The sequence below is a fragment of the Manis pentadactyla genome, chromosome 13 (assembly GCF_030020395.1).
Source record: "Manis pentadactyla isolate mManPen7 chromosome 13, mManPen7.hap1, whole genome shotgun sequence".
NCBI classification, from domain to species: domain Eukaryota; kingdom Metazoa; phylum Chordata; class Mammalia; order Pholidota; family Manidae; genus Manis; species Manis pentadactyla.
In genome coordinates, this window is record NC_080031.1 from 106,854,524 (window position 1) to 107,142,881 (window position 288,358).

General features: G+C 42.6%; 4 protein-coding genes and 1 long non-coding RNA gene across 9 annotated transcripts; 1 reads left to right on the plus strand and 4 right to left on the minus strand.

Annotated features, from left to right (window-relative positions):
* Nucleotides 1-7,814: 7,814 nt before the first annotated feature.
* JAKMIP2 (janus kinase and microtubule interacting protein 2) lies at nucleotides 7,815-184,923 on the minus strand. 3 transcript variants are annotated; one of them, XM_036894598.2, is made up of 22 exons: nucleotides 184,698-184,923; nucleotides 85,517-85,793; nucleotides 66,909-67,406; nucleotides 59,899-60,108; nucleotides 57,999-58,097; nucleotides 47,396-47,542; nucleotides 46,584-46,724; nucleotides 44,744-44,800; nucleotides 43,883-44,002; nucleotides 42,841-42,969; nucleotides 41,205-41,288; nucleotides 40,481-40,543; nucleotides 37,582-37,680; nucleotides 36,276-36,374; nucleotides 34,557-34,610; nucleotides 33,627-33,692; nucleotides 29,337-29,405; nucleotides 27,089-27,166; nucleotides 24,972-25,175; nucleotides 20,040-20,105; nucleotides 15,949-16,019; nucleotides 7,815-11,776 (listed from the first exon to the last, which is right to left on the minus strand). In XM_036894598.2, the coding sequence occupies exons 2-21, from the start codon at nucleotides 85,643-85,645 to the stop codon at nucleotides 15,969-15,971; spliced, it is 2,463 nt and encodes an 820-aa protein (XP_036750493.1). In that variant the 5' UTR covers nucleotides 85,646-85,793; nucleotides 184,698-184,923; the 3' UTR covers nucleotides 7,815-11,776; nucleotides 15,949-15,968. The 3 variants fall into 3 exon arrangements, with proteins under 3 accessions (XP_036750493.1, XP_036750506.1, XP_036750501.1); XM_036894611.2 differs by lacking the exon at nucleotides 40,481-40,543; XM_036894606.2 differs by lacking the exon at nucleotides 15,949-16,019.
* A 35,996-nt stretch (nucleotides 184,924-220,919) lies between these two features.
* Nucleotides 220,920-227,981, minus strand: SPINK1 (serine peptidase inhibitor Kazal type 1). The gene is made up of 4 exons (XM_036894592.2): nucleotides 227,830-227,981; nucleotides 226,044-226,075; nucleotides 224,379-224,485; nucleotides 220,920-221,044 (listed from the first exon to the last, which is right to left on the minus strand). The coding sequence occupies exons 1-4, from the start codon at nucleotides 227,882-227,884 to the stop codon at nucleotides 220,999-221,001; spliced, it is 240 nt and encodes a 79-aa protein (XP_036750487.1). The 5' UTR covers nucleotides 227,885-227,981; the 3' UTR covers nucleotides 220,920-220,998.
* A 19,940-nt stretch (nucleotides 227,982-247,921) lies between these two features.
* Nucleotides 247,922-256,192, minus strand: LOC130680451 (uncharacterized). Its single transcript, XR_008993484.1, has 3 exons — nucleotides 254,847-256,192; nucleotides 254,184-254,319; nucleotides 247,922-251,975 (listed from the first exon to the last, which is right to left on the minus strand). It is a non-coding gene; the product is annotated as an uncharacterized LOC130680451 (long non-coding RNA).
* Nucleotides 256,193-256,335: 143 nt separating this feature from the next.
* On the plus strand, nucleotides 256,336-259,670 carry SCGB3A2 (secretoglobin family 3A member 2). The gene is made up of 3 exons (XM_036894586.2): nucleotides 256,336-256,504; nucleotides 258,929-259,131; nucleotides 259,525-259,670. The coding sequence occupies exons 1-3, from the start codon at nucleotides 256,450-256,452 to the stop codon at nucleotides 259,546-259,548; spliced, it is 282 nt and encodes a 93-aa protein (XP_036750481.1). The 5' UTR covers nucleotides 256,336-256,449; the 3' UTR covers nucleotides 259,549-259,670.
* A 9,042-nt stretch (nucleotides 259,671-268,712) lies between these two features.
* Nucleotides 268,713-282,396, minus strand: C13H5orf46 (chromosome 13 C5orf46 homolog). Of its 3 annotated transcripts, XM_036894578.2 has the most exons (4): nucleotides 282,067-282,225; nucleotides 278,354-278,513; nucleotides 273,962-274,015; nucleotides 270,890-271,128 (listed from the first exon to the last, which is right to left on the minus strand). In XM_036894578.2, exons 1-3 carry the CDS (start codon nucleotides 282,137-282,139, stop codon nucleotides 273,970-273,972), a joined length of 279 nt encoding a protein of 92 aa, XP_036750473.1. In that variant the 5' UTR covers nucleotides 282,140-282,225; the 3' UTR covers nucleotides 270,890-271,128; nucleotides 273,962-273,969. The 3 variants fall into 3 exon arrangements, with proteins under 3 accessions (XP_036750468.2, XP_036750457.2, XP_036750473.1); XM_036894573.2 differs by lacking the exon at nucleotides 273,962-274,015 and having other exon boundaries at nucleotides 268,713-271,128; nucleotides 278,354-278,510; nucleotides 282,067-282,396; XM_036894562.2 differs by lacking the exon at nucleotides 273,962-274,015 and having other exon boundaries at nucleotides 268,713-271,128.
* Between the last annotated feature and the right edge of the window lie 5,962 nt (nucleotides 282,397-288,358).

Genomic DNA, 288,358 nt, shown 5'->3' on the forward strand with positions numbered 1-288,358 from the left:
GAGACATTCATTGACTTGATAAGGTCACAGTGCAAATGGGGAACAGAGCTGGGATTCAAAGGACACACATTCTAGAGGCCACACAGTATGTGAAAAAATGTATAAAAATTTCTGACACATAGTAGGGGCTCGCCCATTGTTATATGGTTATTCATTTAATATGTAATTCATTACATTAGTTGTATTGATAGGTATGATCATGTAATTATATATGGTACATTGCATAGGCTTCTATATATGCCTTAATTACGTGAATTATTGACTGAGTGACTGGAAAGCGCACTGAACTTGCAGTCAGGTGATCTCAGGCATGTCTCGGCCCTGCTGTCAGTGTCGCGGGTAGCCAAGCCCCTTAAGTATCCCCATTCACAACCATGTCTGCCAAACGGTAACTCTTAATCAATGTTCAGAAATAGAGGAATCGATGAATGAATAAATGTTTTAGGTCTTAAAGACTCACTGGGATGTACACAAATGGGAAACTAAACAGTTAACGCTCCAATGAGAAATTGCCAGTGATAAGCTGAGTCAGAGATGCCCCGGACCACATCAGTGCCTTACAGCGCCCCCCGTGGTGTCCAGCGGGTACTGCAAGGGCGATCGACCGCACAGGCTTCCCCAGCTGGTCCTGGGCATTTGCCTGGGTTTGCCCTGCATCCGGTTTGCTCCTCCTCAACCTCCTATTAACCCTTGCCTGAGCAGGAAGACTTTTGCATGGTCCTCTGTATTAATAACTTTGGTCAGAGTGCCAGGAGTCAGGAAAAGATTGTGAAGGCAGGGATGTCTGGGGTAAGAAGCATCCTTTTATACTACTGTCCTTCATACTTTTTGCTCTTATGCTATCTTTTTGTACGATATCCTTTTATACTAACAAATGAACTGAAAATGTAACAACTAATAAAAATGTCATGTATGGAGGCTGCCATTCATTGAACCTTTGATATTCCAGCCACACATTAAAACTTTACGTACCGATCCTGCTACAGTTCTCAATTCTCACAACAGCCCAACAAGGAAAACGACCGTATCCCTTTTTATAGAAAAGGAAAGGGACGCTTCAAATGGTTCAGTATTTAGAGACACATACCTAGTGGCAGAGATGGGACTGGGACCGTCTGTCTGTCTTCTGGACACATAGTGCCTCTCCTAACAAAGAAGAAAGAAAAATAGGTCAGCATGGGAAACAACCAACGTACCTGGGTCTCTGCTTTACTTGCATCAGGAATTAAAATCGAAGCACCTGCTTGTTTTGCACCCCGCTTTCCCCCGGCCCCTGTGTGGCTGGGGAGATGCCGGCACTAAGAAGCAGGGATCCTTTGTCAGCTACAGAGCGACCTGTCAGACGCTGTTTATGGTTAAGAATGGCAGGCTAGTGGACCAAAAAGCTTATCTAACCAGTGTTTAGTAGAAACAACATGAAATTATTGCTGTTTTTCATTTTTATGCTTCTTGGGAGATAAATGTTTCTTAAGGACAAATTGCTCGTTTTTCCTTTAAAATTCCCTTAAACAGTATGTTTTGGCAAAGGTTTTTAAAACAACACTGTTATTTTAAAAATTCAAGTGCATTCACATAGAGAAACTGTAGACACAATAGCAGACCTTCCCTTGTCTGTTCTCCGGGGCGGGCTTGCTTGGGAGCAGGGGAATTAGGGAGTGGATCGGACAAACCGCCTTGACCCCTTTTGTCTGGTGTCTGAGCGAGTCTGGGATCCTTGGAGACGGTGCAATTGGTCGCTAAGTTTCCCTGAGCCTTTTTTATGCAAATGTGTGTGCTGCCTCAGTGAAGACAGCAAACCAGCTTTCCTGAAATAAAGGAGAAAACCAAGATGGTGAGACACCAGGCCAGAGCCGTGGACGAGGCAGTGCTTATACTTAGGTTATTGCTTTCACATGGATGTGCAGAAGAGAAACACAAAACACCGCATGAAATCAGCGGCACATTTTCCTACGTTAACATTTCCCCTGGACTTCTGGGCGATTGCTGCCCTCGTGCGGTCAGATAGCAGAACACAGGGGAATGGAGAACTCGAACCGAGAGGGTACAGGGAAGCCCGGACAGAATGGGTTCGTTTTTTTTGCATGTTTTCTGAAGGCCTTTTGGGTTATTTTTTAAAGGGGAGTTTTGTTTCCATAAAATAAAGGAAAAGAACAAAAGGAAGACAGTAAAGAAATAACAAAACAACCCCCAGAAACAACTTTCCAGAAAACGGCTCTGTTTGCCTCTCCCACCTTCACGGCGCCTGCCGTTACCCTGCAGCGATTCCTCCCTCTACAGTCCGACATGCAAACAACGGAATTAGGATGATTTCGTGAGACTCTGAAAGGTATGAGGACCTGTGTTAGACGCGGAAGATTGAAAGCCGAACAGCGCAAATTCTCTGCCCTCAAATAACTCAGACTTAATTAGGGGTATAATTAGGGATGAACAGAAAAAGAAATTTTAATGTAAATGTTAAATGATGGAATAAGTTGCCTTGCCAATGGGTTTGAGCCCCAGTCAAGTTCACTATGGAGTCAGTGAGAGCGAAAAAATGACAGTGGAATGTCATTGGGGTGAAGGCATTTATAACCAAGTTCATTCCCACGGTGGCAGGTCAGTCACTAGAATCCCGTTCCCTCAGAGCGAGTCTGCAGGCTGCAAGCCCGTCTCTGCCTCTGGGCCCCTCTGCACCCCCCTACCTGCAGCCGTCTCAGCCTCCGTCCTCGGCGCTGCCACCACTCCAGCCTCTGCCCTGCTCTCCTGCGGCCTTGCAGTCGTGCCACCGTGTTGCTCAGAGCACTGGGTGGAGCTCTTTTTATAGGGTCAGTAACAACCTATTGCCTGCACGTGCGTAGTGAGCCAGCTGACCAGGGCCAGGTGGGAATCCTGGCCACAGGAACCTTCCCTTTATCCACAGAGGTACACACAGAATGCTCTGGAAAGACAAAGGATTTTTTCTCCAACTCTTGAAGAGAATGATGGTGTGGGGAAATGGAAATTCCTATGGCCATTGTGAATAAAGTGAAGGTTCCTATGGCCAGGATCCTCACTTGACCCTAAACTACGTGGTGATGTAACTGGCCTGGGACTGGGCTCCTGCTCCCACACCTGTAGGCAGTGAGCTATTACTGACTGAGTCACTATAGAAAGAGCTCTGCAGGTGAGAAGCTCTCAGTAGAAGTTATGGAGAATAGAAGACAGGTTGAAGATTAAAATCAACGGGACTTGTGAAGGACTGCATGTGGAGGGTGAGGGAAAGGCAGAAGGGAATTATACCCATGAATCATCATAATTCCATCTAGGATCTCTCACTGAGCTGGGAAAACATAGGAGGGGGAGCAGGTCTGGAAAGAGAGATGAACTCAGTGCACTCAGTGGTTGGTGGTATCCCCATGGCTTTTAACCATCTTCTATTGATTTCTATTTCCTTATTTATGGGCTTTATCTGTCTTATTTTCCTGTAAGTTCATTGACAGCAAGGAACACATTTAAAAAAATATATCCCTTAGAAAGCCTGTGGGGAAAATTGAAGTTCCTACACCAGGATCCTCACCTGAACCTAAACTACTTGATGTAACTGGCCTGCTGCTAGGCTACTGCTTCCATACTTGTAGGCAATGAGCTATTACTGATGGAGTCACTGTATAAAGAGCTCTGCCCGGTGCTCTGGGGGGAGGCAGAGATGAAGGAGGATTGCAGACGTGCAGACTCCTGGATGCAGACATAAGGCTAGTGCTCAACCTGTCGCCGGGAGAACAAGCCGGGCAATAAACCCTTTCACCCCAAGAACATTCCAGGGTCGTTCCCCAGTCTCGCTGACTACATAGTGGACTTGCTCGGGGCTGAAACCCATTGGCAAGACAATGTCTTTTGAAAAGGCACTCATCTAATTGTTAAAAATTCTCATAGAAGTAAATGAACATGTGTATTCTCATAAAAATAAACAGACATGTGTCAATTTATGTACCTGATTAATTAAAGGAAACAGTACAATGACGAAGCTGATTCAAGAAGGACTTGAAGAATGGGAATAGGTGCGCTGAAATGAAGGCAGTATGTTAGAAACCAAAGTGGTTGATTTATATCTGGACCAGACCCCAATATTTGGGTTTTTCTTTCTCTATCAAGCACACACACACAAAAAGTACATCATACCTTATCTATTTTCTGTAAGTCAGCTTCTAACTTTACAGGTTGTAAACATCTGGGCTCTTATTAATTATTGCATTTCTCCAGGGTCAAATGACTTTCCAACTGGCACATTAGAAAACACTAGAAAGTGAAATATAAATATACACAATTACCATTTTGCCTTATTTCTGAGTTTTGAATATTTTTCTACATACTTTCTTATAGCAGCTCTAAGAATATTTAATGTGCATTTTCAAAATATTGAATTTATATCCTGTGGCTGTACAAAAATAGATTTGAGGTGGTATACATTGAAGGCAAAAATCAGAGTAAATTAAAGGTAAAGCAATAAAATCAGTAAAGTAAAAATGAAAACAAAGAATTGATAAGATGCTATAATTAAAATTAGATTTGTTCATGCATTTCTAGGTAGTCAGGGCAAAATAATTTACACATAATTATCTCTTATTATAAAGGGAAAACATGGAGTTCCTGAGATAGTTGTTATTTTGTTTTGTGTTCCCTCCTCTTCCTTCTAGAGTCTAAAATAGAAACATCCTGTGGAGCTTCACATAAATGACACAGATGTAGTGGCCCTTGTTCTCAATATGTTTACAGTAATTACAGGCACAGGTTACCAATGCTGTTTGTTTTAGAGCCTTTTGATAAAAACTGATGCTTTCATATTTATAAGTACAATGGCATGCAAAAAAACTATTTGTTCAAACAGACTTTTATTTGGATCATTTTCAGTGAGAAAATAAGCCGTCACAATTCACCCTCACAGTCCATGTGTCACTACAAAATTGCTTAAATAGAACAAGCTTTTGTTATCAGCTATTCAACACGAATCTTTACCCATGGGGTAGGTAAGTACATAACCCCACATCCGCCCTCTGTGACCGCACCTCCTCACCTGCAGGTCAGAGGCAGTGCCACGTCCAGAGCCGGGCAGAGGAACCCCCTGCGGGCTCCGCGTGGGCCTCGTGGATGTCTCCTGTCTCAGGAGTATCAAGTGTTCCCTCACCCCCCGTGGCTTCTCCAGAGACACTGGGCTACTTCTCCCTGCAGGTAGCAGGTTGTCACTGACCTGATGGCATGTTTGAGGTACATACCAGGACTGGAGTTCATCAAAACACAGCTTTTCATTTATCCAATTAAAATCCGTAACATCAACTCCCTGTTTCATGGCCTGCCCCGTATGTTTGGTACCTTTCTCACAAAGACTCAGTCGGCTGTAAGTCTTCATCAGTTAGTGTAGTTGGCGATATCTTGTCTCATTATTCTCTGTTTTAAGGATTGGACGTGGCATATCGCTGGTTCCTATAAATGGGTAACAGAACACGGTAATGAACTGATGAGCAATGGTAATTAGCTTTTCACTAAAGACAAGAGCTTACAATCAAAGAAAAAACTTTCTTAGTATGGATTTTTGAGCCCACCCATAAGCACTGTTTTTGGTAGTTCTCCACAGAGACCTACAAACTACATCGTATTGCGCCATAGTGGTATGTTTTTTTCAGTGTGCATGAGCTGTTTCCCTCATTGCACTGTGAGCTCTCTGAGGGCAGAGCCATGCACACCCGGCCACAGGGATGGGCACATAGGATGCACACACAACTTACATGCTTACTTGTCACATCTAGTGGCTCTACGAAGGTGCTGAAAGGAGGTAGGTGGATAAAAGGAAAATAGTATTTGTTGTCAAGATAATCTCCCAAACTACGCTCAGAGCAGGCTTGCTAATGGCCGCAGTTCTCTCCTCCTGAGCACAGATCCTGCTTCTGACTCCCCACCGCAGTGCGCTGGGAGGCGCGGTAAAGAATTCAGAGTGGACAGATGAGAAGGAACCTATTTACTCTCCTGACGGACACATTGTTCCCGGACATCACACACATAGCCCTGATTTGCCTCACCCTGTTTTTCAAAAGAAACAAAACACAACACAAACTATGAACAATTCAAGGTAAAGTTTTTTTTAAAAATGCAGCTTGTTTTATTTTTATATAAACTAAAACACCAGAGCTCATTGATTCCTATATTAAATACATAAATTATAAAATAACCATTCATAAAATTTTACATACAGAAAGTTGATTCCAATCTCTATGGTAATACATACAGTACATGTACATGTTGGGTGTACGTCAGAGGACCATCCTGGTGAAACTCAGTCAACTTAGTTTTCTTTCACCAATAAATAAGCCGTGAGGCCGTCTATAGAGTCGTGCTCGTGAAATGGGCAGAACCCCAGAAGCAGGTGCCTGGATGAAAGCTCTGAGAAACTGGGCCCCTGGCCACACAGATACAGTAGACATCTGGGGAACTGGATATTCAGATACGTGGGCTCTGTACTTGAGTCTCTGGGGAACTGGATCTAGAAGGTTAAAATGTGCATGAATCTTCCAGAAATGGGATTTTTAGCTGATAAAAATATGGGACTTTTGGCTAATATTAATACTGTGGATCGTGCTGGACTTCCTGTTGCTCCTCCCAGGAAACACTTGGCACCACTACAAGGCTGGTTTATGAGCCCCGGTAGTTGGAAAGCTCATGTGCAGTTCTTTGCCTCAATCAACGACAGACAGTAGTAACAGACAAAAGGTAGGGGAGGAAGGGGAAGAGGCAGGCGAGGAGGGGAAGCACAGAGAGCAGATGCTAAACAAAAACATGAGTTACCAGCAGCATCAGAGACCCTCCCTGAAGTCCTCAGCCCTAGGACAGAAGTACAGTTAGGAAGCCCTCACACCATCACACTATGTACAGGTTACACGTGTAGATACGCACATCACATATTTATAAAAGTGTTTGGGTTTTGATCTGTCTCACTGTGGGAAGTTCTGGTTAATGGGGGAAAGTAGGCACATTTTGTGAGATTACAATCAAACATGCATGACTAATCGAACAAATGGAAGTGGATGCGGGGACCAGCTTGCGGGAAAGTGCATCCTCCACACTTCAGCGGGTCTGTGGATGGGGTCCTGATTGTAGGTAAGGTTGGACTCAGAGTTGTTTATCTATACCATTCCCACCCTATGGAAATTTGATGTAACCAGGATGGAAATAATAAGCGTAGGTACCAAGACCTCATGCAAAAAACACAAAGACAAAAACAGGGAACTTCACCCAATCAACCACCTATACCTCTGAGTTTGATATACTAGGTTGAATATAGCCAATTGTAATCCTTCTATTTTTGCCACATTGCCCCTTGAAGTATGTCTTCAGTAGTTTTGATTCAACAGTGGACCTGCATTCTCAACAGCAGATTTGCTTAGAAGGAACGAAACTGCCCAACTAAAGGCGGCAAGGGAATGTGAATCTGCCTGCCCAAGACGGAAACGGCACCACAGAGGGTCAGCTCCTACCTTCTATTATGTCTGACTCCTCTTGGCCAATATGCCTGAAACTCAGTCTCAAGACACTATGTCAATATAGAAATGACAAGAATGTAAGCTTTTGTTCCTCAAGACCTTGGGGCCTACTTTTTTCCTTTAGAAAGTGGAAGTCCATTTAAGGAGAGGCTTGAACCCATCCTGGATGCGTTAATTCATGACATAAACAGTCATCTCTGTTTTCCTTTGATTACTGATCTCCCAAAAGTTACACTGTACTTTTTCAATACAGTAGATAGGTATACATACATACATATATAAGCATATATTTATGTGTATATATATGTATATACTTTTTGTGCCACTGACAGGTCGAAAAAATGCAATTAAATATTTAAAAGATTAAATGTCTATGCTGTCCATCTATTTTGATGTTGATATAACACACATGATCCAGTTATTGAAACATCAGTACAAAACTGATGACCATTATTTTTACAGTTTCCATGAAAATGTAGGCAGGTTAAAAAGACATGCTTCACTTTAAAACAGTGAACGTAAAAATTACATCAAGGAAATTGTACAAGTGACACAATGGGTCTACAGAAAAAGGTGACAATAAATAGGCAAAAGGAACAAGTTTTCCAGAGATTTATCTTAAACTGATCAAATTAAGTTGAAATAAAATACCATAGTAACAATTATTTGGCAACACTTTATTTCTTCTATTACTAGTTGAGAGCAAACATCCCCTTTGTACTCCGTGAGCTCTCTCTGCACCATCTCTGTCCTACTGAAGAACGATGCCACTCTGTGTTTTTGTGAATGGAAGAAAAAACCAAAGCAAAATTTATTCTTCCACCCCTAAAACCTCACTATTGGCAATATTTATATGACATGGGTTAAAAGGGATCTGGTACTTATTTTTAGCAAATTCTAATGTTTCCTGAAGTAAAACTTGGGTGGCATTATATAAAAAAGTTAGTTTTAATAAGTACTTTCTAGTCTTATAGTCCAATGTAACCTTCTGTTTCTTTTTCCTTTCTCATGAAAATTTTCCTGTCCAAAATAACTTTGCTAAGTTGTGGCTCCCATTTTATCTCAAACTATTTTTTAATATTGTCAGTTGTGTTTTCCCAGAGATGAATCCTTCGTTACGAAAAATTAAGTGAATCCTGAAGAATTCTGTTGTGTTGAAGAATGCTGTTCTGATTGCTATTAACTCATTGGCCGAATGTATTAGGAGAGTTAAGATGCAGAAATTAAAGATCAGAGTCAGGATCATCTACTCCCTGTAAGAAGCAGAGCCCCAGTAAACCTCTCATTATGACTGAGATGCTCTTTTTTGACCATTGCTGAACATCCTATGCGAAGGAAAGCATTCAGTTAGATATGGGCCATTCCCTAGGTCCATGAGTCACTGAGACAACATTTACAATTTTGCCAATGTTTTTATATTTGTGGAAATGGGTAATAGAGAGATGCACCTGTCAAAATATTTAGTCTTATTTAATGATATGTTAATAAAGAGGATTCTGAGTAAGATTTGGTCAAAATATAACCTTTTAGCCTAAAATCTAGGGAAATTTGCTAATGTCTTAGATCTTGAGTGAAGAGGCTCTCTCCTTTTGTATTTGCCTTAAACATACCTAAAGCTGCTTAAATCCATGGTCATCCCAGCTGTCGTTGCTCCCGTATGATACAACCACATTTACAGCAGATAAGGCATGTGATTAAACTACGCTATTTTAACAACTGTTTTTAATCATTTAAGCCATAGTGCTTGGATATAAAATTTAACTTACAAGTTTCTTGGTGGAGAAAGCAAGATGAAGAGAAGAAAAGTAGGTTTGGTGAGATGAATGGCACGCGATTTTGCTCAGCTGGACCCTGGAATGGCCCATGAACAGTGGCAGAGAAAAGTTGGAGACGTGGGAGATATCTCCCCCACACCCCATTTCCTCTTCTCTGTTCTGAGTGAGGTTTGAAGGGGTTTCCTCCCAGATGGTCCTGGCCCCCTATTTCCTGGGTTGCCCACACAATGAACATACTAAGCATACTTAATATGGAACTTTGCCAGGGCAACAGAGAATTCAGCAGAAGGGTAGTTATTCTGTATATTCCCAGTAGGACTTATCACCCAAACCTTCTCCCAAAATGAAAGGGACAATCGGACTAATTATGTGATACTATCAGTTCACTCCAAGCCTTAATTTCATTTCCTGGTTGGAGTCTGTAGTTTGGCGTGCATAGGCGATACGGAGAGCTAGGAGATGCTTAATCGAAGTGACACATTTTTCTTATTCAATACATGGGATGATCTATTTCCTAGAGGTTATTAGAGATTCTGGCTCTGGACCTCCCAATCTTTATTGCTAGTAATGTCCCAGGTAGTTTGATGGGAAAGCTTCAGCGCTGTAGTGCTTAGATTGAACCAAACAGTAGCACTTATTTTATCACATAAGGGACTTTTTCCCAACCAGGAAGTCTCAAATAATACAGCAGTCATAATGAATACAAAGCACTTCATGCTATGTTAAGCACCTCATGTTCTAGAATTGCAGAAAACAAAAACAAAAACAAACTTCCAAAACAACAAATAAACCCAACCTTTTATGAAAAAGCATTTTAACCTCATTTTGCACATGAGGAAACTGAGGCACAGAGAGGTTCAGTGACTGGGCCAAAGATACCTGGGTAGGCAGTAAATAGAACAAAACACGGGACCCCAGCCCTTCGCTTTTCTTGTACATTCTCTACAGTTACTGTGCTGGCTTGGTCAATGCCAGTGCGACACCTGAAGACTAAGATGCTGAAGTCACGTATGGAAGGATTTGTGTAGCATTTCATAGAGCTTCAGGGTCCCTACACACAGTCTGTACACATGGGAATTCTAGCTCTGTAAATAAAACCTTAACCATTGGAAAAGTTGAGGCTGTTCTGTTATTGACGGTAAATGAGGTGTGAAATTAGCTTTTCAGGAACATTTATTTGCTCTCAGAGCGGAGTCCAAGACTCAGTATTACATAACTTAGGAAAAGTAGCTGTTTTCTAATTGTCTCTGGTAGAAAATGACCTTATCAGTAACATACCGTTACTTCTCTATAAAAAAGTAGAGTTACCTTGTGGCTCTCAGCTCTCTGAGAAAAAAAATATTATCAGTCTAAATGACAAGAGGTCAGAATGTTCTAGGCATATCAGGATACTTTAAAAATAAACCTAAATTCATTTAATATCCACAGCTCTGTGGCAAATTCAACTGTTGGTAATGATACTTATCGCCTCTACTGTGTTTTTACTCAAATCATATATTTATTTGCAGGCAATTTTATGCAGCCATTTGAAAACCAGTATTTTTGAAAGATTCAGAGATGCTCTCTGGCCCACGTTCCCTATCGACACTGGCATTCGAAGCAGAACCACGTCAGGGAGCTTGTGATCGAGAGCATCATCTTCTTAATTTTCAATACGAATGAGATCCGTCTGCTGTTCGTGGAAGAACACAGAGGCGACAGAAGGCCGAGGAAGCATCGAATCTGCTTCTGCTTCTTAGGTTACATCCGCCTGGGTCCTTTGCCTTGGATACCAGGTAGTCGGAGTCACTGTGATCCGCATCCCATCTGTCATCCATGGAATGCTCTCCACGAGCTCTGCCTTCTGCAGAAAACCAGCCAGACGGGACCTGCCGCTCTTCCCATGCACACGGAGGGTGTCTCTGTTCCTGAGTTTTAAACAATATTAAAGACAGAGAAGCAAATCCCTGTAGTAAGAAACCAGACTTTTCAAATGAAATATTTTATTGTAAATAGCTCCTCATAGGTATTCCTCGTGCTTCATTCCCCACCCACCCTTGTTTTGATTTTTTTTTGTTTGTTTTGCTTTGATTTTTTAAAATGATGTTTATTTCAGGACTAGTGTTTCCATGGGGTGTGGCGTTACATTAAAATGACCCCCCCTGCACAGCAGGGGTAGAATGTTGCTTTGTAACTTTGGTTCCATGCCCAAGACACATCTTTGCTTGATTTGCTGAAACTGTTTCCATTGCTGAATTTTTCCTTTACACAATACATGTTTATGGTTCTTTTCTTCTGGTTTGACATATACACGTTTCCTTAAATGCAGCATATATTGTAGATTTTCAACAGGGTCGTGTAGGGACTGTCAAGTAAGAAACCTTGAATAATGGCTTTAAAATACACACTTGTAGTCCTGGCTACAGTGTAGTTCTTAGCCTTTGCCCTTCGTCTCTCTGCTGTAAACATTTCTGCCATCTCTGAAGGTTTAGAAGCATTTGCCTTCCTGGGGTCTTATCCGTGTTTTCGGTTGCTCTGTAAAACAGAGGGAAAATTTTTAAATCATCATTTCTGTCAGCAGCTGAAACAGAAAAAAAAAACCACTTTTTTTAAGAAAAAAATTTTTTTAACCACATCTTTGAGATGTATAATCCTGTGGCCATTATATAAAGTCTCTAAACTTAATTACTTTAATTTTAAATGAGAAAATATAAGTATCTATTTTAAGGGTTGATGCAATATAATACATACAGAGCGATGAGCAACTCTTGTCTCATTGTAAGTGGCCTGAAATGTCAGCTATTATCATTAATGACTTCTCCTCTGGGGCCTTCCAAAACAATGCTTTAAGAAGCTCAACTGAATCATTATGCCCCAATATCAATTTATGATTATTTTAAAAGCAGGTCTGCCTCTGTCCTTCTGTGACTTACTTTCGTGTTACACTTCCTCCCCAACAATTGTGTCCAATGCAGGTGGACTTAGGTCTCAGGTCCCGACCTGGGGGCTCCCAGGGGGTTTTGCCCCACAGGTTTCCTGGTTGGCTCCAGAGATGTCCCTGAGAAGGTGCTGCCAGGCAGGACTCCTAGCCCTGCTCCTCTTTAAGTTCAAGTGTCTGGGCTTCCACTTGGAGAGAAGCTTAGGACGTAATGCTCTTTTCCAGTAAAAGCTGGAAATGGCACAGAGGACGTGCTATCGTGTGCTTAAGGACATGGCCTCTAGAGTTTGAATGACATGGATGGAGGAAATGGGGTTTCCATTTTCCTACGGTATCTGACAAGGGGGTGATACTCAGAGCCAGGCCGTGATGGCCTCCTCCGCGCCAATAAGGGAAGAGACAACATTAAACCGAGTCTGAGATGGAGCTTTTAAAATGAGCTGGCCTCTCAAGGATTGAAAGTGAGTAAAGTCTTCAATTAAAGACATTAGCCAGTCTTTAATGGCCTCTCACAGAAAAGCATCAAGAACTGGTCAGTAGTAGGCAGAGTAACGGCACCAACTACCAGGAGGAGGGAAATGACCGCTGCCCACGGAGGGGGAGGCATGCGTCCCTTCGCCGCTCCCCTGCCCTCCAGAAGAGCTGACCTTCGAGGAGGACAAGGGGCGATACTCAGAGCCAGGCCGTGACGGCCTCCTCACCGCCGATAAGGGAAGAGACAACATTAAACCGAGTCTGAGATAGAGCTTTTAAAACGAGCTGGCCTCTCAAGGATTGAAAGTGAGTAAAAAATTGGGGCAGCAACCTAAGATTTAATTAAAAGATCAGAGACGGAAATAAGGCAGAACCTGAGTGAAAAGCATGTTTTGAGAAAAGTAGATGGCATTCAGCTTTACACCCCACTGAGATGAAAGGCCCCCAAACCAGTTACAACCATAATACCCAAGATTCCCCGGTAAAGAGGAGAACTGATCTGAATGTATGTAAAAGACACCTTAAGGGGTGTGTATTTATAATAAATACATATACACACATATTGGGCATTTATTTATATATTTATACACACACACACACACACACACACACACATATATATATATAAAATAAGTATGTAAAAACAAAATGTCTTTTACCTGTAAACTTTCAACTTACACTTTCAGAGATAAATCCTAAATTCTGTTTCAAAGCACAGATGCACATTTCTGCCTGTCATGACTGAAGTAAAGCCTATTATTTAAATAAAACCATGTTGGTTTTAAAAAATAAATGGACTTAGAGGAAGTCCACCAGAATGCTGAATCTCTGTGAATTGAGTATCTGTAAAAGGAGCTAGGATTTCTACCATAAAGCCAGACTTATTCAAATTGGCATTTTGAAAAAGTGAAGTGTTACCCAACAGGCCACCATAGATGACCAATTTTCAATGAGCTAAGAGTCAGCACACTCAAGCTAAAACTGTATAGAGCATGAATCCACCTCTGACTCAGAGGCCCTTCTGGATATCGTAGAACCTCAGGGATGCTTTTGAAGGGGTCACTTAACAGCCCTGAGCTCTAGTTTCCTCCTCGGCGGCACTTCTCAGCGTTACTACATGCCACCAGACTCTCAGTGAATTAGTACAGTCGTGTCGTGCCTGACGTGTGCTGACAGTGTACCGACCACACTGCCTGGCTCATAGAGGACACTTAGCAAATATTTGCTGAGATCAATTGATAGGCTAATTATGTTCATTGTTCTTTAGGGTTTTCTAACTGCTGGGAGTGGTTCAGATGCATTATGGACCGCATATTGAAAGGCATACTGAGTGATAAACAGCAGCTAGCTGCTGTTTTCTAGTTACCACAAATAACCAAAAATCATGAACAGCAGCCACTCCCCCTTCCTGCTTGCCAAATCTCCGTCAAGGGCACCGCCATCCAACCAGTCATGCCGTCCGAAACCCTGAGGGCTATTCCCGACACCCTGCATTCTGTCAACCCGCATACGCAATTTATCACACAGTGAAGTACTCAGCAAATGGCAGCTGTTATCATTACCTGCATTTTACAGGGAACTGACACTGAGATCGTTAGGTAGCTGGTCTATGGGAACCCGAGTGAGGAAGACAGGTGACACTGAAGGAAACCTCACTGCAGCCAGCGGACCGGGGAGACCTGCCTGAGTCCCTGATTTTACACTGAGACGGGAAGGACAAATGGCTGCCAGCCAGGTGATGGGGGGGTGGCACATGTGGCCACAGAACTTGGCTTTTAATAAGCCTTTCTATGTGCCTGGTACTTATATTGGTTAATTTAATTATATATTATCAATAAATTCTCAAAAAAATAGCTATTACTTGCTAATTTTTTATATTAAGGAAATAATATTTGGAGAGGTATAACAGTATCTATTTTGCAGGGTCAGTGTAAATACGAAATAAAATAATGGACATGAAATGCACTTTTTCAGCTGTAAAACAGTATGTCCTCTTCCTCTTCCTTATCATAATATCATCACTATTGTTAAAAAAGTATTTATAGATTGTCAACTATGTGCTAGGCACTGTCTAGGTGTTTGGGTGACAAAGGTGCAGGGAACTTGTGTGGTCCCTGCTCTCACAAACCTTATATACAACGAGGGAGAGAGACATTAATTAAACAAACAAACAGAACAACAAACAAAGTAATCTAAATGTATGAGCAATTCGGCCGGGGGTGAAATCAAGGAAGACTTCTTTGAGGGCATCACGGGTGAGCTGAAATCTGACGGATGAGGGAGCAGGTGGTCACAGGTGAGCAGGGGGAAGCATTCTGTGTACAGGACTGTGTGGGCGACCCTGTGGCAGGCAGGGGGAGTAGGGCTCCCCGGGGAGGTCCTGCAGCAGCACGAGGGGATTGCCTACAGGTGGGCTTACAGGCTTTGTGGGCCCCTCTACGGAACTGGGAGTCAACACATATATATGGTGATGCTTTTCCAGGAAAGAGAATGATTAGATCTGCGTTTCCCAGAACTCGGGTTGCTGTGTGGGGCACGAGTTTAAGAGTGTCCAGGGGAGAAATTAATGCACCTGGTTAGACATCAGAGTCACTCGGTGTGCTTGGCAGAACACAAACCAACCCTGCTCTCCACCTCTCCTACCCTCGAATGCACCTCCATCTCCAGGAATCTGAACCATTAAGTCGGAGGCAAGGGGCTGGGATCTATATGTTTAATAGGACAGGGAATCACTGGCTGGGATTATTTACACATGTATTCACGAGGCATGGACTTGATAAATTAGTAAGAATAAGACTCATTTTTCTAAATTGGGATTTTAAATCCCCTTATTTGAAAATAACATACATTTTCACTTAATAGCCTACTTTTCTGAGTTCTGATGAAGATGGACTAGGAAAAAGCATTAAAAACTATTAGTCATTTTTATCTTGTTAGATTCACAGAATCAGAATACTCAAGCAGAAAGGGGAACTAAAAATATACTTATTTCTTCACTTTGCAGATCTAGAAGCAAAGTGTCCCTTCTGTGGCATGACAGACCACAATGCAAATACTGAGGTCCGCAGATGTCATGACTTCCTGAAGCAATACAGGTAACTAAAACAATTCTTGATTTCTATTGTATTTCATGGCTGCTTTGTTTCTTTAATAATCACCCGAGTGGACTGGATCTGTTCTCATTTTGTGGCATGTAAGTTGACTAAACCAAGTGTACGGGTAACCGTGTGCGGCAGGCATCCTTCCCATCAGACAGCTCTTAGAATCACATTTTGAGAATTGAATGGGATCTTACCTTTAAGAGGCTTCTTGACATCAAGGCCAGAGAATAAAGGCAAGAGAGAAGAACAAGAATAGAAACAGAAACTGCAGAAGAAAAAGAAGAAGATCATGTAAATCTGAAGTTCTGTGTGCCATTCAGGTAGTACAACACCTCAGCTTCTCCACAGTGCTCAAGTCTGACCGCTTCTCACATACACACCAAGCACCTTTTTTGTTTAAAAAACCCGTATCTTTTCTTTATTTGCTGGCAAAGCAATGTAATGAATAACCAGTGTTCAACTAACATTAACTCATAAATTTTAGAACTCTGAGGGGGTCTCATAGAAAATCAGTCTAAATTTGTAAGTGAGAAAAATAAGCACAAGATAGTTAATTAATAGCCTACTTTCACTCGATATTTTTCATGGCATAGTGAAACCTTGAGTTTAGACCTCCTGAGTCCTACTCCATTATATATTATTGTCTGTATTTCTAATGTGTGGGAAGGTATTTCAAAAATACAAAAATATGATCAGAGTATGCACTTAATCACTCAATGCTATCATTGTTTGGTTAATGCGATAGGTTTTGGGACTAAGGCATAGTAGGAAGACTATTAACATGTAGGGTAAACATGCGGTAAATTCATAATGGGACACTTCTGGGAGGGAAATGGGACACTATTAGTAAATCCATCAAGGCAACAAGTACCGCCTGGGTCTCTGCTGATGATCGAGGAGGTGTGGTATGCAACATGCTTACACGTCAGTGGGCACTTGAGATAACGTGCAAGGCTGTTGCAGCCAGTCATGCTTCCGAGATAAGATCTCTCCTTACTTGACTCATTGAAATTAAACAGAGTCTGGCTTGTCTTCGACAAGAACCTTCAGCAGAGAAGCAGATACTTGGATACACAAACACGTTTGTGTACCCCTGGTATATAACCAACGGTGTACTGACCATGAAAGGTGACCGGCCACGTCAGCCTTTTCAAATGCCAGCTTCCTTGGTGATTTAGAGTCACAAAGTCTTTGCTTTGTTCTCACGCTTCAGGGGCGTTCTGTTGGACGTGGCGTCTCTGAATCAGTGGCCTGTACGTCATGCTCATATTGGGCATGCTGTGTGCAGGTTTCCTTTAATGCCACTGCTTACAAGGCTCTTCCTTCATTATTAGAAAATTGTCTGAACAAGTTATAAATATGGTGCTAAGAGCCCTGTGCTGGGGACCATTCTATTTGTCTGAAAGGCAGAAACTCTTGTTTTTTTTTTATCCCAGTAAGATGGAGACTGATACACAGATAGATGATAGATACACGCACCCATAGCAGGAAAGGATGAAGACGACAGGTGTGGCAGGCTTCCACCCTTCCTGTAAGAAGCCCACATATCAGCGCCCAGGAGATGCCCATCACTTACTCTGCGATGAGATTCTTAGTCCTGTAACGTGGCGGCACAGTGGCACCTGGAGTCACACACCCTGACCTCTGGTCTTGCTTTGCCACAGACTGGTTATACTGTCTTGGGAAAGCTGTTTAATCTCTCTGGGCCATTGTTTTATTATCTGCATACCAGGGGATCATAATATGCATGGTGTCTGTCTAATGGAATAATTATGAGAATCAAACGAGATGATGAAAATAGCAGTGATCTGGGTACACACATTTGAAGCAGTTTTACTATGTTTATGGTTATTACCTGACTTGTACCATGGAAGTTAGGAACTGAGAAGGAATATTGTGCACCCCCTCAGTGAGTGTTCAGGTACCCCAAGGGAAAGAATGAAGAGTATTTCTGACGTAAGTGATATTTAGCCTTTTTACTAGGCTATCGGGGAGCAGAACTGAGGTCAAGTGAATAGGAGGTACATTATAAACCCCATCTCTCATTTGAATCTCTAATCAGAAACCAAAGAGATTGTGTTTGAAGTGGCATAATTTATTGCAATATGTGGAACATGCTACTTTGGTAGCTAAAGAATCCTTATTTTCTACTAAGTACATTACCCTATTATCAAAAATGTTTAGGAAGTTCAGACCTGCAAAATGGAAAGTTCACAAAGAATTCTGACAGTGGACATGATCTCCTTTCTCCCAGAATTTCCATGGGGCTTAAGAGAATGGCTAGGGTGGTGACTTTATTAACAGGTACTTCAAAACTCCCCTTTCTGGGGCTTGTTTGTCCTCGGTTGAACGGGGACTGGGCTCAGGTTCCTGGGCCCTGTCCCGACCGTGCCCTCCTGCCCAGGCCAGCCCCAGGGCTGCTCGAGAGTCATCAGAGAGACGGGCGAGAACCAAGAGACGGCCACCCCGAAACGGGGAAGGCGGCCGGCACCGGGCGTGTCCTCCGCCCGCCGGGGGAGCTGTGGAAAGACCCCGCCTGCCGTGCATCCTCCTGCCGGACACGAAGCAGACTCGGCCTCGGCCCCCTGCGCTTCACCCCTGCCTCTTCAGTCCCAGAACTAGAGGGCACACTTCTGAAATGAGGGAAATTCGAGCTTAAAATTTTGCAGAGGGCATGTACTTCACATTTAGAAACTCAAAAAAGTATACTTTTAAATTTAACTTATGCTCTCCTAGTGTTTCCTAATTTTCACATAAGTGATCTCATTTGTTCATCACGGAGAGCCCGAGAGGAGGGGGGGCGAGTGCCGCTGTCCCCCCTTTACAGGTGCAGCTGAGACCCGGGCAGGGGGGGCACCACCCACGGTCGGCAGGTCGGTGAACGCACAGCCCGCGTGAGGACCCAGGCGGCCGGTGGGCCCACCGCGGACCCCGCCCAGCGTCCCGGAACCGGCAGGGGGTTCGCTCTCTGCTCCCCGGGAGAAAACTGCAACGCAGCCGCGTCCTTGTGCGACACAGGCGTCCGCGCAGCTCCTTGCGGTCAATCACACCGGACCCGAGGCAGAACCTCCGGCCACCCTTGCGGTGCTCCTGCGCGGGGTGCCCCCCACCTGGCCCTGACACCTGCACCCCAACCCGGCCCTGACGCCCGCACCCCAACCCAGCCCTGACACCCACACCCCAACCCGGCCCTGACGCCCGTGCTCTTACGCGGGGTATCCCCCGCCCCTGGCCCTGATGCCTACCCCCCCCTGGCCCTGATGCCCGTGCTCCTGCGCAGGGTGCCCCCCACCCGGCCCTGATGCCCGTGCTCCTGCCGGGCCCTGACGCCCGCACCCCAACCCGGCCCTGACACCCACACCCCAACCCGGCCCTGACGCCCGTGCTCCTGCGCGGGGTGCCCCCCACCTGGCCCTGACACCTGCACCCCAACCCGGCCCTGACACCCATACCCCAACCGGGCCCTGACACCCACACCCCAACCCGGCCCTGACGCCCGTGCTCCTGCGCGGGGTGCCCCCCACCTGGCCCTGACACCTGCACCCCAACCCGGCCCTGACACCCATACCCCAACCGGGCCCTGACACCCACACCCCAACCCGGCCCTGATGCCCGTGCTCCTGCGCAGGGTGCCCCCCACCCGGCCCTGACGCCCATGCTCCTACACGGGGTGCCCCCTGCCCGGCGCTGCTGGCGGGACGATTCTTTGTGGTGCAATGCTGCTGAACCCCTGCAGCTGGCTCTGCACGCCCGTGTGAGCCCTGTCTTCTCCTGCCACACACACATTTTCAATTGCCCTTTTTCAGAACTTCTATGCTTTACCCAAAAAAGTGTTGGCTGGCGTGGAAGAAGCAGTTACTCTTTCAGACCACGGGGGGGCAGCAACACAAGGGCATAACTGTCATAAACTGATCTGGAAACGGCAGCATAACAAGAAAGGGCTTTTTATGAGAAATAAGGGGGAAGACGGTTTTTGAAAAGACTTTGAAAAGAAAAAGCAGAGTGACAAAACTCAGAAGAAACTTTTGGAAAGGAGCTGAAGTTGAGGGAAGGGAAATGGAGGAAAGAAAACCCTTCTAGAAAAGAATAGCAATCAGCACACAAGGCAAACCTGCCAAGGCTGAAGGCAGAACCTCTGCTGGGTCCTGTTTACATTTACGGTAACTCACCCGCCTACCCAGGCACAAAATAACTGAGAGGAAAGAAGGTACAGTGGGCAAAACTGAGAGTATTTTCTCATCTAAAAAAAAAAATGGTTGAAGTACATATTGAACTTAACACGTACCTTTTCTTCTAAGTCCTTTATCTGTCTTTTCTGGATGTCTGTTTTATCTTCCAAGTCACGAATTCTCTGAAGAAGGAAAAAAAAAGCAAGCATTAGTAGGTGTTGAGTTGAGCAAGAGGATTGTTCACCAACGTAAAACACAAAACTTCCTATAAAAACATTAACATTAATACTAGCAACTGGAAACATTAACGGTTTTCCGCACTCAGAAGATTGTGGCATGGTTCAAAAATTATCCATACTTGAAAAATTATTGTCATTGACTGTATATTTTTTAAGAAAATTTGCTGCCGGGTCTATCCCTGCAGCCTGCAGACCTGCTTGGGGGTCTGACCATGAGACCTGGTTTGGCCAGTGGAATGGGGGTTGGGGTGAGATGTGCAAATGCTGCATTGGAATGTAGAGACAACAGTGTGTCCCAGGACTACTGAGCAGGAAGCAAACATTTTTGCAACCATCTGGATTGAGATTTTTGCATGTTTATTACCACAGTCAAAAATGGCTGCAGCTGACTTGCACAGATGCAAACAGTCCTATTGTTGGTGCTACACTTTCTTTTCAACCTTATTTCAGCTGTTTCAGGGTGGAATTTCCTCCCCAAACAGCACTGACCAATTCCCATAAAACAAAGTAGATATTCCACTGCAATAAAAATTCCAAGGAGGGAACCAACAACTTAGGAAAAAAACAAACAACGAAAATAACACAAGTGACCCTGAAGACAAAAAAGTTCCAGAACTCTTTGAACTTGTCAAAAATATAACAAAGTCCCAGTAATTTAAATAGCACAGGTTTGAAATTGACATAGGCAATAATTTGCAAGTGAAAAAAGTCTTCAAATTTCTATCTGGCAATCCAAAGGCCTTTTATGTTTACACCCATGGTTACTGCAGCATAGGCTGGTTATTCAATGCCTTTTTTTGGGGAATGACTAAAAAGTGGAGAACTGGAGTCTGAGAATAAAACACTAGGAGCTAAATGGGCTGATAATAGAGAAAGAGAGGTTTTTATAATGCAAGGGAGGGAAAAGGGGAAGCTAGAAAAAAAGAATACTTGACTTGGAAATCATTTCTTCCTCTTTCTGAAACAGTGGTTCTTGACTGGGGATGATTTTGTCCCCCAGACGACATGTGGCAATGTCTGGACATTTAAGAAAGCTATTTTATTTTAACATGTACAATCTGGTGGTTTTAGTATATTCACAAAATCATGCAACCGTCATTGCAAACTAATTGGACATTGTTGAATCACATGTGATCACTAGTCACGACTGGGGTGGGGTTGCAACTAGCATCTAATAAACAGAGGGATGCTGCTAAATACCTCACAATACAGAGGACAGCCCCTCACCCCCCCATAAAAAATCTTCTGGCCCAAATGTCAGCAGTACAAAGATGGAGAAATCCTGCCTTAAAAGAAAGGAGCTGAGGTTTGTGGTGAGGATGGTGTGTTTTGGTCAGAGAGATCATCCAGGCTGACCTTGAAATCATGCAATAATGAATGCTGGAGAAGGGAACGGGCCTGGAATGCTGATGGTGTGTACACGTGTGTGTGGGAAGTGTGTGCCTGTGTGTACTTCCATAGGGCTGCTCGTGCTCCAAGCACACGGCAGAAGAACAAATTTGCTAGACCTTTCCCCCCATGAGTGTGCAAGTAGTTCCTTGCTACGTCTACTGGATGTGGAGCCCGGTGTTATATATCGATACCATCATGGACCTGTGAGATTATCATCATCGCCTATTCAGCCATCAAGTCTGCACTTGTCTTGTTGGGCACCTTACATGGCCAGGACTGTGCTGGGTGTCATGGAGAATATGGGGAAGGCATCAGTCAGTCCCTGGCCTCAGAGAACTATCCGATCCAGATGGGGAGACAAGATTTAAAGCACAAGCGAAAACAACTTAAGGAGAAAAGGTAAAATGGCCAAACCATGTATAACTTCATAATGAAACACTGATACCAAGTGTTTAGCACAAATAAGCTGCCTGCACAGATTTATTAAATGAGTTAGTTATGCTACGTTGTGTGCTGCGAGTTTTATTTCCTTTTCCTGCCCATCTGCTTGCCACCCAATCCAATAGGAAGCCCTGTCGGTCCCGAGGAGATCCCTTCTCTGCCTGCTTTCTGTCTCTACTGTTCCAGGTCCAGCAAGGCCTTATTGCTACTCTCTGAAACGGCCTCGGTCATTGCTCATTTGGGCTGCTGCTCTGTCCCTCTTCATCTGCAGGGTGGATGAGAGCGTGACCTTTGTGTCTCTGACCACCAACCCAGTCCCAGCCCCTGGCACAGGCAGGCTCTCCCTCCATAAATCGTTCTGAATGAGGGTACCACAGTGGGTGGGTTTTTTCGGTAGCATGTGGCCCGTTATTCTCATCAGGGAGAGCATCCTATACTGGGCTGGGAAAATGAGAACACCTGGATAAATGCAGCAGACACGAGGGCACCTTAGGGTGAGTAATCATGCAAACGCAGGTGGGGCGGTGGGAAGTCATGGCCCAAGTGGCACCGGGAGCTCTGCGTGGGCAGAGACGAAGGAGGTGGAGACCTGCACAGGATCACGGAGGCTTGGCAGGAAGACTGTGCCATCAGGAAAGGCGAGAAGAGTCTACAGAGGTAGGCAGGATGCGCTGGCGAGAGGCCAGGTAGAAGTCTTCCCCACAGCTAGGTCCCATGGCATACCGAATATGATTTTTTTATGCCACTTATCAAGGCATATTGTCATTGTTATTCTTTGTGTTAATCCCCATTAGCTTCAGCTATAGATCCTAACCCTGGTAAAGACAGAGTTCGTGGTGAATTCTCTATGTTTAGCATGGTGTCTGATGCCCAGAAAGTGTGTTTAAACTTCTGACGGGATAAGTGCACAGATGACGGAGTCAGGATACTTTGGTGGACCTGTGGCAGCACCTGGAAGCTGTTGCAGTAATGAAACGCCCTGCATATGTCTGGGGGGATAGCAAATGTGGACAAAATGGACCTTCGGCAACATTTCAGAGGAAATGCCAGCTGCACGTACATAAGCTATTGGAAAGACCAAGAAGACTCCGGGGTTACCTGCCTGGTGGCTCCAGGACTGCAAATTCTACTGACCAAGACAAGCAGGTGGGGAGGGAAGGGAGAAGCAGAGGCACGCATATTAGGTATGTTTCATATGAGTTCCCTCTGAAACACTCAAACTGAAACGTCTAACAAATGGTTACTGATAAGCTCTAGAATTTAGACTGGATAACGTCCTTATACAGGACAGATCCTGGCCAATGCCTTCTGGAATAATTCTCTCAAATCAAAGCTACTGATTGAAAGGGAAGACAAGTAGAAATCACCAGAGTGGCATATCTTAATGAATACGTGTTTGGGACATAGAAAATGTCGAAGGAACTCTCTCAGGCTTAGAAATGTAATGTGCCTATCAGCTCTGACTGGTTAACTTCAAACGAACAAAACCATTTATTTAGGAGTGAGGAACCTTATCTAATTAAAGAGAGACTCAAAAGGGATGACAACGTTTTATTTGTAAAGAAATTTTAATAACTGTCTTTCCATCTTAAAAATAAGTACCTCTGTGGTTCCACGGAACAACCCCTGATTTGTTGAAATTAATTAAATGCTATTGCAGCCTAAGAAATTTATGCATGGGACCCTGTCATTCCCTGACAGAAGGAAGTATACCTGCAGTAATGTAGGCCTAAAAATAATTTTTTAAAAAGCATTTATTATCAACGGCTTTAAAAACTCCCTCCAGGGTCAAAACCCGTACGTTTATGCTGGAATGGGCAGGGGCCTTGAACGGCATACGCGCTCATCATCTCTGGGACTAATGATGTCACGGGTCCCTGTGAATCTGGATAATCTGTTAGCCTATAAAGACCCACCAAGCTCCTGGCTACGTCTGCAGTGTGCCCAGTCTTATCTTCTCCATAAATCATTCTTACTGGTTTCATAAAATAAGCCCCGTTCCTCTTCCACCCCCCTTGGTCTCTGGGGACCATACGATTTTCACACCTCATACAGCCCACCTGGATTTCCACTTTGTTACACCTTCTGAGTGCCACATACTATAGGTTGGCACTTTGAACCATGGAATTCTCACGGATCTGCTTTTTGACCAGGGCCCTAGTTCCACCTGTCCAGCTATGACATGAACTAAGAGGTGGAATTAAGAATTTTGGCTATAAATTCATATCGGGGGTGTATTTTGAGCCTTGCTGGTCTAGATGAATCATATAAATCACAGGCGACTCCAGCCGCGTCCGACAGGATAGCACAGTGGCTAGGGCTCCGGGCCTGGGCGGTAACACCGGCTCCGCGCCTTTCCACCTGCCATCGTGGGCGAATCACTTACAGCCTCTTCTCTTCAGCAACGTGCTCTCCTAATAACAATACTTACCTGAGTGGGCTATTGTGAAGATAAAATGAAATGATGTCAGCAGAGCTCTTACTTAGTTGCTGACATACAGCAAATGCCAGAAAGCACGCGGCAGCTTCCAGGATTTGCTGTTGTTCGTTTGTTCTGGGAAAAAAGGGAAAGACCTTTTTCCTCTTTCACCATATTCAGATTCTTTGTTCAGGCTGGGCTTTGGGCTGGGGTGAGTAATGGGAGGGAAGCGTTCTTTCTGTCCCGGAAGGAACCCTGCTTCCCCACGAAGGGGGTATAATCAAGCTCCAAGAGATTCAAAGGGTCTTTCCCGGCATGGTAACTGCAAAAGGAGCAGCAACAGGCAGTGCTTCTGAAACACCAACTTTCATAACATAGCGTCACTACCAACTGCCATCCTGTATCTGACTGTAGAAGGAAAGCAATGGTTATTTTCCTCTCTGAAAATAGCTCATGGATCCTGGGTTTTTGCATATCCAAACTCAACACCACCTACTTAGTATGAAGTTCCATTCACTTGGTCCCAACCTACACAGAAGCAGCGACTCCGTCCTCACCTGGTGGGCTTGCTGCAGAAGCTCCATCCTCTCCTGAAGAATCTGGCAGTCATACTCTCTGCTCTTGCGCAGCATCTGCCGCCGCAACTTTTCTACTGCTGTCCTCAACTCCTCTTGCTGTTTTTCGCTTAATAATTCACCAAACTTGATAACAGTTTCTTGCTGCAGAGCATTGTACAAAGTAGCCTCTAGTTCCTGGATTCTCTGGCAGACAGAATTAGGAAAGTCTAATCATGGAACTCGGTGCTGATATGTGGTGTGCAAATATACACGTGTGTGTGTATATGGGGAGGGATGTATTATTTTTGCCTGATGGGATTGTAACCGTAAGATAAATTTCAAAGCTTATTCAGCCTAACTACCTTTTTGATAATCTCCCTTACAAGATTCCGTAAGAGTCGTTCAGCCAATACATGAACTTCTCTGTGGCGGGGAATTTGCTTTTTGTCTTGGGATCCCGTCCATTTCACACACCTTTCATTCTTAGAGAGCCCTTAGTTATAGTAACTGTACATCCTTCTGTTCTCAAAGCTGGCTAAGAGTAAGTTTGGGCTCTCTTCATCTGACAGCCCTGATAGATATTTAAATCTATCATGGTGGCCATACTTTTAGAATTAAGTATTAAAAAGTGGCCCAAATTGGATTAAAATACTTGAAATTACATGTTTCATGCACAAAATGCCACCTATCTTCCACACGACCCGACTCTGTACTTAAGGATGGCTTTATGGGCTCCGTAATTTTTCTTAAAATAAAAATTGGGAAATCTGATCTTAAAATGGCCTATAGCCTTTGGAACTGGTTTGTTTGTAATTCTCTGAGGTTTACAGATGAACCTTCTCTTTCTTAGATAAAGGAGTCTACTGCTCTTACATCCCAGATTTTTTTTTAAACATGCTTCAGGTACAATTATCAAAATCTACAATCTTATCCCCTGTGACTCTGACAGGGGCGAATGGACATGGCCTGGTGAGAGATGTTTTCATAGCTCTTGCCCTGGACTGGACAGATCTCATCTTTTTAAAATTAAATGTAGTTGCCTCAATGAGTGCTCAGCGGTGGACACTTGAACACACAGCGTCACTGTATCATGCACAGGTAAGGGGGGCAAGAATAGACATAGGAAGGGAGGGGAAATCACTTCCTTCTTTATTCTTTGGCAACCAAGTCTCATTTTCTCCATTCCCATCAAGCCGGGCTCAGAATCTCCTATTCATTTTGGAGGGGGCATGCTAACTCATCTTTGCTACAGGCAGGGGCGAAGTGCTGCATTCTCTTCCCAAAAGTGACTCAGGCTGCTTCCAGGAAAGCATTATAAACACCTCTGCTAGTAACTCCTTGAAATGGTCCTCTTTTAACTTCGCACTTTTTCTCTTGAGCCATTACTGGGAATGAGTGGGGACAGGGGGTGCTGCATATGGAGAGAAGAACTACAAACTGAGGTCCAATATTAGGAATTGTGTAATACGAATTTGGTATAGGGGAAACGGATCAGATATGCTCCTCCATCAGCGTACTCCTCAGTGGGAGAGAAAAAAGTACGGCCCATTTACAGCCTTACGTACTGTGGCCGGATTATGGTAGAGCTAAGAACACCATGTCTGAGGTCAGACCAGACAGTACCTGTTCACCAATCTGGGCGATGTTCTCTCACTCCCTAAGCCTTCATTTCCTCACATGTAATATAGGAATAATAATATTACCTATGCCTCATAGGATCATTGTGAGAAATAAATGAATTAAGCATATTCATAACAAACATTAAATACTTTATCATTCTCTCACTGGATCAGGCTCCCAAACAGTTGGATTTAATTACACTTCTTTTTAATTTACACTGCCACCCAACCCATCTTTCATTAAAATATTATATATAACAGCGTACATTTAATTTTAAAGCATGAAGCATAAATAGTTATTAAGTACTATAAGAACGTTATAACAGGAAAGGGCTGCGGATATGTATTCGCTCTAGAATTTGAACTGGACACCACTGGCTAAATGAGCTCCGGTGGTCAGTCGCCTCCAGTGGGCGGCATGACATAAGAAACAGGAGGCTTCGTTCCATAGCTGTAACGGTAAACACCCTGGGTGTCTTGATTGCACGTTAAACCTACCATGTATGCTTGGTCGAGAGCTTGTTTTCTGTAGTCTAGTTCTTCCTCCAGATAGCCTTTTATTTTGCAGAACTGTTCCTATAAAGAAGAGCCACATTGACAAAGAGAGTGAGTCAGCTTAGTTAACTAGAAAGTGATATATAAATTGTATTGATTAATGTTTTCTCTAATTCCACCGCAAAACAAATCACTAGATTTGTAGGGTTATAAATTTTGTCTGTTAGGGAAACTGTTTAGCTTTCATAGTCTTACACAGGGAATGTGAAAATCAATGGAAAGAAGCATAAGGGATGAAATGAACTATCCACATAGAAGGCTTTAAAGGATTTTTATGCCAACCCAAGAGTATGTGATTAAGGACAGAGATGTTGACATGGTAAGTGCTACCTAGTAAGTATATCTGTGCAAATAGATGGTGATAGAATATTTTTCTAAGAATGTAATGAAACATAATACAGCAGAGTGGTATAACAAGTAACTATTCAAAGTTATCTGTGCACAATTAGCAAACACAAAGACAGCAGTTTGGGGCTAGGGGGCGAGTCCAGCCTGTCTGCTCTCGCCTTGCAGGCAGTGTCGGCTGGGGGGCTTAAATCCCATGTCCCCTGCTTGTCCTCGGTTTCTGTGTGCCTTTCGTGTTGTGAGCATCTTGCCATTAACATTTAGAAATATATCTCTGTGTACAACACAGCCCCGAGCACAGTCAATCATTTCTCTGCGTGCTTAGCTGAAGGAGCACAGACCTCTTCCGACACGGGGGGCCAGCTCGATTGCACGGACTTCGGTGCGACTCCAGGTCAACAGGCAGCGATGCTGCTGGTGAATTGGTGGATCGCCTCTGAGCTCCTGTACCCAGAACATTACTGGCTACAGGCTGATTGTGTAATTAACGTTTAAGCATTTAAAGAGTTTTCAGGGGGCATTTTGAATATAAACTGTTCTTGTTACATGCTTTGACTTTACAGCCTAATCTCTTGGTAAAATGCAAACCTGTGTAAAATGTAAGTGAAGAATGTGTATGCTGTCGTGTGTTCTGTAAATGCAAGTTATTCTAATTATAGGATTCCCTCACCTGATAGGAATCACTCCCTATTTTTTAGTAGTAAGAACATTCTCATTACCATACAGTTATAAAATTCTGTGTATTGCTGCTGTGAGTTAATAATGACCAATTCCTTGGCTTGGGGATTAAAAACACTTAACTGTGGTAAAATACACACAACATAAAATTAACCATCTGAAAAAGGCACCCTTTTTAAGTGTACAGTTCAGTAGTGTTAAGGTATCTACATTGTTATGCAGCCAATCCTCCTTTTACCTTGCAAATCCACAAGTCTCTAACCTTTAAACAACAATTCCCCATTTCCTCCTCTTCACCCTTGACAGGCACCATTCTACTTTCTGTTTCTATAGGTTGACTTCTCTAGATACCTTCTGTAAGAAAATCATTCTGTATCTGTCTTTTTGCAACTAGCTTATTTCACTTAGTGTAATGTCCTCAAGGCTCACCCATGTTTAGCCTCAGTGTCAGAAGAAGTTCCTTCCTTTTTAATGCCTGACTAATACTCCACTACATATACAGGCTGCATTTTGCTTATCCATTAATCCATTGATAGACACTTGGGTTGCTTCCACATTTAAACCATTGTGTATCATGCTGCTCTCAACCGGGTGTACAGACACCTCTTGGAGATCTTGCTTTCTATTATTTTGGTTATGCACCATAAAGTGGGATTGCTGGATCACATGGCAATTCTATTTTAAAGTTTTTGAGCAACTGCTAAACTGTTTCCTTAGTGGCTGCACGCTATTCCCACCATGGGTACACAGAGTTCCAATTTCTCCGCATCCTCACCAACATTTGTTATCTTGTGTTTTAGTAATAGCAGCCATCCTATGGATGTGAGGTGACTTGGGAATTCTTAAAATCAGAGTTATACCCATTGTTTCTGTAATTTTTACTATAACTATGTATGGTGGAAAAGTTGTTTTGACTGAGAAAGAAAACACCTAGCTGAATTTTCTTCAGCGATAGTTTTGGGAATATTATAAAACTACATTATCTTTTTGGAGACTATTACTTGAACTTGTTGGATAGTTCTGGGAATTTTGTTCTACAGTAGGTACCCAGATAATGGGAAGGCTACCCACTTCCACCAGTGCCAGATAAAACTGGTAGGAAACAGCCATTTTCCATTTGCCTTATCGATTTTTCTTCATTTTTACGATGCCTCATCTTTGTACTCACCATGTCACTTTCCAATTCCATCATTTTCTGGTGCAGGGCAGCCTCTGCTCCTTCGATCTGCTGGATCCACTAAGGGGTAAACAAGACAAAAGTGTCTAACGTGCCTGCTCGTGTGGTGCATATGGTGCTGTCTACCGAGGTGCCCGGGCTCTGCCCCTTCCATCTCAGGGCGTGGGTTGAGAACTGACGTGAAACATATGCATTTTATCTCTCATTTCAGAGACCAGACTATGGTTTTCATTCACTCCTGTCCTGCATTCTTTTTTTCAACAAATGTGCTCACCACAAATGTCTACCACGTCAGGTACCACGCTGGAGAACCAGGGCTGTGATGGAGAAACAGAGCAACACATTTTTGCCCTCACTGGCAAGCATCACATGGCACTGAGATCTGAAGCATGAGCCACAGATGACTAGGCAAAAATTATGGGAAGTTCCAAGCAGAAGAGATGTCCGATTCTTACAGTCAGAGGAAATACGATGAAAGAAAGAAGGCCAGGTAAGACTGGAGAGACGGCCATTTTTTGGTAATATAAAACTGATTCTGGCAAAGTGATGAAGACTCATTTCTGTTGAGTGGAGACATTTCAAAGCACACAAAAATAATTTATATTTCCTAACACTTAGAATAATATATCACTGTTATATGGTATTGATGTTAGTGTTGCATCAACACCCTGAATGGATTTAGACTCTGAATAATATGGTGTGAGCCTACTACATATGTGCTTTAATACAAAAATTTACTATAATGGGTCTTTGCCACGTTAAATGTCAGCTTATCCCTTAGAGAGAGAATTGGGCATAATAATAATCTCAATCCTAGCTTTCCATGGCTCTGTTGCCTTGAAATGTTACCTGATTCCTCTAAGCCTTGACTTTCTAATTTGTGAAATAGGATTAATAATAATGTGACGATTAAAGGGTATAATTAATATAAGGTGCTATTCACGGTATATTGTATGTACTAAGCACTCAATGAATTCTAGTTCTGTGTCAGCATCTATTTTTATACTTTCGCAGTTACAAACTTGCCTCCCTATCACCTATTTCTTTTTATTCTATCTGTGATGAGTCATGTTGTGGACTGAGCATTTTTCTGTATACTAAAACCTTGACATTCACAAGGGACACCGTGTCCAACATCCCCTTGGCTACAGGGAACAAAGGGTACGAAAGAGGCATGGGCAGCCCTGAGGGGTCTTGACCTCCCAATTCTTGTACCTGCACATGGCTTCCCCCTGGTACAAATTTCAGCCAGAAGTCTTGTGTTTCTTGTATATTGCCTCACTTTGTAAATACAAACCATGAAGCTTTATTAAAGTGTTATCTGCTCACTCACTACTGAGAACAAAGTCTCTAGTGAAACAAAGTCTCTTATAAATCATGTTTTTAAGAGTGCTGGGAGTTGCAGCGGCTCAGTCATGGGCTTTAGATGATTCGTGTGCTGGCTCCCGACCACAACTTGAACGGCACAGGACACATTACTCAGTAGCCAGTGCCGCAGTTTCTTCATGTGTAACATGAAAATAGTGGATGCATATAGGATGGTTGTGGGGAACAATGAGATAAGGCACACACAGTACTTACTGTATGTAGCTACTGGCCCCAAATATCTCACTTCAGGCCACTGCATTCATTATTTTTAATACAAAGTCACTGTAGGTTTGCTTGTTGGAAATTTGTCTAGGTTTGATCTCTGGCTAATGACCACCCTTCCAAACAGCAGTGTGCTACTCACATCTGTGGTCTCAGAAAACTGAAAGTTGACATTAAGAGTTACTTGGAGGTAGAAATGTTTATCTGTGAACCCCCAAGGTAGGAGGTGACTTTAACTTAATGAAACAGAAAGATTTGCATTCAGGGCAACTGCACAGATCGTGGGCACTTTAAGGACACACCTGTGTCTCATTCATCCGGTTCCTCACTTGGAACCGGAGGGCTAAGCACACAGTCACTGCCCTGTGATTGTTCAGCGGAACCCCTCACACCTTCCTTGCAAAGGAGGTAAGTGGAGGCCTGAACGAATCTGTGAAAGTTCTAACAGCACAGCTCCCACCTGCTCCGCACAGGGTACTCTTCCTACGGACACTCGAGAGGAAGTCTGGTGCAGTGGCTGAGAAGACCCTGGGCTCTGGAAACAGGCTCCGTGGGCATGAACCCTGACTGCACCGTTTCCCAGCTGGGTGACTGGGGCAGTTCACCTACCATCTCTGAGCCTCACATTCCTCATGTGTGAAATGGGATAACAGCGCCGACCAGGACTTTGGCAATTAGTACAAAGCCAAACCCAAAAGCAGCGCTGTGCAAGTACTAATCACGATTTAGTTCAAGCTGCACCACATGCACACAGTGCAGGGGACGGGAGGTTTTGGCCACGGATCTAAGTGAATGTGAAGCACACAAGGCCTATTCTCCCTTTTCGATCCTTTCCTTCTCCTCCCCAGTCCTTGCCTTCAACAGAAAATGGCCCATTTTCTTTGTATCCCTAAACTAAGGTGACTTTTTTTATAATGAAGAATTATAGCCCTGCATGACTTCTGCTGGAAGAGACACCCCGGCTGTCTCTGCCCAATGAAGGCAGCAGAGCTGGTGGTCTAGGCTGTGTTCTCTTCATCTTTGTGCTACTGGAACAGCGTCTCGCATTCACAGATTCCCTCCTTCACTCCTTCAGTGAACACTGATCACCTATGAGCTGAGCTGAACAGGTATGAAAGCCAAAGGGGAAACAGAAACCACACTTGCCTTCTTGGAACTTAGAGTCTAGGGGTGGCTGGTTGGGGCAGTTGCATTATAGTTGTTAAAAGCAACGGTAGCAGAAGCACAGGCCACTATAGGGTCACAGAGGAAGAACACTTAACCGGGCTCGGGTGAAGAGGAAGGGGTCCTTGTGCACGGGGATGTCTAATGATTAAGATTCAGCCAGACAGAGGCAGAAAGGGTGGAAGGGAACATCTTCTTGGCAAAGAGAACAGTGTAAAGGGCCAGGGGATGAGAAAGAGAGAGAGGACAGGGCCCCAGAAGGATCTGTACGTGGCTGGACCTTAGCTAGTGACCAGAGAAGGAAGCGGGCTGCTCAGAGATGTGGGTAAGGGCACGACCCCAGGGGTCCTCTCGCCGAGTTCTGGGTTCTGGGCCTCCTGTCAGGAACAATGCAGTGCTATTAATTTGCTGGGAAGAGGAGAGGGAATGGGATAAATTCTGTAACTAAATCACAGAGGAAGTTAAGTTTTTTAAAGAGTAAATCCCAGATATCATTGCACATATAAATACTTCAATATGCATCCCTAACAATGATGCCTTTCAAAAAAAAAACCACAAGGCCATTTTTCATACTTTGCAAAATTAACATTAATTTCCTTTGTCATCTGACACCGGGCCCATATTAAAATTTCCCCAGTGGTCAGCAAAACATCCTTTTTTCCACACCTCATTTGCTTGAATCAGGAGCCAAAAAATGGATTGTTTAGAAATGTCTTAAGTTACTTTTTATTTTAAAGCGGTCTCTCCCTCTCCCTCCCCCATTTTTTTCCTCATGTCATTGTTTTGTTTGAGGAACTTAACCAGTTCATTCCATCTACAGAATTCCCTCATTTCAGATCAGAGAATGCTGATTGTTTGCTAGATCACGGTTTCATTTAATGCGTAACCAGTTCCTTATGCATAGAAGAAATAAGTAAGCGTCTCTAGGAACTCAGGGTTCTCATTTTATCCACCATGTACATGTGACTCCCAACTATGTGCTGACTAGGCACCTGAATACAACTAGTTACCAGGCTTCTCCGCCTGCCATTGACCAGATTTAGACACCAGGGGCCCAGAGCACACCACACTGCTCTTCTGACAGCCCCCGGGTTGGGCTTTCTGAACAAGTCGACGGGGATCCCTACCAACAGAATCACCTGGGAACACTTGGGAGGTACACACCCAGGCAAAAGCCTTTAAAAAAAGCCAGGCTCCAGTTCATCACCTCTCAACAAAACCCTTCCTTGTTGGTTTCCCAGCATGGTACGGATTGCTTGAATAATGTAACGTGGGAGGTTTGCCGTCTTTTAAGAATTCTCATTTTTAAGAGATCTCAAAGCAAGAATTCCCCACCCAACCCCAAATCAGCAGGCAGACTTTTGTGTGTTCTTATTCTATCTGGGTTATCACCCTGAAAAACTGGATATTTATTATGCATTCAATGATGGGAAGTCATGTGCAAAGGGGATGTCTTTTAACCCTACCCTGCTCTTCAGGTGTGAAGCCAGACAATGAGACAGTTTGAATGCTAGTACGATTTATTACCTTCTCTGCCAAGGACAGCACAGTGCTGGCCTGAATTATGGCCACTTGTTCTTCATTTCTTAAATTCTGTGAAAAAGAAAGAAAATGCTGAAGACACAATATTTACACTATCAGAAAATACTGCCTAACTGCCTGCCACAGACACTACTACTGCATACGCACGCATGCAACCCTAACAGATGCTCTGTTTAGTAAAAATTCTTAACAAAGAGTTCATTCAAAATCGGTAAAAAGTATACTAACCGTGACTTTTTTAGATTTCTGTGGTACTGACTTGATTTTATATTTCACTGTAAGCATACTTCAATGATATCCATGTTATGAGAAAAGCGGGAACCAAAATGAAATAAAGAGTAGTCTTTTCATAGTACTTTGAAGTGATTTAATGCTTTCTGTTCTCCTTTGATAATTTTTCAAGGGAAAAAATGGTGTGACTCCTTCAACCTACATTCATCATTCATCTAGTATCAATGAATGGTCCTCCCACTGAATTAAGATGCCTGACCCTGCCTGGAAGGTGTTTTTAGAAAGAAAAGGGATTACAGTTTCCTGGCACATTTTTATGGGGCTGGCACCAACCCTACTATTTAGTAGCATTTGTGACTGCATGACTGATTAATTTCACACGGGATGCCTCCCGGCAACAGTCAGAAGGTAATTAGCTTTGATCACTGCAGATGTGGTCTGCATTCAAACCTAAAACCTGCCCATGAAAAGCACTTTACCAGGTCCCATTTCTGCCACTACTTTCCAGAGATCCTGTACAACCCCTTAGCCAAGTTATTGTTGATTCTCTTCAGGGAGCTACGTCCTTGAGTGAGCGTAGCATCCCACCTGCTGTTATTTCACACCTGCTGCATTGGTAAGCGTTACCTGCTTCTCTTTAGGCAAATTCATATCTCTACTGCACTTAATAAATCCATTACTTACCCCATTATCACCCAAGATATCAAGCTGCTTTATGAGATCAGGGATGTTCACATCCTGCAAAATCAAGGAAATACATTCAAGTCAAAGACACACTGTGGCTCACTCTTCTCTCAGTGCCTGAACCTTAAGTAAGAGAAGACATCTGAAGACTTGAACTTCTCTGGGCTGTTTTCAATCCGGCACACCTGGTTTCACATTTCTGCTCGGCTTCTTATAAGCTGTGAACCTGGGAAAACTGAACAGTTCATTCTCAATTTTGCCAAGGGTAAAATGGAGATGATAAATACCTCCTTCACAGACTGATTTTGAGGATAAAGACATTGTATATGAAAGACTCTAGGATACAGTAGGGACTTGGAATTTGCTCCTTAACTTTTCTCTTATAATTGTCCATTTTTTTTTCAGTAATGAAAGGTTTCAGGTATAAAGAAAAGTTAACAGGGGATGAATATAAATAATCAGCCAATTTCATTCTACTTAGTGGAATTCTGACCCGGTTGAGATTCTGACTGCCACGTAGAAAACTACAGTGCAGTTCCATTTCTTAGGCGCTCAGCATTCATTTCATCTGTGGGAAACTGATTTTTACTATATTTCTTGAGTCCGTTTGAAGCCACTGAACTCCATTTGAGGGAGTTTGCTTGGGTACAAATGACATCGACTAAGGTAGGTTGTTTGTGATTTGTCTCAGAAAAAGCATCTTAAGGAAAAGACAAAGTAAAATGCTTTACATTTACTTAGAGTTGAATAAAAGAAACTGCTTTGGTTTACAAATTGTCATGCAGTCCAGGAAGGCCAGAGGCTTACACACAGTTAAAGTGGTTTCAGACAGAAGGCAAGGGAGCGCCTTTCTCTCCCTAGTTTTCCCTGGACTTTTTACCTGTCAGTGTCACTTTCTCCTCTCATCCATGTTCAGACCGCGGGAGAGCTCCCTACACCCAGGAAGGGGAACCCGACTCAATCTCAGAGGGGCAGCCACGAAAGCAGGTATACCAGGCAGCTCAGAGCGCAAGGGGAAAGGGCAGGAATAGTGGAGGCGTCCCAGCTTTATCTCAGGGAGAGACTCTCGCCACTTAATTTCTTTATACTGAAGGGCAATACATGTTCCAGGAGATGGAGCCACTTCCATTCAACCTTAATATTTAAAATGTATTCCAATATCACTAAAGGTAAAATTATATTTTGTCTAAGTGAGCAATATGTTGTAAAATATAAGTCCTTCCAAAAGAGGAAACCTCCCTAAATTAAACATATTAAGAGAGACGGTGGATTACATGATCCCAAAGTCTCTTTAATACTGAAATTCCAAGATTATGAATTCCACAGCACTTAGAATAAGATAACCAAGGGACTCAACAGATACTTTTATTTATCTGGCATGCTTGAAATATGGCTCTCGAAGTATCGAATTTATGTAGCATTTCCCCTAGATAATTAAGGTAATAATCTTAACAAATATTTTGATTTTGTATCTTTTTTTTTTGTTATTCTATTCTAAGTTATCATGGCTTCCTGTGTTCTCTGCTATTGCCATTCATATCTCTGTCACACATTTATTTTGCTTTCTTGATTTTCTAAAAGGTATTTTCAATTCCCACATAGTTTGTTATCAAAATGACATACAATAACTGAAAGACAAAATGATCGTGAGAACCTCCCTTTTTCCAACTCCCAGATTTTCTACTTTCTACAAACATAAAAAAATAAGTATCTGCCTACCTTGACACCTTCTTTCATACAGTAAATCTGCAGAGCGCTCACACCGTCTGAGAATGGGTGAATTTGTAGATTAAATGGAGGGGATCGCCTCTCTCTTTCCTTGAAATACAGTGAAGAATAGATAAGAATTTTCTCAAAAAGCAACAACTGACTAAACACTAAACCAGTTGTCTGTCCTCTCTTTATGCTATTTCATCACTTTATCAATATGTCATGTGGAAAAAAAATGTTAACTCAAGATGTTCATGGCTTAAATTTAATGGGAAAGAACTGATTAATCAACTAAGAGGTATGGAGAAGTATTTATAGTATTTATAGATAGTGTCACCCAGTCTTGCAAATCTTTTGATCAGGGGAAATGCAGGAGCTCCAATTTAAACTGTATGAATATTCAGAGCTTTCAGGTGTCACAAAGAGTGGTCTTTTGACCATGAAGTTTTATGGCAGCTAACAGACTTTTGCATATTCAATTCATCAAGCTTTAGGAGTAAGAAATGTGGTCTATCAAAGATGACATCCCTTCTTCACTGAGGAATACCAACCGCTCACTCTATCCAAACCCAATTTGAAATAACTTAAGAAGTTGCTGACAGAATAACAAAGAAATCAAATGGAAATTTTTCTTGTCCTTTACGTATCAACATGCGTTCAACTAGACCCTAAGCCAGATTCGGCATGACACAACTGAGACCTGATTTGATGGATATATTTTACTTAAAAAAAAAAAAAAAGACTCTGAAATTTGCTCAGATTAACCAAAGTATTTCCTCAAACAAGTTTGCTTGCTTCTTAGCTTTTGGCATAAATGCACTTAGACAAAAATGTTTACTTACAAATTCAAGCAGCTGAATTCAAGCTAAAATATTTTCGCATATAGCACATTTTGAAATACAATTCTTGAGGTAACTGTTGAGTGACTCAACAATTTTTATGAGTCAGAATTCAATGAAGGATGGAAATGATTACTTAAAGGCAATGAAATATTGATGACGTCTGAAATCTATGATTTAAATTATTTAAAAATTATTCATTAGTCTGGTTCATAAATCCAATAGTGTTGAAAAGCACGGTATCTGAGCAGATAATTCTTGAGTCGCGTCAGTACTTTACCACGTTGTAGTCACAGTACTTAGGCTCAAGTGATTTAACGTCGGTTGCCTCATCTATAACACCTTGACGTGGTTGTGAGGTCCAATGAGAATCTGCATCTGAAACGCTTAGCTCAGCACTTCACACGCAGAACATGCTCAGTGCATGTTAATTATTTTGAGTATTTTGATTATCATGATTATCATCATTTCCTTACTTCTAGCTCTAGGTTTCGAAACTCCAGCAGCTCATTCTGGTCTCTGGCATCCTGTAGTTCCTGTTGTAACCGGTGATTTTCTGCATCCTGTTTTTCTATCTAATAAAGTAAATCCTCAAGTTAGGTAAACATTGCAAAAAGTACCTACAACTTTGCGAAGCAAGCATGGATAACATGCATTTACTCAGTGAATAAATTGTCTAGACCATGAAGAAACAACCCCAAGTAAATGTGAATAAAGTAAGTCTTTGGTTTTCCTTTTAGTTATCCTTTGGCCGAGTGTTTTGGGTCACAGGGGAAAGTAGTGGAGGACAGCTCCATTCATTGAGATGGAGGGTCCGCGAACAGCCGATCGGAGAGTTCTCACTGTGCCCACACAGTGGGTCAGGGACAGAGTCCTAGAACTTGATTTAATGGTGTACGCAATGGAGACTGACACCTCTTATTTCTGGAGTTACAATTGTCAGAAAAATATTTTTTAAAACAGCTCTGACCACATATAAAACTTGGCTACATTCCAGTTACTTGTAGAATAAAGTCACACTTGTTAATATGGAATTCAAAAACCTTAATAATCAGCTGGTCACCACCTGGCTTTCCTGTTTTAAATCTTATCACTGTCTCTTCCACACACTCACGTGTGATCACATAGCAGCATCCGGAAATCCAAATCCACCCTACGGGCTGACTCCCTGGGACCTCCGCGTTTGCTCTTCTCTCTGACAAGGGCCCCCCTCATTTTTTTTCTAAGTGAGGAAATCCTATACTTCCTTAAACACCAAGCCCTAACATCTCCAGTCATAAGAGGCTTGCCCTGTCTACCATTCAGAATGACACTTCTTCCTTCTGTTTTCTTACAGGGCTTTTCTCTAAGACCTCTGGTTTCACCCTAATGATGCACGGAATTGAGTTAGTTGTACACCATGTGCCTGGCCCTACAGACATGTCCACTTCTACAAGGGATCAGAAAATTTTCATGATCTGCAGTAGGTTTGGGGCTACTTTTGATGTTGGCTATGTGGATGGGCCTTATGTACAGTAACTATTTAAAATCTTGAATTTAGAAATAAAAAACCAGGGCTGTTTATCATAGGGTGAATCTTATTTTCCCAAGTAAACACACTTAAAGTCAGATGTTTAGCTTTATTATCACTTAGGTTTTTTTGTTTGTTCGTTTGTTTTACTCTTAGAAGCCTGAGCTAAAAAATTCCTCTAAATGTTCAAGTTTCCAATTATATAATAAATATATCATGGGGATAAAAAGTATAGCATAGGGAATATAATCAACAATTTTGTAATGTCTTTGTATGGTGACAAGTGGTAACTACCCTTACTGTGGTTAGCTTTTGTAATGTATATAATTGTTGAACCATTGTTACACCCAAGACCAATGTAATATTGTATACCAACTATACTTCCAATAAAACAATTTTCCTTTTAACTCAAAGTAATCAGGGTCAAAGGAAATCAGACAGAAGACATAGGGAATGATTTTTCAGATACAGAAATGTAGTAACACTTATTACTGGGCATCTCTGAGATTACCAAAACCCTTCTCATAACCTCATGATATAGAAAAATGATGGGGAAATAGTGAAATATTATGTGACATTAATGTGGTCAAGCTCTGTACATTAGATTTTTGTGGTCTAGTACACTTATGAAAGTTTTCAGAAGTCGACTTGAGTCACAAAAGAGATTCTACTTCCTAGAATCTTGGATTGGAATCAGAGATGGGATATTTGGGGAGATTCCTGGTTCTGGTGGTTAGCATTAGCAACTAGATCAGGGGCTCATAGCTTGCAATTCATAGACCAGGGCCAAAGTCTGATGAAGTTTCTTCATAGGCCCCTGAACCTTTCTGAGAGTACCACTTCTCAATCCTGGCGTGCACCTTTATACATCAGCTCTGTCTCTCCTCATGCATAAAGTGAGAGGGTGTCTTACTATGCCAGACCAGAGGGGACGGAGGACAAGCATTATCTTTCCCTTCTCAAGCTTACTAGATGTTATGGTTAATTTTTATTACTTGTCAAGGCTAGTAAACATTGGTAGAAATAATCCTAAGATAATTTCTACAGAACTTTGAGTCAACCTATAAAATTAGTCCCCTTATTCAAACAGGCTTTCAAATCTGTTTTTGTCAATAATAATAGAAGATTACTTTGTAACCTTTACACTAGCTTTGTGGAAGGTAAATACAAAAGGAAAAACCACCTTTGAACTTAAAATGATCTCTATTGTATTTCACCGCCCCAAATCAAAAGCTGATGTTCCAATAACCAACATTAATTACATCTATTGGGCCTAAGCCATGCTTTTGCTTCTTGATTGTTGAACAATCCCTGGACATGGTGTTTTATGCTCTAGATGCATCTTTCAAAAAGTTCTTTCATTTAAAAGTGTATAAACAGCCAAGATGAGCAGAAAGAATAAAAGTGAGAACAGTCTCTAGTCGTCAGGACACGGTCTTGCAGTCGTATTCGGTCACTTCCTTGCACAAAATAAGAAGTCCTATTCATAGTGGCTTTTTCTGTAGACGGACAACCACATAGGATGTGTGCTTGTGTGTGGGTATATATATATATACATATATATATATGTACAGTACATATACAGTGTGTCTATGTATATATATGGTTAACGAATCATTATGTTTCAGGGATCACATCCTTTCAGGTTGGCACACCACCCAGAGCGGAGCCATGCACACGTGCCACTTAGCTGACGGTGACGGCGGTGACAGGGATGCGGCGGAGTGCGCAGCAGAGGTGGGTGCGGCGCCGGAGAAGCCTCCCCTTGCCCCTGCCCCTGTGCCACTCCTGAGGGGACCCCCTGCTGCTCCTGGATCGCTCATCGTTTTCTCCTCTGCCCGCTAGGGTGTTGAGGCCCAACATACCTTTTCTAAAAGCTCCTGGTTTCTCTTAATGAAAAGTTGTTTATCTTCTACCCAGTGTGAATCCTGTTTGACAAAGAATATCGCGCAGTCAGCATTTCAGAGTGGCACGGAAGAGCATGTGTCGTCAGACCACTTGGCCAGAGCTGTCCTCTCCTCGCCCAGTTAGTTCGCCTGCCGACTACTGGCAAACGACACCCACCCCTGCCAGCTCCTCAGTCAGACACTGGGGCCGAAGCTGCCAGGAAAATTGAACCCCTTTTCTGTTGTCCCTCACTCTCTCTACCTTTTCCCGTCTGAATAATCCAGGACCAGCCGTCTGGGGACTCAGAAGTGACCACACAGGCAAAAAGTGAAAGGGTCAGAATGCACACAGGCTGGGTACATATGGATGGAGACATTAAAATGCAGAACCATAAATGCAGCACAGAGGCGAGGAGTGCAGCTGGAGGGGGTGGGGGGGCCTTTGTCTGCAGAGCTGACGACCACTCAAGGCTATTTGTACAGGGCTCCTCTTCCTTGGACATGCTCTCTGTTGCCCAGCCTTATTTGCTGTGGTGGCTGGGTTCACACTCTAGCCAGAAAAAAACACCAGGGACAGAAACAGACACTTGAACATTCTGACAAGTTTGAGAAAGGTCACTGTGGAGAGCCGTGCGCAGGGTGACTAGAGGAAGGCCAGACTGGACTGGCTGCACCTGCAAGATGCTGGGAACCAAGTGCCTACCTGCCCTTTCTGAGCCAGGGTCGCCTCCAGATCTTCAATTTTGGCTTTGTACCTTAGCACCTCTGCTTGGAGCTGTTCTTGGGCCTAGTGAAATCAAAATTCCAGAACTCAGTAAGTGAAATGATAATTCAGTATTTTTCTTCATCTCTGTTCCCTCGTTAGAACTCAACAAGTGAAAAAAAGAAAAGAGAAGAATTTTCTATGATCAAAGAATCTTTTAAAACTGCTTTTATGATCTAAATTCTTGCTTAAGTCTTTGGGTGGCTCCCCAAACCAGCAGGTCTTCAGATTGGGATTCAAGACCTCCCACCACCTTTATAATCTGTCCCCACTACTCATCAGCAGAGCACACCCCTCACCTACTAGTACTCCCCTTGTTTCCTAACTATGCCTGCAACTCTCTTTAATTTGAATGAATGTAATGAATGAGTGTAATGTAATATAATGAAGGAATGTAACTCTTCTCTCTTTATTCGAATAAATTTCCCTTATAGAAAGCCTCCCATTTTGCTTCTCCAAAAACTTTCCGTTCTTTCAGAGCCAGCTTTGTGCTCTGAATATATCTAAAAAATCTAAACCTAGATCCAAATCTATGTATGTATGCATACATGTCTCTCTCCCTACCTACCTATCAAGTGTTTTGTGTGTGTGTGTGTGTGTGTGTGTGTGTGTGTGTTTGTATGTAATAGGCAGTTTTGGATGCTGATCTTACATGGAGCACCTTTTATTTAGTCTAGTGATTTGCTTTTTAGATTCTCTTGTGTTCTCTTTATATAGGATATTATTTTCTGCAAAAAATTAATTTTTTGTTTTCTGCCCATACACATATTTTTTCTCTTGTCTTGTGACTTGGATAGGTTCTTTGGTTCAAAACTGAATAAAATCAGCAGTGGTAGATATCACTTTCTTACTCTTCATTGTCAGGAGACTCTTTGCATTGTTAAATACCATTATTTACCTTTATCAGGTTAAAAAATATCCAAGCTTAATTTTACTAAGAATCATTTTAACTTCAAGAGAGCACTGAGTATAATTCTTTTTTTTCTTGTATCAAAATGAATATATCTTTAGTTTTCATTGATGCTCTTTCATCTATATCATCTATTTTTGCATTTCTTTCTTTGAATTTACTCTATTGCTCTTTTTCTAATATACTGATTTGTTTTAGACTATTTTGTTCAGAATTCCTCTTTTATCAAACACCTGCCTTAGAAGCTATCACAAGGACAAAAATGAGATATTGTCAGTAGAAATTTTTTGGTAAGTTGTCAGTATAACACTGTGCAGTTATTAACTAAGAAGAGAAACTGGCTAACCATAAAAAAATTTTTTTTGCCCCCAAGCAAGAAACTAAAAAAAATGGATTATCAAAATTCAATGTTGTTTATATTGAAAATGTTAAGTTTCCCAAGAGCAAGAAAAAGAACTATATCCTCAGCTATCTTTACAGGGAAAATAAGCATTGATCTAGGCTGGTTCTATTGTCTCTAGATCCAAGGTTTGTTGACATGAAAGATAAAACAGTCAAAAGAGAAGGGTACAGGGAAAGCTATCCTACTGACATTTTTATGTCACGTACTTTTACGCTGTGGCTACTGCAGGCCACCTCAGAGCGCCTCCCCGGATGCCCACTGACCTTGGCTTCTCTTTCAGCATCGATGATGCCTCCGGTCTGTTCCTGCAGGAGAGCATATGCTCTTTGGAGGGCCTGGTATTCTTTTGTTAATTGTCGAAATCGTAGCTCAGATTCCTCAGCTGCTAAACTCTTGAGGTTCAAAAAAAAAAAACCCAAAAGTAAGTATGTTATGATAGCGTCCTGTGAAATACTAAGATTTGTCCACTTTTTAAAGGGAAAGTAAAGGTTTGTTTCATACTGGATTCTGTGTGATTTTATTTTTAATTGTAAAGTATGTGTATGGGCACGAATACTACAGTACCTCCAAGATGGACATTGAATTTAAGTATTTATTAATAAAAGAGGGATTTGCCTATTCACTTATTTCTGATTATTACCATTTGGGTTTGGGTTACAGCCAAATAGGATCCAAACAAAGGAACTTATACCCAGATTTTGAATCCAACTTGCAGGAAATGATACTCAGAGTCTCAGTGTCCGGTCTTTTCAGTACATTCATGTCCAACAACTTCTTCCCCAGATAAATCATAAAAACTTGGTTTTATAGTTTCAGATTTCAAATTTCAGAGCACAGTATAATCACCAGGGAGGTTTGTGAAAAATGAGGATTTGGGGATTCCACCCACAAGACCCTGAGTCAAGAGCTGTGTACACAGCCCATGAATTGTCGTTGTTACTGAACCCCTGAGATGATTCTGATGAAGGTGGTTGTTGAGCACACTTGGCTTAAATTAACACTGCCTGAGACTGTACTAAAAGCTTGTTCTTTGGTTTATAATTTCCCTAGATGAAGAACTTGGGAGAGTAACTTTTATTTTGAAAGAAATCTTCAAGTTACAGTGTGAACTTTAGCGAAGCTTTCAAATAAATGCAACTAGTTTTTAAGAGATAACAAAGTCAAGTGTGGTCTCAAAATTGGTCACTGTTATGAGATCATATTGTGCTATTTATAGAGAAGATAAAAGTGAATTGCTTTTGCTCCCCCTTCAAGGAAAGTTTTGGTGACAATATCACAAAAGACTAGAGAAATGGAAAAGCTTACTTCATCTAAGTCATCGTCAGGAGTAGCCGGTGTTCGGTCTGTTCTAAACGAAGCCATGGACGATGTCTCTGAATCCATGGAGTCCTCATCATACCCAATAAATGGGTCCAAAACAGGCCTCTAGCGGAAGGAAAGTACATCTTTACTGACACAGCTAAATGTGGGGAAAGTTGACGTATTAGTAAAGCACTGTCAACTGGCATATAAGTGCAAATTAACAAAAGAAGACATGGGTCCTTTAATGCTTCTTTGATGAAATACACATATATAAAATAAACACAAATATGGGGATGAACAGAAGGGGATTATCAAATCTTAACTCATATCACCTAAGTCCATATCCAAATCAAATGATGTACTTGATAAAAACAAAAATCAAACAAATAGCCATATTAAAAAACAAAACTTTGTGTATTATCAGAAGCTATACAGATATTGGTAGGTTGGGGGTATCATCACCAGTAATATTGTCCAAGTGAATGGTGAAAATGTATAATCACTTATAGGGGCTTTATCAGATGCTAATATTATTCAGTGGGAGATGTCAGCTCATGTGCGTCTCTTGCATGTTCTTAGAGGGTGGCTCTCCCATTGGTCAGGTAACACTTCCTATATCACTTCTTCACTTAGAGGAAGTCATAATAAAGCAAACCTTTGCAGGTTAAAATTCACCACACAACCATTCTCTTGCTTCTGAGAATTGTCAAGAGAACAGATTTACTTCTAACAAATAAAACCTGTGGTTTGCTGCAGTTCCGGAACATCCGATCAATCACATCTTTGCAGGAAGATTTGTTGGCAAGCCTCACTTCACTGGCTGTGTATGTGGAAAAAGCCTGACTGCCCTCGTTGTCTCATTACCTTGATGGGCTTGGAACTTCTTCTGTGCCTCCTCCTGCGGATAAGCTTTTCTCTGTCCTGGAAAACAGGTAGACCTTTCAGATCTTGAATTGGCACATACTTTCCTATAGATTTTTTGTTTTTTTTACGAAGACAGAGTTGTTTTCCCCTGATGCACTCTGTAATTCTACTTAAGATAATGTTTTGTACATTTTGGCAACTTTAGGGTTTGATACTAAAATATTTAAAAATTATTCTACTTTTCCTCTAATCTATGTGGATCTGAGAACCTCACAGTACAGAAGGGCCTTGTGCTCCTGATCAGAATCCATTGTTTTAGACTTGAAGAATAAATAGCTCTGAAAATAGTTACTCAATTCTTCAGTTTTCTTAGACCCAAATGACTTGAAATTTAAGTGTTGAACAAATATTATTTCACAATAAAGAAGAACTTATTCTGTTCATTTAATCACAGAAAGCCATCTTTTGACTACTACACAATTGTTTTCACCCATAGTCTCTGAAGACGGGAACAGAGAGCCTACTTGGGATGGAATAACCTAGTGGTTTTTTTCGGTAAGGGTGGGTTCTCATTGGAATATTCTGGGAAACTCAAAGAATATTGAAAAATAGTGATCAATTTCTTGATTCATTCTTGTGAATAGAGAGATCCTGGGAATTTGGTGTTCACCCACTGTGTACTCCATGTATTTATTGTACAAATTCAAAGGTAGATGGAATCAGTCTGACTGACATGCTTAAACATGTCAAAATTTTCTAAGAATCTTTTAGTTTGACCTCAGGATGCTTAAAGGCAAATTCCTGGGCTAGCAAATCTGTGGAATGCATATGTTATTAAGGCTATGGAAGTGAAGCAAAGGGCATAGTGCTTCAGAAGGCCATGTTTAGTAAATAATCTGGTTTAAGCCGCTGGTGTTAACCTTTCTGATTTCTCACTTTTAGAAGTAAAAATATTTTGATCATGCAACTTCGACACAACTGCAACTTTAAAAATGTACACTTAGATTACCATCCTAATATCGTATGTTGCTTATAACATATACTCAACATAGGAACTTTTAAGAGGATGAACCATACATAAACAGAAGTTATAATCTTTTCTTCCCTCCAAGACAGTAAGTCGTCTGGCCTGCCCTAGTCTGGGGACTACTGCTTAAAACTCCCCAACATCAGTTCTTCAGCTCTCTGTGTCTTAGCTTTGTCCTGGAGCAAGCGCTATCAGAGATGTCATTCACAGAATACGGACAGAGGGGCAAAGAGGAGGCCCTAGGGCATCTAAAGGTCTTGGCCCACTGTGGGTAACACAGACCTTGACCAGACACAATTGGGAGTAATAACTACTCTACCTGCTTCCCCAGGGGCTGAAGTCATGGTCAGAAGATCTGGACTAGGGTTCCTGTTCCGTCATGTAAATATTTCTTAAACTACAATTATGTGCGAGATACTGAGTTAGGTATAGGGAAAGAGGCATATGGTCCTGCTATTGTAAGCAAACTATTTAATCTCTGAGCTTCGGCATCGTGATATTGGAAGGCAATGACAAGGTATATCCACACCACCTACCTACTTTTGTGACGATGCATTTGTTCTTTTAATGTGCTTTGCAAATATTATTTGTGTTACAAATTAGTTAACAAAGTATTATAAATAAAAATGTATAAAACAATTTAATAATAGGAAGTATTTTTGGAATTGAGTCTCTAGACGCTATTGACATATTAAACATACAAACTTGGCCTCTGGGGCTAACCCAAAATTATTAAGTACTTAAGTGTATGCTGATATCTTGGCTACTTGTCCTTGGGAACAGCTTAGGGTTTATAGGTTGAGCATGACCTACCCTTGTGAGCTCATCAATAATGTTTTGTTGCTCAATGACCTGAAGTTTTAGAAATTCTGTCTCTTGTTCTTCATTAGCTTGATCGAGGTCATTCAGAGATTTTAGTTTCTTCAGTGGTGGATGGGATGTTATTTTTTCTCTCTGAATTGGAAAAGAAAAAGTACAGGTGGAGATTTAAAAAATTCCAAACTTTAGTGGTTTACCTAGAATACTTGCAGAAACTCTGTGAGACTCCAGCTAAATTTGAAAATTGTTCAGCTCCACTATACGCACACCAAGTAAAACCCGCAAGTACATTTTATCTGCCATAAAAAGTTGAAATTATTGAGAATGTCTGCAGATCTGTATAGCTGTATTGTAAGTCTGCTGAGGAGTGCGTGCATTAGCTTATCACTTCTCCATACATACTATAATACAGGTGATGACATCTATTTCCCAGTAATAATGCAAGATCTTAGAAGATAAAGGGTCCCCCTTCTGCACAGTTCTGTAAAGAGCATGTTAGTGAAATTCTAGAAGGAGGTTTCCGTGGCAAGGAGCTATGTTAAACTTCACTTCACTGTTTGGAGCTTTGGGGGACATGCAGATTCCTGGAGACACTCAACTATTCTGCAAATTTAGAAACCCCGTAACACTCCAAGCGAGCAACCTTCTCTTGCTTTGTTCCTTAACAGTTCCTTGCTTATATAGGGGAAAATCCGAACTTTCACGAGAAGCACTGTATTCTAAAAATAAGTCGAGAAAGAACAATACGTCAGGCTAGTGGAGTAACATGAAGGAGGCTGCAGCTCGGTGGGGTCTGCGATACCCACCATTTCTGAATTCTCCTTGGTAACGGCTTTTAGCTTCTCTTCCATGCGCTGCAGAGACACCATCAGCTCATCGTTTCTCTTGGCGAGGCACTTGTTCCGTTCCAGAAGAGGTTTGCATTGTTTTTCGGTTTCCCGCACACGTTTTAACTGGGAAAACAGAAGTGACGATGTGTGCCCTGCATGTGGGGGCACACGGGGCGCGAGAAGGCCCCCCTGTAGGGCTGCCGTTGCTTCCCTGCCGGCTCGGGCCCGACCCGGGACACGTCCACTCCTCGCACAGGAGGCCGCGGGCTCCGCTCTCCGGGTCCTCCGAGGCCTTTCTTCACGGTGCTCGCGGCCCCCGGCGGTCCGGGTCCTTAAGGGAGCCGGGACTCGGCTGGGGAGACGCTCAGGCGGGGGGCGCGCCCCCCTGCGGCCCCGGCCCCCCAGCCCGGCGACCCCCCGGGCGCAGCCCCGCTGCAGGCCGCCCGCACCTCCCCCCGGGCCCGGCACCGCCGCTCGCCGGCTCGGATAAAGCAGCGCATCCGAGTCGCACGGCCACCAAGTGACGCAGCCGCGACCTGGATCCGTGGCCGCCAGGGCCCATTCTTCCCACCAGGGGGCTTATTGGGTCTCCAGACTCAGGAAGGCTTTATTTCAAGAAAGTTTTATTAAAAAAAAAAAAACTTTCAAAACTCTGTTGACACTTGCCTGCTTACGAGCGTTTCACTCTCACCAGGCCTGGGAAATGCATGACGGTGCTGTCCGCTGCCCATAACCAGGAGCGACCACTCTCGGGTCGGCCCGGTCCGTCTAAGGCAGGGGCCTCAGCCTTGGCACTCTGTCCTCTAGGGCAGGTATGTCTCGGTAGTGAGGAGCTGTCTTGGGTGTGGTGGCATGTTTGCCAGCATCCCTGCCCTCTGCCCACTGGACGCCAGTGACGCCCTCCCAGCTGGGGCGACCACAAGTTCTACAGATATTGCGGGGAGGGCCTCTAGTTGAGCATCGCCGGTCTAAGCGTGTGAGTGCCGTCTCGGAGACAGAGCAACACTTCCCCTTGGACAACCCAGATCTGAATTACACAGGTCCACTTATAGGTGGTGTTTTTTTTTTTTTTCAATGAACATATTGGAAAATTCTTTGGAGATTTGTGACAATTAAAAAAAAATATTTTCTTTAGCTTACTTTATTTTAAGAATACAGTATATAATATATCTAACATGCAAAATATGTGTTAATTGACTATGTTATCGGTAAGGCTTCTTCTGGTTCACAGTAGGCTGTTAGTAGTTAAGGTTTTGGGGGGTCAAAAGTTTTATGTGGATTTTGGACTGCATGGAGAGTTGGTGCCACAAATGCCTGTGCTATTTAAGGGTTGACTATAATTGTTGATAGTCGCCCCTTTGACTCTAAAACTCTCCTGTTTGGGTGACATATTTTATGGCCACTCTATTCATAATGGATTTCCATAGCAAACCTCTCACGTTTAGTTCATTCATTTCATACTAATGATTCTATGAGCAGGTACTGGGGTAGGGGTTTCCAAAGCAAGGAAAGTGGAGGGCATATCAGAAACATTTGAAAACTATGTTTAAAGTACTCACTCCTGTTTTTGAGAAGCTAATATCTTGGGAAGTGTTGGGGTAGGAGACTTAGCTACCTATGAATATTTGAAAAAGTTCTCATGATTCTAAAACAGTATTCCCCAACTCTATCCAAACCACCATCTGAAGACTTGCATTGTAAATCAAAGGCCAAAAGTAAATTTAGTTTTAAAAAAACAATCTCACTTAATGCTCAGTTTTGAGCTTTGATGCCTGAAGCATTGATATTAAATATTGAGTACATAAAGTACAAATAAATTATTCTACTAGGTTCAGGATTTTAAAACTTACCTCTTTTCTAGAGGTCAATGATGATGGTCTTAAATATTCAAACTTACTTATTATATGCTATTTATAGAAAATGCAGATAAACATAAAGAAAAGGAAATATCTGTAAGTCTACCATACCGTATATCAATAATCATGGTTCCAAAGTGCCCCCCAAAAATATTCCTTTTAAAAGGTACACCTTGCCTCAGAAGATTGGAGACTGACGAAAATTAGGCTTGGGGTGGATTAATGATTGTGCATTGAGCATTGACTACCCTATACAGAATTTTATTGTTGTTAACAACCATTTGATCAATAAATATGAGAGATGCCCTCACAAAAAAAAAAAAAAAAAAAAGTATACACTTCCAATGGTAAAATAATAAGTAACCGGGATGTAATGAATATAGTCAAGATATTGTAACAACTTGGTATGGTGATAGCTGGTACCTAGAATTGTCATGTATATATATGTTGAGTCACTATGTTGTACACCTGAAACTAATATAATGTAATACCGTGTGTCAACTACCCTTCAATAAAAAAATAATCATCTTAAAAAAAAAAAAGTACACCTTAATACAATAAAAGATGAAATATATATGTGTATAAAAATATATACACACACATATATAATGTAAACACTAAAGGGAAAAAATTTGGTATTATTTCAACTATTATCAAAGATTTTCAATCAAAAAAGTACTACTAGAGATAAAAAAATTCATAATGATGAAAATATATAATGAATCTTAATTTACATGTAACTTCAAATATATATATGAAGCAAAACTGACAGAACTAAGAAGAGAAATGGACAAATCTGTTGTGAGAACAAGCAGGCAAAAATACCAGTAAGGATATAGATTTAAAACAAGACTATTAATAAACGACTCAAAATGCATCGAGTAGTTGCTGAATATACCTTCTCTTCCTGTGAACACAAAACATTTCTAAAATTGACCTTGTGCTGGAGTCATAAAGCAAACCTCAGCAAATTTTAAAGGGATGAAATGATGCAAACTATGTTCTCTAACTATAGTGAAATTAAGGTAAAAACAGCAAAAAGATAACTCAAAAAATGTCCAAATGTTTGGAAATTAAACCATACATCGCTAAGTAACCCACAGGTTAAAGAATAAATTATATGATATTGGAGAAGATTTTTTGAACTAACTAGGAATACACTCTGACATAAACAACTTACGGGGTGAAGCTAAAGCCACACGGAGACAGATTTATGTCCTATGGTGCATATATTTGAAAAATGGAAAGCTGGAAATAACTCCTTTATATTAACAGCCACTATTCAGAATGTAAGATGTAAAGCAGAGAAGCAGGACATTTAAAATACAAATGTGCAAAAATGATGTAAAAAATCCCTAATATTAACACAAAGCAGCATAAAAGAAAATGGGCAAAGACCAAGCACAAATCATACAGGATACCCAAAAAGGCCCAAAGTGTCCCCCAAAAATGTTCCTTTTAAAAGCTACACCTTAATACAATAAAAGATGAACTATATATGTATATCTATATATCAAATAGATACTTGAACGGATACTCAGCCTCATTTCTAAGAAGGAAAATAAAAATTTAAATCCTACAATAAGAATGTACTTCACACCCACCAAAATGACTAAAATGATCAATTATCTTTGTATGTTGGCAAAGATGTGGAGAAACAGCAACTCTCATACATTGTTGGTGGGAATGTAACTTGTGATTGTGGAAAGTGGATAATAGCTGCTGAAGAGGACCACGTGCATATGCTGTGATCTAGTATTTCTGCTCCTTGGGATATTCCCACCAGAAATGAACACATTTTCTCACCAAAGACATGTAACAGCACATTTAACAACTTAAAACTGTTGAGAAGCAATATAAATTCCACTGACAATAGAAGGATAAATATATTGAATAACTGACCCCAAAACTACTAGAACTGATATCAGAATACAGCAAAGTTGCAGGATACAAAATCAACACACAGAAATCTGTGGCTTTCCTATATACTAACAATGAACCAACAGAAAGAGAAATCAGGAAAACAATTCCATTCACAATTGCATCAAAAAGAATAAAATACCTAGGAATAAATCTAACCAAAGAAGTGAAAGACCTATACTCTGAAAACTACAAGTCACTCTTAAGAGAAATTAAAGGGGACAGTAACAAATGGAAATTCATCCCATGCTCGTGGCTAGGAAGAATTAATATCATGGAAATGGCCATCCTGCCCAATGCAATATACAGATTTGATGCAATCCCTATGAAACTACCAGCAGCATTCTTCAATGAACTGGAACAAATAATTCAAAAATTCATATGGAAACACCAAAGACATCGAATAGCCAAATCAATCCTGAGAAAGAAGAATAAAGTAGGGGGGATCTCACTCCCCAACTTCAAGCTCTACTATAAAGCCATAGTAATCAAGACAATTTGGTACTGGCACAAGAGCAGAGCCACAGACCAATGGAACAGACTAGAGAATCCAGACATTAACCCAGACATATATGGTCAATTAATAGTTGATAAAGGAGCCATGGACATAGAATGGCGAAATGACAGTCTCTTCAACAGATGGTGCTGGCAAAACTGGACAGCTACATGTAGGAGAATGAAACTGGACCATTGTCTAACCCCATAAACAAAAGTAAACTCAAAATGGATCAAAGACCTGAATGTAAGTCATGAAACCATTAAACTCTTGGAAGAAAACATAGGCAAAAACCTCTTAGACATAAACATGAGTGACCTCTTCTTGAACATATCTCGCCGGGCATGGAAAACAACAGCAAAAATGAACAAGTGGGACTATATTAAGCTGAAAAGCTTCTGTACAGCAAAAGACACCATCAATAGAACAAGAAGGATCCCTACAGTATGGGAGAATATATTTGAAAATGACACATCCGATAAAGGCTTGACGTCCAGAATATATAAAGAGCTCACACGCCTCAACAAACAAAAAACAAATAACCCAATTAAAAAATGGGCAGAGGAACTGAACAGACAGTTCTCCAAAAAAGAAATACAGATGGCCAACAGACACATGAAAAGATGCTCCACATCCCTAATTATCAGAGAAATGCAAATTAAAACTACAATGAGGTATCACCTCACACCAGTAAGGATGGCTGCCATCCAAAAGACACACAACAACAAATGTTGGCGAGGCTGTGGAGAAAGAGGAACCCTCCTATACTGCTGGTGGGAATGTAAGTTAGTTCAACCATTGTGGAAAGCAGTATGGAGGTTCCTCAAAATGCTCAAAATAGACTTACCATTTGACCCAGGAATTCCACTCCTAGGAATGTACCCTAAGAACACACAATCAAGTTTGAGAAAGACAGATGCACCCCTATGGTTATCACAGCACTATTTACAATAGCCAAGAATTGGAAGCAACCTAAATGTCCATTGGTAGATGAATGGATAAAGAAGATGTGGTACATATACACAATGGAATACTACTCAGCCATAAGAAAAGGGCAAATCCTACCGTTTGCAGCAACATGGATGGAGCTGGAGGGTATTATGCTCAGTGAAATAAGCCAAGCAGAGAAAGAGAAATACCAAATGATTTCACTCATCTGTGGAGTAAAGAACAAAGGAAAAACTGAAGGAACAAAACAGCAGCAGAATCATAGAACCCAAGAATGGACTAACAGGTACCAAAGGGAAAGGGACTGGGGAGGATAGGTGGGTAGGGAGGGATTAGGGGGGGAAGAAGAAGGGGGGTATTAAGATTAACATGCATGGGGGGGTGGGAGAAAGGGGAGGGCTGTACAACACAGAGAAGGCAAGTAGTGATTCTACAACATTTTGCTATGCTGATGGACAGTGACTGTAAAGTGGTTTACAGGTGGGACCTGGTATAGGAGAGAGCCTAGTAAAGATAATATTCTTCATGTAAGTGTAGATTAATGACAACAAAAAAAAAAAGAAAAAAAGGGGGATTACTCCCTGATAGGATAAAACTAACTGTAAATCAATGATTAATGCATGCTTTAAATATCCTTAATTTTGATCACTTAAAGGGTGTCAGATGATTGGCTATGGAGGTACATTCTTCTGATAATATACCTTTCTCTAAAAAAAAAAAAAAAAAAAGCAGTTCCTGTGTGGTAACCTCCAATGAGTTCTACACAAGGGTATAAAGGGCATATAAAAGTGTAGGCAAAGGGTCTGTTTGTGTTTATACAGAGGATCAAAGCCTAATTGGGCTACCCCAAAAATGAACTAAGATACGATATGAAAGAGAACTTCCAACATCAGCACTCTCTGGAAGACTCATGCCAGAAGATGATCATCAAAAAACCCCAACAAAGATCCACGCACTGCTACAGCTGTAGATGCACTCATCCCACCAGTTCCTGGACTTGCCATGGGAATGAGGAAGGAGATATCTAAGCTGGCCTGTGCATACAGTAAAACAACAAATTTGACTGGATCTATACTGTTGGAACTCAACCAAGAATTAGGAGAAGTGCAAATTGTAGCGCTCCAAAATCTTACAACTACAGACTATTTACTGTTAAAAGAACATATGGCATGTGAACAGTCCCCAGGAATGGGTTGTTTTAATTTGTCTGATTTCTCTCAGACTGTTCAAGCTCAGTTGGACAATATCCACCATATCATAGATAAGTTTTCACAAATGCCTAAGGTGCCTAACTGGTTTTCTTGGTTTCACTGGAGATGGCTGGTAATTACAGATATGCTTTGGTTATGTAACTATACTCCTATTATGTTAATGTGTGTGTGCAATTTAAGTAGTAGCTTAAACCCTATACATGCTGAAGTTACTCTACAAGAAGATATGTCAAAGAAATAATCAATCTCCCCATGTTTTCTTCCGCCTGCTACTTCTATAGCTTTTCTTCTTCCTTCCTAATTACAACCCTTAAATAGAATTTGTCCCTCATATCGAATTTACTGAGTATCATAATTCTTCCAAGTGGTAAAGATACCTCAAGACAAATGCTGGGCATAGAAGCCATAGGGCACAAATATGCAAAGAAATAAAAAGCTAACAATTTCAAACAATAAGGCTTCTCTCTCACTTACCAACTTTACATTTCCTTGTATGGCCCTGGAAGATGACTGGTTAGCCAGAGACGGGTAAGATTCCTCAAGGGAGGAACAACCTAAGACAGGCACAGTCGCAGGGGGGCCATCAGGTGAGAAATTGGGGATCAACAGAGGTGAGGCTTAGAACCTCACCCCACCGTTCTGAGAGAAATCTTCTGCATACGTGGATGTTTTATTGCCCTGGTCTAGCTTGGATTAACACATAGTCTACAGGCACACACCTGATCATCTACATTTGCTCTCTTACAACTCTAAACTATGTTTTCTACCTTTATCTTGTATCTACCTACCACTTCAGCATTTTATTAAAAATAATAATAATAAAGAGAGAAATGTGGTATCCACATATAAATCAAGTATAAAAATCAAATGAGTATTCATATTTGAACTGACTGTTTATAGTTCATAATGCATGAGCAAAACCGAAGGTTTCTGTGATGGCTGCCCTTGTACTGTTCACCATGTAAGAACTTATTCATTATGTAAGAATTTGTTCTCCATGTAAGAACTGGTTTGTTATGCCTCAGAAGATTGGAGACTGACGAAAATTAGGCTTGGGGTGGATTAATGATTGTGCATTGAGCACTGACTCCCCTATACAGAATTTTATTGTTGTTAACAACCATCTGATCAATAAATATGAGAGATGCCCTCACAAAAAAAAAAAAAAAAGTACACACTTCCAATGGTAAAATAATAAGTAACCGGGATGTAATGAATATAGTCAAGATATTGTAACAGCTTGGTATGGTGATAGCTGGTACCTAGAATTGTCATGTATATAAATGTTGAATCACTATGTTGTACACCTGAAACTAATGTAATGTAATACTGTGTGTCAACTACCCTTCAATAAAAAATAATTATCTACAAAAAATAAAAAATAAAAAAATAAAAATCAAATGAATATTCATATTTGACCTGACTGTTTATAGTTCATGATGCGTGATCAAAACCGAAAGTTTCTGTGATGACTGCCCTTGTACTGTTCACCATGTAAGAACTTGTTCGTTATGCTTCAGAAGATTGGAGACTGATGAGAATTAGGCTTGGGGTGGATTAATGATTGTGCATTGAGCACTGAGTTCCCTATACAGAATTTTATTGTTGTTAACAACCATTTGATCAATAAATATGAGAGATGCCCTCTCAAAAAAAAAAAGAACAGAGAAAGTCTGAAGGGAGAAGAAGATGTGATACTTAAATGAAAAGTGAGTTCCCAGCCAGGGCCCGAGGGCAAAGTTCATGGAGCCTCCAAGACCCTGTATTCTAGAAGCTTTTGCATCTATTTGTTTTTAGTAGACATTACAATCTCCTTCTTTAGTTAGGGTATAGTTAGAAATTTACTTTCGTAATATTTCATTCATGGTCTCATCTATTAATGCTGGAAGCTAGAGACACATATGTAGACTAGCACAGCGTTCTGTGTGTCCGTCCTTGTGAACACACTGATAAATTTAGGGAGTTTTCCTGATTTTAGGGGTAGGGATTATCAGTGCTAGTAGTATTCTGTGTATTCTCAAAACTGGGTTCAGACCTAAAGTAAGCTCCTTGTGAAAAACACAAGGCTTAAATTTATCTCAGTCTCTGTATTTCCAAACATTTAACCCATCATTGCCAAAGACAAATTTCTCTGCATTCCAAAATTATTCCCCGTGATCAAGATTCCGTGTTTAGTCATCACATTTTAATAAAAAAATGTCCAAACCAAATATATAAGAAGGCTTTCTAGAAGGCAATTTGGCAATAGCTACATTGTAAAATAAAAGTAAAATTTATTTTCTGTCTATGAATTCACTGCTTAAGTATGTGCAACGATAGGTACACACCTATGTATTACAACCTTTTTCATAACAGAAACAATATAAATCCATCTTTAGAGGGCTGGTTAAATAAAATTCTGTGCATCTATAAAATGGAATATATGCAGTTATTAAAAAGAGTGAGGCATATGTCTAAATACTAACAATGAACATGGGTAAGATACATTGTCAAGGGAAGAAGTAGTCCATTTATATATTATAAGCCTATTTATATAAACAGAAAAATAATTTGTTTATATGCTCATATAAACATAGAAAATGTATAAAATATTTGAAAATATTTCATTTCATTGTACATTTTTTACATGTGGCTTACAATGTGCCAGGCACTATTCAAGTTCTCTATAAATATTAACTCATTTAATGTTCATGACAGCCTCTGAGAGAGGTCCTGTCACTGTCTGCATTTCAGATAAAGAGCTAGAGTCTCAGAGCGCTCAAGGTCGCAGCCACGGATCCAGCCCAGGCAGTCTGACCCAGCATCTCCTTAACCGTTACAGTGTGTTCCTTCCCTCCAATACCTCTAATTTTTTCAAATAAGCAGTGATTGTTTTATTTCAAAATTTAATATTTAATAAAGAAAAAGTCTGAACCCAAGAAAAAATATATATGTATATATATATTGAATAACTGAAAACAAGAGAGTATAAAAATAGATGAATTCTGGGTGCAGCATAATGGATGATTCTCAAAATGTAATGCTGAGGAACAAAGCCAGACACACAAGAGTAGTGACTGTGTGATTTTCTTCACAACACATTTTTTAAGATGGTGATGGACATCTATAGTGATAGAATTCAGTCTACTGGTTAACTTTAGAAAGACGGTAATTGATAAAAATGAACAAATGTAACTACATCAATCTAAAAAGCTTCTGTACAGCGAAGGACACCAACAGCAGAACAAAAAGGCACCCTACAGTACCCTACAGTATGGGAGAATATATTCATAAACGATTTATCCAATAAGGGGTTAACATTCAAAATATATAAAGAACTCACATGCCTTAAAACCCAAAAAACAAATAACTCAATTAAAAAATGGGAGGAGGATCTGAACATACAATTCTCCAAAGAAATATGAATGGCCAATAGGCACATGGAAAGATGCTCCACATCGCTAATCATCAGGGAAATGCAGATTAAAACTACAATGAGATATCACTTCATACCAGTTAGGATGGCCAATATCCAAAAAACAAGGAACAACAAATGCTGGTGAGGATGCAGAGAAAGGGGAACCCTCCTACACTGCTGGTAGGAATGTAAATTGGTACAACTGCTGTGGAAAGCAATATGGAATTTCTTCAAAAAACTAAAAATAGAAATACCATTTGACCTAGTAATTCCACTCCCAGGAATTTACCCAAGGAAACAAGATCCATGATTCAAAGACATATGCACCCCTATGTTTATTGCTGCACTTATTTACAATAGCCAAGATATGAAAGCAACCTAAGTGTCCATCAGTAGATGAATGGATAAAGTTGTGGTATATACACAATGGAATATTACTCAGACATTAAAAGAAAAGAAATCTTCCCATTTGCAACAACATGGATGGAGCTAGAGGGTATTATGTTCAGTGAAATAAGCTGGGCGGAGAAAGACAAATACCAAATAATTTCACTCATTTGTGGGGTATAAAAACAAAAGCTAGCAATCTACTTATTCACCTGTGTGGTGGTTATATGGGTGTGTCACTTTGTTCCTCTATTATTTATGCAACTTTCCTTATTCTATTATACTTCTATAACATCATACATACTTTTGTATGTAATAAAAAGCTTAACAAAAAATACAGTAAAAAATTCTGATTAGAACTTACCAATTCATTTCTTTCATCTCCAAGCAAGGTGTTTCTGTCTTCTAATTTTCTTATAGTGGCATTCAATTCAGCTATTCTCTTTTGATTTCTTCGCAAATCCTACACATGAAAATCAAAATGGGTATTACTTCAATGATGCTTTCCATGAAGTTTTGGAATACCACTTGAAAAAGGAATAGGCTCCACTCTTTTCATCTGGCTTATGAGGTGAGAATAAAATGCTCTTTTATTTAGAGAAGAGTAAATATTTACCCCCTTCTGACCCCCAGTATTCACCATGTAGGTTGAAGACCAAGTCTGGCTGAAAGTGCAAATGAATTCCATGTGACAGATACTCCCTGCAGCCCTGACTCCAGGCAGAGGGAGTGGCAGGTGGCTGGGTCAGCTTATCAGATCAGTGAGCTGTGAGCCCAAGGTCAAGCTGTGACTACAGGAGGTTCAAGGAGCATTCTTCCCACACCTTAGACAGATGTCCTGCCATTACACTTAGTCAAAGAAAGGAGGTAGGGATAGGCTTTGTGAATTCCTGCATATTCCTGGAGAAAAAAATCAGGCTGGCCTATCACCTTCATACAAAAGTCAGATGACAGGACAGCCTCCACCAGTATGTTTCTCCCGGAGCAGCTGGCTTCCCCACTGGCATGACTGCCGTAGATCACTTTACACACAGCAGCCAGGACTAACTCTATGCTCTAGAGTCCATAGGACCATTATACCCTTGCAATTATATTATCATCTTACATCTTGAGAGTGGTCATACTGTTAACAAAGCAGTTTCACATACATTGTATCTCTAAGATTCACAATATTTTAGAGGATTCAGCAGGACAGGTAAGACTCAGGGAGGTCTTGACTCATTCAAGGTCTTTTGGTTACTATCAACAGATCATAACTAACATGCACTGAATGCTAACTATGTGCAGACACTATGCCCAACATCTTCCTTCCCATCTCTTCTAAGCCCTAGACCATCACTGAAGAGCACTACTATATATTGCCTCTGTTTTACAAATGAGGAAACTGTGGGTAAGGAAATGATTTGCCTAAGGTCACAGCAAACGGCAGATCCAGGATTTGAACTAAAGGGTCCGACTCTAAAGCCCATTTTCTTGACAATTTTGCTGCACTGCAGGTGTCAATGGTAGAACTAAAACTTGTACCTGCTAAATCCTAATTTGGTACTTTCTGCCACCCACTGGGATATACATGTATATCCTAAATACCAACTCATAAATTATTCATTACTTAGTTCTAAGTACTACTTTGGAACCTATCTCTGTTCTTAAATAATACATTTTCATCTTTCAGCTACATAATTTGAAACATATAAGATATGAAAGTCAACTATAAACACGCTGATTTCAGTCACTGCACTTCTGAAAATCATTTTTCATACAAAATGATGAAAATCCAGGGAAATAAGTGGCAGGTTCAATCAGACTAGAAGCTTTCAGATGATGGTTATTAATGGTTTAGTTTTTTTATACAGTTAGACATTTTGACCCCTGTAGATGATAACCGTCTTTAACCACTTTCCAACTCAATTGTTCACACAAGGGAAAATTACCAGTCTTGGTGAAAGGCAAAGGATTTTCTTCTAATTTATGATTCTCTTAATAGGCTGAGGGTGGGATAGGTATCCCTTGGCTAGAGAAGTTCCATGAAGGATTTAAAAAAGAGCTGTAATTCTCTTGTGATCTGCTAATGCACGGCAGACCACTTTGCTGCCCATGAGTTTAGAAAACCCTGTTCCCAAGACACTAGCTGGTTTTTTTTTTTAGCAGCAGCAGAATTGATTTCTTTGTAGCAAACAGGAAAAGAGCTTAAGTGAAAAGTAAAAACCTGGGAGCTAAATAAAAGATGGCTCCTGAGTTCTTAACTTCAGTGTGAGTAGACTCACAGGACTGCTGCAGTGCTCGGAGCCATCGCCCGCCCGCCCTGGGATCTCTCGCTTCGGGCTGCTCATGTTGCACTCGGCCTCCTTGACCAGGAAGAGCTGCTCGTCCAAGGCCTCCTTCTGCAGCTGGAGTTTCTGTACGTAGCCTGTTTGGGTCTCCAGTTCCTTTTCCAGGGAAAAGATGATCCTGTCCTTGGCTTTGATTTCATCCATCTGAATTAAATGACACCCAAGACATTTTATTAACAATGCTGTAAAGAAATGCATTTTTTCAATGGTATGAGTTTCACGTCTTTTTGATTAATATAGAAAAAAGTCATGAACATGACAAGTGTACTTAATTCATGAATAAGAAGAGGCGACACTGTGTGATGAAGGGCTGTCTCAGGCTGCTCAGGTGTCACAGCCTGGGCACATGCTCTGAGTCAGTGGAGTGTCTGCAAGGGTCTGGGTTGGTTGGATGTGGAAAGGAAAGGCCCACTTTCAAACAGCTCATCAGGGCTGTGATATAATGAGCTATAGGAAGTATATACTCAGTCGTTCATATGACCAAATGTGTATTTCCCAGGTATATCTGGTCTTCATCCCCAGCTCCTAAAAACACTGCAGTCTTAAAGGTGGAACAGGGGTTCTGTCAAGTTAATGAGAGACTTCTAGACCCACCCAAGGGCGGGGGCTGGAGGCAGAATCAGCCAGTGGCCAATAATTCAGTCCGTCATGACTATGCAATGAAGCCCTCACAAACAGCCCTAAGAAGAGCCTTTTGCTGTCTCTGCTCTGCTCTGTCCTGCCTGCTGCGCTCGGCTGGATCCTGCTTCTTGGCTGGGGAGAGCTTCTGTGCCTGGGGCACCAGATCGCCTCCACAAGCCCCCGAGCCAGCCCCCAAGCACCACGGGGTTAGAAGCTCCTTTATTTGGGACCCTGCCCTGTGTCTCTCTTCATCTGGCTGTTAACTGGTATCCTTTACAGTGTCCTTTATTAAACTGGTAAATGTGTTTTCCTGAGTTCTGTGAGACGCTCTAGCAAATTAATTGAACTTAAGAGGGAGTTCGTGGGAACCTCCAACCTGTAGCCAGTAGGTCAGAAGCTGGAAACTGCCTGGGGCTTGAGACCGGTGTCTGGAGTGGGCGTGGAGGGCAGTCCTGCAGAACGGAGCCCTTAACCTTGGAATCTGGTGCTGTCTCCTGGCAGACAGCATCAGAATTGAGCTGAAATCTCAACACCCTTCAAGAGTTGCTCGGTGTTCATTATGCGTGGGAAGACCCCCCGCCCCCACATACTTACACACTGGAATTGGGTCCGGGAACCCGAATGGAGTTATACTACTATTACCGCTGTGTATAATGTCATTATCGTTACACATACATGTAGGGAAAAAATACACCATTGCATTTGGTGTCAGACGAGGAGGAATCACACGGGTTAATACAGACACACACCAAATACTCTACTAGAATGCTTCCCAGGAAAACTTTGCTGCTGCCTCCTGTTTGGTCACCGGTAACTGAATAAGCTGCAGACTTCCCTGCATCTAGTCATTCCCTAAGGCCTGCGCGTTTGCATTCTGGGGGTGAACCTGGAGCCAGGTCCTTCCAGCGTTCATGCTGTGTGGCTCTTTCCATCCGTGTCCGTATTTCAGAGTAGCCGGTTCTCAGTAGTCATTTCACCGTGATGGTCAGAAAATCATGGCCAGTACCAGAACAGGTGTGGAAAGCACCTGGCAACACTGGCTACTATTTCCCTCCTTTATCTGTGGGATCCATTTATTGATCCCAACGCCCATTTCTGCTACGCCTGGGCAGGGCCGCCAGAATATTTCTCAACTAAAGGATGTAAGCATTTAATACCAATTCCTTGGAGTTCCACTGGACTGAAAACTTTTTGCCATTCCCGGAAGAGGCCTAGTGAAGTGAGTGTCTGTGAACAGTTTCAGAAGCGAGCGCGGCCATCAGGCGACACCTTCCACCGTATTCCATGAGAACATTCAAAACAGAGATAGACACACGTAACAGAGACAATATCGTACCGTTCTCCTCCTTATAAAAATGTCTCCTTATACATAACAAATGCCTTGTATAAATCCTTCTTTGCTGTGTTCCGCAGACCAAAAAAAACTGCTACAGATTTTGTGTTAGAGTCACATTTTTCCACATGTAAATATCCATAAACTACCACTTTCAAGTAACAAGATTAAATTTTAGGTCAAGTTTGGGAAGGGATCGGGCTCAATTCTGCCTGGCCCTGTGATACCACCTGAAGCCTTGGTGGCTGCTCAAATACTGTCCTGTTAACTTGGGAATAAAAGCATTGTCTTTAACTTCTATTTCCTTGTAAAAGACTTGAATCCAGTGTTATTCTTAACTGAGTGGCACACTCATTTGTTAGACCTGTCATCTATGGCATGACAGACAGTCATCACAGTTGCAGATCTGCATGCTCGGAAATGGTCCACGTGTACCCTAACTACCTGAGGTTGCTAGGAAGCCGTTCCGTTACCGTGCATGTAATCATGCTCATCACCACCACCATCGTAACTATAATTTATTGACTTCTTACTACACTCAAGACACTATGCTCAGAGCTTTACATACCTTATCTCATTCATGGTAACCCTATCGAGTAGATTCCATTATCACCATTTTACAGATGATGACTGAGGGCCCGAAGGATTAAAAACTTGCTCACAGTCATATGGCTGTAAGTGGTGACACCTGATTTTAAGTCCAGTCTTCTAATTTTAGAGCCCATTCTACTTGGCACTCTGCCATCTTGACTCCGACATTATTCTAGTACTCCCAGCATTTTCCAAAGTGGTTTTCTGTAGAATATTCAGTGATTCGTGTTGAGGAGTCTCTATTACACAGTGGCTATAGGCACAGGCTCTGGCTTCAGCATAAGGAAAATCTTCCAAAGTTCTAGTTTTTAGATTGTAACGGGGTATATACCAGAATTCCCTGCAGCAAATTTCTAGACTGAATGGTTCCCATTTTTCTCCCTTTAGGTTCCAAAAATGGAGGTGGACATGGGGGTAGGGACAGGATTGAAAAGATGAAGACAAGTGCATCCGTGTTACTGAAAAAGTTTCCCATGGTATTCTGCTTGCACCGGATTTTTGAACCTCTTATAGATTTTACAGTTATTAACAAGGATTTCATCTCACTTCAGCAGTGTGCTGGAGAGGAAGTCATGGGAAACATAACAGATCAACAAGTGGATATACTTACAAATTTTACATGGAAAACCATCAACAAACACAAGTATTTCATGTAAAGCCTCCTCGTTTACCTGCCTGCCATCTCTGGAGTTCACAGTCCTGATTTCTTCTTCATCAGCCATTGTCCTTTCAAAACCCAAAGGCAGGGCAGAAACCAATATTTCTGCACTGTGTCTGGTCTTTACTGTCAAGTAGTGCAATAGGATGAATTGCAGACAAAGAATTCAGAAAGTGCGGCACAGCAAGGACGTATAGTCACAGTGTGTGTATTGCAGTACAAAGAATACAAAGAAAGTTACATGGGTTTAACTTTTTTAAATGTTCTATGGTGACCACTTTTTACTTAAAATTGAAATCCTAGCAATATTGTCCAAGGAATGTAATTGGAGTTCCTAGAAAATAATTGCTTAGAATCAACAGAAAGTGTAGTTTTTCCTAAGAAAATATTATTCTTAGAGAAGCATAAAGTACATGCTAATAGATGATAGTTAACTTGATATCATTTAATAGTTAATTCTCAATATAAATGCATGTAAATATTTACTAACAAGGTCAACCTAGGACATTACAGCTTTCCCACAATAATCACATTTGTTTTATTTTTAAGCACAGGGCATGAATGATGTGGCTTTTGCTCATCCATATTAAAAAGAAAAACCCAACACCATAGCGTTAAAGTTAAGTCTTGGAAATTGATAATAGCAAATAGCTACTTAGGAATAACGTCCAATTAAAAAAATAAAACTTGGACCTGCCATGGGAATGAGGAAGGAGATATCTAAGCTGGCCTGTGCATACAGTAAAACAACAAAATTGGACTGGATCTATACTGTTGGAACTCAACCAAGAATTTGGAGAAGTGCAAATTGTAGCGCTCCAAAGTCTTACAACTACAAACTATTTATTGTTAAAAGAACATATGGCATGTGAACAGTCCCCAGGAATGGGTTGTTTTAATTTGTCTGATTTCTCTCAGACTGTTCAAGTTCATTTGGACAATATCCACCATATCATAGATAAGTTTTCACAAATGCCTAAGGTGCCTAACTGGTTTTCTCGGTTTCACTGCAGATGGCTGGTAATTACAGATATGCTTTGGTTATGTAACTATACTCCTATTATGTTAATGTGTGTGTGCAATTTAAGTAGTAGCTTAAAACCTATACATGCTGAAGTTACTCTACAAGAAGATATATCAAAGAAATAATCAATCTTCCCATGTTTTCTTCCGCCTGCTACTTCTATAGCTTTTCTTCTTCCTTCCTAATTACAACCCTTAAATAGAATTCGTGCCTCATATCAAATTTACCGAGTATCATAATTCTTCCAAGTGGTAAAGATACCTCAAGACAAATGCTGGGCATAGAAGCCACAGGGCATAAATATGCAAAGAAGTAAAAAGCGAACCATTTCAAACAATAAGGCTTCTCTCTCACTTACCAACTTCACATTTCCCTGTATGGCCCCGGAAGATGACTGGTTAGCCAGAGACGGGTAAGATTCCTCAAGGGAGGAACAACCTAAGACAGGCACAGTCGCAGGGGGGCCATCAGGTGAGAAATTGGGGATCAACAGAGGTGAGGCTTAGAACCTCACCCTCCCGTTCTGAGAGAAATCTTCTGCATACGTGGATGTTTTATTGCCCTGGTCTAGCTTGGATTAACACATAGTCTACAGGCACACACCTGATCATCTACATGTGCTCTCTTACAACACTAAACTATGTTTTCTACCTTTATCTCCTATCTACCTACCACTTCAGCATTTTACTAAAAATAATAATAATAAAGAGAGAAATGTGGTATCCACATATAAATCAAGTATAAAAACCAAATGAGTATTCATATTTGAACTGACTGTTTATAGTTCATAATGCATGAGCAAAACCGAAAGTTTCTGTGATGACTGCCCTTGTACTGTTCACTATGTAACTTATTCATTATGTAAGAATTTGTTCTACATGTAAAAACTTGTTTGTTATGCCTCAGAAGATTGGAGACTGACAAAAATTAGGCTTGGGGTGGATTAATGATTGTGCATTGAGCATTGACTCCCCTATACAGAATTTTATTGTCGTTAACAACCATTTGATCAATAAATATGAGAGATGCCCTCACAAAAAAAAAAAAAAAAAAAAAAAAAAAAGGACAGACTTCCAATGGTAAAATAAATTAGTAACCGGGATGTAATGTATAGCATAAGGAATATAGTCAAGATATTGTAACAGCCTGGAAGGGTGATAGCTGGAACCTAGAATTATGTATATAAATGTTCTACCACTGTGTTGTACACTTGAAACTCATGTAATGTAATACTGTGTGTCAACTACCCTTCAATAAAAAATAATTATAAAAAAAAAAAATAAATAAATAAATAAAACAGCCCCTGTTAATTTTTGGAAAGAAGATCTATCTTAGAAATGACTAGGGATTGCATAGCTCTATTTCTTGTTTCGGATGTAGTTCCTGGAAAGAAGGCAGGTGAGTAATGCAGGCTGTTCCCAGTACGGCCGTTTTCAGCCATTTTCAGCCGTCTTGGAAGCCACGAGAGCTTCCCTCATCCATGTAAAAGCCCAATGGCATTTTATAAATGGAAAGCCCACAAAAATACGCTGATTTTGGAAGAGTTCATAATTTAGAATATTTTTATAAGCATCAAAGAAAACAGGAGTCATTGAATAGACACTCTATATGTGTGAGGCCGAAGAATCCAGTTTTTATGAGAAAGGTGATTCCAAACTCTTTTACATTTTACCATTCTGACTCTGGCTGGGGACATCCATCTATTTACCTACCCACCTACCAACGGACGTATATTATATTTTGGATAGAACACTAGACAAGGGGTGGGTAGTGTTTAAAATCCTCTCATGAGAAACGTCTGAAAACAGCAAACCCTACAGAACCCCTGACACCCGGAAAGGGAGCGGCTTTGCACCCCACGGCCCCCTGACACCCGGAAGGGGAGCGGCTTTGTACCCCACGGCCCCCTGACGCATAGAAAAGGGGCGGCTTTGCACCCCACGGCCCCCTTACACCCGGAAAGGGAGCGACTTTGCACCCTACGGCACCCTGACGCCCGGAAAGGGGGCGGCTTTGCACCTTACGGCCTCCTGACACCCGGAAAGGGGGCGGCTTTGCACCCTACGGCCCCCTGACACCCAGAGTGGCTTTGCACCCCACGGCCCCCTGACACCCGGAAAGGGGGCGGCTTTGCACCCCATGGCCCCCTGACACCCGGAGTGGCTTTGCACCCCACGGCCCCCTGACGCCCGGAAAGGGGGCGGCTTTACACCCCACGGCCCCCTGACGCCCGGAAAGGGGGCGGCTTTGCACCCTACGGCCCCCTGACACCCGGAAAGGGGGCGGCTTTGCACCCCACGGCCCCCTGACGCCGGGAAAGGGGGCGGCTTTGCACCCTACGGCCCCCTGACACCCAGAAAGGGGGCGGCTTTGCACCCTACGGCACCCTGACGCCGGGAAAGTGGGGGGCTTTGCACCCTACGGCCTCCTGACACCCGGAAAGGGGGCGGCTTTGCACCCTATGGCCCCCTGACACCCGGAAAGGGGGCGGCTTTGCACCCTACGGCCCCCTGACACCCAGAGTGGCTTTGCACCCCATGGCCCCCTGACACCCGGAAAGGGGGCGGCTTTGCACCCTACGGCCCCCTGACACCCGGAAAGGGGGCGGCTTTGCACCCCATGGCCCCCTGACACCCGGAGTGGCTTTGCACCCCACGGCCCCCTGACGCCCGGAAAGGGGGCGGCTTTGCCCCGGCCCCCCGCGCCGGGTCACTAACCAGCCTCCGAATGTCCCGCTCCGACTCCCACTTGATCTTGGAGATGGCCTCCTGGTGGGACTGGTGCTCGCTGCGAAGGTCCCCGGCCTTGATTTTGTCCGCCTGGATCATGTTGCTCAGGGCCTCGTCCACCTGCTTCTTGGACGCCTTCAGGTCCGCGATCTCCTGCAGGAGCTTGAGGCGCTCGGCGTCGAAGAGTCTGCGGGCCTCCTCCCGGGCCTCGGCGGTGAGCGCGCTCCTCGCCTTGTCGCCGCCGCCGTCGCGGAGCGCGCACAGCGCCGCCCGGAGCCTCTGGACCTCGGCGTCCCGCACCTTCCCCGTCCTGTGCATCTCCTGCTCGTGCTGCTTGAGCAGGTTCTCCCGCACGGCCTGCAGCTCCTTCATCTTCTCCTCGTGGAGCTTGGCCCTGAGCTCGCTCACCAGCACCGTGTGCTTGCGCTGCTCCAGCTCGCGGATCCTCTTCGCCTCCTGGGCCTTCTCCCTCTCAAGCTTGGTCACCTGAAGGCGGAGAGACGACAGGGTGAGAGGACATGCGCCCCAGGGCAAGGCGGCGGGCGCCCCTGCGCGGACGTGCAGCTCAGGCCCCGGGATCTCTTAATTCCCCATCTCTTCGCTGCGCCCTGAGGGGAGGGGACCACGGGCCTTAGAGCAGGCAGGCAGCGTGTGAAGGGAGGAAATGCCTGGGGGTGCTTATGCCACTTTGTTCAGACAAACGTTTGATGTTCTGGGTGGGGCCTTACTATGCGACATCGGGTCTGCAGACTAGCAGCACAGGCGCCACCCAGAAGCTTGTCAGAAATGCAGGACCTGGGGCTCCATCCCAGGTCCAGAATCAGAATGTGCACTTTGATGAATCCCCAGGTGATGGGCAGCACGTGAACACAGGACAGAGGGCCCTAAGGGCTTTCACCTTGGTGAGGGGAGGCCTCAAAACTTCACCTGGAGAGCTTCTTAGGTCACGCAGCCCTAGCCAGGTCCACACTGACAGAGGTGGGTGTCTCAGGACGGTTCATGGTTCAGCGTTATGATCAGACTGATCAACTGGGGACAAAAGTGATACTCTGAAATATTTTCCTTCTTTTTTTTTTTGGGAGAGAAGATGCTGTCCGACGGGGGGAGGGCGGTGGGGGGGCGAGGAAGATGGTGGGTGTGTCCTCAACCTGACCTTTCTTACTGGGGCAACTTGTTTCCACCCCCAAACTTCACACACACGCAGCAGCTAAAAGAAGTGCAGCGCCCTGGGTGCCCTCTCTGCTAATGGCGGCACTGGCTGCTGCTATTTCCGGGTGCCCCACGGATCCTTCTCCACCCCCTCTCATCTCCCTTTTCTGCTTCCCCATTAGGCCAACGCCCCAAATAGTTAAATAAAGTATTCCAAGTGTTTACCTTTCAGGTATTTTGGTTAGAAAAAATCTTCTGTTTTGTCACATTTCCAATGATAATATAGGTGTCCTGATAGATTAGCAGTGGTGCTACCTTAACCTGGTCACGAGTCCAGCTCCGATTCAATGGATCGGGGTGGGGCCCTGGCATTTGTAGCTTGAAAAAGCCTCTCAGCTCCTGTTCTGTTGTCCTGCTCTCCCCACCTCTGCGGCCCTTGTTTCTCTGGCTCTGTTGTGTGAACACGTGTCTCTCTCTCTCTCTCTCTCTCTCTCTCTCTCTCTCTCACACACACACACACACACACACACACAGAGTAACCTGGACAAAGGGAAGAAGAATGGGACAGCCCTAGGAATAATATCTAGTTGAGTGATTCTGAGACTCTGCCATTCGTAAAATTGTAGGGTTTGGTAAATAATCCTTAGGAACCTTTCCACCTGAAAAATGTTAAGATTCAAACTCCTTATCAAAACCATTGTAATTAAAATGTAAAATGTCCGAGATTTTACTTACCTTAACAGTTTACCTACCTTTAGCTAGAACAGGGTTTTCTAAGTCCATGTGGCATTTTATGAATATTTTATTTGAAAGGCACAACGATTATTCCCATGTCAATTATTTTGAAAGAACTCAGGGCACAAGGAGACTTGGTGAGATAAGGAGCCCCTGGTCTTGCTCCTTTACTGGGTGCCTATTAACTCATTTGCTCTAGAGCTGTGCCATCTAATGGGGTGGCCACCAGGGACACGAGGAGTATCACAAGTCTGAATTGAGACTCACTGTCAGTGTGAAACACACACCAGATTTTGAAGACAGTGTGAGGTGAAGCATGTAAAATATCTTATTGATAATATTTATTTTGATCACATGTTGAAATTATGATATTTTGACCAATTACGTTAAATTAAGTAAACTATTAAAACTAATTCTCAAAAATGCTAATTCAAACAGGTATTTGTACACCTATGTTTATTGCAGCATTATTTATAATAGCCAAGATATGGAAGCAACCACCATGTTTATAGATAGATGAATGCATAGAGGAACTGTGGTTCATATACACTATGGAATGGTACTCAGCCAAAAGAAAGAACGAAATCTTGCCATTTGCGACAATGTGGGTGGACTTAGACGGCATTAGGCTAAGTGAAATAATTCAGACAGAGAAAGACAAATACTATATGATTTCACTTCTTTGTAGTGTATGTAAAAAAAAAAAATGAACAAACAGAAAAACAGAAATTGATTCATAAACAGAACAAACTGATGGTTGCCGGAGGGGAAAGAGGTGGAGGGGATCAAGAGTTAAAAACTCCCAGCTGTAAAATAAACGAGTCATGCGGATGAAAGGTACAGCCTGGGGAACATAATCAATGATATTTCAGGAACCTGCTACTGTGACAGATGGTAACTAAACTCATCATGGGGAGCGTTTTGCAATGTATAAAAATGTTGACTCCCTCTGTTGTTATACCTGAAACTACTACAATATTATGTCAGCTATTCTTACATTTAAAGAAAGCAAAAACGAATTGTTTCTTTGTAAGTTTTAAAATTGTGGTTGCAAGAAATTCGAGAATCACATATATGGCTTCAATTGCGTTTCGTGTGATATTTCTCTCGGACAGCATTACCGTAGCGTTCTGGGAGGATCATTTTAGTGAACCCAGCTTGCCCTACACTGCTGGTGATATTCTCTTAGCAAAGCCCAGTTCTGAGCCGATTTACGTTCCTGGTCAAGAACCACCCAGGGCTCCTTTATGTTGTGAAGTAAAATCCCAACACCTCAGCTTGACCTTTGAGGCTCTCAGAATACTTGGCTGCACTTCCAGTTCCCATTCCCCCTCCTCTCTCCCTCTCCTCAGCTGCCCCCCACTCCACAGACAATCACGCTATTTTCTGCATGTACCCTGCATCTTCCTGACCCACCCCTCCCTCAGCTCCTTTTGGGGTTGAGGGCCAGCTAGATGCCACCCTGTCCCGTCACCCCTGCCCTCTTCACCTAGGAGCAGACTCATTTCTCCTGCCTTGGTCTTCTCAGGGCACTTTGCTAACACCTCCTTACCTCTCCTTTCCAAACTTTTCCTTTATGGTATGTTTTAGTTGGCACTTGTCTATCCTCACTGTTCCCTTCCAACTCCTACTCCAGACTGGACGCTCCTGGAAGGATGCCAGCGAGGCTTGTTCCTCTTTGTTCACCCAGAGTTGCCAACATAACACAAAATAAGGAGCCCGAGAGCAAGCGTGGAATGAAAGAATGTGTGCCAGTGTCTCCCTGGCTAGCACCCTATCCGGAGGCAAGAACAATATATCCTGTCATACGGTTTAGGGGACAGAGGCTTGCAGCGTATCTGGAGCAGACCCTCACCCTTCCATTCTGTCTAAAACAAACACCCCTAACATAGGAGAATGTCTACTCGCCCTCTGATCGATGTTCCTCTCAGTGCTTCAGGAAGGACAACCTGAATGCTATTCTCCATTTTTCCAGAATGAACTAAAGCGAGCAACTTCTAGACCATGGGTGGGCAAACTATAGCCCAAGGGACAAATAGTTCCTGTTATCTGTTTCTGTAAATAAAATTTTATTGCAACACAGCGATGCCCATTCATTTGCATAGTGCCTTTGACCTGCTTTTACACAACAGTAGAGTTGAGTAGTCTCAAAGAGAATGGACCACAAAGATTAAAATATTTACTATTCTGCCCTTTTTACAGAAAAAGCCTGCTGATTCCTTTCCTAGATAACAGTTTTTGAAAAGAGGGGCCCCATTTTTCACTGATTTAGGAACTCTGATCATTTACCTTCCATCAAGGACCTTGGGAAGTTAACTTTGGTTCAAGTGATAGGAAAGCAGTCATCTTCAATTTCAGCAGGATGTATTTACACTGGGCACTTGGAACAGCATTATGACCACAAGGGCTGTTGGGTAACAAGTTACTAAGGAGAATTCTAGCAACTCTTCTTACAACAATGAAAAACTGTAGTAAAAACAGACAAAGGATAAGGAGTTCTAAGTTTGCATTTCAATTTCAGCATCTGCTACCTCTAAGAAGAGGCTGCTTTATCCTTCTGACGGTCTTTGATTACACTTAAAAAATATCTGTAACAGAGTTATTTTTAAGGTTAAGTTAGGAACACACAGTAAAGTGACCTGCATGGTAAAGTACTATGAAAGGTAGGTTGATATGACTGGATGTGAGAGGAGAGTCTCATGATCTAGGATTATTTACGTCAAATTTTCTGCAGGTTCTTTAGATTGCATTACTCTGTGGTTCTGTCAATTCTCTCAAATTATAAATACTAATCTTTCAGGTACAGATTGGAAAGAAGATCAATGAAAAAATTAAAAAAGCAAAAATGCAGGTGTATGGAAAATATATTGCAGCCTGAAGACAAGAACAAATACAAACACTGGCCTTCCTGTCCATTCCTGGAGTAATCCACAGAACCCAAAGAAAATTCAAGGGCATTGAATTACATCTGGCTTTTTTTTGCAGGATTTCTATGTATGGCTTCTTTTTTTTAAGCTTGGGAGGCGTTTCACTATGAAGGAGACACAAAGGATGCGACTGACGTTTGGGAGGAAAAAAGAGTCACTACACATCCTGAGGTAGAATCATTTTCTGAAAATTATTTGCAGCTCCAATTGCACCACTAAAGAAACAGACCTTAATATCTTCATGTTATTCATGAGAATGAGCATTACAGAAAGATGAAGAACTGTGAAGAACAAGGAAAAAGATAAAGATGATAATACTTGGAGCTGGAAAAAAATATTTAGTAGAAGAAAGAATCCATTTTGATTAATGGAAATGTTTTATGGAGAACATTTGAGCTGGATCACTAATAGTTTGCATTTACTCTTTTATTACTACGAGTCAGGCACTTTTCTAAAGGCTTTACACCCATGGGTACATTTCACCTCCTCGGAAACTCTGACGTGGGCAGGATTCGTCCTGTGGTCATTGTGAGACTGAGATAATGTATCAATAGTCTTTTGGAAGGGCTGAAACACATGGGAGATTAATAATCATTAATAAAGGGTAGATACCACAATAGCATAATTTTGATGACTATTGTTGTATATATTAATATTCTATCATGCAATGCTGCATTAATACCACCACAACATAAATATAGGAACCCATATTATTGCAAAAAGACTATTACTATTATTACATTATTAGGGCTGTAATAACTACTTTCCTAGTAGAAATAGATGTTGGAAGGCAAAACTGGGCCTCCTCAGGATGCCTTGTGTTCCCCGGCATCTAATCTTGACTTGGACAACATCTGGGTGCGTGCATGCAGGAGGAGTGGGGTGCAGGGTGGGACAGGGCAAGGGGTAAGCACTGAACAGACCTTTGAATGATACAGCTCCCAGGCCCCTCACAGCTCAGGTTCTGTGGAAGGAAAATGTCACTCGGAAAATGTAATCCTGCCAGAGAAAGCTTCCACAGTGACAGAAGGAAGAAAATTCACAACTGCTCCACACAGGCCTCACATAGTGGTTTTCAAAGGCCAGACTAGAAATACAGCGTAACTTCTGCCAAGATAAAGATGGTAATGTTTGACCTTAGAAGTCTAGGATTAAAAACTGAACAGCCCCATCAAAGAGAAGGAGGGCTGGAAGGCTATCAAGGCAAGATAAGCTACCATAGCTTTGGTTTGGATTATCTGCACGGGGTGTTCCAGACCTAAACTCACAGTAGGCTGGCAGGGCTTTCCACCAGTGCTAAGCAGCTCTTAGCAGGAGATGTGAAGGAGGGAAAAGCTGCCACTATCAGAAGGTCCCTTATCAGGGAAATTTTACATAGCATGGGAAGTACATGGCCTTCTATTTTTTAAATTTCTTGCTTTCAGCCACTTAAGCTTCCTGAAAACAAACTAAAGGTGCAGAAAGCCAGAAATACCATACCCTGAACTGGCCCTGAATGTGGAGGCTCCGGTGCAGTCACCCGAGGAGGAAGGTGGCTGATTTTCTGCGTGTCCTGGCCCCACACAGTGAGTGGCATAGACATTCAGCATCACCTACATCATCAGATGGGCTTCCCACTGCAGGTCCTCTGCTCACTGCGCCACTGGGAGCAAAGGACTGAAATGGGAAGAACTCATTTTCTTTCCCAGAGAAATCAGGAGAGTGGCTGCACACCTCTGTCCCAGCGGCAGGGAGGCCCGTGGCAGTGCTCTGCAGCCTGCAGGCTGCTCCAATGCTGGCAACTCGGGCCTGGAGCTGATTCCGGTGACCCATCCCCCAGGCTGCCTGCTGCCTCTCCCCAACGGTGGCTTCATCCCATCCCTGTGCCTTTGGGGTTCACCTGCACTGCAGGCTGCCTGTGTGGAGAGTAGGATGCCCTGGGAATGAGGTGGGGGATTTCACATCTCACAGCAATCCCTGGCGGGCTCACACGTCCTATGCAGCGCATTGCAGCCTTACAGTGTCCAGAGGCAGCAAATAGAGGAAAATGAGACAGACCTAGGTGCAAATCCTTTCTCTGCCCGGGCTGGGCATTCCCCACCTAAATAGATTATGTCAGCACCTCATGCCATGGAGTCACTTGGGATGTCTTAAAAAGGGATCATGAGGCGGATGGGCGGAAGATGGCGGCGTGAGTAGAGCAGCGGAAATCTCCTCCCAAAACCACATATATCTATGAAAATATAACAAAGACAACCCTTCCTAGAATAAAGACCAGAGGACACAGGACAATATCCAGACCACATCCGCACCTGAGAGAACCCAGCGCCTCGCGAAGGGGGTAAGATACAAGCCCCGGCCCCGCGGGAGCCGAGCGCCCCTCCCCCCAGCTCCCGGCGGGAGAAGAGCAGGCAGAGCGGGAGGGAGACGGAGCCCAGGGCTGCCGAGCACCCAGCCCCCGCCATCCGGGCCAGAGTGCAGGGCCCTCGATACTGGGAAAACAGGGCAGCAAGAACAGTGAGCAGGCACTGGAGGCTGGGCGACAGAGGACATTTTTTTTTTTGCTTTTTTGCTCTTTTGTTTTGGCGAGCGCTTTTTGGAAGTCTTAAAGGGATAGGGACCCCAATACTAGGGAAACAGGGCAGAAAGACCAGTGAGCAGAGGCCTGAGGCTGGCAGCGGAGAATAAAGAAAAACGAACGACCACCTTTTTTTTTTAATTAAAAAATTTTTTTTTTTTTTTTTTTTTTTTTTTTGGTGGTCGTTGTTTTGTTTTGGCGGGTGCTTTTTGGAAGTCTTAAAGGGGCAGGGCGGGTCACTTAATCCAGAGGTAGGGAATCCGGGATCTCTGGGCACCCTAACCCCTGGGCTGCAGGGAGCAGGGAGGCCCCTTACGGAGATAAATAGCCTCCCAGCAGCTCCCCCTCCAACGCGACTCCACCATTTTGGAGCAGCTGCCCGAGCCAGGCCACGCCCACAGCAACAGCGGAGATTAACTCCATAGCAGCCGGGCAGGAAGCAGAAGCCCTGTCTGCGCGCAGCTGCGCAGCACAAGCCACTAGAGGCCGCTGTTCTCCCAGGAGAGGAGGGCCACAAACCAACAAGAAGGGAAGTCCTTCCAGCCGTCACTCGTCCCAGTTCTGCAGACTATTCCTATCACCATGAAAAGGCAAAGCTACAGGCAGACAAAGATCACAGAGACAACACCAGAGAAGGAGACAGACCTAACCAGTCTTCCTGACAAAGAATTCAAAATAAGAATCATAAACATGCTGACAGAGATGCAGAGAAATACGCAAGAGAAATGGGATGAAGTCCGGAAAGAGATCACAGATGCCAGAAAGGAGATCGCAGAAATGAAACAAACTCTGGAAGGGTTTATAAGCAGAATGGATAGAATGCAAGAGGCCATTGATGGAATTGAAATCAGAGAACAGGAACGCATAGAAGCTGACATAGAGAGAGACAAAAGGATCTCCAGGAATGAAACAATATTAAGAGAACTGTGTGACCAATCCAAAAGGAACAATATCCATATTATAGGGGTCCCAGAAGAAGAAGAGAGAGGAAAAGAGATGGAAAGTATCTTAGAAGAAATAATTGCTGAAAACTTCCCCACACTGGGGGAGGAAGTAATCAAACAGACCATGGAAATACACAGAACCCCCAACAGAAAGGATCCAAGGAGGACAACACCAAGACACATAATAATTAAAATGGCAAAGATCAAGGACAAGGAAAGAGTGTTAAAGGCAGCTAGAGAGAAAAAGGTCACCTATAAAGGGAAACCCATCAGGCTAACGTCAGATTTCTCAACAGAAACCCTACAGGCCAGAAGAGAATGGCACGATATATTTAACACAATGAAACAGAAGGGCCTTGAACCAAGGATACTGTATCCAGCACGACTATCATTCAAATATGACGGTGGGATTAAACAATTCCCAGACAAACAAAAGCTGAGGGAATTTGCTTTCCACAAACCACCTCTACAGAACATCTTACAGGGACTGTTCTAGATGGGAGCACTCCTAGAAAGAGCACAGCACAAAACACCCAACATATGAAGAATCGAGGAGGAGGAATAAGAAGGGAGAGAAGAAAAGAATGTCCAGACAGTGTATATAACAGCTCAATAAGTGAGCTAAGTTAGGCAGTAAGATACTAAAGAGGCTAACCTTGAACCTTTGGTAACCACGAATTTAAAGCCTGCAATGGCAATAAGTACATATCTTTCAATAGTCACCCTAAATGTTAATGGGTTCAATGCACCAATCAAAAGACACAGAGTAACAGAATGGATAAAAAAGCAAGACCCATCTATATGCTGCTTACAAGAAACTCACCTCAAACCCAAAGACATGTACAGACTAAAAGTCAAGGGATGGAAAAACATATTTTAAGCAAACAACAGTGAGAAGAAAGCAGGGGTTGCAGTACTAATATCAGACAAAATAGACTTCAAAACAAAGAAAGCAACAAGAGATAAAGAAGGACACTACATAATGATAAAGGGCTCAGTCCAACAAGAGGATATAACCATTCTAAATATATACGCACCCAACACAGGAGCACCAGCATATGTGAAACAAATACTAACAGAACTAAAGTGGGATATAGACTGCAATGCATTCATTCTAGGAGACTTCAACACACCACTCACCCCAAAGGATAGATCCACTGGGCAGAAAATAAGTAAGGACACGGAAGCACTGAACAACACAGTAGAGCAGATGGACCTAATAGACATCTATAGAACTCTACATCCAAAAGCAGCGGGATATACATTCTTCTCAAGTGCACATGGAACATTCTCCAGAATAGACCACATACTAGGCCACAAAAAGAGCCTCAGAAAATTCCAAAAGATTGAAATCCTACCAACCAACTTTTCAGACCACAAAGGCATAAAACTAGAAATAAACTGTACAAAGAAAGCAAAGAGGCTCACAAACACATGGAGGCTTAACAACACGCTCCTAAATAATCAATGGATCAATGACCAAATCAAAATGGAGATCCAGCAATATATGGAAACAAATGACAACAACAACACTAAGCCCCAACTTCTGTGGGACACAGCAAAAGCAGTCTTAAGAGGAAAGTATATAGCAATCCAAGCATATTTAAAAAAGGAAGAGCAATCCCAAATGAATGGTCTAATGTCATAATTATCGAAATTGGAAAAAGAAGAACAGATGAGGCCTAAGGTCAGCAGAAGGAGGGACATAATAAAGATCAGAGAAGAAATAAATAAAATTGAGAAGAATAAAACAATAGCAAAAATCAATGAAACCAAGAGCTGGTTCTTTGAGAAAATAAACAAACTAGATAAGCCTCTAGCCAGACTTATTAAGAAGAAAAGAGAGTCAACACAAATCAACAGTATCAGAAACGAGAAAGGAAAAACCACGACGGACCCCACGGAAATGCAAAGAATTATTGGAGACTACTATGAAAACCTATATGCTAACAAGCTGGGAAACCTAGGAGAAATGGACAACTTCCTAGAAAAATATAACCTTCCAAGATTGACCCAGGAAGAAACAGGAAATCTAAACAGACCAATTACCAGCAACGAAATTGAAGCGGTAATCAAAAAACTACCAAAGAACAAAACCCCCGGGCCAGATGGATTTACCTCGGAATTTTATCAGACATACAGGGAAGACATAATACCCATTCTCCTTAAAGTTTTCCAAAAAATAGAAGAGGAGGGAATACTCCCAAACTCATTCTATGAAGCTAACATCACCCTAATACCAAAACCAGGCAAAGACCCCACCAAAAAAGAAAACTACAGACCAATATCCCTGATGAACGTAGATGCAAAAATACTCAACAAAATATTAGCAAACCGAATTCAAAAATACATCAAAAGGATCATACACCATGACCAAGTGGGATTCATCCCAGGGATGCAAGCATGGTACAACATTCGAAAGTCCATCAACATCATCCACCACATCAACAAAAAGAAAGACAAAAACCACATGATCATCTCCATAGATGCTGAAAAAGCATTTGACAAAGTTCAACATCCATTCATGATAAAAACTCTCAGCAAAATGGGAATAGAGGGCAAGTACCTCAACATAATAAAGGCCATCTATGATAAACCCACAGCCAACATTATATTGAACAGTGAGAAGCTGAAAGCATTTCCTCTGAGATCGGGAACTAGACAGGGATGCCCACTCTCTCCACTGTTATTTAACATAGTACTGGAGGTCCTAGCCACGGCAATCAGACAAAATAAAGAAATACAAGAAATCCAGATTGGTAAAGAAGAAGTTAAAATGTCACTATTTGCAGATGACATGATACTGTACATAAAAAACCCTAAAGACTCCACCCCAAAACTACTAGAACTGATATTGGAATGCAGCAAAGTTGCAGGATACAAAATCAACACACAGAAATCTGTGGCTTTCCTATATACTAACAATGAACCAACAGAAAGAGAAATCAGGAAAACAACTCCATTCACAATTGCATCAAAAAAAATAAAATACCTAGGAATAAACCTAACCAAAGAAGTGAAAGACTTATACTCTGAAAACTACAAGTCACTCTTAAGAGAAATTAAAGGGGACACTAACAGATGGAAACTCATCCCATGCTCGTGGCTAGGAAGAATTAATATCGTTAAAATGGCCATCCTGCTCAAAGCAATATACAGATTTGATGCAATCCCTATGAAACTACCAGCAACATTCTTCAATGAACTGGAACAAATAATTCAAAAATTCATATGGAAACACCAAAGACCCCGAATAGCCAAAGCAATCCTGAGAAAGAAGAATAAAGTAGGGGGGATCTCACTCCCCAACTTCAAGCTCTACTATAAAGCCATAGTAATCAAGACAATTTGGTACTGGCACAAGAGCAGAGCCACAGACCAGTGGAACAGACTAGAGAATCCAGACATTAACCCAGACATATATGGTCAATTAATATTTGATAAAGGAGCCATGGACATACAATGGCGAAATGACAGTCTCTTCAACAGGTGGTGCTGGCAAAACTGGACAGCTACATGTAGGAGAATGAAACTGGACCATTGTCTAACCCCATATACAAAAGTAAACTCAAAATGGATCAAAGACCTGAATGTAAGCCATGAAACCATTAAACTCTTGGAAGAAAACATAGGCAAAAACCTCTTAGACATAAACATGAGTGACCTCTTCTTGAACATATCTCCCCGGGCAAGGAAAACAACAGCAAAAATGAGTAAGTGGGACTATATTAAGCTGAAAAGCTTCTGTACAGCAAAAGACACCATCAATAGAACAAGAAGGATCCCTACAGTATGGGAGAATATATTTGAAAATGACACATCCGATAAAGGCTTGACGTCCAGAATATATAAGGAGCTCTTACGCCTCAACAAACAAAAAACAAATAACCCAATTAAAAAATGGGCAGAGGAACTGAACAGACAGTTCTCCAAAAAAGAAATACAGATGGCCAACAGACACATGAAAAGATGCTCCACATCGCTAATTATCAGAGAAATGCAAATTAAAACTACAATGAGGTATCACCTCACACCAGTAAGGATGGCTGCCATCCAAAAGACAAACAACAACAAATGTTGGCGAGGCTGTGGAGAAAGGGGAACCCTCCTACACTGCTGGTGGGAATGTAAGTTAGTTCAACCATTGTGGAAAGCAGTATGGAGGTACATCAAAATGCTCAAAACAGACTTACCATTTGACCCAGGAATTCCACTCCTAGGAATTTACCCTAAGAATGCAGCAATCAAGTTTGAGAAAGACAGATGTACCCCTATGTTTATTGCAGCACTATTTACAATAGCCAAGAATTGGAAGCAACCTAAATGTCCATCAATAGATGAATGGATAAAGAAGATGTGGTACATATACACAATGGAATACTACTCAGCCATAAGAAAAGGGCAAATCCAATCATTTGCAGCAACATGGATGGAGCTGGAGGGTATTATGCTCAGTGAAACAAGCCAAGCGGAGAAAGAGAAATACCAAATGATTTCACTTATCTGTGGAATATAAGAACAAAGGAAAAACTGAAGGAACAAAACAGCAGCAGAGTCACAGAACTCAAGAATGGACTAACAGGTACCAAAGGGAAAGGGACTGGGGAGGATGGGTGGGTAGGGAGGGATAAGGGGGGGAGAAGTAGGGGGTTATTAAGATTAACATGCATGGGGGGGTAGGAGAAAAGGGAGGGCTGTACAACACAGAGAAGGCAAGTAGTGATTCTACAACATTTTGCTATGCTGATGGACAGTGACTGTAAAGGGGTTTATAGGGGAGACCTGGTACAGGGGAGAGCCTAGTAAACATAATATTCGTCATGTAAGTGTAGATTAGTGATAGCAAAAAAAAAAAAAAAAAAAAGGGCAGTTCCTGTGTGGTAACCTCCAACGAGTTCTACACAAGGGTATAAAGGGCATATAAAAGTGTAGGCAAAGGGTCTGTTTGTGTTTATACAGAGGATCAAAGCCTAATTGGGCTACCCCGAAAATGAACTAAGATACGATATGAAAAAGAACTTCCAACACCAGCACTCTCTGGAAGACTCATGCCAGAAGATGATCATCAAAAAACCCCAACAAAGATCCACGCACTGCTACAGCTGTAGATGCACTCATCCCACCAGTTCCTGGACTTGCCATGGGAATGAGGAAGGAGATATCTAAGCTGGCCTGTGCATACAGTAAAACAACAAATTTGACTGGATCTATACTGTTGGAACTCAACCAAGAATTTGGAGAAGTGCAAATTGTAGCGCTCCAAAGTCTTACAACTACAGACTATTTACTGTTAAAAGAACATATGGCATGTGAACAGTCCCCAGGAATGGGTTGTTTTAATTTGTCTGATTTCTCTCAGACTGTTCAAGTTCAGTTGGACAATATCCACCATATCATAGATAAGTTTTCACAAATGCCTAAGGTGCCTAACTGGTTTTCTTGGTTTCACTGGAGATGGCTGGTAATTACAGATATGCTTTGGTTATGTAACTATACTCCTATTATGTTAATGTGTGTGTGTAATTTAAGTAGTAGCTTAAAACCTATACATGCTGAAGTTACTCTACAAGAAGATATGTCAAAGAAATAATCAATCTTCCCATGTTTTCTTCCGCCTGCTACTTCTATAGCTTTTCTTCTTCCTTCCTAATTACAACCCTTAAATAGAATTCGTGCCTCATATCAAATTTACCGAGTATCATAATTCTTCCAAGTGGTAAAGATACCTCAAGACAAATGCTGGGCATAGAAGCCACAGGGCATAAATATGCAAAGGAGTAAAAAGCTAACCTTTTCAAACAATAAGGCTTCCCTCTCACTTACCAACTTCACATTTCCCTGTATGGCCCCGGAACATGACTGGTTAGCCAGAGATGGGTAAGATTCCTCAAGGGAGGAACAACCTAAGACAGGCAAAGTCGCAGGGGGGCCATCAGGTGAGAAATTGGGGATCAACAGAGGTGAGGCTTAGAACCTCACCCCCCCTGTTCTGAGAGAAATCTTCTGCATCCGTGGATGTTTTATTGCCCTGGTCTAGCTTGGATTAACACATAGTCTACAGGCACACACCTGATCATCTACATTTGCTCTCTTACAACACTAAACTATGTTTTCTACCTTTATCTTATGTCTACCTACCACTTCAGCATTTTAATAAAAATAATAATAATAATAAAGAGAGAAATGTGGTATCCACATATAAATCAAGTATAAAAATCAAATCAGTATTCATATTTGAACTGACTGTTTATAGTTCATAATGCATGAGCAAAACCAAAAGTTTCTGTGATGACTGCCCTTGTACTGTGCACCATGTAACTTATTCACTATGTAAGAATTTGTTCTCCATGTAAGAACTTGTTCGTTATGCTTCAGAAGATTGGAGACTGATGAAAATTAGGCTTGGGGTGGATTGATGATTGTGCATTGAACATTGACTCCCCTATACAGAATTTTATTGTTGTTAACAACCATTTGATCAATAAATATGAGAGATGCCCTCACACACACACACACAAAAAAAGTACACACTTCCAATTGTAAAATAAATAAATAACCAGGATGTAATGTATAGCATAAGGAATATAGTCAAAATATTGTAACAACTTGGTATGGTGATAGCTGGTACCTAGAATTATCATGTATATAAATGTTGAATCACCGTGTTGTACACCTGCAACTAATGTAATACTGTGTGTCAACTACCCTTCAATAAAAAATAATTATCTAAAAAAAAAGGGATCATGAAAATCATGATCCATTCAACAAGCAGAACTGAGCACCTGCTCCATGCCAGGCAGCTCTCCAAGCACAGGGGCACCTTACTTGGGGGACACCTTAAGCAGACATGGTCTCTTACCCATACAGAGCTCACATTTTATTGGGAAGGAGACAGCAGGCAATAAATGAGAAAATAAACAAGATAACTTCAGACAGTATGGATTCTATTATGAAAATACAACAGGGTGCTATGGCAGAGCAAATGCAAGTGTTCCCTAGGTCAGGAGCTCAGGGGAGGTCTGCCACCTGGAAGACCTTGAGAACTATCCCAGTGTGGGAAGGGCGACAGTGGGCAGTGCCTTTCCTGGTGAATCCGTACCACTGTGGAAGGTCCATGGCCCTTCTACCCCGTCCACAATCCACTCATTTTATAGAGGTGCATGTGCAGGCCCAGGAAGGACAGGTCACGCAAAGGCCCCATTCTGTGCCCCTTCCTGTCCACCACACAGCCCCCACAGTTCCACCCTCTTGGCCCTTATGCCTGGAGTCCAGTCAACATGACCTGCTTATTTGTACGTTTATGCCCATGGAAAATCGTTTAGATAATTTCTATATAAGTCGACTATGTCTAGTTTCATTTACCTGCGGTAGAAATGCAGATGGTACGTGAGAAGGATATGGGTATGTCCCCCTTACCCCTACTAGTTTTTTTTAGAAATCTGCATAATAGTGGAAAGAAAAGTACTGATATTCTCTCTTCCTCTGCCTAAGGTTTCCAGGTTTTTCACGTTTCTAAAGAGAACAGGCTTTGCAAGACATAGAAACAACCTGAGTGCCCATCAATGGATGAACGAATAAAGAAAACGTGGTAGATGTGTAAAACTTGAATATGATACTGCCATCTGCAACAACACAGATGGACCTTGAGGGCATTAAACTAAGTGAAGTAAGTCGGACAGAGAAAGACAAATATTGTATGACCTCACTTACATGTTGAATTAAGAACAAAAAGAACTCGCAGATACAGAGAACAGACTGGTGGCTGCCAGAGGCAGGGGTGCGGTGGAGGAAATGGGTGAGGGTGGTCAGAAGGGACAAACCTCCAGGTAAGATGCACACGTTCTGGGGAGGTGATGCGCAGCAGGGCAACTGCAGTCAGTACAGTACTGTGCATCTGAAAGTTGGGAAGAGAGCAGATCTTAAAGGTTCTCATCAAAAGAAAAATAATTGTGTCCCTTAGTGATGGATGTCGGTTAAACATTATTGTAATCATTTCATAAAATATATGAATATCTAATCATTGTGTTGTACAACTGCAAGTGATACAATGCTCTATGTCCATTACATCTCCATAAAACTAGGGAAAAAGAAAAAAGACTGATGGAGGAGAGGAAGGGGAGTGCAAGAACTAGTTCTGCCTCCTCTTGGCACATGGCTCAAGGTGCATCACCTCACTTCACCGAGCCTCAGTATCCCTATCTGTAAAAGAGGGATAATAACAGTGCCCACCTCAGAGGGCAGTGGTGAGGATGAAATGAGAAAATTGAATTATAACACTTAATATGCTTAATATAAACTAACCGCTCAAGGACAAACACACTCCCACTTGCCCTTATGAAGCAGACGCTGCGATTACCCCAGGCGACAGCGGAGGAAAGGACAGCAGAGGAGGGTCTCATGACCTGCCCGGGGTCACGCAGACGCAAGCGAAGAGAGCTGGGGCTGTGCCAGGATGACGTGCACTTACCACAGGGTGACAGCGAGTAAACGCTGGGCAAGGTGCAGCTGCACACATGGTCAGCCAGAGCGGTCAGGGCCCTGCCCGATCCGCAGTGCGCTCTGTGAGCGCCACCGGGATGAGTCGTCCTGCAAAACGAGTGACGCTCCGCTGTCCCGACGGCTGCCACCCTCTGGCTTGTCTACTCCCCAGCAGCTCCTCAGTCATTTTATCGTCACAGCCTCGGAGCCGGCACGGTGTGAACTCACCGCTTGGCGCTGTTCACAAACTCTCCCCTAAAGCCTGGGCCTTTGGAAACACCGTCACATTTACTTTAATAAAGCTGCTTTATGACTGGCTTGTCCTCTAAATTCCCTTTGCTCTTTGGGGAAGGCCGCCAACAGGCCAAGGGGCTTTGCTTTAGTCCCTGGGCTGAGATTGTAATTCACAGCCATGGAGAAGGAGGTGGGGGGCGGCCAGCAGGAGGAAGGATAAGGGCAGCATCTTATTCAAGAGGCTGGCTTCCAAGTTCCCGTCAGAGGAAGGGGAGATTACGCCTGACATGCCAGCTTAGATGCCGGTGCCAGGCAGTGGTTGGTCTGCGGGGTCTCTGCCTCTTTGAAATCGCACGAGTTTGCTCCTCTCTAGATGAGCAGCAGTTACGGTCACCAGTCCCGGGCCGACACGCTTCTTCCTATGAACGTAGTTTGTCATCCTGTTGTTACTACAATTGAAGGGGTGCACCCCTCTTGAAACATCACGCTGCCCCGGGGAGAGTTAAGGCCGGTGAACGGCTCACAGATTGCCCGGCCTGGCAGGAATCGTGGAGCGGACCGTCTGTCAGCAGGACGGCGGAGAACCACGTCCGCAAGGACCGCTGGACTGCTCGCTAGAGACGCGAGTCCCGTTCCTCACCCTGCCCACTCGACCAGCATCCTCGGATCGTGGGGCCTCAAGTTTCCCTAAGTCCCCCCAGGCCCTTCTCATGCACAGTGGTGCCTGAGCGACACAGATACAGAGAAAGAGACTCGGTCATCTGGAGCGCAGATCGAGACACTGGGATGCTTAAGTATGTCTGCAAGGAGAGATGGAGACAACGCCCGCAGATCTTCCGACTCTCAAACGAATGTTTCTGCTTTTGTTTTTGTTTTTTTATGAACTTACATTCCTTTTGGCCTCAGAGAAATGATTTCCTTCGCAGGCTTTGCACTGGGGTCTGGTTACCCAAGGCTGACTCTTAGCTGAGATGGGAAGCAAGGGGCTTTGGCAGATCCAGGTTTAGTGGGGCTGAAAACAGATTAATAGATTTTGGGGAAAATAGCTAATTAGAATTTAATAGTAACGTCAAGGAAGAAGAGGTGGATAAAAAAGAATAAGGATAATTGTTGGTTTGTGATCTATAGCTCGATCAGGAATATCTTACTATACAAAGAGTCACCTCCATAAGGCAACTCTCTGCTGACACGGAGAGAGGTAGGAGATAGGCAGAAGAAGAACGGTAGAAGCCAGGGAAGGCTTTTGAGCAGCAGTGACCTGATGGGCACCTTTCAGAACGATGACTCTCAGGGCCGCAGGGGAGGACGCTACAGAGGGCAGGTGGGCCTTGCCCAAGGCCATGTACCCGTGAGCGGAGGGGAGGGGGCCGGGGGGCTCTCTCAGTTTCTGCATCTCATGACCATGTTATTCTCACCTCCTGTGCTCACTGACCTCCTGCCACGTGCGGGACAGTCCGCGGGCACAGGGGTGGCGCCCTCCCGGCAGCTGGGGGGGAGGAGGCCGGGGGCAGGGCAGCAGGCAGAGCCGGGCAGGGCTGCCCCCCGAGCCGTGGCCGGGCCGCCCGCACTCACCTTGGACTTCTCCTGGTGCAGCTCGATCTGGATGTCGGTGAGCTTGGTCCTGAGGTCTTCGTTGGCAGCCTGCAGGGCGACCGTGAGCGCCTCGGGCTTCTCGCCCTTACTGCGCCCTTTCTTGGACATTGTTCCTTGCTGAGTGGGGTCTGCTGGTTTTTAATTCCTCTCAGACGGGAGCTGCCATGTTACTGCTCCTCACCCCCGCGTGTGGTGTTGCAGCAGCTACTGCGTGGCGCTCCTGGGGAAGCCCTCCTCGGCCGCCGCCCTGGAAGCCCTGGGAGGCAGAGATGGCAGTTACTGTGTGACAACGACCTGGGCCGAGTGCCAGGCAGCTACTGTCGCCGGGGGCCGCCCGCGGGGTCCTCGCCCTGAGGGCGCCTGCGTCCAGGCCTCCGTCCACCCGCAGGTGAGCTTGGAGTGATCTTCCCAGAGGGCCGGTCTGGTCAGGCCAATACCCTGCTTGAAGTCTCTCAAAGACCTGCGCACGTCTGAGGGTGTCCCTCCCGTCTCAGGATGCTTTTGATGCCCAAGCCTGCCCTTTCTCCCAGCCCAGTCTCCTCCGGTTCAGTCACTTACGCCCTAGCCGTAAGAAACGTCTTTTAATTTCCTGACCCTCTCTTCCCACGAGGACTTTTCCCACTCCATCTATCTGTCCAGCCTCCTCACGTGGTCCTTCCTTGTATCCTTAGCCTCACACGCTGCCACACACCCAGTTCAGCCTGTCTTTTATGACACCTTCAGGTCTTAGCTTCCGTATCAGTTCCTGCCCAGCGGTACCCTTACGTCCTTACGTGCCCTTAACTGCAGTCACCTCCATGAATCTGTAAACCTTCTGAGGGCAGGAACGTGCTGTTCTTATTTACAATTTACTTCTCGGAATCCATCATACGGCTTGGGACATACCAGCTACTTAATTAGTATTTGTGAGAAGAAGTCACAAATGTGATAACTGCATGGCTGCATCCTCGAGAGCCCCAGCTGGAAGAAAAGCCTCCATATGAAGAGTCATACTATGGATAACTGGGAAGTACTGGGCTAACGGGGTCCCGCACTCATCCACTCAGTCAGTCGTGTTACAAGTCCTTCTGCATGCTGGGCTATGTACAGTATGTTGGAACTGAAAATTAGTTGCAAAACAACAATAAAAAAAAAAGCAACAAAATGTCTACCTCTGTCATCTGCTCACCATCAGCATCATCTACCTGATGGCTGCCATCAAAAGATAAACGCTAGCTGTGGGAGCAGCAGACAAGGACTCCTGACAGGTGAGAAAGGGAGGCGGGCTGGCCTGGAACCTGAGGAGTGGGTGGCATGGTGACCCGCGGAGAAACAGGTGAAGCCTCCTGTGTGGAAAAGACAGCAGGTGTGCAGCAAAGAGAAAGCCCAGTGACTATTCAATGGGAAAAACGGGGTCTAGTTAACTGCAAACCAGAATAGGTTGACTGGCACTAATGCTAGAAAGGATGCCTAGAAATGGTAAATGGTGGGAGACCTGGAGTGCCAACCTTAGAATTATGGATTTTTTTTTCTTTTTTTTTGCAGTAAGCACGGGATCGCTGCTGACCGTACTGGCAGGCAGCTGCCTCAACACAGCAAGCAGCCCCTTGGTGTGCTTGCTCAGGGGCAGAGTTGGGAGAGAAGAGAGGCAGGGAGGCCGGACAGAGCGCTGCTGAGCTTGCTGACGTGAAGGATGATGAAGGACCACGCAGAAAGAGGACTGAAAACAAGAAGGGCACATCTTGATTCTAAATTCGTAAATGCTTAGTAGGAAAAGGGTGAGGAGAAAGTGAAGGTTCCTGTGGCCAGGATTCTCACCTGGCCCTGGTCCCTCGCTCGCTACACACACGTGGGCAGTACCTTGTTACTGACTCTACTAAAGAGCTCCGCCCAGTGCTCCGGGCTGCACAGCTGCAGCAGAGCAGAGGCTGGAGTGGGGGCAGCTCCGAGGACAGAGACTTGGACGGCTGAGGAGGCGGAGAGGCCCAGAGGCAGGGATGGGCTTGCTGCATGCAGACTGGCTCTGAGTGGACGGGATTCTGTGCCTGACCTGCCACTGTAGGAATAAAGCTGGGTACAAGCGCTTTCACCCTAAGAACGTTCCACTGTCAGTTTTTTAGTCTCACTGAATCCACAGTGAACTTGTCAGGGCTGAAACCCACTAACCTGTTAAAGTCAATGGGACAAACATGATAAGGTACTAGAGAAAGATTCTCAAGAAACCTTTCAGGAAATGGGGCGTTGTGCATGCTGGGGCTTGAGTCCAGGACCAAGGGGAATTCCTCCTGATACCCCAGGTGTTCCTGCAGCCGCTGCTCTCTCCAGACTCCAGGGACCCAGCCTGGAGGGCCCTGCTGGGGTCCTGGGCTTTCTGCCGCCGCCCCCCCCCCCCACAAGCACTGGGGCCACGCCCTCTGGAGTGTGTCCCTAGGGAAGGGGACAGGGAAGGTCAGCGGGAAGGGGGGATCAGCCACTCCAGCAGTCAGGGAACTGTCCACCATATTCCACCCTAAGCTAGATGCTGATGCTTTCAGCTTGTTTTCAAATGCTGCCAAATCATTAAAATGTATGGATGGGAGACTTCTAAGAAACAGTCTTTGCTTTTAGAATTGAAATGAATTCAACAAGCATTTGCTGAAAACTCGTATGACAAATACCCCTAGGCATAAAGATAAATCCGGCAGCACTTAACTTCCAGCAGCTGCTGGGCGAGTAAACCCACGTGGGCATGTTTAGCAGGTTTCTCCTCCCCCAGTTGATCTCCAAAGGCTGGTGGTCCACAGGACTTCCCCAGAGTTATCTCCCCTGGCCCTACCTATGGATTAGGGTCCCCAGCATTGAATATCCATAGCCCTGACTAGTCCCCAAATCCCAGACTCATATATTCAACTGCTTACTTGCCAAATCTACTTATGTGCCTGACTGGCATTTCAAACCTAACTTAACCTATACAGATGCCTTTATTACTGGTCCCTCAAAACATTTTCTTCCTCAGGGCTTTCCCATGTCAATAGCTGGCACTATCATGTGTCTGTTCCAGATCTAAGCTCACAAGTCACCCTCCTTCTTTTATCCTTCATTTCTCTGAGTCCACCAGGAAGTCCTGTTTGTTTACCTACAAAATAAGACTCACTTTGGTCTGATCTCAAACCCCTGCAGTGCTGTCAGAACACAGAGCAAAGAGGAAACGTGGGGATGGTTTCACAGCCCCCTCATCCGAACCCTCTTCCTGGATGAAAAATAGGTTTTTAAAACTGGAGATATAGAAATGGCAGAAGAAAGAGCTTGAGAAAGACTTAGAATCACAAACTTGCTGGATATATTCAGAGAAGGGGTGAACTAGAAGGCAGACTGGGGTGAGATTTCCCAGGTGCCCATATGACCGATGATTAGATTTAACTGATTATGATTGGATTTCATTTATGTAGAAATAAGGAAACATGGCAGCATTTGTATGGAAGGATAAGTGTAATAATAAAGCTTATAGTGACTGACTGTCATGACCCCGTCATTGGACTGAGCATTTAGCATACAGCTCTCACTTAATCCTCAATAAAAGTAGTGGAGGGAGGAGAATGATTCATGCAGAAATTCAGTAACTTGCCTAAGATGACTGAACTGATAGGTGGTGAGGTCCAGATTCAGATCCAAGCAGCCTGAGACAGGGACCAAGCTCTTACTCCCTGGGCTGCACCGCCTCCTAATTGCCTTTCGAAAGCTCACCCTGGCAGTGGGATGGAACCTGAGTTACTAGCAAGGGACACGGCAGGGGGGAAACCAGGCACTTCAGTGGTGCCAGAGAGGGGCTACGCAGCCTTGAACCCAGCCATGGCCATGGGGGTGGAAAAGGAGATGGCAACTCCCACACACGGAGGCTGTGACGGAACCACGTCCCACTTTTAAACATTATTACTGGTTGGAACATTCTCTCCCATTGATAATAATAATAATAAGGACCAGCTCACTGGTTCTGCCTGCAGCAAAAATGTGCAAAGCAATGGTCATACTTCACATTTTAATTTATAATCCTTTAAAAAAAAGTACAGTCCTATGTGTGCTTGACTTCATGCATCTTTAGCCTGGGAATTCTTGTGAACTTAGGTTGCGTAAAGGCTAGGGAAAAGAAAAGGGTTAAAAAAATTAGAAACATGTTCAGGAGAGAAAAAATAATCATCATAGAAAATTGCTGACAGAATCAACTGCGGATACCTTCAGAGGAACAGCCATTCATAAGCAGAATAGCCCCCTGGCGGAGGGGAATCTTCCAAGGCTGTGTCCAGTGGTCACGGTGCCTGGCAGTCTCATAATCCTCATGTAAAATTTCACTACAGTGGTTTTGTCACCTGGTACTGCCTGCCTTTTTATCCCTTTTGGACAGCTTTGTTGAGATATAATTCACATATCATACAATTTACACAATTCATATTTGCAAGTGTATAATTCAGTCGTTTTTAGCATAATCACAAGGCTGTACAACCATCACCACAATCAGGTTTAGAACTTCTCACCCCAAAAAGAAACCCCATACCTGTCAGCACCAAACTCTCCCAGCCCTAGGCAGTTAGGAATCTATTTTCGTCTCTATGGATTGGCCTATTCTGGATATTTTATATTAAAAAGAATCATACAGTAAGTGTTTTTTGTGAATGTGTGACTGGCTTCTTTCACTTTGGTGTAATATTTCCAAGGTTCACCCATGTTATAGCATGTTATTTATATTTCATTTCTTTTTATTGCTGAATAATATTCCACTGTATGGCCCAACCCGCACTTAATTTATACATTCATCAGTTGATGGACACTGTGCTGTCTTTGCTTGGTCTCGGGGTCAGCCGTCCAGAGAAGCTGCCGCCTAAAGAGTGTTCTCAGAGCAGAAAGGAGGGCTTGAAGGTTATCTGCGTGCAGATGCAATGTTTCTGGGCAGCCCTCAGAGCACCTGTCACTGGTAACGTCTGACATAGCAGATGGTCTGAAGGAGGGACAGAAGCCTGGGTCAACTGAAGGCCGATCCTGAGAGGCTTCGCAACATAAAAACTGTGAAGGAATTTTAGGTGAGCCCAGGGTTTCCAGCTCCTAGTTGCAGGGGCAGATGGCGGTATCACCATGTGACGCAAAGGTGTGAATGTCAGCTTACCCTCTGGTCCTACCTGTCCTTAATCAGGTACCTCCCACAGCCAGCAGGTCTGACTTTCTCTGTAAACAAGTCTCTTTTAAAGCTACCAGAAAACTGAAAGGTAGCCTCTCGGGAGCACTTGCACTTTAAAACATGGATCGTTGCCTGACAGTGAGCCTTCATGCAGGCGTGGATTATCCGCGGAAGAATGACAGCCACCATTCACTCAAACGGACATTTATTGTGCAGGAGATACCCTGCAGGATTTGAGAGTTTATTGAGAGGCCCCCGCGTCTTCGGTCTGGCTGTGCTAAAGGCTGCGGGGAGCGCCGGTGACCGGGGGGGCTCCGCCTCTGCAGACTCAGTCCCAAGCAGCTGCCAGGGGGTGCCTCCCGCACCGGCGTTCCTGAGAGTTTCTGGGTAAGAGTCTGGGCTATGGAGTCGGACAGACCTGAGTGTGGGTCCCTCCTCTGTGTTTAGTAGACGTGGATCCTGGACAAACCACTTAATTCTAAAGGTCTCAATATTCCTAATCTCAGGGCGGAGCCAACATGGCGGCGTGAGTAGGACAGTGGGAATCTCCTCCCAAAAACATATATACTTTTGAAAATACAACAAACACAACTAGCCCTAAAAGAGAGACCAGAAGACGCAGGACAGTGGCCAGACTGCAGCTACACCAGCGAGAACCCAGCGACTGGTGAAAGGGGTGAGATACAAGCCCCGGCCCCGCGGGAGCCGAGCGCCCCTCCCCCCAGCTCCCGGCGGGAGAAGAGCAGGCAGAGCGGGAGGGAGACGGAGCCCAGGACTGCCGAACACCCAGCCCCCGCCATCCGGGCCAGAGTGCAGACACAGTGCATGCCCAGGGGGCCCTGGATACTGGGGGAACAGGGAGTAAGACCTCTGAGCGGGTGCCGAAGCTGATGCCCCTGTGACAAAGAAAAGCGGGGGCTTTTTGAAAGTCTTAAAGGGACAGGGACTTAACAGCTTGACGGAAACAACCCAGGTCACAGTACAGCAGCTGGAAATTACAGGGAAAACCGGGTGCACTAACCCCCTGGGCAACAGCTCTGAGACCCCTCACGGAGGCAAACAGTCAAGCAGCCCCCCCATCCATCACCCCACCGGGCGCTGCGAAAGCAGAGAAGCAGCCTGAGACAAACTCCGCCCACAGAAAGGGAAATTTCTCCCTCCCGGCCAGGCAAGACACAAAGACCCAGTCTACACGCAATTACCCAACACAAGCCACTAGGGGTCGCAGTTGCCCCAGTAAAGAAAGGCCAGTAGCAAGTGAAAATTTTGGCCCTCCCAGCTGACAGTCAATAGCACCTGTCAACATGAAAAGGCAAAAAAATATGATCCAGACAAGACTAACCCGGACAGCTTCGGCATCTGCTACATCTTCCCCTGAGAAGGAATCTGGGGAGATAGATTTAGCCAGTCTACCTGAAAAAGAATTCAAAACAAAAGTCATAACCATGCTGATGGACTTGCAGAGAAATATGCAAGAACTAAGGAAGGAGAATTCAGAAATAAAACAAGCTCTGGAAGGACTTCAAAACAGAATGGACGAGATGCAAGAGACCATTAATGGACTAGAAAACAGAGAACAGGAACGCAGAGAAGCTGATGCAGAGAGAGATAAAAGGATCTCCAGGAATGAAAGAATTTTAAGAGAGCTGAGTGATCAATCTAAAAGTAATAATATAAGAATCATAGGTATTCCAGAAGAAGTAGAGAGAGAAAAGGGGATAGAAAATGTCTTTGAAGAAATAATTGCTGATAATTTCCCCAAACTAGGGGAAGAAATGGCCTCTCAGACCACAGAGGTACACAGAACTCCCATGACAAGGGATCCAAGGAGGGCAACACCAAGACACATAATTAAAATGGCAAAGATCAAAGACAAGGACAAAGTATTACAAGCAGCCAGAGAGAAAAAAAAGGTTACCTACAAAGGAAAACCCATCAGGCTATCATCAGACTTCTCAACAGAAACCCTACAGGCCAGAAGAGAATGGCATGATATACTTAATGCAATGAAACAGAAGGGCCTCGAACCAAGACTACTGTATCCAGCACGAATATCATTTAAATATGAAGGAGGGATTAAACAATTCCCAGACAAGCAAAAGTTGAGGGAATTTGCCTCCCACAAACCACCTCTACAGGGCATCCTACAGGGACTGCTCTAGATGGGAGCACTCCTAAAAAGAGCACAGCACAAAACACCCAACATATGAAGAAGGGAGGAGGAGGAATAAGAAGGGAGAGAAATAAAGAATCATCAGATTGTGTTTATAGTAGCTCAACAAGCGAGTTAAGTTAGACAGTAAGACAGTAAAGAAGCTAACCCTAAACCTTTGGTAACCACAAACTTAAAGCCTGCAATGGCAATAAATTCATACCTTTCAATAATCACCCTAAATGTAAATGGACTGAATGCACCAATCAAAAGACACAGAGTAATAGAATGGATAAAAAAGCAAGATCCATCCATATGCTGCTTACAAGAGACTCACCTCAAACCCAAAGACGCGCACAGACTTAAAGTCAAGGGATGGAAAAAGATATTTCAAGCAAACAACAGAGAGAAGAAAGCAGGTGTTGCAATTCTGGTATCAGACAAAACAGACTTCAAAATAAAGAAAGTAACAAAAGACAAAGAAGGACATTACATAATGATAAAGGGCTCAGTCCATAAAGAGGAAATAACCATTATAAATATATATGCACCCAATACAGGAGCACCAACATACCTGAAACAAATATTAACAGAACTAAAGGAGGAAATAGAATGCAATGCATTCATTCTAGGAGACTTCAACACACCACTCACTCCAAAGGACAGATCCACCAGACAGAAAATAAGTAAGGACACAGAGGCACTGAACAACACACTAGAACAGATGGACCTAATAGACATCTACAGAACTCTACATCCAAAAGCAACAGGATACACGTTCTTCTCAAGTGCACATGGAACATTCTCCAGAATAGACCACATACTAGGACACAAAAAGAGCCTCAGTAAATTCCAAAAGATTGAAATCCTACCAACCAACTTTTCAGACCACAAAGGCATTAAACTAGAAATAAACTGTTCAAAGAAAGCAAAAAGGCTCACAAACACATGGAGGCTAAACAACACGCTCCTAAATAATCAATGGATCAATGACCAAATCAAAATGGAGATCCAGCAATATATGGAAACAAATGACAACAACAACACTAAGGCCCAACTTCTGTGGGACACAGCAAAAGCAGTCTTAAGAGGAAAGTATATAGCACTCCAAGCATATTTAAAAAAGGAAGAGCAATCCCAAATGAACGGTCTAATGTCACAACTATCAAAATTGGAAAAAGAAGAACAAATGAGGCCTAAGGTCAGCAGAAGGAGGGACATAATAAAGATCAGAGAAGAAATAAATAAAATTGAGAAGAATAAAACAATAGCAAAAATCAATGAAACCAAGAGCTGGTTCTTTGAGAAAATAAACAAACTAGATAAGCCTCTAGCCAGACTTATTAAGAGGAAAAGAGAGTCAACACAAATCAACAGTATCAGAAATGAGAAAGGAAAAATCACAACAGATCCCGCAGAAATACAAAGAATTATTAGAGACTACTATGAAAACCTATATGCTAACAAGCTGGGAAACCTAGGAGAAATGGACAACTTCCTAGAAAAATACAACCTTCCAAGACTGACCCAAAAAGAAACAGAAAATCTAAACAGACCAATTACCAGCAACGAAATTGAAGCGGTAATCAAAAAACTACCAAAGAACAAAACCCCCGGGCCAGATGGATTTACCTCGGAATTTTATCAGACATACAGGGAAGACATAATACCCATTCTCCTTAAAGTTTTCCAAGAAATAGAAGAGGAGGGGATACTCCCAAACTCATTCTATGAAGCTGACATCACCCTACTACCAAAACCAGGCAAAGACACCACCAAAAAAGAAAACTACAGACCAATATCCCTGATGAACGTAGACGCAAAAATACTCAACAAAATTTTAGCAAACCGAATTCAAAAATACATCAAAACCATCGTACACCATGACCAAGTGGGATTCATCCCAGGGATGCAAGGATGGCACAACATTCGAAAGTCCATCAATATCATCCACCACATCATCAATATTCCTAATCTCTGAGACGGGGTGGGGGGAGTGGGGAAATATATGCATAGTTCTGTGGTGCTACACTGTTTGACAATTAAATGAAGAATGTCAGTGACGATCTCAGGCAGCTCACGGCACATGAGATCCCGTTTACTGGGGGCTCTCTCTCTCTCTCTCTCTCTCTCTCTCTCTACTGCCGGCCAAGGTGGTGGGGCCAAAGGAGCCTGTAGTGCTGTCCCCCGGGTGCTCGGACTGAGTGGGCACGACAGGGAGGTGTACAGGGGATGTCACCCAAGAGCCACCCCGACAGAAGGCCTCCAATATCAGAACAGTCGTCTTATTCTTGGTTCTATAGACGCACTGAGGCACTGGCACAGAACCCTTGAGACAGAAAGCGGTGCAGAGGAGAGACACCAACGACAGCAGCAGGGGCACCCCTGCCTCGCCGTGCCCCCCACCCCTGGCATCCCCCTCCCAGGGACCGTGCGCAGGACGCCGCGTCTGGGGTGGTCCCGAGCTCCTCTCCTCTCAGCTGCGGCCCTTTCATAGCTTTCAGTGTTTCGGGAGCCACAGCAGTTCTTCTCTACAACAAAATGTCCAGGTTCAAAATTCCCATTCATCTTTACTCTCATTGTAAGATACACACTTCAAATGCAGACCAAGAAATTGGAAACATCTATTGAATTAATTTATAAGTATTTAAATACGATGAATCTATGCTACTGATTGTAGGTGACAGTCCTGGTTGCACAGTGTGTCCAGGAAAGTAAAAATATCCTAGAAATTCTAGTACTTTCACGTCCAACTACATTTCCTACATCGGCTCTCACATCCTGAAATAACACACAATCCTTTGCCAGAAATGTGGTCACATAATCGGTCAAGAAAATACAGCCACTATTTATTGAGCACCATTCTTTTCACAGGTGTTAAAAGGTGTGGGCATCATTCCTGCCCTCTGGTGGCTTCCAGGCTGTGAAAGGAGACACACATCCAGAAAGAGAAAGCATATGCTAGGAAGTAGTGAAAGATTTAGTAGGTAGTGCTGTGGTCATGGCTTAGAGCAGAAGCTTTCCAGAGAAAGAGGAAGGCTTGGCAGAGAACCGTGAGCTACCTGGTTGGATCTTCGGTGCCAGGCGCCCCGCAAAGCTACACGAGCTTTAAGGTCACTTAACTCACTGAGCTTTTCCAATTAACCTTTTCAGATATTCAGCTTAACTATTTTTTAGATAGGGAAATTGAGGATCAGAGAGGTTAATTAACTTGAAAAAAAATTACAGAGCTGTGAAATGGCAGAGCTGTAACTCAATTACACATCTTTGGTCTCCAAAGCTTAACTAGAATACCATGTTTCCAAAGGGTGGGCAGGATTCTGCTCTGGCTGTGGGGAGGCTACAGAGATGGCAAGGGCATGAAAATGGCAGCTGTAGGCTTACAAAACACAGTGGTAGAAAACATAGTGGTGAAGAGACTGGAATCTGAAATCAGAAGCACTGGCTTTGGAGCAAACTTCCTAGCTGTACATTCTTGAGAAATTGCAAGAACACTCTAAGCTGTTGTTTCCTTACTGTAAAACAGGGAAAGGGATCTATTTACCTCACTGAGCTCTTGTAAGGAATAAATGAGCTAAAGTGTATCAAATGATTAAGCATTAGATTATCATCATTATCATAGTTATTATTTTTCTAGGACCTAGCTATCCACTAAAAGTCACCTTAGGTTTTAAGGGAAGAAGAAACACACTTATCACCCGTTTGTGTTAAAAAACACAGGTCAAGAATAGCCCAGAGCTCCCTAGAAAGAAAGACTAAAGGAATTTGTACTTAGGCTTCTGGGGACATGGGACCTGCACTGACAGGATCAGTATTCCCAGGAGTCTTGGCTTTCTTGGTAGCTGCTTCTGCCTTAAAACTATAAGCTGAACAAAGTCCTTATTAATCTTGGGGTTTCCAAAAAGGCTGTTGTCTCTGAGTTACGATTTGAAGAGCAACTGTGATGTAAAACAGAGTTCATATGTATGGAGTTAAATGCTTCAACTGTTCTCCATAATTAATATTTGGATATGTCCACTCTACCAAAGCCTTGTTAGTTTGTCTAAGTCTTTCTCCCTTTCTTTTCTAAAGATGATGATTTTGAGTCAGACATGAGTGTTCAGCATGGAAATAAATTACATTTACTTTATTCCTGGTGACCTGCAGAGACACATTATCACTTCTGAAACCCTTCTCTCTGCAGGAAAAATGTCTCACTGTGCATTTAGGACCTTGACACAGGATTTTAATACAAAGGGGGTGGGGGACCAATCCTAAAGTTGTAATTTCCCTATGTAAAGGGAATGTAGTGGTGTGGCTATGAGTCAAAAGGCTTTAAACAATTATACATGCGTTAGAAGAAAATGAATCTGAAAGGCTAGCATTCCGCACGGTAGCGAATATGCACCTTCAGGATTGTTAAGGTGTCAGGCTTGGATATCTCTCCCTGTTCTTCTCTCTCCTCTTCATCAACTGAATTACCCTTGTTATCATATAATACAGCGATTATTATTATTATAAACTATGTAAATTCAACATGATAAGTTTTTCATGTGAAGTAATGCTATATAAATACAACCCAAAATGTATTACTCCTAATTTGGATCTGTTTTTTAGATCTCAGGCTTAACACTTCACATTAGAAATGTGCTTCATTAAGTATAGAGTGTGAGGCAGTTTTCAGCACACATATGAGAGCAGCTGAACACCTTTAAGGGGGGTTGCCAGGAAGGCTTGGCGATACCTCTGCTGAGGCCCAAAGCAGGTCCCTTCCATCTGGAACTGCCCTCCTGTGCTGATGTCCGACTTGGCACACACCATCCTTCGCCAGGCACCCCTTCCCTTCCTGGGCTTCCTGGGGAACACCCCCCTGCTCACCTCTTAAGGCCCAGGCCCAGCGTCATCTCACGCATACCCTGATGGAAGGAATCGTTCCTCCCCCTGGGCTACCATTTTCACGTTGAACACACGTCTTACAGTATTCATCACTTTACACTCATCCCTGAATTTATTCATCATTCATCAATCAAAAATATTTATGAAGCATCTCCTGGGGGGAGGATATCTTTCTAGACAAGAGAGGCCCCCATCCTTCCTGGCGGAGGGACCAATATTTCATACACGAGGCCGCTGCAGCCACAGCAGGAGACGGGCCAGCAGGTCCCGGCGGGTCAGGAAGGACTCCTTGGAAAAGGTGACACCTGTCAACGACCTGTAGGATGAGAAGGAGCGAGGCGGCACAGGGCTGGGGGGCAAAGAAGGTGTTCGAGGTGGCAGCGAGCTGAGCATGAAGGTCCAGAGCTAAAAGGCTATGAACGATGCTGTGGAGGGAAACATGATGCTGTGGGGGCAGAGCTCGGTGGGTGACCGGGGAGGGTGAGAAGCGAGCTGGGGGAGGCAGGTGGGGGCACGGGGCGCCAACAGTTTGAGCCTTATGAGAGGCTATGGACTTCACCCCCACAGCAATGCGTGTGCACTGAGGGGTTCATACCCCACGGTGACTCGATCCCATTTGGTTTCAGGGGCAGTGCTCTGGTGGTGGAGCGTGGAATGGAGTCCCAGGAGAGGCACAGGTGCAGAAAGGGCAGTCCGGGGGCCGTGGCTCTGTGCATCTACCTTATAGCCCCTCCTTCGGTGATGGAGCTCCGCCAGGGGCCAGGGGGCTTTCATTCACCTTGGTGCCCACTGTGCCTGCCACGATGACCACCACGCGCTCAACTGATGCACGCTGGTCCAGGTACAAGGAACATACTAGGATGGAGGGACATATTTCACAATTTCTGCAAAGCTCACTTACAATAAGATTTATTATGGGACATGCCTGTTGTTTGTGGGACCCTTGAATGTCCATTTGATTTCAGACAAACATTAAGTTTGGGGCAACAGTCAAATAAACAGTGAAAATAATAAATTTTTAATGATGCCAAATGTTGACTTTCGTAATGCTTGCTGTTATGCACCATACTCCCAAGCCTAATTTCACAGCTCAGCACTGAGTCATCCCGCTTTGTACTCTTTCATCTGGATTTAGAAAGCTTTCGTAAGGATGAGGTGACCAAAGCAAGTCTCCCAGTGTTATGTACCATTTGCATTGTCCTTTCTTTCTGGATTCAAAGTATTTTAAAGCTGTTGAGCAGGAGAAGAACCAACTTCTTTGGACATGGGGGAGAAATCCCCAAACACGGCAGGAAGCAATTATGTATTCAGGGTCAGAGAAGGCAGAAATCTCATCAGAGCCCCTGCCTGAAGTAGTGTCTGTACAGTTATTAAAAACAAACTGGTACATAAAGTTAAAGAAAAATATCCAAATCACTGGAGGGAGTGGTCTTCAGATAATTTATGAGTGACAGCAAACTTCTCTCTTTTAGGTATAAGTGAAACATAACTTTCTCTGCAAGTGAAACATAACTTACTCTGCTGTTCCTTTGTTTTTAGACCTTGAATTTTTAAAAAAATCATAAAGGGACCTCTGCAAAGTATCAAACATGAGTAGAAATTTCTATATTTAGGAGGTGACTTATGTGTACCTACTATTTAAAAAAGGGTAGAACAATTTCTATATTGATTTACACTGATTAGTATTATTTAAGTAAAGACACATTATGGTTTGAATAAAATAACTTGTGGATATACTATATAGTTCTATTGTAAAGACTTGAATTTAATTTTCTACACTCTCCTGAGGAGAAACTGGCTATCAATATTTTCCCTCTATTATAATGTGGTATAATGTAGTATAAGACATTATAGAACAATATAGATTATACTTTTTTTTAACACTTCAGATTTAGTTTTGAGTTTTTTTCCAGAGGCCAATGTTTAACTACATTTTTTTTAAAACTGATGGGATCTGGAAAAACAAGACTGTGAGGCTGTCTAATGCATGGTAGTCAACCTAACCCCAGTGTGGGCCATACCCTACAGGAAAACCATACAAAAGAACAGATCAACAACTACCTCTTGAACCATAACTGTGTGCAAGGTATTAGGTTACAGTATATATCTATGATGGTGATACAATTTGTATCTATGAAACAAAGCTGCATGTACTATGTGCCAAAGGAGTGGGGAAACACAGCACCCCCCACACAATATATACACACATATGAGGAACTATCGCTTGGGGGGAAAGGACTATGTTCCTCTGGTTCCTTTCTGAGTCTCAGGGCCCAGTCCAGTGCCAGGCGCAAAGTGGAATCTGAATCAATATTTCTGACCAAGAAAGTGGCTTCACCAAAACAGAAGGCCTTACGGTTAAGGCTGGGACATGAAGGATGAATAGCAGGGGTCAAGGAAATCAGGAAGGTAGGACAAGTGGAAGGGGAGTGTGAAGAATAAGTTGTTGATCACAGTGTCTGGGGCGGGAGGTTCACTGTGGGAACCAATGGACGCACAGCTAGACAGAGAAGGGGAAAATTCTTCCTATCTTGACTACCTAGACACTGAATTTATATCTTGTTTAATCATTGTTGGGAATCTGATAAACATTTTTATGAAAAGAGGCATGACCCAATTTTTTTAAAGGAAGATTAACCTTAAAGTTATGGTCAGGGCAGAATGGAGGAAAGAAACTAGAGGTTAGAAGTGCAGATAGAAATCCACTGTCAATGTTCAGATATAAAAAGATGCAGTTTGGATTAGGATGGAAAATACAAGGGCTTTTTTCTTTGCAAAGCCAAAGGAATGCTTATTCACCTCACCATCATTATTTTCTTCATCACTCAACGTCTTCTCTTTACTGAGCACCTAGCAGATGTCCAGTGCTGAGCCATGCAGCATTTTATGTGCAACCTCCCTGTTCAGACTTAACACAAGACTACGACACACAGTCATTACTCCCTGTTTATAGATGGGAGAATTGAGTTGTGAGGAGACCAATTCCCTTCCTCAAAGTCACAGAGCTGGGTATATGGCATAATCAAAATGTTTTTGAGCCTGAAGCTTCTTATGGACGTAAACCTCTACACTTCTCTCCAGCCAACCTGTGATGTGTGAAAGGTCCACATGTTGTGCTTATTGTTGGGAAGTTGCAAAAGAAAGAAGGAAAGGTCACAGATGACACCGAGCCCAAGTACATGGGGCAGTGGAAGAATGTGGGTGCCACCACCAAGCTCGCTGAGATGAGCGTCGAACGTGTGCTTAGAAATAACAAGAGCTGATATTTTCAGGGTGGTTAACAGAAACCAAGCATGATGCTAAATAATATGTGCTCATTTATCATTTAACCCACAACATTATAAAAACTACAGCTGAAGGAAAAGAAGCTCCCAAAAGAAATATGGATTGTGCAAAATTATGTAGGTGGTAAAAACCAAAGTCAGGACAAAATATGGGCAGTCTGACTCCAGAGCCTGTAGTCCCAAGGACTATGCTGAAACACCGCACTTTGTTTTTAGAGAAATCCCATTTGAGGGTCAACAGTAGCAACTTTTTAATATTTGTTGATTTATTTATTTACCTGTTAAAAATGTATTCCATGACTTATTTGAAAATAATTTCCAAAACAAATAAATACACTTCAACACGGTCAGATTTAAGACACTTAAAGTGAAGTAGATGGTACACGGGGATACATGTATAAACATAGGTGTTCAAACAGCAATAGCTTTCTTTGGCAGATAATCACAGAGTTCATTTAGACTTCTTAAGGTTTTTCTGTCCCTTCCTCAAGATTCTATAATACTTGTTACATAACTTCCATAGACTGAATGAAATCAGGTTTCTGGGGGAAGAAATGAAGAATCTAGGGAGGAAAGTGGAGCACAGAGAAAGTACGGGTAGGTAACCAGCTGGAGCCCCGAGGGAGGCTGGCCGGCGGTCATGCTCGCAGCGTCACACCGTGAGATGCTGGAACGAATGCTGCTGGAGATTGTGTTCTTGGGTGTGCAGTGCTCTGGATTCTGAAGCACCTCTCCTCCCCATCGAAGAGAGGACCAGCCCTTAGCACAGCACAGCACAGCACCATGTTCACGCTGCAAAACCTCACAACCTAAATCAACAAGGTCAGGACAAACTCCTGCGTGGATGCCAGGCCCCTTCTCATGACTGGACCTTGAATAAGTCATTTTTTGGAAATCACTGGAAACCCTGTTTTTTTTTTTTTTTTTAACCAAACCTGCTTTTCTCTGAGAAGCCTTCACTGCCTGGCCTGTGTCTATCTTTCAGACGTAAGAGTCTGGAACACTCAGGGCTATAAACTACATTACCTATGAAACTTTTCTTCCTCAATATCTCTACCCCTTTTTGGTTCATGGAGGCAGAGATTTCCCTGGGCATATCCAGCAAGTTATCCCCGGTGTTTGCATAGTGCCTGTACTACGCTAAAAAAATGAAGTTAGTAGGTACTCTAAAATGTAAGAAATCTGTTAAAGTAAGTGAACGGAGTCAAAATGAAATTTTCATTGGCAAGAGTAAAGAACTCCTTAAAGCCACAAAATATTAATGTTGTTCTCCCAAAATACAAACTGTTATGTGGGGGGGAGGTATAATTCACTGCTGACTTCATCATAATGCTATTTTACCCCATATTAAATTCTGTAGTATATTAATAGTATATAAGTACTCAGAAATTAAAGTAATATGCCTTCAAATGAAAGCAAGTTACATCTGACAAACATATTTTTTCCTCTATTTTCTTTGACTTATTACCTCCTGGCACAGAAACTAAGAATTATGATTCCTCATTTAACGTTTTAAACTATTTGTGTAGACAATTTTATTAGGAAAAGCAGTCTTAAAGGCTCAAAATTGTTTTTCCCACATGGACTCTAAAGGAAGATTCTGGGAGCCATTCCCTCTGTACAGTAAGCAGTCTTTGATATTCCAGAGCGCTGGGGTCCTGGCCTATAATATTCCAGATCATAATAGCATTTGTATAGATAATTATTATACCTCATCTGCTCACACCTCATACAGGGACGGATGAATACTGGTACAACTAACTGCTAATCACCATCATCATTATTATTATTGACGACTGACCACTGCTGGCCAATGGGCTGGGCTGCTCACAAGCATTATCTTCTTAATGCTCTGAGGTGGGTGTTCAAAGTTATCTAGTCCGGCCCTGAATGTGTGATTTATGGATCCTCTCTCTAAACTCTCCCCATTGGAAGACACCCACATTTAAATAATGAGCTGCAGGTCTGGAGATGTACTGAGAGCCGCGACTGAGACCCAAGCCAGGCACTACGGAGCCCAGAGCGGGGAGAGCCGCTGCCCTGGGGGGGTCTGGAGCTGCTTCTGACTGAGGGGGTGGCTGAGCTGAGTACGGGAAGATGAGCGAGGATTTGTCGTGTGGCTGAGGGAGTAAGGAAGAATTGAACAATTACATAAGAAGATTTGTTAAGAATTATGGATGCAGCAAGACTATTCATTGACTGGAGCTGGGGTGAGGGGGGCGACGAGGAGGGCGAGAGAATTTGGAAAGGGTTCATGTGTGTACCTGATACTAAGCTCATTTTTATTCTTATGCGTCAGGGAGAACATTTAATTTGGGGGATTATTCTGAACTGTACAGTAGAAACAACTGTTTAATAATGACTCTATTAAAAGCTTTCTGTATGTCAAGCAAATTACTTACCATTGCACGTGTATTATCTCACTAAAGTGAATTCACAGTACAGATATATAGATATAGATATACAGATGTCACTTTTCCATTTATAAGAGGAAATTAAAAATGGTAATATGCCCAGGGTTACTCAGCTTGTATGTCTACGGGCGCACTCACTGATTCGGTCGTTTCTTGACTCTGTGATGTGTCCGTCAAAGTTTAAATTCAGGTCAGCCTGATTCAGCCCTAATGTGTAGGGATTTTAGATCACTACACAGCACTTGTCTCTGTTTTAGTTTCAGAAAGGGAGTATCTTTTTTTTTCTTTTTCCATATCTATTATTATCTTTAAAATTCTCAGATGATTCAAAAACAGGTCCTGTTCTACAGAAATGAAAATGTAAGGCTACTAAACACGTACCTGGTTGTGAGCATTACAAAGATTTAACACAAGGCTGTGTATCATTATTGTAGCAATGCTCTGAGCATTGACTGAGTTAATCACTTGGGACATTTTACTGATAAGTTCCATTTTGCAGGCCACTTATAATCTTGCAGTTAATATTTTTCCTTTGTGAAATAGCGTAAGACAAGGGAGCACTTTACCTCTGCAGAACAGTATGAACAAAATAGCTATTAAGTTTTAAGTGATCACATGAGATAGATAATTAAATAAGATAGTATTTGAGGCCTAAATCTAGGGCTGTAGTTGAAAAACTTACAACTGTTGATCTAGTTGCTTCATGCAGTCTGACAAAATACAACCAACAGTAGTAAATAATAATTGTTAATACTTCCCTTATATTCATTCAAATGGGGGAAAGAAGAAACAGTGAAGATGTTTGACCTTCAGCCCAGAGCTGGTAAGAAAGGGGCAAGGATTGAATCCAAGCTGTTTGACTGCAGAGCCACTGCCACCAAGCAACCACTGTGGTCCCTCGTGGCGAAAAATTACATGGGATAATGCAGGTAAAGGGTTTAGCAGGGCATGTGTCAAATAAGTGCTCTCTTTAAAATCAGTTTATTTGACAAATATGTACCAAACACTTAATAGCTGCCAAGCACTGTACTTGGCACTGAATAAATACCATAAAACATACACACCTCTCTGGCTCATGAGGCTAATGTGTTGGTTGGGAGAAACACATAGTAAGCATGATACATAAATAATATGCTAGATTATGAGTAGTGCTATGGGAAAAATTTAAGCATGGGGTGATAAAAAGTCTCCAGGTGGGGTAGCAACTTTAGGTAAGGAAGGAAAAGCCTAAGCAAGCAGGTGCTATTTGGCAAACGCCGGAAGGGAGTGAGCCAGGTAGATGCCTGGGAGGGGGAGGGGAGCGTCCAGGAGCAGTGCAGGCCCAGGGCGAGAGCTCCGCCCACAGTGGGCACAGCCAGCCAGGTTCCAGGAACCGCGGGAAGCCAGCGAGGCTGGAGGGAAGGGGCCAGCCGGGACAGCTGCCAAGCTGAGGGCAGACGTCAATGGCAGGGCAGCGTGTGCAACCATGCTGTGCTTTTTAGGCCATTTTATATTGGCTCAGGCTTTTACTCAGAGTGAGGGCCCCACCAGAGGGTCTGACAGCAGCGGTGCCCTGATCTGGCTGATGTTTTAGCATTTCACTGACTGAAATGATATGAGCAGGAGAATTTGCATAGGAGTGGAAGTAAGGGGACTGTTTTGGAGGCCACTTAAAAAACCCAGCTTAGAGGTTGGGTGGCCCCTTGAAGGTCAGGGTGGGAGCTGTGGCGGTGGGAAGAGGAACCAGATGTAAGCGGCTGCTCTTTTTAAGTTGGTGTTTGGCCAAAACAATGACCAGTTAGTTGTTGAGCTCAGATGCAAAGCCACATAGGCCGGACCGAAGTCTCAAACAGTGGGCTGTACTGTTTGTCTCTGACGGTTACTGAGCTCCCAGTCTAAGAAGGGCGTCATGCCGGGCACTGGAGACGCAAGAGATGAAGGCCACCATCCTGGCCCCTGGAAGCTTAACTCTACCAAGAGGCTAATACACCACAGCTGTATGTGCGGACAGAGCATGGCTGTGTGCATTTATTCAATGAATATTTATTGGGAGCAGTTTTAGATGCTGAAGATAGACCTGTGGAAAGAACAGACAAAAATCCCTGCTCTCATGGAGTTTATGTTCTAGTAGAGTGAGACAAAAAATACAATTTCAGTAGAATGAGGTAATACACAAATTATATAATGTATTAAAAGGCAATAATAAAAGACAAGAAACAATAAGTGTTGGTGAGGATGTAGAGAAAAGAGAAACCCCCTACACTGCTGGTGGGAATGTAAACTGGTGCAGCCACTATGGGAACCGATCTGGAGGTTCCTCAAAAAACTAAAACTAGAAATACCATTCAACCTACTAATTTGACTTCCGGGAATTTACCCAAAGAAAACAAAATCCCTGATTTGAAAAGATACACGCACCTCTATGTTTACTCTGCATTATTTACAATAGCCAAGTATGGAAGCAACCTAAGTGTCCATCAATAGATGAATGGATAAAGAAGATATAATCCATATACACACTGGAATATTATTCAGCCACAAAAAAGAGAGAAATCCTGCCATTTGCAACAACATGGATGGAGCTAGAGGGTATTATGCTCAGTGAAATAAGTCAGAAGAAAGACAAATATCATATAATTTCATTTATAAGTGGAATCTAAAAACAAAACAAAACAAAATGAACAAACTAGCAGCGGACTCACAGACACTGAGAAGTGACTGGTGGTTACCACAGAAGAGCAGGTGTGGTTGGGGAAGGTAAGGGGGACTAAAGGGCACAAAATTCTCAATCATAGCATAAATTGGTCATGCAGATGGTAGTACAGCATGGAGAATAGAGCCAATGGTTCTGTAACACTTTCTGTGTTGACAGATGGTAACTGTACTGGTTGGGGCGAGGATTTAATAACGTGGGTAACTGTTGAACCACTGTATTGTATACCTGAATCCAATATAATATTGTATATCAACTATACTTCAGTAAAAATGAAGAGAGGTAATAATGAGTGATTTCAAAAAGATCAAAGATCAAACTCATACCTGAGAAACACTGTAAGAGTGAAAAATTAGGAAGAGTGTTATGTCCATGTACAAAGAACTGGCGTAACAAAGCCTACATATTAGCATGCAACAGTTAAAAAATACATAAGTAGACCTAATGAGCCAATGAGACTAATTGCACTTCAAGACATATTATAGACTCAAAACAGTAAAATAATGAATGAAACACAAAGCATAATGTTTTGTATACATGAACACACACACACACTTCTATGCACACATATGCATACGTAAGGCCACAGTGTATTCTGGAAACATACATGGCATAAAGGGCTCCACTTCCTTCGGCAGTCAAAACGCTTCCTAGATGCTGCCTGTCATTTGCTTCAAGCCCTCTGGAATGTAGCTCCAAGCCCTCCCTTCTCCGCCGCGGGTCCGTCTGCAGGTGATTCTCCACGGCTGTGTGGCCGGGTGCCCACTGCCCAGCACACTGTGGGCTCCCCTGCACCATAAGGCCCACCGTGCCAACAGCGCCGTCAACTGTACACTTTGATCTATCTCTGGAAAAGTGGAGTCCCGGGGAGTGGGCAGGATCGGTCCTGGGTGAAAACACGGTTTCTTCAGTTTCCCTCCTGTCTCCCAGGACCTTCCAGGGGTTTGGGGGGTCCAGAGCCCCATTCTGGCCTCCTGTCTCCTCCTCCACCACCCCTTTTTGTCCAGTGCCTCGCTCCCTCAGCCTCCCCAAGATCAGTCAGTGTGATGAACCACCCCTGCCAGTGTGCTAGCAGAAAAGGTTTGTGTTTGTGACGCCCCCATTCCCCGAAATGTGCCTTCTATTTTAAAAGGGGTTTAGGAGACACAAACACTCCTGAGATTGTGTATGAGAAAACTAGCTGCTACCCATAAGTAACTGTACGTAAATTCAGTTATTAAAATGATTAATATTACTCTCCAACCTTCTCCAGACAGAGAATAAATGTCAGTGTTATTATTAACCTTCTCACCTCCCCCCACAGTATACAGTCCGGGAAATGCTATTCAGGAACCCCCTCCCCCAGGCCCACCCCTCTGTCACCGGGAAGGCATCCCCGGGAACTGTGCTAGGCTTCAAAGGCTGTTTTAGCCCCCTGTTCCTATTTCTGATATTCTTTCCCCTTATCTACTTACAAGGCACTCAGATTTGCTTTATCTCACTTACTACTCAGCATGAGACCGAGGCAGGTATCACTCTCCCCACTTTATGGGTGAGGAGACAGGCTCAGAAGTGTGTAGCTCCTCATCCCAGTTGTAATAAAGCTGAGATTTAACCAAAGTTGTCTTCTTCTGAACTCTGGGTTCACGTCTCCCAACCGAAGCTTTGTCCCTGAGGCTTTACACACAGACTTTCCCTGCCATTGCCTCGCCCAGAACTGGGGAGAGTTTCCCCCTCTTTCAGGTTGGGGACAAGTGGGGATGCTGGTTGACCAGTGAGAAGCAGACAAGGAGGAGCAACAGAAACAGAGTGAAGGCTGCCGGGCCTGCGCCTGCCCAGACCTCGCCTGAGGGAGCCTGCAGGCCTGCAGGGGTGCGGCCTCGAGCCCCGGGCTCCTGGGTCTCCCTGGCTGTGTGTGTTTCTGCATCATGCTTCCAAGTCAACAAACAGAATGAATGCTCCTTCCTGCCTCAGGGCCTTCACACACCCCATTCCATTTGCAGGGTCCTCTTTCTTAGATTCTGACGATCTCAGCTCAAATGTAATTGATTCAAGGAGGCTGTTGTAGGTTGAATTGTGTTTCCTAAAAACTTATGGTCAAGTGCAAACTCCTGGTACTTATGAATATGACTTTAATTGGAAATGGGGTCTTGGCAGATGTGATCAAGTTGAATGAAGTCACACTGCCTTGGGGCAGGCCCTGAGCCAATGGTGTTCTTCTTTTGGGAACAGTAACCCCCCCCTCCGACATCCCCCAACACGGGGGTGGGGGAGCCTGGGGGAATGAGGTTGAGATCTGTGATGCATCTGCAAGCTGCACACACCATGGACTGGGAGGCACAGCCAGAAGCCAAGAGAGAAGCGTGGAAGGGGCTCCACAGGGCCTCCAGAGAGAGCCAGCTCTGCTGATACCTGATTTCGGATCTCTGGCCTCCAATACTGCTGAGAGAGTGCACTTCTGTTGTTTGTGCTGCCCGGTTTTTGGTAATTTGTTATGGCAGCCCGAAATTAATACAGAAGCCTTCCTGGTTTTTCCAGATGGGGCCAGGTTCTTGTAGAGCAAATTTTTTTTTTGGTATCATTAATATACAGTTACATGAGCAACATTATGGTCACCAGACTCCCCCCATCATCAAGTCCCCACCACACAGCCCATTACAGTCACTGTCCATCAGCGTAGTAAGATGCTACAGAAATCATTACTTGTTTTCTCTGTGCTACACTGCCTTCCCCATGCCCCCCCTGCCTACATTATGTGTGCTAATCATAATGCCCCTTTTCCCCCTTTATCCCTCCCTTCCCACCCATCCTCCCCAGTCCCTTTCCCTTTGGTAACTGCTAGTTCCTTCTTGGAGTCTGTGAATCTGCTGCTGTTTTGTTCCTTCAGTTTTTCCTTTGTTCTTATACTCCACAGATGAGTGAAATCATTTGGTGCTTGTCTTTCTCCGCCTGGCTTATTTCACTGAGCATAATACCCTCTAGCTCCATCCATGTTGTTGCAAATGGTAGGATTTGTTTTCTTCTTATGGCTGAATAATATTCCATTGTGTATATGTACCACATCTTCTTTATCCATTCATCTACTGATGGACATTTAGGTTGCTTCCATATCTTGGCTATTGTAAATAGTGCTGCAATAAACACAGGGGTGCATCTGTCTTTTTCAAACTGGGCTCCTGCACTCTTAGGGTAAATTCCTAGAAGCGGAATTCCTGGGTCAAATGGTATTTCTATTTTTCGTTTTTTGAGGAACCTTTATGTTGCTTTCCACAATGGTTGAACTAACTTACATTCCCACCAGCAGTGTAGGAGGGTTCCCCTTTCTCCACAACCTCGCCAACATTTGTTGTTGTTTGTCTTTTGGATGGTGGCCATCCTTACTGGTGTGAGGTGATATCTCATTGTGGTTTTAATTTGCATTTCCCTGATGATTAGTGATGTGAAGCATCTTTTCATGTGCCTGTTGGTCATCTGACTTTCTTCTTTGGAGAACTGTCTGTTCAGATCTTCTGCCCATTTTTGGATTATTTGCTTTTTGTTTGTTGAGGTGTGTGAGCTCTTTATATATTTTAGATGTCAACCCCTTATCGGATATGTCATTTATGAATATATTCTCCCATTTCTAGGGAACATTTTCACAGCATCAGCTATTTTTTCCTAACTAGCATTAAATCACAGCCTACAGTTACACATTTGTTTGATTTTTTTGATCAGTATATATCCCCCCAGTAGAATGGAAGGCCTGTGAACACAAATAATGTTGGGTTTTGTTTACCATAGTAACCAGCATAAAAACAGTACAGTACACAATAAACATTTTTTAAATGAAAGAGTGAATAAATGAATGAATTGATGAATTTTGGCCTGCAAAAATTCTCATCTTTCAGAATTAGAAAGTGATAAGCAAAATGGACCAGTGAGGGATGTGTGGGCTTAGGGGTGGCAAAGAGATTTTGCAAACACATTTCTTTATAATAAAAAATGCTGAAACCTTAATCTTTTTTTTTTTTGAAAGGGCATAGGGGGCATAAAATAAAATGTCAGGAAAATGGAATTAAAACTCCCTAAATCCATTTTTTTAAAGACCATTAATTTATGTTTATGGTAATTTTTAAAGTTTTTGTACTTTAGTCCCAGTCCTGCCAAGTCAAAATTTCAATGGATTGTTAAATACCCAGGTTAACCCAATGGTTTAAGTGGTTTAAAGACTTAATCGTAATTAATTATGATTAATTTGGGGGTTGAACTGATCAGACAAATCAGAGTTCAGTAGGAAAACAAATCTATCAAGCATGCTCTGGGATGCCCACTCCTTCTCAAGAGAAATACTCATTCTAACAACTTTCCAATAACTTGTTTGTTAAAGAATTTTATGGCCAATAACTTAATATATTTAAACTGATGATCAGAATATCCACATTAGAACTTAGCTTTTCTCTTGGCGTCAAATAGGATCACTGTGTTCAACCTCAGACTTACTGCTCGACTGCCTGCTGGCGGTCCCTACTGCCTACACTGGAAAATTACTGGGGTTCAAACATTTTCTTTAAGGTTCTATTTTGGCAAGAGAAGATAAAGTTCATTTTCCAGGGGGCTGCCAGCAGCTTGTTATCATTTTGTTTGTTTCCTATCTTGTCTTTGTGGCTAATTTTGGGATCACGGCTGCATCATGCACAGCGGAGATGGCGACAGGACCCCTCAGCGGGCCGTCTACACCACGAGCAGTCATCACCCCAGGCCAGAACCTCCTGAGAGACGGAGAGGACGTGCAGGAAAATGAGCCGCCCCAACGAGAGCCCTACAGGTTCGGTAATTGTCTAGTGAAATTGAGAGGCTTTGCTTGTCAGAGCCGCTGTCTGTCATTCTGCCCGACTCCCTTCCTCTTGGTGGCCGGCAATTTCCATCTGCAGCATTTAGAGTCTGATGTGCAATTTTGTCTCCTGTGCCTCTCTGAATTTTGCCTTCCCCTGACTTCTCCTTCTGTGAATGCATCTTCCTCAAACCCTTCTTATCTCTTAGTGCTGTTCAGTTGCTTTCTTTACTGTTGAAGAGTCAGTGTTCACCTTTGCAAAAAATAAACATGGAAACAACTGTCCAATGAAGAAAATAAAGCATAAAGAACTAAACTCTTTTGACAGCCACAGAAATTAAATTTTATGTACCTCGTCCTGTTGAGCAAATCAATGCAGATATATGGCTCAGAACCTATCAAATTGTGACACATTTTGTTTGTTTAAGGTTGTACACTGGAGGCCTGAGTAACTTGAAAGCACAGAATAACGGAAGCGCATGTAAGCAAGCTGACTTGTTTTATGTGTGAGCATTTTTAGACATAAGACCAAAAGGATTTTAGGCTGAGGAACGGGTATTCTTGATCAAGTTAGAATCAAACCAAGCTGGAGAATGATACGTGTTAATACTCAGGACTTGTATGGAGTGATTTTTGTACTAAATCGGGCAGTTTAGAGGTAGCTGCCAGCCCAACTAAGTTAAGTGCTCTTGAACACAAGCTTAAACAAAGAAAAACTTATTTATTGGCTGAGAGGGTAAAAAAAGAAAACCAAAACGGCACCAATTGCTGGGTTTCCTTCCACGCCCACTCTACAACAGTGAAGATTTAGGATCCAGGCTTTTTTCCTTAGACTTGAGGCAGGTGAAATTTACGATGGCTCTTCTTGATCTGCAGTCTGGCCAAGCCAGCTCCCACACTCCCTTTCTGGGGAGAGCCAGGTGAATAGGATGCCCTCTTACGGCACATCTAACGGAATCGCACGTCCCTGCTGCAGATGCAGCGGACCCCGCTTGTGCCCTGGACCCAGGCAAGTCCGTTCCTCCCCGGCTCCCGACAGGCAAGACAAGGCCTGCTTCTGCCTTTTCTTCCGCTACTGTTAGGAAAGTGGAGGTGTACCTTCATGCATGTCTGCATGAGCAAGACAGAGTGCATGTGTGTGTTGTATGTGTGTTGTGTGCACGTGTGGGTGAGAGAGAGAAAGAAAGACAGGCAAAGAGCACCAGCTATCTAGCTCAGGGACTTTTCCCCTCATTTATATTCATTTATTACAATATTGATTTACAGGAGTTGAGGACTAAGGTTTGGCATACCTCCTTGACTCAGACTGAGACAGGAGACATATAAATCAAAGCATTTTTTCTGGCGAGGTCATGATGAATAATACACAGTTCTATTGTATGTTTTATAGCCACAACAAATCCAGTATCTAAAATATGAATAAAATATTGTATCGCTTTCATTTTAGAAGAGAGACAAAAATAAAACAATACACTATGGAGCTCTTCCCCATACACAAATCGAGACCTATCTTACCTTTCCTAATCCCAAGAAGTTGGGTGATCACAAAAAGAATGTCAAGACATGTCCCAGTGGAGGTTGGACAGAATTTAGTAAGCAGATACCGAATGCCAGCCATGCCTTAGACTTTGTTCTGTATGGTTTGTGGTTTACTGAGACCGACTTGTTGCACAACCTGAGAAGATGTCATTCACGTGTGAATCCAGAATTGTGCAAAGTGGTAATATAAAAAAACAAACACACTGTGGTCTCTCATCAGTGCTCCGTGGCCCACAGACCGATGACTACCCCTCCGGCACTGAAAACTCATCACAATCTGGCCCTGACCTCATTTATCACAATCTATATAGTCGAAAATTTGGCCGTAAAGGATCTATTTGCTACTCATCTTCTCCTGTAATCAGCCTACACTCCTTCTTGCCTCTGCTTATGCCGCGGCCCCAATCTAATAAAGGAGATCAAATGCCCAACAATTACACATAGTGGGAAAAACCCTAAGGCACCCCAGGTTTGTGCTGTTGGTAAAGGAAATTGGAAGAAAATAGAGATGGAAATTAGAAAATAAACCTGGAAAGGCAATTCAGACCAGCTAAAGACCTTCCTTAGTAGGTCACAGGGATTGCTGATGGCTTGAATAGGTGTACGACGTGAGCAAAGTTGTGCATCATTAAGTCAAAATGGGTCACAGCAAGAAAATTACTGCATTTGTTAAAGAAGATAGAATTAGGCTCCAACCCTGGGTGTGAAGAAGATGATGGAGAGAGAATTCCAGGGCAAGGGAGACGATTCATGGACAGACCCTGGGAGGTCGTCTACATTGGTAAGAAGAAAGTGTGAGAGGGAGTCTTCTGTTAAGAGTGAAACCATGGAAAAAAGAGGAAAGTGAACCGGCAAGGGAGGGGGGACTGGGCCGGGAGGCTTGGGGAACTGGGAGGAATTACAGAGAATCTCTTTTCCAGGTATACAGTAAACCAGTTTTCTTGAACATTTTACCTACTTAAAAAACAGTCACCTAAAATTAATGGATTAACAATAGCAGCAATAACCTACAATGGATTCTAGAAACATGAAGAAACACCACAGATGGTTTTACCTTAGGGGCGTCAGCCAAAATACTGGACTCTTGGGCCCCAGGGGCAGGGAATAAACTCTAGTACCTACCAGGAGCTTGACCTTTCTTTTTCTGAAGAGGACTGTAAAAGTGGGTTCCCAAGGAGAACCAAATATCAAGCTCCTCTACAAGAACACCAAGGCAAGCCTCCCGTTTCAACTGTGCTGATATGTGCAAAGGGGAGACGATTCTCTGAGACGGAACCACAAAGCCATCCTCACGGTTATGTGAATATAGATGGCAGCAAGCAGAGGATACAAATGCCACAGGATACAAACATTAAAAGGTAAACTAAGCAAATTCAAATATAAGCACTAGTTCCAAAATATAAAATTTGCATAAAAATAATGAAAATAACTATTTAACTATGGCTTATAAAGCAACCAAAATTAAATCTTTGTAAATATAAAAACTCCTGAACATTTAAGGACAAAAAAAATGATTAGAACTTAAAGTTAAATAGGTGGTGAATCTCAGGACGGATATAGATGAAGAAACTTAGTGACTGGAAGAGAGAGGTGAAGAAATTATTCAATAGCCTGAATAAAAAGAGAATGAAAAAATATATAAAGAGGTAAAGACAAATGGAAATCAGTGTGAGAAAGTCTAATATGTATCTCTAAGAGGGCAAAATAGGCAAACCCAGGAAGAAGTGATATTTGAGGAGGATAAAGGCAATTTTAAATTTTATCAAACGTTTTAAGAGGGAAATTAAGGTGTGTGTCTGAGTTTCCTCACAGAGTCACCAGTAGAAGCTTTGACTGTAGCCAAGCCCAGACTCTCAGTTGAAAGCCAAAGTCCAGAATCAGCACATCTCCGAGGGGAAAAAAAGCAGATTACCTCTGCTTTTTATCAGATCCTCAGATTACCTCCGGAAGTTTCTCTCCTTCCTGGAATCGTATTCCCTCTCGTCGTCTCTGCCTCCGCAGCATTCTGACGCCTCTACAGCATGACTCATGTAACACGTATGTATGGGCTGTTCTAGTTACTTTCAGCAGGAGCATGAACCTGCCATGAACTACTCAGCCCCGCAGGAAGCAATTTAGGGACGCTTCTCTGGGCGTATTCAACTGTTTGGAGCATTTACGAAGGGCCCGTGGTACAGAGGGAAAGGACTGTGGTTATGCAGAAGCTTGCAGGCTATAGTGAGGATTTGTTTTTCCAAGAATAGCAGGGTCGACATATACTAACGACCAATGCCACGGATGAAAAAGTCTCTAAGGAGAGAGAGACACATGGAGGGTATATGATTCTGTGCAGAGGGAAGAGAGCGTCCTGGGATCACACTGAAGGAGGAGGCTTGGATCCAAAGACAGAGGAATGAGTTGATTCATTCTACCACCAGATATGGGTCTGGAGCTGAGCGGCGGGGGGGGCAAGTCACTTTAAAGATGAAGAGAATGCGGATTCCTTCTTCGCATTTTTGTGAAATTAAGATGAAAAGCAGCCTATACTTAAAAGTGAAGAAAGAATCCTCTTGCTAGCCAACAGGCTTTAATGATACTGAAACCTATGACCCGGTCATCTGCTTGCCCACCGCCTGTACATTCTTCTGATCTCAGCAGCGTCAAACGCTTTCTCCCTCTACCATTCTCCTGCTTTCCTGGGAAAAGGTTGGTGTATGATCCGGAACCGGCCACAGCACTGGTTCCGGGATGCACAGCTCTGTCTAGCGGAATCCAATCCAGGACCTTTCACAGAACTGTTTTGCTTTAGTTGACGTGGTGCTGGTCTCCGTCTGTAGTGGCTACCTTGGCAACACAAGAGGAGGGCTAACAGGGAGAGGACAGTGACACCCAAGGGAAGCTCAGAGTCACCAAAACAGAACCCGGACGGTCCAAACGTGCTTGAGGATGGCTCTGCCGCTGGACTGGCCATTCCATGACTTAACGTTCCTGCTTGCACCGGTTTGATGTCACTTGGCAAAAGAACATGTGACGAATATGCTGGGGAACATGTCATCTGAAATGGACGGGGTTTGTGTGCAATAGAACAAGAGTTTCACGAGGCATGAAAAAGGCAAGCCTAGAATTTCAAAGCAGTAATGATCTCAAAGACAGAGAACATACTTGGGAAAATGTTTGACTTGCTTCAAGTCCATAGTCAGTTAAGGGTGGATTTAGTGCTAAAATCCAGGCCTCTCACACTCTCTTCTCTGAGAAGAGACGGTGCGGCCCTCGTGCTTTCTCTCCTTACCTCCGCCTCCTGAGGGCTTCGGTGCTGGGAGGATGAGAGCTGGGGTCTCCCGACCCTGGAGGTGCATCAGGGTAAGAGCAAAGAACCGGGGAGGAAGGGCTCGCTCTGCCAGAAGGCTACATTACCCATTAATAATCAATGCGCTTCTCTGATAATCAATCAGCATTGTCCCTACTTGATACTGAGTGTGGCAGAGGTTTTGCTTCCTTGACTCCTAAATACCTTTCATTGTCAATAGTCATTTGCTCTTGACATTGCTGGTCACTCTGACTTTGAAGAAAGACTCTGGGGTGGAGCTAGGAACCTTCTCTGAAGAAACACTGCAGTGCGACTGTGTGTGAAGGTAAGGCAGTCAGAGGCCTGCTAGAGCTGTGTGTGTTTACTTTTCTGAAGGATGCAGCATTTATTGGATGGAGCCAGAGACAGAAAATAGCACTAGCAACATAGCCGAGTGTGAACAACAAGGTACAGGCGAACATCTGCCCGCAGATCGGTCGGGATAATTTTATCTCGTCATCTGCTATACCCACGACGCACGAGTGAAAACTAGAATCTGCTTGATTGTGCTGCAAAAGAAAATATTCTTCACTCTTAGCGATGACTGTCCTCTGATCCTTGGTTCCTTGGAAGGCCTCCGGAATCAGGGAAGTCCACTCTGAATGTACGGGAACACGCGTCATGCCCCAGCTGGGTCTGAACCCCAGAGCTCAGACACAGTCACTGGCCTTTTCTACACCTTAAGCAGTGGATTTTTGGAGCCAAAGATCACTTAACTCAGAGGCAGTGAATGGTCAGTTGTCAAGTGAAGAACATGTTTGAGATGCTACGTGACCCTTGGTGAAATCCTCTCCACCTTGGGCTTCCACCTCCATACGTGCCAAGTGAAGGCGCCGGACTGAGTGAAACTAAGGTCAATCCCAGGGCAGAAACGCTCTGACCCTTCATCTCAGGACAAAGGGTGTGCTTGGGAGGTCGGTCATTCAGTTTGACACAAAGCATTGAAAGAGAGCAGAATTTCAACCTTATGGATAAGTAAGGACTTGTAACAATTTAAAACTATAATTCTACTTTCACATATCAGAAAAAAAATTTGATGCACTGTTTTGGCACGGATGTGAGGAAACACTACAGTGGGAGGGGAAACTAGCACGACCTCTCTACAGGGCCATCTGGCAACATACTTAACAATTGAAAATGCATCTACCCTTTGATTTTAGACATTCTGCTTAAAGGAGTTTATGTTATAGGTATATACTTGCACACGTGTGAAATAACTGCTGTGTAAGACTAGTCATTACAGCATTGTTTGTAGTAGCAAACTATTGGAAATGACTTAAATATCAGTATCTGTAATGGATTAGTGCTACAATGGAATATCATGCAGCTATTACAAATATGTACATCTGCCAGGAAAATCTTGAAATATGTTAATAAGAAAATACTTTTGCAGAAAGGAATTACCTTAGTTAACTGGTTAAAGAAAGCTCAAAAAAGATATTGGCTTTTCTCCTGTTCCCTAAGACCTGAGTATCAGGAAAGGGTGTAAGGCCATATGGTTGCTGAACTATATTCTGACCAAGAACTGACTGGCAACTCTTCATTCCACACTGGCAAGGATGCAGCCCGAGGACTCCGGCTGAGCCATGCCCTTCATGGCCTCTCTATCTTATCCCTCTTCCTACACTTGTCTTCCCAGTGATGCCTCCATGTCAACACCTGTCATAAATACTCAAAACCTTTTTTTACTCAACTTTGTATGGTGACGATGGCAACCACACTTTGTGGTGAGCATTTTATAATGTATGCAATTGTTGAATCACTATGGGGTACACCTGAAACCAATATAATATTGTATATCAGCTCTACTTCAATTAAAAAAAACCCTCTTCTTCTTAACACTTTCTATAGACATCTCTTTAGAAAAGAAAGAAAATAATAATTATAGTATTGAATACTGATAATGAGCCATGCAGTATGACTAGACACTTATGGAGGTTCTGCCATTTATCCTAAAAGCTATGATCTAGCCAAATATTATTTCCATATGTCAGAGGAGGAAACTCTGAAGCTGAGAAGCCCAACCATTTACTCAGAGAATGATAGTCAGTAAGGGATGGAGATCAGTGCTTCTGACAGCTTTGCTGTCAAAGCTTCTGTGTGTTTACCTTTGTGTGTACACGTAGGCCTTCTCTGAGGGCATGAGAACATATTTTATGCAGGAAGTCGAACAGTTTATAGAGGCATTGTGATTTAATTCAATACATATCAATGAATCCTGTGTAGCAGGCACTGTGCTAAGTTCTTAGCAACCATAGCTAAACTGTAGACCCCGGAAAGGACAGAAGTGAATGGGTGCTCTAAGCGATACTGGGTGCCCACAGCAGGTATGCAACTAGTAGTGATAAATGCAGTGCTTTCCAAATGCCAGGCAGCTTCATACCACCTTCACAGCATTCACTATAGCCACATGCCAGCTATAATGTTATTTAATTAATTTTTTCTTTAAATCAGCTTTTTTTTCCCTTAAAAGTCTGTCTACTTTAGTCTTAACTTAAGCAGACCTATCTGTAAAACTGAATTTGTGGTGTGTCAGCAATATATTTTTAACACATGCTACAGTAAATATACGATTATAGGAAGAACTCCATCCACATCCTGTCTGACATTACATTTTGGGAAATACTGGATAAAGTCTAATTGCGGCAGAGGGATCGCGCCCCCTCCCAGGACCCACAAGAGTCTCTCACTCGACTTTCATGCTGCTGCTCACAGAGCTGCAAGGTGCTCACAGCACTGGTGCGTCCTCCCTGGTGACACATCCCGTCGCATGATTGACAGATGTCTACAGTTTCCGTCATGCACTCTCCTTCCAAATGTTTAACTCCGACGATGTGATATACAGCAGTGGGTCTGTGACACTGAATCTGCGATGACTCAATGTTTAGTATGTAAATCAGGTTGGAAAGAGTAAGTAAAGAGTCTCCTCTACAAAAGGAGTTGTAAAAAGAATTGCAACTTGCAAAAAGGAATTGAAGCGAGAGGTTGCGATGGAGCCATAATCTGAACAAAATGCTTCCAAAGGACAGAACTTGGGTCGTTCTGGTCTGGGGATAGTCAGCCAGTAAAAAGCTTAAGCTGGGGATGATTTCTTAGCAACTTTTCCTAAGATTCTAAGAGAGAAGGAAGATTTAAATTTATGTGTATACTATCAAGAAATATTCACTTGCTTTCTAAATTAAGATTTCCTTAGGAGACATTCTTGGAAGTGTACAACTATTGAGTCAAAAAGTATGAAAATATTTTACACAGTGAGATGCATATGGTGACAATCTGACAAACTGAGTTCAAGTGACAATGGAAGGATAGCGTCAACTTGAAAATAATAAAGCAAACAAGCAATCAAAATAAAATAAAAAAAGGAATGTGGACCAGAGGAAGATTCACATCTCCTTCAGCACTGGGTTTTAAACATTGATTCTCAAACTTTGAGGAGAATTAGCGTCACCTAAGGAGTTCGTTAAAAACACGAGCTTGGGCCCCACGCCTACGCTCTGAATCGGGGTCTCTGGGCGCGGACTGGGAATCTCCATTTTTAGCAAGCGGCCAGGTGGTCCTGATGCACGACATATTTCAAAACACCAATTTAACTGACAGGGGGAAGAACAAGTTGGAATTACGATACCCACACTTACATTTTAATTATGATTAGTTTAAAAACCAATCTACAGATTGAATAGCTCTTTAAATTTGTTACTTTTCACGCACAGTTTTAACTTCCACTTCTTCCATCCTAACACGAACTCTCCCTCCCCACCCCACCGGCGTGTCATCATTCCTGAAATTGAGATGCTGCTTAAAATCAACGTATTTTTTTCCTGAAAAGATGTTAGTGAATTAATGTTACAAACTACAATGAGTTGCGCCTTAATCAAAGAACTATGTTTGTGAGTGACTCAGAGGTTCATGACATGAGGCCATTTAGTAGTAATACTGTGAATTCCTAGGTCTGAGGCGTGAACACGCTGACACCGGTGCAGAGCTGATCACTTCTGGGGGACAGGCCGGGCCGCTGCCCGAGGTCCCGAGCCAGCCTCACTCTTCAGAAATGCAGTCACGCTCCTGAAGCAGTGACGCGGCCATCGCTACCTCAACGAAGGCACCTGTGTTTCCGTGTGAAAATCATCTCCCAAATAGAGCCAGTGGTTGGTGTGGGATGGGTGTGGAAGGGCCTGAGGACGATCTTTTATTCTAAAAAAAGAGGTTTTTTGAAAAAAATCGTTGAACTATGACAGTATATGAGACCTATTTAAGGAATTGACTGCAGTTAACAGTACTGCCAATTGTATATCTTAAACTTGCTAAGAGACTAGATCTTAAAAGTTTTCATCACCAGGAAAAAGAAATTTGTACCTAGGTGAGGTGACAGATATTAACTAATTGGGGTAATCATTTTGCAACATATACATACACCAAATCATTACACTGTAGGCCTTAAATTCATACAATGTTATATGTCAACTGTACCACAATAAAACTAGAAAGAAATTTTTAAAAAATTGTACACAGAAGCATACCCACACAAACATCACCCTAAAATGTTATGTACACATCTATAATTACTTATATATACACCCACGCCTAAAATCACACATATATAAATATTTCTATACCTTTGCACATGGATCTATATAAGCATCTCTATATAAATATATGCATATATACTGATTTATATAGTATGCATTCCAAGATATTTTAAATATGAAATCAAATATTTGCTTTGGCTTTTACTACCAACTCAGCAAGTCACATATTAATCACTTACCCTAGAATCAATGGAAAGTAAACGGGGAGTGAACATATTACTCCAGTCTTTCTTCATTGTTCTCCTGTTCGTACTTTAAGTTTCCAACATACTCTGCCTCGCATTTTGTTTATCAATGTGCATGTCTCATCTCTCCACTGGACTACAAATTGTTTAAAGGCAATGATATTCTACTAATCTTTGCATCCTTCTATGCCTAACAGAGAGATCTGTGAATAACAGAGGCTTAATAAAATCTGAAGAAATACTAGGTGAATACCTGAGTCAGGAAACCTGGCTCTACTCGGAGCCCTTTTTACTAACTACCTTCTTAAACTTGGGCATCGTTTAATTTCCTTAGAACCCAGTTTACTCACCCTCACAGTCACAGGGCTGGTTTAGTTACTCTACAGGGGATCTTGGAGATTTTGTTTGTTTCATATATTGAAAAATTTCAAGAAAGATCATAAGCACTTTACAAAATTATGGAGACATCTAGATTCTGCTGTGACAATTTAATCATTCCGTTCATCAAATATTTTAGTTACCAAAAAAGAAAAGCCAACTAAAATACCTAAAACCAACATGTATGCATTGTAGGTACAGCGAAGTGTCAAGAAGTAAAAACCACAATATGTAGTCTTTTGCAGTAAGACCATATATTTCACTTAAAAGTCAGAAATCCTAGAATCTAGACTGGGCTTTGCCACTTATTAGTTGGGTGACCTTCAGAAACGAGTCAATCATTCTCAGGCTCCACTTCCTGGTCTCTAATATAAAGGTTATAAGACTGCTTTACCTCCTTCTCAGGGTTGTTGTGAGGTGCATTAAAATAATATATGTGAAAGCAGTTTATATAGTAATGTACAAATGAAGGTTGTAGTTTTATCCCCCAATACCAATGTTTTAATGGTATTCAACTATATATTATTATGGTGCAATGAATTCCAAAGGCACCAGGCTCTGCTAAAGAGCAACATAAAATATGATGATGGATGTAAAGGGAAGCAGCTCTGAAAACTTAATTACATTATGTAAATGTGAGGTAATATTATTATTTTACATCTTGATGCAGATTTCTGAATCAGTTATAGGGACACATTCCAAGCAGTGACATGTCTAGGTGACAAATGAATGTTTTTGAACAGAGAGGAATAAAAACGTTTATACTATTTCTTATTTAAGCTATAACTCTTAGGCTTTAACATCTTTCTGAAAATTTTGCACTCTGTCGAACACGTAACATATTAAATGACAACACTCCACAACAATAGAGATGTGGAATGGATCTACCTTAAAAAAAACTTCCCTTACTTTTATCTTCACAGGCACCAAACATGCGGGTTTGTGGCAAAACGAAACACAACCATTACTGCCAAGGAATAGCTGCTTGTGCCTAAGACAAGGGGAAACGTTCCTCAGACCCAGCGCCTACGACTTCCTGGTCATAATGAGGTAGTCACCAGTCCACGGGGGTGATGACAAAATGGCCTATTCTACTCATTTACTCATTTATTAGTTCATTCAAAAGTATTTATGCTTGGAAGCAGACATTCAGTAGTAAATAAAACAGATGGGTTTCTTTTCTTTTAGACTTTTCAATTAGGCAGGGAAAATAAACATTTATTTCAGGGTGGCATATTGGTGAGACTGCCGACAGCTTAAAAAGACAAATACTGATGGGAATAGGGGGCCGCCTAAGTTTATTAAGCCTCAGTTTCCTCATGGATAAACGTGGAATAGGACTATCACTGATCTCATGAGTATTTTAGAAAATTAAATGAAACGGTGGATATAAATCACAGTGTGTAATACACAGCAGGTTCTTATTTAATGGTAGACTATAAGGTATTGATGAAGATAAGCAATACAATTTTAAACTAGTTGAACAGAATTTATGTCAGGTTAGTACATTTTACAAGAAACTTGCTTTATTCATGATTTAGATCTTGAAAATGTAATCCATGTTGCATGCTGAACTTTGTTCTCATATCCAAGTCTTCTCTGTTCTGACCTTAGGTTCTGTCTCGGGTCTTCAGCTCTGCGCGGCCACCAGACCCACATCTGGGACTCTCGCCTCGGCTGGACGGCCCGCCTGGGCTGCAGTCCACACCCACTGGCGGACGTCATGTTTTCCAGGTACTCCGAGAAATCGCTGTGCAGGCCCACTGGGTCAGGATTCCCACGGGTCAGGATTCCCACTGGGTCAGTATTCCCACCAGGTCAGGATTCCCACCGGGTCAGGATTCCCACCGGGTTTGCCCAGCTTGGGAAAAGGATTCAGTATGTTTTATTTGTGATATAGCAATTTGCGCTCCCTAGGTTTCAGTTTCTGCAGCTGTTAAATGATAAGATTTGATTATAGTGCCTTTTTATGCATTATGTTATAAATTCTTTCTTCTTTTGGTGTAAAATTATCATATTTTGTGGATAGTCCCTTATAAAGTCATATAAAACCTGTTCAAACAGTAGGAACGCACAGGCCAGGGATCAAAATTTGGAGTCTTCCATGAGCAGGACTCACATGGGGCCCCACTCTTATCTCGTGGTGTGGCTTTCTCACATCAAAAAGTTGCTTTGCCAGTATCAGTTAGTGGCAGGGCATGGGGATGTTTTAGAACTAGGGACTGGATGTTTCACTCAGCGGCTCCCTCATGCATCTTAACTTAACCACACAGACACAGCCCTACTCCTTCCCCTCTGATGGAAATAATGGCCACGTGTACGAATGTTTAAGAGCAAAATTGAAGGGAACACATTTCAGCTTCAAACACAGACACTTCCCTTCAGACACGTTCTCCTTCTCAAGTAAAAGTATAAGCAGTAACCCTTTTGAGAATGCTGATGATTTACGTAAATATTCTTTGTTATTCTGAATTCATAAACCCAAGTAATTCTTGTTAGGCTGGGTTCTTTAAAGAACATGGCTAACAATTTAGAAATGCATAGACGAGGAAGGGAGGAAAGTGAGAGTATAGGGAACTGTCAAAACTGGCAATCTCCAAAAATAAATCACATTCTGAATATTAATAACTTATTATGTAAATTAAATTTGCTACATCTTACTTTGAAGATATTTCTAGCCAGGAAGGATATAGCACAGCTGGTTCAGACTTGTTTTCACTCTAAGGATGGCAGAGTCAGCACATCTTTTTATACTAATACAAAATTCTTAACAATTAATTTTTCTGGACAGCTTACAAACTAAAACTTTTTGCAACTGTGAGCCTTCATTAACATCATTCCATTTTTACCTTTTTGCATTTTAACAAAAGATTTACCTTTAACAAAAACCTTGAAAGAAAAGGTTCCATTTTTTTACATGAGCTATTCTTAACAAACAGCAAAAATGTTAGGAAAAACAGCGTAAGCCAAACTTTACTGGACATCATTAAGTGGCAGATACTGCTGCAGCTTTACATACATCAATTCACTTAAAATAGCCTAAAGAAGCAGGTAATCCCTTTTTTATTTATGAGGAAATTAATAGAAGGAAAAATTGTCACATTTTAAGTACATTGGGGATTCTGCTTAATTAACAGCAGACTGGATATTACTGATCAACCCTCTACCAATAAAGACAATCTAAAAGGCTGGAGGAAAAAAAAACTCTAAAATTTAAAAAGCACTAAAGAGCACACAAGACTGCAAAGAATTACCAGGCTGAGATTTGGGGAGAAGTAAAAACGCAGAGCCAAGAATCCAGAGCGCTTGGGGCTGTTGGTCGGACAGTATTTGCTGATCCAGGCGAGACAGCTAAGAGGCCGGACTGAGTTTTGATAGACTAATGTGCCGAGAGGCAAAATATTGGAATCCAAGTAAATTGTCATTGCTATGGGCTGGGACCTCAGAGTTCTGCATAGACAAGTGAAGTAAAAGTAAATGAATATTCATAAAAGCTCCAGCTTGGCTGTGAGTGATCTGGACCCTCCAGAAAATCTCAAACCCCAGTTTAGATTCAGGTGATCCCAGATTGCTATTACCCACAGGAGCCTGGGAAAAGCAGAAGGAAATTGACCTGGGGGGCTCAAATGATTTCTACTAATAATCACTGAAACAGCATGCTGAACACACAATCGAAGGTGACCAAAGACACAAGGAGATAAGGCAGCATGTGCAAGAGCCAGTAGAACCAAGGGACAACAAACACAAAAACGTCAAACACTGTGATTCTCAGAAAGATCCAGTTACACAACGATGCTTAATTAATTCAAGGAGATAAAAACCAAGCCTGAAAAATTTGAAAGGTGACTTAACAATATAGACAGTGATACAGAAGATCTGGGAAAGAACAAAATACAAATTACAAAACTGAAGAAAATAGCAACCAAAATCAAGAAATCAACAGATGAGCTTATTGGCAGTTTAGGTGCAACAGAAGATAGAATCTGCAAATGAAAGACATGTCAAAGGCATGGAGCGATCCAAGGATGAAAAAACGATGCACAATATATGAGAAGACATCAGATCCCACAGGAAACATGGGCATACGTTCAATAGGGCCATAAAAGGACCCAAGAGACACAGTGGGGTAGAGGTGACGTTTAAAGAGATAATAGCTAACTTTTTTCCAGAAATGATGAAACTTACCAGTCCACAGATTTAAAAAAGTCCAAGAAGTACTAGCAAGAATCAAAGACAGAAAATCTTAAAGGCCACCAGAGAAAAATAGAGGCTGGCCTACAAAAGAACAGCAGTGATGCCAACAGCTGACTTCTCGACAGCAACATGAGAAGCACAAGACAATGGAAAAATATCTTCAATATGCTGAAAGTAACTGACAAGTTAGAATCCTGTATACACTGAAATTATCTTCTAAAGATGAAGGTAAGATATTCATACTAAAGAAAATTCTAAAGGGTATTATTCTTTAGGCAGAAAGAAAATGAGACATGAAGGAATAAAGAGCAGAAAAAACGATAAACATCTGGGTAAATATAAGTGAACATGGATTATGTTGAAATATGAATATTTCTTGTGAATATATATATAAATAATTATAATGCACAAAAATAAGCATATAATTTCATAATGCAAGAAGGGTAAATATAGTTTTAAGGACTAGGAGGAAGACTGACAGATTAAAATTAGACTTTGATAAGTCAAGAATTCATTATAATCACTAGGGCTTACACTAAAAGAATATTCTAAAGAGTCTATGACTTCTATGTTAACAGAAAGAAGAAACTGAATGACTAAAAAACTTCCTATCAATCCAAAAGTAGTTAAGGAACGAGAGGAAAAAAATAATATAGAACTCTTGGGGCAAACAGAAAACATAATGAAGCAGTAAACAGAAGTACAAATAGCAGTAATTACATTAAATTTGAATGAATTAAATACACTAGTTGAAAGGTAAAATTTGCACTCTGGGGAAAACAAACCAAAAAGCCAAATTATATGCTCTTTAAAGAAGATCCTTATCTATAATGCAAGTATATAAAATCATTAAAAATATATAAATGTACATTATGTTAATACATTTTATAACATAAAAACAAAACTGAAAGAAAGCTGCAGTGGCTGCATTAAAACAGAAAAATTAATATTACTAGAGATAAATAGCACAACTTCATAATGATAATGTTCAATTTCCCTAGGAAGATACAACAATTCTAAATTTGTATGTATCTATTAACATAGCCTGAGAAAACATAAAGCAAAACTTGACCAAGTTATAAAGAGAAATGGGTAAATCCATAAATACAGTGGGAGTTTAAAAAAAAATATTTCTCTCTGAGTACAAGTCCCTTCGAGGCATTTAATGATTTATTTTAACATCATATTTCTTCCATTCTCAAGTGTGGAAGGAAATGGGTGTCCCCTTCCTTATTTTTTCCCAGGGCTGGGACCTCTTAGGAAGGATTCACCTAGAGATGATATGTGTGTCAGAACTAACCATGGTACACCACACTCTCAACAAGTATCAGTCCTGTTCACCCCAGGTAGCCATACAGTCATGCACTGTTTACAATACAAAAGTATTTGAAGGTGCAACATTTTAAAACCAGTGTGCTGAATGCTTCCTAAAGGATCCTCCATATCTACGACATTGAAAAATAATCAAGTACCTTAGTCTCATTAGGTTTTGCTGGGCTCACCTGCTAAGCTGACAAGTGTTGTCGACATGATTTGTGCAGGAAAGTGCACTGACAGTGTGTCCCCTTGCCACCTGTCCCGTGGACCCTGCCGCAAGGGGTTGTGGCAGTGACAAGGATCTGGCAGTAGCTTGCTGTGGCTGTCTGTCCGACTTTGCTGCAAATGACTAACCGTAGCAATTTGCTTCTAGTTGCAATTCTCACCCTTCTGGTTTTACAGGTGCCTGTGCACCCTTTTAAGGACGCTGTTAGGACCTGCTATCACAGATCGCAGGCTTGTCTCCTTGCTCTTTTTGGTTATTCGTCTTTTCGTTTCCTTTGCCTTCTCTTACCTCCATTTCCCTTCCCCCACCCCACCCCTTTCATTTTCTGTTTTTGATCATGTGATTTGCATATGGGCGGATCCTTGTGTAAGGAGCGGCTGTTTCCTAAGAATCCCTCTCCATGATTTCCCACAATTTCTAAATCCTTGAGGATTTGCACCAATGAGCTCCAGAATATCATAGACTGAAATTCTTTCTTTCTTCTTTTCTTGTAAAACAAAGAGTATCTAACCTGAGATTTTTAAAGTACATGACCAGCCCCAGCAAAGTATAGCTAATGAAAGGACAATGTAGGACAATGTCAGTCACTGGAGGATGGTGACAATATTTTGGTTACATTAGAAGTGAAATGAAGAAGAAACTAATTCATCTGATGTGGAAGATGTCAGGGTTGGTTTTCTGTCTGATAAAGAAAATTATAATTAGTGTTCTCTTTATGCCATGATAACTGGTTTTCCCAAGGAATTTCCTACTTAAAAATAAATTAAAGGTAGAAGATTGTTATAGTTCACTTTTCTTTCCCCTACACTCATGGCATGTTGTTACCGTACTACTTTAAAATGCTAGTATAGTTATACGACATTAGCAAAGCGTTTCTTAGGAAAAATAGGACTATGTTGTGATTAATTACATTTTGAATTTTGAAAAACTTAAGTACACCTAATTAGCATATCATTATTCATCAGTATTGAATTTGAAGGAAATATTGGGAATTTTATAATATAATCCATAAATTTTGTGTTTCAACAGTGTTGGTCTTTCTACCTACTTGGGCTTTATGCCTTGTTACTCTCGTTTTGATATCAGACCAAGAGAAAAACATCATATATCTCACATAATCAGGCACACAAAATTCAGATATATGTATAATTTATAAATGTGTTGATTTATAAGGCTTTTAGTATCTTAACTAAATGTTTCATGAAATAGGATATAATACTGTGATTTTAATACCCACTCTTTAGCTTATATAAATCTTAAAAAACAAAATAGTTCCATTTCTGTGCTTAATCTGTGAGAGAAGATTTCCTCTTTAGAGAATAAAATTAATTAACTCAACAAATTAGCTGCCTCCCACGCATGTTAGTTGGAATATGGGGACCATGTAAAATAACTTCTAAAAATAGGAAGCATTCGTGTGATTTAAAAAAAAAATTATTCAAACAAGGTAGGGGAAGAGTCTAATACAACAACTTTGTACCAGGCGGTGTATTCTATTACAATTCTCCCTTTGGGTTATTAACATTAATTTTGGGCAGTGCCATGGGGTGAAGTTTGTTTACTGTTTTCAGTGAAGAACTCTCAATGCTAGGTGGTCAATCAAAGGCAGTTTTTAAAAAACAGGTAATCACGGATCCAAATACAGTAAAAATTTGATACTCCTTAATATTCACAAGATGATTTTCTCCTACTCTTCTCTGCCTTTTGGCATAGTTATTTTTAGCAGTCATAGCTCTGCCTGTGTCTCATTCATTATGCAGTCTGTACAAACCATCACTAGACATTATAAGCGAAATTAGCACATGGCTTAGAAAGTACTCGTTCTATCTTATCTACCAGATATAGCTATAGAGTTATCTCTTCACAGTGGCCTGGGGACAACAATCCCAAACACACGAACTATTTAGAAAATATAATGGATGGTTCAAAACTCAAAAGAAGAGATGCATACCATATCTGGAAGATACTGTGAGCTTATACTTTCCCACTACCTGTGGGAAGGCATTTTTGCATCTCCAAAAGAGCTTTAATCAACTTCAATTCAATATCTAGAAGATGTTGTTTGTTATAAAGAAGAACAATTCACTTCACCAGATACTTAATTGAGGACTTACTTTGTGGCAGGCCTACAGCAAGACAGTATTACAAAAACAAGCAAACTATTTCTTTATTCATAATTCTACATTTTTTTGAATCTTACTCTTTGCCAAGCACTAAACAATGTCTCGAGGACACAAGGCACCTGACACGAATTCAGTTTTTATTCTAGAGTCCTTACAAAGCAAGGTAGTTTTCTTTTACCATCAATGAGTTAACCAGGCTCAAAGAGGTTCAGCTCAACCTCCAGCTCAGGTCTGTTACATGGGACAGGGGTCCAGGAGGAAGACCTTCCCGTGCCCGCTCCAGCTGCGTCAAGTCCCCACGAGTTGGGGAAGTTTGAACTGATTTTTAACAGAGTTGGGTCAGCAGTGCTCTTTTCCTTTCCAATCACTGTGTGGCTGGAAGACAAACAGACACTGACAGACAGACAGGCACTGTGCTCCCACCCACTAAGTCAGGGTAGCCCCGACTCCAGAACTGGCAGACGTCTGTGTCAGTCACAGGTGCAGCACCTTGGCCAGCACGTTTAATCCTTCCACATTTGTTGTCTCATCTACAAAATCTTAACTCCGTCCTTTCCTAGCTTGCCTGTCCATTTTCATGAGGTTAAGATGAGAGGATGTTGGAGACGGTGCTTTGCACATGGGAAGGAGTTGCTCAAGTGTCACTGATGAGAACTGGAGGGAGGGCGGAAAATAAAGCGCAGAACGTCGCCCACCTGGGTGGCTCTAAGGTGTTATCATTTCAGAAGACTGAGGCAGGGTTAGAGGCTATCAAATAAAAAGCTTTGCTCTGTGAAATATTTAGTCCCTGAAAAACTTTCCCCTGCAGAGCAGAGCAAACACGAGACTTTGTCCCTAAAGAGAAAGCAGTGGAGTGTGGTGGTTAGGGAAGCAGACTTCAACAGGAGCAACACCTGGTTTGAAACGGGCTAGGTCATTTCATTTTCTACAAGATTGTAGAAGTTGTTTAGTCTCTCTGACCCCCACTGCCCTATCTGTAAAACGGGAATAACAACAGCCATCTGAAAATATGGTTGCAAAATTAAAAAAAAAAAGTATGCCAAGCACTTGGTATTGTGTTTGGCACTGTGCCTAGCACATAGGAAATGCTCAATAAATGGTGTCTGCAGAGTGACACATTGGATGATTTCCTACCAATACACTTGTTTTTGTTTTTGTTTTTGACTGTGGGCCAAGCCTGGGTGATTTTAGGTTAATAAAGAATGCAAGCAAATAGAGGTGCTGCAAAGACTCGAGATGCATTTGTTAGACTGGGACAAAGTGAACAAGTAGGGAATGTGGGCAGGTGTCCGGGGCCAGACGTGCAGAGATGAGGCGACGGGGGGACAAGAATCACTCGGCTCCATTCGAATGGCCCAGCTGGGAGAGGTCAGTGAGGCCCCCAAGGCTAGATTGACAATGGAAGGCAGTGCTTGAGATCTTTTGGGAAAGAAACTGAAGATGAAAGAAATACTTCTGAGGATGTGAGATAATTTAGACTTCTGAGGAAAGCCATGGTAATATTCCAGTTTGCTCAGGCTAGACTTCTTTAGACCTGCCCTCCTGCTGCAACTATTAACCCTGCTCTTAAACCGTCTGGGTCTGGACAGTAATACCCAGCCCCCTACTTCAGAGGCCTGACAATAAAGCGGGGCTCTGTGCAGGGATCCCGGGTGAGGCTTTCACAGTTGCCAAAGTGGCAGATCTTCCAGTAACGTACTGTGTGCTTTAGAGGTTTTGCACCATCTCTTCGATTCACGGCCTTGCTTACCCAGGAAAAAGCCATAGATCCACAGTCCCAGAGAACACAGCAATGCTCGCCTTTTCCTTTTAGCTAGATTATTTTCCTCCAAAATAATCGCAACAATAGTTCTGAAAACTAGGTCACCTAGATTTCAAAATGATTCTGTTTCAAACCATTTGGGGCTGAGGATGATTTTGGAATTAGCTGCTCTTGGTATGATGGCAGAAACCCAACCTAACACATTTATGTGCACATCTGCCAGGGCCGCAGCATTGTTCTGGGTATTTGATATTCAGAAGATGTTTCAAGAATTTGAACCTTGGAGAAACAAACTGCTCAGCATTTCAATTAGGATCCGTGTGTTGTGCATACAAAGCATCACTACAGAAAATCTTGGAACATGTTGGAATGCTGGGTTTTTAAAAACTAAATATTGCCAAGCAGTTGCAAGTGAAATTATATTCTGCATGGGCAATCTTGTCCTCTGTCCCTGGGTAGTTGTTCTTCAAAAAGTGGTCAATACAGACTCCTGGTTTGCACCTCTAAATTCCTGCCACCTTAGGTTTATAGTCCATGTTTAGTGAGTTATATTCTCAGCACATTTGATTGACTGTATTAAGCTTTGATTAAATGGCATCTAAGAAAGCAGGTCATGTGACTCCACATATTTCCCATAACACCCAACATTAACTATAAAAAAAGATTAGTGGCTTCATTTGCAATTGCTGTTTTTGTGCCCTTCCCCCATCTTGCTGGAGTAATTCTTAATGTTCTTCTCGTGTACCATGCGTTTGTGGGGCCTCCACAGTTCCATTCACAGCTGCTATTATCAACACAGAAAAGAGATGGTCCATCTCTTGTAAGAAGTGAAATGTGTTAGAATTCAAATACAGCTATTTCTCCCTATCTGCTTGGATAGTGGATACTGGAAAAAATATAGAGCTTATTGTGATCTTTCAGATAATAATAATGATGATACTACTATTACTACTAAAAATAGTAACACCAACATATGTGTACTGAACATTTGCCAGGCACTAAAGGCGTTACCTGCACCATGTCACTAGTCCTCCCCAAAATCTGATGACCCAAGTACTGTCATTCCTACTGTCTGAGTAAGGAAACTACGGCTTAGAGTGGTTAAGTAGCTTACCCAATGTCACATAGCTGGTACTTTTTTATGAGATCAGGATTTACACCCAGATCTGTCTGACCTTTGAATTTGCTGTTAATCTCTTGCTACGATGTTCCTTTTTCACAGTGTGAAGTTCTGATACACCTAACAGCATCCTGCCATATGACCTTACAGTATTAGATCAGAATTCTGTTTCCCCAGGATCTTCACAGAAATATCTGAAGTTAAAATCTTCACGATGTTTACAGAATTTAAAACTGACAGAGATTGCCTAGGCAAAACTGTTATTTGTAATTAAATTCATTTGGGTAGTTTCCTTCTCTTTTTTTGCTTATCTATTAAACTCTGAAGTTAAGGGGAGAGGTGAAATCAATCATTTCATTCCCACTGAGGAGCACACTAGTTGATAGGTAGTTGTCACCAAACAATGGTTATTGAATGAATGCAAATAAAATAGAGAAAAAACCCTCATGATATCACTCACTCTAGTTGTGAGAGCAGCTCAGACATAGAAAAACTGAAAGGCACAGCCTCCGTCCATGCTGGGCTCTGTGTTTGACAAGGGAGGGACGGAACAAGGGAGGATGTCTGTCCTTCCGTTGACTGTCTCTGCACTACCTTGTTCTTGCCTTTTCTAATTACTATCCTTTTGTACTGATATTTTCCATTTTGCCCCTTATGCCTTTGTTTTCCTATTTATTCTTGATAAATTTTCCAGCCTTCCATTTGCCACTGCTGTTTCAGCATCTTTTTACGTAAGCTTATTGACAAAAAAGATTGCTCTCCAAGAACAACAGAAATTGATTTTGGGGTAAGACTCACAAACTGCACGCAGATCATAACAAACTGCTAATAAACTGCTTTCTGTTTCTAATGAGTGTGAACACGGAGTCTGATTTATCCTCTGTGTAAAGGGAGGTGGAGAGGGGGGACACCCTGAGGGCCCTTGCAGACATCTCTATGAGAAGGGAATGCTTGGAGAATACAGCCAAAGATTCTGTAACGTCTTTCTACGTGGACAGATAGTAACTGCACTTGAGGGGTAAGGATTTAATACTATGGGTAACTGCTGAACCACTGTGTTGTACATCTGAAATCAACATAGGATTGTACACCAGCCATATTTCAATTAAAAAAAAGAAGAAGAAAGGAATGCTTTGTGGCAAGAAACAGAGCAAACCCACTCTCTCAGGCCAAGGTTTTGCAAGGTTCCATGTGGAGGGTCAGAATGGGAATCCCCTGAAAATGGATTCCTGTAGATCATCTGTGGAGAAAGTGAAGGTTCCTATGGCAGGATTCTCACCTGGCCCTGGTCGGCTTGCTCACTGCACACCTTTGGGCAATACATAGCTACTGACCCCATATAAAGAGCTCTGCCCCGTGTTCTGGGCGATACAGTGGCACGGCTGCTGCACGGCTGCTGGGCTGCATGGCTGCAGGAGAGCAGAGGCTGGAGTGGTGGCAGCGCCGAGAACAGAGACTGAGACGGCTGTGGGGACAGAGGGGCCCAGAGGCAGAGACGGGCTTGCTGCCTGCAGACTCGCTCTGAGTGGGCGGGAGTCTAGTGATTGACCTGCATCGTATATGGGAATAGAGTTGGGAATAAACCCTTTCACCCCAAGAACGTTCCATTGTCATTTTTAAGTCTCAAGGAATCCATAGTGAATTTCTCTGGGGCTGAAACCCACTGGCAAGACATCTGCATGTGTCAGGGTCAGCACCCAGAAGATCCTTACAATCCAGGCGACTCTATTTCAGTGTGTTTCTCATCTGCCAGACCTCAGTTTGAGCGCTGGGTGCCACCTCGGCCAAATTACTGTAACTGTCTTAGTTCCCCTGTTTGAAAACAGTGGGTGGTGCAAAACTCAAATGAACAACTCATAGAACACAAGTTGATTTTCAAATAGTGAAGTCCATTCCACGTGTGGCTTGTTATTACTATAGGCATCATCTTTGAAGTATTTCCACCAATTAGCTTCTCATATTTGTTAAAAATTAGCTTTAGTTAATAACAGCCATCTCAAACTTCTGTTTATTAGGCATGGTACAAAATGTTTTTAGTTGTACTTTTTTGCAAACATTGCTATTGGTAACTCAGTGTAGGTACCACTTCTATGAATAATAGAGTCAGCACAGTGGACTAGAATCAGCACTGGGTTTGGAAGCCAGGAGCCTGACAGCTCTGGTCGCATTCGGAGTCCAACCTCACTGTCACTCTGGACAGGTCATTCTCCTTTCTGAGCCTCAGAGCAGACAACTGAGGCAATTCCTATAAACAAATGCTCTTTCCCATCCCCCACCCCTTAACTTGGTTTAAGGAATAAATATAGTAAACTGTTTATCACCTACAAGTCTCAAGAGATGGGTTTTCTAACTCATTTAATTTAATTAATTTGATTAAAAATTTTGTTTCAATCATTGTGGGGAACATTCTAGGAAGATTAATCCATTTGCTTTATAGAACATTAGCTACTAAGGGGTATCATAGAGTTCATTTCATTAAAACCTGGGATTTTAAAGATTTCCCATGTTGATTATTTATATGTATCTGTCTTGCCTGAAAGTTTCAGCCCCAGGCAGGTACACTATGGATTTGGTGAGACTGAGAAATGACAACGGAATGATGGTGGAATGTTCTTGGGGTAAAAGGGTTTATACCCAGCTTTATTCTCACTGCAGTAGGTTAAGCACTAGAATCACGTCTGCACCCAGCAGTCTGCAGGTCCATAATCCTCCCCGTCTCGGCCTCCCCCAGAGCCCTGGGCAGAGCTCTTTATATAGTGACTCGGTCAGTAATAGCTTATTGCCTACGGGTGTGGGAGCAGGAGCCCAGCAAGCCAATTACATCATCAAGTAGTTTAGGGTCAGGGGAGGATCCTGGCCATAGGGACTTCCATTTTCCCACAGTATCTTCTACCCAGCTTCTATGTGTGCTGTGTATTGTTTCAATATTAAATCACTGGATATATTCAACTGGTAGCAATTTAGAGAATTTAGGGTCATTTCTTTAAACACACTTGCTGAGTATTACTATTTCCCAACTGAGTTCCCCAGAGAGGAAAGAAGTTTACTAGAGGAGACGCTGCACCTGACAGGGAGAGATTTGAGGTGTCCCTCATTACTGTCACTGCACCAGAGAGATGACTCGTGAGGCTGAACAAGTGTTCATCTGCCCATCTTGCTACAGAGATGGACACTTGTCCTTTTAAACGAGACATCTGCTGACCACCTGATGTCAGGCCCAGTAATCTCCACTAAGGTACACAAATTTAGAGAAAAAAAGCCAGGCTATTACCAGAAAGATTTATTGTAATAATAGAAAATTGGAATGCTGTATTTAATTTTAATTTCTTATTTTTAAATATTGCCTGATCTCCCAGAATGAAAATACTTCCCACTTGAATGTCAAAACATCTCCTAATAAAATTAATTACAGAGCTGAAGCATATGATTATCACTGTTTTTTCTTTGTGCCCTGTTCTAGCTTTGCTGCAACTCTGCTCCCTCAGTGTCATAAATCAGAACTATAAATAAAGAAGGATGTAACTTTTTATCTTACCATTGTTAGGCCAAGACATTTAAGAACTTTTTTCTAGAGGTAGGGAGAAATTAAGAAGAAAGAACTCATGAATAAATAGCACTGAGAATTTAATTTCCCTTAACTGACGGTAATGATATAAATTTAGAATTGATGTCCTCAAAGGTTGGAAATGTGACACTGAGCAGGGTCTTCCCACAATTCTACTTTTGTAACCTTTAAGGTATTCATTCTAACCAAGAATGCATTCAAGCTGTGATAGACCTCTAGGTTTAGCTATTTAAAGTATTATACAGGATTTGGTTCCAACAGTTACTGACTGATTTTGAGGTCCTGCTTGTGAAATGTTCAATTCCTCGACTCGAAATAACATTCTCATTAAAGGTAGTCAGGATTCTCGATGGTTTAATGAGTGGCTTAAATGTCTCAGTTGATACAAGTGCCTTCTTGAGGACATATATGTAGATATAATTTTATTCCCCAAATGATAATGGATTTAAGTAGCAATGCTTTGAAGACAAGAGAAATTTGGTGTTTCATGAGAAAATTCAATGTCAAGCAAATACTTAGTACTGAACATGTTTTGAGCTTCCTTTTTGAAACTGCAAGATTAATAAGTGTGCTATTTATCTCATACTATGAAGTTTCTTTTTCACAGTATGAAGTTCTGACATACCAGCACCATCCTGCCAGATTAATAAGTGTGTATTAATTAGCTATGTGTGTTAGTAAACATAAAGTTGATGATTAAGAGCCTGGGCTTGGGAGAGAGAAAAACAGGGTCGGATGCTGACTCTGCCACTGACCAGGTGTGTGACCTTAAACCACTTACTTTATTAAGTTTTAATCTTCACATCAGAAAAAGAGTAGTAAGAGTGTTAGCTACCTCACATAACCACTATTAGGATTTAACGGGATCATGAGATGATCGTGAGCAGCAAATGCTGATGTTAACATTTTAACTAGGACCGAAGACAGAATGGATGCTGCAAACCAAAGAGAGACGCCGGATCAAGATGTGTGTTCAGTGTGTGTCCTGACCACCAGTTTCAGGACCCCCGGGTCGTCACCCAAGGATCGTAAAACAAGATGTAGAATAGAAAATGTTTGAGGGTGGGATGGAGGGCTTTACTGAGGTGATTTTAGAAAAGAGGCTTCCCGGGATGGTACGTCACACCTGCTCCTTAACCCTTCCCCTGGGGAAGGGATGAGGGGGCACCTGTCCCCTCCACTGAAGCCTGGTGAGGGCCTTTAGCACGCCCACTGGGACGGCTTGCTGGGGGTCTCCTGGAACGCTAAGAGGTGATGGGCTTGAGGGAAGCTGCCAGGAAGCAGAGAGGCCGCGCCCCCGGCTGGGACAGTGGGTGGGGGCCCCTCCTGCGGCCGCGTCCCCTCTAGCAGCAGAGGGAAGGACACGCGGGTTTACACTCCAGCGGAGCTGCGCGGGAGGGAAAGCCGGCCCAGGGCTGTGTCCACTCACGCCCGGAAGGCCCGCCTGGACGGAGCAACGGGGCCCCACCCACGGGAGTCAGAGCGGCAGCGCGGAGGGGGCGGCCAGCCACGGAGGGGTGCTGCCCGGCTCCGGGGGGCCAGGGCCCAGGGGCCGCAGAGAAGCCTCCCGAGAAGCCTCAGAAATGTCCGTAAGATGCAAGAGTCAGCGTTTAACAAACTCCCCTAGAGGAGCGAAGAGGAAAAAGGTCTACAGGAGAAGAGAACATAAACCACCTTGAAACAGCACCAGTTTAAGTGGAAACAGGTCCCACGGGCTGCTTTGTCCTTCCCTTTTCCAATGTTCCGACGACAGAGAAGGAGTTGGGTGAGAAAAAGACAAGGACACCCCCCCACCGCCATCCATAAACACACACACACCAATATACACACCGCAAGAGGCCGGCCTCTATGGTGGGTGGGAGAAAAATCCACATTAAATCGACTTTAGAGCTGTGACGATCCTCTGGGACGAGGCAGTCTAATTTCTAAAATGAGATTACCCGTGATCTAAAGAGATCACAGGACTTTGCATGAACCAAGACTGGCCAGAAAGCCACAGCCCCTGCCCACCCACCCAGGGCCACAGAAAGACTACGGCGAGTATGTACATTTTAAAGGGAGTGTTGGGAAATCAAAATAAAGTTTTCTTATTATGTTTCAGTGGTTCAACGGCTACCCATATTATTAAGTCCTCACCCCAGCTAGTGAGGTGACTATCTATCAACTTAGGAAAATGTTACACAATCATTAACTGCATTCTCCTTTCTGTACCACCGCCCCCTCGACCAACTTACATTGTGATAGTGAATCATTGGGCCCCTTTGTGCCCCTCCCCCTCCTCCTGCACCTGCCGCCACCCCTCCCGCTTGGGAACCCCTAGTCCCTTCTCGGTGTCTACGAGTCTACTGCTATTTTGCTCCTTCTGTTTTGCTCTGTTTTTATACCCCACAAGTAAGTGAAATCATTTGGTATTTGACTTTCTCTGCCTGGCTTTCTCTTTTTTAAATCAACTGGAAAACTGTATTCACTGGGCACTGGAGTCTTACGGAGGCTTTTCTGGAGTCAGACTCTCGACCTGCTAACCTGGCAGCAGCCAGATGCCACCAGAGAGGAGCCTCGCACACACACTCCAGCACAATGTTATGAAAGGGTGAATAATACGTAGGGTGGAAGTGTAGGTAGCACGAAGGCCCAACACCTAATCGTAGAAGCAGACTTCAAGACACACATTAATCACTCAGACACAGAGAACTTGAGGACTGACTGGCATTACATACATAAAAATGCATGCATTTACTACCAGCGCACTGAGAAACCAGACTGCACATTGCTGGGGAAGGGGAGGCAGGGGCCGGGGAGCTACCGCAGCAGCTGGGACAGGCAGGTCTCGACACCGCCTCACGCCTAAAGGACAAGCCGCGTGCAAGAACTTCCTTTTTTCTGCGAGCTGCCTCTGAGCCTCCCCCAGGCTGGAACCTGTAGGCCTCCCAGGGAACCTTCCCTGCAAAGCTGTCTTCCCCCACTGATGCTCAGCATAAACCTGTCTCCAAAGTCTTTTGGGCAACTTAGAAGCGGAATGCGATTCTCACAGTAACCCTGAAATCTGTGTCTTGCAGGTTCTTCCGTGTCTTGCCAGTGGGTTTCAGCCCCGGACAAGTTCACTATGGATTCGGTGAGACCGAGGAATGACAACGGAACATTCCTGGGGTGAAAGGGTTACACCCAACTTTACTCCCACGGCGGCAGGTCAGTCACTAGAATCCCGTCCCCTCAGAGCGAGTCTGCAGGCAGCAAGCGGGTCTCTGCCTCTGGGCCTCTCTGACCTGCAGCCGTCTCAGTCTCTGTCCTCGGCGCTGCCACCACTCCAGCCTCTGCTCTCCTGCAGCCGTGCCTCCGTGTCGCCCAGAGCCCTGGGTGGAGCTCTTTATATAGCAACACACTGCCCACACGTGTGTAGTGAGCTAGCCGACCAGGGCCAAGTGGGAATCCTGGCCACAGAACCTTCACTTTATCCACATTCTCTCATCTGCCAGGAATCCCCTGGCATAATGAGTGGGCTAAAGTTCTGATCTAAGGTTTCGTCTCCACAACCAGAACTTAGCACAGTGAGTGGCACTTAGTAGGTGCCTGATAAATGACAGCTGGAGAAGTGCCTCTATCACTGCGGCAACCCGTCCCGAAGAGCAAACCTCACATACACGGTTGGTGAAGAGGAATGAGCTATGGATTCATTTTATGGGGGAGGCCCTGGAACAGTCACAAGCCCTGGAGCTGGCAGGCCCCCTGAGGTGCTTCGCTGCGGACCCTTCTGGCGCCCCACACAACTAACTCCTCATATGGGCCTGACTTCTCAGAATGGAGCTACTCAGCACACAGCACCCTGTCCATTCAGGCCCAGAAGCACATTACAGACACATCCTGTGACAAAAACCCCAATGAACTAAAATATAAAATATAACTTGTTAAGCTAAACTAGGTGTTAGGTTATCACTACATGGAAAAAAATGTACCTAAATGCTAAAATAATTCAGGACCTCTCCACATATAAATTTAAAACATTTGCACAGAATACATTTAAAATAACTCTGATGATAACTACATCACAAACAAGTTATCAGATATATATTTTTCCAAAAATACGCCTTTTCCAGCTTCAGAACATGAATGTCAAAATGCTATTTTTTAGAGAGAATTGTGGTAGCATTTATCATGTATCTATCCCTTTGAATTTGATTGCTTTATTTTCTAAGTTTTCTAAAATGAACCTGAATGACTTGTTTAATATATAAGAAGGTAAAAGTTATAAATATGTATATACTTTTTCCTAGAAGCAAGGGATTTTACTCACTTCCTTGAGTAACTCACCAGAAAATCTTTGGTTTATTTTGTGATTGTCCATTAAGTTTGGTAATATCCTTGTTATTTAGTGAAAGAAAATACTTAAAAAGAAAACTGATAGGGATAGGCAATATTCCTTCAAGATTTTAAGAGAGGAAAATAATTTTCCTTCAGCAATGCATAAGAAAGTGTTTTCTTTCTAGCTTCAGGGAAAGTCTGTGAGCTGTAATTAAATGTTGAATTAATGCTACTAGTTTTGAATCAATGGTCAGCGCAACTGATACCTGAGCCTCAATGAAATCTGAGTATGGACATCAGCCTGACTGCTGAGAAAAAGCAGCATGCAAGATGACCTCCGTCTGCTGTTACAGGTCACCTAGCCTTAACAGGCAATGCACGCACACACATGCAAGCACACATAGGCACACACACAGACACACAATGTTAAAGGACAACAGCTTTGCCACTATGCAACCACACTGCTAAACACCATACTGTTCCTCTGACATTGCATTATCTGTGGTCTTCTCTCTTTCATCCCCACGATCTGTGTGGATCATACATACTTTTACACTTTTGAAGTGTACCTTTGAGTGAATTCCTTGTGGGACTTTGGTGGGACTGCAACATGTTTCTCAAGATAACTAGACATGCCCTGGGCTGTCATAAAAAGCCAGGTTAGCCAATACTGAGTTATTGGCTCCGAAGTGCGTTTTGTACTGTTCCCATGACCATATTTGATGCTGGTTCATTCCACACGACTACGGCACAGAGCAGCCCCTTCTCACCTCTGGCCTCCCGGGGTCATGCCCTCTGAGACCTTGCTGTCTTCCTAAGTCAACTCATTCCTTCATTTACTCAACAATTATTGAGCATTTCCTATGTGGTGCAGGGGAAACGACTGATGAAGTTGGGCTCCCGTGGAACTTAACATTCTTGTGAGGGAAGAGACAATAACAAAACAAAAATAAGCGTGAGTGTGGCAGGCACGTGCTAAGAAGAAGAAAGAAAGCAGGGTCTCCTCTACATAGGAGACATGCTTTGAGAGGTCAGGGGACCCGCTCTGAGTCACAGAGCTTGTGGAAGCGCGACATGCTTGGAGCCGAGGCTATCTGACGTGAGCTGACATCACTCCCACACACATCGCCCAAACAAACCTTGTAGCATCCATTTAATTTGAAACACTTTCAAGTAGAAAGCTAACCAAGCTGTTAAAGATACAAAAACTGATGATGGTCCTTGAATAACAGTACTTGAGTTGGGTGTATATGTGGAGGGGAAATCCTTTCTTTTAATGGGAACCTGTGTATCCCTCACAGGCAGATGCAGGCATGAGACTTTAATCTCAAAGGAAACCTAAAGCCCAGGTATTTAGGTTTAGGTGATGAGATGAAGTTGAGACTGTTCAAAACGAAACCTGGGTTAGCAGAGTATCCTTATTGTCTCTCCATTATCCTAGAAAATAATTCATGGGTAAGCTACCTGATTGGACAATGCCGCTCTGTTTCTACCTGAGAATGTTCCAGAGCACCTAACATCCCGGTGAGTGCAGGAATCTGCCTTCTCTTGGTTTTGGTCAAGGGTCTTCCATTTCAGTTGGGCTCTGGTTTCCTTGTGAATTCTCCAGAGCTTCCAGGAGGTCCCTGAAGCCCCTAACCTCATACTGATGAGCATCTCCAAAAGGCTCAGCCTTGAAAAACAGAACTGAAAATGAGGCTCCTCTGGGGAGGCTGGCATTTTTCCAAGGTTGATCAAAACCAGAATTGAATCCCCCTTCCCTGCAGCACCCCACTGCTTTCCTTCCTTCCCCTCTTTTTGTCCTACCTCCCTTTCTTTCTTTCTCTCTCTTTTTAAAGCAAGTTTCCTCATTTGTTTTTCACAGGAAAAAGGAAGACAAATAAATGTGCCAACACAGGGAATCAGCCTGTGTCTCCGAAAGGCAGCCAGAGATCACAAGGAGAGGATCCATGAAAGCTTATGAAATTTTTCCCCACCTGTGCTTGGAGCAGTTCTCCAGCCCGTCATGACGTATTTCATGATGACAAGGGTGCACTATGTCTATGATAAAAACCACCAGGTTACAACTTGACCCTTTTGTATGACATTATTAAGAATAGGCTCAGATTCTTAAAAATTCACTGGAGAAACATTTTATGACATATATAAATAAGCTGGCAAAGACTGTCAAAGGCCAGTTGTATTAAAAAAATCAATAAAAGTCCAAAACAATTCTCCAAAAGTTTATGTATTTTAAACCTAATACCCATCAACACAATGTCAAGGCAAAAGATGCAAAGCAAAATAACTGTGCTCCTCCCCAAAATAACTGCAGTCCTTAGAATTCATCCGAGTTCATGAAAGGCTGTAGGGTCTTGCTGTGAGACAAATATTTTGGATTTTGTGATGGGTGTTTCTCAGTCCCGCCAAGGTATCTCTGTGGCTGTACACAGACCCTCATGTGGACACAGCACCACAGTTTACACGGAAGGCTCTTTGGAAATGAAGTCGGCTTCAGCCCCCTCTCTGCTGAGCATTCTCTGAACAGCACGTCCTGTGGGAAAACACAGTCCTATGCCCACAAACCTTGGGGGATGAAACTTAGGTTTACGCTGTCAAACACTTCCCAACGGCCCAAGGCCAGGGCATCAGCAAGTATCTGCCAGTGCAGGAAAATAAAGACTAAAACTGTCTTGAAATGACTTGGACCTATTCTTTCAGATTCCTAAACTTGTGGATTTTGCTACATTCTGCTTGATTAATCAGTTCTTGCTTCATTAAGCAGAGGCTACCAAGAGTAACAAGGTCCAGGCCTGCCGTCCCTGCCCGTCGCTGTAATGACTAGTGGTTGTCTTTGCTGTGGCCAAACGGTTCCCTGAGTGTCCACTCGGGAGGGCTTCCCTCATCACCCCACACCAACGGGGGGCGTTCGGCGCTCACGCCTGATTTTATGGCCTTTCGTACCTCCCCTTTTTTCGTTGGTGATTTTATTTCTCACATCCGCTATTGAGTCTTAATAAAAGACTCTCCTCTGACCTGTATTTATTTGTTTTCTGAGAGCTTAAAGATTAAAGAACCAACTTTGTTGGCTGTGTTTAAAAACACAAATACAAACAGCGGTGGAGCAATATTATGAATTCAAGATACAGGGCATCACCTTTAGCACCTGAACTTTTGTGACTTTATTTTTATTCTTTTGCCTGTTCAGAAATTCTCTGAGCATCAGATTCACCACCCATAACACTGTGCATAGAATTTTGGTGAATATTAATATAGTCTATAATCTAATAGAAATAGATGTCATGTCCTTACAGTAATATATATAGGCATTTATAGTTATTTTCTGAGTATTAGTTGTGGGAAAGGCAGGTGAGGTTTCCTAAGAGTTGAATTGTGGGGAGGTGATGTCGAATTTTGAAATTCTTAGAGTATAGGATCCAAGCTGAGAAAATCCAAAATAAATATATAGTTAGAAAGAAGCGGGCCTGTGCATGTATCAGATGCACCCAGAGGAAATGGATACACGTCCTCAACATTCTTTGGAGCATTCGAACCACCCTGATGAGGCTGGGCTGCATCAAACCCCAAGCACTGCTTAGCGGCCGTGTGCAGATGGGCCTGGTGGCGGCACCTCTTCCTCTGATCCTCCCTAGGAGAAGCCTGGCGACCTACCCCACATCCCTGGACAAAAAACAGGAACAGCATCAGCTCAGAGCCAGAACTCCCATCTGTCCAACGGAGAATGATTTTCTGAAGCCAACTGCTCTTCTGAGACTTTATGTGCCCTTATACCCTATAGACTATTCTTTATATATAAATATATGAATTATGTAGATACAATAAATACAGAAAATCCATGTACAATCAATGTGTGAAATAAAAAATATAATGTATAAATGTATATTATATATCTATTCAGAGCATTTATCATGGGGCCTGAAACACATGAAGCACCCAAGAAACACTATCTAGCTCCACTGTTGCAGAATTGAACATCTGTCAAAATATCAACCAATTATAAAGCTGAACCTCCTCCTTTTTTATACATACATCTTTATTCATTCATTAGTATACAAATATATACTTTTTTTTTTTAGAAGTGATTAATTCTCAGAAATTCTTATTTACATACATTTGAGGCATTACTCCTGTTCACACACCTAACTTTATACTCGGCGACCCAGTAGGTCCATTGGTTTGCTTTAGCACAGTTTGTTTTGTGATTTCTGTATCTTTAAGCATTCATAGGTCACTTATTCTGCTCATAAAAAATGAAGTCACCAAATGAACCAGTACCCATAAGTTAGTGCTTTAAGGCGGGAGATTAAATTTTTCCCCTAACAGCCTTCACCAGTACCAGCCCTCTGTGCAGAAAAAGCTGTTGATTGTCCGATGCTCTCACCAAGGCCCTGGCAGTGCAGTGATTCCTGGGACATGAAAAGGACCCCATGTAAGAGGCCATGTAGATGGCCCCCTACCTGCCCACATGCCCTAGTGCCTGCATTAGGAGCTCTTCAAAGGAAAGGTTCTTGTAAACTTTGGTGGTGCCATGGTGCAACCAGAGAAGGCTGTGCCATCACGCACAGGAAAACGAACTGCTCTCCATCGCTCTGCCGGGATAAAGGCTGGAAATCATCACACACGAATGTCCCTGCGTGAAGAATTGCTTATGACATCACTCCTGCTTAGCCACCAAGAGTTTCTGTCCTGGGGGTAAATTAAACAAGCTGAAAAACAAAACTCGCCAACACTGGACACAGGTGGTCTGACAAATTAAATAAAAATAGAAAATTCCCAAAGATGTAAATGAACAGAAGAGACAGAGGCTAACTTTCTGCTCTGCTGTAGTCTCATGGCCACTTGCTCTGACTTAGGACCTCATGCCATGACACAGGAAGTGACGCAGTAGACGTCTACTACTGTCCCCTTGGCCGGACTCTGCTTCCTGCAACCCATCTTCAAAGTACCGTCAAAGTTACTGCATAAGAGTGTCTCCTTCTACTCAAAATCAGCAAGTGACTTCCCCCAATCAGATCCTTTCATTCTATTTAAATCACTCCAAAGTTTAACCTCAGTGGACCTTTTTCAGGCGGATTACCCCAGACCTCCTCCCTCAGGCCACGTTCCTGCCAAACTGAATGCTCTGTCTTCACATACATCCTCTGTCTTCCTGCCTCTGTATCTTTGCATAAGCTATTTACTCTGTCTAGAACATCTAAATGCAAAAACTCTCTTAAAGCCTGGGTTTGCTTAACTATCATGTGCTGACGTATATTCTCCAAAGTGCATCTCATATGCTGCCTCTTCTGAGAAGCCATGTTCCTATATGTTATGAATTGTAACAATAGCAGGGAATATTTGCTGAATGTTTACATTGCACTAGGCACTCTGCTAAAGACTTATGTAACAAATGAGAACTTATAACACAGTGTTAAACAGTACAGAATGCCAGGATCCAAACCCTAGCTCTCGTACTTACTGCTGGTGAACTTGGGCATTCATTCTCCTTCGGCGTGTTCAGTGTCCTCATGTGTAGAATGGGGACAGTTACACTACAGCGAGTACCTAACAGGGTCATTATGGGGATTAGGTGAAATAGCGCATTAAAGTCCTTAGAACAATTTCCAGTACATTGCAAATATGACATAAATATGTGATGCGGCTACTATTAGACCTCACAATATGCTACAAGGTAGATGCTATCATTATTCCCATCTAAAAGAGGAAGAAACTAAGGTTTAGAAATGTTAAAAACATGTCCAGAGTTACGCAACTAATATATTACAGATCCAAAACACGCACACAAATCTGTCAACTCTAAACCTGTGATACTATTTTCTACGATACGGGGAGACTAGTCGCCTTTGTTTTCAATCTAATGATTTTCCTGATGGAAGGTTAAATAATAATAGCAACAACAATATTTGCTAACACCTATTACATGCTTACCACATGCCAGGCATAGGACTCAACACTACTCATATGCAATCTCACTAATTCTCACAGTAGACTTCACAACTGGAGAACCTCTTTATCCTCATTTTACGGAGGAGGAAACTGTGCTTTAGGGAGCTTGTTCAGTCACCTGGCAGGGAAGGGACGGAGCTAAGACTCAAACTCAGAGTCCCACCTGAAATAATATCCTGCTTAACTTTCAGCTGGAATTATTCCCTTACTCCTCTGTTCTTCCAGTTCTCAAGGCGGAAGCTATTTCTCTGTCACTGGATTCTTTGTCAGGTATGCTCACGTCAGATGCCACTGCCAATCTGTCAATCCCCTGAAAAGCAGGGCCCTGTCCCGTTCACACTGCCTGCCTCACAGCGCCTTCCAAGCAGCAGAAGCTTAGTAAATCTTGGACTGAATAGAACTGCATGCTTGAAGTTGAACCATGAAGGATCAAACGTGGCATAGAAAATATTTTGCATATATGCTGACACTTTAAATTGTAGTGACAAAGGGCTTGAGTCCAGTTCCTCTAAGAATGACTAGTGAATGAGGAAAATCTTGCACGTTAAGGGGCAATCCTGCAATTGGATTGAGTTGGAATCAAGCCCCAAGCTTCTAACTTTTCAGTTTGCTGTACTTACCACTCCAAGCCTCAGATTCCTCATCCATAAGTAGAAGATAAGAATAATCTTGGTTCTCAATACGATTAAATGAAAATATCATGAAAGCTACTTAGCCTTGTGATTCATACATGGTAAGCACTCAACAACGTTTGCTTGGTAAATAAAAACTTACTGTTTTTTTAAAGTCAAATAATTAAAGAATAGTTCCTTGATCATTCAAGCAATTGCTCTTGTTCAGACCCAAAATCTTCCTGAAGGAAGATCACACGTATTGTGAAATAAACTTCAGTGAACATGAGGGAACAGAAAATAAGTAACTGTCCAGGGAAAGGTATCCTACAAGGGCCGAGCACGGGAGAAATGGCAGGAAGGGGCCATTGTGCGGTAAACAGCTTCCTTCTTAACCCAAGGGACCCAATCCCTCGTGGGTGCCTTTGTGTTGTCACAATGTATGATCAGGGCCCAGTGGTGAGGGTTTTCCTTTGTTCTCCAGTCTCACTGAGAGAGTGAATTTCACATATAGTCTCATTTATTTGAAAACTCTGATCTCCCATTTACTAAGTGTCACAGATTGAGACTGGGTGTAAAGTATTAGAGCCTGTAAGAAGAGTAAGCAGACAGATTGCCCAAGGAAGGTATCACTCATGTTGCCAGCAAACACAAGTCACAAAATCAAATTACAACTTTACACACACACACACACACACACACACACACACACACACACACCCCTTTAAGCAATAAAGATGCCTATGTTACAAGAAATGACAGCATTTGAAGATTCCTGACTGTTTTTGACTAAATTGTGATTCCCTCAAATTCATGCTGAAGCCCTAATCCCCCAATGTGACTGTATTTGGGCCATTACAGAGGTAATTAAGGTTACATGAGGTCATCAGGACGGGGCCTTAATCAGATAGGACTGGTGCCCTTACATGGAGAGGAAGAGACCCAGACACCTCCGTCCACACACACAGGACAATCCACAACGCGAGCAGGCAGCCGTTCACACAGCCAGGAAGACAGTTCGCCAGAAGCCAGTATCCTGACACCCTGACTGTAAGACTGCCAGACTCCAGAACGTGAGCGAGGGAATTTTCTGTTGTTTAAGCCACCCAGTCCGTGGGATTCCGTTATGACAGCCTGAGCAGACTAATGTACTAATGTTTGTATTAAACTATTTCCCGTCCTCCTATAAAAATAATGGCTATATTTTCCAATGAAATCAGGATGGTTTATCAGACAAAGGACTTTGTGTGTCTTTCAAGTCAAGGCGTCCCCATGGGAGACACAGTCTGGACCTTCTGGCTTCCATACTACAGACAAAAAGAAAAAACACATAAGACTTGTTTTGTAAAGTCTCTCTTTATTAGGAATCTCTTCTCTAAGTACCTCCCTCCAGACATCAAGCACGGTCACCGGGCATCAGAGAGGCAAAGACCCGTCACCGAGCAGAAATCGGAGCAAACTTAGCAATGATACAGGCCCCTTGTTACATGGACTTCACCCTCTGTCCTCCTGAGACTTAAATTCTTTCTGGCTGAAGGGGAGTGGACAATTCCACCTTTTTAGGCCAGCCATGCTCAGCAATTTTGGGCCAAGGAGAGCAGGACAGAGCCGTGGCCTGCACTGGCGGTGACGCTCTGCCGGGCCTTGCACGTTAAAACAGCGGTTGATGTGGTCCCCACTGATGGAAAGGGCTTCTTTCTTTCTTTTTCTTTCCCAAAAAGTGTTTTTTTGAGGGCCACTTTTTTTTTTTTTGCCTGTACTAGACAAGGCTCTGGGGATAAAGCAGCGAACAACCATCTCAGTCCTGGCGCCAGCTCAAAAACTAGGATGTTTAAGGACAGACCGCCACATGAAATTAACAAATTAATAAATATTTTCTGATGATGGCAAGTGCTGAAAACGTCATAAAAGATAGTGCTGGATGACTGTAAATGACCATGTGGGATGAGTCTGAGTTGTGATCAGGCCAGGCTAACTCTGGGGACAAGGATTCAGGGCATTTGGTGCAAAGGCTTTGCGCAGGGTATCAGAACAGAGGATGGCGAGATGGCGCCAGATTGAGAGAGGGTTACACGCGGAACAGGACTGGTAGGGTCGGGGACTTAGTGCTGAAAGAAACCAGGGCAGAGGCCTAAGGTAAGGGAGTCCGAGGGCGGACAGGGGCCCCCAGGGCAGCTCTAGCCGACAGCCTGTTTTTGTAAATAAGGTCTGATAGGTGCACAGCCAGGCCCAGTGGTTTAAGTATTTTACTGTCTATGGCTGCTTTTGTGCTACAAGGGCAGAACTGAGTGGCTACGAACAGACTGGGTGGCCCCAAAACATCTAAAATATTTGCTATTTGGCCTTTACATAAAAAGTTTGATGGAGTAGAAGCAGGGGAAGCAGCCGGGAGGCAGTACAGTCATGAAGGGGGAGGGGACAGGGGCTTGGACCGGTGTTGGCAGCAGGACAGAGGTGGGGAGGTGGGCAGATGAGGGCACGCTTTGCAAGAAGGGCTCACAGCATTTGCTGAGGAATAAACGTGCGGGGGATAGAGGAGAAGATAGAGAGGAATTAAAATATCCCTAGCTTTTTGGCTTGAGTGACTGGGTAGATAACGGGGTCCCAGGCTGCCTTAGGGAGTTCAGGGGAGGGGCGGCTTCCTGCCAGGGGAGAACAAACGGCTGTCAGGAACGTTTGGTTTCCAATGACTTTTCATAAAGCTCGTCTGCTGCGTTCGTTTTTTCGGTCCAGTCCAGCGATTCTCAAAGAGACCAATGACTTCCCCCTGCCCCTTGTTCTATTCCACAAAGGCCACGCGGCCACTAGAATAATTAACCGGCATTCCCCTGGGTGCTACGCTAAACCGTAAACACTCTACAGGCCCGTACTGCTCATCGCCACCTCCCCGTGCCTCCCCCGGCACCTGCCACACAGTAGGTGCTCAATAAATACAGGTCTGGAAAGTGACCTGAAGAAAACAGTCGGCGCCCATTTACTGAGAACTTACTATGACATCAGAAACTCAGAGGCGCACGCCACCTAAATTACGTTATTTAATACATACAAAATTCCTACAAGCTATTTGTCATCTGAGGCTTAGGGCACGGGATCCAGGGGCCCCCAGGACCCACAAACACCTGCTCTACAGAACTGAGTCAGGAGACATGAGTGGACGAAGGGCACCATGTATTGACTCATGGGAACTGGCAGAGTGACAGACTTCCTTAAGTGGGCAATTGCTTATTAGCTGCCAGTCACCCTCACTCTGTGAAAAAGCAGCTCCCAATATGGCCAGGTCTGTTTTTTTTTAAGAGAAGTTAGGAATCCAATTTATTTTATAAATATGAAATCTCTCACAATTGAAAAGAAAAAAAAAAGACCATGTCCTAGAGCAAGCATTAAAGAATCCCGTCCTAGCAGGCCCCTGTCACACTTCAGCCTTTCTAGTGGGGAGGAAAACTAATCTACTCCTTAGTGACAATTACTGGTGAATCTGGTGTAACACCGTCCCTGTGTGCTCAGCCAAATGAATTTTTTGTTGAAGATGTTTCTTAGAACAGCTAAGGGCTGCGCTTGTCTTTTGTGCCTAGAACACTGTTGGCATTCTCTGATGTTTGAACATCTGCCTGATGACCAAAGTGAAACCCCAAATCACACTGTCTGAGTGGCTAAGGAATTCTCGTCGTCCTCCCAGTGCAGTGATGCAACTAGGCTGACCTCACTGCCAACAAGCCCTGCAATTTTAGAACTAAAGATACCACCTGCTGCTTCTTTTTTTTAATTTTAAGTTCATTTCTTATTACTAAGTCTGGTTTTGGGAAACTGGATTTCATATTGATGGTTCTGACTTAAGATATTTTCATAAAAATGGAAGATTAGAATGTTACCACTGACTTAACTTTTCAACTTTAAGCATAGCTACCTCTAAATAGTGTAATGGGGAGGGAAATAGGATGTTTAAAGTACCTAACAAATTCAATTTGGTGAACAATGACTGAATGCCTGTTACATGCCAGGATCCGTGCTAGGTCCCAGGACACAAAATGAACATTGCCTCTGCCTGCAAGCACTCACATTCTAGTGGAAAAACAGACCCATAAATGCTAATAGATGGAGAAATATGCTATAATAGAAGGATGACAAAATGCTCTGGGAATTCAGATACAAGGATGATTAATAATGACTCCACTGGGGCAGAGCTGGGAAAAGCCTAGGTCAGGGAGAGCTACAGGACAGGTCACCGCTCAGCTCTGGCGTGAGGATGGCTGGAGTTTCGGAATTCAGGTTTAAGGAGGGGTGCATGCTGGGTAACACAAACTAGTATCCATCAAAGGTTTACCATGAGAAAGGTTCTATACCGAGCACTTATACTCATTTTTCACAACAACCCAGTAAGTTAAGCTTGTTTTAAATATCCATTGTTCAGGTTAACTAACTGAGGCCCCCAAACATCAAAGTAATTGAACTACGGTCTCACAGAGAATCACTGGCAAAACTTTCATTCTATTCCAGGTCTGTATGGCTGGAAAGCCTGAACTTTCGAACACTGTACTGTACCACCAAGCAGGGTAACCAGTATGTAGACAGAATATTTTTGTTTAAGGACTGGTGATCAGTCCATCATGAGAAGATGCCTGCACTGAAGTGTTGGGGTGAGAGGTGCAGGGAGGGGCAGCTGTGACTATCACAATGTCAGGCTTGTGAACTGGGTCCAGATTTTAAGACTGTCAAGTTGGAACTTTTCTCTGTAGGCAGCGAGGACTCTTTGGATGCTTGTCAGGATCAGAGTAACATGATCAGGGATGAGCTCATCAGGCAGTCCAGGAGCTCCGGAGCAGCTCCGGAGAAACCAAATGCTAGAAAACCTATTAAAGGGTTACTGATAAAATCCAGACAAAAGACGCTGATGGTCTCACCCTGGATACTTACAGTGAGGACAAAGTATCTAAGCTGCATAAAGATGCTGTAGAGGGAGAATCACTGTGATCTCAGAGCAGATGACGTGGACAGATGAAGGCCAGTAACATGGGCAACACCAGGGATTCTGGTGTGAATGACTTGGTAAGTGTCAACGTGAAATTTGTGACATAAGAGGAAGGTCCACAGATGTTCAAGTTGATAAGGCCAAGAAATAATTGGTACTATAGAAATTTGCCTTAGAAACATAGATTTAGGAGCCACAGGAAAGAGACTACCTGTACCCAGGAGGAGTGTGGGAATGAAAAGAAGTGAAGGCCTGAGATGCAACAGCAATGCCACCAAGAGTCACACTCACACCCGGTGCCATGGTGAGGTTCACTCTGGGGTTAAACATGGTTCTTCCCAGTGCCTCTGCAATTTGTTTTTATAAATGTTTGGAATTAACCAAGGCAGAGTACTTTTTTTTTTTGACTAATCCATGTACAAGTATTTAATGGCTAGAGGATCTGAGCATTTATTAGTACTAGCTAATCAGTGAATTGAACATATCCATTTGGGGACCCACCATGAGAACCCCCCACCTGAGATCATTTAATTAATCCACATGCATGTATAAGCTATACTGCTTTAATGGAAGGGAACACAGATTACTTATAAACATCCACATAAAAGTATTATAAACAGAGTAACATACCTGTGCTAAGACAGAGAAGACAAGTAGTGACTCTGTGGCATCTTACTACACTGATGGACAGTGACTGCAAGGGGCGTGGTGGGGACTCAATAATATGGGTGAATGTAGTAACCACATTGTTTTTCATGTGAAAGCTTCATAAGAGTGTATATCAATTATACCTAAATAAAAAATATATATATATATATACCTGTGCTAAAAGAAGGGCCCATTATGAATATTTAAATGTTTTTTAAAGAGGAATAGTCGTTGTGATTACTAATGTTCCAACTACAATAAATTAAATAAAAGTATAAGGCTCTGAAAGTATTACTTTATAAAGCACCTTATAGTTTTATATAGTGACCAAAATGCCAGAGAGAAAAATTCTATCAAAGACAATATTCTTGTTGACTTAACAGGAAAAATAACTTGTCAGTAAAGGTCAATGGAATCCAACAGGCAGGCCCCGCCCACACGCCTGGCCCTGATACATGCAGGGATGAGAACTTCCTAACCACTTAGTCTTAGAATTACCACATACTTTACCTTCTGAGCTAGTCAGAAAGGCTTTGTTCATGAAAAGTTCTCATGGTTATAAAACACTGAACAAAAAAAACCTGTCCTGCATGACATGTTGTATTTATATTTCTTTTTGAGGAATTGAAAAGCTTCACAAACAAGATCTAATAAATCTCTGAGACAGTTGCTTGTGGGAACGCTTTGCCACTCAGTGGAGGCTGGGGGCAGGTGAAGGGAAACAGATGCTAAGAGGGTAAAGGAGGGTGGACAGGCCCCACCCGAAGTCACAGAAGTGCAGGGCTGCACACATTTGTCCTCAGATAGGACTTGTCTGCGTGAACAGCCAGGACTCTACCCTTCCCACAGGGTAGCTGCTGTTTCTAGATCTCGCCATCTGTGAACACAGGTGAGCAACAGGGAACGAAACACCAGAACAGGGAACAGAGGACAGGGAAGTAAAAGAAGGAAGACAAGAAAAAGGAACGATTACAGCGTGTTTTCTGTGTTCAGGAAATTGTGCTGGGCAGTGTCACACTAGAGGAGGCGCTCAGTAAATACTTAGTTTCTTCCCTAATTTATTCTATAGTCAATGCGCATGAGGAACAGACCAGAAGAATTTGACATGCATGCGATGATTTATGCTATGTGATTAAGGAAACTAGTTTTTGTAAAGAACAAGAGAAGAGTCTCTGTGAACTAAAACTGCTGATGGTGAAAGAAGCTAATTTATGCAGCAGTGGGGAGGAGAGGGCCCAGGGCCGGGCCAAGGTCAGCTCCTATGGTCCGGGCAGCGATCACATCCAGGTGGGACCCATTCTATTCACAGAAAATATTACCAAAATTCAAGAACCCATGGGACAGGGACACAGGTAGGCACTGGGACAAAGAATACAAGTTACCCGCAGATCTTTCCTCTAGCAGACGGGACTGCCGAGGGTAAGAAGAACTCTTCACTAACGAAGGCATTGCCTTAGCTCTTCACTCGGGTAACAGAACAGAAACTGTAACATGGCATTAGGGGGACAACTTCTGTTGCCCACAGGATTAACCCTGGTGCTTAAAAATACATAAGAAGGAGGCGGAGCCAACATGGCGGCGTGAGTAGGACAGTGGGAATCTCCTCCCAAAAACATATATACTTTTGAAAATACAACAAACACAACTAGCCCTAAAAGAGAGACCAGAAGACGCAGGACAGTGGCCAGACTGCAGCTACACCAGCGAGAACCCAGCGACTGGTGAAAGGGGTGAGATACAAGCCCCGGACTGCGGGACCCGAGCGCCCCTCCCCCCAGCTCCCGGCGGGAGAAGAGCAGACAGAGCGGGAGGGAGACGGAGCACAGGGCTGCCGAGCACCCAGCCCCAGCCATCCGGGCCAGAGCGCAGACACAGTATATGCCCAGGGGGCCCTGGATACTGGGAGAACAGGGGGTAGACCTCAGAGCGGGTGCTGAAGCTGATGCCCCTGTGACAAAGAAAAGCGGGGGCTTTTTTGAAAGTCTTAAAGGGACAGGGACTTAACAGCTTGACGGAAACAACCCAGGTCACAGTACAGCAGCTGGAAATTACAGGGAAAACCGGGTGCACTAACCCCCTGGGCAACAGCTCTGAGACCCCTCACGGAGGCAAACAGTCAAGCAGCCCCCCCATCCATTACCCCACCGGGCGCTGCAAAAGCAGAGAAGCAGCCTGAGACAAACTCCGCCCACAGAAAGGGAAATTTCTCCCTTCCGGCCAGGCAAGACACAAAGACCCACTCTACACGCAATTACCCAACACAAGCCACTAGGGGTCGCAGTTGCCCCAGTAAAGAAAGGCCAGTAGTAAGTGAAAATTTTGGCCCTCCCAGCTGACAGTCAATAGCACCTGTCAACATGAAAAGGCAAAAAAATATGATTCAGACAAGACTAACCCAGACAGCTTCGGCATCTGCTACATCTTCCCCTGAGAAGGAATCTGGGGAGATAGATTTAGCCAGTCTACCTGAAAAAGAATTCAAAACAAAAGTCATAACCATGCTGATGGACTTGCAGAGAAATATGCAAGAACTAAGGAAGGAGAATTCAGAAATAAAACAAGCTCTGGAAGGACTTCAAAACAGAATGGACGAGATGCAAGAGACCATTAATGGACTAGAAAACAGAGAACAGGAACGCAGAGAAGCTGATGCAGAGAGAGATAAAAGGATCTCCAGGAATGAAAGAATTTTAAGAGAGCTGAGTGATCAATATAAAAGAAATAATTTAAGAATCATAGGCATTCCAGAAGAAGTAGAGAGAGAAAAGGGGATAGAAAATGTCTTTGAAGAAATAATTGCTGAAAATTTCCCCAAACTAGGGGAAGAAATGGCCTCTCAGACCACAGAGGTACACAGAACTCCCATGACAAGGGATCCAAGGAGGGCAACACCAAGACACATAATAATTAAAATGGCAAAGATCAAAGACAAGGACAAAGTATTACAAGCAGCCAGAGAGAAAAAAAAGGTTACCTACAAAGGAAAACCCATCAGGCTATCATCAGACTTCTCAACAGAAACCCTACAGGCCAGAAGAGAATGGCATGATATACTTAATGCAATGAAACAGAAGGGCCTCGAACCAAGACTACTGTATCCAGCACGAATATCATTTAAATATGAAGGAGGGATTAAACAATTCCCAGACAAGCAAAAGTTGAGGGAATTTGCCTCCCACAAACCACCTCTACAGGGCATCCTACAGGGACTGCTCTAGATGGGAGCACTCCTAAAAAGAGCACACAACAAAACACCCAACATATGAAGAAGGGAGGAGGAGGAATAAGAAGGGAGAGAAATAAAGAATCATCAGATTGTGTTTATAATAGCTCAACAAGCGAGTTAAGTTAGACAGTAAGACAGTAAAGAAGCTAACCCTAAACCTTTGGTAACCACAAACTTAAAGCCTGCAATGGCAATAAATTCATACCTTTCAATAATCACCCTAAATGTAAATGGACTGAATGCACCAATCAAAAGACACAGAGTAATAGAATGGATAAAAAAGCAAGATCCATCCATATGCTGCTTACAAGAGACTCACCTCAAACCCAAAGACGAGCACAGACTTAAAGTCAAGGGATGGAAAAAGATATTTCAAGCAAACAACAGAGAGAAGAAAGCAGGTGTTGCAATTCTGGTATCAGACAAAACAGACTTCAAAATAAAGAAAGTAACAAAAGACAAAGAAGGACATTACATAATGATAAAGGGCTCAGTCCATAAAGAGGAAATAACCATTATAAATATATATGCACCCAATACAGGAGCACCAACATACCTGAAACAAATATTAACAGAACTAAAGGAGGAAATAGAATGCAATGCATTCATTCTAGGAGACTTCAACACACCACTCACTCCAAAGGACAGATCCACCAGACAGAAAATAAGTAAGGACACAGAGGCACTGAACAACACACTAGAACAGATGGACCTAATAGACATCTACAGAACTCTACATCCAAAAGCAACAGGATACACGTTCTTCTCAAGTGCACATGGAACATTCTCCAGAATAGACCACATACTAGGACACAAAAAGAGCCTCAGTAAATTCCAAAAGATTGAAATCCTACCAACCAACTTTTCAGACCACAAAGGCATTAAACTAGAAATAAACTGTTCAAAGAAAGCAAAAAGGCTCACAAACACATGGAGGCTAAACAACACGCTCCTAAATAATCAATGGATCAATGACCAAATCAAAATGGAGATCCAGCAATATATGGAAACAAATGACAACAACAACACTAAGCCCCAACTTCTGTGGGACGCAGCAAAAGCAGTCTTAAGAGGAAAGTATATAGCACTCCAAGCATATTTAAAAAAGGAAGAGCAATCCCAAATGAACGGTCTAATGTCACAACTATCAAAATTAGAAAAAGAAGAACAAATGAGGCCTAAGGTCAGCAGAAGGAGGGACATAATAAAGATCAGAGAAGAAATAAATAAAATTGAGAAGAATAAAACAATAGCAAAAATCAATGAAACCAAGAGCTGGTTCTTCGAGAAAATAAACAAAATAGATAAGCCTCTAGCCAGACTTATTAAGAGGAAAAGAGAGTCAACACAAATCAACAGTATCAGAAATGAGAAAGGAAAAATCACAACAGATCCCGCAGAAATACAAAGAATTATTAGAGACTACTATGAAAACCTATATGCTAACAAGCTGGGAAACCTAGGAGAAATGGACAACTTCCTAGAAAAATACAACCTTCCAAGACTGACCCAAAAAGAAACAGAAAATCTAAACAGACCAATTACCAGCAACGAAATTGAAGCGGTAATCAAAAAACTACCAAAGAACAAAACCCCCGGGCCAGATGGATTTACCTCGGAATTTTATCAGACATACAGGGAAGACATAATACCCATTCTCCTTAAAGTTTTCCAAGAAATAGAAGAGGAGGGGATACTCCCAAACTCATTCTATGAAGCTAACATCACCCTAATACCAAAACCAGGCAAAGACACCACCAAAAAAGAAAACTATAGACCAATATCCCTGATGAACGTAGACGCAAAAATACTCAACAAAATTTTAGCAAACCGAATTCAAAAATACATCAAAACCATCGTACACCATGACCAAGTGGGATTCATCCCAGGGATGCAAGGATGGCACAACATTCGAAAGTCCATCAATATCATCCACCACATCAACAAAAAGAAAGACAAAAACCACATGATCATCTCCATAGATGCTGAAAAAGCATTTGACAAAGTTCAACATCCATTCATGATAAAAACTCTCAGCAAAATGGGAATAGAGGGCAAGTACCTCAACATAATAAAGGCCATCTATGAAAAACCCACAGCCAACATTATATTGAATAGCGAGAAGCTGAAAGCATTTCTGCTGAGATCGGGAACTAGACAGGGATGCCCACTCTCCCCACTGTTATTTAACATTGTACTAGAGGTCCTAGCCACGGCAATCAGACAAAACAAAAAAATACAAGGAATCCAGATTGGCAAAGAAGAAGTCAAACTGTCACTATTTGCAGATGACATGATACTGTACATAAAAAACCCTAAAGACTCCACCCCAGAACTACTAGAACTGATATCGGAATACAGCAAAGTTGCAGGATACAAAATCAACACACAGAAATCTGTGGCTTTCCTATATACCAACAATGAACCAACAGAAAGAGAAATCAGGAAAACAACTCCATTCACAATTGCATCAAAAAAAATAAAATACCTAGGAATAAACCTAACCAAAGAAGTGAAAGACTTATATTCTGAAAACTACAAGTCACTCTTAAAAGAAATTAAAGGGGACACTAACAGATGGAAACGCATCCCATGCTCATGGCTAGGAAGAATTAATATCGTCAAAATGGCCATCCTGCCCAAAGCAATATACAGATTTGATGCAATCCCTATGAAACTACCAGCAACATTCTTCAATGAACTGGATCAAATAATTCAAAAATTCATATGGAACCACCAAAGACCCCGAATAGCCAAAGCAATCCTGAGAAAGAAGAATAAAGTAGGGGGGATCTCACTCCCCAACTTCAAGCTCTATTATAAAGCCATAGTAATCAAGACAATTTGGTACTGGCACAAGAACAGAGCCACAGACCAATGGAACAGACTAGAGAATCCAGACATTAACTCAGACATATATGGTCAATTAATATTTGATAAAGGAGCCATGGACATACAATGGCGAAATGACAGTCTCTTCAACAGATGGTGCTGGCAAAACTGGACAGCTACATGTAGGAGAATGAAACTGGACCATCGTCTAACCCCATATACAAAAGTAAACTCAAAATGGATCAAAGACCTGAATGTAAGTCATGAAACCATTAAACTCTTGGAAGAAAACATAGGCACAAACCTCTTAGACATAAACATGAGTGACCTCTTCTTGAACATATCTCCCCGGGCAAGGAAAACAACAGCAAAAATGAACAAGTGGGACTATATTAAGCTGAAAAGCTTCTGTACAGCAAAAGACACCATCAATAGAACAAAAAGAAACCCTACAGTATGGGAGAATATCTTTGAAAATGACACATCCGATAAAGGCTTGACGTCCAGAATATATAAAGAGCTCACACGCCTCAACAAACAAAAAACAAATAACCCAATTAAAAAATGGGCAAAGGAACTGAACAGACGGTTCTCCAAAAAAGAAATACAGATGGCCAACAGACACATGAAAAGATGCTCCACATCGCTAATTATCAGAGAAATGCAAATTAAAACTACAATGAGGTATCACCTCACACCAGTAAGGATGGCTGCCATCCAAAAGACAAACAACAACAAATGTTGGTGAGGCTGTGGAGAAAGGGGAACCCTCCTACACTGCTGGTGGGAATGTAAACTTGTTCAACCATTGTGGAAAGCAGTATGGAGGTACATCAAAATGCTCAAAACAGACTTACCATTTGACCCAGGAATTGCACTCCTAGGAATTTACCCTAAGAATGCAGCAATCAAGTATGAGAAAGATCAGTGCACCCCTATGTTTATCGCAGCACTATTTACAATAGCCAAGAATTGGAAGCAACCTAAATGTCCATCGATAGATGAATGGATAAAGAAGATGTGGTACATATACACAATGGAATACTACTCAGCCATAAGAAAAGGGCAAATCCAACCATTTGCAGCAACATGGATGGAGCTGGAGGGTATTTTGCTCAGTGAAACAAGCCAAGCAGAGAAAGAGAAATACCAAATGATTTCACTCATCTGTGGAATATAAGAACAAAGGAAAAACTGAAGGAACAAAACAGCAGCAGAATCACAGAACTCAAGAATGGACTAACAGGTACCAAAGGGAAAGGGACTGGGGAGGATGGGTGGGTAGGGAGGGATAAGGGGGGGAGAAGTAGGGGGGTATTAAGATTAGCATCCATAGCGGGGTGGGAGAAAGGGGAGGGCTGTACAACACAGAGAAGACAAGTAGTGATTCTACAACAGGTTGCTACGCTGATGGACAGTTACTGTAAAGGAGTATATAGGGGGGACCTGGTATAGGGGAGAGCCTAGTAAACAAAGTATTCGTAAGTATTCGTCATGTAAGTGTAGATTAATGATTAAAAAAAAAAAATGCAGTTCCTATGTGGTGACCTCTAATGAGTTCTACACAATAATATAAAGGACATATAAAAGTGTAGGCAAAGGGTCTGTTTGTGTTTATACAGAGGATCAAAGCCTAATTTGGCTACCCCGAAAATGAACTAAGAAACGATATGAAAGAGAACTTCCAACATCAGCACTCTCGGGAAGACTCATGCCAGAAGATGATCATCAAAAAACTCCAACAAAGATCCACGCACTGCTACAGCTGTAGATGCACTCATCCCACCAGCTCCTGGACTTGCCATGGGAATGAAGGAGATATCTAAGCTGGCCTGTGCATACAGTAAAACAACAAATTTGACTGGATCTATACTGTTGGAACTCAACCAAGAATTAGGAGAAGTGCAAATTGTAGCGCTCCAAAATCTTACAACTACAGACTATTTACTGTTAAAAGAACATATGGGATGTGAACAGTGCCCAGGAATGGGTTGTTTTAATTTGTCTGATTTTTCTCAAACTATTCAAATTCAGTTAGATAATAACCATCATATCATTGATAAGTTTTCACAAATGCCTAGGGTGCCTAACTGGTTTTCTTGGTTTCACTGGAGATGGCTGGTAATTACAGGTATGCTTTGGTTATGTAACTATACTCCTATTATGTTAATGTGTGTGCGCAATTTAAGTAGTAGCTTAAAATATATACATGCTGAAGTTACTCTACAAGAAGATATGTCAAAGAAATAATCAATCTTCCCATGTTTTCTCCCGCCTGCTACTTCTATAGCTTTTCTTCTTCCTTCCTAATTACAACGAATTCTTAAATAGAATTCGTGCCTCATATCAAATTTACCGAGTATCATAACTCCTCCAAGTGGTAAAGATACCTCAAGACAAATGCTGGGCATAGAAGCCACAGGGCATAAATATGCAAAGAAATAAAAAGCTAACCATTTCAAACAATAAGGCTTCTCTCTCACTTACCAACTTAACATTTCCCTGTGTGGCCCCGGAAGATGACTGGTTAGCCAGAGACGGGTAAGATTCCTCAAGGGAGGAACAACCTAAGACAGGCACAGTCGCTGGGGGGTCATCAGGTGAGAAATTGGGGATCAACAGAGGTGAGGCTTAGAACCTCACCCCCCCTGTTCTGAGAGAAATCTTCTGCATACGTGGATGTCTTATTGCCCTTGTCTAGCTTGGATTAACACATAGTCTACAGGCACACACCTGATCATCTACATTTGCTCTCTTACAACACTAAACTATGTTTTCTACCTTTATGTTGTATCTACCTACCACTTCAGCATCTTATTAAAAATAATAAAGAGAGAAATGTGGTATCCACATATAAATCAAGTATAAAAATCAAATGTGTATTCATATTTGAACTGACTGTTTATAGTTCATAATGCATGAGCAAAACCAAAAGTTTCTGTGATGACTGCCCTTGTACTGTTCACCATGTAACTTATTCACTATGTAAGAACTTGTTCTCCATGTAAGAACTTGTTCGTTATGCTTCAGAAGATTGGAGACTGACGAAAATTAGGCTTGGGGTGGATCAATGATTGTGCATTGAGCATTGACTCCCCTATACAGAATTTTATTGTCGTTAACAACCATTTGATCAATAAAAATGAGAGATGCCCTAACAACAACAACCAAGAAAAAGTACACACTTCCAATTGTAAAATAAATAAGCAACCGGGATGTAATGTATAGCATAAGGAATATAGTCAAAATATTGTAACAACTTGGTATGGTGATAGCTGGTACTTAGAATTATCATGTATATAAATGTTGAATCAGTGTTGTACACCTGAAACTAATGTAATGTAATACTGTGTGTCAACTACCCTTCAATAAAAAATAATTATCTAAAAAAAAAAAAAAAAAAAAAAAAAAAAAAAATACATAAGAAGCTACAGAAGACGGTCCCAGAGGACCTGGAGTGAGATGGGCCTGTGTGTGCATCAGCCCTCGACACGTGGCCTGGGCCTTGTATGTCATCTCTGGGCCCCGGTTTCTTTTTTTATGAAATGAGCGATGATAACAATATCTACAGTATCTACCTCTTAGGCAATTGCCATATGAAATGAGATCAGGCATGTGAATGTTCAGCACAGTGCCAGGCATGTGGTAAGAATTCAATAATTAGTTTATCATCGTCTTAAACTTTTTTTTTAATCCTGGGGTGATAATGAACTTACATGCGAGGCTAAAGCATTCTGATGATTTTTGACAAAAAGAGATATGATGGAATAGCATATATGTTTTTTTATATATATTTGATTTATAGATACCAATATAGAAATTGATATATATATTACTGAGATATATATACATAAATCCACAGGACCTGCCTCTTCTATTTTTGTCTTTTCTGAGGTATCAAATACTAATATTAATTAAGTTGCTTTGCATTTCAAAATATAAGCCTTGAATTTTTTTAAATTCATGCATAAGCTATACCACATGTTATTTATTTTTTAAAGGACAGATTTATCTATTAAAAGTCTCTTCATAATAGATTTTATTTAGGTAAAATGGTCAGAGGCAGTAATGGACACTTTAGTAAAGATTCGGAAAATAGTATAGGTCCCTGAAGTTTGATTCTACCAATTAAAATGCTACTAGACCAATAATGAGAACACAGAAGTACTAGGATAATCAAAATATTCTGCCATTTCCCAATTTTATAAGTGTATTTAAGCAATTATAGAGAAATAAATGACAATGTAACAGTTAATTAATTTCTGTTGGTAAAGGACTTGGTAATTGCTAAAATACAATGAATACTAACTTTAGGAGAGATAAAAGTAAATAAAATAAACATAAAATATAACATTACATAGAGTAAAGAAAATTATTTTAAAAAAACACAGATAACCTACAGTTTAAATCACATACCAAAATGCTTAATGAGTTAACTATGACTTTCAATCACAGCAACACCAGCTAGAAATAGACTATCAGATCTTCAAAGGTGTAATAACTTTCTAAAGTACAAAAAACAGAAACTTTAAATCACAAAGAAAAAAGTTCCATAGAATCAAATATAAAAGCTTTAGAGTTTTACACAATGAAAATCCCAGAACACACAAAAGATACTGTATATGCATGCAAAAAATTAAACAAACACAAAAAAGGGAAGCAAAGGTCCCCAGAGCGTGATCTGCGAGGCTCTGGGTGGTCCTGGCGCATCGGTGAGGTTTCCACATATGCTGACTGACTCTCCTGCTAGTGGGAAGGGCTCACCCACTGTGCACTCTCTTAACCTTGGAAATCTGTATTTTCATGCCATCGTGACTTCTCTCATTTTGGTGATAGAAGACTCAGGGGACGGGGAGGGGGTGATAGGTATTGAGGTCACAGGTATGTCTGACCCTTGGATCTGACTTCCACCAGCAGGTACATTATTCCCAGAGAGTAACTAAGAGGAAGAGCAAAGTGCTCAAAAGGTGTTCCTATCAGTGTTACTACCTAGTGATGAAAAAGAAGAAAGAAAATGAAGGAAGGTACAGGGGGGTTTAAAAAAGGCCAGAAAGATAAGACGGAGCGAGAGAGGCAGGGAATCAAGGGGGAGGACAGGAGAGAGGACATGGCCTGAATGTCCACCATCTGAGACGGCGTGTTGGTCAGATCGGTCACTGAAGACAGTTCGTGACCTGCAGTCACTCGGGGACATGTTCACGGGGACTCCCGCTTACAGCATCTGATCAACAGCACACCTGAGCGCCTGCCCTTCAGGCTGCAGGGATGTGGAGAGGGACAGACGGGCTGCTCGTGGCCGAGAGGAGACAGACTCACCATGACACGGAACGTCAGTCAGTGACAGGGGGCATGACGGGCATGTCCAGGGTGTATCTGACCGGGTGGCCTGCAAGGGCCTCTCCGAAGAGAGGACACTCACATGGGGACGGAAAGGTGCAGGCGGCCAGCCTCCTCCGGGTGGGAGCAGGGCGTTCTCGGGGGAGCGGGTCTGAGCGACAGGAAGGGGGGCGCATGGGGAAGGGGCTGGTGGGATCCGGCACGAGAGCGGCCTGCGCATGCAATCCGTGGGACTACAAAGACTGGTGGGAAGGTTGCATTTCCTAAATGATTTTTAAGTAAAAGTTGTGATCTGATTTATGCTTAAAAGGACCACGCCGCCTCCTTGAGGGGGACAGGAGCAGGCAGCCCCGCTGGTGGGCCACTAAGGTGGCTCTGTCAGGAGAGGGTGGTGGCTTTGACGAGGGAGGCAAAGAGAGGGAGAAAGGCCAGTTTAGGGATTCTTCTGAGGTAAAAGTAACAGGATGGCAAACAGACTGGATGTGGGGTACCAGGAAAATAAAGAAATCAAGAACAGCTGCACAAACAGGCTTTAAAAATTTCGGGGTTAATGCGATTTACTAGGACAGAGATGGGGGAGGGTGAGTTCACGCTCAGTGTGACATGCACATGAGTCCAGAGCCCCACTTCACCCTCGCTGGGTCTGGAAGATGAGTGAGCACAGGAGTGGGGCTGGTGGACAGGCAGCCTCAGAGGCGGGCAGCGGGAATGGGCATGGGCACCCTACAGCGAGGCAGGGTGGCCAGAGGTGGGGAGGCCTGCAGCTGAGCCAGGGTCAGCCCCAGTACTGGGCTGGAGAGCAGAGACGGGCCGGCCCATGGCGAGGAGGGAGCCGGTGAGGGAGTGGAAGTCCTCAGGGGGCATGCACTGGCACACCACAAAGAGAGACGTGTGTGCTGACACACCACGAAGGGAGATGTGTGTGCTGGCAGACCACAAAGGGAGACATGTGTGCTGACACACCACGAAGGGAGACGTGTGCGCTGACACACCACATGCGCTGGCAGACCACGAAGGGAGACATGTGCACTGGCAGACCACGAAGGGAGACGTGTGTACTGGCAGACCACGAAGGGAGACGTGTGCATTGCCAGACCACGAAGGGAGACGTGTGTACTGGCAGACCACGAAGGGAGACGTGTGCATTGCCAGACCATGAAGGGAGATGTGTGCACTGACACACCATGAAGGGAAACGTGTGCACTACACACCACGAAGGGAGACGTGTGCACTGACACACCACGAAGGGAAATGTGTGCACTGACACACCACGAAGGGAGATGTGTGCACTGACACACCATGAAGGGAAACGTGTGCACTACACACCACGAAGGGAAACGTGTGCACTGACACACCACGAAGGGAAATGTGTGCACTGACACACCACGAAGGGAGACGTGTGCACTGACACACCACGAAGGGAGATGTGTGCACTGACACACCATGAAGGGAAATGTTTGCACTGCCAGACCACGAAGGGAGATGTGTGCACTGGCAGACCATGAAGGGAGACGTGGTGAGGAGGCACTGGTCAACAGGCTCATGTGAGAGGTCAAGAGAGAGAAAGCACTAGATGGTTAGAATCTGGTGTCCCGTGGGCCCCAGAGGCTGGGGACTGGACGTGTGCAGTCTCAGGGGAGCGATGGGAAGCCTGTCTAGGGAGGGTTAAGGAGAAGGTGTGGGGAAGGCAGGTGTAGATAAGTGACTGCTTGCTCACCGTGTGTTACTGTGACGGGCAGAATACAGATGGGCCAGGACTAAAGGGGGTGTGAGGGTCAGAAGAGGAATTTTTGAAGACTTGAGATACAAGAGCCTGTTATATACTCACGTGAGTAATCCAGTTAAGAGGAAGAAACGGTGATTCGGGAGAAGGAGGACGCAACCGCAGGAGAAAAGACCTAGGGACATGCAGAGGGGAGGGACCAGAGCCTGCAGGCTCCGCTCAGGCCTTGACAGGTGCAGGGACACTCTTGCAGCGTGAACATACGAGGCCCACACATAAAGGCATGACTATGACCTCGTGCATGGATCAGACGGGCTGGGAAGTGGCAGGAGGAACCAATGACACTGGGGGAATCTTCCTTCCTTGAGTGACCCTTAATGTCTGTTTTCATAATAAATAAAGAGTAAGAGATTTCCAAAAAAGCTCCTAAATCAGGGTGTTCTCACCAGTTACACAGCAAGAAAAGAGATGACAAATACACAGTTGTTTCCAATATATACAAAATGCCAGGGCTACTGTATTTTGACAAAATGGTGCTCTTAATGGCAAACCTTATTTGGCAGCCCCTGTATTTTTAATTTTTCATAAAGTTAATAAAAACCCATATAGTCTTGCTATGTACCATTATGTTATACAAATCTTATATCAACACATTTAATGCTCAAAATAATATCAATTATGTGGGTAGCAACCTTATTCCCATTTTACACAAGGCATCTGAGGCACAGAGGTTGAGTAACTTCCGCAGAACCACCCAGCTAACAAATCAGGGAGCTGAGATTCAAACGGAGGCATGGGGCTGGAATCTCTTGCCCGGAATCTCTCTGGTGCACTTCAGATACATCATCTCATTTAATCTTAACAAAAAACTTTTAAGAGAAGCATATTATTATAATACACATAACAAATAAGAAGTGTGAGACTTTGAAAAGTTAGGTAACTTCCTCAAGGTAACGCTGTGTAAGTGGGTGAGCCTTGCATTCAAATTGGAATCCTTCTCTCTCCACAAGTGTGTATTCTTAGCACTTAACACTATAGGTTAGTTTTAGATGCAAAGCGAAAAGTTTCTGTGTTTCATAACTCAGAAATGCTGAATAAATATGACAAATGGTGTAGAAAGGGAATTTTTTGATCATGGAATGAAAACTGATTAAATTACAATGATACTGAAAATAAATGTTATTGCTGTTTTACACATGGGTTTCTAAGATAGTAGTAGTTAGGGAACTCGAGAATTTTATAACTGGCACATTTTATTCTATATAAAAGCCACTTTTAAAACATCAGATTAAATGTATCTATATGAATATTTCCAAAAATAATTCATGTTCACTGGGAAAAAATAGACAAGCAAATACAGATGAACAAAAAAAGAAAGAAAAGAAGATGATTGGGAAGAAGAAAGAAAACTCTATCTGGACAGGGTTTGAGGCATTGTTGCATATAATTCTAAACATTGTACACACGAACAGATAAATACATTTTTATACAAATGAACCAGTATATGTTTTTCAGCTACTTTCTTTTATAACTGAAACCATATTGGGGACACTGTCTATATCAACAAGCATGGTATAAATAATTATTTTGATGATTCCATTATGTTCTTTTGTTGGGTTACAATCTAATTTATGTAACTTTCTATTATTGGATGGTTAAGTTACGTATCAGTTTGCCTCGGGTACCATAACAAAACGCCATAGACTGGTGGCTTAAACAACACAAATTTATTATCTCACGGTTCTGAAGGCTGAACGTCCAGGACGCAGGTGCTCACGAAGTTGGTTTCCGGTGAGGCCTTTCTTCTCGGCCTACTGACAGCTCCTTCTCACTACGTGAACTCACACGGCCTTTCCTCTGTGCGTGCACATTCCTGCTGTTCCTTCTTCTTAAAAAGACAGCAAAGTCATACTGGATAAGGGTCTCCATTTACGAACTCATTTACCCTTGATTCTGCGAAGGCTCCCTGTCCAGACACAGTCACGCTGGGGCTAGAGCTTCAGCACATGGATCGGTGGAGGGGGTGGGAGGGGACGGATACAATTCAGTCCATAACAGTTGTTTCCAATTTTTTTGTAGTGTGAGTCATGCTGATGATAAATGGTGAAGCGATCTTTATCCGAGTATTGCCCTAGGATGTAATCCGAACAGCATAATTGCTAGGTCAGAGGGTACGTCATCTTAAGGCTTGGGATATGAATCGCCAAGTTCTCTTCTGGAAATGTTTTTCCCTTTGAACTTCTGTCAGGAGAGCATGAGAATAAAACACAACCATTTTAAAGAGCAATGTACATGTGTAAAATTCTCTAACCCTGAACTAAGTCTTAGCTCTGTCCATCATCTCTTGACTATCTATGACAAGGGGCAAGTGACCCCAGATGACCGAGATTGCAAACACCAGGCCACGGGCAGCCAGTCTGCCCACTCGTGCAGTCCCACCTGAACCCCGGGGCATGAACATCACGGAGGCGGCAGAGAGGAGCGTCTGGGTGGGTAAGTTCAGGCAGCTTCCTTTAGCATCTTTGTTGCTGGTTTTAAATCACCCCCTTTCAGTTCTCCACGTTGCATTCATGGGAAGAAAAAAATCAGTATATCTCACTGACCAACAGAACTCTGGGCACCAGCGTGGCAACATGCCGGTTAATTTGGGGCGGCTGTGCGGCTGTCTCCTCGTGCTTCCTGCTGAGCTGACACAGTTGAAGGGGAGCCGCCCCCCACTTAGCATTCTCTCCATGAAGATTCTGGTCCACTGGGGTCAGGTGACTCCAGGCTTTTGAATGTCCCAGAGGCACCGCAGGGAATTAAGTCTGGAATCATTGCTTTTTCTTCGTTCCCTTTTCGTCTCTGGAATCTGATGCCTCCACAACTGGGAGAATATTTTAAATGAGAGGCTGAGAGGAATCTCCTATGAAGGTAGGTTCTTTCATGCAGGGAATAAAGAGAGCTCTTCCATGAATCCACATTACTGAACATTTTTCCTGGGCTGGAGGAGCAGTTGAATGAAGCGGGCACTTTGAGGTTTCATGTAGTTTTGCTCAGTAGAAAAAATATCACGGGGAAGACACGAGGGGAGGCAGAAAACTGGGCAGCAACAAGGAAGGGCATTTAAAAGCCAATAAATGGAAGTTGATTACATTTAAGGTTTCTGCCATTACATTTCACCTCAATTACGTCAAACTAAATGAGAGTATGGGAAAGTAGACAATTAAATAAAATTATGAATGATCTACCACATAAAGTGACCTATTACCAAGCAGTCTGACAATACGGTCAGATGGCAAATGTTTAGATACAGAGGCAGACGGCTCTGACGCTGACCAGCTGTGTGGCCTCAGCGAAGTGGGTGACCTCGCTGAGTCTGTTATCTCCCATGATAAATGAGGATATTAATAAAAACTTAAGAGAGCAGTTATCAGGCATAAGTAACATGCAAAACACCCAGCATTGCATTCACTCATAAAGCAGACGTTTCGTTCCACTTCTAGGAGAAGGAGAACTGTAAATTCTTCAAAGGCTTTTCAATCTAGATGTGAGACAAAATGAGAACACTGGAAACAAGGAGAACAATTATGCACTAAACAGGGCAGTAGTGATCACAAGTACGATAGGAATTCAGACAAGGGGAGATCTGAATGCACTGGGCTACTCTGCCAGGGAAACACTCCTCTGGTTGTTGAGTCTCACACACTGGTGTCCAGGATAACTACTAGAGAAGCAAAGGGAGGAAGGGGCTGTTGGAAGGGGGCGGGAGGGACGGGGGAGGCCAGAGGCAAAGACCCATGCGAGTGGTAAGGACACTGAATGAGATTAAGCAAAAGTGGTAAGTGAAACTCTGAAACTGATCTGTGATTTATGGAAAGAGCAATTCATGCTCGTAACAGCTTCATTACAAAATAGCTAGAATGACGAAGAAGGGTTACAGTGCGAGCATGCACTGAATAAATACTAATAGATGACAGTGATAGTTTATCAGAATTCATTTTGTAAATCAAGAAAAAGACCTGTGAATATAAACCTGTTGCTTATATTTTCCAAAAATGAACTGACCCCGAAAGTAATTTGCATAACTATCAGTAGACAGAACCATCAAGAAAGCGTTTTCTATTCCTATTGATGGTGATGATGTGGTCATTTTGGTTTGCTTGACCTGATCTTGGGGCTCGAACACTGGTAGGACAGGCCGCTGGTCTTCGCCTGGCTTGTCTGAATCCTAGGCCTTTCATTTCCTGCATATACTTATGGCTGATAATTATCTTAAATCATATTTTAAAAAAAACGAGCAAAGACCAATGAAATAATTCACCTTAATATGAACGAATATAGGGCCTACCTTTTACCTACCTAATATGTAACAGGCACTTATTAAAAATATTCAGGTAAAGGCAACTTTCAAAGTTCTTTTTGGTTTGCTCCCTTTCTTATTTACCAATAATATATGTTCACTAGGAAAGTGTGAGGAAAACTTGATCAACAAAAAAATTAAATAAAATAAAAATTAAGTTCGCCTATGTTTCTACCACTTTTGCATTTTTTTTATATTGTTACATTTCCTGCAGGTCTTTTTTCCCTATGCATATGTGGATATATTTTTAACATAGTGTTTACAAATCTACATTTTTACTAAACACATTCTAAACATCTTGCCATGTCATGGAATTTTTTGGAAATCTTTAACAGTGTTTAAAATATTTACAACACATGCCCTCTGCAATGTACTTTCACCATATATTCACAATATTCCGACCAGTCAAGGTGACTGCACGCAGCTTTACATTTTGTAGTTAGATACTGCAAACTTAGATGTTAATTTAATGTGCATTTTTTAGTTATCTGCAATTCCCTTCCTCATCCTTTCTTGGATTGATTTGTTCTTAGGGTTGTGTTTCTCCCCTTCTTGTCTCCTCTCTCTCCCATCTCATGTCCCTCAAGGAGGCTGAAGGCTGGTGAAGAAACAAGTCAGGTCCCTGAATCACTATCACAGGCAAATAAAAGGGCTTCGGGTTTCGGGAAAACGTTTCCTCGGTCAGCCTGCAAACATGGCACACATCTGCAGGCAAACGCGTTAAGAAAACCATTCTATATACTTTACTTCATTTTTCCCTTTCAAGGGGAGCGACAAGAAAAAAAAAAGAGGTATATATTTCATCTCTCTTTTCACAGTTTGAAAAACAAAAATCACTAATAGGCAGGCTGCCTGCTCATGTCATACAGAGAGTTAATAACTGAACAAAGGGTAAACCCAGGATTTCTGAATCCCAGTTTTGTGCTTTCACACCATGCCCACTGGCACACCCTAAAAAATCACAGTTGGGATAAATGAACTTGGTACCATGACAAAGATTTTGCAGGAAAAGAACATTTATCAAGTCAAGGGATTGTCTAATCATTTCACAATAGCGAAACATGACCTGGGAAATGAGAGACAAGGAGAAAGATACTCCTGTATTTGATTTTTTCTTTCAAGTAGAGCCATATTCATACATTAATTAAAATATCACACATATGGCGAACTGGCTTCCCACACAGCATCTAAAAAGGGAAATCTAGAAAGTGACTTGCTGAATGTACGAGAGCAGATATTTTACAGGGCAGAAGATGTCCCTGCCTTGGGGGGCCTACTTACCACACACTCATAATGTTAAGTGGAAAAAGTCTTGAAATATAATCTAATAAAACCCCATTAAATAAGCTGGAAAACCTCTCAATAACATCTCTGTCAATCATTCACTATCTGGGCTGAAGCGAAGAAAGAGTAAACACAGTATCCTTATGCCTTGGACTAGTCAGCCCAGCCGTACACTATACTATGTACCTTTTTAGCTGTATGGGTTGGCTTCGATGACCTATTTGCTAAACTGAATGACAACATCACATACACGCATAGCAACACACACACACACACACACACACACATTTGTACCCAGTGAAAAATGACCAAAAGCCAATATTGCTTTATTACCTTGGGAAGCATTTATTATGACACAGGACTGACAGAGAATGTTATGAACAGTCACAGTCATAAACATAGGATTACAGCTAGACAGGTGCTTCTTGCAGATAATCTAGCCCAAGACTTTCCTGTTACTTAAAGGAAATAAAGAGTTTAAGAGATTTGCTGGGGTTTTACAGGCTTCTGCCTCAGTGGTGCTTGACCGTACAGTGAGAGTTTACAGATTATTTAATACAAAGGTTGGAATACTGATATTCATAGCTCAAAGACAGGAGAATGCTTACATGAAGGCAGGAGAATCAAGATTAATACCCTCATTAAATACTCAGTGACCATTTCCCTCTTGATTTATGTTTTTCCTCACTTTATGGGTTACTTTTTATGTATCAAATGCAGAAAAAATAGTAAGGAAAGAGTCCCTTGACTGTAACTGGAATCAATGTATCTAACATGTCTTCCAATACTTACCATGCACATGGCCTCACACACTAGGAAGGGTTCAAACAGGAAAAGAACTTTAGAAAGCCACTCACGATTTCTCTTCGGGATTTAAGAGTCACTCCTAACTTCAGTCTTATAGTCTGTTTTCTAACACCTCCCAAGTGATATAGCTCCAAGTCTGCGAAACTCAGAGCCCAGCAAACCATTTGTGGTGCAAAGTGATTTTGTTTGTGTGGTTTGGTTTTGCTTTATTTTTAAAAACCATAATCTGCATTATTCTCTGAAAAAGGAGGCCATGAGTGGCTTGTTTCTTTTCACTGTAACACCTTTTTAAAAATTTCCAGGCCAGGCAGGTTACAGTGTCCCTCCTTCCCCTTCAGGTGAGTACCCTCGATTTTTATGAATTCACTGATTTCCTTCATTCATGTTCCTTGATTGATCTTCCTAACCAAGTTTTCTTTGACAGGTTTTCACGTGCTTGACACCCAATTTGCAAAAGTTCTTCTGTTCTGGTGAAGGCCTCCGTGTCTCAGAGCGATCTTAGTGTCTAGACGCTCCCTGCTGCCTGCACCCGCAGGAGTCGCCCTCACGGGCCTTTGGACCTTCCTCACCTGCTAGTCCTCCACACATACACCTGACTTGGAAGGACACATCGCAGGTGCTGGGGTTATTTTTACACTTCATTTTTTGTTGTACTAAAATAGGAACACAAATCTAAAGAATATTCATTTGCATTCAGTTTGAAGAATATATTAAAATTCTGTTTTGACTCAAAATCCCTGGTTTCTAATTGAACAGGTTTACCAGGTAACGTCATGAAGAAAAAAAGGTAACCTTTGGTTAGTAATTCACATAAGAAATAAGATACTCAAGTATCTTAAGATTCAGAAATAAGATACTCAAGTATCTTAAGATTCACCGCTGAGATGGGTTTGAGATGGGGCAGATAGGATTAAAATATCAAATGTAATGTATAGTATTGCAATGTGCAGTATACAGCAACAGGAAATAGGCACTATAAAATCATTTGTGTTCTCTTTCTATTTCTTCAGCAAGAACAAATACCATTTAGCTTAAATAAGACTCTATACCTTGATGGCAAATGTTAAAGGATTCAATACTTTTGAGGTCATGTCCTCCGGTGGCTGGAATGGGAAAGCTCTGCTGTCACACTGTGGCTATGTTTTATTGTTATTTCTTTGTTTATAGATGTACCTCCCTTACGACTTTATAAGCCTTTTGAGAATAGGGCCCTGATATTTATCCCACATTCCTAATATAAAGACAAGCACTTAGGAACTGTAAAGTTAACCATTTTTTAGCTGATTGAACATTTCTTAGATTACTCACCTAATGGGGCAAGAAGGGTGTCACACAATAGTACCTGCTTCAAAGGGGTCACGCTTGCAAAGTGTCCAGAAATTCAGCCGGCCCCCAGCAGGTGCTGACTCAGTACTGACCCACTGTACAGATCTGGGGGTCGGGGGTCACTCACAGAGTCCTCCTGTGGCTGTACAACTCCAGACCCCACACTCAAAGTGTGAACTGTCATCACCATCTTCATCACATTTAGGACCAAGAATAGAAAGGCTTCTCTTCATCTAAACTACAAAGAGAGCAGCAGACACAGCTTTAAGTCCCTAGCTTCAGGGTCTGGGATTTGTACTGCTCAGTCTTTTTTGCAGTGGGGGAATTTTTTTTTCCAGGGCTGAAATTCCTGTAAAACGATGTATTCTCTGAATTGCTTTAGAGAAAAAGAAATGTTTACAGTTTAGAGCATTGTGGAAAACATAGCACAAAATGCTTTCTTGCTTGAAAAAAGTAGCAAGGAAATCTAGGTGATTTTCTTTTATTAAAATGTACTTAATGCCTATTAAAAATTTTGTTTTAAAATGAGAATCCCAGATTATATTGTACAAATACATAAAACTCATGCATGATCTCCCAATTGTTATTTACATACAAAATCTCCAGTTAGTTCATCATAGGACTGGGATTCATTCAGATCCTCATTTTCTTTCCTCTGTGAAGAAATTGTGGTTATGAACTTTGTCCTTAAATGTAAATTTTAGCAGAGTATTATTATGTTCCATTTAGCAAAAACTGGGTCTTGATAAATATCTGACCATAATAATAACATGAAAAATATATTTGCCTTTCTCTTCATTTAATTTTTAGGGGCACAATCAAGTTTTCATTACAAGACAGAAGTGGTTCAACTTACTGGTTAAAGAGTAACTTTCGAATCAGACAGACTTGAGTTCAGAATCTGGTTTCATTAGTAACTAATGAGATAATCTTGAGTAAGAAATGGCTTTACCTCAATAAACCCTAGTTTAGTTATGCATAAAATAGGGATACAATTACTTCTTCAAAGCGTGTTGGTGTAGGTATACAACGACTTTTGCGCAGGGCTTGGCATCTATGCATGATCGTGAAACAAAGAAAACCAGCAGAGCAACGACTAACATTAATGTCAAATATGTTTTGAAAGAAATTTCTTAGACATTTCTTAACTTGAACCCAGTCCAAAAAAAAGTAGATTGATGTGCCTCAGATCTCCATTTATTAATGTAAACATTATTATACCTGGCTCAGCAAATTAAAGAGATACCTTAGAAGGAGAACGGCAGGACTCAATACTGACTCAAAACCATCCTTGTCAACACGGGCAATTAATCGTTTAGACCCATTAGCCAGAAGCCACAGTGGTTACTTCACAAAAACAAAGACTTCTGCCGGGAACTGTGCTACTGTTTATGTATTCTGTGTAAGTGTTACATATGCTAGTATTCTATTTATATTTGGCCCTTTTTCCTTGTAAAAACTTAAGTTCTTTTTGGACAGGGACCAGGGCTAATAACTAGAGTCCACGAATGCTTTCTATTTTGAGGACCTTCAATTAGGCTTTTGTGGTATTGGTAATAATAACGATACACATGTGGGAACTATTATTCATTACGCCCCACCATAAGCTCTTGGTGTATCTAGTTGTTTCCATATACAGACACACTCTGTATGTGACTGTTGATTGTATGTGAAAGAACTTGGTGAAGACCAACAAAAAACCTTGTTACCTTAGTGCCTAAGTTAGGACTTACAGGCCAGATCAGATCATGTCATAATTCTTTGGCCCCGATTTACATCACTGATGGGTCACTTGGTTGTTTGGGGCAGCATCTTATAGGACAAAAACATTTTGAAGTAAAGAAATATGGATTCAAATCCCATACTTTTCATCTAGTGGTTAGACGGTGCTGAACACAGACCCTCTGAACTTCACTGGGAGGATGATTATAAATAATCTAATGTAACATCATGTCACATAATATAATACAATACAACACAGAATACAGTGTATCTTCTCTGCCTATAATCTTGTGAGAATTTAACGTATCAAAAGTCTTTTGTAATCTGTCGAATAAACTATTAGACACATATTAATTGTGGAAAAAATGCCTTAGCTTTCTAATTATGAAAGAGATAAAAACACTTGATGGGGCAGAAGCAGAAACACTTGAAGCTGCAGGTGATCCAGACGAAATGGCATGGTGACTGCCCCAAAACCAGATTCATGACATTAAATTTCATACAGATCGTTCATTTTTATCAAATGCTGATCTGTTGGGTTGTTGTTACATTCGTTTTCAGCTTCAGTATTAAAGAAACCCGAACGTTTCCCTGAAGAACAAAAACCACGCTTGACTGGGAAATAACATGGTGTCGTGAAATGAAAATGGGTAAATAGGGGTCAAAACCCCAACTGTGCCAAGGGCCAAAGAGTTAATGCCAATCAACTGAGGGGACTGGGGACTTGGGGCTCAGTGCAGCATACTCTGTAGAGCACAACACACACCCAGAAAAAGCCAATTACTCGACTCCAGATGTGCTCTCCATGAGGAGATGAGGGCCTGGTGACGCCAGGTTTTCTTATTTTCAAAGAGAAGGCAGATACTCAAATGTTTTTCGAAGTGTCAAAATTAGAAAAATTTGCACAAAACTCTGTTCTTAAAGATAGGATGCTGGAAACATATTGTTGTTTGCAAACTTTACACATGTTTACAAACGCTTACAGTCCACAAGGCTCCAGTTTTTAACCACTGTGCTATAACATCAAATAAATCTTACTTCAGTCTCAGCTCTAAACTCACTAACTGACTGGCTTTGGTTAAGATATTTAACCCAGCTGAGATCCATTTTCCTTTTGGAAAGTGGGAGAACAATGCCTCTGTTGTTAGGATTGCACAAATGGACATGGGTGAAAACAATACAATAGAGACATAACAGGTGCTCAGGGAAATTAGCTCTTTTTCTTAATAACTAAGAAAAGTGAGTCTTTTGTTTTCTTCTTTTTACATTTGTTGTATGTCAGGTATCCTTGCTATTAAAAGGGTCCAGGCTATCCCATTTGTTGAAGGAATAAATTGTTTTAGTTGAATTATAAAGAAAGTTTTAAACTAGGGATGTCCACAATTATTCTCAAGAACAGAAATGAATCAGCATCAAGTCTGAAACATGTTCAGACTGACCCAAGGGAGACTGCTTCTTTGCAAAATGACCGTCTCCTGAACAAAATGCTTTTCACTACTTCATCAGCTCCTTTCTGTCACAAAGATCCTTTTGTGGGTCAACCAGCATTTAAGAACATCAAGAATGTGGTAAGTGATGGCAACGTGCAAACTGAAAATGGATCGATTCTGCTTAGATTATAGTTGATACAGCCAAAAATTGATGCTTCAAAGCAAGCAGAGTATATAAAATATATTAAGACAGTTAATGTTTCCAAACTATACAAATGTTGGTGAAAATTCAGTAAGCAAATGACCAGTGACTGACTAGAAATGTTTATCTTGTCTCTTTCCTAACCGCCCAGGAATCCTGGCTAAGCCACCCAGGTTTGATTTCAAAAACCGTAGAGTAAAAGAAAAATATAAAATCATTTACCACAGTTAAGAGACTGGACAATATATGCAGTCAAACCTGTTCAGGTAAGAGCATTAGTATGAGTCAGGCATGTTTAAACCTGCATGTAAAAACTGGGCTCTTTTAAATCTATGGAGAATAAAAACCTGAAGGTCACACGTGGTGAGGAATCAATTTCCCTTGTTTCAGAGTGTGGCACTGAGCCCTGTGGGGCCTGAAATGTGGACAATCTAGCTAAGAAGAGAGCAGGTGGCTAAAGTGCTCCTTCTATGTAAAGTTAGTGAGGGGTAAGGCATTTCCTTATTACTTCATTTTTTAAAAGCTAGGGTTTATTTTTAGTGATTGTTAATGATTAGACATTTGACTCAAAATATTATAAACTCTAAATTTTGTAGGTGCTTTTATGAAATGAAGTGCTTTAAAAATATAAGTCATAATACAAATGTTTCCCCTAAAACAGCAAAAATCATATATTCTCTAAAATACAAAATCCACTTTATGGTTAATTAACTACCACTTAAATTCCTCCTTTAGAGACACAGGAGACAAAGACAGTGGAATAGGAATAATTCCCTCCCCTGGGTTTAGGTAACCAACAGAACGGGCGATGGAGAAACCCCAGTGATTTCAGAGTGCCCAGTGTCATGATCTGAATTACCTAGTAAATTCATAAGAAAGAATAATGGGATCCACAGTATCTTCAAAATGCCTAAGTCCTTCTGTCTTGGTCGATGCCAATTAAGAGAATAAGACTTTTATGAATTCTCACGTGAATTCAGAGTATTGATCTTTAATATAAACTCTCTAGATCAGTTATTGTTATATACAAAATTGTCAGTTGCCTTTGCTATTACTCTTATGGGTTGTTGATATAATGACACTGTATCCTAGATTTTACAATTTTCTGTCTAGTTGTTTCATTACTCACATTTAAAAAGCCAATATTTTTGCAATCACAATACAGGTAGGTCACAGGGATGGGAGCACATCATGGAGACTGCAATGAATGACTCACATCTTACCGTGTTAGCAGACAGTGGCTGCAATGGGGGGGTGAGGACTTGATAATATGGGTGGGTGCTGAACCCACGGTTCAGTGCTGTGTATGTGAATCCATCCTAAGGCTGTATATCAGTGATAATTAAAAAAATTTTTTAAAGCCAATTTTTGTTCTGGAAAATATGTTCAAATTAGGTATATCTGCCCTATTAATAGTTTGTGGGACTTTATTGTGTATCAGCAATGAGTATAGAGTAATAACTCAGCTGCTTTCAGAAGGGCCAGAAAACGAATGTGGGTGAGAAACATTTGCTTGGTTTACATTTTCCTTGTGGTTATACTGGAAGCATTTTCCAGGGGAACATTTCCAGTTTGGAACAGAAGGCATGATGAAAATATCACCTTCTTTCCTGAAGCACATGCTCTCACAGGGCTTTATTTTAGAGTCATGATTACAGCAAAATTTCCTTTGTGAAAATATTACCAATGAATAGTTTTCTGAGCACATAGTCTCAACTAAACTTAGCCAGATTTGATTTTCTGTGTATATTTTAATGGCAGTTGGACTCCATTTCCAGCACTGCAGTAAGTGATCTTGATTTAGATGCCAAAGAAAAGGAACAAAGACTTCACCTCATACTTAAGTTTCAGCGTTATCAGCAGTTCGGGCATCTACACAGGTGGTTGCTCCCCATGGTCTGAAGACATTTCTCTGTATTTACCAAGTATACCTCTCTCCTCCAAGGTACTCTTTTTATATTTGATTTCAGAACTTTTCATGGAAGCAAGAGGCTCCCTTAATTAACCTTTTGAGTAAGATTTTTGCCTCCATTTCTATTTAAGCTTAATTTTTGGAACAGATATGAAGGAATGATTTGTTTATGATTAGTGAATTTAGCAGAGTGGATTTCTAGAATAGCAAAATAGCAATGAGTGTGTTTCATGTAATTTGATGCTAATAATAATTAAATTACTAATTTATTTTAATAAATTACAGTGCGGTGAATCCAAAGGTATTCCCTTAGTGCTGTCACTATTTATGGACTGCAATTCAGTTTTGAAAGAGAATAAAAGGAGGCAAAGAAATGTCCACAGCTTTCTTATTTATGTCATAGCATGAAGGGAACAATTGTTAAGGACGAATTTTTTGGGCAATCACATGAGCAACATTATGGTTACTAGACTCCCCCCATTATTAAGTCCCCACCCCAAACCCCATTACAGTCACTGTCCGTCAGCGTAGTAAGATGCTGTAGAGTCACTACTTGTCTTCTCCGTGCTGTACTGCCTTCCCCGTGCCCCCCCTACACTATGTGTGCCAATCATAATGCCCCTCAATCCCCTTCTCCCTCCCTCCCCACCCGCCCTCCCCAGTCCCTTTCCCTTTGGTAACTGTTAGTCCATTCTTGGGTTCTGTGATTCTGCTGCTGTTTTGTCCCTTCAGTTTTTGCTTTGTTCTTATGCTCCATAGAGGAGTGAAATCATTTGGTACTTGTCTTTCTCCGCCTGGCTTATTTCACTGAGATAATACCCTCTAGCTCCATAATGATGGATTTTTTAAGTGTTGTGATTTATTACCTTGAAGAATTTAGTTTTACTTCATCAAAATCTTAAAATCCTGAGACTGTCATATATAAATATAATGCATTTTGTTTTTGCAGACAAAATGAAAGCATGAGAATCACAGTCCAAAGAACTTCTAGTGGGAAGCTCTTCCATTATTGTAGGCCAGAGGTCCTTCAGGGAACCATCCATCCACTCAACCAACCAGTATTAACTGAGCACATATGTCATGCCAAGGCCTCTGTTATTAATGAACAATGTCATTTTCTGCCCTCATAGAGTTTATAATCTAGTGAAGGGTAGGGAGGTCAAGTAAGGAAATAAAGAGTTCTATGATTCCCACTTTGATAAATGCTATAAAGGAAGCACGCAGGCTACAGAATGTAATAATGGAGGCATATTCTTAAGGAAACCTCTCCAAGGAATTATATTTAAAGCTCAAACTTAACTCATACGAAGAATCCAACCATTCATAGTTTTAAAAGGACAGAGTCAGATAACTGGGCTTTCATTTAAAAACTACATACAGGTTTAAGGAATGTACAGATGTCAAAAATATATCTTAATTTAGTCTCAGAAGTCATGTGATGGCTAATGTAAGTTGTTTAAATATGTTTATAGAGACTTTGAGCTGGTCACAGGCTAAAACTACAGGATGCCACTACCATACTGAGGAAAAGTAACATGAATCTCAAAGAGATTTGTTTTGCTTTTGTTTTTTTAATTGTAGTTTTAGCACACACCTGGTGAAATTCTTAGTGATTCAGACAAGGATTTCAATGACTTGGGCTTTAAACCTCATTCATTATCAGCAGACAAGTGATGACCAAGGTTAATTTAATACCCATTGTGAGATGTAGTGGCAGGTCAGGGTACAGATCTCACATTTCCTAAAAATAATGCTTGACTCACAGCTGCTGTCAATCAAGCAGGATCTACCTGTATCATGAGAACTTTTTAAAAGCAAAGTGTAAAGACCCCCAGGTGGGGAAAAAAATATTTTGAGTCGTTAAGAGAATGCACACAGAGATTAAAAATTGAGTAGAGTTATATTTCATTGACATGTAAAGTAAAAGAACCATAAAACAATGCTAAGAATATAGCCCCATTTATGAAATTGTATGTCTGAGTGTGTTTATATTGGCATATTAAAAAAACTAGGAAGAAATATTCCAAATTGCTAATGGTAATTATTTCTTGGTGGTAGGCTTACAGCTTATGGGTGATTTTCTTTTTATACATTTTTGTATTACCTTTTTTCTCCCCCCTCGGAGTTTCAAATGTGAAAAAAGCTTTTAAGAGATAAAAATTTAACTGTATTGGTGAATATTGATTCGATTTAAAGCAGAATATCTTTAGTGTGACAGACCTCATTTATACTGCCAGCAAATTAATTATAAAGGATCCTTCCCAAATGTGGACTGATAGTTCAGATGGCATGATTTCCTCTTTGGCTAGTGCTGAATTACCAAATAATCAAAGTATGTGCCTAGGGCATTAGCAAAGAAAGGGAGATGCCAAAAAATTTGAATGTTTTGTAGAAAAGCATTTAATTTTTGACATTCTAGAGGGGTGTAAAAGTATTTGTCCAGGAAAAATATCAGAGAATTGTTGAACTGGTGTAAATTTATGTATCATTTAATATCGTTTTTATTTTTAAGAACATGTAGGTGGAGAGATGCGTTGGACATGTAGGTAGGAGGAAGAGCTAAGTTTTCTCAAGGTCCAGGACTAGAGGGATCTTAATTTTGTCTTAAGCAGAGAAAAAAATTATTATACCTCCCAACCTGTACATCATTAAAATCAAAAACAATAGTTAGCCAGAAAATAAGTGCACTTCAGTCCAACAAAGTTCTGACTTTTCCCCAAACGTTTCCATGCTCTTTCAGAGTATCAAGAATGCCACGTTTTCTCCAAGATAATTTTTGTGTACCACTTTTCTTGGCCAATACCCTAAGCATATGTTTAGTCTATATGGTAATTCAATAAGACCAAGAAGCAAGTCATGGCACCTGGAATACTCAAATAAAAATCTAAATAAAAATGGGCCATATTTAATGCAGATTTACTATATTTGATATTTTAAAATTCAAATTGGCAAAAAAAATTTGTTAAATTTTCCAAACAGGCAGATTTGGGCTCACAGATGCAGAATCCAGGTCCAGTTAGCCCACTTACCAATCCTAACCAAGCCTAACCTCTCTGAGCCTATTTTCACTTATTTAAAATAATTATGATGATACTAGCTTTACTGGCATGATATAATTTGCAGGAACAGAAGATGAAAAATGAAGAATGTAAAATGGCTTTGAGAACTATGAAAGATTATATTAGTATAAGGTGTAATGATGGCACCAATTACAACTATACTGTTTCTGTCATTAACTAGTTCATGTGTGTATCAGATATCCTCCAAGAAAATTTTATGTTCTAGCAATATGTAAATTGTGCTAGTCATATAAAAGCTCTACAAATAGTTGTTTTTCAATTAATTGATTCATTTTGCTTGAAAACACATTTTCACTTGGTAGAATAATATTTGGGATATGCAAACAGGGGGAATTGTAACTGACCTCCAGAGGAACATCTAAGTATATAAATCTAGTTTATTTGTTTCAGTAAAAACCAATTGCTGAGTTATTTCATGTTGAAACTTCCATGATGAATTTGGTTCTCTTTTAGGCTCCAATCATAGAAAACAGAGCATTGATCTTTTCATAAACCCATGAGAAATGTAGAAAACTGTTTGACTCTTCAGATATATTCTAAGTCATCCTGACAGAGATTTGAAGCATGTACATAAAATTGACATACGTTCTGAAGTCACTTGAAGAAATAAGGAATGTATCACAAAATAAGAAATTAGATAATATGTGTTTTACTCAATTAAAGCAAGTTTTACTTGAAGTTTAAATACCACCCAATATAGTTAGTATTCCAATAAGAATGGCATTTTTCAAGATAGTGTTTGAGAAAAAGGTGATTAATAAAATTTGTTGTTAAACAGCACATTAAACAATAACGTCGACTTATCTTTCCCTTTTTTTTTCTGCTGTCAACTTGATGGTTCTTGAACTATTTTGTATCTAGGCCCCACTAAACCCCATTTCACTTTTCAAAATTAACCATTAAAAAGAGAATCATTTTAATATAGCTATTAGGCATCACATTCCATAAAGTTGCTGAAAAAGGACTTATAAAGAGGCCAATGTTCAGGTCCCTGCGTCCTAACAAGATGACATATAAATTTCTCCAAGAAGATGGTCAACTGATTTCTTTGAAAATATCCATATTTTGTAATTTAGAAGCCCATTACAAAATGGAGTCTTACTGTTATAGGTCGAGAAGTACCTGATATTAAACAACTAAAGCACACTCTTACTTTAGAAGAAGCCGGAGAAGTTTTGAGAAAGAATTTAGTCCAGCCCAAAAAACTGCATGTCTAGGTCATGCTTTTTGGAGGTTTTGATGAAAGAAGAAATGCACTACTTTACCTGGTTACCCAGGTCACGACTCAAATGTGCTATCAGGATGTCCTACAATTTCTATTTCTAATCTTCATTCTTTCTAAAGAAATTGAAGCCCACTGACCATATTTTAGGCTCCAAAAAATAGCAATAAGCAGCAACCTATGTAAAAGCCCTCAGCTCTTCTGAAGCACATGAGTGTCGCCTCTCAGCTCTCCCTTCCCAAATGAAGTGATCCCACGTTCCTTTCCCTTCTTAGAAAGTTCAACTTGTCATCCTTTAAACATACTTGACTTTTCCGTGGTCCCTCCACAGAGGCTTTCTAATTGTCTCAGGTTATGGGGTCTCAATACGGAGCTGTGTTCCCAGCAGGGTCTGGCCACGCAGCTGCAGCATGCTACTGACAGTCAGTTCTGCACCCACGGCCTACAGTGGTTCTGCCTCTGCCCCAACTCTACCAACTGCACCTGCAAAACCACAATCCAATGAGAACTCAACACAAAGGAAATACAACAGAGCCCAACAGACCCATTTTCACTGTGTGAAACTGTATCAACTACAACATGTCTTAATTTTTTAAAGCTTTACTGGAGATATATCGGAAACTTTGATTCTTTGCAAGTACAAAGATTGTGTCATTTTTTGGAAGTCATTAAAAGATTCAGGACCCAGTGTGTTATAAGAATTTTGATATGACATACAAGCCTAGTATCTCTTCCCTTGCTCTACTTTATTCAGTTGTTATAATTAGGCACACAGTAGCATGACTTAAGAGTTGCGAATCTATATAACATGTCATGAGCATATTAAATCCATTCTTCCCATTAAGTTGCTGAAGAACCTTCCCGTATATAACCAAATAGGACATTTATTCTCAGAGAAATTAAACTATTAACTTGATTCAAATACTTGTAAAAAATGTTAATGAAGGGGGACAGTGTAAAAAAAATGCAAGATTAAAACAAAAAAATACTGTTTTTACGTTGTAAAAACGTTTGCACTAACAATGATGCTGTTAGGAAAGAGATTGATGGATAAAACTAGTCCATATGATGAATGTAATATCACTAACACTTTTACCTGCGAGGATTTTTCTGGCTTTAATTCAATGAAATCCATTATCCTGGATGGTAATGGAGCGCTGCACCTACTCATCTCAGGCATCTTTAAGTCTCCTGAGCTGCCTAAAAGCCTTGACATAATGAAAGGTTAAGCCGATCCCAGTAAGCATTTGTAAACTATAACAGCCCCCCATTTCGGCTACAAGCCACACATTCTCGTGCTAAGCTTTGCTCACTCCCATTTCTTGTCATTGTATAAGCAGGCTAATTTGGAGATGGATAGGGTACTGAGGGACACCTAGATTTTCCAAACAATCCCACTTTTCTTACTTAGCCACCTAAATAACTAGACCTACAATACATTTGAGAGAACTGTAAAATGGTGCCTGGATACTGAAGAAATGAACAGCAAATAGCAGCACTCTTAAATAAAATGAATGCATTTCACCTTCCAGCTTCCTGGGACGCAAGACACAAACATGAAAGGGGCTGGGGTAGGATTTAAAGAAAACTGATTCACTTTGAACATTCATTTGGCAAGACGCTAGACACAAAATAACAACCACAAGCCACCTCCCTTTCCCATCATTGTAAATTCAGGGCTCTCAAATCACCCCCCACAAACCCAATTAAAAATAAAGAAAAGAGGCAGGCTATGAATTTGCATCTCATGCTATGATACAGTTTAAATGATAGGCATCCGTCCTAATTGGTCACAATGAAACTAAAGGACAATAACAAGAATAAATCTCACATTAATCCAAATGAAGCCAATGAATAATAACACAAACCAGAAGCATAGTTTCAAAAATATGCCATTACCTCCAAGCATGCAGGGCATTTGTAACCCATAAAAATGATTGCAAAGCACGCCCTGCACATAAATATTTTCATAAATGCACTATAAATGCTAAGTAATGTGTATATATGATATACATATCCATAGGGTATATATACATTTGTATGTTTACAATCGAATCTATGAACTAAAATTGAAACCCTATCTGGAAATGGTTTCTCAACCAGAGTATATTAGAATGTGAAATAGAATATGCTAAATTCCGGGGCCACCTTTTCTTAGTAATGAAGCAAATAAGCAAAATCACCTTATAATTAGGCCAAGAAGCTTAAGAGGCACCAAATGTGTTTTTGAGCAAGGCCCAGCCCTATTTGTGAGAGCTGCAAATGAAATGATTCCTTTCAATAACACCCATTTCTTGTTAGCTTTTTCCACCCCCGGATTTCTAAGCTTGCAAGGAAAGCAACCAAGTGGCTCAGTCTGCACTCTGAGCCAGTTCAAGATAAAATAAGAACAACATATATGTATTTTTAACACAAGCGGGTGCTATCTTACTTCTCCGTGCCAGGCAACCTTCCTGTCTCTCCATCCCCATCTCTGCCTCCACATCTTCCTCTCCTACCCTGAGGGGTCATTGTTCAAGGGCCGGCCACAGATGCACGCACAGGTCATTTTGGCAGCCGGCTAAACCGAGAAGACAGCCCCGCTGCCTCCTACTCACCGTGCTGAGACCCGGGGAAGCTGCTGCGGGGAGGGAGAGATGCGAACTGAATCCATTTTCCTCGCGACCCAGTCGGATGCAGCCTCCAAGCCCAGCATCAGCAGCGGCGGCTGGGATTCTCCGCCCCCGTCTCCCGACAGCGCGAAGAGGCACCACCCTCCCGGACCCGCTAGAGCGCCGGCCGCTGGAAGGCAGGAGCGGCAGCCCCGCCGCTGGGCCTGCTCCCCCCCCCGGAGGCCGGGCGAGCTCCGCAGCCGCCGGGAACGCACGGCGGACGCCTCTCGGGCTCCGGCTCTCCGGCCGCCTCCCCCGGCCCCACCCCTGCTGCGGTACAGGCTGCCCGCGGCAGCTGCTGGGCGTCATGGCAACGGCCAATGGGGAGCGGCCAGCCCGAGGGGGAGGGGAGACGGGCGAGACCAGCCGCAGGGCTGCAGGGGGTGGCCGCGCGCTGCTGCGCCGGGGACGCTCTTGGGCTCTACAGCTCTGCACGCCCGGTCTGGAGAAACGCGGCCAGGTTGTGCCGGCACGGGAAGAGAATAATCTACACGTAATCGAAGTCTAGACAGGAACATCCAAAACAGCTTAGCTATATTTTTGCATTTTCAGTGGTTTTCCAATAAAATGTATTAAATTTATCAGAAAAAAATAACACACATTGAAAATTACACCGTGTAAAAGGAGACCATAATTACTCTGCATATGTGTGTCCTTTATAGCGTCTTTTACTCAATTGCCTCTCAAGGTTGTTAAAAAGCAAGGTAAGTGGCTGGACCTTGCGGTAAAGTAAGAGTGGCTGATTCCTCGGCACCAGCCTCTGCCTGTTCTTCTCAGGTGAGTCCCTTGATCTCACAGTTTTCCCAACTTTCCCTCTGAAGAGGACTCGGAGTTATTTGGGACTCCCCTGTGAAAAAGGAGGTTGGAACAGAGAAAACAGAAATTCCTTAAGCAACCACCGTTCTCAGTAACACCAGGATAATTCTAAACCTTTTTAGTTTAGGGTCTAACTCCTGGAGTGTCCAATTTCCTGCAGGAGATCCCGTGCCATTTTCACAGATGCCCTTTTGGAGTTGCCAAGCCAGCTGGTAGGTTGGTAGGTAAATGAACTGCCATCAGCAGCATTGAGTTCTAGGTGAGTTCTGTTTTTAACTATAAATTATAGATGACACTAGTATTTATCTCATGCCCAAGTTGTAAAGATTGAATGAGACAATGCACTAAAAGCATTTGGCATGTAGTAAGTGTACATAAATATTTACTATTAGGCCCAGTAATAGTAACACATTGTAGATGACTTTCAGTCCAAGAGATTAAGGGGAGTGTAAGGCAATTTCAGACAAGAGTAAAAATTAAGGTGAGAAAAACAATAGGTGATAGTTGTGATAGTAATAATAATGTGATGATGATGGCAAAGACCAGCAGGCCTGAGAGAGTAAAAGTTCTCTAAATGTGACAGCTGAGGATGTCTAAACCTTAAAGGAGTTAGATAAATTTACCAAAGTCTCATAGCTAATAAATGGCAGAGCCAGAATTAAAAGTCTGACCCTTGAAACACCAGCATTTGCTCTCCTAACCATTACAGATTTCTACACTCCCCCACGGGACAGAGACAGCCTGGTTCTTAACCCGTATGATTATTCACATGTTCGAATGGGATTAATACACATTTCAGAGTCTCCATTTCTGGTCAGCATTTACTATAGATATGATTTGGGAAATATTAATTCACTTCCTTAAACCTATGGTTTTGGAAACAGGCAGTTGACGGAGGAGAGAGATGCTGCTCATCCTCAGTGCCTGGTGTTGCCTCTTGTCCTCTGCAAAGGGAAGCCCCCATCCTGCTGCCAAGGGCCCCTGCCTCCGCCGGAGCCTGAGCAGAGTCTGTACACACTTTGACATCAGCATCAGCTAAATGTAGCTGTGTGACATAAAGGAATGGGTTGTGATGACCAGGCTTCTTTCATATTCGTATTTCATCTTCTCCTGTTTCCACAGACATGGTCTTGTAAGTAATCAGAGAAGAAAGCAGCAGGCTCCCAGAAGCTCCGATGTGTCTGGGCGACAGAACCCACCCCGCCAGCCTGGCGGGGGGGGCACCTTATCATCAGTGCCGAGAGCTGACTTCGTTGGGGTGAGTGACTTTAGTTTTCTCTCCTCCCATCAATACACAAATAGAATCAACTGAGGGAGAAAACAGTGTTTGGTGTTCCCTGTTTGAACAATTCCACAATTTAGACACAGGAGTGCTACTCTGGCATTTTTTGCCATATCCATGAAGCACTGTTATCATCATTAAATGTTTCATTTAAATATTTAATTGCTTAGTGTTTATTTTATTTACTTTAAAATGAAATTTGTCTCTGGCTTCAACATAACATAAATAAAAATAGGCATGGTAAAGAGAGTATCACCAGAGAAAGGAATTTAAAGTAAAATCATACTTTTTAAATAAAATATTCTTCAAACTAACTTGTAATAACTTTTAATTTAAAAATTGTATCCCTTTTCTCCATTGTTATCCCTACTCTTGCCATTGTCTATATTTACATAGTTTTTATCTTCTAATATACTATATTACTTATTTGGGCTTTCAAACTTTTTGTTATCTGTTTCTCCCCCCTTAGAATGCAAGCTCTGAAAAGGCAAGAATTTTTCTTTGTCTATTTGTGAACAATCCCTGACCCATAATAGGTGCTCACTAAATATGTGTTGAAAGAATAAGCCAGTAAGTAAATAAAATAGCAACAATTTCTGTTTGAATCGTGAACAATAAGTTATTATTATAATATTATTTGTCCAGTTATATATTTTGATATGTCTCAAAATTAAAAACTAAGATAATTATATTAATTATCTAATTACCATAATGCATCATTGGCATGATGTCTACCTAATACATATTTAAAATATATTTAAAATAGGTTTTAAACATAGCTATTAAAATGGAAATATTTATCCAAACATATTCAAAGTCATCTAGCATATTGCTGGTAGTATGGATGCTGTCTGTTGGGAATTACTGATTTTGCTCTAAGACTGTCTTGTCCAGTAGTACCTGCAAACTGTCTGCCTGTCCCGGAACCTTTCCAACTCTGACTTCTGAATTCTGTGAGATGGCTGAAAATGTATAAGGTGTGGGTCTCGGCTCCAAAAGTGGCATTAAATTTTCAGGAGAAACCCCAGCACAGTGGGGGGAAGCTGCCAAGTGGGGGCTCTGGAGACCGCCTGGACCGAGCCCACGATTCACTGTTTGTGTTCTGAGTGACTGCGGGCAAGTTGTGTGATTTCCCTGTGCCTCAGTTTCTTCATTATGTGATGTAAGAGCAGTACTTACTTCATTGGATTGTTGTAAAGATCAAAGTTCATGTGTGCAAAGAGCTAACAAGTATCTGGCCTGTAATAAATGTCTAATATTAGCTAATATCATTATGAGTATATTTTTTAGTAACTGATTACGCAGTGCAAATTTTCTGGATGTTTCCAAAACACTGATCTCACTCAGGGCTGTTCTAGGAACTTGCTGTGATGGCTGCAGACCAGCTTTCAGCAGACTGTGAGGATAATCTGGAGATGTTCATCTCAGAAGAAGGCCAATGTCCTGATTTCCCCCCTTAAAAGGGGTAAAAAGTGAGGAGTCACGATCAGGACTAGCTGTTTATTGCCTGTCCATTCTAGGTTAATGACATATTGTATATTTACAGAGTACATTCAGTCTAAGCAGTCTGGATCTTCCTGAGTTCGTTAACAATAAGATCATTCTGACCCCCCCAAATGTAAGCCGATGTATCAGAAGAACCCTCCCGTGAACGGCCCCCTCCTACGGCCAGTCATTGTATGGATGACTGCACAGCAATCGGACACTCTTGCTGTTGCTCACCCTGTTTCCTGCGGAAGTCCCGTCCCTGCCCCAAGTCTCCAACCTTCGAGATTTATCCACCAGCTCCTCCAGTGATGACACCAGGATCAGCGTTAGAAGTGGCGTCCCCACTGTCTGTTCTCACGTCTTCGGTACTATACTCAGGATGTTGAATGGCAAGTATTTTTTTTTCCTTTGTCCTTCTTTCCTGTTTGGTTGGAAGCATATTGAGGTTGGGGATATAGTGTTCATTCGTCCGTTTATTGATACCTTAATCCAACAAATACTTAGTGCCAGCTGCTGCTGTGTGCTAGGCGCTTAGAACCCAGCTGTGACTAAGATACCATGAGCACTGTCCTCATGGGGATCATAGTTTAAAAGGAAAGGGCGATGTATGTTCACATTAAGACAACCTAACTAAACTGTGTTGAGGGCTGCAACGGATAACGGAAGAAGCTCTGAGAGCATAGATGGGGAAGATAGAACTGAGTTTAGGAGCCCAGGGGAAAACATTACTGGAGGGATTGTGGGGTGGGGTAGGAGGTGGGTGGTTTCAGAGGGAGAAAATGTGCACAGGGGCTGAGATGTGAGGAGCAACGCGTGTTACTCAGATTTTGTTTGATGCTAGCCTAGCACAGTGCCTGTGTGCAAATTATGTGCCACTTACATATTGTGGACAGAATCTGCCTCCTTCCCCTACTCACACACATAAACACACAACTTCTTTCCTCCATGCTTTCCTTCTGTTAATGTTTTTGGGGAATTAGAGTTTGTCAATAGCTTAAAGTCAGATAGGGTTTGGTAGGCTGTGTGGGATGAAAAGAAATGAAAGAGGCCAAAAGATTAATTGTTCTTATGTAGAAAAGAGGTAATGCTATCAGTGACCAATACTAAGGTACAGGTTTATTAAGTAAGATTTACATGATGATACGAACCTTTGCTCTGATGGTGGAACGTGAAGTAGCTTCCCCTGTCAGGTCCTGGGCAGCTGTGTATCGCCCAGTGGCAGACAACACATGGGCTTAGGTTACCAGCAAATCAGGGACGTCAAAGAAGTGACCTTTCCCAAAATTTCACAATCAGGAAATCTACAAAAAAGCTACTTTAATTTCAGCATATGTGCAAGTTCTATTTTAATTTTGGTATAATTTTACATTCAGTTGCGTACGGGAGGCATCATAAAGTTCATAATTTTTACAGTGCATAGGAACTCAAAACGTCTTCATACATCCATCAGCACCGAGAGTTGAGAACATGAGCCGGATCATAAAAGAAGCACTAACATCTCAGTGAATAAAACAGACTTCCTGTCCTGGTGGGGCTTGCAGTCTAGGGTGGGGGGCAGTCGAAGAACAAGAAAACAAGCCACTAAAGAGCAGATTTTCCCAAGTGCTATGAAGCAATGAATGACTGAGACGAAGATGAGGACTGGAGGTGGGGAGGGTGAAATGACTCACTGCGGAGTAACATTTAAACTGAGAAATGGAGTATGGATCATGCCGGCTGTGCAGGAGCTGAGAAAAGAGAGTTTCGGATGGAAGGACGAGCTCCGAGGAGAGAGGAAGCCGGGAATGAGAGGTATTCCTGAAGGTCAGTTCAGCTGGACCTGGTGAGCACAGGGGAGATGGGAATGAGGAAAAATTGGTAAGTTGGGCAGGACCCAAATCATGCTGCCCGCTATCAGGCAGTTGGAGTTTTTTGTAAATGTAGTTAAGAGCCATTAAAGGATTTAAATCTGGTTTAAAACACTGGGAAATGAATGGGTGCAGGGCAAAGTGGATGCCGGTGGGATGCTATAGGCACCCAGGCTCCGGATGACCGTGGGTAGATCAGGGTGGTCGCAGTGGGTATGGGGAGAGTTTGGATCGTTTCAAATGAGTACATTGTGAGGCCCTGTGGATGGACTGGCTGTTGGGGCTGAGGGAGGGGGGGAGTCGAGGATCACTCCTAGGACACAACTAACAGGGTGCTTCATTTCAGAGCCCAGGCTGTCAAGGCCTCTCTCCCCTCAGGGCTCGGCTCCAGGAAGTCCTGGGGAAACGTGAAGGGGATCTAAGCACCTGCTGTCAGGGCCGCTCCTCCCTCACTCCCCTGGCCCTGGGCCCTTGGGAATCAGGCATCGATGACAAGTCAGTGCATTCGGCAAATCATCGCTGAGCTTATGCAGCTGCAAAGGAAGCACCTTGGCTGGGAAGGGTGGACGGAGCCTGGAAGAGCACCGTGACTTTGATTCAGCAAATCCCCCAGTCGAGAAATAGATGGCCAGAAAGAAATGGCCTTCCTCTGCTCCGTGCCTCCTCCACCTTCCCACCATATTCTCTCCCACAGCTAATCGGGCTTCTTCCTGGGTTATCGCCTGAGTCTGTTTTCCTGGGAGAACTTGTAACCACACCTTCTCTCGCCTTGTTGTCCTCATCTGTGAAGCAAGGGTAAAAACCGCCTTTGCCCAGTAAATGGAGATTTAAATGAATTATGTTTGTAAAACCCATAGCTCATGCGTATAGATGGGTCTCTGTGAGTTCCAACTCCTCTATTATTATCCCCACCCCCTTATCTGAACCTTTCTTAGGAAAGCCTTCTTAGAAAAATCCCAGTATTTTCTTTCCAGACCCCAAATTTCCCTAATTGCTCCTAGCTCAAGAACGCCAAGTATCCCTTACATACCTCAAACGGAGGAGTATTTATTTTCCTTGGACATATGCTGGGTGCAGAGGGACAGAAAGGAGAAAAGGGTTGTCTAAAGGTGGAGCTTACAGACTTTATGATCTGTCTTACCTATTTATGACCCAACTCTTTAAATATTTACATCCTGTATTCACATTTTATCACTATTTGATTTGTCTCTTACAGTTGATCTGAAGTGTGAAATCAGTAGCCCGGAGCTTGCTAACACTTCCATGTCAGAAAAATGCACAGTGAAGGGGCTGAGCTTTGTGGGTCCCCCAACCATCACCACCATGAAGGATGACAAAACCTTGTGAGGAAATTGGGGGGGTGCCCTGTGTCTGCACACAGCCTCCTCCTGGGGCACCCTTACTCACATGTCCCTGGCTCCAGCTACGGCTGCAAGCCAAGGGGCCCTTCAGATCTCAGGCCTTGGGGATGACCTCTGGACCACGTGGCTCTGATTCTGAATGGTGTCGATGCAGAGAAGGCAGGCCAAGCCCGGGCAGGGGTAGTTCAGTTTCAGGAAAGCAGTTTTCCTCACTTTAACTCTTTTAAGCCTCTTTTCTTTTACCCAAAGTCTAAATTCCTTGTCTTTTCTCAGCATCCATTTCTCCTTAAAATAAATTTCTCAATCCTTAACAAAACCCCAATCCATCTCTCAAATAAATCTGTAGAATCCTTAACTCTTACTGAAGTATAATTTTCAAAATGGTAAAATCGGGACCGTCAGGCAAATGCAAAATGTACATATCAATGATCTTGTTTAATCAATTAGTTAATCAGAGGACCTGTAAGATGGTGAACCTGGCCCAACGAACATTTGAGGAGCTAGATATTTATAGACAATATACCATTGAGAGGACAAGAGGGTTTTCACTTATGCTGTCTCACTTGAACTTCAAGCCTTGAGATACAAATTTTATGCACAGGATTAATCTTTATGACCCCGAATAAACTAAGCTGGTGGTCGATCTTCTGTAGGTCATACTAGCCAGCCTTGTTTTGCCTGAATCAACAGACGGAAGGAATGTTAATCTTTTCCCTTGTTCCTGGGAGAGACCCCACACAGGACGCTAAGGGTACAATGGTCTGACGCTGAAGGCAGAGAAATAGAAATCTGTGCCCTTTGTCCTGGCTTTTCTTGGTCTTGCCTGATTTACTGAATCACAATATCCCCAAAGTTAAATTTGGGGGTTCTTATTTCATGCAATGTCTTTGTCCCCCACAATACCCTCCCATTTTACAACTACATCTGTGGCATAGGGATAAATAACCGAAAGGGTAGGATTGGATGAAGAAAAAGAGAAGACTGAATGGAAACCTTGTTTCCAGGTAGCGTGTGGCTCTGGGCCTGACTCAGGCTTGGGCCATTGCACTGCGGGTGCCGTCAGATGTGCGGCGGATGCCAGATATGCTGCACTCTGTGCGGAAACCGAAGGATCCATCCCGTCCGTGCTCCCACACTCTGCGGCCCAAGTGGTCCTCTTTGACATCTCTTCTAAAAGAAGGCAGAAGGCATTGTTCGCACCTCCCTGAAAGCGCTTTACAGACAAGAAAAGAGCTTTCTCCTTCCCTAAGAGCTTGAGGCAGCGGTGCGAGTGGATCACCTACCGTGACAGGGACTGCTGAGCACTTGCCGTCTGGCTGGGATTGAGGGCCTCAGGGGGCAGGGGGAGCTGGCCAGCCGCTGCGCCATGCGGGAGGTGAGGACTCCTGCGGGGTGGTAGGAAGCGCAGAGGCCGGGTGCGAGGGGCGCCCCAAAGTGGCAGGGTCTGCATGTTTAATGGCACCAGGGAAGGCCTGGTCCTGAAAAGCAAAGACCAGAGGCTGCTGCCCTGATTCTTGAGCTCATACACTAATCCCCGTGGGGGCTTTTATTGAAATGTTGAAGCAGAAGAAGTGGGGGTGGATGGGTATATTTGGCAGGAGTATGACCTCTCAGTGTGAGTAGGTCACTACTCATTCATTCACTCAAGGCAAATCAGGGTTCAGGATATTTTACTTTTACAACAAACAATTATTTATAGGTTCCATCTCTCACCTTTCCTATCTTCCTTGCAGCCAGGTAAACTGAGTGAGTGGCACAGTGCTCAGTGCCGTGCTCTATCCTTGGCATTTGTCTGACCTTTCATACTTCATTGCCTTCACATTCGACTGTGGGACAGTGGCAGAAAAATACAGATTTTCACTCACACAACTTGATCATGCTCAGATTTCCTGTTAATATTACTGCCTCCATAAAAGAGAATTTCTTGAAAGCATGAGAAGAAAGGAATTTTTGCTTCATGAATCTCCTTGATTTGTCTGGCGTTGTCTGGCACAGGCCTTCATATCCCAGAGTCAGTAGAGAAATCAAGCCTGGAGAAAGGAATTTGGCCTCTCCCTCTGTTCAACAGAACTGTACACTCTGTGGACCCTGCTTCTCTGTGGCCCCGCTCAAAGGGAAGCTCCTCTTAGAAAGCTGAACACTAGGTAGTCACAGTTCTGTTCAGGGTTATTAGAAACTGTTTTGGGCGATGCAGAGAGTCAATGGAGTTTACACCACAGAGGTCCCATTAGGGGTTATTTCCATCACCCCAAATCCAGGCAGATTTAGGTTTTACCTTCTAATGTGGAAAATTGGGCCAGGCCCTCTTCCTGAGTTTTGGGTGTTCGACCTTCAGAATGAGAGCCAGGTATCGGTGGTAGAATTCAAGACTATGCTGTTATTAGACCATTCTCCTGTCTCCTGAACGGCCTGATATGTGAGAATGCCATGCATAATAAATTTAACCTCTCCCTTTAGGTTACTATTTTGTTCTAGGTGAGACTTTAAAAGTCATTACATCAGGGGCAAATTAACACTGAGTGAGAAATATGTCCCTTCTCTCTTCATCTCCAAACAGCTCAGTTTCCAAGCCTTCTTAATTTCATCCATAGTCATTGAATAACTGGAGACCCCCACAGTAGGGCTGGGTCACATTGCCTCACAGTTATTTCCCCTCGATTCCCAGCAGGCTATAATTTGCCTTTGCAACATGGAACAGTTTTGAAATACATGAGCAAAAGGAGATGTGGCTATGGAAGTTCACGCAGATTCTTTCGTAACTCTTAAGACTGTTCAGCCTTCATAGTCGAGAGTAGATCTTTATTCTTTCTTTTGATACAGTGGAACGACTAATGACAATAGTCTTTCATCTGGTTTTAATATCTGATTAGTGGGATTAAAACACCTACTGTGAATCAGAGGTGGTACAGTTCCTAATAGTTTCTCTGCTTTTCAAGCCATTTCCGTTTTGGTCCTAAGACATAACAACACAGGGATGTCAAAGAGGAAGAGCTAAGTGCTTTGTATCATGCAATCGTCCTAATTCCCCAGAAGTTTCTGGAAAATAACCTGGGTCTGATATTGTGCAGGGATCTGTATGGAGATATTATTGAACAAGAGTAGGTGTGTTCCCCATACCTTCCCTTAAGGAAGACAAGTCTTTACGCTCTGGGCCTCAGTGTGGGATATCAAGCCAGGAAAGAATATTTTATGCCTGATTGTGGCCAGCATTAGACTAAGTCACAGGCCGGCCTTTTATAAGCCATGATGACAATCTTTTCTGTTTCTTGAACCAAAGGTCGGAATGGATATTAAATTTACTTTCAGAGCTTTAGTTCCACAGATCAACCTGAGTAAGGCTCTATAAACAGGATTTTGGAAGCAGATGGTGTGAGACCAAGAAAAGAGAGCCTCATACTTCAGCTACTAACAAATCCTGGCATCCCCAGATCTCTGTAAGCCAGGCTTCAGCAATTCACACAAAATAATTGTTTGCTTTATTCAGTGTCTTCAATCCTTTTACTTTCCCCCATTCAGCACCATATTCTCAGGTCAGACAGGCTCATGTGTAAAACAGAGGATGAGAAAATGAAAATGATCGAAAGCAACGATTCCCAGTACATGACGGTAATTTCTTGGTCCACAGCCTAGTCTGAGAGACCAAACTTGGAGAGGAATCCTGCTGCCGTTTTTCTCCATTTCTTTTAACAAGTCCTTGAGTAACGGGTCACCCACATTCCTAGTGCCCCCTTAGTGTAGGTGCCTCCCTTCCACCTCCACCTCCTCACACAGAAGCAACTCCAGGACTGCTGTCAAGATCCTTGCAAAACCTTCCATCACTGTAGCTGCATTGGGCAGCTGCAACTGGAAACTAGAACTGTACCTTTCTTCTTCATTGAAAAGTCCTGAGAACACATCTCCCTTAACTCTTCCTGCAGTCTTGGCTTCTTTAAAGGTTAATCAGTAGGACACTGAATGCAGCCCTTTCCAGGACCATCCCTAGAACCTGTTGCGTGGACCCATCAGGATCAGGATCTTCCTGGTGGTGCCTTCGGGTGGGGCCTCATCTGCCAGGACATATCCATTCTGGAAGCCGTGGATATATCCCATGTCTTACACTATTAAATTAGTCTGGGACTGGTTTTCACATACACATTCTGGTGAACGACTTTTCTACGGCAGAATCAAGTGGAACAGAACCTCATGCTGACTTCCTGATCCTACTTCTCCTTTCAGTCACTTTTCTCTCTGGTCAAGAATCTCACCACTGAGGGCAGGACAAAGAGACAAAACAGAGCCCTTGGCTTTGTGCCACACACCCATCTCCCCGTGTCCTTTCTGTTCCCAACTGTCTTTGAAACAAGTCTTGTTTGTTTGTTTGTTTATGCGTAAAGCTAAAGGAGAAGACTTTTTTCTTTTTTTTTCACTGAGACAGCACTGATGATTCCATAGTTAGCACAAGTCTTAATACTCCATGTCTAACATCAGGGACCAGCCTTTGAGATGGGGCTTCATGTTCCTCTTGTCATTTGTGCCCTGGTGTGTGTTGGCCCTTGTTATGTCTTCATATGCAAGGGGGCAGGTGGGTAGAGATTCCTGGGGGCCACTGAGCTGTCTTCTCCCACAGCTGCAGGCAGGACTTTAGTCCTACATGGCCACACTGAGGGGATTTCTTTGGGGACATGTCACGAGCCTGTGCCTCCAGCCTGGGCACAGCAGATACTCTTAAGTGGCACAGTGAGCATTGCCCCTTCCCAGATCTGCATGAGTCTGGCCTTTGTGACCAGAACAGACCATTGTCATATGAAGTCAGATTATTATGAACAATAGCTCCTGTTCATGAGGTGGTGGAGAAACACACTCTCATAAGTTGTTTCTATGAATACAAATGTAAGTGAGATGGACAGAGAGAGAGAGAGAGAGAGAGAGAGAGAGATGGGGGGAGAATACTTGCATGTCTACACTAGCTCTGTGCACAGAGAGGGCCTACCCACCATGACACGACAGAACCCAGACCGTGAATTCCATATACCACGCTTCACTAAAAGAAAAGAAGCCAATGACCTGGAGAAATGCCTGATTCCAAGGCTGGGGCTGCGAAGTCCAGGATGCGCCTCGCCATGTGCCAGAAGTAAAGACGCACACGGAGAATGGTGAAGACAGAGCAGAAGTCAGAGGAACAGCTTGAAAGGACCCCCACTAGCAAAGAAGGGGAAAGTCAGGGCATCAAAATGAATAATGATGGTAAAGGAATGTAACCACAGAATAGAACTGGAATCCGTGAGCCCATACTGTTCTAAAGGAAGAAATAAAATGGAATAAATAGGACAGAAGACAAAGTTCTCTCTTACAATAGGATGCCAAGTAATAAGTATAAAAGGATGATTCATTACTAGCAAACCATCATTTAGCAAACATCATAATAATATTTTCAGGTATGAATCATCAGCGGATGCTAAAACTAATGAGTAAAATAGGGTATATATGGCGCCTCGAACTGCAACTCCATAGGATCCCTATTCTTTTTAGTTTTTCTTTCAATGTATGCATATTATTTCTTTTTCTTTTTATTACTTTTTTATTGAAGTATAGTTGATATACAATCTTATATTGGTTTCAAGTATACCACACAATGGATCACCAGTCACCCACATTATTAAATCCTCATCCCAACTAGTGCAGCTACTATGGGCCAAAATAGGAAGATATTAGAGAACCATCGGCTGTATTCTCCATGCTGTACTATTATCCCCTTGACCAATTTATATGATGACTGAGAATTTTTGTGCCCCTTTAACACAGGATCCCTATAAATGTACAAAGCTTGTCGACATCTCTTTAGTTAAGAGATTAAATTTAACAACACCAAGAGTAGGACAAATAGAAATCATGTGCCTCCTCAACCTGATGCACTGAAAAGAACACATCATTTCTGAAGCATTTCTGCCAACATGCATGATATGATTCTACTTCACAAGGAAAGAGCAGACAAACCCAAATTGAGGGAAATTCTACAACATATCTGGCCTATACTCTTCTAAAATGTCAAAGTAGTAAGAGACAAATAGGACTGAGAAAAATATAGATTAAAGAGGTCTGGAGACATGATTACTAAATGCTATGAAATCTTGGATTATATCCTGGGGAACCAAAATAAAATAAAGCAACTTGTGAAGCAACCTAAGTGTCCATCAGTAGATGAATGGATAAAGAAGATGTGGTACATATACACAATGGAATATTATTCAGCCATAAGAAGAAAACAAATCCTGCCATTTGCAACAACATGGATGGAGCTAGAGGGTATTATGCTCAGTGAAATAAGTCAGACAGAGAAAGACAAGTACCAAATGATTTCACTCATTTGTGGAATATAAGAACAAAGCAAAAACTGAAGGAACTAAACAGCAGCAAACTCACAGAACCCAATACTGGACTAACAGTTATCAAAGGGAAAGGGACTGGGGAGGATGGGCAGGAAGGGAGGGATGGGGGGAAAACGGGGCATTATGATTAGCAGACATAATGTAGCCAGGGATAGGGTGCGGGGGGACATGGGAAAGGCAGTATATACAGAGAAGACAAGTAATGACTCTATAGCATCTTACTACTCTGATAGATAGTGACTGTAAGGGGATATGGTGGGGGGGAGCTTGATAATAGGGGGAGTCTAGTAACCATAATGTTGTTCAAGTAATTGCACATTAACGATATCAAAAATAAATAAATAAATAAATAAATAAATAAATAAATAAAGCGACTTGCCATAACAGACATCAATGGGGTAATTGGCAATATTTGAATAAGGTATATAAATTAGATAGAATTATATCAATGCTGATTTCCTGATTTCAATAACTGAACTCTTATTATGAAAGAAATTGCCCTTGTTTTTAGGGAACATGCAAAGCAATACTTAGCAGAAAGAACATGATGTCTGTAACTTCTCTCCTTTTCTACCCCCTCTTCTCCCTTCTCTAATTCTTCCTCCCCACCCCCCCCCTCCTCCTGGTGTTGCTGGAGCAGGAACCTCAGCAGGAACCTCAAGCACACAGCATGCAAATGAAGAAGAGCAATTACCTTCCCCCTCCTACACACTTCTAGTCTCCCACTAGCACCCAGCTATTTGCAGATTGGCTGACTGGCCAAGCAACAATAGCATTTGCATAGTCCTCGCCCTGTTACCGCAGATCAGAGCACTGAAGGGTGGAATGAAGCTGAGAGACAATGTTTCCTTGTCTATTAACCCTTCAAGCTTTCTAGGGGTGTCTTCATGACTTTCATTCCACTAAAAGAGAATCAGCTTTGGAGAGGAAGCCTCACATTGCTTCTTAGGGAGACAGGACTCTGACCTATTATAGAATCTGTGCTCAAAATTCTTAGTGTCGTTTTCTTAAAGGGGGCACTTTCATCCCGTAGGAAGTGAGCTACTTTGTTTTTGTGGTTAGAAGTTTCTACAAAATTCTGAGTTTTTCACAGAACTAGTGTTGGAAATTTATTCAATAACCAAGTATTAGGAGCTCCTTCTCCAGGGAAGAGCATCTAGAGATCGCCTGCCTGTCTCCTCCAGACTTCATTAGATGTAAGATCGTTCCATTGCATATTGAGTGTCTCTCTCCCAGTAGCATAACCAGATTTCTGATTTTGAACTTCAGAGCTGAGGTGTTTATTTATTTGAATAGATTATGCCTTCTGGAATATTGTCATTAAGTTGTAGATCAGTGAACTGTGTGGTACACTCTCTGTTTAATACCACAGAATTGAGGGTGGTCTTTTATAGCTAATATAGCTACAAATTCAGTGGTACAGAATTAGGAGGAATGAAGCATCACACTGCATCTTCTGTTGGGCTTCCTAATTCCCCTGGGTTTTTCCTCATTGTCCTAGCCCTGATACCTAGAGAACACTGGAAAAGAAGAACAGCATTCTGTGCCCCAAGTAATGTTCTTATTCCTTGAGATTCTTGTCTACTTGACACTCATGATTAATGGCAGAGAAACGTAGTTATGAGATGTCAGTGGGAAGGACTGCTTCTTGCAGCCTCCTCTGAGCCTATCGGAGCTGTCTAGGAAGGGTCTTCATGACTTAGCACGAGAGGCTCACTGGTTCTGAGACCAATTCCAGTGTACATGTGTGTTGTGTGTGTGGGGGATCCTCCCACATGCAACACCAAGCAATTTTTGGACACCGACTAGGCATCTGGCACTATCTACCCAGAGACAGAATCTGATTTCACTCATTAAGAGCTCAGTCCTACAAGACTGCCGTCTATCTACCCCTCCTCTCTTAAGACACCAGTCACAAGTCCCAGGCTGTTACCTGTGTTTCTGACCAGCTACACTTTGGAGGTTCCAACAACCTCCTCTTCAGGTTTGATTTATTTGCTAGAGCAGCTCAGAGACACAGTTATGCTTACCAGTTTATTAAAGGGTATGATGAAGGTCACAAATCAACAGCCAGATGAAGGGACACATAGGGCGAGGTCCCGAGCAAGACAGCACCTGCCCTGTTGGAGCCTGTCCTTCAGTGCTCCCGGCTCAGTGGCAGGTGGAAGCCGTGTGGTTCCCCAAGCATAGAAGTTCTATGAAAAAGGGGACTAGAAAAAAAGAGAGAGTGAGAGAGAGAGCAGAAAGTTGTTCTCTTGGGTTTTTATGGAGGTTCTATTACCTAGTCGTGATAGACTAAGTCATTTGCCATTGACTAACTCAACCCCCAGCCTCTCTCCCCACTCCCCTCCCAGGAGACGCAGGAGGTAGGGGCGGGGGGGAGATGGCTCAGAGTTCCCGCCCTCTGACCACAGCGTTGGTCCTCCTGACACCCAGCCCTGGCCCTTGGGTGGGGTCCAAAATCCTTCTCATTAACGTAATAAGACACCCATTTCACCTTTATGACACTGAAGCATTTTTTAGGAACTGTGCGTGAAGACCAAATATATCTGAGAAATACATATTTGATTACCTGAATGACCAAATACATATTTCTTTGAAATCATTCTATCACAGAGAGCCAGTCTGTGAAGAACGCTTTGTGTACACGTCTGGGTTTTCTATCTCAGTCACAGGAAGCAAGCTACCCTCAGAGTCCAAGCCTCACACGCCACCACGGTCGTCGCTGTTTTTGCCAGATTCCCCTTCAGGCTTCATCTCCCCGGTGTGGGTGGCCATGACGATTCAGTCTCCTAAACTGGACGAGGACACTTAGAATTTATCCAGTTGTACCCCTTCCTCTTGGATGGGTTAGGCCTCCTTTAGACTGAAGGTAAAGTAACTTAGAAGATGCTTCGATGGTTAGAATGATCGGAAGAGACTGGCTGAAAGTAGGAGAACTGAAGGTTCACACTGTGCATCCGAAGTCATTCCACGTTCTCCTGGCCCACTTCCCTGTGGCTCAAGCACCATCGCAAAGAAGAGAGCAAGGGAAGGATCATTCTCACCTCCCGGAGTTTCCCTGATTTTGGTTTCACGGCAGAGACACCTGTAGGCCTGACAGGACGCCAGTCAATGATGGTTGCATTCAGCCTTTTCTTATCCCCCAAGAGCTTAGAAAGGTCTTTGTGGCCTGGTTAAAATTAATGATAATAATAATAAAGAGAGGTCTTCATCTTCTTACCCCCATGAGTAGATGAGCTCCCTAGGGTCTCTGCTCTATCGTCTCTTCTAAGGGCCTCGACTACTGGACCATTCCTGGAGGTCACAGCTCACCGTGGGCAACAGACCACCTCAAGCCGAATCAGGAGAAGCCGCTTCCGTGGCCCCCAGTGCGTGCTTCCCGTTCTCCCACACGTCTGTCTCAGCACGTATGGAGTCATAGGGGGATAGCAGTAAGTATTCTAGCACATGTTTTCTTAAACTTTGAGATGCAGTGTAGACCTGCTTCCTTCTCAACACCCAGTGGAGTACTTCGACGTGACTCTGTGCCCCAAACTGAGGTCCTGTTTCCCCAGGAATCTCTACCAGTCTTCTGGGCTAAGGGATATATTCTACCCTGAAATCACAAAGGGTTTAATCAGAGGTTGCCTTTATAGGCATCTATTATCCCATCCTCTGCCTGGATATTGGACTAATTTTAAATATGGAGATGCCTGAAAGCTTTATATCTGATTATTTATCTTGCTTAAATCAGTCAGAATTGTTGGTATAATCAGGAGAGATCTCTTTTCTTTACCTTTCAATGCCCTGGAATAAACAGGGCCCTGAATATCAATGAAGAGGCCCTTCTCCTTCAGAGTGTCTTTCCTCTAATTTGTTGACTCTCCCAAAATAAAGCCACCAATAAATGACTGAATAAAGAAAACGCACACTTAGAGCAAACGAGCAAAGCAGGGGTTAGAAGAGACAGGATATGAAGTGTCATCTCTGTCTCCCCCGTTTGACTCCTGAGGTCCTGCTTGGTGGTCCTTACATGGTAAGGGTACTCAATTGGGTAGCTGGGGGGATGTTCCTGGACCTTTATCTGGTCCAGCAACAATGTTCATTGTTTTAAGGTGTTCATTTTAAGGTGTAATCAGCCTTCGAGGAAGGACAGTTCAAATGCCCTGCAGAGCCCAGTTATGTAAGGGAGTTATACACAAACTCTCCCGCCTCCATTTTCCTCTCCCACAGATCTGCTGAGCACTGGTGTGGTTTTCTGCCAGTCCTTATGAAGAGGAAATAGCTCAAGTCCAGTACGAGAAGAGCATTAGGAGCATATTCTCTCGAACGGGAGAGAGTTCCCTGCGATCAAGCATTTGGGGAGGAAACCCCAGGCGGAAAGGGCGGTAAGAACAGGACTGATTAGAAAGTCAAGGTCACTAAGCGTGGCCAAAACCAGATGGACAAAAGGGCAGCTTTATCATTAGGCTCCAGAGAATCGTAGAGAATGTTATGCAAGTCTTTAGGAAAAAGCCTGCCATTCGTATTTGTAGTCATCTTTTAGGCCTGAGCGTCGTATTTCTGATTAAAGAAATTCTTGTCTACTTCAAGATCATCCTTCATTTAAGTGCTGCAACTTAGTAATTTTGTATTTAGCTAATGACTTTAAAAGATGCCACGTTTTATGTAGAAGATCTGATTTGTGTTCAAATATTAATACCACAATAAAGGAGTATTATTTCAATAATACTTAACTGGCTCTCTTGTCCCAATCAAATATATTTTCCGTTGACTACATACCGAGAGATATGCACACTGAACTCTGACTCCTCTGGTTACATATGGGGAAACGCAAAGCGTGTCTCATCAATCTTTCTCTCCCAGTGGCTTTGAGTAAACAACACTGTGCTCTATCTTAGGGGAAGTGACTCCAAACCAGTTTTCTTAAAACATCAATTAAAAAAACAAAAGCAAAAACCAATGACTCATGTTTGTAGCATGAAGGACATGCCCATTTAAATCAAGTTGAGCTGGGAAAATAGATGGACTTGTCATACCTGGCCTGCCCGGGGCAATAGACACATCCAGCCAGAAATGCTGAGAAAACAGCAGGGTGAACAGGTAAAAAGAAGATTCAAAAGCTGGGGTCAAGTGAGTGCCTGGATAACCTGGGACTTGGCAGAGATAACTGAGGGCTTAGTTGGGGCGGAGGGAAGGGACACCAAAAACGGTCCTGATGTGGGTAAGATCTGAGCTGCAGGGAATCCTGCCCTAATGCTGGATTTGGGTTTGCTCTGCCCCTTACCTTACCCTTTCTGGCCGGCCTTGTCCTCTGAGCCCCTCACGCTGGTGGTTCTCCTTCTCTTCCATTTAAAGTGCTCTCTCCCTGCTCAGGGAGACAGCTGATCCTAGCAAACCTTGACCATTCCAAGCTAATTTCAGATGAATGTCTTGGAGCATGCTGACCTGCTTTCTGTATGTAGAGGCATCTCAGGGGAAGAGACTGACATATCTACCCCTCTTTACTCCTTCGGTTTTCAATGGGGAATTAGGTACGGATTTAGTGAGTGTCAGAAGGGAGAAGTCGGGAGTCAAGGATGTGAGAGGCAGATGTTTCCATCTGATGCCTGCCCTCTGTTTTCCTTGTCAAGTAATGAACCACAGGCGACCCCTGAAAGGCCTTTCATTCTGTAAGGATGGGTAGGTAATTACACAGTAACCTCGCTGGCTGCTTTTAGGGCCACGCTGGGCATCATAAAGAGCTCCAGGTCTTCCCACCTGGGCTTTCTGGGTTCTAGGAGGAGCCTGACGTCAGAACACACAGGACTGTCAGCGATAGTTGGGTCGGAATAGAGCAGGCAGTCACCTGCTACTACCTTCTCTCTCCATGCTTTCTAGAGATATTTGTAAGTTCCTCTCCTAGTATCAAAGCACAGACTTCCCATTGCTTAAAGAAACCTGTTACAGTGCTGGATTTTTCTTACATTCATTGCCCTCTACCTGAAACTGACCTCCGGCCAGTGTTGTCTGAGAAAGCAGGAGCTACCTGCATTTCATCTGGGGCCCTGGTCTCTGCCTGCTCCAGAGGCACTCTGAGCGTCACACAGATTTCTTAGAACAGGACAAACTTTCCTCTTCTCTCTTTCAGAATTTAACACCATTGATCCCAGCCTCTCAATCACGTTTGACTGAAAGTAATTCATATAAGGGAAGTAACCCCTGGTCTTTGACTCTGAGTATTGTAGAGGAAACCTCTGTCTAGCTTTCCAAAATCATCAGTTAAACCTCCTTCTTCCCAGTGAGGTGGGCAAAGTACCCATTTTAGTTCTCATGAACACAGTTTGTAGAGATGATATGTGTCACTATCTGGCAGCAGAACTCTAACTAAATGTGGTGAGAACAGGTCAAGGTAGAAATGGAAGATGTAGGGCCCAGTGAGACTGGGGCAGGATTTGGGGAAATGTTAGCAGATGTATGAAGCAAGTGAGAACCACAGGGATTAAATCTCTGACAGCAGTTGAGGGCCTTCCCTTGAAGATGACTTCTTGCCCTGCTGTGTACGCATGCTTCCCCGCGCCTTGCGTGTTCCCCTCCTCTGCCCCCGGGAAGTCCTGTTCTCGTCGCCATCGGCACTGACCAGCAGGCATCAATCCCTATTCCCTCAACCTTTCTTCTCTGATGGCTGTGCTTGCTTTTTCCAGGGACAATGGCCCTTCTCCCATTCTCCTGGGTTCAGAATCTCATCCACTGAGCAGGAGGAGCAGCCTGGGCAGGGATCTTCCACGTCAGGACATTTTCTTGATCATGCTTGTGACCGGTTGCAGTCCCAGGGAGAAGCGCAGGGAGGCTGAGTATCTGGTAAGTGTGCCTCTGGTCTCACCAGGGCACCCTCCCATCAGCAGGAAGCAGAAGGAGTGCGGATGGGGATACGGCAGCAGGGGCGGCCCTGGGGACAGGGCAGGGTGGCACAGTCTGCCTCCTCCTGCCTTCCCCAGTCTTGGCGTCTTCTTGCTGACCTGCTTGTCATCCTGCTTCCGCTGCTGTTGGCGGTCCTGCTTCTGCAGTTGCGTCCACACCAGGGAGCCGAGCAGGAACTCCCGAGGCCGCACTCCTACCGATGTTGCTGCCAGTTCTTGACATGTCACTAGCGGGCTCATGGGTCGCTGCAGTTTTCCGTTAACTCTGTTACTGAACATAGGCATACTGTGAGGCATGTCGAGGGTCCCTTGGGTCCCAGACATGACCCACCCTCTCCCCCTGGTGAGTCAGCACCCTTTTTTCCCTTAACAAACATGGGGATCAATGACCCCACTTTGCCTGCTGTCTCAGCGACATGAGATGCCCAAGTGACCAAGTGAGAGTCTCATCTTCCAGTTCAATGGAACCATTATGTCACATGGTTGAAACATTCATCTTTGAGAATTAAAAATCTTTAACAAATTGCATCTTAAATTCATAGGGACAAAAACCCAGTATTATTCAAGTTGGTCATTGGATATACTTCTATCCCTTGATTTCTAGAACTGCCTATTCTGGTTATGATTGAAACAACATCATATTTTGACTGTTGGTTCAACGCATATGCCATGTCCTTTAGGAGAACACCATACCTTTGGAGGGTATCATGTGCTAGGAAGTGTGTGACTGAGTCTTCAGTAGGCCTTTCCAATGTTCTATAGGGTTGAATGTTTCCAGGTGATGAAGTACATGCTAAGATCAATGAAGTTCATGGCTGTGGGCCCATCGACACACTTTGTTTTCTGTGGAATAAATTCATTGGTAGCTGCAGTAGGCTGAATAATGGCACCCAAAGATGAGAACCTTCTAATCCCTGGCACCTGTGAATGTGTTATATGGCAAAAAGGATTTTGCACATGAGATTAAGTAAAGGATTTTGAGATAGGGAGATTATCCTGGATTTTGTGGGTGGTCCCAATGATGTGAGCACAAGGATCCTTATTAGAAGGACGTGCTGCTACAGGAGAGAGAAGGTGATATGATGATAGAAGTAGAGATTGGAATGGTATACTTTGAAGACGGAAGGTCAAAAGTAGATGGGCCACTAGGAGTTGAAAAAGGGCAACGTGACAGCTTCTCCCCTCAGAGCCTTCAGAAGGGATGACCCTGATGACACCTTGACCTTGGTCCAATTAAACTGATTGTGGACTTCTGACCTGCCGAGCAGTAAGATAATAAAAATGGATTGTTTTATGCCTTTAATGTATGATAATTTGTTACAACAACAATAGGGAACTAATACAGCTGCAATGTTATGTGAAATATTAAGATGCCAAGCAAAGCATTCACACTGGTACCTACAGAGGCACTGCCTGCAGGAGTGAGAAATCGAGTCTCAGAATAATGATCTCTTCTAATGAGAACTAATCAGTTCCCTTTCTACTATGGCAGGAGTCCGGTGAAAATGATGTGACAACAAGTAGGATTTGGTACCCCCGGAATGATGTGATCACAGGCACTCAGCACTGGCCTCTGGTACAGTGGGATGGATTCTCGTCAGTGGTGCTGGTGAGGTCAGCCCAGGTGAAGTCCATGCTGTTAGGCCAATGTGTAACTTTCATCCTTACTGCCATAGGCCTCTTGAACCTGACTGCACTAAGTAATGCCAACTAGAAATGACCTCATATGATTTTAAGACAAAACTAAGAAAACATATCAAAACTATTTCAATTAATATATTTCATTCTATGTACACACTTGATCACCACAATATATTAGAAACAATAGAATCTATCCTTTACATCTAACTGGAACTTGGTTTTAGTCTGAAAAATAAGATTCCATTTTGATTTATGGATCTACAGTTTTTGGAGGGATTGGATAATAGTAAACTCAATTATTTAGAGAAGCTTAAATTAATAACATTTATTGAGCCGCTTAAAAACAAAGACATAGAAAAATCATGTCCTCTGCTCTTAAGGAACTTTAATGGATACAGATCCCACAAATGGAATTAAAACACGAGGCATGCCCAGTGAGCCTAGTCAAGCCCATCCTAGAACAGTCTACAGCCTGTCGGCCCCACACGTGTAAGAAAGCCTAGCCAACATCAGGAGAGCTGCCCGCCTGCCCTAGAGCTGACTGCAGATGCATGAATGAGTCAAACAGAGATCAAAAGAACTGCCAAAGGACTGGTATATTCACGAGCGGTAATAAACACTCACTATTTTAAACCAAAAACAAGTGAACAAAACAACTATGATGCATGCTGGAGAAGTAGTGTGCGCAGGGCCACCAGAGCTCAACGGAAGGGTACCAACCCTCTCCCTCCATCCATATAAGAAAGTGGTTTTGAGAGGGAAGAGATGAAACGAATGAGCAGAAGAAAAGAGCCATCTAGGTAAGTAGGTCTAATGTGTGAGGGATAAAGGGCAGGGGTAACTAGAGTTCAGTTAGCACCCAGCAGGTGTATGAGCAGGAAAGAGCTTAGGTCCTATCCTGAGGGCCAGCAGTTTCCAGCTTCTTTGCATAATGCAGAATTCCTTTTTAATGTCACTAATTGCAATACTTATTACCTACTAATTGAGAAACTACCCAGAGACAGAAAGTTAAATATTTTTTTAAATTAAAAAAATTAATTGTGCTTTTAATTATTTTTTAAGACTCAAACCTCAGATAAATACATTTGAACGGTTTTGCTACTTATTTATGGGAGCTGTTTCCTTTGTCTATCAGCAAAGGCACGGGACATTGTAGCGTTAACTCTTTTTATTGTAATTCACATGGAGGGACAACATTTAAGGCACGGAGTAAGCAGCATGGTATAATGGCAGCCAGATAGCGAGGCACTTCCATCCTGCCCTTCTGTTTACTGAGTCTTTGGCAGTGGGCAGTTACTAATAAACCTGTTGAATTTCGATGTCCTCACCTGCAGAATGGGACTAAAAGGACGTACACGTGGATTTGTAAATGAGTAAATATAAATGGCCCTGTGATACAGGGACAGGGGGAGATGAGGAAAAAGGAGCGTCCTTATGAGAGGGACATACTGCTACGGGAGGAGGAAGTGCGATTCCAGGGTACAGGTCGGTGACTGATCGGAGGTCGAGTTCCTGGGAAGGAGAGAGACAGAGCAATGGTCTCGCCACTGAGAGGACAGGGAGGAGCCGGCTGAGACACGAGGCAGTGGGCGCTCGCTCCCTCCTGTGAACAAGCCACCTGCCCTGCAAGCTCGGGCACAAGGAGAGCAGAGATCCGAGAGGAGAGGAGGGCTGTTTTCTAAGTTCCAGAAGAGGAAGGAGGAAGGCAGACAGACAGTGTAAAAATACTGCCTGAGCTATTGGTGTCCACATAATATGCTTTATCAATTCAAAAAAACTGACAAATTAGAACATTTTGACAATATATTAAAATATTGATAGTTTTATTGGCATTACAGGTCTCATGTCATAATAAGAAGTAAATAAGTGAAATCTACTTGAAGCTCCATTTTCTAGTCAACAACTACCAAGAGTTATTATGGAGGTTAAGATGGGTTTTCTCATCTCCCTATGTTGACAGATAATAAGCATACAAGTTGGGGTGAGGATCTAATAATATGGGTAACTGTTGAACCACTGTGTTGTATACTTGAAACCAATCTAAGACTGTATATCAATGACACTTCAATTAAAAACAAAGATCTGCTATAAAGTATTCCAATCTGTTCAGCTATTTACCAGCCCCAGTCTTTTTCCTTTCCTGTTTCCTCAGCTAACAGCAGAGGCGCAGGCGAATGGGTCGTTAACCTGAGGCTGATGAAGGTGAGGTACTGGAAGGAGAGGTACCAGATTTCTTGGGTCACATTTAATTTGAGGAAGCAGACTTGGGAGCGTATTACATTTTTTGCCTAATTACAATATTATGATGATCAATATTCTTTATTTCACATGTAACTATTCAGAAAAGTTTCTAGTTGATCTTCCCTCCTGGAAATACCTAAGAAATAACTCCATGAACAAATCATTCCTGGCAAACTGAAGCCTAGAACTGAGGTGTATATTCTTTACAATGCAGACACTTCCTCTCCAATTAACTGTTTAAATCATCATGCTTTTAATCTTGTGGCACCTGTTGAATTCAGCAGAAAAGAGTGAGAAATTTATCTGGCCAAACAGTTTATGATTTTTTAAACTCTCTTTTGGATTGAGATATCACTTGTCTGGAGGTTTTCCTTGAACCAAAACATATAAACATTTATGTTTGTAGTCGTGGAAAGAGAGCTTGCCTCCTTTGAAATTTCTTAGGATAGACAGCATAAAATGTGGCTGCCGACTCAGAGGAGTGCTTGTATCTTTTCTTCCTTATTTACTTTTTCTTGTCTTACCCTTTTGCTTTAGCTTTCCTGCCTTTATTCCTCTGTCTCTTTCTCCCTTCAATTGCCTCTCCCTCCTTCCTTTTTTGATTATGAATATCTGTGCCCTCTTTATCTGAATAGAACATTAAAGTACACTATTTTTTTCTTTCACATTAAAACAAGGATGCCAACAAATTGTGCTGAAACAACAGGATATGACATGGAGAAACACGGATCTCAAATATTAAAGTATAACATACACAGAAATGACTCAAATGGATCACAGACCTAAATATAAAGGATTAGGTGATGAAACTCCTAAAAGAAAGCATAAGACAAAAACCTTTATGACCTTGGAGAAGGCAAATATTTCTTAGGCAGGACACAAATATACGGAACATAAGAGAAAAAGCACCGATAAAATGAACATTATAATTTAAAATTTGCTCTCTAAAAACAACATTAAGAAAATGAAAGCAAAATTATACCCCAGGAGAAAAATAAAGAACACTCATAATTTAATAAGACAAAGACCAATTAAAAAATTAAAAATGGACAAAAATATTTTAATACATTATAAAATAAGGTATATAAATGGACCAAAAATACACAAAATGATGTTCAACACTATTAATCATGAGAGAAATGAAAGTTAAAACCACAATGAGATACCACATACTAACTTGCAGAAATAGCTCAGATTAACAAGATGAACAATACCAAGTGTTGACAAGGATATGGAGCAACTAGGACTCTCGTGCATTGTTGGTGGGAGTGTAAACTGATACAACCACTTTGGAATACAGTCGACAGTTTCTAATGAAGTTAAACATACATTTATGTCATGACCCGGCAATTGCACTTTTTTGTGCCCATCCAAGAGAAATAAAAATATACACAAGAGTACTTGTACCTGAATGCTGACAGCAACTTAAATCATAAAGTCAGGAACACCGCAAATATCCAATGACAAGTGAATGGATAAACAAAGTGTGATGTATTCACACAATGGAATCGTATTCAAGAATAAAAAAAGAACAAACTTTTGACATATGCAACAATACAGAAGAATTTAAAAAATACCTTGATGCAAAAAGAAGGAGTACCCAGAAGAACAAGCCGTGCGGGGTCCGGCAATGAAAACCCTGACAGAGCAAACCTCGTCTTCACTGAAGGGGAGCGGCCAGTGGTCGCCTCCAGTTGGGGTGCATGGTGTTGGCTCCAAAGGAGTGCAGGAACTTTGTGGGGTGATAGAAATATTCCAGTTTTGAATCACAATATGATTTTGTGAGCTGATATCTGTAAAAACTCACTGAACATTATAAATCACTGCATTAAGTTTAAAATTATAAACTCACTGCAGCATTTAAATAATTATTTCTTAAGAATGTATTATGATATTTTCCAGTTGAAAAATTTATTGTATTTTTATCAATTATTATTCAGATCTGTAACAAAATTCAAGTTTGTGTTTTCACTACAAATTATGTCCCCTTTTTCCTGCCTTCACTCATTATCCTGACCCCCTGCCTCTGGCAACCATCAGTCTGTTCTCTGTATCTATGAGCTTATGTTTTGCTTTGTTTGTTTTAGATTCCACACAGAAGTGAGATCATGTGGCATTTTTCTTTTTTAGACTTATCTCACTTAGCATAATGCCCTGAAGTCCATCCATGTTATTACAAATGGCAAAATTTCACTCTTTTTTATAGTTGAATAATGTTCCATTGTATACTTATATCATATCTTCTTTATCCATCAGTGAACAATTAGGTTGTTTTCATATCTTGGCTACTGTAAATAATGCTGCAATGAACATGGAGATGCTACTATTTTGTTTTGTTTTGTTTTGTTCAGGCTCTTCTGGGCTCTGACAGGAAAGATTTCTGATGCCCTCATGTTTGAGACACTAGTGAGAGTATTATTTAATTGAAACAAAAAAGAGTTCATTAATTACTATATCACAGAAAAACTGTAACTCAAAAACAGAATCAATCTCAGATATTATATATGTAACTTAAAACCTATTTTCATTTTTGAAGGACACAAAAATACATGTAATAGTCAAGTACAAAATGGACAATTAACCACCTAATTACTGAAGGCTTTTTTTCCCTATAAGGATGTTTTTCTTTCTTTTTAAGTTTCTACTGTTTAAAATTTCATCACAACCCCACTGGAGCAGGACATTTGATTAAAATCTTGAAACATCTGATCCAATTTTAGGGAACCACTCAGAACTCCGAATCAGTATGATGACTATTCTAAGCTGAGGACATTTGAGGAAGAACAGATACAGAAAGAAGACTTATCATAGCTTCCCTTATCTGACTAAAAGCAGCCACTTTTTAAATTTTTTCTATTTACTTTCTTATTGAAGTATATTTGACATACAGTATTACATTCATTTCAGGTGTACAACACAGCTGTTCAACAATTATATACACTACAAAATGCTCACCATGATAAGTATAGTCACCATCTGTCACTATATAAATTTATTACATTATTATCAACTACACTCTACTTTTCACCTCTGTGACTTAACTATTTTATAACTGGAAGTTTGTGCCTCTTCATCCTTTTCACCAGCAGCAGCAGCTTCTGAAAAACAAGGCTCTTGTAAGTTCCCTCTTTGGTGGGTGTGCGGGAAGGACGAAGGACACAGTATGGCTACCAAGGGTACAAACATGGTCTAAGGGAGATGGAGGGACCACTCACACCTACAGAGACAGACACATGGTTACAAACTTTTAAACCTGCTGTTCTTTTAAAATCCATTTGTCTTTCTAAAGAAGCCTATTTGTTCTTCCCAGAGGAGCCTTTTCTCCTCCCCCCTTTTTCTTACTAAGTTACCACTTAGGGAGCATACCTACTTCTTTTGTCAGGTCCATATACATATGAATAAACCTTTTTTCTCCTGTGAATCACTTGTCAGTTTAATTTGCAGGCCCTCATTGACATAATAAATTGTGTAGAAGAAAAGTTTTCCTTCCTCACACATCAATTTTCAAACAGAAATTTTCACATAACACAGAAGAAGGATGTCCAAATCCTAAAAAAATGTTGAGCACCTTTAGATTCTTTATTATTTTTTATTGAAGTACTGTTGATATACAACCTTATATTGGTTTCAAATACACAATACAGTGGTTCAGCTGTTATGGAAATTGGGCCTGGCAAAGAGAGAGACAAGCTGCACTCAATCAGGGATCAGAAAAAACTGGTTTATTATGGCCCCGGTGTGGGCTCAGCGGGGTAACCTCCAAAGGCTGAGCAGGCGAGATGCAGCGAGCAAGGCTTCTGTGCGGGCAGTTGTCTGGGACTGGCAGGGCCTTCGGGCAGGTGAGTGGGCTCCTGGCAGGGAACCTCCCAGGGGACATTCCTTAGGTTTAGTGGGAGCAGGGGTCATTCCTTCACACAACAGTTACCCTCACCCCTCTAGTGAAGTTACTATCTATCAACATACAAAGATGCTACAGAATCATCGACTATATTCTGCATTCTGTACAACCATCCCCATGACCGACTTACACTGTGATTGTGAATTATGAGCACCCCCAGGTTCTTGATATAGAATTTATTTATTTATTGAGTCAATATACTAAACATGTGCTATGATTGTGTAATATACGATACAGAGATACTTATGACTCAATTACTCCCCTTTGGAAACCATAACAAAGAAACACATATGAGCACATTTTCTTATAATTTAAAGTAGGCTACAATGACAGTAAGAGAGGAACCTAGAAATTATTATGGGAATTTGGAAGAGGTTAGTTTGGGAAAGCAGGAAAAATTCATGGGAAACTTAACAACCGATTTGGATGACAAATTAGTGGGCTCCAGCACTATCAACTGGTCCAAAATACCTGAAGGGCGAGTCTCGGCTCTTCAAGGGATTCTTATGGATTCTAAAGTTTGAGAACGACTGCCTAAGTAATAGCACTTGTGTGTGTGATGTTTATTAAATAGGTTAAAATGACAGGTAAAAAAGGAGTGTAAAAAGACACCTTAGTGGAAAAAATGCCTAGAGTGAAGGCAGGAATATGTGAGGTCTCATATTCCTGAGGGCTTGTAACTATCAAGGCTAAATTAGGACTTTCTTTAGCAAACAATGTGTACCCATTACAGCTTTTTCATCAGAGTTCTACTTCAGTTATTTTGTGGCTTAGAAACATTTACTGGTTCAGGAGGAACTGGCATTGTGCAGTGGGCAGAATGGGAGGATATAGTAGGGGGAAGATAGGCAGGATAACTTTGGGCAGGCAGAGCTCCTAGTCGGTTACACTAACCTCACCTGAAGTAACACTGGGCCTGGGAGGGCACTTGCTCAGGATATGGATTTGAGAGAGAGCATGTTTTAGGAACAGGTTCCATTGTCCAAGTTCTGTGGAAATGTTAGGCAGAAAAGTAGATACGAGTAGGTGGAGAGAGAATAAGGCCAGTAAAGCCTACTAAAAGGGACTCAAAGAGTTAACCAGATAAAACCAGAGAGCCAGAGAAGACTCACAGAGTTAATGAGTTCATCAGTTGAAGTTCCAAAAGCCAGGAGTAAATTAGAATGTCCGGATATTCCCCAGATAAAGCAAAGAATCTAGCACAGCCCATGTCTTCACTGTGTCAGTAAGATCATGCCATTGTAAGGTTTACTTTAGCCTGCTAAAAGGCTGTAACTCTGGGGGCGAAATATGTTTCCAGCTTGGGGCAAATAACCTTTGAAGCTGAAATCAGTCAAAGGGAGAAATAAAGTGAGAAAACCTGTTGCTTACAAGCAGTTGTCCACTTCTGCTTGCATGTGTCCCTTGTGCCCCAGTTACAAAAAGGGGCCCCACCAAACCTCTGTCATCCAGATGTGCCCTTGCTCCCCGGACCCTTGTGATCACCTGTTGATATGGAGAGGGCTACTCTCCACCCCTTGGAAACACCTACTGATATAGAGATGCACTAAGGCCAGGTGAGAGATTCTGGAAATACTATAATTTTACCCAAAAAGGCCCAGCTGTTCTTTAACTTAACCTATATGCTGTTTTTTCTCCTCCTCCAGCCCCTAATCAAGTACTTTTGTAACCAGGGCAGGAGACAAGCTTCGTGGTTACTTTCCCTGCTTTTGATGAAAAAGCCCAGATTAAACAACACGGTGAGAACAGGAAAGATTCCATCTTAAAGCTAAGATTCCATTTTAAAAACCAGGAAGTTAGGAAGTAAGATTCCTCACATATTCTTTAGCAAACAGGCAATAATTCAGCCCACCTTGGGGGCAGGGCAGGTGGTCTTGACTGATATGTTCCCAGAGAGAGGCTGCTATCCTGGGGAGGAAACGGATCAGTAAATTTCTTAAATGTTAAGTTTGCAGAATTATCTGGAGGACTGATAATAGAGGAGACATAGTGTCTCTCACCAGAGACAAGCATCTTGAGACCACTTGACAAGTTCATACCCCCTGGCCCACTGTTGAAAAATCCTTATAAGAGGGAACCCCCAATCTTTCAGTGGGCCTCTTCCCTGAGGACGCCTGTGCTTTCTCTCTAAGTGTGTAACTTCTAATAAAACTTTCACTTGGCTGCACTACTGTGTCTCTGCCCTTCAGTTCTTTCTTGTGGCGGAAACAAGCACTGAGGAAAATAAATTCAACCCCCACGAGCAGAAAGTTTTGTCAGTCCTCACTTTTTAGCCCTGCTAGATACCAGTAGTTTTCTGGTGACCATGGGTCGGAGAAGGGGATATAGTATATGACTGTGAAACAGGTTTATTGACCCCAGTCCAATATTTAAGAGTGCTTAAGATGATGTGGAAACCAAGAAAAGAGGAAACACAAGAAAACTCTGGGCAGTCCAGGGCTTCTGCCACAGCAGAAATCTTAGAAAGACATCTTAGAAATTGGCAAGCACACAACAGGAGCAAAAGCAGTGGACACCTAAGAGTTGTAGGGGATTAACAAAATTCCTAGAAGAGGTGACATTTCATTCTGATAAGCCAAGAAAAAGTTAGACAGATGCAAGTATGTGGGAATAATGTGTATGCTTCTTTGTGTGTGTGTGTGAATTGTGAGGAGGTAAAACAATGAGAACAATTCAGTGAGAGATTTAATGAAGAGGCCAGGGAGCATGGTAGTTTCAGAAAACCTGGAGTAATTATTTTTAAAGAAGGGGAGACCATAAGTGCTGCTACGGAAGGAAGAGGTGGTAGCACTAATTAGTGAAAGATGGCTAGATAGTGTAAGATGACTGATAGGAACCTCGGCAATTTGGTTAGTGCTGACCCTGGGTGAGTGAGAATCTCAGAGGTCCTTGTGAGGAGTGCATGGGACACTACATGGGAAGCATTTAAGGTAGGGTCTGGCACATAGAATTACTCAGTAAGGCTCAGTTCCTATCATCTTTATTATTCTTCATTAACTTCCACCTAGTGTTACTTCACATCTTTCATTTTGGCAGTGAATTTCTAGTAAGCCATTTTTTTGAAAATTTTAAAGGTTTCTAGAACCCCAAAAACATTATTTCAAAAATACAGTTGTAAGTTTTAAAGAAAAGCATATACAAATACAATTTATTTCAGTAAACAAAAGAGCCTTTAAAAAACTGAAATTCAGCATGAGCCATTCAAATAACTTTGAATGTGCCCTTCCAGAACCATGTTCACTATAAAACTTAAGTTCACTGTTTTTCTCTCTGCTTTTCATTCTTTTTCTATCAAGGTGCTTATCTCTGTTTTTTAAATTTTTCTATAGTATACACGGCTCTTTCTACCTTTTTCCTCTCCAATTTCCACAAGTATATATTTTTCTTATTTTCTCTTTGTATTTATTTTCTGTTTCTACTTCTAGTACAACTCTTCCCCTGACGACTCCTGGTTCCCAACTTTCTCTAATTCCTTTTAACTTTCTTCACCAGGGAATATAAAAGGAAAAAAAGTATTAATTTTATTTATACTCCTTTTTCATGACTCCTTGTCCATGCGAATGGGTTACCCAGCCATCTAAAAAGTGCATGACCACAAACAGCATTCCACGCAACTAAGTGTCTTTTGACCTGCTCTCCAACTAGACTTTTCTGTTTGTTTTCGTCTGTCGGTTTTTCAGTTCAAATTGATTTGTTTAAAAGCAAAAGATCTCTCTATTCCTTTTTCATGGACATCATTTTATTTTCTACATACTCCACATTTTTATCTAAAAGTTAGCTACCACTTAAACAATGAAAGAAAACAAAGGAAATTGTTGGCAATGCTCACTAAAGCTTTGAAAGGTAAGAGCTTTTCACCTTTCTATGCAATTGCCTCTTTTATTATGCAAATCATTTTATTTTTACTTCATGGGTATAAGCTAAGTTTTATAGGGGATAGATTGTGTCAGAGAAATGGAAATAAAGGTTCAGTATTTCCAAAGTTTCTATTTCTCAGGAGGCTCAGTATAGTTTTTTTTTTAAATGTTTAATTGTAAACAAGTTTACTTTTCCAATGGGACAAAAATATTTTTGATACACTACTCCCTTCCCATAGCTTCATATTTCAAATACTCTGGAACCAATAAAGGAAACTTCAGAAATCTCTTGGCCCCGTGACCATGCTCTCTTGGAGTTTACCTGCCGCTGGGTCCCTGCATTTAATGAGGGTTGCAGTCCTTACCTTTGTCTGTGGATGGGGGCCTAATGATGGGAGCTATGTTTGCTACTCTATTCGCTGCCGGGGGCCACAGAACCCTTCTCAGTCCACAAAACTTGTTCCCAGCCACTACTCCTGAGTTCCTATTCTGGGGCTGTGATGTATAATTCTGGAATTTTTTTACAGTTAAAAGTTGACAGATTTTAGTTCAATCTTGTACATCTGTTCCGTAAATCCCTGATAATTCAATAATGCAATGAATGGTTACCTGAAGAAGCAAAGCTCCTCCTGTACAGGAAATGTTAAGGTACCAGGAGACCCTTTTTAGTGAGCTCAAAGGTTTACAAGATGAATAATAATAACAACAATTACAATAATAGCTAATACTTCTTGAGCACTTATTGTATGGCAGGCATTGTGCTAACTTCCCTTTGAGGGACTTGTTATTATGAACCCCATATTAGAGATGAGACAACAGAGACTTTTGAGGAATTCTCTGACTTCTCCAGAGACAATCTGGTGGGAAAGCCAGATCCCAGCCTAGGCAATCTAATCAGAGCTTCTGATCTTAACTACTGCGGTATATGCTTTCCCACTGAGCCCAAATCAGTCTCCCTTTATTCCATACTGCCCAATTAGTACAAATTCTACCCTTTCTGGCCAACCAGAACATGTTCCTCTTCTCAATTCATTTGTGTAACAAAAACAATGCTGAGTACCTCCTCCATGTTACATACTCTTCCAGCTTGTAACAGAGGTGAAAAAGGTACAAAGTTTCTGCTTTCATGGTCTTAAGATTCTCCCCTTATATTGTTTGAAAAGACCACCAAATTTTAAGGGCTTTTCTTTATTCAGAGCAAATTTTCCTATATCTTCCAACCATGCATCATAGGACAAAGTTTGAGATTCTTATTAATCTTGATAGTCTCTCTCCTCTAAATACATTCGGATTGATAAATCTCTCTTAAAATTAACCACCAGACCCAAACACAGTCATCTACGGCTTTATGATAAATCTTTTAGAAACAAGACAAACGGCCCCAAATGTTATTAGTTATGCTAGCCGCATGTCTTCAGACCAAGATCTCCACACAGTTTCAACTTCCCCAGAACTGGAATCTTAAACCAACCAGTCAGGTATCCCCTGGTCATCCTAGTCAGGTCATCCGCCTGACCGACGCCTGCCGTCCTCTGAAGGATCATAGCGTCGCGATAATAACCACCTTGCTTCTTTGTGTGGCGTGACTTCCGTGTTCCTGCTTCCTTCTGTCCGGAAGTCTTGGGCGCCTCGGAATTTCTTTGTTAGATTGGATGATGCCCTGTTTGAAGCAGTTTTTGCTCAAACTCTTAAAATGTGTTCCATGTCTCGCGTTTATCTTTGCACAGCTCTGTGGACGGAAGTGAGAACCCGGGCTCCCCGCAGGCCCCAGGGGCGGTGAGCGCCCAGGCGCGGGCACCCGTGGCCCCTGAGCTCGGCCTCCGGAGGTCGCAGCCACGCCCCCGTCGGGTCCTGACTTTGCGGCTTTTCCATCACGAGCTTTCAGAACTGATGGGAGCCTTTCTCCAGGCTGGGGCTGGCGACAGTCCGAAGCTGCGTCGGGTTTGAGAACCGGCAGGAGTCGGACCGGGTCCGGCGACGCACTAGGTCCGACCCAGACTCTGACCGGAACCGGGTGGAACAGGTTCCGTCTCAGAAACAAACTAGGCCCCGGGCGGGACCGGGCTGACTTCAGCGGGACAGGCCCCAGCGTGGCGTCGCGGGCGGATAACACTTTGCTTGAGGCTGAACAAGCAGGCTGCCCTTTCCAGAGACAATCTGGAGGGACAGTGGCCAAAGTGGAGAACTTTTAACCGAGGTCATCTACCCATTTATGAGATGACCCAGAGAAAAAGGGGTCTCAGCCAAGCACCTCCTCCATGAAGGGTAGAAGGGAAATTATTTTCCTCCTCTAAAGTTTCTGGTGACCAGGATGATGTCACGGACACCCCCCCACCCTCACGCCTGCAGGGGAATCCTGGGAAAGCTGTCAGAAGCCGGCAAACGGTAAGAATTCTCAAAGGCAGTCTCCCATCTCTGTCTCTATCTGTGGTGCCTGTTTCAGAGAGGAAGGTGAAATTCCACCTTGACCCTTCCTTCCCAAATTCAGATTGGCAGGCAAAAAAACTCAAAGAATCAGGTCTCTGAGTTGTGTCTGGTGTGTTTGCTTTTGGGTACCCCTTCGTTCTGGATCCTCTCCCCGGGGACAGCTATTGCATTCTTGTTTGTCTCATGTTGTGTCCTGAGAACTTCTCTTGCCAACTGTCAGGTGGGGGGCCCACAAAATATTGCCAGGCAGAAATGTGGGCTGCTTCAACTCCTCTTTTAACAGGTCAGGGAGCGCAGTCAGTAAAGGCAGACAATACGAGTTTGTGTATTGCTTCTGCCTAAAACCTCCAAACCTCTTCTTTCCAGGCCTATAAAATGGTCCAATTAGACACGACAATTTCTGGCATTCATTGGTTTAAATTCCGTTTACCGTGGCTAAGTTTCTTAGCATTAGGGGTGCCCTTCAAGCGTCCTCTACCATCACAGGCAAGATGCTGGAAGCCATCTTGCATCCCTAATTTCTGTAAGCACAGCATCTGGTGAGCTGGTAGGCTCCTGTGCGGCTGTCACTTGGCAGACCACAGCATCCTCTAGCGGTCAGACTTAAACTTCAAGGCATGTATACACTGAAATATAAGAAATTAACCTTTTTTTTAGGTTAGAGTGTCAGGCAACTGTTTTGCAAGTATGGGGCTGAGTTTGGCTATTTCTCATTCAATGGCTGATTTATTCACCACTTATATTAGGGAACCTGGTGCATCTTAGGCCCTTAAGCCCTCTGTCCTCTTCTCCATTCTAAACCAGTTCTTCGTACAAGCTCAGAAATTCTAGCTGTTTTTTTCTTCTCTTTTGCAGTGATTATAGATACTTTTTTCTTTTGGGGGGAGCTTCCTTTTTTCTATCTTATGTTCTGTCCCTGAATATAAACACGGGCCTTGTAATATAAGGATGTCACTCGAAGTTCCTATGGAAGATACAGGCAAGGAAGGATCCACCTGGGGTGATTGTGGTTTAGATAAGGAGGCGTTAGATTTGGATTGAAAGCCTAACTCTGACACTCTCTTTGCTGGTGATATTAGTTAAATTACTTAACTTTTCTAAATTTCCTCACAAGATAAAGATAACCTTCCAGCGTTGCTGTGGTTGCTGTGGCCCACGTGTAAAACAAACTGAACCATGCAAAGTCCTCAAGATCAGTTCGTCTGGTTTATAGTCCCTCCTCCCTTGACAAACAATCCCTTGATGATTTGGTGTAGAAGAGACCACTGCTCAGGTTAATTTAGAATCAGGTCTTGGTTGTTCCTCTGGTTCTCGCAGCACAAACCCGGCAGGCCCAGTGAAGCGGATCTCCAAGTCAGGCCCTAGATGAAGTCCTCCATCCAAACCTCAGGCTGCCAGGGAAAATGGAGAACTCCTTATTCCTGCCAGTTACCTCAGTAACAAAGGTGGGATTGCCTCTGCTGTGGAAGAATCAAGGCTAAATGTAGACGCTGCTCCACAACATGGCTGAGAAAACATAGCTTTTTTGGTTGACTCAGTGATTCAGAGCCTCTTTGAGAAAATTGTCTCACCTGAAATCTACATTTTGAGATACCTGAAAAATCATAAGACTCACCTCTATCCCACCAGACAGGCAGCTCTTTGAAATCTTATGTCTGGATACCTAGGCCAGTGCCAGGTACAATAGATGTGCAATTAAGTTCCAAAAATACCTAAAGGGATTATTTCAGTCAGTGAAATAATGTGATGGGTAATGTGCTTCTGGACCGCTGAGTTTTCCAACTGTCCCTTGAAATGTAACTCTTATCCTCATACGGGATAATACGTATCTGTGAGCCGACTCTGTCCTGTCAGTTACATCGGCAATCACATTCCCTGAGAAAAAGCCCTCAGAATACGAGGAAGATGGGGAAGGAAAAGCATTATGAGGCAAATCCTGCTCAAAATGACAGGATTGCTGTATTTTTTAAAACTTGGTCTATTCTGAGTCTGCCTCAGTTCCCTCTCCCTGGTATGTGTCCCTGGTGTCTGCCTTTGAGGACAAAGCATATGAGAACAGCAGGAGGAGCTTATATGCATTTTATTTACTACTCAGGCCAGCTGGGCGCCGTGGGGACGCCACGGGATTCCAGAGCCTTGCTTTTCAGCAAGGTCCAGATTGTTTGATGCGGACAGCAACCTGGCGCCTCCTGTAGGAGAGATTGAAAAAAAAAATCAGCTTTAATTTGGATGACAAAAATGTGACTGTGGGAGAAAAACAATTTTCAAAAATCAGCTTTATTTAAAATTGAGTGGTTTGAGATAGATTCCCATTTCTGTCTTTCTCTCATTCATTTATTCATTCGCTTGTTCATCGATTCATTAGATATTGAGAACTGTCGATCAGTAGGGATACAACAGAAAAGAAAAATGTCCATTCTTATGGAGTTTACAGATCTGTGGGGAGTTACAGTAAACTCCTGAAATCAATTTCTAATCACTGTTGGTTCTTCTGCTCCTGATGTTATTGTCCAAGCCAGCAGGTTTCCATCTTAGCTGGTGCCTGGGCTACTGTAGGACCTTGGAATGGACTGATCATTTGTTTTAGAATTCTGGGAATTAATTATCTGTGAGATATTGCGAAAAGTAATCTTATCCCTATCCTCTGTGATACTTGCCAGCTTTGATCATTCTCCCTTCCAGATAAAAACCTCTCTTTTCCCAGATACCACCTTTCCCAAACCTGTGTTTTCTAAGCTAAATCCTGTAATTGTTCCTAAGGAGATTGTTTTCAGATCTCTCATTTTTCTAATTCTTTCCATGAATATACTGGCTTATAAAAATTCTTCTGTTTCTCTATTACTTGAGGGCATGACTTACATACATCTTAATGCATGTATTTATCTGGACCTTGCTGATTCTTCATTTTAAGAGTTTTAATGCTTTCCTGTTCTATAATAATTAACCACTCATAACACTTATTTCTGAGGCAGTTAGCATACATATACACAAACATCTAAGCAGCGCACACAAGTTGACGTATTTTCTATAGCTGTGCTATCCAAAAGGTAGGCACCAACCACTTATATAGCTATTTAAATTTAGGTCAGTTAAAGTTAGGTAATTAAAAAAATTTAGTTTCTCAGTTGTACTAGCCACATTTTAAGTGCTAATGGTATGGCTAGTGGCTTCTATATTGGACAGCTCAGAGATAGAGCACTTCCATCACTGAGGAAAGTTCTGCTGAAGAAAGTTGGTCTATAGAAAATAATTTGCCAGTAGAGATTCCCTAAGAAGATATAGAAGACATAGAAAGAGCCCTTAACAGCATATGTCTGCTGCTTAACAGCAATCGTCTGCACACGATGATTAAGGAAGGGGATGCAAGACCGTGTTTGTCTGCCCATCGCAAAACCCAGCAACTGGGGTCAGAGCCGGGCTCTAGGTAACTATACAGGGTGTGTGTGTGTGTGGCTTTTAATGGGCTATAGAGAGAAGGGCAACATGATACTCTGGAAAATATGTTGTATTTGAGAATGCCACATTTTCTCTACAGACCTCTTTTCTTACCTGAGAAATACAGAAAAAGAGGTTACATTTCCTGGCACTCCAATGTTCCTCCCATGTTTACATATTTTTGAAAGAATGGAAAGAGCAAGCAGGACTGGTCAGTTTTAAAGGCTCAGGGAACAGGGCGTCCCAGCCCTGTGCCCGTGTCTGCCCAGTGTCTCTCCCTGAGAATCAGGCCTTCTGGCCTTGGCACTTGGGGTTTCCCAGCTCTCAAGGCTGTTCCGTTGCTTTCTCCTCCCCTTGGATGGAAATACCATGTTTGACCTCAATGTCAACAGCGTAGGTTATGAGAAAGTTAACAAGTGGTTTCAAGATCCTTTTATAACTCTTGAATGTGGAAATAAACTCACCACAAAGCAGAACACCTAATATTTTGGATCGAAAACTTCAGTTTATTGGATCTTTGTCTACTGAGACTTTTCTGAAATGATTTAAAGCAAATCAAGGAGAGGGTTTGTGTTATAAAGAACTTACGCAGCGGAATAATGGAAACATATGCTGTCATTTGAGCCTAAATCAGACTCTTTAACACCAAATCAATTCCAGAATAACTTAGAGTTTTCGGGTCACTTGTAGAATCTCTTTTACTTGTTTTAATTGCCGTATTCTTTGATTTAACCTGGAATGCTTCTGGAGTGCTACCAACATTCAGAGCTCTGTTTAAATGACATTCTTTTCATGAGTCCTTTCTTGACCCTTTTAATAAGAAAAAAATCTGTATCTGCAGCACTTTGCTCAAACCTCATTTGGTGGCATTTTTCACAAGTTACAAGATGCTACCTGATTTGTACTCATGACCTATTTTCTCTTCGTCACGGGCAAAAGGAAAACAGAGGAGAGAAGCACAATGCCGGACACATGTTAAACGTTCAGTAACTGAGTGAGGTAGCAAATCTGTTTCTCTTAGTGCCTGTGTCTGATTCCCATCACCTAACCTACCATCACTTCAGAAAATGAGCTCCAGTGAAGCTGGCTCTCATATGTATAAATGAAAGTGTTACAAAAATATGCTTTTGGCCGCCTAATCTATATAATTCATATTCCCATATTTGAGGGTTTAAGCAAATATACTTATTACTATCACCAAGAATGAATTTTTAGGTGTAAAATATTTGAAGCATATGAGCTTTTAAAAAATCCAACTTATCTCCTGTTTTGCTGTAAAAGTATGGGTTTTTTTGTCATACAAGTAATTTTTTTTATTAATTGGGAGAACCACTCAAACACTTTCTCTACTCTCTTTCATTGTCCTTTCCTTGACATGTTTTATGTTGCACCGGGTTATTAATTTCTCTCTCTCTTTTGTCCAGTTTTTTTCCTCTTATTGGAATTCCCTTCTCCCTTTAGCTAGTGAAAGCCTCCAAACTTTCCCAAATCCTAAACAGCATAATATATATATTATATAGCATAATTAGCTGCTTTTCAACTTTTGCTCTCAGAGCACTTTGCTCATACTTCCATCGACTATGCTGAGCATATGCAGATTAAGAGAAAAAAATATTTTGGATTTCCTTCTGTATCTCACGAATACTTAGTCTGGTGTTTGACTTCAAAGCATAGTGGAAACAGCAGATTCAATCCCAGAGCTGCCACTTGTGTCTGCGTGATCACGAACGGGTTATTTAAACTATCTGTGTCTCAATTTCTTCATGTGTATAATGAGCTTAGCATTATTTACCTCATAGACTTGTCAGTATTAAGGGCCTCATATACAATGCTTGACACAATAAATGTTATTTTCTATCATAATACACACACAAACACATGCATACTTCTATAGAAAATCATACCAGATATATAATGAGAAAAAGAGACTGAGACTTATTTTTGAAAAAAGCTAGATTTTTTGTTTCCCTTATGGTAAGACTAATGTTATTAGTATATTGATTAGGACTTAGAGGGATAAGATATATGAAAATTTGAAGACACCCAGCTTAAAAAATATATTTAAAAAAAATTCAAATTTGTACTCACTGATTTTCAATACATAACATGCATTCATTAGAATAAGTATTTCCATCAGTCCCACACACAGGCTTATAGATCTTGGAACATCTAGTCATTTCTTTGTTACAGTTAGCCTAAAAATGGAGTTAAACAGAATCATTTTTGAGTCTTTGAGTTTATAGCAAAATCCCTAAAATAGTTTTCACCCCCCTGGAGTTGGTCATCTTAAATGTGAAAGCATGATTGTGATTGGGAGAGTGATCCTGGGTATTCCAAGAGAAAGAATCCAAGATTTGGAGTCAGAAAGCCTGATTTTGAGCAATGCCTCTGCTATTTACAGATTGTGTGATGTTGGTAAATCTCTTGGTGTCTCTGAGCCTCAGTTACTTTATCTGCAAAATGGAAACAATATTATTTTCCCCACCTATCTCATAGTGATGTTGTGAGATTTAAATAAGGTGAGCGAGATTATGTTCAGGTTTTAATCACTGCAGGTGCTGGCTCCTCTCAGGCAGCCGTAACTTGGGGCATGTTCTTGCCTGCACACTGCCATCCGGTCATGCCGGTCTTCCCTTATCCACTTGAAGACACTAGGTACATTCCCCCCTTGGAGACTTGGCATAGCTTATTTCCTCTGCATCAGTAACAACTAGTAATTGTGACATGACTGTTATAGACTAGACACCGTCCTAAGTGGTTTTTATGTATTATTCCATTTAAACCTCACAACAATCCTATGAACTATTTATTATACTCTTCTTCTGATGAAGACAGTGAGGCACAGATTAAATCACTGAAGGCCACACAGCTGTTAAAACCCAGTTTGTATTCAGGATTCAAACCAAGCCAATCTGGGTCCTGAGTTTTCGTTCTCAGCCACTTCATTCTGTGTTTCTCCCCATCTGTTATATTTTGCCAACACTCACTTATCTTTCATGGCTTGAAATAAATCTCTTACTTCGGGGCATCTTCCCTGATCTATCTAACTAGGCTAGGTTCCTAATGGGACCAGAACCTCTTTATAACACCTATCACAAATGTAGCAATTTCTTCACTCATATACTTTTGGTTGGTCATCTGCCTCCCCACTAGGTATTAATGTAATGGAAAGAGGGATACTTCTTCCCCCCATCTCCAAGTTTATTGAAATTTGCCTTATAAACACAGGAAAAAATGGAAAATTATATATATATAGTTTTTAAAATTAGGTGTGTATATATTAATATACATATAAAAATCACATATATATATTTACATATATAATTTTTCTAGAGGAAGAACCCAGTTTATTGTTTAGTTTCTCTTGCTCATTTTAAGTTGGAACTCCACCTCAGTGATCAGAGAACTTTAAACCAATGCGGCTCAACTGGCTCTAGGGAGGCAGGACTGCTTGGCTTGAGGTTAAGAAGGCTTCTACCGCAAATCCTTGTACTTGCAGATAGCCTGTGTGTGTGTGTGTGTGTGTGTGTGTGTGTGTATATTCCCTTCACATCAAGTATTATATGACTATATAGAAATTACCTGTATATTAGTAAATTTGTTGTTCAACATAAGCCCATGTGGGGAAACTTCTATTACTATTCACATTTAATAGGTTAAACCTCACTAACTTTCATACTTTTTGTCTTGACTTCAAGCAAAAGTGAAAGGTGACATCTAGACTGAGAGATAAGAAATTACAATTGCCTTTACCTCTCTCCCCAGGAAGTCAGCTCTAGTGTTACCTAGAAAACATAAATCAAACAGGTGAGGGTGGGTCTTAAAGAGGAGAAACCGAATCTGTTCTCATTCAGAATCTTCTGCTTCCATGTACGACAGTGACTTCTCTGCTGGCCTCTTCCAATCCCCACCCCCTCTCATTTCCATCTTCTCTCAAGGGCTTCTCATTGGTGTCCATTCACTTTCCCTGCCTGTTGAAACCTTAAAGGAAATTAAGCCAAAATTTGATTATGGCCACAGTATCTCAGTTTGGTATTTCAGAAAAGTGGACCCATTTAAATGACATACTTACTGCTCGAAATGTATCAGGCACTGAACAAATACCTTCTGAATGTGCACTGACATTCCCATAGCCTGTCACAACACCTTTGATCTCAAAATTAATAATGCAGGAAGTGTAAGTATTTATTATGTCAGTTTGTAAACAAAGATATACAGAGTTTATATAATTAGCTACCCTAGCTATATAGTTAAACAATTACCCCTAGCAGTAACCAGGTCTTGTGATGTAAAACTAACTGTTGCAATTACATTTAAGCTCCCTTTTGTAAGTAATGTTGAATGATGGAGCTTGTTTGACAACTCACCATAGGTTCTCAAAGAGTCCCCTCCCTCCACTGCATTACAGCAACTATTAGTTCAATTCACATTTCTTGAATCTACAGATAGACACTTAAAATTGCCGTGCTACACTCCCCAGGAAATAGCAGGTCTTGCTAACATCATGTAGGGGATGGTAGTTGTGGTTGAGCTCATTGAAGGGAAGGGGACCTAATCTGATAGTATCCAAAGGAAGAAATGGTGGTGAGATTTCATTTTAGTATCAGCAGTCTCCGAGTCCATCTGGGTAAGGAGGTCATTCTTTCCAGCTAAATGTTGTGAATAGCAGAGGGGCACCTTTGGGCTTGCAGAAGGCCCTGGAATAGTCAGAACCTGATGTGGTTGGGGTCCCACTGGATTTCAGAATCTAGTTGAGTCTGGGAATTGAAGAGCAAGTGGTCTCCACTGGCAACTATTTGTATTAGTTCGTATGCATGAGGAGGAGGAAAAGGGACCACTGCTTCTGTAAATATTTAGCAATTACAACAAACAGTATTCTTCCTCTTCCTTGCAAAGTGCCGATTTGGCTCCCAGGAGATTTCTTTGCTAGATCTGATAAGAAATTGAAAATGATAACTATTTCCAATGACAAAGAAGAGGCTGATTCCAGTCCTGTGGGTTCAGAATTGCCTGTCAACATTTTCGAAACATAGGTTGGGAATATATGCACACCATCTAATCAAGAATATTTTCCCTGGAAACATTCTGCAGGTCAAAGATAAACTTTTAAATCAGTCAGACTCTGCCTTTTATGCTGAATTACTAGAAAGCATTGTTATCTATGTTATGCAGTTTCATGAGACCTTAAAACTTTTAAATTGTCTTTAAACTTTACAGAGTGAGAAGAGTATTTAAGGTTGAAAGAATCCCTTCTTTTCTCTACTTTACCCCTTATAAGGGGTCAGCCTTATCACAAGGGGGCAACCGTTCCATATCTGAACTGTTCTCACTAGTAAAGTAATTTTCTTTGTGTTATGTTAAAATCCCTCTTTCTATAATTCTCATCCGTGAATCTTCTTTCATCTCATTGGGGTCAAAAGATCAAAAGATCAAAAGATCCGAAACTCTACTCTGTATAAGTTTAGAAGGTAATGTGTCCAGTAAAGCAACAAGTCAAAAAGGTTTTACTCAAGTCAGAAAAATATGCAAAGATACCTACCAGATAGGCTCAACAGGACCAAGGCACTGAGAAGGAAGATGCTTGCGGCCTTCATGGCTGGAGTTCTGTGTCCGGAGAGCAGTTGGAAACAGCACTGCACCTACCCCTTCTGGTCAGATCCCGGGGCTGGGAGGACAGCGGTGCAGGCCCCACCTGCTGCCCCAGGTCACAGACCTCCTTGGTTATTGATTGACCCGGAGGTGTGGCCGGCCCCGCAGGTTTGGGGCGTGTCCCCTGTGTAGGAAAGATGAAAGGCACACCTTGGCCCTGAAATGTGCGAGGCTGCGGCTCAGCCCGGAAAGGGGTTCTGGATGTGAGTTGGCCGACTCTCTCCCTGGTGGCCCCTGTGATGAGGTGGGGGGCCTTCCTGAACTCCAGTATCCTCGTCTGTACGGTGAACCCAGGGGCCTCCCAGGCTCTGCAGTTCTGGAGATATGAACAGGCATGGATATCCAAAACCCTCTCTGTTCTTTCTTCCTTTTCTTCAGTGTTTCCCTTTTTTATTTTTTTCTCTTTTTCTGTCATCCATTCACAGAGCTTAAGGTAACTGATGGAGGGACAGGTTAGAGGTAGGGAGGCCCCTGTTCCCTCAGGCGTGTGCACGCTTTGGGTCTGGAGTGTGCTCACCAGAGACACCTCCTAGCTCTGTGCTCCTGAGCAGGTGGTTCGCCTGTGCTGTGCCCCCATCCGGTCATCCAAGAACTGGAACAGTAGCTGTACCTAACTCAGAGTGTGACCCTCCATTCAGAAACATGGGCTGTGTCTGCAGTGTGTTGCTGGGAGACACCTCTCTCCTCTGTCATGCTTCCGCCTGCCTTGGAACTGGAGGCACCCACTGCCTGTGGCTCACATCTTTTCAAACATGACTGTGTGACAAATAGCCTTGAAAGTGGAGCAAAGGGCAGATTTGTCTGCTTGTTAGGATATTAAAGATACTCTTTCTCTCCAGGGCAAAGTGTAGGTGAGTATAGTGCCCTTTTCAAACGTTTAGGGGTTTTTAAAAACCTTGGTGTCCTTATCCTGTAACACACCGCACTTGCTGTGTAGACATCACTTGGTCCTCTTCATGTCACCCTGCAGAAAGTGGGGCTTGGGAGACCACAGCAAATGCTGACCCCGGGCCTGTTGCCACCCAGTAATTGATTCCCATGTGTCTGACTCAGGAGTGTGTGTCTTCTGCCAGCACCCCTTCATTATGGCTGGCTAACTTGTCAGCTTCCAAATAGGACAAACTTTTGACCCTCCCAAGTCTTGACAGGATGTCAAGACCTGGGCTTATCTCTGAGGGACAGATCGGTGACTAGAAATGACAGTCCCTGCCCTCAGGGAGTTCCCACTGCATTTTAGTTGGGAAAGACAAGCAATATAAAAGTCATCAAATGATTAAAGAGAATATCAGATTATGATGGTGCTGTGGAAAGGAAGGGTAGAAAGGATGAGTGTGCCGGAGGGCATGGGAGAGAGTTATTACAGATTCGTCAGAGAAAAGCTTGCTGATTGAGGGACATTCCAACAGAGAGATGAAGGAAGTGAGGAGGTGAGCCTTGCAAATGCCTGAGAACATCTGCTCCAGACAGAGAAGGGCAAGGACAGAGGCTACAAGGGAGAAACTTGCTTAATGTGCTTGAAACACATCCAGGATGACAGCCTGTCTGGAGCAAAGTGATAGAGAAAAACATAGGGAGTGAGATAAAGGACAGAGTGGGGCCGGACAGTGAAAAGCTGTGCAGGCCATAGTAAGGACTTCGGTTTTTAACCAAAGGGAAAGGTATTGGTGAGTTATGACATGATATGACATTTGTCCCGAAAGGTTACTTTAACTGCTCAAGTTCTGTTCTTGAATCTGTGTCCGAAATAACCTCAATTCTGTACACTTCTCATCGCCTTACACTATCATGTCTATGATAACGCCATTACTTCCTCTTCGGCTTTCTGAAAATTCCCCAAGGACACCTACTGTCATTCTCTCCTCGGAGCTACTCTCCACAGAACTCTCCATGGTCTTCAGGGAAACAGGTGTGGCCATGTCGTTGTCCAGCCTCCCAGGGGCCTTCACGGGCTGTGGGTGGGCGCGTGTCGTTGTCCAGCTTCCCACTGTCCGAGACCCTCCGGGAGGGCCGAGGCCCCGCACGATCGGCCCCTTGATCCCTCTCCTGCTCCGTCTTCTCTTCCTCCTTGTTCCGCCTGTCCAGCCAGGGTGGTCATGTCTGTTCCCCCGTAAGAGCCCTCAAGATTCAGGCTGAGTGTAATTTTCTCATGGAGCTGCTTTTTGGAGTTTTTCCTCATTCTCTTCTCCATCCTGGTTAGGCCTTGCTATTATATTATTTCACGGTCCCCTGCACAGCACTTAAATTTTATTCCATAGCTGTTCATATGATTATTATGTAATATCTCTTCACCTTTAGGGAACAAATATGGTTGTTTTGTCTACCATGGTACTTATCAAAGTGCCTGGAAAATACTAGGTTCTAAGTAAATATATGCTGACAACATGAATTAAGTAATAAATGTATGTACTGACTTTCTTAAAGACTCAGATTTATGCCTTGCTTATTTCTTTAACATGAATTTTGTTTTAAAATTAAGGTATCATTGACACACAGTCTTACGAAGTTTTCACATGGGCAACATTCTGGTTTCAACATTCACTCATATTATCAAGTCCCCCTCTCCAACCCCACTGCAGTCACTGTCCATCAGCCTTGCTCATTTGTATGTCTCCAGTGCCTGCTATAATCATTCATTGCTTCATTCTGTCTTTTATTTTTCAACCATTGCTATAATTGAAATATTCATTGAGTCCTTATTTTTTAAAAGCTCTGGCCTGAGTGCTAGGGAATGGATATGATTTCTGCCCTTTTGAAGTTTAGGTTAAACATTGATAGATATTGATTGAGTAACTGAAGTCTTGTCTTTTCATCTCAAATCATAATTTAAATAGTAGTCTTTTGTTGCCAGTAAGGAAGTTCCAACTGCCACTGTAATCTCGTTTTCTTAATTGCTATAAAACCAGATAAAATTCTAGTTAGAAACTGGCCCTAAAATTGTAATGGAAAATTGTTCCTTAGAGGCAGCAAGTTGAAGAGATCAGGAAGAGACAGGCCTGCAATTTCATTACAAATCTGCCATTTCAACTGTGATAGGGCTTTGGGTAAATCATTTTCCTTAACTACAAAAATATGTATCATAATATATTTGTTTGGCATGAGAATAAAAGTAGAAGAATAAATAAAGATTGTTCAAAAATACTATTCTCCATTTCCCCTGGGATGATACTTGCTACCTGGTGATGACGTCCCTTCCATGAATTGAAGCAATGAATAATACATTTAGGCTTCATAGGAACAGTGTTTTGACAGAATAAATATTATTTGCCCTAGGGGTTGGGATAGGCATTGGCTGACACAACTTTGCTGCTGTGCTAGACTATTCATCATATTTAATGTGTTTACACGGACTAGGCTTGTGTAAATCTCTCTTTTCTTCTTTACTTCTCTGGCCTGTCTATGTATGGGTGTCACCAGGATCTCAAACAAACCTATCAGGACCTGTTCCCCTCTGTTTCAAGGACTAGTCACTCACCTGAATAAAGAATGATGACAAGCTTAAGAGGACTGTGCTACTGGATCCTGATAATAATACTTGGCTGGGATGGGGATGCCGGTTGGACACCTGTTGGTTTTCACATCCTGTGCCCGAGGTCTGACTGGTAAGGAAAATGACAGAAACCAGAGGTATGGGGTCTAATGCATTCAGCCTTACAGTCAAAGACCTTGGGCTCAGCTGCCCCTTAGCTCCTCGTTATTCGTGGGACTTCATGCTGCTTCTTAAACGACCCCTTCTTCTCCTCTCAGTGCTTATTACTCTCCAAACGGGTTCCAGTGGTGTGGATTGCACCCACTCTTTGAAGTTGGCTAAAATATCTGTGGTGCCGGAATCAGTTAGTATGATTTGCCACCTCTTTCTGTCTTGCACGGCAGCTCATAAAGCTATCATTTAATAATTATATTAGTTATAGTATCATCATTATCATCCTTGCTATAATTATAACCAATACTGCTGAAAGTTTTCAAAAGGTTCAATGCCAGACACTGTAGTACTTTATTCCCATCACTTTTAATCCCTACAGCATTATTATTCCCAGTTTACAAGTATGGAAACTGAGGCACAGACTTTTCAGTTGTCATGTTTGTGGTTAGAGATCAAATACTGACATATATACATGATCTTATATATACACACCCACACCCACACATACCTATACAGGTGAACATGTACGTTTATATACAGATATACATATAAGACAGATATAAATGTACTTACATGTATATGTATATATATGCATATATATATATATACACACAGATTTTACATATATATATGTTTGTTTGTGTGAATATCTCCTAAGATGCATATCCCATATTTGACTTCAGATATCTTGCTTGTTCTTCTTAATGGTCTTCTTTACGTCCCACCACTTTTCTCTTTGGAAGAGTCACTTGAGCACTGGAGCTGGATGACACGGTCGGAGCGCTGGCTTGGGCCTCAGGCCGGATGCCTGTTCTGATCCTGCCTCTGACAACCTGCTGGGGTTCTGCAGGGTCGCTTTACTCTGCCATCTGCAGTTTCCTTGGATGTATGCATTACAGTTATGTTCTACTACTAAGTGCCATACATTCTCACCCTCTTAACGATAACTTCTGTTGAACAAATGTTTATAGCTTAAATCAGTCCAACTTAGCAATTTTTCCTTTTATTGTCAGTGTTTTTTTGTATGCTGTTTAAGAAAACTTTGCCTGCCATAAAGATCACAAAGATATTCTCTATAATTCTAGCTCTACAATCCATTGTAATTAATTTTTGTGTATGAGGTAAATAGGTGTCAAGATTCAATCTTTTTTTGACATGGATAGTTTACCTGTTTTCAGTTACTGAAACTAGCATTTTCCTCTTCACAAAGCATGTCACTCTGGGCAGAAAGAAGTTGGTAAGTCTCCGTATCCGATTCGCTTTCGTCTACCCTTGCTCAGATACCACCGTGGACTTCTATGTAATGCGTTTTTCTCTCTCCGTAACGTGTGCTTCACCCTCACAGATGCGCTGCTTTTGTTCACTGCTACGCACGGTAGCTGCCGCCTCCCCTTTACGATGTCTTGCCCCTGTCGGCCAGTGTCTCTCCGCTTCGCAGAGGCCCCACCTGTGGCGTGGAGAGTCCACACTGACCTCTTTACCAGACCATTTTGGTCCCGTTGAAATAGCCTTTATAGGTATAGTCAGTACTGCTAAGAATATAACTGGCATGGAAATATTCTTTCTTTGTTGGGTTTGCTTTGATAGTCAAAGAATGTTAAAGAGTGGAGGTGAGCACTGGCACGTAGAGGTCAGTGAGGTATGGAGATCAGGTGCTCCCCATTTTTGCAGTCAATTGGTCATTCTAACATCATCCTCATTGAAGTCCCATAGTTAATCTTAGGAGGGGCAAATAGTATTTTATTAACAACACAGTTTCAAGGCAAAATAAATGTCATCTGGTGTCTCAACTTGCCTTTCCAGGATTTGCAATTGTTCTTTAGAACTATGTTCCTCATAGGATTGGGAAGGATAGGAATCAGCTGTTTCAACTCTCACTCTGATATGTAAATTGCATCTACTGACTAGTGGACATCTAGCCAATGCTTAAATACTTCAGGTGACAGATACGGATCGGCAGTTCTTTACACGGACCTAAAGCTTGTCCTCTGGAATTTCCATCCATTTATCCTAATCCTTGACCTTAGAGTAATTCTGCTTTATTATCTCCATGATCCTCTTTCAAATCTGTTAATGATGACTATAGTCCACTTTAAACCTTCTCTTCTGCGACATGACCCAGTCCCCCAATTACTGCTCACACGATCTTGCTTCAAGTTTGTCTTCCTTAGAATGGCTGCATTCTATCCTTGTCTTTTTAAAGGGAACTATCTAGAATGCTGCTCAGGGTGGTCTGACCACTGCGGCGGCCTACAGGACATCACACCCTCTCTCACTCTATGCACAGAACTCTAATAATGGTGTCTAAAATCTCGTTAATTGTATTCCAAGTCAAAGTTATACTTCTACTTACTTGACCACACAAAATGTACCTACATCTTTTTTCCCCCTCATGTGATGATGCCAAATGTGTCTTTTCTCACGTCTGTCCTGCTGACACTCAGCGTGTCACTTCATCTGGGGTGAATTAGATGAGAAAGTGCCTCAACCTCACCACTTTCTTAGCACATGGAAATTTTATAACTGATGTAACTTTTCATTCAACAAATAGTTATCCAGACCTATATGTTAGGCATTGGTAGAAGAGATACATAAATTCCTTTTAAAGTAAGTTAGAAAGTGAACAGAATGTGAAAAAATGGGTGTAAAAGGAACATTTATTTCAAGAAGTTTTACTCTACAGAGAGTGGGAGATATGAGCTTTCCTGAAAGTGGGCATGGGGTAAAAAGGGTTTTAAGGTGAGAAACAATGTACTTCAAATACAGATTTATGAAGAAAATTATCAGGCCCAATGTAAATACTCCTTTCTGCAGGCTCAAAATTCTTAGTTCATAATCCTGGTAATTATTTACCAGAATGGTAAGAAAATAATGTCATAAACCCTCTGTAGATCTTTCAATATTCAACACAAAGGCACCTAATGAGTATTTGCCTATTTACTCTTTGGGTGGTGAAGGAGGAAAACAGCTTGAGACAATCATAGTTTTGAATAAAGGACTTCTAAGAGAGATCAGAAGGAACTGTGGAAATCGAGGGAATTTCCTCCAGCACCGGGAATCCTGGTAGTATGTATTCTGTGAACACCTGCCGTCCATGTTTCTTTGTTGGTAGAGCCCTGAGCCTCATGTTCCAATGATTTTGCTCTTCCCCCAGCCTGGCACTGAATCTTCTCCAGCATTGATTAACTAACTGCTCCAACAGGAGAAAAGGAAGTATTCCGGTTGAGAAATGTAAATGTTCACTTGAAGAAAGGAAAATGTGACATATAGAAACCAAAATTGTATGACTAACAGTTAGAAGCATTTATCTGGGGGAGAAAGATCAATATATAGCAACCACATTTCAAGTAAGGAAATACCGGGTGGGTGCGGGACAAGCAGAGCCCGGGGGAGAGAATGCGAAGAAGACGAGACCAGTTGGCAGGGACTCTGGCTTCCGGTCCCACTGTTCTTAAACTGACCTCTCACATTTTATTAATGAGTTCATTCTTGCCGATTCAAATGAACTTTTCTTGCTCTTTCTCACATCTTTAGATACCAGGTATGTGTCTGCAGACTCTGCCTGCCCTCCCTCTACCACGGAGCATTTCCACGGACACCCGGACATCATTCCAGGCATAGTTTATAAAGCAAATCCAATCGTGGTGCTGGTCAATCCTCCCTCTCCAGGCTTCTGTTCTCTTGCGAGCATCACTGTTTCACACCTTAGGCCTAAAGGCAACTTTGGTCCTACTTTTTCATGGTCTTTATCTAGTCGACCACCAATTTGTTTCCGTAGCTCATCTTTCACCCACATCCTTCTGTGTATTCCTGTCCCACTGCTGTGCCTCGTGCTTGGGTTTCCCGCCATTCTTCCACACGGGCTCTCCCACCTGCTGTGTGCTCTTCGTCAAAGGGCCCAAGAGGCAGAGGACCAAGCCTGTGACTCGGCCTGCCCGCTCGCCAACGGCGTGACCTCTGTCCTCTGTCACTCACCAGTTTCCCTTGTCCTCTAACTGTCACCAAGCCATCTTGAACCTACTTTCCATATCTTGACTCTGTTCTTTTCTGACACAGTGCCTCTACTGATACTTGCCTAATTCAGACCATTATCAACTTGTTGACAGTTTTTCCTAATCTTGCTTTTTTTTAAAGTGCATTCATTATTTTAGGATAGTTTTAGATATATGTTGAAAAGATGGTATGGAGAGTCAGTGTGTACCTCTCACATAGTTTTCCCTATTGTTAACATTTTGTATTACATTTGTCAAAACTAAGGAACTAACACTAAAACATTTCTAGTCATCAAACTTCAGAATTTATTAAGATTTTGCTACTTTTCCCACTAATGTCCTTTTCCTATTCCAGCATCTCATTTGGGGAGCACTCCCAGGTATTTTTAGAATGTCCCTCAGTTTGGGGTTGATGTCTTTTTCGTGATTAGACTGGAGTTGTGGATTTTGGGGAAAGAGCATCACAGAGATGAACTACTCTTCTCACCGTGTATCACGGGCATATGCTATTAACATGACTTGCCCCTGCTGTTAAATTTGGTCTCCTGGTCTAGGTAGTCCTTGCCAGTTTACTCAACCACAAAGTTAACTTTTAACCCCTTCTCTTTTATTCACGTTAACAAAGTCAGTAAACGTGACCACTGGGAGTTAAGCTACTCAATCTTTTTGAGGGTGGAGAATCTATACGAATTATTTTTTATTTCTCCATAAGGAAGATATGTCTCTTCTCCCTTATTTATTTATTTATGTATCCATTAATTAATTTATATCAGTATAATACTGATATAAATAAGTATAAATTCTCACGGATATTTCTTTTATGTTTTGGTTGTAATCCAGTACTGTGCTGCTTATTTTGTTGGTCAGATTGTTCCGGCTTTTGCTGCTGGGAGAGCTTTCCGCTCGGCCCCTGGAGCCTGTGGCATGCTCTTTTTCTTTTTCTTTTTGATTCATTCCATAGTTTCAGGCAGTACAAAATGCTTGAGACTCATCTTGCATTTTCCCTGCCTCAGCCCTAGAATCAGCCTTTTCTCTCCTGTCAGTTTTTTAATTCTTTAATCTGTTCTTCAGTTGGAAGCAGAATGATCATGGAACTCCCTTAATTAAAATTTTTTCATGGACTCTTTAATGCAATTATGATACAAGGCAGATTCCTTCACACGGCATAACCAGTCCTTCGTGATTTGCTCCTTGATTGTGTGCCGATTCACCTGCATCCCAGTTTAGATTCCACTTCTGGGAAAGCACCTTTCATCAACCCCCTACTTCCCAAACATGGGTTTAAAAGCCTTTCTATATGTTACTTTAGTGCTTTGACCACATGGTAGGCTCTGAATAAGCTCTATTCACTGAATAATACTGTCATCTTTACAATGGTAACCGACCACAGTGGCCTTGTTAGGCAGAAGGACAGACATGAGCGGGTGGGGGGAGAACAAGGCCAGTAAAGCCTGCTTGGAAGGGACTCAGGAGTTAACCAGATAAAGCTTGAGAGGCAGATAAGGCTTAGAGTTAATGAGTTAATCAGCTGACACTCCAAAGGCTGGGAGCAACTTGGAAGGTCTGGATATTCCCCAGAGAAAAGTATCCAGCGCAGCCCATGTCTTCACTGTGTCAATTAGATCGTGCCATGGTGGGAGGTACCTCAGCTGCTGAAAGGCCCGGCTTATTCTTTAACTTACCTATATGCCGTTTTCTTCTTCCTTCAGCCCCTAATCAAGTAACTTTGTAACCAGGGCAGGAGACAGATCCTGGAAATGTAAATAAACCTGTGTGGACAAGAATGCCGAAGTCCAGACCAACACAGTCCCCTAAATAACCCTGTTCTTCAGACAAAACTCCAAAGGAATCATGCATGAATCACCTGTAGGCAGCATGCCCTGTGCTGACTCCTCCCTGAAAAGCCCTATAAAACCCCAGACCCTAAACCTTTAGAGGGCCTCTTCTCTGAGGTTGCCCAAACTCCCCTTTCTTCCAGTGTGCAAATTCTCTGTGGATTTTGATCAAATTTTAATATAAATTATGCTAGAAAATGGGGTGAGGAATGAAATAAATTGTGTTAGTTTGAATCAATGGCTCCCCACCCCTCAGCGCTCAACCTAAGACAAGTAATATCCTGGGCAGCAAGTAGGAGGAAAGGACCTAGAATAATAAGGCAGAAAAGGAGGAAAAGGGGAGCATTATTGGCCTGAATACCATTGGACAGTGGGGCGGGGCTCAAGCCTCACTGGAGGTTCTCTGATGAAATGACTGGAATTTATCTAGGGGCTGGGCCTCCCACCGCCGCAGGGCCCCCCGGGAGTATAAGCTCCCTGCACTCGCTCGAGCCCCCAGCGAGGGGAAGATCTCTAGGTGGAAAGGCCGACAGGCACAGCGGCTGAGCTCCTTGTCATGGATGTACTGGCTGTTTTGATGTCTTTTTTGGAAAAGTATCTTTTTAGATCCTCTGCCCATTTTTTAATCAGATTGTTTGTTTGTTTGTTTTGCTACTGAATTGGAAAAGAAAAGCTATTACCGGAAATTTTGACCTGGAAAAAAGAAGACCCCAGGCAATGTGAGCCTCAGGAGGGGAAGGGCTGCACCGTTGTCCCTGGTTTTATTCCCCCAGGGCCAAGCACAGCTTCTGATAGGGTGCTAAGTAAAGGTCTTTTCTGAATGAATTGAGTAAGTAAATAATTAAAAACGTGCAAGAATGACATGATGGGAGTATAAGAGATATCTGAAATTGAGTAAAATGGGAGAACATTTCCCTTTGGTGTCCCCAGTGGGTCAAAAGACCAATGAGTGAAAGAAGACAGATATTAGACAGATACTTAAAATATTTGTCAATAGTCAAAAATGTCTAAATATGTAATGGGCTGCCCAGATGTATCTGGGAGGGATGGGTGGCCATAGCACAGAAAAACTTGGAGGGGTGTGGGCAGGACCCTGGATCAAGGATCTTTGCAACAGGATCCCTGCCCCTTGAGCTGCTGGAAATGTGGAGGACAGGGATGTTCCTAGAAACGTAAAACTGGAAAGGTTTCAAGCTTCCTTTTAATTTAATGTGTGTTCAAACTCCGATCTCATTTTGCTTCTCCCCTAAATTTGGGCTTTATCAGTGTGGAGGGGAATATGGTCCTCCAGCACTGGTGGTTTCTGAAGCTAATAAATTGCTTGAATCAGATTTTATCAAAGTTGAATCACCATATATACCGAGTTTGGGAAAACGTCGACCTCTGCGAGTATGTGGTTGTCAGGCAGAAGCACTGACAAGGCAGCCCACGTGATCAGTGAATTCTTTAGGAGACAAAAGTAACTCTTATTCAGTCAATAAATAATGACAAAACAAAAAAATTAGTAATAAAAGCACCAGTAGCAGTACAAATTTATGATAAATAAATAAGTACTTATTTCATGCCAAGCTCTGTGACAAACACCACAGAACTCACCTGGCGCCTCAATCACATTAGGGACTGTCGTTATCCCCATTTAACAGACACGGAAGCCAAGGTTACTTAGGTCCAGAATCTTGTTTGTCAAACATGAGGCCACCCAGTTAGAAATGGCATTCAGAAGCAGATCTGAGTGAGTTTGCAACCATATTCTTAAACACTAGAAAGCGTTTTCCACCCTTACACGCTCAATTCAAGAAATTGGTCCAAATGAAATATTTGTGTGTGTCTCTGGGAAATAAATTAAACCTGTGAGTAAGTTGTTCTTTTTCTATATTAGAAAAGGATTACGGAGGAAATCTCTAAGGAACAGAGCTGATCTCATTAAAATCAATATTTGTGTTTAATAATGTCTTTCTGCCTTATGATTTTACCATTTACCTTAACATGTGATTGTCTATAGTCCTTTTAATTTTTTGATGTGTTAATATAATTGTTCTTCCCGTTTTACAATTAAAGAATTTAATGCTGGGAAAAAAAAAACACAATTGTTGAGTCTTAGGTCGGAATTTGACCACTTAAAGAAATCCTTTCATCAAAAACTACATTGTCTACCCAGTTCAGGATAGAGACTGGGGCCAGTTAAAAACATTAAGACTGTAAGCCAGCTGCTGGACTTCGCATAAAGGCTTAACAAACACTGGCTGATACAATGTTTGCCAAAGGACGTAACTTTTTCTAAAGATTTTTACAGGAAGGAACCAACACTTAAAAAACATTTAGAAAACAGGTTGTAAAACATTTTAAGCTATAAAACATACTCATGATAAAAAAATTTGATAAAAGAAAAGAAATTTAAAAAGGAAATTTTGTTGCTAGAAAAGCCTTCCCTTGCCAAGTTCCCTTGGGTCACATACCTTCGCCCTGTTTGGCGTCCTGTCACTGCCCCCCGTTTGTTCTGGCTCAGGCCTCCGAGGACGCGTGGAGACCCCGCTCTCTGTCCCTGACGACCCAAGGCAGCGGCCCGCTCTTCCTCCCCCTTGCCGGGCTCGGTCTTCTCTTCTGCAGTCCAAACATGGTGATAGTGAGCATGTGTGGAATTGAAGATTTTGGCCTTAAAGGAGCAGAGACCCACTCTGGGGAAAACCTCGTTGGTTAGGAGGGGTCCTCTGTGCTAGAAGGCCTTCGGAACCGGGACGGGACTGCTTTAGGAATCGCCTCCTCCGTCTGCCCCCTCCACGGCCAGAAGGTTGCCTGCCATCTTTTAAGGCAGTTCTACATTTTCTCTGTTGTATTCTTTCCCTCTAGACAGCAGCTTTTCTGTGTCTTTCATCTTAAAGTTTCTGCTTCCTCGTAATTTCACCTTGCCTTGAACTTGACTCAAAACTGTCTTGTTTTCAGCTTCTGCCGCCCACTACTTCATTTTCTTGTGTTAACACTTTTTGGTTCCTAAACACAAATTCAGACCTGGGTCAGCGAGTGTGTGTGTGTGTGTGTGTGTGTGTGTGTGTGTGTGTGTGTGTGTGTGTGTGTGTGTGTGTGTGTGTGTGTGTGTGTGTGTGTGTGTGTGTGTGTGTGTGTGTGTGTGTGTGTGTGTGTGTGTGTGTGTGTGTGTGTGTGTGTGTGTGTGTGTGTGCGCCTGCGTGTACAGCAGGTCATACCACTGCTGTCAGGCCACCCTGTGAGCCCGGATTCTGGAGCCGGGGCCTGGTCCCTGGTTAATCCCAGTAAAGCTGTCGGATCGGGGTCTTCCGGTGAACGTCATGGTTATCTGATAGGCAGGGGCTGGGGAGAAGCAGCTTCCTTCCGTCTGTACAACACGCACCCCAAAGCTTGGCCTGCACAGCACAGTCATAATCCTTTACGTTTCCTTAAAGCTTTTTATGTACAAAATGCTTTCAAATACACATGACTTAGCTATACCTCACCAACACGGTGAGGCGGCTTCTTTTTACAATTTTAAAGACTAGAAAGCGACTAAAATAAAGTGTCTGGCCCAAAACCATCCTGTTAACAAGATTGGCCCAGAACAGTGGTCTATTTGATCTTAAGAGCCTCATTGTTCTTTCGTCTGTATCAGAAGTCTGACTCCAGCACGCAGCAGAATCACCTGCAGGGCTCATTAAGCCACACATTTCTAGGCTCCCGGCCCAGAGGTTCTGGTCCAGTCAGCTGGAGAGAGAGCCAGAGAGTTGGCAAGGCCCCAGGAGAGGCCCTTGATGTTGGCCTGGGGACCACCCTTTGAGGACTACTGTTTGTCAGTACCTCCAGCTGAGGCCCTCCCTGATGCGCGACGGTGAGACGCCCCCCGCGCCTCTCCACCATCCCTGTCCCCCCACGTTACAGAAGCCGAGCGCCTGCACACCACGGAGTGTCCGGAAGGCCGACGCTCTCGTCTCCACCCCTGCGCAGTGCTTGCCCCAGAGCAGCGTCAGGTCCGGAGCCCTGGCTTTAATGGATGATTCTTTTGCAAAGACATTTAATTAAGCATATATTTGTCACCATAAAAATCGTTTCCTAAAATTCATTGAAAGACATGTGGCCTCTCGGTGCTGGTTATCTCACTTAATATTTTTAGTTTCCAATCCTTGTTGAGAAAATGTTTTTCAAACTGCATTAGTCTTTGTTTCTCTGCACTGTGTAGAGCTTGAGGAGCTGACTTTTCTCTTCTTTTGATGCTGAAACACTGACGGGCTGTTGGGGACCAGGGCTTGGGCGAAGTGAGTGAGGTCAAGTCAGTCAAGATCAGAGTTGGATCCTGTCTTTATACTTTGTATTTTTTTCATCTTGGATGTTTAGGCATTAATTTAGATAAAAAAAAATAGTGCATCAAGCTATTTATCTTGATGCTGTTTTTTGATGCCCTCTTATATTTTGCACCTGAGGTGAGGGTCCTTCTAGCTTCACACTAGTACCAGCCCTGCTAGTGTTCTGATTACCGGAACACCACTCTTCTAGTTGTTTGGGTGTTTATGAAACAAATATGACTGGATGTTGGACCCCACAGGATCCTACTCTAATTCAGAGTTTCTGACAGTATTTCCATAAAACTTTACTGAGCTACGTGGCTGGAATTCCTTATGCCTCCCTCTCTTCTTCCCGCGGCGCCACGTGCCTCACCCACCTGGGTGCCACTAGGTCCGGCCCGCGCTGCCAGGCCTGTCCTCAATGTCCCCTCTCCGTGACGACCTTCCCCTTTGCCCATGTTCCTCGCCTTCCCCCCCTGTGGCCGCTTACACCAGTTCCCGTCCAGCACTCACGGTTGTTTAGGCAGCACCCTGACTGTGCTCTGTTTCAAAGTTCTAGTTCTCTGGGATTCATTTCTTTCTCTGCAACTTTGAATTACAGATTTTCAAAAATATTTATCTAGATCATAACTTAAGTGCCTGAATTATGTCTAAGCTCAACTATGCAATTGATGATCATTGTTTCCTTAAGTGTAATTTTCTGTAGGGAAAACCTAAAAACATGATTTTTCCTTTTCTCTTTTGTAGCAACATCATTCCAAGCCCCACTCTCTCTTAGTTGTTAACAGTAATGTCTGCAGCAGATCTCTTATTCTTCTCTGAAAAACTGTCCCTTAGCTGATCAAGGATTTCTCTTTTGTGGTCTTTTCTTTATGATAAGACAGCTGTTAACTGTGGTACAAACCAGAAACAAGTACCATGCCTCAGACAAGTTCAGATGGATTCAATGTGACCAAAGAATAACAGTGGAACGTTCTTGGGATGAAAGGGTTTATACCCAACTTTATTCCCACGGTGGCAGGTCAGTCACTAGAATCGTGTCCACTCAGAGCGAGTCTGCAGGCAGCAAGCCCGTCTCTGCCTCTGGGCCTCTCTGCCCGCAGCCGTCTCAGTCTCTGTCCTTGGCGCTGCCACCACTCTAGCCTCTGCTCTGCTCTCCTGCAGCTGTGCCACCATGTCGCCCAGAGCACTGGGCAGGGCTCTTTATATGGAGTCAACAATGATTCATTGCCCACACGTGTGTAGTGAGCTAGCCGACCAGGGCCAGGTGAGAATCCTGGTTACAGGAACCTTCCCTTTATTCACACACCCTAAGCATATTAATCATATTTGTTTTAAATTCCTGGTCTGATAACTCCAGCATCCCTGCCATGTCCTGTTTTGATGCTTACTCTGTGTCTTGCCTGAGGGTTTCAGCTCTGGTAAAGTTCACTATGGATTCAGTGAGACCAAGAAATGACAATGGAACATTCTTGGGGGAACAGGGTTCATCCCTGGCTTTATTCCCGGTGATAGGTCGAGCACTAGGACCACATCTGCATCCAGCAGTCTGCAGGTCCATAATCCACCTCTGTCTCTGCCTCTGCCCAAAGTTCTGGTCAGAGCACTGACTCAGATGGTAATAGCTCATTGCCTGCAGGTGTGGAAGCAGGCGCCCAGCAGCGGGCCGGTTACATCATCAAGTAGTTTAGGGTCAAGTGAGGATCCCAGCCATAGGAGCCTCCAGTTTCCCCCAGCTCCATCTCTTAAAATTATGGTTCTTTTTGCCTTTTGGCATGTCTTCTAAGTATATTTTTTTGGGTAGATGGATATGATGTACTGGGTAAGAAGAACTGCTTTAGTAATGTGATGGTGAGGTATTTTCGGGGGGATATTCCATAGTCCTGTGATTAGATCTCAGTACTAGTGAGCCTGTGCTTGGACTCTGAACTTCAGAAGCATTTCTCAGTTTTTTCTCCCTGCTTAGGTGGTACGGAGTGGCTAGAGTGGGCTGTAATTGGTTATTTCTGTCCCCCAAATCAGGTAGGCTGTGATAGTACCACAGCTGGTCAGGTTCTCGCTAACTAGTCTCTCCTACGGTCGGGCCTTGGGAAAAACAGAGCTCCGGCATCGGCACACTTCACAGTGGTCCCTTTGCACCCTTCCTCTGTTGGAAACCAAGGGATTTTCCTTTGACATTTACTGTGGGAATCTTGTCAAGCTCCTGCAGGCAGATCTTACAATATTGTGGGAGTCCCCCATGACTTAGTTCCCCTGGAGTTTTTAACTCTTTGACGTGTCTACCCTGAGCTGCCAGCAATCCACCAATCACAGTCCATGGTCTCCTAACTGACTCCGGCTCCCCAGGCCCTTCCTGCTCGTTAAGCTGGGACTCCCCGTGATTGCCTGTCTGACTCTCCAGTCTTGGGGCAGCAATTTGCCCTGTGTCTTTACCTGTCTTGTGAATCCAAGAAGGGTTGTTGATTTTTCAGTCTGTTCAGCTACTTATTTCTTATTTTACTTATTTACTTTTTACTTATTTTACTTATTTCTAGGACAGAATGGTGACTTTCAAGTTCCTTACATGTAGAACTAGAAAACAGCTCTATCCTTTCTAAAATGCTTTTTACAATTGTTGATGATGCTATCTTGGAAGTCCTGGACTAAGGAATACAGGGAGGACTGAATATTAATGCAGTCTGTGTTCACCAGAATGTCTGTTTATCAAGGTTCTGGCATGACAGGAAGGTCCTGAAGTTCTCCCCCTGCACTGCTGAATATTTAGGGATGCTGCAGAAATCTCCTGAGGGTCAGAGGCTTCCAGAGCTTCTAGATACATGACTCAATTTGATTACTCTGCCATCACTACCCCCACCCCTACAAGACATACAAACTCACATATATATCCCCAAACCCCCTATAATCCCAAACTTTCTGCTACATTTGAGTGTTTCTTTTAGCTGGGTTATCATCTGAGATGTAAAACAAAAAATGAAAACAATAATTGTTCTTGTAAGGCTCTTCCCCCTTTTTGACTTTGCAATTTATTATATTCCTCTAGCACAGGGCCTGGCACAAAGGTATTCACTAACCTATAGTATAAGTTATTTTGCTTTGTTTTGTTTTGCAAACTGTAGCACAATCTCTGAACTGGCCACAAGATGGCACTTGTGAGCCATTTAAAAAATGATTCACGTCTAACATCAAATTCCACAAACCCTCATGGTTTCTCCCAAGTTTTGGACTTCTTATTCCACCCTGAAAGAAATAAAATGTACAGTTATGGGGCTTCTAGAGCAGGGAGTGTTATCTGACAGTCTAATCCAGTCTGCTAACCTGAAGGCCCAAGATCTCAGGACCTGTGATGGTTCCACTCTTTAAACTATTGGTGAGGTATTGGGAGTTATTTTAAGTATTTCAGAAAAGGAATATTTTAAGTATTTCAATTGGTGATGAAAATCAAATAGCTTTTCTTTTGACTTAAATTGCTATAGCCTTACTCATTTAATAGCTAAAACCTTAACAAATTGGAATCCATTAGGAAAACGAATCAGTGTATCAACATTACTGAGTTGGAGCCTTTTACTTGTGACAAGAGTCCTAGAAATGGTAGGTGAGAAGCTTCACCAATTTTAAAGTGTTTTTTTGTGGTCTTGAGCACTTTCATCTTGAATTAAGCTTCAGGTGAAGGAAGCTGCTGGAATCCGTGATCATAGAATCGGAAAGAGATATGAAGACCATCTAATCCGTCCTCTTATCTATTATAACAGCCTTTCTACAAAAAGTATGCCATTGGCCAACCTCTACTTGTGGGTTTCAATACTGAATCACGAAATTATACATTCTTATAATTTATCATCATATTTTTAAAAACCTCTCAAGTTCTTCTCGGTATCCTAGTCTATTCTTCCTTCACTGTGATAGCCCTCAAAGTATATGAACAGTATCTTAAGGTCTTCTTAATTCATTGTATCTCCAGGCTCATGTTCCCACATTCATGAATTGTCTCTCATATGATCCTTCAAAAGCCTGGACACCCTTCTTAGTATAAGTTTGTTGTAGGTTAAATGTGGCCACATAGGCTTTGCAATTCCTCCCACCAAGAAGGAAATCTATTTCCTCCTCCCTTGGATCTGAACTGGTCCTGTGGCTTGACTGGAATAATGAAACATAGTATGAGAGATGATATGTATCTTTTGAGGCTAAGCATTAATACATTCACAGTTTCAATTTTCATATCTTGGAATGTACTTTCTTGAGCTCATGGACAGCCAAGGTCTCTTGAAGGCAGCCCCTGCTGAACTCCTAGCCAAAGCCAACTGCAAATGCCAGTATTTTATCAGATCTGTCTTTTTGTTCTATTGATGGTGTCCTTTGCTGTACAGAAGCTTTTCAGCTTGATATAGTCCCATCTGTTCATTTTTGCTTTTGTAAATGCCAGTATTTCATACATCCAGCCACCCTAGCGCCTCAGGGAACGTCGGCGAAGCAGAAGAGAGTGCGGTCGTTTCAGAGTCATGGGAGATAATAAACTGTAGTGTTTCGAGCCACTAAGTGTTGGAGTAATTTTCTATGTGATCTTAAAACTGATAGGTCCAGGTTGCAAATGGCTTCGAAGTATTAAACTGAGATCTAAATATGTTTCCTATGACTAATAGCCAGTAATAAAAATATTTTTTCTTCTTTGATTTTGTGTAATTCTGGTAGATTTTACAGCTGTGTTTTTATAACCTGTAGAGTTTGAAATAATTTCTGAGACCAGGACATTCTTTGCTTGTGTTGACTTAAAAAGAAAGACTGTCGAAATTAGGCCTATCTCTTATTTCTTAGTTTCCTCTCCTGGCAATCAAGGAATGACTTCTGATTTTTTTTTTTTTGGTTTGATGGATTGATAACCAAGATTTTCATTTTTAATACCTAACTGTAAACCAAAGGCCTGAACATATACCATCTCAGCTAATCCATACAACCATCTATAGCAGGCATTAATAATCCTCCCTTATAGGGGAATAAACTGAGATTCAGAAAGGTAAAATGATTTGCTATAGGAATTAAATGCTAGAGATTAGTCTTGATTAAAAATTCTGTGACTCCTGTCAACTATACCTTTTATTTCATCATCAGTGTAAGTGGATGGAGCCAGTAGGCTGAGGCAAAGACACAGGATAAGAACACGGCCACTTCTTTCACTGGAGAGCTGACTTGACCAAGACAGGTGACAGCGTTTGTGGGGCTTGGCCTGGCCTGGGGAGTCAGGGCCCAGGTGAAATGAAAAGGGAATCCATTGAGAGAACAGCTCGCAAGAGTCAGAGCCTTTGCAGAGTGAGGTGGGCATTGACATTCACCTGCACACACATACACGTATTCCCCAGCCCTGTCAACCGAGGAGACTTGGACAGGACACCCCGATTAAAATGAGCAACCCGGTGCCTGGCTGATTCCACAGTATTACTCCTCTACTAACAAGAACTAAGGGTCACTCCTCGGAGAAGGGGTTCACCCCAGGGCTGGGCAGGCAATGGTGAAGCTGAGCCTGGAAGATCCTGCAGTGCCAGCAAACAAGGCCGTGCACAGGAAGGGCGGGGACACAGCAAAAGGCAAACAGGCCGGCTGGAAGGGGCCTCGCTGCCAGATTTTAGGACTGTCTGGTTATCAAGTAAAACATTGCAGTAATGGATTATAACCCACTTAACAAAGTGGGAAACCCTGAGCCCATTCTGATATTTAAACAATATATTCATTTATCATTTTTTGGAAGTTTGATTAGGAATGGGATATTTACATAGTTTCAAATACCTTCCCACAAATTATTTGTTAATTACAACAGCAAAAAGAGTACAGTGGAGAAGTAAGGCAGTCTTCACCTTAATCATAAGACCGATGTGAACAGCGTAACTTCGTAATCATGTGCCAACTGGTAAGATCCATGGAGGACACAGCCTGCCTCTTGTATAACCTGAACCTAAGCCATGAGGAAACATCAGACAGACCCAAACTGAGCAACGTTCTACAAAACACTGGCCTGTAATCTTAAAAAAATGTCAAGATCATGAAAGTCAAGGAGAGACTGAAAAAACTCTTCCAGCCTGAAGACGTCCAGAGAGGTCCTGACAGCTGAGCCGGCGCGGGTCTGAGTGGGTCCTTCTGCTGGAAGGAGCGTTGCCGAGACATGTGGTGAGGCTCGAATTGGGTCTAGGTCTTAGCTGTTGGTAATGTGTCTGTTAAATTCCTGGTGCTGGTCCATGCAGGAGAATGTCCTTGCTCGTAGTGAGCACTAGTATTTGTGAGTGACAAAGCACTGGGTCAGCAATTCACTCTCAAATGGCTCCAGAAAAAAAAAAAACTCGGTACTGGTCTTAGATCTTTTCTGTAAGTCTAAAGTTGTCTCCAGTTAAAAACCTTATACCAAAAAACCCTCATTATTTGTTTACTGGATACAGTGATTCTCTACTCCCCTCCTATTCCATGTAGCGGGTCAAAGAAATACGGAATTCCTTAAAGAGAAAATTGTAAATAAGGCCACCCAAATATCATTCAGAATTCAACAGTCAAGAAGCCACGCTCCCGAGCTTGGTGGCGAAGGCGGCTGCTTGTGTTTGAGGTCGTGGTGGGAGCTGGAAAACTAAAGGGGGATGTGGAGAGGGTGGCGATGACGATGATGATGACGATAAATAATAATACCATCTAGATACTCAGTGCCCACCCAGAAATTCTAACTTTTATAAGCACTTTGCATATATTAACTCATTACTCCCCTTAACAATCCTATAAGGAAGTCATTTTGGTTAGTCTCATTTTATAAGTTGTGAGCACTGAGGCCTAAAGGGGTAAAGTGACTTCCCTGAATGGAGGAGCGAGGCTGTGAATCCAGACGGACTGGCCCCAGGCCCCGCGCTCTTAATCACTAAAGGAAAAATAAAGGCTTTCAAGGAACAAGAGAGTGATGTCATGTGCGGAGATCTGGACAAGATGGAGCCGTTGGTGAGCGAACACCTTCAACTGTGCACATCTGTCTGAAGCTCGCCAGGAGCCCGCACCCGGTAGGAAAAAGGCCTTCCCACCCTGTACTGCTGGTCCGAGTGTGAACACCGGGAAGGGCGAAAGGATTTACAGCCGCGGCACCGAGTGGGGACCTGAACTTGACGAAGCGCACCGTGAACTTCTCATGTGTTTTCTTTGAGTCGCACCCGCACAACCATCCTGCAGCTTGGCTGTTTATTGGAAGGGTGTCAAGCACACATGGTCAAGACAAGGAAAGGCTAAGGCCTGATTGATTCAAGTGCTGAAGATACAAGGAGCCACTTTCAGCTTAGGTACTTTGTCACTTAAATAGTCAGCAAAGAGAAGAATAAGGCAGAAGTAGCAGCTCCTGGTCATCTTCGTCCCGCACATCAAAAAGTGCGACACTGAAACTGAAGGGGCTCGATGACTGCGGCGCACGTTGTGAGGTCACCTGTTGCCGAGTTGCCCGTGGTAGGAGGCAGCAAGAGGTTCTGGTTTCGTATTGTGCAGCTCTGTTCTGAGAGGGTTGGGGCAGAAAGCCCCGCACCTCACAGGACCTGGGAGACAAGGAGAAATGTCCGTGACGGCCTCCCAGGGGAAGTGGGAAGCGAGTGAGAGGTGGCCCCGTAGCAGCTCCTGCAAGCCGTTCATGCTCTTGGCTTCCAGGGGGAACCTGAGGTGTTCCCAACCCTCGCAGACGGCAGCTTGACCCTTGGCCTCGGGATCTAGGCAGGGTCCCCCCTGGTGTGCCATGGTGAGGTCCTTCCTCTGTAAAGGGCTGTTGAAAGGCAGTCCTAGGACAGGACCCTGGTGTGGGGAATGGCTGCTGGACACTGAGAAGATGCCCCTAGGAGGGCTTGGCATCCTTGCTGGAAGGAAGGTATAGCAAACGCTGTCCTAGTCCCCTAAAAAGGCAGTGACACTAGCTGCAAGTGTGAGAATGGGCCGTGGATGGGCAGTATGTGGTCATCTGGGCCTGGAGTCCTGGTCCCTAAAAGGCCTTCCTTCTTCTCTTTATGTCAGAGCAGGTAGATAGTCAGACATGAGCAGGGAGAGGTGGGGGACTTCAGGTGAATGCTTGCTTACATTCTGCACATTCCGGCAAGCCGCTCTGGAGTGTGGAGTGAGAATACAGACGACACACTGGCCAGAACTGGCGGCTCCAACACGGAGGAGAAGCTGACCAAACCTCACCCCCAGATACATTAACAAGTAAAGATCACGCCCCTCCTTCATTAGCGAGGTAAAGGCACACCTTCCTGCACCAGGACGGTTCTGATGAGAACCAAATATAGCTCGAGATCCCTCTGTCCGGGCGACGTGAGGGTGGAGCAAGCCTGAAATACAAAAAAAACTCTCTATTCCCTTTGAATATTCATATTCCTTTACACAGAAAGGCTCCTTACTGTTTCCTTGGCACGACTCCCCCTGGGTCTACCCATGCCCAACTCTTGGGCATAGACTTTTGTCTGTCTCTAAACTCTTGGTCTCCAAATAAACTCCTGATGCTCACTGGATCTTTTTTTTGCATCTTTTTTTAATTCTTGTGATGAGATAAAGAATCCATTTCCAGTAACATTTGCACTAATTTGCTTTATAAACTCCTATGACCAGATTTTCCCATGCTCAAGAATCCTTATTATTCATTATGGATCAAATCTTGCTGAATAGGTAATAAAAGCAAAAATACAAGTGGGACTACATCAAACATCTGCACAGCAAAGAAAGAATCAGAAAAATGAAAAGACAACATATGGAATGGGAGAAAAATTTTTGCAAAGTGTACACCTGATAAGGAGTTAAATATGCAAATATATAAAGAACTCATGCAACTTAATAGCAGAAAAACCCAAAATCTGATTTAAAAAATGGACAGAGGGTTTGAATAAACATTTTTCCAAAGAAGATATAGAGATGGCCAACAGATACGTAAACAGATGTCAACATCACTAATCATCAGGGAAATGCAAATCACAATGAGTTATCACCTCACACCTGTTAAAATGGCTCTTATCAAAAATTCTAAAGGTAATGAGTGTTGGTGAGGCTGTGGAGAGGGGAAGCCCTCATTCACAGGTGGTGGGGATGTGAACCGGTACAGCCGGTATGGAAAACAATGTGAAGATTCCTTTAAAAAATCAAAAATAGAACTACTATATGATCCAGAAATTCCACCTCTGGGTATTTATCCAAAGAAAATGAAGACACTAACTTGAAAAGATATATGCACCCTATGTTTATTGCAGCATTATTTATAGTATCCAAAATATGGAAGCAACCTAAGTGTCCATCAATGGGTGAATGCATAAAGAAATTGTGGCATATATATAGGATACTATTCACCCATAAAAAAGAATGAAATATTGCCATTTGCATTAAAATGGATGAACCTTGAAAATCATGCTAAGTGAATTAAGTCAGAGAAAGAAAAATACCACATGATCTCATTTATATGTACAATCTAAAAAGAAGAACAATTAGGTTCATAGATACAGAGAACAGACTGGTGCTTGCAGGAGGCAGGGAGTGGGGGTTGATAAAAAAATGGGTGAAGGATCGAAAAGGTAGAGGCTTCCAGTAATAAAAAACATGAGTCCCAGGAATGCGATGTGTAGCATGGCGACTATGATTATTACTGCACTGCATTTTCAAGAGTTGCTAAGAAAATCAATCTTAAAAGTTCTTATCACAAGAAAAAAAATTTGTGGCAATGTTTGGTGGTGGATGTTGGCTAGACTTATTATAATAATTTTGCAAAATATATACAAATATTGAATCATGTACACCTGAAACTAATATAATGTTATATGTCAGTTACACCTCAATTAGAAAAAAATGTCTCGCCAGATCAAGTGCTGGTCCCACTGGGGAACCAGAGTTCAGCCTTTAGAGCCATTGCTTCCCACCTGACTCATCTGGTGCAGCTTATCGACGGTTTGGTTGTGAACTGAACACTTTGAAGTCTGCTGCCATGGCCGGACGCTGGGACTGCACAGTGCTGGGCCCAGAGAGATGGAAGTCACACCACCCGCACATCCTTCCTTCCAGCCTACCTAATTGTCTCAATTTGCTTTGTAAAACAAAACATTGCTGATTCTGGTTTTATGTCTTATATTCTCTGCTTATTCAAATCTTTGAATTCAAGAACCATTTCAATTCCTGAAATTTTCACTGAAAAATCAAGTTCAGACAGATCATTTGCCTCCCCTTCTGATGCTCTCTAGATTTTGCTTCGATTCAATCTTCGTTTACCTGGCATTTCCTGTTTCATCATCCTAGGCTTGCGTTCCATTTTAATTCCCCTGCAGTGTGTAGAAAGGGCTAAAGTTAGCCTTGAATGATAAGGGACTGATGCTCATTAAATAGGATTTGATCAATATGGAAGGAAGCCAGGCACACTTTTTTTTTTTTTTTGGCTTTTCTCCAGACCTTATGAGGTTGATCTACGGATTGTGGCATTCGATTATATTTCATATGCTTGCATTTTTTAAGACTATTTCCCCCACCTCTTTCATAGCCTGAATTTCAGGCTACTTTTGGCCATCCGGTTTGCAGCAAGTGGAAGAGAGAAGATAGCCAGCTCTAGTCAGACATTTCCAGCTCGGACCTGGTCGTGGCTGCCCCTTTTCAGCTGGAAGGGAGAGTTTGAGGTGAAATCTCAGGCTGGGCCTTTTCTTTTCTCTTATCAGTGTCGTATCTACATTCAATGGCTTCTTTACAGCTGTCATTCCTCTTACAGAGAAGAAGAGGCATCCTGACTTGCTTCTAACAGGTTTCCCTAATATAATGCATTGGGGGCAGGAGTCCTGCCAACTTCTGCTCCTGCTGCATTCCCAGAATCTTCCCCAGGGCCAAGGACACCAACCATGCTCAATAAGTAATTGTTGAATGGTTGACTGAATTTCTATTCCCAGTTATGAATTTAATCTCTGCAAAAAAATCCATTCAAAAAACTTGTCCAGAACAAATCTAGAAACATTGGCATACATTTCCTTTTCATTTAATTTCTCTCCAAGAATTAATTTAGCCAATGATTACTGAAAATGCATGTTAGTTAAGTGTTTCAAGGTAAAGAAATACAAGTCAGAAAAGCAAGGGCTCAAATTCTGGCCATGTTATTTATTATCTAAGTGACCATGGCAATTAATTCATTGCTTCTGGCTCCAGACCTCTCATTTATAAAATAGAATAAAAGTGCTTACCTTTGGGGGTTTTGCAAAAATTGAAATGAATACCACATGCAAACTATAGTGCCTGGCACTGGTTACTTGTCCCTAGTGATATCATCAAGTATACAAGGCTCTGTGTTAACAATCCAAACATGACAAGGAAACCCCCTCAAGATGTCTTCCATTAGTCCTGGGAAAGAAGACACCGGTACAGTTATGCTGCCAAAGAAGACGGTGCCATCGCTTGCCTGTAGGCACAGGAAAAGGCTTAGGTGCCGCTTTTAAAATCCAGGTTATGTTGTTTTTCACACCAATAGATCAAGAGATGATTGCCATTGAAAAGGTAGTTTTTTATACTCACATATCCCTGTGGCCCTACCACAAGGGGTGGGGGCACAGGGAAGTACTGGGTTCGTCAAGAGGGTGAAGGCGCAGGGATGTGGGAGAGTGGGGGGGTGTGCGCAAGAACCTTACATGTTGTTTCTGTGGGAAGGGATGGAAGAGACAGGGTAAGCAGGTTTGGGAATGGCTAGTTGGAATTATTTCAGGAGGTCTGGCATGTAAGGGCGTTCCTAGTTGTCTGGCACCTGGCTGTGGATTGAGTAGGGCAGGAGTATAGGGGACCAGGGTATGAGAGCTCCATAAAGGAGGTGGTGGGCAGTGTGGGCTCTAGATTGGATGGTTTCCATATGAAAGGTACATTCCCAGGTGAATTGTTGGCTATTTCTAGGAATTAGCTAGTCCTGGGAGGGGCAGGCCCTCCAGGGTCAGCAAGGCCCCAAGATGTCAAAGCCCCAAAACACAGAGTAAAAAGACATGATTAATACAGTGGCTGAGAACATAGGAAGCATGGAACCAACCAAGCCCAGATCTGTCCCTGAGTCTGACTCTATGACCCACACCCACCTGTCCCCTCTCCCAGCCCATGTGCTTCCTCATAGCCCTCACCACTGGGTCTTCTGTCTGTTTACCTGTTTGTCTATTTATCCATTACACTGTCAAGTGCAGGAAGGCAAGACAATTGCTCGACTGGTTCACTGCTCCAGTTCTAGTTCCTGACATTGCTTGGCACACTGTAGATGCTCAAAAAACACTGGCTGAATACATGAGTGAAAACAGTAGTGTTTGATACGTATGTGTGATTTGTGTGTGAATGTGCACATATTATCGTTAAATATGTGGACATGTGTTCATGCTTGTGAGTATGTGCGTGTTTTGTGTGGAGCAGGTCCTAGACTTTAGTCTAAGTCATCCATGTCTACTTCTAGGTTTCATCCAAGACTGCAGGAGCTTGGAAGACCCCTAGATAGGGTCTGAGGAACTTCCTGGGAAAGAACTCACCCTGGGGGGGCCGGCAGACAAGTCCAAATAGCACCAGACACTTCAGAGCTGGTTGCACCTGCGACGCTCACTTCCCTTGGAGGTGTCTTGGCCCTGCACCTTGTGCACTCTTCTGTGGCTCTTGCAAGAGAGAGGCCTGTATTTAAAAATAGAAGGATCTGTTTTTACCAAAAGCTCTATAGTATTTTAAGTTGCGTATTAGTCCAAATCCAACCAGAAAATAAAAACCATACCAGATGATCAAAAAGAAAGAATCTAACCTGGAGGATAATTTACAAGGTGCTAGAAATGCAGTTAAAGAACCAAACAGGGAGGTGTCAACCCTGAGATTAGAAAATGCGGAACTGAAGCCGTGGACGAGACGAGTCACTGCCCGAGACATTTCCTCAAGCAGAGAGAGGGAGAAATGCCCTGGCTTCCCCCTTTCTCCCCTACCAAGCTTCAACCAGTGCCTTCCCTCAGCCAGACCTGACCACAGCTGGCAAGGAGGTCTGGAAACCACAGTTGGCAAGACTCGACTACCTATGGTAAAGAGCAGCAGAGGGGAAGGGCCGGGACAGAAGCTGACAAATGGCAAGCAGGGTGAGGACAGCACTGGGTAGTACGCCACGAAGGGGTCATGACATAAAAAATGAGGATGGCATCAGCTCACCGGCACCTTACCGCACGACTTGGCCTTTGGAGGGTTTGGCACGTGAGCACCCCCAGCTAGGCGGTGATACCCCGAGAAGCAGAAGCAGCCACTGGCAGGGAAGGCAGGATAAGAGGCAGGACTGACATGCGTGGCGGTGGTCCGTGATCTCTGTCGTGCTGCTTACACAGTCTCAGAGAAGCAGAGAAACGGCAGTTACAACTCCGTAACTTACAGGAATGAATAACAGGTGACGTTTATGAAGTATTAATTTTGCTTTGGTAAAGTTATGTCCTCTGATTGCATAATTTTATTAAATCCTCATAGCAATACCACACCCTCAGGTGGGGTCACAACTCTTGGCCTGGCACCTCACGGGGCCCGTGCTTTGGCGAGCAGCACCTTCCTCAGAGGGTCCTCAGTCCCTTGTTGGTGGCTGAGGTGAGCAGTACCATTCAGCCAGGGAGCCCCGGCATGGGACCGGGACCAGCCTGAGCCCTGATCCCTGTTTTTTCCCTTCAGGGTTCTTTCTTTCTCTCTCCCTTGCATGTAAGGCATCAGGTGCCCCGAAGACCTCCAGGGCTGGTGCATAAAATTAAGGTCGTTCTGGAGCCAATGGCTGAGTCCTTGTCCAGGAAAGGCAGCCTCCCCAGCAGGTTGCCTCAGAGGCTGGCACAGTATTTCTTTCGCACGATTGCGTGGGATTGGACTGCCGCAACGGTTCTGAAGTACATTTTCTGTTGACTTAAATTGCTATATGGATAGGGTCTTGGAATATTTTTTTTTTTCCTCACAGTCACATACTTTCGGGACCATCTGTTGTGAATATCCCTGTTTTAGATGAAGAGATCAATGCTATAGACAAAAATGTGTATTCCAAGATTATACAAACAGTAAATATTGAATCCCAGATTTTTAAAAAGGCATTCTGACTTTAGATCCTGAGCCTTATTTTTTATGAAAGCAAGAGAAGGCACATGCTGGGGATTCTCAAAAATAGCTGGGAGACACTAGAAAATGTAAAAGATCTTACTTACTGTAGTAGACATGTGAATGGGGATAGGTTGGCAGAAATAAACTTTAGAGAAATGTGGTATTAAATGTGACTACATCTGTATTATGCCAGGGCTGATGGGACTTCCAGATTGCTTCTACAACTGGGTATTTCATCAGTTAGAGTAATTCTCCAAACTTCAAATGAACAGAAAGCCAGAGGAGAACAACAGATTAAAACTCCTTTTAATCCCAGTATAAAATCTTCCCCCCTTTGCAGTGTCCTTGTAATAGAAGGACTCTCAGATCTCTCTGCCTCCCACCAGGGCTGCTGTGCAGGGCTTATGCAGGAGGTCCTTGACAATGCTCCAAGTTAGGGCTTCACTTCTCATGGGAACATGAGGGAACGCGGAAAACCCTCCAGTTTGTTTAACGAAGAAACATGACCTTCAGGCTCTTATTCTCAGGGGCGAGTCAGGTGGCCATGACTGCAATTCAGGTCTTCGGTGGGTAGTGTATAAATATGTGGGTGTGCAAAAGCAGCTGTCACTTGGCACAGCGGGTGGAATCACTGGCTCAGTGGATTTACTGGGTTTTGCACTTTAATTTCAAACTCCAAGTAACAATCACAGATAACCTGTTATGAAGCCCGTCACTGTGTTCCTGCTGGTGACCATCAGCATTTGCAGTTACTCTGGTAAGTGGCCTAGAACATACATTTCTCTACTTTTCTGTTAATAGGATCATAACTAGTAAGCCTAGGCTCTCAGTGGAATATGGTTGAGGGAGTTTGAGAACTATGGGGTGATGATGTTGGAAGGGATTTCAGGTAGAGCGTGCACCAGCCACGCCTGACTCCGACCCAATACAAGTATTGTCCGTAGTGACTCCTACGTAAGAAGTCAGCCAACTCCCACTGGAGATGAACAATGCACATTTCATTGTTGAACACTGGTTGCCATAGTTTCCTTATAATCATGAGTCAAAATCTAATTTTACAACTTCTTCCTTTGAGCTTTTTTCCTATTTTCTTTCCATCATCTCTAATCAGTTGCCTGATTGCTTCCCTGAAACATAGCTCCATTTATCTGTTCACACAATCAATAGAGATTTATTGAATGGCTACAACTTGTTGGGCCCTGGATAAGCATTGGAAGATTCAGACATGAACCAGACATGAATACTGTTTTCAAGGTTCTTATAGTCTGGCAAGTGAGATATGACTTCTCTAGGCAGAAGTCACTATAGTACTGAACTTCTGTAATGCACAATGCCGTATTCAGAGAGCTCTGTGGGAGTAGTGAGAGGTGAACAGTTCAATTTCTAGGCCAGGATTTTGAAGGAGAATGGCAGGAGGGAGTCATTTTAACTACATACAGGTAGATCTATTTGGGAGCATCTGCAAAATGCATCCTGATGGCCACTATTCATTGAGTGAGCACAAAGCTTTGATTGTCTTCCCTTGGGAATATGGAAGTACATACAGAGAAGACATTCACCAAAGGGTTTCAAATAAGAAGTAGGAAGATGAATCATGAGGAACCGGTGCTGCCCACACCCACACTGTCAACTTTGGCTTGTAGTTTTCACTGAATTTTTAGACCAATTTGTAATTTCACCAATTTTGGCTATTTTGTTATTCTTTTGTGTCCAGGAGCAAATAGCTATGGGTAGAGGTGGAAGGAAATAAATAATCCTTCTCTGGGGGAGAATTTTGAAAGGCAAATGGGTGGTAGAAGACGAAAGAAAGGTGTGCACAGGCTCCCTTTTTATGATTTAAATGGGGAAATGAAAAGGATTCCAAAGGAAGATGAACTATGGCGGGGTCTTAGCCAGCAGAACGATGTGTGTTCTTACGTGTTTGCTCATGCATGTGTGTGTTTATTCATCTACACATATTTTGTAAAAATATGTATTGTATTTGTCCCATTCTTTACAATTTCCCTCCAATTCATCTTTTGTGCATAAGTTATATTTCTAAAGTCAAAGACCTAAAACACTGTTGGTCCATATAAAAGCCTTGACAGCTCACCATTGCCCTTGGGGAAGAAATCTGAAACTCTTTCATGTGGCATCAAGACCCTGAAAAATCTGACTTCCCTTAGGTCTTCCTGCCTCACCTGCCTTACCCCCTCCAAATGCCCCGGGGGGACCCACACCCCACCCACCCCAGGAGGAAGGCTCCCGTCCTGTGTGCACACCTCCCTCTCCACGTGTCTGTGCCTTTGTTAATTTTGTTAGAACTCTACTCCCCTTCTTTGCCTGTGATCCTGCCCTCTGCTCCAAGACACGGCTCCTGCAGCATCTTCTCTCTGGGGTGTTGCTCTCCCACATCAGAATTTGCCGTCCCTTCTCTTATGCTTCCACAGAGCTTTGTCCATGATTGCATGGCACGAGCTGCACGGTGGCATACGCAGATCTGTATTGCCCCCTAGACTGTGTGAGCCCTTTGAATGGAGTGTTCTTGTAACCTTCCCTATGTATCTGCACCAGCTGGCATAGAGTTGGTGTTGATTATTTTTGCAGCATTGACCTGAATTGTTTGGGAGCAGTTTCCTGGGCTAAGATCAGGTCCGTGCATGTCCCAAGTGGAGATGTAACATGGCATTTACTCTTTGGCCTCACAGACATGGACTCTGGACACGGCCATGTGAACTGACACCCCTATTCAGTTAACACCACTATCTATTGACTGCTTGCTTACTACATGCCAGGGTCTGTTCTGTGCATATGGACAGTGAATAAAACATGAATTCCTGTTCTCATGGAGACTGCATTCCAGTAAGAAGATGAAGGCAAAGTAAATAAATAAATATTTAATATTTATGGAATGGTAAGAAAAGATTAAAGAGGATAGAGGGGACAGATGGTGCTATTTTAAATAACTCTTTGAGGGGGCAACATTTGAACAGACACCAAGTAATGTGAGGAAGAAAGACATGTATCTGTCTGAGGAAAGAAAGTTCTAGGGAGATGGAGCAGCAGGTGCCAAGGCCCTGAGGCAGTTTTAAAGGGAAATCGAGACGCATGGCCCTGGCACGGAGCCGCCAATAGATGGGAAGGTGGTGAGGCGGCAGAGCTGGGTGTGTCTGTCTCACTTGGTTTCTCCTTTGCTCTGCAGCTGCTGCCTTCATTTTCAACAGATTACCACTTCCTGTCAACAATGCCTTACCTTTACCTCTGGACAACATTCTCCCAATCATGGATCCATTAAAGCTTCTTCTGAAAACCCTTGGCATTTCTGTTGAGCACCTTGTAGAAGGACTGAGGAAGTGTGTGGATGAGTTGGGACCAGAGGCCTCTGAGGCCGTAAAGAAACTGCTGGTAACTACAGCTTGTGGGGCTCATTTGCAGAAGGGCAGGGCCTAGTCACACTGAACACCCCCCACCCCAGCCCACTCCCCCCCTACTCTGTTTTCCCTGGTGAGCATGTATCTGCCCCTTATTGCCTGCACTCCTATAAAGTTTGCGTGTCCTGGAATCTCATGGCAAGTGCACTATCTGCATTTCCAAAAGCCATTTTTGAAGGAGAGAGACCTGTGTTCTAGGTATGGCTTTGCTGTTTCCAAGCTCTGTGATTCTCTGTGGGACTTGATCACTCTGAGCCTCTGTCTCCCAGCAGTAAATGGCGGCTACGTAGGATACTGACTCTTTTTGGAAATGTGTTAATTACATGTAAGCTACTCTTATGTTTCTTCTTGTCCTTCTGCCTTTCAGGAGGCCCTGTCACATTTGGTGTGACGGCAGGTGGAGCAGGCGTGGGCCGGGAAGGGGGACGGCCTCTCCTCCGCCCTGGCCGACACTCATTCCGTCGTCCTAGGACGTGGGCAGCCTTGAACAGAATGAATAAAGCAATGAATAGATTTCCATCTGTCCTATTTTTATTTCTGGGGACTCTATTCAGAAGGGACTAACCAGATAAATTTTCCCTTGGGTCATAAACCCTAGAGAGCCTGGTATCAAAGCATGCCACGTTTTCAATAAGATGTAATCATTCCTTCCCTTCTCCTTATCTCTAAGTTAAGCATCTACATTTTCTTTATCTGACAGCGTTTCCAGACCCCTCACGCTGCTATTATCCTATTGCTAAAGAAAATTTTAAACATAAAACGAAAAGAATTTTCAAAAAATTGTCTGACAAGCACAGGGCCTTAAAACCTCATTGGTTTGGAGTCTCCATCCGTAGAATTTGAGTGTCTGTTATGTTTGTAGTTATACAGGGCAACGCCATAGCTTTACAGACCCTTCCGCCTAGTTAGTCTTTACTACATCCTCCTTGAGCACGTGGACTCTGAACTATCCTTTCCTTTGCCCAATGCTGTTATCTATAGTGATGCCAGAATTATCTTTCCAAGGCATAGTTCTGGTTGTATATGACCAACTACAAAATATATTTCAAACTCCTTAGCATGACGCACAAGACCCTTCAGAATCTGGCCTTTGCGAGCATGTCTGGTCTCACCAGTGTTCCTTCCTTCACATGTGCTCTAGTCCAAGTCTTGCTGAGAAGGTAACTAAATCTGTTTGCTGCTGATGCTTTTACACCTTAATGAAAAGTCATTTGTTCCCACCTAAAATGTCTGCCTTCAGGCCCGGTCTTGTGCCATTCTTGGGACCGTTTGCCCCGGGATCCATTCCCCTGCTCTGCTCTGTGCTGATGCCGCCACAGATTCCCATTTGATTCCTTTTCTCTTTGCCTTCTTTGGGGCATCACACGCACCCCCGGGGCTGCCAGTGGAGGGAGGAGGCGGGGCAGGATGCCGCCCTGCGGGTTGCCCCACTCAGGTTCCCGAGTCAGTTGCCCTTTGGGTTGGGTTCTGCCCCTGGGAGGCCCAGGCGGAAGCTCGGAGGTGGGAGACGAGGAACGCTGGGGCGGGGCCCCTCGCTGCCGGTCTGCGGAGGTCTCTGGGAGGGCCTGCGCCGCACCTGAGGCCCCTCGTCCTGCCGGCGAGCCTGCGGCGGCCCCCCTTTGGCAGGCGCCTCTAGCCCCCGGCTCTGGCTGTATCAGCTCTTCTGGTTTCCTCTCCAGCAGAGCTTGGTAGTGGCTTCCTGCCGTTGCCAGTTTCTAGGTTGCTGCCCCCTCACCGATTTGACTTCTTGGTTCTTCTGTCATCTGTCGAGTCCCTTCTGCGTGGTGTGTTCCTTCCGTTCCAAGCATTAGTGTAGTTTCTGTTTCCTGGTTGCATTCTAAGACAATGTTAACTGTCGTCCTCTCTGTGAAGGTTACCTTGATTTCCTGCAATTTCTTGCCTGCAACTTCCTTTACAACTAAAAATTGTTGCACTTTGTGATACCTGTTTTCCTTCCTCATTTTACTCAAGTCGGTAAGAATAGACTAGATTGCCCAAATACAGTAATAAATAACCCCAAATCTCAGCGGCTTACATCCACAACATTTCAGTTTGTTCTGATCATACATAGCCGTCACGGGCTGGGTACAGCCCTCCCCATGTTGTGTGATTCTGGGACCTAAGCACTTCTGTCTTGAGCATTTCTGATTATCATGGCACATGGAAAAAAGAGAACTTAGTGAACCATAGGCCAACTTTGAAAACTTTCTGTTTCATTGACCAAAGCAAGTATGTGACGGTACCTGACTTATTTAGGAGGGGGATATATAATTCTCTTACAGAAAGGGAGGGTGTCAAAAATGGGTTAACATAATGTGATTTACCATATTACTTAACTACTTCAAAGTAATGACTATACGATACACCTCTGTTCTACTTGAAATTTTCTGCTGAATGGGTTACCCATCCTCCTACCTCTAGTTTTCTTACTATTATTTGCCCATTCTTTTTCAGTTTCTTTATGTGGCCCTTATTAACCTCACTGTCCCTGAATGTTCATGCCTCCAAAGATTTTTAAACCTGATTCTCCTCTTTGCACTTTAGCCTTCCTTGGGGGATCCCTTGCGCTCCCGTAGCTGCCCATAGAGTCTCTAGCTACAGTCTGTATCTCTTCTTCGAGGAGAAGAGTCTCAGTTACCTATAAGACACCCATAGAGGCCCTTTTTTATGTTCAGCTCAGCAGACCCCCACCTGGACTCATTTCTTTTCAAAACATGTTCCTATTCTAATTTCCTGTCTCAGTAAACAGCACAACCGTGTTCCTGCTTGCTTGGTGCATAAGCTTGGGAATCATCCTAAATACTTCAGCCTTACTTCCTGATTGGTATGAAAGTCCTGTTTGTTATAAATACCATATACAGTTTTTCATTGTCATACTACTTTGATGATCACATTTTCATTATCATTTGCTCTTCCCAAATCTTGTCATTTCTCACCAGACGTCTGTGTTACTCTCCCAAATGGCCTCTGTATTTCCAAGGATGGACCCCTAATCCATCACCAGACAGCAGAAAAAGTGGTTTCTTAAGATACAAGAATCATTCCCCAGCTTCAAACTCCTCAATAGCTTTTCAATGCTGATTTCAAAAAAAGTCAGATACTATTTTTAACCAACAGACATATTCATAACACAGATTTAGACATACTTATTTGCGTACTTATTTCAAAGTCTCTTTAGACTCTGAACTCAAAAGAATAGGGATCTGGATTTATTTATGTCGGTACCCTTGGCACATAGCCCAGAACCTGAAGGCGGTTAGTGTTGGGTTTGTGTCCGTCGTAAGGGTGGCTTTGCTTCTGTCGAGTTTGATCTTGTCAGGTTGGCCCTTCCGTCCTCTCCTATCGTTCGTATCATTAAGCTGCTCATAGCTCTTTCCCCCAGCTTGGTTTGCTTGCATATCTGAGAAGGATGATTCTTTATGCCCTCGAGACCTGCCACATGGAGGAGACTGGGGATAGATTTCCATGCTACCGAACTCTGAGAAATAGATGTCATATGGCCATATGTTGGGGATGTATCAAAGAGAGTGAGTGGGTCAAGATGGAGGCTGAGCTCAGGCTGTGTTTGGGAAGCTAGGCAGAAGCTGATGATCAACCTGATGGTAGACATTGTTGATAAAATTTACTATGAAAGTCACACCACCACAAGCTGGTGAGGATGCAAAAAAATTGGCTCACTAATGCATGCTGGTGTGAATGTAAAATAGTACATCTACTCCAGAAAAATAGTTTGAGGCTTTGTTGAAAAACTAAATGTGCCACTACCATATGACTCACCAATTGTACTCCTGGGCATTTATTCAGGACATGAAACATGTTTATGCAAAAACCTGTACACAAATGTTCATAGCAGTTTTATTTGTAATAACCCAAACCTGCAAACAACCCAGTTGTCCTTCAACGGATGAATGCTTAAACAAACTGTTGTATATCTATAGGATGGGATACTTCCAGCAATAAAAGTGAATGAGCTATTGGTACATACAATGAGTTGGATGCATCTTCAGGGAATTATGCTAAGAAAACAAAAGCCATTCTCATAAAGCTAAATACCATATAATTCCATTTATATAACATTCTCTAAATGACACAGTTACAGAATGGAAACCAAATTGGTGATTTCCAGAGGTCTTATGGGGTGGGTGGGAGTAAGAGGGAAGTGAGTGTGCTACCTGAGGGCTGCATGAGAGATCCTCGTGGGGATTGGAAGTGTTTTGTATCTTGTCTGTATCATTGTCAGCATGCTGGTTTTGAATTGTACTATAGTTTTGCAAGGTGCTGCCATTAGGGGAAATTTGGTAGAGATATGCTGATCTCTGTATTATTTCTTACGACTGCATGTGACTCTATGATTATCTCAAAATAAAATGCTTATTTAAAAACGATCATGAAGATAAATAGAATATAGAAATATATATTATATAAAATTTACCTAATTTTATATATAGTTATTATATAACTTTCATTCCTTTGCTCCGTAAGTCCCACAGACTAGAGGAAACCACTATTAACAGTTTTATGTGATTTTTTAAGACATTTTCTGCACATTTAAAAACATGAATATATGCATAAAGAGGGAGTCATACTTCATTTAGACTGTCATCTATGCAAATATTTAAATTATTTCTAGTAGTAATTTCTTTTTTTTTTTAGATAATTATTTTTTATTGAAGGGTAGTTGACACACAGTATTACATTACATTAGTTTCAGGTGTACAACACAGTGATTCAACATTTATATACATGATAATTCTAAGTACCAGCTATCACCATACCAAGTTGTTACAATATTTTGACTATATTCCTTATGCTATACATTACATCCCGGTTACTTATTTATTTTACAATTGGAAGTGTGTACTTTTTTTTGGTTGTTGTTGTTAGGGCATCTCTCATATTTATTGATCAAATGGTTGTTAACGACAATAAAATTCTGTATAGGGGAGTCAATGCTCAATGCACAATCATTAATCCACCCCAAGCCTAATTTTCGTCAGTCTCCAATCTTCTGAAGCATAACGAACAAGTTCTTACATGGAGAACAAATTCTTACATAGTGAATAAGTTACATGGTGAACAGTACAAGGGCAGTCATCACAGAAACTTTTGGTTTTGCTCATGCATTATGAACTATAAACAGTCAGTTCAAATATGAATACACATTTGATTTTTATACTTGATTTATATGTGGATACCACATTTCTCTCTTTATTATTATTATTATTTTTAATAAAATGCTGAAGTGGTAGGTAGACATAAGATAAAGGTAGAAAACATAGTTTAGTGTTGTAAGAGAGCAAATGTAGATGATCAGGTGTGTGCCTGTAGACTATGTGTTAATCCAAGCTAGACAAGGGCAATAAAACATCCACATATGCAGAAGATTTCTCTCAGAACAGGGGGGGTGAGGTTCTAAGCCTCACCTCTGTTGATCCCCAATTTCTCACCTGATGGCCCCCCTGCGACTGTGCCTGTCTTAGGTTGTTCCTCCCTTGAGGAATCAGTAATTTCTTTCTTATCATAAAGAGTGCTAGAGTGAAACGTCAATATATTGGCATTCGTTTTGTACATACCTCTTCAGAAAAATCTCGGAACTGGAGAAGAAACGTTTAAAACTTCGGTAGCTACTAACAAATTTCTGTTGGAGAAAGCAGTTGGAATCTGACATAACTGAGGCCCCCAAAGTTCCCTTCTCTAAAATGGGATCGGGGACTCCAGACAATGCTAAGGGTGTGATTATTCTGCCCAAGAAAGCAATACATCCCTTTCTGCTATGTGATGGAGGGTCAGGATATGCAATGTATGAATCACATAACTTCTGTGATTTAAGTCAGGTAATAAGTGACTTAAGTCTGTGAATTAAGGCCTCTGTGTTTAAGTCAGATAATACCAACAGAGAAGTCAGTAAAATTTATTTATTTATTTATTTACTTACTTACTTACTTAATTTTAGAAAGGCACCAGTTGAAAAGTTCTCAGGTTGTTGAAACAGTTTAAAGACAGTAGGGGGGCACTCAGGTTTTTACCAACATCAAGAAAGACAGATGTTCTTAAACTTTATTCAAGAATATAGTCAAGATGAAAATAAGAAATACCAGCTCCTTCACTGGTATTAAAATTTTCCCTTGGCAACACAACTCAATGAAAATTATGTGATTTTCCTCCTTTCTAGTAACTATGTCTGGCTTCATTTCATGCATCTTTAAAAAGTGCTTTTTTTCCCTCTGCCTCTGCCCAAGTGTATCTTTATCAAATAAGAGAACATTTCTTGATTAGATAATAACAATTAATATGATTACTATCACTAATAGTAATAGTTATTGGCCATCTATTGTATTCTATATATTTTTTTAAATTCAACGAATGGTGATTAATTGTTGATTGCAATGTCTTTGCTAGAAATTGAGCACATAGTGATAAACAAAGCGACACGGCCCATACCCCCACAGATTGCTCAGTGTAAAGAAAGACACATAAACTATGCAAGTAAACATAGGTAAGTAGATAATTACAAATTGTTTAAGAACAATAAAGGAAAAGAATAGGATTTTAAGAATGGTAACAGTGACAAGAGGTTCCCTATTTTATTTTGGGAACCCATCTCAGCCAAAAAATGCTCTGGATAGAAGTTCCTGAAAGTGCATATATCCTGAGGACAAGGAGAACTTAGCTTCCTCAAAGAACTGAAAGAGTTTTATGTGACTGAAGCCCTGTGAGCAGAACAGAGGGATGTGAGATGAGGCTAGGCAGATAGAGATAAAACGATACTGGTGTCGTGGTAATGGGCACCGCTTCATCCCTAAGGGTCCAGGAGAGTCACAGGCAGTTTTGTGTCCAGCATTCCCCGTCTCTTCGAGTGGCCCCACTGCACGTCCAGTTGTATTAGTCAGAGCTTGGGAATCATTTCTGGTACTTCCTTTTCCTCGGCACAGCACACCCCAGTCATCACCAAGTGCTGTGCTGCTCAGCGGTCTCTCGGCTCCGTCTTCACTGACTCTCCCACATCGAGTGCCCCTCGTCTCTTGCGAGAGCTTCTTAGTGGGCTTCCTGCTTCTTCTCTGGACCCCTCAGTATGGTCTGCCCAGCAGCCAATGATCTTTCCAGAGGCAACAGTGATTGTTTTCATTCTAATGCTTAACACTTCTGTGGCTTTCCATTGTTCTGGAGCTACGAATGAAATCCTGACCATGCCTATGAGCATGCAAATGTTTTATAAAGAAATAAAAACATAGTGCACAGGATTATATATATAAGGATGTTTATTGCAGCATCCTTTGAAGAGCTGAAAAAATAAAAACTATGAATTATGAATATCTATCAACAGGGAGATTATGATATCTTAATTTACCAGCTATCAAGTAGCTTCTTAAAGATCTGTATTATTTACCTGAAGTAAATACCATGAGATGTTGTTAAATAAGAAAGGCAAGCTATGGAGTGAAGTGCACACAAAAAACTCGCTCTACCTTTGTGTGTATGTTTAGATTTGTTCACTGGGACAGGAGGAATGGAATCAGTATTCCAGGGCTGATTTGGGGAGATGGTTAACTTTGAAAAATATATACATTTTTCCACTTGCCCCCTCACCTCCCACCTTAGGCTGAGCATATTCTACTTTCATAATTTTTGAAGTGGAATTTGGAAGAAAACATTTTGTCAGTGAATACATACTAGATAGTAAGTTCGCCTCCCTCTCATAAAAACAAAAATAACAAAAGGAAATCCTATCATAGACTTAATTAACAGTGAAGTAAAGATCAGGGGCTTCAGGCTCACACAGATTTTTATTCAAGTTCAGGCTCCGGCGTTAGTGACCAGAGTGATCTTGAATGGGTTCCTTCAACTTCCAGCTTCTCAATTGCTTTAGTTCAAAAAGGAATAATGACATGTAATTCTTGTACCTGGTGTGTGGATTAAACGAGGTATCGTTTATGAAGGCCGAGCACGGGAAATGTCTCAGTTATTTCTGTCCCTTTGCCATCCTAGGCAGCTTTGGAGAGCCCACCCTTGAGTGACAGGCATCGTCACAGTCCGAGCTTTGATTCAAGCTGTCTGTCCCCTGGGCTGAACTGCCCTCCACCATCCTTCCCCATGTCTCCAAATAATTTCCCATCTATTAAGTTACAGCTCAAATATAATAACAAACTTGGAATATATTAATATAACAATAAAGGAAGACTTCCGAGGAGCCTTCCCGCATCTCCCAAAGCCGCGTCAGTGGCCCTTCACCCTGGATCCGGTGCTACCGTGCCTGCGCCTCTGCTGTGCCGGGTCACGCGGAGTGTGCTCGGTTCATCAGGGGCTCGGATCTTCTGTGTCAAAATGGTGAGTTACTGGAAGGCAAGACCGTGAGTGTTCAACTTTGCATCCTTCCTTTCTTGTTCTTAGGTGGAAGTTCTATGATCTTAATTTCTTAATACAGAACACAAGTATTTATTGATCAGCTATCCTGTCCAACACTGTTCTAATTGCTCACTATAGCTCCAGGAGCATTTACCAAAAAGGCCGAATTCTTGCCCCATGGAGCTTACATTCTATGGGGGTAGGCAGAGAAAAGGAACAAAGTCAGTCTCAACACTGCGTTAGAAGGTGAACGCAATGGAGAGAAGAGCACAGCAGCCCCGGGGGAGAAGCGCTGGCGGCCGGAGCACGTGACTAGGTGGAGGCTGGCCGAGGCCTCCCCGGACGGAGGCCCCCGAGGAGAGGCTCCCGGGAGGGGGAGCAGGCCGTGCGGGGTCCCGGGGAGGGTATTTCAGGCAGCAGGAGGAGTGGACGCAAGGCCCCGAGGAGGAGCATTCCTGGCGTCCCCGGACGCTGGGGGGGAGGAGGCCGGGGCGCGGGCCGTGCGGCTGGGTCGCGGCTGCCCTTGTGAGGAGCCTGGGAAACAGAGCTTTTGCTCAGAACCACATGTCAAGTAGCAGATGCGATCTGTACGCTCTGAACTGTATTTTAATAGAAGTGTTCTTTCCGCTCAGCATTTCTGTAAAGCGCCGTATGTAAACCCCCCCGAGCCCCAGTGTCCTGGCAGGAACCCAGGGCCTGGGGACCGGCCGGTGGTGCTGCGGACCGTGTGTGTCATCGGGCGCCGAAGGGGGGGCCCAGTCGGAGCCCAGACGGCCCTGCTGCGGGTTCCCACTCAGCCCCACTCGCCTGTTACGTGACCAGTTTACTTGGATCACATTGTGGTCATGAGGCTGCAGGAAGATGAAAGTATGAAGGGAATGGAAAAGAAAACCACTGTGCAGATGCACGAGATTCTTCATCTTCAAAAACAAGTGTCCCTGCGGGCTGCAAAGAGGTGTCTCACTGAAGGGTACAAAGAGAAGGTAGCAGAAGGTAGGAGGAGGAAACACCCTTTAGAACAAAGTAAAGCGATTTGGATATCTTCAAAATCTTCGTAGACTCCCAGAGATCTCGGACGGTTACTTCTTAGCAGTGTATCAAATCCGGGACCGATTTGTCTCCTGGTTTTTTTGTTTTTGTTTTGGTGGGGGGAAGAGTGATTTCAAACTGTACAACAAACAGGTGAATATAAAGGCAGAAACTCTCATAGGGCATGTTTCTCAAAAAAAGTAGCACATTTATTATTGTACTTAAAGTGAATATATTTTCCAGGCACAAATTGGGCTCTCAGAACCTGCAGGGATTTGGAGGGACACACTTGTTGGAGATAAGCAGTCTGCCTGTCAGATGCTGAATAGAATAGAAATCTTAGATATTTTTGGTTAAGTGGTGTGATATTTGAAATTAGCACAGTCTTGAAATTATCAACAAAATGATCCCAACCTACAGAATGGGAGAAAATATTTGTAAACCATATATCTGAAAAGGGGTAAATATCTAAAATAAATAAGGAAATCATACAGCTTAATAGCAAAATACAAAGTAAAACAAATAATCTGATTAAAAAGTAGGCAAAGAACCTGAGTAGACATTTTCCCAAAGATGACATGCAGGTGTCCAACAGGTGTATGAAGAAGTGCTCCCCGTCACCAATCATCAGGGAAACGTAAGTCAAAATCACAATGAGATATCTCCTCACAGCTGTTATAATGGTTAGCATCAAAAAAGATAAGAGATGACAAATATTGGTGGGGATGTGGAGAAGACAGTGCTCCTCCACTGTTAGTAGGGATGTAAAGTGGTACAACCATTATGGGGGTTCTTCAACAAGTTAAAAGCTATCATATGATCCAGCAAGCCCACCTCTGGGTCTATGTCCAAAGGAAATGAAATCACTATCTTGAAGAGGTGGCCCACCCCCATGTTCACAGCAGCACTATTTACAGTAGCCAAGACATGGAAACAACCTAAGTGTCTGTTGACAGATGAATGAATACAAAAGATGGAGTGTGTGTGTGTGTATAGACACCATGGAATATTATCCAGCCTTGAAAAAGGAAATCATGTCATTTTGCAACCATATGGATGAATCTTCAAAATATTATACTGTAGGAGTAAGTTAGACAATACTATGTGATCTCATTAGTATGTGGAATCTAAAAACAATGGAATTTGTAGAAGCAGAGAGTGGATTGGTGAGGGAAATAGATGAAGGTGGTCAAAGGTAACAAACTTCCAGTTACAAGATCAATACATTCTGGAGATCTAATGTACATCATAATGACTATACTAGCAATACTGCATTGCATACTTAAAAGTTGCTGGAAAGGTAGATCTCATAAGTTCTTACTACAAAAAAAATGCTGAGTGAAGGCTGTATTAACTAACTTTACTATGGTAATCATTTATATATATATATAAATAAAATCATGTTTATGCCTTAAACTTACACAATGTTATATGTTAATTATATCTCAGTAAAGCAGGGGAAAGAAGCTGGAAAATGCAGAGGGTGAGTTGTCTGAAGTTATTGTAGAAAGTAGTGTATTTTTCAGTATTTAGTAGGGGTTCAGTCTTTGATTAGCCATCTGTATTGTCAAAAGTTCTCTGTGTTGCATGAAGACCTATTCTGGCTATTAAAATAGGAAGCGAGACAAACAAAGGATTTATTGAAAATACACTGGATTGCTTTCTGTCAAAGTGCTTGGTGAGAACAAGACTCAGACAGCTCTTGAGAACTCAGTAGCAGAAGCATTGTAGCATTTCTCGTCCTGCTCTAGGAGTCCAGGCTTCTCTTAGTGTCTGCATCACAGGTTCTGGGGGAGTCCTTCTGGCCCAGCTGGGTCACGCTTTACGATGGTCTGATTCTCTGTGACTAGGTGAACATATGTATATTCACAGCAGCAGTGGCCACTGAGGGCCCACCTCTGGATAATGAGGTATCAGAACAAATGAAAGGGCCACACTAGACTTTTCTGGGACACTCCCATCCTCAACACTCTGTTATTCTATGAGAATGATAAGGACTAAGGAGGAGCAGTAACCCTGGTAATTAAAAAGATCATTGGTTTTTAATTTCCTGCTCCAGGAGAGCAGACTTAGATACTTTTAAAGATGTTCCAAAAAGGACGTAGGTGACCTTTATCTCTGACCTTCATAAATATTTTGGGGTTAAGACCCTTTTCTTGGAAGCCAATTTCAAATCTGCTTTATGTCATTTACTGATTCTGTGACTTTGGATTTGTTAACTTTATCTGGGTTTTAATTTCTCTGTTTTGAACCATTCTTTGGTTATTCTGGCCAATAATAATTGCTATGTATTTTATATTTCTTGCATCATTAAAAACTTCAGACCTGCTCAGGTAGTTATTACCAGCAACAAATATCTTCTCAATTAACTAGGATATGTGACCCCAAAGAGGACACATTCATTCTGACTTCTAGAGGCAAAAATGCAAAGCCAGGGTGTTCAAAAGAAGGCTGTGTTTGTTTGGAGCCAGGGCCTGCATCCTGAGAACTTGCTTGCAGTTCCTTGGAGGCCTCTGTCCTGGAGGATTTAGGAAGCAGAAGAACTGGAAGAGCAGGATTTGGCTGCCCTTGGATTATTCTGGAGCCCCGTAGGTGTGTCCTTAGAAACACAAGCCAGACAGAGGAAAACAATTACCGGCTAGAGAGGGTTTAAGATTTAAGAAAAATACAAAGATCTTTTAATCTTTTCTCTAACATTTATGTCTCTGCACTTTAAAATGTGAGATGTTTTATAATGAAAACAACTATAATTTATATTTGAGGAAATAAGCATCAACAAGAAAAATGAAGATGTAGGATATGTAAAGCAATGATCAGCAACAGGGATGAAGGGAGAATTCACATGGGCTAAACACAGGGCTAAACTGAGTCATCTGTTTCTTTTTGAGCTCTGGATAGGCAAGAAAAAATAAATAAAATAAATAGATCAAGTTACATAATATAAAGAAGGAAGCTGTCGTTAAGGAAGGCAAATTCTTTCTTCTTCTAATTCTAAAGGAAACTTTCCCATAGGACTCCGTGGAACGGATACTGAGCCAGGTCAGGCCTGGCTGCGGTTTGAGTTCCTTTTAAATTTATTTCCCAGGTCCCTTCTGAGGAAGTTGTGTCCCACCAAGTCTCAACATGCAATCGAGTGGGTCCATAGTGTATTTTTTTTCTTAATTCAAACATGTAATTAAAAACTAAAAATTCACAAAGTGCTTTCCCATAGTTTACTTCTTTAATAATGTTAGTAGTCTAGGGAGCTGTTTCACATTTTTTTTTACCATAAGATAGAAATTTATGCTTTAAGATGTCAAATGACTTAAGACAGCGGGTACCTTGAATCCCCATGATTTCAAGTGATGCAGGACAATAAGAGTTAAGATTTTAAGTCTATCAACATAAGGAAATGTTGCCGATGTGATTGAGCAGAGATTAGGAGGGTCTCAGATTATTAGGTGTGCCATTACGGGATCACTTGTCGAGACCTCGCCTCTCTTTGCTCATCATCTGAGAAGGAGCGCAGAAGTGCGCCTTCTTTGTAAAGCCCTCTGATGCCTACCCCGTTCTTCCTGTATTTCGTATCTCCTTCTCCAAGGCTTCCAAGGCACTCTGACACATGACTTCATCATGCTCTTCCTCAGTCCTGGAGTACAATGTGCTAAGTGCTATCCCAGACTATAAACTTCTCTTAGATGGGCAGTGTTATTTATTTATCTTGGTAGCACTGTTAGAATCTGACACATAGCAGGATTAAATAAGCATTAAAGGAGTTTGTAAGAAGGGGCATATGTTGTGAGATGGGATGTCTACCTACCTATGTATCTGCCTATCTTAATTGGGGAAACACCTGGAACTTTGGCTAGACTTTCTCTGATGGAGAAATAGGCATTGATGTGAATCACTTAATTCAAAAGTGATGACTTGCTCTTGATTTATGAGTGCAACTTTTAAAGCTACTTATTAAGTGCAGAGTCACTGGGGTTCAAAGTGACTCTGCTCAAACCATCCAAAATTTAATTTCTGCCTGAGAGGCTTTCTTCTACTCAGCCCAATTTTTAAAATATCCCTAGACTGAGCCATTCCTCCTGTCTGTTAGGGCACCTAAGACTGGTTCATGAATCTACTCAAACTTTTCCTATATGCAGTTAAAAAAAATTCTGGCCTTACGGTAACATTTTTAATGTTAATAAAGAGCAAAGTGAGACTCACGGAGGTCAAGTGACCTCCCTGTGGTCCTCAAACCATTAAGCGGCCAAGTTAGCAGGTGCACTTACACCTTCTCTGTTTTTGCTCTTTCTACTCCTTCCTGTTGTCTTATCTCATACATAAACTTTCTCATACATTGAACGTCTAGGGAGATACTCCGAAGATTCATGCCTGAATATCTAAAACAGAGGAAGTACTTAGTACTTAGCTACTGATGTACTTCCCCAACTCTAGCATTTCTGTTTTTGTATTTCAATATCCATTCACAGGAGAGAGCAGAATAAGGAAACAGAAGATACTTTGGAGTCCTCCACCCATATAATTTTCACAAAGAGTAGTCCTTCCTTATCTGCAGTGACCCGCGGTCAGCTGTGGTCCAGATGCAGGTGACTTCCTTCTGAGCGTTTGTCAACAGCAGCCTATGTCAGGCTGCCTGTGTCACTCACTTCACTGCACCTCATCACACAGGCCTTCTCTCATCTCACACCATCACAAGAAGAACAGTGAATGCAGTACAATAAGGTATTTTGAGAGAGCAAGACCGAGACCACATTCACATAACATTTATTACAGTGTATTGTTATAACTGTTCTATTTTATTATGTTATTGTTGTTAATCTCTTACTGTGCCTAAATTATAAATTAAACTTTATCATAGGTATGTGTGTAAAGGAAGAGACAGCACACACGGGGCTGGTAGTTTCCATGGTCCCAGGCACCCGCTGGGTCTCCTGGCACGTGGCCCCCGTGGGTGCGGGCGGACGACTCTAAGCCTGACCTTGTGGGATTTAGAGGCCTTGCTAGTCCTTAGGTTCAGCAAATCTCACTCTTCTCATGAGTCATTGATCCCATGACTGTATGGTCTTTAGGTTTCAGTGCATAGATCCCCTCATTTCACAGGTGGGACTCACACAAAGCACGTTACTGGTAGAGCTGTGACAGGACCAGGCCCCCTGATTCCCAGTGCTTACTCTCACCTTACTTTCACCCCACAGCTGTACCTTCTCCCTTAAGAGAATATTAGTAAGCAGTGACTTTCAAATGATAAAAATACATCTACTTAACATTAATTTTAAAAAACTACAGCAAGAACAAAGCAAAAACTAAACAAAAAAAAATGTACCTTTTCTGCTTATAAGAAGGTATGGGTGCCCAAATTCATTAAATAAAATCAGAAAGACTGTTTTTATCCTTTGTCCAGTGGACTAATATTTTAGTTGTAAATTTTAAGTTAAAATCACCTGGGAAGTCACTTTGATGGCTTCTCTTGTTTATCGCCAAATTCCATAAATCCTCTTGAAAAGGAAAAAATAAATAAAAAAGAATTATTAATTAGTCTGAACAGAAATGATCAGTGATGGTGTTTTACTATGATCACTAGGGTGTCTTGTGTTTGGGCCACACTTTTCTTCTCCAGATTTTCCTATTTCATAAATAAGTAAGATCTAAGATTTCTATAACAGTTCATAGTCAACAAGCCTTTACACACAACTATCTCTTTGAATCTGCTAATAAATCCGGTAGTTACATGTCTGTTCATAGGTAAACTCTTTAAAATCAGGTATTTTGTTATAGTTCAGTAATATCTTTGCCCAGCACCTAGAACACTGCCTGGCATACACTCTGCATTAGTGCATATTTGTTGACTGGATAAAGGAATTAATTTTTATCTCTTTTTACATATGAAAAAAAACCTCTGAAACTCAACATGATCACACACATTGTCCAAGTCACATGGCTGGGAAATTGCAAAGCAAAATCTAAAACAGATCTCCGGAACCATAAATCGATACCAGAACCATCAAAATCTATTTGAGGGATTAGGAGGTTATAGTCTGGCGGAGAAAACAGACACATTCAGACACAAATAATTTAAAACATTGAGGGGGTAAGCTGTTGTGAAGATTACTACCAAGCATTGTGAAAGCCTAGCCAGAGTGTGAACACCAGCACTTCTTAGATGTCTTCCCAGAGCTTATCTTTGTCCTGGACTTTAGAAGATGACCAGACTTGTGTGGTGATCAGACTGGGGGCGGGGGCTGGGGGTAGCGGTGCCGGCTGAGAGAAAAGCGCATGCAAAGATGTTGGGGGTTCATACAAACCTGACGTGCTTTGGAACAAAAATCATTTGTCACTGGGAGTATCAGGTGTTTGGCTTCAGGAGAGAGAAGTGATGAAGTATGTATACTGGCATCAGGGAAGAACTTGTAACAGCAGCCAAACGTGTTTGCTCTGAGTCTACAGGCCGTGGAGATTCATGAAAGGGTTTCAAGCACAGCAGTGAGAGAACCAATTTTTTTTTTTTTTTTTACATAATTCTGATAGTAGGTACAGGATGGATTGGAGTGAGGAGAGATAGAAACTGCAAAATTAATTATAAATATAATGAAAAGTTTGGGAAAGAGATGATGAAGGACTTGACTAGGCCAAAGAGTGGAGCTGAAGAAGAGAAATGGTATAAGGAAACAATTTAGAGGTAGAATACCCAGCTCTTGGGCGAAGGGGATGACGAGCAGAAAGGATGGAGGGCTCTGCGGTGTCTGGATTCCGGGCGGATGGAGATGTGCCTTCCGGAAATAAGGAACACGGGAAGAGGAGCAGGGGTGTGAGGTAATGGGCTTGGGCTTAGACCAGCTGAATTTGAGGCCTTGCTGGAAAACCTAGGTGAGATTTTTTAGAAAGCAGAGAGTCATTTCAGTCTGTAGCTCAGGACAAAGAATGCAAAGATACCTGAGCCTGGAAGTCACTGGAGTGTATGTGACATTCCTGTGTGGAAGCTGTGATGTGAAAAAGCAGGCAGTGTGCATTCGGAGCCGTGAGGAACAATGAGGCCGGGGCACATGCATGAAGAGAAGTCAGATGAATGAGGAAGAATGGCCGGAGGCAGAGAGAGAACCCTGGAAACAGGGTTATGGGGGCGGAGGGAGATTCCCAAGAACTGGACGCTTCTCAAGGGGTCAGAGGAATCAAGAATACGTATATTTGTTTAGGACCATGTTGACCAGGGCGCAGTTCACAGAACTCTACATGTGGCCCCGCAGGCGGGCGGAGGGAGCGAGCCGGTCTGCTCGCCATCCTGACAGCACGCGTCTGACGCCGACGATGGGCCCTGCGCGGCACTTAGGCGGCTGCCGGACTGGAGCAGGTGAAGAAGGCCTTCCTCCTTCTGTGGACCCGTTTATGCAGCCCCACCGTTCCTGTCATTCTCTCTTTTTAATCAAAACCCACCAGGTCCCGTGTGGCTCAGACGGCCTCTCACCTTTGCCCTGAACACTGCCCCAGGTGTCACGGCCCCGGCGAGCTGCTTTCTCCAGAAACTACCTGTGATGTTTGGCTGGCACCCATCTAATTTAACAGCTCTTTAGTTATCACGTTTGCTCATGCCGTCTTACCATAAGGACTGCGCATTCCTTGAGAAGTTCACAGTCTAGATTTTTCCTTCACAATCCCTGGCCCTACACTGCACATACTGAGTACTTAATACTCCCTGATGGTCTCCTCCGATGCCTCATCACCCATTGTGTTTATGGAGGACGGTTAGATTCATTCCCTTAAGCAAGGAATGCTGTGTCCTTCAGCAGATATCTCTCAGGATACTTTGGTCAAGTTGGGGTAGATGGTCTTTAGATCTGATCTCTAAGGTCCTTTTCCGTAATTAATTACTGTGTGCCTGCCATGACTTGCAGGGTGCTGGGCCATAGCGGTGAGCTAGATAGATCTGGTCCCTATTATCACACAGCTACACGATCAAACATGAATCATTTGAGATGGTGACATAGGTTATAATGGCACCATGACAAGGTAAAGTGATGGAGACTGACCAGGGAATAAGAGAAGGTCATAGTAATGTGGGGGGGTTACAGGACCGTTTTCTCAGGAGGTGACTTAGATAAGTGGCAGGGCAAAGCAGCAGCCATGAGAGAAGGAATGAACGTTTAGGCAGAAATGAAAGGGGGACAGAGAGCCTGAGACGGTTTAAGTTCCAGAAACAGAAAGAAAATCATTAACTCAGGATATCATGAGGGGAAGAGAAAATAGCAGAGGGTAAGGTGCCATTTCTGAACCCAGAGCTGACAGCAGTTCTGTATGTAGTATTGCAGATCAACTTTCAGGGTTAGCAGGGGAAAAAAGTGCTATTTTACATCTGGCGAATTTCCTAGGAAAGGAATAAAAAGTGATTATTTTTCCAACTCCTCACATTGCTATTGCTGTGATTTATAACAATATGAATTGCCCTAGAGTCTAGTCTGTACTTTGTATGTAACGGGTGCTACTCTTATTGTTTGCTTGTCAATTTCTTCCTAGTTTATATTACCAATCATGGGAATACAAGAGTTGCAAAAGCAACCACAATAGGATAAATGAATATCTGTGAGTTTCAACAGTTTATGTGTGAGAACTGTACCCTGAATCCTGCTCATCCACATGATAATATGTTGATTTAAGCAGAACATAGATCGTAAAAAGCCCCCTGACTGCTTCTATATACAAGTGTTTCTTGATCTGTTACTGGTCATAGATCCCTTTGGAAATCTAGTAAAAGCCAGAAGCACTTTCCCTAGAAAAATGCAAAGATTCACAATTACACAAAATATGAATTGAAATGTAAAGGCTATGTGGACCATTACGGCCTAGCTGTGTAGGCCAGAGAATCTCATCGAGGGCTTTCGAAATGTACTATGTGGTACAGTCGCTTGGAAACCTGTTAAAGAGCATATCCTTAGCCTTGTCCCAGGAAGGTGCAAGATGAGAACCTGCACTTTATATACATTTTCCAGGGGATTCTGAGGCAGGAGATAGCAGACCGCTCTTTGTCAAACTCTGCTTAGGGGTCTACAAAGGAGAGAAAAAGAAGGCAGAGGCTCAGAGAGGTGGAGACTGGGGCACCTGGACATTCGGAAGAATGATTTCGGTCCTGGAGAGCTGAAACTGGGGGACTAATGTGAGGAGAATGAGGAGTACGGTGAAGTGGAGGTGAAAGTCACAGTGACGTAGGCCGGAGGAAGGTGCTTCAGGAGCTGGGCGCGGGCACTTGGAAGCAAGATCAGCAGGGAGATTCCGGGCTGTGCCATCTGCCGCCACGGCATCCCTTGTGGTCAAAACAGACCCTCATCTGAGAGGGTCTCGGGAGGGCCTCCGAGGCGACCTTAGCGACGTCTCTGCCGACCCCTTGAGTTACCCGCACTACAAGATAAAGGCAGGACTCCTCCCACCGACCCCTGATGAGCGCAGCGGGGCCTGCCACCTTCACCAAAGAAGCGCAGTGTCTGCACCGGGCGGGTCCTTCTCCTCCTGACTTTACAGACGAGCAGCCCGAGGCGCCCAGGGAGGGCGGGCCGTGCCCAGGACCCCCTGTGTCGGCGCGGGACCTCGGCTCCCTGGGCCCGGGCCCGGCGCTCTCCCTCCTACGTACAGGGTCCTGAGATCAAAATCAGCGCACGGGGTCCCTTGGTGGCAGCGCCCACCCCGAAGGGGCTCACGGCGACGCACGCGGGCGCGGCTGCCCCTGAAGGTGGGCGGCACCCGTCCATCAAAGTGACACTCGGCTCGCGCCGCAGGTTTATTTCTCGCTCAGCTAAGTGCTGCCATTGCCGGCAGCCCCCCGGGCAGAGGACGGGCCGCGTCGGGCTTACGTGCTGCGGGTCATGGAGCGGAGGATGAGCTCCACCGCGTTCTCGATGATCTCCGTGCCCAGCAGGTTCAGGAACTTGGGGAACTCCCTCTGCAGCTTGCGGCCCGACTCCTCCGGTCCGTCCTCCGGCTTCTCAGCCGCATTTCCACCCGGAGCGTCTTCTGAAAAACAGCAGCGTCTCAGAGGTGGTGCTCCGCACCCGACGGGAAGTTCTCTGGTCAGTGGCGGAGGCCCTAGGACCCCCTGAAGCCCACCCCCCTTCTTAGCGGTCTTGGGCAGTAACGTTTACTGAACATTTAACGCCTGCCTGGTTAAAGTCTTCACACTTATTTCTAAAAACAGACAGATGCCGATGTTTAGGCAGACTTTGGTTCCCTTCCCAGATGTGGAAACTGGATTCGTGGAGATGGAGGCCCTTGTCTAGGGCTAAGCCGCGAGTGAACCCCAGGGCCAGGGCCGAGATGCAGGACGCCTGGTTTTCATGCGTTTTTCTCCACGTAATCCATGGCCCGTGGTAATGATAATACTGAGAATAATAATGCTGATACTCAGAATACTGCATAATCGAGGATAGCATTCGGTGAGCACATACCTGTGTCAGCCAATTCACATGCATTGCCTCGTTTTATTCTCAGAGCACCCCGATGAGGTAGGCAAAATTAGTTCCCCAAGTTAAAGATAAAGAAATGGAAGTTGAGAGAGGTTTAGAAGCTGGTTCAAAGTTATAGGCTCAGTAAGTGGCAGAAACAGAATTCAGCCCCATGTCTGTCTGGCATTAAATTGGGTATTCTTAAGTACTCTGATGAATGGCTTAGTCTTTGACAGAAATGTTATTATGATCCATCTGCGAGTGTGTAAGATTCAGAGTAGACCAGATTTGATAAGTAAAAAAACAGGATGCCCAGTTAGAGTTGAATTTCAGATAATACAACATTTTTTTTTTAGTATAAGAATGATCCATGCAGTATTTCAGACATACTTAAAGAAAATTATTCATTGTTTATCTGAAATTCAAATTTAACTGTGTGTCCTGGTTTTTATCTGGCAACCTACCACCAGTTTTGACTCAAGAAGTCCAACTTCTAGGCAAGGTACCCCATGACTGAATATGTGGAAGCTGTCAAATTATGTTAGCCTTTTATGTGTATTTGTTCTAAAATAGAAACTATGAGTAAAAAGATACGGCTTTCAATTCTGCACACATTTATTATTTACTATGCCGAGACAGAATGTTTGATAGGAGCATCAGTCTGGGACCTATAACCAAATCAGTACACTGATCGCCAAGTATTTGTTCATTCAGCTGTTGTTTTTTGCACTCAACAGGTATTTTTTGAGCCTGCAGTTGTATACAGAGCACATGCTAAGAGTTAAGGTAAATATGGACAGAAAGGGATGCGATTCTCACATAAAGTGCAGGGCAGGCACAGTGGCCAGAATTCTTTTATTTTCATCACGAGAAGCGGAATGGAAGAGAACGTGTATTTACAGATACTGGGGTGGTATTAACATCACGTGCCTTAATCCTTATTCAGTTCCGTGATGGCATTCCAGTTTCAGAGGAGAGGAAACAGACCCTCAGACAAGTTAAATGACTCACCTAAAATCACACATGTGGAAAGTGACTGAGCCAGGGTTTGAACTGAATTTAAAAAATCTCTACAGAGCATGTTATTTCATGCAGTTGCCCCCTGGTTACATTTCATGCAGTTGCCCCCTGGATACATTTACCAAGTGCAAAACAGGTAAATTTTGCCTGAGAAGCAAATTCCCTTTTTCCCCTGTATTCCTAAATATTACTTGCATAAGAATTTAATTTAATTGACTTTTATTTTAATTATGACACCAAGTGCTATAGCTTTTCAATATGCCATGGCCTGGGATTGGATTATGTGTGAAGACTGGATTCTTGGCCGCAGGCTTCGGGCCATATACATACTGAGCGGTAGCAGTGTGGTGGGTCATATGTTTTGGAGTCTTGCATACCTGAGTTTGATTCTTGTTTTTGACAGATAATTTGCCATGTAACCTTGCACATGATACTTAAGTACTCTTAGTTTCCTCAGTGTATTATTGTCAGGATTGAAAGATGTCTTGTATCTTTCATACCTATCATATGTATGTATGTATACATATGCATATGTATACATACATAAATATGTCCATATATCATATTCATACCACTTATTGCAATACCAGGCCCAAGGCAGGGTCATAGTAAATGCTTGCTGTATTAGTATTGCTGTTATTAATACTATTAGCAACAAAATGATTTATACTGCTCTACTGCTTTAGGAGATTAAAAAAAATTTTTAAAGGCTGTTAAATATTAAGAAACTTGACACACTAGAAACCAATTATCAAGACCGATGGTTGAGTATATTCTCTTTTCATATATAATATCAATTAACATTTATTTACATTAACTACCTGGTTGAGTTTCTTCATTGGTGTAATTATAAAGTTCTGAAACAAAAAGTATTGCTGATTTTTTTGTACAATTTTTATAGTTTACAAAGCGATTACCAAAGCATGATCATTCGACCCAGTGAAGTTGACAGTTATTCCATTTCAGAGATGAAGAAACAGATTCAGAGCAGTGGACTAATTTAACTCATGAGAGGCAGAGATGAGACCGGATTCAAGGGTATAAGTCTCCCCTGTCACTCTATCACAGCGATTATGGTCAGAGTGGACGACACAGCGGTGGGAGAGGCCCTCTCTTCAGTGATTCTGCCAGGCGTGCCTGCCTGCGCGTTGTGCTGGGGCACAGTGGGGGCCGGGGGTGTGAGCTCTGCCAGGCTACCCGGAGAACAGCTCAGAGGGCTCTAGTACTGAGTATTTGCCATGTCTGTGTTTTTTGCTCTATCATTCTGAATGGAGATAAGACACCATCCTCTGCAGACCGAAAATAAATTAGTGAGAATTCTGCCTGCTGCCTGTGGTCCTCTTTGCACTTGTAACAAACATGCTTACTTATAATGGAAAGAATCATGGCACTTTGTTTTCAGTTCCAAGTGTGTGACTCCCACCTGTGTCTGTGCTCAAGCAACGTTCCCTCTCAAGCTTGGCTTAGTGACCTACAGTCGGGGGTGATGACACTGCATGTTTACTGGAAAAGGTTATTATGAGAGTCACATGAGCTAATAAAGGATAACAATAATAATATACATTGGATGCTTATACTTTTCCAATTTGTTTTGCCTCTTTTATTTAACTTTCATGATGACTTTATGATAAAGTTAACTACTGATACTCTTTGTTGTGTTTGAGGCCCACAGAGGTTAAATAACATGCCAGAAGCCACATTTCTGATCAGCAATAGAGCCAGGCCTAGGAGTCTTATTCCAGAGGAAATCTTCCTCCCCTTTGAACACTATCAGTTATAATCATCAAACAATCCCTCCAACCCCCCCATCAGCTCTTAAGGAATTTATAATATAATAGTGTCACTAACCATATGAATATATAAGAAAAAGCAATCATTCCAACTTCATGTATTCTCTGAAAATAGAGGCTGTATAGCTGAAGTGCATTCGAATAAAAATCCTACTGTTGTTAGATGTGCCTCTTGTCTCCCAATCCAGCGCCCTTTCTGCAGTGCTCAGAGTTCCTTCCCCCTCCCTCCTTTTATGGTCCAGATCAGTGCCCCCGTTTGCCTCCAATCATAGCTTACTAGTGCGCATTGCATGAACTGTGACCAGAAGCACTTACCGGCATGGCAAGTCAGGATTAAGACAACAAGCAGTCCCAGGACAAATGTCAGCCGAAGCACGGAGACAGCCATGCTTGCAGCACTGGGTATCGGTGCAGATAAATTGTTCAGATGCACCTGAAGCCTCCGTGCATTTATAGGGCATAGATGACATCACCGGCCATGGAATTCAGGCTGTTGTGCAAGACGTCTTCACAGCTCGCTCTGAGAGCTCTATTAGTGAGCCCTGCCCTATCTTCCAAATCAAAGCTTTTCACGTAGGGGAAGAAAAACCCTCTTGGTTTTTCTACTGTGTACTTATAAATGGCATTGGAATATCTCTTTTAGAGGTAGTTGCAATGCTGTTGTTGACAGTTCGGTGGGTATCAGGCAGAATTCCTGTTCAGTGCCAAGGAGCAAGCAATAAAGCAGATTGGGGAGGCGTGCCTGCTCCCCTCCCTGAGCTCTCTGCTCTTTCCCATGCCCAGCTGATTGCTTGTCCTCACGCGGGCATGCCCATTCACACCCCCTGCGTTTGCCCCAGGGTAGCTTCCCTGTCATCTCCCCTTGGGGTATTCCTGCTTACTTCTCAGGCTCAGGGCCACGTGCCCCCTTCTCTATGGAACCTTCATGCTGGTCATCCCACTTGGCTCGAGAGAGGCGGTCTAGCATCTGTCCTGTAGAACCCTTGACCTATTGTTTGAGGGCAGAGTACTTTACTACCTCTCTTCTCCTTTAGCCTGTTGATCTGCTAAGGGTGGAGGGTTCCATCCACTTCTGAATCCTCAGGACCCTAACCTAGTGCTTGGCTGGTGTCAGCTTTGACTTCACTTCCTCTGGAAGTTGTTCTGTTTCTTCCATGCAGAGCTATAGGTTCTCTCATTCGTCTGATAAATGCCTGCTTAAATCTTTCCACCACTGGGCTGTAGGCTCCTTAAAGGCAAGACTATCTTTTTCAGAGTTGAATACATATTACCCAAGCCATATAGCAAACATTAGAAAAAAGAAAAGCAAATAATTAAATTAAATTATTGCACTTAGTGAAAAAGAATATTGGTTTTGATGCTGCTATGCACCTCAGGTATGAAATACCCTTCCATTTGGATACAAACACTAAACAGGATAAAATCTGGTTTGTGTCTGTATGATCCTGGCTATCTTGAGGAATGCTATAGTTTCAGTTAGTTGGGATGAGGACTTGGGGGGCCCTAAATCATAGATTCGCCCAAACTTATACATTGTGAGTGTCAGAGGCCATTTTAATAAATGGCGAAAGTCAGTGAGGTATGGAAACAGGAGGCTTTTCCCGTGTCCCAGAGCCCAGGCTAAGACCCGGTGCTCTTACTCCCCCGTTAATAGTCCACAAGGCGCCAGACTGCACGTGAAAGCCATCGGGCAGCTCTGCTCAGACCCCGCCAGCCTCTCTAACCTGTCTTCTCAAGAAGACTCTGATCCTGCCTCTCCTATACAAGGGATTGTAACCCGGATATACTGGCCACAGTAGGAAGCTCTCAGAGAGTCAGATTGATGCCATCACTGCTTTGGATTGAGCACTGCGCCTACCTAAGGGGCTAGTGGGCAAACACCATTCAAGTGCTCTGTTGTAGCCAGGCCACGGGCCCTGACATGTGGCTCTCCTGGCCTGGGAAGGGTAACAATACCTTTCACTTTGCACAAGCTTTGCGCCCTTGGCTTAATTAACCCAGAAGTGGTCCTATTTTTCTAGGTCACCACAAGAACCCTGTACGGGCAAGTTAAGGCTCTGCACATGGCCACCTAGGAGAGAGGCCTGCGGGCCCCTTAAGGACGTCAGCCGATGGGGCCTGCAGGCAAGTCCTGCATCAGCTGCTGTTGGTGGTCTAGTGTCAAGGGCATATACCGTCCTGACAGTCAGGGGAGCCGGCGTCTAATCCTGCCAGGACCACTGATTCACGGTGTGACCCTGCTTAAATACCCTCAGTTTTCTCTGTTTGCTGTGTTCATATTTATTCTTCTCATTTATTCCTTTTAGTTTCAGATTTCAGCTAAAGTGTCTCTCTTGGTGAAACCTTCTGTGATCCTCTAATCTAGTTCAGTTCCCTCTGTTATAATCTTTTATATATTCTGTATTCTTCCTTCTTAGCAATTAAATGTTGTTTTGTTTGTTTATTGAATTACTTAATGTCTCTTTTCCCAAGTGATGTTAGATCTAGAATAGAAGGATTCTGGTCTATTTTGTTCAGTGAGACAGCACTGGTTTCTAAGATAGTACCTTACACGTAGAGATACCCAATGAACTGAATAAATGAATCAATGAATAATTTTGAGGAGAGAAGCCCGGACTAGTGTAATCGTTCTATCAGTTACTATCTGTGTGACTTTGCCAAATGACTGATGCCACTCTAAGTCTCAGTTTCTCCATCTGAAAAATTGGGACATGTTATAGTTTCCTGTCTATTTAATCGCACCATCTTAAGGACATAGGAGATAACAGATAAAATGCCTGATAAACTGTGAAGAGCCTTTATTTATTTATTAATTCAGTCAGTCAGTCAGTCTTACTGATAATTAATTGGCATACATCTCTGTAAGTTTAAGGTATACAGCATGTTTCATTTACATATATTGTGAAATGATTATTACAATAAGTTCAGCTAATCTCCATCTTCTCATATAGATGCAATAAAAAGAAAGAGGTAAGGAATAAAGGGAAGAAGAGTTTTCCCCTTGTGATGAGAACTCTCAGGATTTATTCCCTCAACACCTGTCCTGGACGCCGTGCAGCAGTGATGGCTCTGCTTGAGTTTTACGTGGCATCCCCAGTGGTTACAGATCTTATCACTGGATGTTTGTACCTTTTGACCCCCTTTATTCAATTCCCCTCTCTCCCAGTCTTCTTCTCTGGTAACCCCAAGTCTGATCTCTTTTTCTATGAGTCTGCTGCTTTTGTTTTGTATCTAGATCCCACATACAAGTGAGATCATAGAGTATTTGTCTTTCTGACTTAGTTCACTGAGCACAATGCCTTCAAGGTCCATCCCTGTTGTTACAAATAATAGGATGTACTTTTTTATTGCTGAATACTATTCCATTGTATATATACCACAACTTCTTTATCCCTTCATCCATTTATGGACATGTAGGTTGTTCCCATACCTTGGCTACTGTAAATAAGGAATCTTTGCTGTGTGACATACTAATAGCAGTTAAGAAGCTGTAACTTATCCTCCATTGCCATAAGCAAATGAATTTGACTTTAGATGGAGAAGAAACCAGCACCCTCAAAGACGGTTTATCCAGGCTAGGAAGAGGAAGATGAGGATCGCCCCCCAGAATGCTGTTCTAGTTTGATAAGAAGACAGGAGAATGAAGGGACTATGGAATGCTTTGATTCCTAAGGACGTTCCCGTTATGACATGGAGTCATCAGAGCTCTTTGTTAGGGAGAGAATCCCAATATGGGCTGGAAACCTCATAGAGAGATTTTAATGTGTATGTTAATGGTTAAAAGAATGGGTTTTTGGGATCAAACAGAAATAGGTTTGAGTTTCAGATTTGCCACATACAAGCTGTGTGAACTGTGACCTCATAAATATTTCCTTACTTCTTTATTCCTTGGATCCAATGTCTGCAAAAATAGGAATAATGGTATCTTGAAGGGTTGTCATGAGGATTGGATGACAAAATTCATGCAAATAGTCAGCACAGTGCCTTGTACACACTCCGAAAAATAAGCAGCAGACGTAGTGAACTCTTCTGCTCCGCTCTGTCCTGTCTTCTCCTGGGTCATGCCAGAGGAGGGGCGCGACTCACGCAGCACGGGCAGCTGTGCGAGCATTAGGGCCGATAATAATAATAATAATAATAATAGACTGATGTTGACTCTGGCCAGTTATCAAACTAGATACAACATATCAACAAAGCTATTAGGAGGCTGCCATTATTACCCTCATTTAACATAAGGAAATTCAAGCTTATATGTAATTTGCCCGGGGTTACAAATCATGTATGAGCCAGAGCAAGGAATTGAATTCAAGGACATGTGACTTCAAAGTTTGTGCTTTTTCCTCTTACACTGTGTTGCGCTGGCACCTGCTCAGGCTGCTGGCAAGAAGCCTGGGTCAGATGAGGCGCCCTCGAGTCACGAGCCTGTTGGTCCACGGCTTCATCTGCGTCTGCTCTGTTTTTCCCCTTAGTCTCTCGATCTCCCACTGACCTTTGAATGAAGGTCTGACCCAAATCATTTGCGTCTATTTTAGCTCAGTTTGATGTGTCCAAGCTACAGGGTGCAGAGTGCCTCCCTGATCCTTGGTAGAAGGCAAAGTGGGCAGAGGGCTGCAGGATAAAATATAGGATGCCCAACTCAATTTGAATTTCAGATACACAGTGAGTAACATGTTTAGAATAAGTATGCCCCAAGTATATCATAGGACATACTTACACTAAAAAAATTTTGTTATTTAGCTGAAATTTTTATTTAACTGGCTGTCCTGTACTTTTATTTGCTGAATCTGGCAACCCTACTTTTAGAGGTCCCCATGGATGTTTTCAAATCAGAGGGTGAAGGACAGGAGAGGGGCCCAGTAAATGATCAAAAGGTAGTATATAGGAAGTAGAGGTCATGTGTGAAAAGGGGATGTCACTGCGCCCTTGGTATCACAGCCAGAGCATATTTCCCCTGTACGCCTCAGGAAGGAGCAGTCACCCCTCTCTTGCTCTTGGCCCACTCTAGCTAAAGAGTCGGGACGGCCTTGGAAGGGCTGAGCAGGCTTTGTTTTGAGACGGGCTTCTACTCCATCGCTATCCCTGTGCTGAGGAGGGGCAACGTCTGCATCACGCTGGTCACCTTTCCGCAAGTAGCTTAGAACAGTCCATCCTCGTGCCACCAGTCAATGTACTGATTTCTTGTTCAGTGGATGTTTGTTGGGCTCTGGTGTTTTGCAGGAGCTCTGCTAAGCTCTGGGGACAAGAAGATGCAGAGCACCAGTCTTGACCTTGCCTTTGTTGAGCAGGAAAATATGTAACCAAATAATTGCAATTTGAATATGAGGAATGCGAATGGAGTTATGAACAGATTCCTTTGGGAGACTACCAGGGAGCGGCCGACATTGCCTGGGAGGGCAATCACAGAGGTATCATCTGGGGCCTTGCAAAGTGGGTCTGTAAGGGTTCATGATGCAAGGAAGGTGTGGCAGAAGCACTTTGGGCAGAAATGACATCCGCACAGGTGCAGAGGCATGAAGGAGCCGAGCATATTTCTAGGAATGAGCCCTCAGATTCTTGAGTGTTGATGGTAGAAGTGAAAATTAAAGTGAGCTAACTGAACCTTGAAATGTGTTTTAATTAATGACCATGGTAGGAAGACATACTGGAGACAGAGACAGAGAGAAGGAAAAGGAAGGACACAAGGAAACAGAGAACATGGGGAGGGAGTAAGAAAGCACAAGTCACTGAGTTTTAAAGCTCATACTTTTTCCTCTGTTCTTGTTTCCCTATTACAATCTCAGAAAAGCACAGTATCATCCGTCCCGTTACCCGAGTTAAATGCTAATTTTCCTTAACTATTTTTCTCCATAGAATCCACTTGCTCACAAAGTTCTATTACTTCTCCTCTCAAATATCCTTCAAACTTATCAAGTTCTCTTTATTTCTTCTTTAAGTGTCATAGTTCAGGACTTTGTCTTGTCTGTAGCAGTAACGACCTAGCCTTCCTGAAGCACCCCTTCCCCATCTTCTCAACATTGCTGTCATTTTCTTTCCAAAATATGATCCTCTGTTATTTCTCTTCTCTAGTGATTTCCACAGCTCCTCACTGCACATGATTAAAGGACTTCATATTTTATTCTCCATCAGTAACTCTAGATTTATCTTAATTACAGTAGAGAATAAGTCTTATAGCCAGAGCCTGCAGTCAGATGACCTGGATCCCATTTCTGCCTTAATGACGGCTGCTATTTACCTGGCAGGTACCAGAATGCTCACACTGGTTCTTTCTATCCAGTCTATTAGGGTCAGTATCTGTACCCTCATTGTTGCACAGTATAATATCCCCCCAGTTCCTATCAGTGTGATTTGGCAGGTGGTTAATACTTCCTGAACTTGCAATCCCCATCTTCAGTATGAAGACAGCAAGAATATAAGACTCCAACTTTTTATGACTGCAAATGAGGTCTTGCTATAAAGAATTTAGCACAACATGTGTCTAATACATGTTCCTGTTTGTACTGTAACTTCCCACCACTCTAAGCATGTATCTTAACCTCTTACCTTGCCAGGCAAACCTCCACACAGTTACTATTCTATCACTCTGTTAGTTGTGCTTGGAATATCCAAC

Bases quoted from the DNA above. Each gene is read 5' to 3' on its own strand.
- JAKMIP2 (XM_036894598.2), bottom strand. From the start codon at position 85,645: ATGTCCAAGAAAGGGCGCAGTAAGGGCGAGAAGCCCGAGGCGCTCACG. The intron at 60,109-66,908 runs GTTAGTGACCCG...CATTTAATTCAG, and splicing joins AGCGGGACATTCGGAGGCTG to ATGGATGAAATCAAAGCCAA. The intron at 40,544-41,204 runs GTAGGCACTTGG...TTTGTCAAACAG, and splicing joins CCCTGGCTCAGAAAGGGCAG to GATTCACACTGGGTAGAAGA.
- SPINK1 (XM_036894592.2), bottom strand. From the start codon at position 227,884: ATGAAGGCCGCAAGCATCTTCCTTCTCAGTGCCTTGGTCCTGTTGAGC. The intron at 224,486-226,043 runs GTAAAGGCAATT...CTCCATTTTTAG, and splicing joins CTGACTTCCTGGGGAGAGAG to GCTAACTGTAACAAAGAAAT. The intron at 221,045-224,378 runs GTGAGTACAAAT...TCTCTCCTACAG, and splicing joins ATGTTATGTATTGAAAATCA to GAGGCGCCAGGTTGCTGTCC.
- SCGB3A2 (XM_036894586.2), top strand. From the start codon at position 256,450: ATGAAGCCCGTCACTGTGTTCCTGCTGGTGACCATCAGCATTTGCAGT. The intron at 256,505-258,928 runs GTAAGTGGCCTA...TTTGCTCTGCAG, and splicing joins CAGCATTTGCAGTTACTCTG to CTGCTGCCTTCATTTTCAAC. The intron at 259,132-259,524 runs GTAACTACAGCT...TCTGCCTTTCAG, and splicing joins AGGCCGTAAAGAAACTGCTG to GAGGCCCTGTCACATTTGGT.
- C13H5orf46 (XM_036894562.2), bottom strand. From the start codon at position 282,139: ATGGCTGTCTCCGTGCTTCGGCTGACATTTGTCCTGGGACTGCTTGTT. The intron at 278,514-282,066 runs GTAAGTGCTTCT...GCTGTTTTTCAG, and splicing joins AATCCTGACTTGCCATGCCG to AAGACGCTCCGGGTGGAAAT. The intron at 271,129-278,353 runs GTAAGCCCGACG...TGTGTTTCTAAG, and splicing joins CGCTCCATGACCCGCAGCAC to GACACACCTACGGGGCTCCA.